At 45.7% G+C, this 274021-nt stretch overlaps 1 protein-coding gene across 2 annotated transcripts; it reads left to right on the forward strand.

Moving 5' to 3' along the window:
• Nucleotides 1-74944: 74944 nt before the first annotated feature.
• On the forward strand, nt 74945-243524 carry RASGRF1 (Ras protein specific guanine nucleotide releasing factor 1). 2 transcript variants are annotated; one of them, XM_073618247.1, is made up of 27 exons: nt 74945-75296; nt 95906-96012; nt 118147-118294; nt 133701-133790; nt 135262-135515; nt 139427-139506; nt 139597-139790; nt 143495-143604; nt 148691-148809; nt 154017-154177; nt 155662-155719; nt 155861-155988; nt 160402-160484; nt 171371-171619; nt 174222-174598; nt 186072-186197; nt 190209-190379; nt 195977-196083; nt 199624-199736; nt 203125-203185; nt 206493-206596; nt 208966-209050; nt 212601-212798; nt 223982-224061; nt 228204-228321; nt 240262-240330; nt 242316-243524. In XM_073618247.1, the coding sequence occupies exons 1-27, from the start codon at nt 75018-75020 to the stop codon at nt 242406-242408; spliced, it is 3762 nt and encodes a 1253-aa protein (XP_073474348.1). In that variant the 5' UTR covers nt 74945-75017; the 3' UTR covers nt 242409-243524. The 2 variants fall into 2 exon arrangements, with proteins under 2 accessions (XP_073474348.1, XP_073474349.1); XM_073618248.1 differs by having other exon boundaries at nt 74946-75266.
• Nucleotides 243525-274021: the final 30497 nt, after the last annotated feature.

Raw genomic sequence — 274021 nt, forward strand, 5'->3', positions numbered from 1 at the left:
AGAGGACTTAGATTGTAAGCTTCTTGAGCAAGGACTGATGTGAATGTACAATAAGTAAAGCGCAGCATAAAGTTTCCAGATGTGAGATAGGGACCTTAGATTGTAAGCTCTGTGGGGCAGGGACTGATGTTAATGTACAATGGGTAAAGCTCTGCATAAATTGTCGGCATGCGAGCTAGGGACCTTAGATTGTAAGCTTCTTGAGCAAGGACTGATGTGAGTGTACAATAAGTAAAGCGCAGCATAAATTTTCCACATGTGAGATAGGGACCTTAGATTGTAAGCTCTGTGGGGAAGGGACTGATGTGGTAAAGCGCTGTGTCAGTTGTAATAAATCAGGGATGTGAATGTCCCACTTTTTTGCTACACACGGTAAGTTGCAACTTACTAATTTTCCACTTTTTGTTTCTGCTTTTTGTTACTTTAGCGTGTTTAAACGTGTACTGAGAGAAATCGGGAGATCACTGAATTCCCTCTGAAAATACCAGCTGCCTGGCCGTCTCGGGTCTCAGTGCTTCCCGAGTCACTGCTTCGGGACAAGCATGTATGCAGTGAAGGCCGAGGTCAGAGCTCCTTATCTGTACACATGGGCGGAGTCAGAGCCTCAGAAAGCAGTGAAGCCATTGGATCCCCATAACAGCCAACTTACCAGAAGGGACACCCCCCCCCCACACACACACACTTCCTGACCAGCCCATTTTTTGCGATACGGCGCAGCGTTACTTTAAATGACAATTGTGTAGTCGTGCGACGCTGTGCCCAAATAAAAACAATGTCCTATTCTCTCCACAAACTGAGCTTTATTTTGGTGGTATTTGATCACCTCTTTTATTTTTTTTATTTTTTGCACTATAAACAAAAAAAAAAAATCGACACAAACAATATTTTTGACTTTCTGCTATAAAACATCCAATAAAAAAAAATGTATAAAATGAAATCTCTTCATAAATAAAAATCCCAATAAGTGTATATTGATTGGTTTGCGCAAATGTTATAGCGTCTACAAAATAGGGGATATATACCGGGATTTTTATTTCTTTCTATTTTTTTATACTAGTAATAACGGCGATCAGCGACTTATTGCGGCGAACATTCTGACACTTTTGACAAGGGAACCAGTGACACCAATACAGTGATGAGTGAAAATACTATACACTGTCACTGTACTAATGACACTGGCAGGGAAGGGGTTAAACATCTAGGGTGATCAAAGGGTTAAATGTGTGCCTAGCCGGTGTTTGTGTGTGGTGCTTTTACTAGGGGAAGAGATGGATTCTAATCCCTTTGCAGGGACACAAAATCCATCACTTTCCATCACAATGGAGCTCTGCTTTGTTTACGATCGGTGGGTCCCGGTGGATATCCATTGCCCGTCACGCACAGATCGGCTTCTGCTGTGAGTAATCAGGTATATATATATATATATAGTATCTCACAAAAGTGAGTACACCCCTCAGTCACATTTTTGTAAATCTTTTCTTCTATCTTTTCATGTGACAACACTGAAGAAATGACACTTGTCTACAATGTAAAGTAGTGAGTGTACAGCTTGTATAACAGTGTAAATTTGCTGTCCCCTCAAAATAACTCAACACACAGCCATTAATGTCTAAACCGCTGGCAACAAAAGTCAGTACACCCCTAAGTGAAAATCTCCAAATTGGGCCCAATTAGCCATTTTCCCTTCTCGGTGTCATGTGACTCGTTAGTGTTACAAGGTCTCATGTGTGAATGGGGAGCAGGTGTGTTAAATTTGGTGTTATCGCTCTCACTCTCTCACTGGTCACTGGAAGTTCAACATGGCACCTCATGGCAAAGAACTCTCTGAGGATCTGAAAAAAAGAATTGTTGCTCTACATAAAGATGGCCTAGGCTATAAGAAGATTGCCAAGACCCTGAAACTGAGCTGCAGCACGGTGGCCAAGACCATACAGCGGTATAACAGGACAGGTTCCACTCAGAACAGGCCTCGCCATGGTCCACCAAAGAAGTTGAGGTCACGTGCTCAGCATCATATCCAGAGGTTGTCTTTGGGAAATAGACGTATGAGTGCTTCCAGCATTGCTGCAGAGGTTGTAGGGGTGGGGGGTCAGCCTGTCAGTGCTCAGACCATACGCCGTACACTGCATCAAATTGGTCTGCATGGCTGTCGTCCCAGAAGGAAGCCTCTTCTAAAGATGACGCACAAGAAAGACTGCAAACAGTTTGCTGAAGACAAGCAGACTAAGGACATGGATTACTGGAACCATGTCCTGTGGTCTGATGAGATAAACTTATTTGGTTCAGATGGTGACAAGCGTGTGTGGCGGCAACCAGGTGAGGAGGACAAAGACAAGTGTGTCTTGTCTACAGTCAAGCATGGTGGTGGGAGTGTCATGGTCTGGGGCTGCATGAGTGCTGCCGGCACTGGGGAACTACAGATCATTGAGGGAACCATGAATGCCAACATGTACTGTGACATACTGAAGCAGAGCATGATCCCCTCCCTTCAGAGACTGGACCGCAGGGCAGTATTCCAACATGATAACCACCCCAAACACACCTCCAAGATGACCACTGCCTTGCTAAAGAAGCTGAGGGTAAAGGTGATGGACTGGCCAAGCATGTCTCCAGACCTAAACCCTATTGATCATCTGTGGGACATCCTCAAACTGAAGGTGGAGGAGCGCAAGGTCTCTAACATCCACCAGCTCCGTGATGTCATCATGGGGGAGGGGAAGAGGACTCCAGTGACAACCTGTGAAGCTCTGGTGACCTCCATGCCCAAGAGGGTTAAGGCAGTGCTGGAAAATAATGGTGGCCACACAAAATATTGACACTTTGGGCCCAATTTGGACATTTTCACTTAGGGGTGTACTCACTTTTGTTGCCAGCGGTTTAGACATTAATGGCTGTGTGTTGAGTTATTTTGAGGGGACAGTAAATTTACACTGTTATACAAGCTGTACACTCACTACTTTACATTGTAGACAAGTGTCATTTCTTCAGTGTTGTCACATGTCACAATTAATAATAAATAATAATAAAAATAATAATAGAAAATGTATTATTATTATTATTATTACTATTTTTTATTATTAATTTGTTACATTCCATTCGTTTAGATACGGCATTCACTATTTCGGATCATTTGTAATTTCGGATAAACTCGTATTTGTTACGTTCACTAACAGCCAAATTTGAAAGGAAATGCCAATACCTAGAATTTAATAGTTATTATTAGTTAGTTATTTTTTTTTCAGATTTTTTAATTTTCGGATTTTCGAATTTACGAATTTTTGAATATTCAAATTCACGAATGGGTTTTGGGTTTATTTCCGAATCAACGAATTTGTCGAAATACGTTAAAAAACGAATTCGGAATGAAACGATTTGCACGTGTCTACCGTCCGGTAAGTCTGATATTTTTTCCAGTTTCTTACCAGACTTAGCTGTCCGGCAAAAGTGGAAGTTAGAGGGTTGGAACAAACCATTTGCCACTGACCGGGGTGTTTACAACGGTCAGCTTTTATTTATTTATGTAAAACCTTTATAACAAAATCAGTGTTAATGTAGTCGATGAAAATATACATTTACATGATGTATTAAATGAACTCTGTTTTAGGGCCGGTTCACACCGTAGAAACGCAGTCCGGATGCGTTCCAGATGCTTTTCTGCATGCGTGTTTTGGTGCGTTTTTTGATGCAGTTCCATGCGTTTTTGACGCAGAAAAAAAAACGCACTGGACTGCGTGTGGTGTGAACCGGCCCTTAGTTAAAAAAAAAAAACTAGCAATGATCACTGTGTTCTCCCAGGCCCAAGTGGCTCCCTGCCCCCCCCCCCCCCCCTCTGCGGGAGGGATTCCCCCAACTGACTGTGTTGATGGGGGAATCAAGCGATTTTCTTTCCGACAACCCGTGGCCGCAGGAAAGAAAATCGCATCATCTATGGCCATGCTTTAGGCCGCCCATACACGGTTCGAATCTCGGGCGGTACAGCAGAAACCGGCCAAGAATCAAACCGTTAACGTACCGATTGATCAACTTGGGTACAACCAGCCTGCCGAATTCGCTTGTCAATTATCGCAAGCAGCTGCTATAGCCGCTAGCGATAATTACTGTCTTCCCCCGGCGAGGATGCCCCCGCCAGGAGAAGACAATTGCTGATTCCCCTGTCTGCACTGACCGTGATGCTGAGGGGATCATGCGATTTTCTTTCCTGCAACCAGTGGCTGCAGGAAAGAAAATCGCATCATCTATACTTGGCTTTGGAGTTGACTAGCAAATGAATGCCAAACTCTAGCTAACACTTTATAAGCAATTGCAGCAAACCTTTTTTTTTTTTTTTTCTTTTTGGGATACATAAATTGTAAGCACCCCCTGTCAGTGGCAAATGGTTTGTCCCAACCCTTCTAACTGCCATTTTTTCTGCTGCAGGTTGGTCTGGTAAGGAAAAAGGGGAAAGGAAATTGAAAAATAACAGACTTACTGCAGGATCACCAGGTGAAAATAAAATGAAAGAAAAAAAGCCCAAAAATATCATTGTAGGCACCCCTTTCAATGGCAAATTGTTTGTCCCGATCCTTCTAACTGCCGTTTCTGCTGCAGAGGCTGGTCTGGTAAAGGAAACTGAAAAATAACAGACTTAGTGGCAGGATCACCAGGTGAATAATAAAAGAGGAAAAAAAAGCTTAAAAATATCATTGTATTGATCATTGTAACACCCCTGCCAGTGGTAAATGGTTTGTCCCATCCCTCTAACTGCCATTTCTGCTGCAAAGGTTGGTCTGGTAAAGGAAACTGAAAAATAACAGACTTACTGGCAGGATCACCAGGTGAAAATAAAAGGGGGAAAAAAGCCCAAAAATATAATTGTATTGATCATTGTAGGCTCCCCTGTCAGTGGCAAAATGGTTTGTCCCAACCCATCTAACTGCCATTTCTGCTGCAGAGGTTGGTCTGGAAAAGGAAATGGAAAAATAACAGATTTACTGGCAGGATCACCAGGTGAAAAAAAAAGGAATAAAAGCCTAAAAATAGAAAAAAGCTAAAAAAAAAAGAGTTGGGAAGCTGCAGTAGAATATATTTTGGGTTTAATGTTGAAGTATTGAGACTCCATCGCATTACATTCATTTTTTTTTTTTCCTACAATGATTGTGTTACATTGTTACATTATTGTATAACAGAACATTCCGGATGAAGAACGTTTTCGATTATTATTAAACACCGAAACCAAAATCGATTATATATTGAAGCTCACCAATCATTAGATGTGGCGGCTGCATTTGTTTTCTTTTTTTTTTTTCCTTTATTTTCACCTGGTGATCCTGCCAGTAACTCACCTCCTGTATTAGTGAGACAGCGCTCTGGAGGAATGCGCACAGGAGGCGCAGCAGACAGCAGCACTGTCAGTCTGGTGGAAGGGTCTTAGAGTCTTAAATGTATTAGCAGATTTCGATACACTAACAAATTGAAGCCAAACTCCAGATCACACTTTATAATCAGTTGCAGCAACCTGTTTTATTCCTTTTCGGGATAAAGGTTTTACCAGAATAAATAAAAAGCTGATCATTGTAAGCACCCCTGCCGGCGGCAAATGGTTTTGTCTCATCCCTGTAAGCTGATACATTCTGCTGGAGAGCTTGTGCTTTTGAAAAAAACAACAGACTTACTGGCCGGATCACCAGATGAAAATAGAAGAGAGAATACCTAAAATAAAAGGAAACATCCGTCACATCTAAGAATCGTTTGAAACGTGGTGACTGCATTCGTTTTATTTTTTCCCCCTTCTGTTTTCACCTGACGATCTGCCTAGTAACACACCTCCTGTTAGGCTCCGTTCACACCTGGGCGATTTAAATCTCGGGGGGGGGGCATCACCGCGATTCCAAATCACAGCAAATCGCCGGAGGGGTGTGCGGTGCCGTTACTTCTTAGTGGCACTCCGTACACGCCGCGGTTTTGCCACGATTGTCGTGCAATAAAACGCGCTGCAATTGCGGCAAAACGCGGTGCTAGCCGCTCAAAAACGGTGCAGGCGGTTCGGCCCGCGACTCAAATCGCCTTACTGTCTTTAAGGCTCGCTTCACATCGAATGCAGTTTGCGATTGACGCGTTCTACGGCGCATTTTTGCTGTGCGTTTCGCGTTTTTTTGCAGGCGCTATTTTACCGCAATTTTGCCATTATTTGCGTTTTGTGTTTTTATGCTTTTTTTTTTTTTTTTTCCCAACTTGTTGTTGGGCAGATTAACAAATGCAAATGGTGGCAAAAACGCAAGACGTGCTTTTCTGCAGCTTCTCCATTGACGTCTATGAAACCAAAAAAGAACCGTTTTGCATTTAAGTGCGTTTAAGAAAAAAAAAAAAAAAAAGCCGCTGACCCTTTTCCAAAAACGCATCAGCTGAAAAAAAAAAAGCACAGATGTGAACGTGTCCCGAAGGAAACCAGGTTAAAAATGAACTGTAGTGCGTTTCTGCAAAAAGCACCAAAAAAAAAAAATAGGTGTGAACGGAGCCTTAGGGTGTCTCCCCCTCTGGAGGGAGGAGCAATGTGGCCACCCTTGGACAGCGGCGGCGTCAGTCTTGGGGGTGTTAGATGGACTACAGGGCCGTCTTTAATATTGATTGGACCCTGGGCAAGCATTTTCTTGAGCCCTCCCGAATCCACTTATCGACTATTTGCGGACAGGGACTCAAGGGGCAGCTGCTTTGGGCCCCACAACAATGACTGGGCCTGGGGCAGCAGCCCTTTTGTCCCTTCGTTAAAGACGCCCCTTATACAACCTTATTGTACAATTTTGCTTTAGATTTACCAAAAACTGTATAATACGAGATCAAACCTAAATAACGCTTTCAATTTGTGTCCAATCAGGCGAGGCCCTTACACTACGTAGTTTGAGGTTAAATCTAAAGCAGATTGTACAGAAATTGTAGCAGAATATCGTCTAATGTATGGCCAGCTTTAGATTTGACTAACGAATAAAAGCTGAACTTCAGATAACACTTTATAATCAGTTACAGCAACAATTTTATTTTCCTTTTGAATCAAAGCTGAACATTGTAAGCACCCCTGTCAGTGGTAATTGGATTGTCCCAACCCCCCCAACTGCCATTTCTGCTGCAAAGGTTCAGTTGTCAGATATGGGTGCTCCACCTGCGTCCCTCCAGCTGTTTCAGGACTACAAGTCCCCATCATGACTCTGCCTTTGGGAGTCATGCTTGGAACGGTCAGCCTTTCAATGCCTCATGGGACTTGTAGTCCCGCAGCAGCTGGAGGGCCGCAGGGGGGGGGCACCCATGAAACTTTATTTTCCTTTTGAATAAGAAGCAGCTTATTGTAAGCACCCCTGTCAGTGGTAATTGGGTTGCCTCAACCCTCCAACTGCCATTTCTGCTGCAAAGGTTCCGTTTTCAGTTATGGGTGCTCAACCTGCGGCCCTCCAGCTCCTGCGGGACTACAAGTCCCATGAGGCATTGCAAGACTGACGGTTCCAAGCATGTCTCCCAAAGGCAGAGGCATGATGGGACTTGTAGTCCTGCAACAGCTGGAGGGCCTCAGGTTGAGCGCCCATATCTGACAACTGAAGCTTTGCAGCAGAAATGACAGTTGGAGGGTTGAGGCAATCCAACTACCACTGACAGGGGTGCTTACAATGTTCAGCTTTTATTTAGAAGGAAAAAAAAATGTCATTGGTTCTCCACCAGAGGCCCTCCAGGAACTACAAGTCCCATCATGCCTCTGCCTTTGGGAGTCATGCTTGGAACTGTCAGCCTTGCAATGCCTCGTGGGACTTGCAGTCCTGCAACAGCTGGAGGGCCGCAGGTTGAGTACCCATGAAATTTTATTTTCCTTTTGAGTAATAGCGGGTCATTGTAAGCACCCCTGTCAGTGGTAATTGGATTGTCTCAACCCTCCAACTGCCATTTCTGCCGCAAAGGTTCAGTTGTCAGTTATGGGTGCTCAACCTGTGTCCAGCTGTTGCGGGACTACAAGTCCCATGAGGCATTGCAAAGCTGACAGTTCCAAGCATGTCTCCCAAAGGCAGAGGCATGATGGGACTCGTAGATACAGAAACTATTTTATTTGTAAGCACCCCTGTCAGTGGTAATTGGATTGTCTCAACCCTCCAACTGCCATTTCTGCTGCAAAGGTTCAGTTGTCAGTTATGGGTGCCCAACCTGCGGTCCCTCCAGCTTTTGCGGGACTACAAGTCCCACGAGGCATTGCAAAGCTGACAGTTCCAAGCATGTCTCCCAAAGGCAGAGGAATGATGGGACTTGTAGTTTTCGCAACCGCAGGTGGAGCACCCGTGATACAGCAACTATTTTATTTGTAAGCACCCCTGTCAGTGGCAAATGGTTTGTCTCAACCCTTCTAACTGCCATTCCTGCTGCAGAGGTTGGTCTGGTAAAGGAAGTTGGAATAGAACAGACTTACTGGCAGGATCACCAGGTAAAAATAAAGGTAAGAAAAAAAGGCTAAAAGTAGAAAACTAATGCAGCCACCACATCTAAGGATTGGTCATCTGCAACATATTACATTTTTGTTTTTGAGTATAAAACAGATTTAAGCTAAAATAAAAATAATAATAATAATAAAAAATCTCAGAGTTGGAAAGCTGCAATAGAATAAAATTTGGGTTTAATATTGAAGCATTGAGAAGACATCGCATTACATTCATTTCTTCCTACAATTATTGTACATCACATTGTTACATTGTTGAGAACATTCCGGATGAAGAAAGTTTTGACTTAAAGCGCTACTAAACCCCAAACCAAAAAATGTCCTTTATTGCAGCTTACCAATCATTCGGTTTGACGGCTGCATTCGTTTTCTTTTCTTTGGCTTTTTTCCCCCCTCGTGATCTGGCCAGTAACAAACCTCCTGTATTGGTGAGACACCACTCTGGAGGAAAGAGCACAGGAGGCACAGCAGACAGCAGCACTGTCAGTCTGGGGGGGGGGGGTTGGATATACTAGCAGATTTAGATACACTAACAGACTGAAGCCAAATTCCAGCTCACACTTTATAATCAGTTAGGCCCCTTTCACACTGGGGCGGTAGGGGGCGTCAGCGGTAAAACAGCGCTATTTTTAGCGCTGTTTTACCACGGTATTCGTCCGATAGCGGTGCGGTTTTAACCCCCCGCTGGCAGCCGAAAAAGGGTTAAAACCCCTCGTACAGCGCGGCTATAGCCACGGTATTGCCGCGGTATAGCCGCGCTGTCCCATTGATTTCAATGGGCAGGAGCGGTTTAGGAGCGTTGAATACACCGCTCCTTCGCCGCTCCAAAGATACGGCTGACAGGAGATTTTTTTCTTCTACTGCCAGCGCACCGCTTCAGTGTGAAAGCCCTCGGGCTTTCACACTGAACAAACAGCGGAGGCTCTTTTGGGGCGGTTTGCAGGCGGTATTTTTAGCGCAATAACGCCTGCAAACCGCCCCAGTGTGAAAGGGGCCTTACAGTAACCGTTTTTTTATTCTTTTAGGCGCCATTCACACGTGTGCAACTTGTCATGCAACTTTGGACATCAAAGTTGCACGACGAGTCGTTCCCCATGTTTTCCAATGATAACCATTCATACATGTGCACAGGGGCGGACTGACCATTCGGGCTCTCGGGCACTGCCCGAGGGCCCCATGCCACTAAGGGGCCCCATCGGGTTTGCCAGCCTCAATAAAACCAGGGACAGTATGTAAAAATCTGTGGTTTTTTTTTTTAAATCCCAAGATTATAGCTGCCCCGCCTCTCTACTACCTTTTCAGTGTGTGTATTGTGTGTATGTATACTGTATGTGTGTGTGTATATACTGTGTGGCCCCATAATCTATTTCCTGGGGGCCCCATAATCTCCTATTGCCCGGGGGCCCCATGAGTTGTCAGTCCGCCCCTGCATGTGCAACTAAGGCTCCTTTCACACGTATGCGACTCTGCTGCAACTTGAAGCAATGCCTGGGCAATCTTGAGGTCTACGGACCTCGATTCGCGTCAAAGTCGGACCAAAGTAGTGCAGGGACTACTTTGAAGTCGTTGCGACTTGAAGTCGCACAGATATGAACGGTGCTCATTGGAAATCATGGGGGTACGACTTGTCATGCGACTTTGCAGTCCCAAGTCGCAGGACAAGTCACAGGACAAGTGTGAAAGGGGCCTTAAGGTTGCAGCAACTTCATGCACGTACCTTGGTCCGGCTTTCATGCAACTTGAGGGCCATCGACTTCAATGTTAACCCTCAAAAGTGGCATGGAAGTCGCACCTGAATGCTATACAATATATACAATTGTGCAACAGTTGTCCATTATCATTGGTCAAAGCCAAAGTCGTATCCAAGTTGCAGCCATCCAAAGTTGCGTCAAAGTTGCATCAAAGTTGCACCAAAGTCACACAAGTGTGAATGAAGCCTAACATGAATAAATACCGATCATTTTAATACAAATTTTAATATAAAATATATTAAATATAAATATATGTAATATAAAATATATTACATATAAATATATTAAACATAAAAGTTATTAAATTTAAATATATTAAATATAAAATATAAATGTATGCAATATAAAATATATTACATTTAAATATATTAAACATAAAATATATTATATTTTAATATATGAAATATACAATATATTAAATATAAATATATAAAATATATTAAGTATTAATATAAATGTATGAAATATATTAAATTTAAATATATTGAATATAAAATATATTAAATATAAATATATTAAACATAAAATATATTAAATTTAAATATATTAAATATAAATATATGAAATATAAATTATATGAAATATAAATATATTAAACATGAAATGTATTAAATTTAAATATATAACATATAAAATATATTAAATATAAATATATTAAATGAAAAATATTATAAATATAAACATATTAAATATATTAAATATAAATATAATAAACATAAAATATATTAAATATATTGAAATACATCAGCTTATATTGTCTCATATATATAAACTGATACATTCTGCTGGAGAGCTTAAGCTTGTGAAAAGCACAAGACTTGCTGTCTCGATCGCCAGATGAAAATAGAAGAAAGAAAGCCTAAAAAAAAGAAAACGAATGCAGCCGTCACATCTAAGAATTGGTAAGCTTCTCTATAACAAATGTTTGCTTTTGGGTTCCATACCAAGGAGAACGTTACAAACTCTACACAAGCTGAGCGTTGCTTTGAGGAAGCCCAGCATCGGCTCATCCTCCAAGGGATCACCTGTGGGAGCTTCAAGATATTTCTTCTTCCAAAAGTTATTTGTTATGAAGAAAAGACACAAAGTATAAAATAACAGATAATAAATAAACAACAAATCAACAACATTGTATAAGGAAAGGTGGACCATTGGTGGAGTAGTTGAGGATCTCAGGATTCCTGTAAAAAAAATACACAAATAAAATAGTTTCATAAAATAAAAAAAAAAGTCAAGTCTGGTTGATGGAACTTTGTGGACTTTGCGTCCTTGGAGGCTTGAATGGGGGTAACACTTGGAACGCTTGGATGCCGATGGCGCTTGGATGGCGGTGAGGCTTGGATGGCGGTGAGGCTTGGATGGTGGTAAGGCTTGGATGGTGGTGAGATTTGGGATCCAGTGGTCTCCACCATGGTTGGACCTCCATGCTCTCATCTCAGGGGCTTTCCATAGACGCGAGTGGCAGTCACACAGCCTTATCAGTTCTCCGTCCAACAATTAATGATAGAAAGCTGGGCTGGAAAAGTGATAAGGAAGTGATACTGGCATCTGTCGATGATCTTCATGGCTATAAAATATTCCGCACACCAATCCGGCATGGGATCCCGGTGTAAGATCAGGGAATACACGTTCCTCATTGATCAGGTCCTCTCCATCCTTCTTCATGCTGACAGCCATGGATTAGCCAAATGTGTCCCCCACAGCTCGCCTTTGGGTCCTTCAAGTTTTATATTTCTAGTAGTTATGCTATGATATGAATATATCTCCAAACTCCACACCCTGCCCATTCATACCTCCCTTGGCCTGCCTGTGCCCTCCCCCCGCTCCCTGCTATTGGCCAGGCCTGTGCCTCAGGTCATCTGCCGAATCGTTACATTCCAATTCACTGACACTTCGCTCCATAAGTCCGGGGAGGAGCCGCAGTCACCAAATTCTACTCCTTATTCTGCACTAAGCCCGGATTTCAGGGTGGGAGCAATGAGTAGAGTATGAATAAAAGTATATTTTATAATAATAAAAGATAGATAGATAGATAGATAGATAGATAGATAGATAGATAGATAGATAGATAGATAGATAGATAGATAGATAGATAGATAGATAGATAGATAGATAGATGGATGCTTGGAGGGATGAATAGAAGGATGGATGGATGAACAGATAGAGGGATGGATGGATGGATGGATGGATGGATGGATGGATGGATGGCAGGCAGTGGGATTGATGGATGGACAGGTGGATAGATACATACATAGATGGAAGAAAAGAAGGGTGGATGGATAAATGGATCGATAGAAGGGAGGATGGACAGACAGACAAGCAGATAGATAGGTAAATACTGTAGATAGATAGATAGATAGATAGATAGATAGATAGATAGATAGATAGATAGATAGATAGATAGATAGATAGATAGATAGATAGATAGATAGATAGATAAGATAGATAGATAGATAGATAAGATTAGATAGATAGATAAGATAGATAAGATAAGATGGTTTAGATAAATAGATTAGATAGATAGATAGATAGATAGATAGATAGATAGATAGATAGATAGATAGATAGATAGATAGATAGATAAATAGATAGATAGATAGATAGATAGATAGATAAGATAAGATAAGATAAGATAAGATAAATAGATAGATAGATAAGATAGCTAGATAAGATTAGATAGATGGATAAGATAGATAGATAAGATAAGATAGATAAGATTAGATAGATAGATAAGATAGATAAGATAAGATGGATTAGATAAATAGATTAGATAAATAGATTAGATAGATAGATAGATAGATAGATAGATAGATAGATAGATAGATAGATAGATAGATAGATAGATAGATAGATAGATAGATAAGATAGATGATAGATAGATAGATAGATAGATAGATAGATAGATAGATAGATAGATAGATAGATAGATAGATAGATAGATAGATAGATAGATAGATAGATAGATAGATAGATAGATGGAAGGATAGAGGGATGGAAGGATAGAGGGATGGATAGATGGATGGATAGAGGGATGGATGGATGGATAGAGGGATGGATGGATGGATAGAGGGATGGATGGATGGATGGATGGATAGAGGGATGGATGGATGGGTGGATATAGAGATGGTTTCCTAAACAAGCATGTTTTATCCAGTGGTTGGTTCTGTATCCTCCACAGATAATGTCAGATATCCCCCCAGTCTCTGACCTGAGGGGTCAAAGCCATAGATTACGGGGGAGTTCCCGATCATTCGGCCTCTTTCATGTCTCCTTAATATAAACCATAAACGAATCACATTGGCTTCACTTGTCTGATGGAAGGAAGCTCGGGCCTCACTGTCCGCATTTCCCAATAATAGAAGGAACACCTCTGGGCAGAGCTCACTTCTGGAGCCTCTTATCGTTCGGTGAGCCTGGATTTATTTGATCCTAAGTAAAGCGGTGCGCTCAGGCGCCGTACTGCAATATGTTCCCAACATGTGCACAGCTCGGGGGTCTCTCCGTGACTCTACTATAATACTTGTTTCCAGGGACACCTTCCTGCCGGGACCACGCCTGGGAGCTCAGCCACAGATCACGTCTCACCCAACTATTGCAGGAATGTCATTTATTCCAATGTAAAGGGTATTTCCACCGTCACATTTGGGAGAACCCCCTCTATATGATTGTTATGTATTCCACTCACAGAGCATACCTATAAAAATAGATGTATATTACTGTGCAAAGGTTTTAGGCGGGTGTGAAAAAATGCTGTAAGTGAAGAATGCTTTCAGAAATGGAAGAAATCCTGGCAGACAATTCTCCATCATGTCATACTATCAGGGAGGTGTGTGATTGGCCCCAAATTTATCCTGCAGCAGGACAACCACCCCGAACAACCGACCTGCCGAGTTCCTTCAACAACCGTGTGCAAGTTTACATAGAAGAAGGCAAAGGGGGGTCACCCCAAAAATTGATTGGATTTTTCTTCTGTTCACTCACTTTGCATTTTGTAAATTGAAAATAAACTATTGAATCACATGTTTTTTTAAAAAAACAGTCTTACTTTACAGCATTTCTTCACACCTGCCTAAAACTTTTGCACAGTACTTTATATATATATATATATATATATATATATATATATATATATATATATACAGTATCTCACAAAAGTAAGTACACCCCTCACATTTTTGTAAATCTTTTCTTTTATCTTTTCATGTGACAACACTGAAGAAATGACACTTGTCTACAATGTAAAGTAGTGAGTGTACAGCTTGTATAACAGTGTAAATTTGCTGTCCCCTCAAAATAACTCAACACACAGCCATTAATGTCTAAACCGCTGGCAACAAAAGTCAGTACACCCCTAAGTGAAAATGTCCAAATTGGGCCCAAATTGTCAATATTTTGTGTGCCCACCATTATTTTCCAGCACTGCCTTAACCCTCTTGGGCATGGAGTTCACCAGAGCTTCACAGGTTGTCACTGGAGTCCTCTTCCCCTCCTCCATGATGACATCACGGAGCTGGTGGATGTTAGAGACCTTGCGCTCCTCCACCTTCTGTTTGAGGATGTCCCACAGATGCTCAATAGGGTTTAGGTCTGGAGACATGCTTGGCCAGTCCATCACCTTTACCCTCAGATTCTTTAGCAAGGCAGTGGTGGTCTTGGGGGTGTGTTTGGGGTGGTTATCATGTTGGAATACTGCCCTGCGGCCCAGTCTCTGAAGGGAGGGGATCATGCTCTGCTTCAGTATGTCACAGTACATGTTGGCATTCATGGTTCCCTCAATGAACTGTAGCTCCCCAGTGCCGGCAGCGCTCATGCAGCCCCAGACCATGACATTCCCACCACCATGCTTGACTGTAGACAAGACACACTTGTCTTTGTACTCCTCACCTGGTTGCCCCCACACACGCTTGTCACCATCTGACCCAAATAAGTTTATCTTGGTCTCATCAGACCACAGGACATGGTTCCAGTAATCCATGTCCTTAGTCTGCTTGTCTTCAGCAAACTGTTTGTGGGCTTTCTTGTGTATCATCTTTAGAAGAGGCTTCCTTCTGGGATGACAGCCATACAGACCAATTTGATGCAGTGTGCGGCGTATGGTCTGAGCACTGACAGGCTGACCCCCCCACCCCTACAACCTCTGCAGCAATGCTGGCAGCACTCATACGTCTATTTCCCAAAGACAACCTCTGGATATGATGCTGAGCACGTGACCTCAACTTCTTTGGTGGACCATGGTGAGGCCTGTTCTGAGTGGAACCTGTCCTGTTAAACCGCTGTATGGTCTTGGCCACCGTGCTGCAGCTCAGTTTCAGGGTCTTGGCAATCTTCTTATAGCCTAGGCCAGTGATGGTGAACCTTGGCACTCCAGATGTTTTGGAACTACATTTCCCATGATGCTCAGGCACTCTGCAGTGTAGTTGAGCATCATAGGAAAAGTAGTTCCAAAACATCTGGGGTGCCAAGGTTCACCATCACTGGCCTAGGCCATCTTTATGGAGAGCAACAATTCTTTTTTTCAGATCCTCAGAGAGTTCTTTGCCATGAGGTGCCATGCTGAACTTCCAGTGACCAGTATGAGAGAGTGAGAGCGATAACACCAAATTTAACACACCTGCTCCCCATTCACACCTGAGACCTTGTAACACTAATGAGTCACATGACACCAGGGAGGGAAAATGGCTAATTGCGCCCAATTTGGACATTTTCACTTAGGGGTGTACTGACTTTTGTTGCCAGCGGTTTAGACATTAATGGCTGTGTGTTGAGTTATTTTGAGGGGACAGCAAATTTACACTGTTATACAAGCTGTACACTCACTACTTTACATTGTAGACAAGTGTCATTTCTTCAGTGTTGTCACATGAAAAGATAGAAGAAAAGATTTACAAACATCGAATCTTAGCCGGTTCAGCAGGGACCAGCCAAGATTCAATTCTTCTATGGGCAGGCTGGTTGTACTAAAGCTGATCCATCAATCGACTTCAGTACAACCAGCCAGGCTGCATGTAAACTCAGGTTCTTGCCTTAGGCCCCGTTCACTTCTAACGATTTCAGATCATTGCTATGAGGAAGGCCATTGCAGCCAAAATGCGTTAGCTGTACACACTGCGCTGTTTTAACATGTAGCTAAATAAAGAGTTTGGAATATACCAGGTAGCCGGCTTATACTTTTTATGGATATATGCTTTGGGAGTACACACTCCAGCCAGGAGCACCGGTTCCCCAGAAATTGATGTCTTAACAGACCAGTTGAGCGTGGGTATAGTTTTTTTCAAGAGATCGATGGTGCCCGAGCCTACTTACCTTTGCTGCAACCCTTGTGCCCAAAAAATACTCCTTAATTGCTGTGCTACAAGCCAAAATCTCACAGACACACATAAACCTCAGGACAAAGGATCAAATAAAAGAAACTTTCCTGTTACATATGTTTTTTCTGCACATAGACTATAAACAGAGCAAAAAAAAAAGTCACAGAGCTATTCATCCTGCGAAGCTGGATGTATATTAATTCTGTGTGAATGTCAGCAAAATCAAATGTTACCAGGCTAGGTCAGGTCGGATGCTATTTATTCATAAGGATAGCGTGAATCAGGAAAAAACTACATTATGACCACTGGATGGAGCTGGCGATCGTAGTAATCTTTTGATCATCAGCTCCATCTAGTGGCCATAATGTGGTATTTTACTGATTCAAGCTTCTTTTTTTTTTTTTTTTTTTAGCCATTGCAGAGCTAGTAGGAAAGAAAACATTCAAAATCTAGGGGCCATCTGAATCCCTCTTGGGGGATGAGGAAGGAATTTTTTCCCCTGCTGGAGCAAATTGGATCATACTTTGCTGGGTTTTTTTTTTTTTGCCTTCCTCTCAGGGCTGCTGATAAGGCAATACAGCCAGCCCTCCTGTACTGGGCCCGGGCCCCATCTGTTTAAAAAGGGGGGGAGGGGCCCGGGCACCTGTTGAGCAGGAGGTCCGGCTGTGCTGTCTTATTGCAGACACCGATCCTCTCCTGCCCCCCCCCCCCCCCCCCGCAGCGCTGCCAGCTTCTCCTCTTTCTCCCTCCGGCTGCACTGTGGGGAAATCGGTTCTAGGCACATGTGCCCCTTCCAACTGCTGTCCGCCCCCCCCCATTTGCCCCTTTCCCCTCACAGCACTTCCAGCTTCCCTCTCCCGCCGGCAGCTACTGCGGGAACAAAGGGAGATGTTTCAGGATAGAGATAAGGGGCCAGGAAAATATAAAAATTTACAGGCTCCTTCCTTTCCTGAAAGAACACAGTGAGTGATCGGTACCAATCACTCCTGTGTACATTCATCACTGAAGCATAGTAAGCTGTGTTTACTATGCTTCCGTTTGTGAATGACCAGGCTGCAAAGAACAAGAATGGTAAATCTATGTCCGAAATCACTTTCGGCTGGGAAGAGAGGGGCCCTGTTGGGTAGGCTGTATGGGGCCCCCCGTGATTTTAGACAGCAGCCCTGCTTCCTCTGGATCAACTGTGTGTATAGGATTGTGTATATAAGATTGGATGCTTTTTTTTCCCTTCCCTTTTATTGATTGAACTTGATGGGCTTGTGTCCGTTTTCAACCTGATTAACTATGTGATTATATATCAAAAACTGCACCCTCCCCCCCCGCCCATTGGGAACTAAACGTGCAAATCAGCGCCAAAAGAAGCGGAGCGCTGAGCTTTAAGCCACGCCCAGGTGTGAACCGGCACCATTGAATATAATGGAATTCCTAGTGCAGCCTTTCTCAACATTTATAACACAGAGGAACCCTTGAAAAAACTTTCTAGTCTCAGGGAGCCCCTGCTAAAAATTACTATATCTACAATAGACATGTGCAATTCATTTCGTTCCAAATTCGTTCCAAATTCGTTCCAAATTTTTACAAATTTCAAAAATTCGGAAATCCAAAATTCGAAGATTCGGAAATCTGAAAATTTCGAAAATTCGAAAAATCGGAAATTTGAAAATTCGAAAATCCGAAAATTAACAGTTCAAAAAGTCGGAAATTTAAAGATTTGGAAATTCGAAATTTCCAAAATCCGAAAATCGAAAATTCAGAAATTCAAAAATTCGAAAGTCCAAGAATTCAAAAATCCAAAAAATCAAAAGAACGTTACGTTCCGTTCAATAACAACCAAATTTGAAAGGAAATTCCAATACCTATAATTTAATAGTTAGTAATAGTTATTATTATTAGTTATTATTTTGGATTTTCGGATTTTAGTTCTTATTTTTGGATTTTCGTTCTTTAAAATTTTCGGATATTCTCTCTTATTTTTGGACTTTTGAATTTCCCAATTTCCAAATTTTCAAATTTCCGAATTTCCACATTTTCGAATTTTCGAATTTCCGAATTTGAATTTCCCAATCTCCATATTTTCAAATTTCCGAATTTCCATATTTTCGAATTTACGAATTTTCGAATTTCCCAATTTGAATTTTCAGATTTTCAAATTTTCGGATTTCCAAATTTTTTATTTTCGGATTTTTGTTCTTTCGAATTTTCAGATATTCTCTCTTATTTTCGGATTTTTTAATTTCCCAATTTCCATATTTTCGAATTTCCCAATTTCCATATTTTCGAATTTCCCAATTTCCATATTTTCGAATTTCCTAATTTTCGAATTTCCGAATATGAATTTTCGGATTTTCAAATTTTCTGATTTCCAAATTTTAGTTCCTATTTTCGGATTTTTGTTCTTTCAAATTTTCGGATATTCTCTCTTATTTTCAGGTTTTTGAATTTCAGAACTTCCCGATTGCCGAATTTTCGAATTTCCGAATTCGAGTTTTTGGATTTTCGAATTTTCAGATTTCCGAATTTCTGAATTTTCTGGATTCTGATTTCCGAATTTTTGAATTTACAAATTAATTCAAAATTATTATTATTATACAGGATTTATATCGCGCCAACAGTTTACGTAGCGCTTTACAAAATAACGAATTTCGATCATAACGAATGATCCAAAAAAGGAATAAAACGAAAATGAATGAATTTTCTGGCAGTGCACATGTCTAATCTACACTTCATGATACATTAGTGTGATGGTCAGTGAGAAGAATGTTCCTTACACTTGTGGTCATTGGGGGAAATTTCCTCTTTACAGATCGCTAAAAGATCAATGGTGTCAGTGGGAACTTATCTGAGAGGCAGAAATTGCTCAAGGAACCCTGGAGGAACCTTAGGGTTCTATGGAATCCTGGTTGAGAAACGCTGTCCTAGTGCGTAGCGTCGAAGTGCTTCTGGTGAAGCTTCATTAAAAGAGTTGAAGAACTTCTCAACAACCAGCTACAACTGAGGGGAAGTGATGGGACTGGACATGTCTTCCAAGTCCGTCAGGACTTTTTTCTTTCAAAGGTTCGGCATACGCCGTTCGTTGCTGGATGATGTGATTGACTAAGGATGTACATTGTGGGGGTGGTCGGTATGTGGGGGTCCCCTTATACAGATTCTAATAAGCCTCCCCACTCACAGACCCCCACAACCACCAGGTCAGGGTTGTGGGGAAGGGGCCCTAGTCCCCCCTGGCAAGGTACCTCCCACCCCATGTTGAGGACAAGTGGACTGGTGTGATTCAGGGTGGTGGGACGGACGCTCATCTCTCCCCTTCCTGGCCACCCAGGCTGCATGCTCAAATAAGAGTTCACCTTTTAATTTTAGACCAGACTCAAAGGATCTGATATGGAATTGGGGGGGGGGGCATGCTTTTTTTATTGGGTTCCCCTTAAAATCCATACCAGACCTAAAGGGCCTGGTATGAATTTTGGTGGAGACCTCATGCTGTTTTTTTTTTATTGTTTTTCCCATTGGTTTGGCCGCACAAACTTCTCCATAGACTGCATGCAGTGGTAAAGTCTCCCTCATATTACATCCCCTGCTGGTCGAATGTTCTTAGCCTAGTAACTCTGAAAAGCAAATGTTCTTAAACAAAAAAAAAAAATCATCAGTTACAAATACTGCAGCTGCTGACTTTTAACAAAAGGACATTTACCTCTTCAGGGATCCCGCGCCGTCCTCACCCAGGCTGGTTCTTCGCCGGTCTTTCAGTCCCTGGCACCGGCATGTTTACTAAGGGATGCCGGCTTCCCACTGAGCATGTGCGAGTTGCACTGTACTTTTTGAATGGACCCGCAGCCTCCTGGGACCTGTGATGTGTCCCACAAGCTTGCGGGAGAGAGGAAGGAGATATTAAAGCGGAACTTCCTTTTTAGGGTGAAGTTCCGCTTTAAGCCAATTAACTCTCTAGGTTAAATGTTCTTAGCCTAGTAACACTCAAGGCCGAATGTTATTAAGCCTATTAACTCTCCAGGTTGAATGTTCTTAGCCTTGTAACTCTCAAGACCAAATGTTATTAAGCCTATTAACTCTCCAGGTTGAATGTTCTTAGCCTAGTAACTCTCAAGGCCGAATGTTATTACGCCTATTAACTCTCCAGGTTGAATGTTCTTAGCCTACTAACTCTAAAGGTCGAATGTTATTAAGCCTAGTAACCCTCCAGGTTGAATGTTCTTAACCTAGAAACTCTCAAAGCTGAATGTTATTAAGTCTATTAACTCTCCAGGTTGAATATTCTTAGCCTAGTAACTCTCAAGACCGAATGTTATTAAGCCTATTAACTCTCCAGGTTGAATGTTCTTAGCCTAGTAACTCTCAAGACCGAATGTTATTAAGCCTATTAACTCTCCAGTTTGAATGTTCTTAGCCTAGTAACACTCAAGGCCGAATGTTATTAAGCTTATTAACTCTCCAGGTTGAATGTTCTAAGCCTAGTAACTCTCAAAGCCGAATGCTATTAAGCCTATTAACTTTCTAGGTTGACTGTTCTTAGCCTATTAACACTCAAGGCCGAATGTTATTAAGCCTAGTAACTCTCCAGGTTGAATGTCCTTAGCCTAGTAACACTCAAGGCCGAATGTTATTAAGCCTAGTAACCCTCCAGATTGAATGCTCTTAGCCTAGTAACACTCAAGGCTGAATGTTATTAAGCCTATTAACTTTCCAGGTTGAATGTTCTTAGCCTAGTAACACTCAAAGCCAAATATTATTAAGCCTTTAAACTCTCCAGGTTGAATGTTCTTAGCCTAGGAATATGTTATTAAGTATCTCTCAAAGCCGAATGTTCTTTAACCTATTAACTCTCCGGTTCGAATGTTTCTAAGCTATTTTTCTCCTATGATCGAATGTTGGATTGTTTCATTTATCCAGCACAAGGCTATAAAAAAAACAAAAAACCATAAAACAATAAAAAAAATAAAAATAAAACATTAAGGGAATTATTTGTTACATTTACATGAATTTTAAGATTGCTGATTTTATAAATTAAACCCCTAAGTCATTTTCTAGGCAGATTTCACCACATGTGCCAAAATGTTTGCCTCGGCTGTGAAGTGGTTAATTCCTCCCCCATTGTCCTGATTTGTCCCAAAAGAAGTCGCTATTTCTGCCAAACGCGTTCGCCGTATATCCTCGCCCCCCCCCCCCCACCCCCCGTACGCCGCGAGGTTGTTACGTAGGATTCTCTTCGCGTACACAGCACAAGACGAACGTCAGGAACAGATTTTGTTTGTGATCTCAGCCCACATGACCGCATTTCACGCCTACAAATAACGAGGAATAAATAATAATAACGGGGATAAATATTCCACACGTCTCTTATAGAGAACACAAACAAACAAAACATAACAAGCGATCCATCGGGATACAACGATTGAAAAACATCTATACTGAAATATACCGCTGAGGGGGATAATATTTGTAATAATAATATTTAATGAATGAGTTTCTTTTTCTTATTCCTCCACTTTTATATGCAGACCAATCTATTAAAATCAATTAAAAGGCACACTTTAGACCGGGAGATTTGTTAAAACCTCCAAACATCTGAAAACAGAGACCCTGGAGAATAAAATGGCGGTAATTACAATTTTTTTTTTTTTTTTAATGTCAAACAATATGAGTGCAACTGTTTATTAAACGCAAAAAGTAAAAAAAATACACGATTGTTATTATTATGATACAGGATTTATATAGTGCCAACATTTCACAGCTCTTTACTAAAGTTACTTTTAGGCCAGGTTCCCATCTATGCAGGTGACGGTTGATGAGTCTTTCCGACACGATTTGCAGTGAGTATTGCGATTTTGAACACGCGCTTTTCATGCGTTTTGCTTTCTTTATTTCTTGGCTAATAGGAAAGTATGTCAGTTCTGTTCATGGAGTGTGACTTTGATGCGACTTTACACTCTCTGGCACTCAAGTAGCATCCAAATAGTATCTATGTTGTATCAAAGTGACGCAGGAACCTTTATGTATCCAAAGTTCATGTTAGGGTTAGGGTTAAAGGATAGGATTAGTGTTAAATGTTAGGGTCAAGGTTAAGGTCTAGGGCTAAATGTTAGAGTTAAGGACTAGGGTTAGGGTTAAATGTTAGGGTTAGAGTTAGAGTTAGGGTTAGGGTTAGGGTTAGTGTTAGAGTTAGGTTAGAGTTAGAGTTTAGGGTTAGAGTTAGGGTTAGAGTTAGAGTTAGAGTTAGGGTTAGAGTTAAAGTTAGGGTTAGGGTTAGGGTTAAAGTTAGGTTAGAGTTAGAGTTTAGGGTTAGAGTTAGGGTTAGAGTTAAAGTTAGGGTTAGGGTTAGTGTTAGAGTTAGGTAAGAGTTAGAGTTTAGGGTTAGAGTTAGGGTTAGGGTTAGAGTTAGGTTAGAGTTAGAGTTTAGGGTTAGAGTTAGAATTAGAGTAAGGGTAAGGGTTAGAGTTGGAGTTAAGGTTAGAGTTAGGGTTAGAGTTAGGTTTAGGGTTAGAGTTAAAGTTAGGGTTAGAGTTAAAGTTAGGTTAGAGTTAGAGTTTAGGGTTAGAGTTAGGGTTAGAGTTAAAGTTAGGGTTAGGGTTAGTGTTAGAGTTAGGTAAGAGTTAGAGTTTAGAGTTAGAGTTAGGGTTAGGGTTAGGGTTAGGGTTAGAGTTAGAGTTAGGTTAGAGTTAGAGTTTAGGGTTAGAGTTAGAATTAGAGTTAGGGTAAGGGTTAGAGTTGGAGTTAAGGTTAGAGTTAAAGTTAGGGTTAGGGTTAGAGTTAAAGTTAGGTTAGAGTTAGAGTTTAGGTTTAGAGTTAGGGTTAGAGTTAGGTTTAGGGTTAGAGTTAGAGTTAGGGTTAGAGTCAGAGTTGAAATTAGGGTTAGAGTTAGTGTTAGCGTTAGAGTTAGGGTTAGAGTTATGTTTAGGGTTAGGGTTAGAGTTAGGGTTACGGTTAGAGTCAGAGTTATGGTTAGGGTTAGAGTTAACGTTAGCGTTAGGGTTAGAGTTAGGGTTAGGGTTAGGATTCGAGTTAGGGTTAGAGTTAGAGTTAGGTTAGGGTTAGAGTTTGAGTTAGAGTTAGGGTTAAAGTTAGAGTTAGGGTTAGGGTAAGGGTTAGAGTTAGAGTTAGGGTTAGGATTCGAGTTAGGGTTAGAGTTAGAGTTAGGTTAGGGTTAGAGTTTGAGTTAGGGTTAAAATTAGAGTTAGGATTAGGGTAAGGGTTAGAGTTAGAGTTAGGGTTAGAGTTAAAGTTAGGATTAGGGTTAGAGTTAGAGTTAGAGTTAGAGTTAGGTTAGGGTTAGAGTTAGAGTTAGAGTTAGGATTAGAGTTAGGGTTAGAGATAAAGTTAGGGTTAGGGTTAAAGTTTGGGTTAGAGTTAGGGTTAGAGTTAGAGCTAGAGTTAGGGTTAGAGATAGGGTTAGAGTTAAAATTAGAGTTAGGGTTAGGGTTTAAGTTAGGGTTAGAGTTAGGGTTAGGGTTAGAGTTAAAGTTAGGGTTAGGGTTAAAGTTAGGGTTAGAGATAAGGTTAGAGTTAGAGTTAGGATTAGGATTAGGGTTAGAGTTAAAGTTAGGGTTAGAGTTAAAGTTAGGGTTAGAGTTAGAGTTAGGTTAGAGTTAGGTTAGGGTTAGGGTTAGAGTTAAAGATAGGGTTAGGGTTAGAGTTAGGTTTAGGGTTATGCCCTGTACACACAAGTGGCATTTATGTCGGAAAAATCTTGGATGGTTTTTCCAACGGAATTTCGCTCAAGCTTGGCTTGCATACACACGGTCACACAAAAGTTCTCTGAACTTTAGACCGTGAAGAACGCGGTGACATACAACACTACAATGAGCCGAGAAAATGAAGTTCAATACTTCCGAGCATGTGTCGAATTGTTTCCGAGCATGCGTGATTTTTTGCGCATCGGAATTGCATACAGACGAACGCATTTTCGGGTAGGAACTTTTTCCGACCGAAAAATAGAGAACCTGCTCTCAATCTTTTGCTGGCTGGAATTCCACCAGCAAAAGTCCAATAGAGCATACACACGGTCACATTTTCCAACCAAAAGCTCTCATCTGAGTTTTGCCGGCGGCATTTCCGATCGTGTGTACGGGGCGTTAGGGTTAGAGTTAGAGTTAGAGTTAAAGTTAGAGTTAGGGTTAGAGTTAGAGTTAGGGTTAGAGTTAGGATTAAGGTTAGGGTTAGGGTTAGAGTTAGAGTTAGGGCTAGGGTTAGAGTTAGGTTTAGTGTTAGAGTTAAAGTTAGTTAGGGTTAGAGTTAGAGTTAGAGTTAGGGTTAGAGTTAGAGTTAGAGTTAAAGTTAGAGTTAGGGTTAGAGTCAGAGTTGGAATTAGGGTTAGAGTTAGTGTTAGCGTTAGAGTTAGGGTTAGAGTTATGGTTAGGGTTAGGGTTAGAGTTAGGGTTACGGTTAGAGTCAGAGTTATGGTTAGGGTTAGGGTTAGAGTTAACGTTAGTGTTAGGGTTAGAGTTAGGTTTAGAGTTAGAGTTAAAGCTAGAGTTAGGGTTAGAGTTAGAGTTAGGGTTAGGGTTAGGATTCGAGTTAGGGTTAGAGTTAGAGTTAGGTTAGGGTTAGAGTTAGAGTTAGGGTTAAAGTTAGAGTTAGGGTTAGGGTAAGGGTTAGAGTTAGAGTTAGGGTTAGAGTTAGAGTTAGGGTTAGGATTCGAGTTAGGGTTAGAGTTAGGTTAAGGTTAGAGTTAGAGTTAGGGTTAAAGTTAGAGTTAGGGTTAGGGTAAGGGTTAGAGTTAGAGTTAGGGTTAGAGTTAAAGTTAGGATTAAGGTTAGAGTTAGAGTTAGGTTAGGGTTAGAGTTAGAGTTAGAATTAGGATTAGAGTTAGAGTTAGGGTTAGAGTTAAAGTTAGGGTTAGGGTTAAAGTTAGGGTTAAAGTTAGGGTTAGAGTTAGGGTTAGAGTTAGAGCTAGAGTTAGGGTTAGAGATAGGGTTAGAGTTAAAAATTAGAGTTAGGGTTAGGGTTTAGGTTAGGGTTAGAGTTAGGGTTAGGGTTAGAGTTAGAGCCAGAGTTAGGGTTAGAGATAAGGTTAGAGTTAGAGTTAGGGTTAGGATTAGGGTTAGAGTTAAAGTTAGGGTTAGAGTTAAAGTTAGGGTTAGGGTTAGAGTTAGGTTAGAGTTAGGTTAGGGTTAGAGTTAGGGTTAGAGTTAAAGATAGGGTTAGGGTTAGGGTTAGAGTTAGGTTTAGGGTTATGCCCTGTACACACAAGTGGCATTTATGTCGGAAAAATCTTGGATGGTTTTTCCAACGGAATTTCGCTCAAGCTTGGCTTGCATACACACGGTCACACAAAAGTTCTCTGAACTTTCAACCGTGAAGAACGCGGTGACGTACAACACTACAATGAGCCGAGAAAATGAAGTTCAATGCTTCAGAGCATGTGTCGAATTGTTTCGGAGCATGCGTGATTTTTTGCGCATCGGAATTGCATACAGACGAACGCATTTTCGGGTAGGAACCTTTTCCAACCGAAAAATAGAGAACCTGCTCTCAATCTTTTGCTGGCTGGAATTCCGCCAGCAAAAGTACAATGGAGCATACACACAGTCACATTAGGGTTAAGGTTAGGGTTAGATAAGAGTTAGCTTTAGTTAGTTTTAGAGTTTAGAGTTAAAGTTAGGGTTAGGGTTAGAGTTAGTGTTAGGTTTAGGGTAAAAGTTAAAGTAAAGGTAAAAGTTATGGGTTAGGGGTTTTTTTCAACAGAATTTGAAGGAAATTACATTACAGGTTATAGCAAAGATGATAATACAATTTTCATATAACATTTGGACTAAACCATGTAGCTCAGGCGTAGTATACATAGGTGGATTGTAGTACAAAAATGATAATGAACAACATCAACAGTTGTTTGTCCCAGTGCCCAAAAATGAGAAGCAGGGGATCTTTTGATAATTTCAGCAGAGTTATGCCATGTATGAAAGATATAACTTGATCCCAGAAGGTAGAGATGTAGTTGCATGCCCAAAAACGGTGAGTTAAGGAAGGTCTGGTTTGATGGCATAGGGGGCAGATGGCAGAGCCCTGGTTGTTTTTTTCTGAGAGAGGAAAGGTATATAGGCACGGTGAAGGATTTTCAGTTGAGTTTCTCTCCAAGATTCGTTGGGATCAGTTGTAGGATTTTGTTGTAGCCCTGTAGAAGTTTATCTACTATATCTGTACCAGGGAAGTCTCTGCCCCAATTTGCTGCTGATGAGGATGATATTGTAGGAGTGGTCTTTTTCAGGAGAGGTTTGTAGATGTCAGAGATGGTATAGGAGCCTTCTTGAAGCAGATGATCTGCGATAGTCGTTCTGAATCTTTTGCGCTCCTCTCTGCATGAGTTGAAAATGAAGCTGACACATTGCCCATAGTGGAAAGCATGGGACTGGGGAAGGGAGAATGTTTCAGCAATAACTGAGAAGATGTGGGGTCGCCCCATTTCCACATCGCATAGTGTAGAGAATTTGGTGAGGCCTTTTTGTTGCCAAATGAGGATGGGTTTTTGCTTACCCGGTGGGAAGTTTGGGTTGCCCTGGATTGGAAGGTGTCTGGATATGAAGGGGGAGAGCTTCAGGCTTTTTCTTACTTTTCTCCAGGCTATGGCAGTGTCCCGTAAGAGATGGTTATGTTGTATAGTTGAGGGGGTAGATTTCCACTTGCAGTGAAGGAGGGCAACCAAGGAGAAGGGGTGGGCCATTAGTGATTCAATGGGGTAGTTTGAATAGTGGGATGATTGTGATATCCAATCTAGGCTTATTCGGAGAAGACATGCTAAGTTGTATGTTCTGACATTGGGAAGACTAATACCCCCTTCTCGCCAGGGAAGATATTGTTTCGCAAAAGCAATGCGTGGTCATTTGTTTTGCCAGAGAAATTTAGAGATAGCTTTGTTTAACATTTTAATATCCTTATGTTTCAGGAGCAGTGGGATCTTTTGGAGCGGGTACAACAGGTGTGCAAAACTGACCATTTTCACTAGGTGGCATCTTCCCAGGAGTGAGAGAGGTAGATCCATCCAGTTACCCAACTCTTGGGATATCTTTGTAATCAGAGGGGGGTAATTGAGGTGGCATATAGAAGATGGTAGCTTCCCTGTTTTGATGCCTGGGTAGGTTACGTGTGATTTGGTTACCGTGAAAGGCGAATGTGAGACCCAGGGGGATTAAGAGGGTGCCTATGGGGAGGATTTCACTTTTATTATAGTTAATACGGAGACCTGAGCAAAGTTTAAATTCATCAAATATTGTTTTAATAGTGGACATGTCAGAGGAGGGGTTCGCTGAGAAGATGAGAACATCATCGGCAAAGAGGGAGGTGCGTATTTCATGTTTGCCAGTGGGTGGGGCCTTTTGGGTTAGGTATCTAGAAAGGGATTCTAACGCTAGGTTGAATAGCAGCGGGGAGAGGGGGCAGCCTTGTCTTGTGTCCTTGTGGAGGCGGAATTCATCGGAGAGAAGGCTGGCCACCACCAGTCTGGCCGCGGGAGAAGTGTACATAGCGTTCACAAGGTGATTAAAAGGGCCAATGAAGCACATTTTTGACATGACCATCGAAAGCCATTCAAAGCTGGCATTGTCGAAGGCTTTCTCCGCTTCCAGAGTGATGATGGCAAAGTCTCCCCCCAGATTAAATTTAGCATGTTCTAGGACCATCATTACTTTGCGAATATTTAACGTGGCTGTTCTCCCTTTTCCGAAACCTGATTGAGCAGGGTGTATCAGGGAGGGAATGATGTTGGCAAGTCTAGTGGCGGCAATTTTTGAGAGAATTTTGAGGTCCAGATTTAAAAGTGATATGGGTCTATAGGAGCCCGGTTCAAGGGGGTCTTTTCCTTTCTTCGAGAGTAATTTGATGATGGCCTGGTTCCCCATAGGTAAGTATGGTCCACCTTACCATGTGTCTCTGTAGACACTGAGGAGGGTGGGTTATGTTATTATTTGTAGGGTTTTATAGAATTCCCCTTTAAACCCATCAGGGCCCGGTGCTTTAGAGGGAGCTAGATTTCGAATGGTGGTAGATGTTTCGGATAAGGAAAATAGTGCATTTAAGGCTTCAAGTTGGGAAGGAGTGACCGTTCGCAAAAATATTTTATCGAGAAAAGATTGTGCACATTTTTTGTCTATTGGGTCAGTAGCATACAGTGATGAGTAATATAGTAGCATGACTTTTTTGATCTCCTGTTGCGAGGTTTTAATGGTACCTGAGACGTCTCACAAGGAGGTGAAATGGGTAGGGCGGAAGGGGCCTTTGCATAGCAATTTACCTGCTTTGTTGCCAAATTTGTGGAGGGTAGCGTCTAAGTGGGCTCCTTTTGTCAGTTCTAGCGTGTCTGCCCAGGTGTCAAAAGCTCTTTTTTGCTGCCTGCCATTTAGCTCTGTTTTCAGGGGAGTCTAGGGTATATAGAGATTGTCGTCCCAGTTGGAGTCTGGAGCTAGCTGTCTTGTAGTTTGCTATAATGTGTTTTTTGTAAGAAGCAGCATATAAGATGATCCAGCCTCTAAGGAAGACCTTGCTAGCTTCCAAAAAAAAGGTTTGGGTTGTCAGCATGTGAGGTGTTAGCTGTAGAAAAATCTTTCCACGCTTCCTCCATGCAGGGGCGGACTGACAACTCATGGGGCCCCCGGGCAATAGGAGAAGATTATGGGGCCCCCGGGCAATAGGAGAAGATTATGGGGCCCCCGGGCAATAGGAGATTATGGGGCCCCCAGGCAATAGGAGATTATGGGGCCCCCAGGCAATAGGAGATTATGGGGCCACACAGTATACACACACACACACACACAATATACACACACAGTATACACACACAGAATAGGTACTGGAGAGGTGGGGCAGCTATAATCTTGGAATTTTTAAAAAAACACAGATTTTTACATAGTGTCCCTGGTTTTATTGAGGCTGGCAACCCTGATGGGGCCCCTTAGTGGCATGGGGCCCTCAGGCAGTGCCAAGTGCCCGAATGGTCAGTCCGCCCCTGTCTCCATGTATGATTGGAAATCAGAGTTGTTGTAAAGATAGGATGGGAAGCTCCATATTCTGGGGTTAGGATGTAGGTAAGGGTTGTCAAGAGTTTCTGATATAGGGGCATAATCCGATATGTCATGGATGTCTGCTCCAGAGATCATTGGGACAAGACTGTCAGTACAGAAGAGGTAATCGATTCTGGTGAAGACGTTATGTGGGTTAGAGTAGAAAGTGAATTCCCTGTCCGTTGGGTATAAGAGTCTCTAGATATCGTGGAAGTAGAGAGAATCCATTGTGGATGTGAATTGCATTACGTTAGAGGTTTTGAGGAGTTTGCGGGGGCGTTTGAGTGTAGATCTGTCATCCGTCGGGTGTAGTGTGATGTTGAAGTCACCTCCATTTATTTATGGGACATGCGGAGTATTTAGTAATCTAGTGGAGATCTCGCTAAAGAATTGTTTGCCAGGGCTATTAGGGGGTAGATATTGGATATACGCAGATATGTGTAGTGAGGAAACGACCCTGATCATCGGGGGCTACAGACATGACTTCACAGGGGAGGTTTTTGTGTATCAAGATGAGAACCCCTGCTTTGTGTCCAGCTGCACTGGATCCCAGGACAGTACCTACCCAGAGCTTTCTCATGCGATGGAAGTCGGGGAATGATAGATGTGTCTCCTGGAGTAGGTCAATGTCGGTTTTAACTCTGTTAAGATGGCAAAGGATTTTAAGTCTCTTGTTGGGGGACCTAAGCCCATTTACGTTCCAAGAGGTGATTTTCATGGGGGGACAATTTTTGTGGGGGATTTGGGCTGGTATTAAGTTTGTTTTGGGTTCTGACCTGGAGGGAGGAACTGTTTTAGTAATGTAGAGGGATGCGATGCGGTAATATTTTTTCCAGATTGGATGAGGAGGATCACCGCATGGATCAGTTTGCCATGGCATTACAAACGCTCCTGAGTCTCACGGCTCACCTGGAATCTCCCACTGTGGCTGCTCCGGTACAACCTGAGTTGCAGGTAGTCCCTGCTGCTGCTCCAGTCTCTGTGCAGGCACCTGCCTCGAGTATTACCCCTATAAGAGGTATGTCTGGTTCCGCTACGCTTCCCCAGCGATTTGGGGGCGATTAAGTCCAATGCAGAGGGTTTCTCAACCAAGTTGAGATCTACTTTGAGATGCTGCCCCAGGCATTTCCTATGGACAGAAGCAAAGTAGGTTTCATGATATCTTTGCTTTCTGAGAGAGTCTTGGCCTGGGCAAACACTCTATGGGAGACTCAAAAACCTGTTGTCTTGAGTTACCCTGAGTTGGTGGCTTCCTTTAAAAGGGTATTTCACGTTCCTGCATGTTCTGCTTCTGCTGCCAAGTGCCTCATGTCCATCAAACAGAGTACGAGAAATGTTGCCGATTATGCTATTAAATTCCATACTCTGGCAGCAGAGGTTGCTTGGAACAATGACAATGGCAGCCCAAGATATACCCATTGAGCTGGGGAAGTTGATCACGTTTGCCATCCTCATTGACTCCAGAATCAGAGAAAGACTCTCTTTTAAGGAGCACTTGCGTAAGCCTCCTGTATATTTGTCTCCAAGCTTTGCAGTCCCACCCTTGCTTCCCTCACCTCCCAGTGAAGTGAAGATGAACCCATGCACTTGGGCTTCACACATCTCTCTGCGGATGAGAGAACCCTTAGGAGGAGGGAGAGATTGTGCCTTTAGGTCCCTGGAGAGCCACCACACAGATGTCTGTCGTGTGCTTCAGAAACTAAGAGAGAACATTCTCTATTGTAAATTGGAGAAGTGCGTATTCCATAGTGAACAGTTTAAATTCCTGGGTTATGTAATTTCTACTGCTGTTTTTTTTCGATGGACCCAGAGAAACTTTCAGCAGTCCTACAGTAGCCCGTGAGTTTACGTTTATTCGTAACTTCTCGTCTTTGGTCAAGCCCCTGACTGATATGAACAGAAAGGATGGTAACCCACAGAGTTGGTCTCCGGAGTCCATTAAGGCCTTTGAGAGTCTCAAGGCTGCCTTTGTTTCTGCTCCTGTGTTGGCACATCCTGATCCTACGTTACCTTTTATCCTTGAGGTTGATGCTTCTGAGACTGAAGTTGGCGCCCTTCTGTCTCAACGTCCTACCTCTGAGAGTGCTATGTATCCTTGCGGCTACTTTTCCAAGAAATTGGTGTAATTGGTGCAATTATGAGATTGGTGACAGAGAGCTGTTAGCGATCATTTTAGCACTGAAAGAATGGAGACATCTCTTCGAAGGTACCACTGTGCCAGTTCTCATTCTTACTGATCATAAGAATCTCACATTCCTGTCTGAGGCTAAACACCTCTCTCCCAGAAGGGCGCTATGGCCTCTTTTCTTGTCTAGTTTTAATTACATTGTCTCGTTCTTACCCAGTACTAAGTATATAAGGGCTGACGCTTTGTCACTACAATTTTCCTGCACTTCCAAGATGGAGTCAGTTCCGGTTCCTGTGATTCCTCCTGATCGTATTCTGGCTACAGTTCACACCAGTCTTACTTCTCCTTTGGGTGACAAAATTCTTGCTGCTCAGGTTCATGCTCCTCCTGAGAAACCTTGTGACCGCTGCTTTATCCCAGGAGAATCTCTGCACTGCCCTGCTCCAGACTTACCATTCTTCCAAGGCTACTGGCCACCCTGGGAAGAATCAACTCTTTTGGGCCATTTCCTAACAATTCTGGTGGCCTATTCTACGTGCTGATGTAAATGCCTTTGTAGCTGCCTGTTCCATGTGTGCTCCACGACATCATCCAGTAGGCCTGCTACAAACCATACCCAATGTAGAGAGGCCCTGGACCCACCTGCCCATGGAATTTATTGTGGAGTTACCCAACTCCCAGGGCAACCCAGTTATCCTTATGGTGATTGACCGGTTCTTGAAAATGACTCATTGTATTCCACTTAAGAAATTGCCCACTTCTAAGGAACTGGCTTCCATTTTTGCTCGGGAGATCTTTCGCTTACATGGGCTACCCAAGGTGATTGTCTCGGACAGGGGTAGTCAGTTTGTGCCCCAGTTCTGGCAAGCCTTTTGTGCACAGTTGGGAATTCAGCTTGCTTTCTTCTCTGCATATCACCCGCAGCAATGGGGCCGCAGAACGAGCCAATTAGTCCTTCGAGTAATTCCTACGTTGCTATATTTATGACCATCATAACAACTGGTCAGACCTCTTACCGTGGGCAGAGTTTGCTCACAATAGTGCCTTGAATTCTGCTTCCCGATTGTCCCCGTTTATGGCGAACTATGGTTTCCAACTTTCCATGTTGCCTGACTCATTTGTTCCGCAGAGTATTCCTGCATTAGAGGAGCATCTCCGTGGTCTTCGTTCCACTTGGTCACAAGTCCAGGAGGCTTTGCGACATGCTAATGATAGGTACAGACTCCATGCTGACTGCAGACGCCTGCTTGCGCCTTCCTACCAGGTTGGGGACAGGGTCTGGCTGTCATCTCGCAACCTCTGACTTCGTGTTCCCTCTCTGAAGTTCGCACCTCGGTTTATTGGGCCTTTCCGTATTCTTCGCAGGATTAACCCAGTGGCTTACGCATTAGACCTTCCTTCTAATATGCGTATCTCAAATGTATTTCATGTCTCCTTATTAAAACCTTTGGTCTGCAACCGCTTTACCACCTCGGTGCCTTGTCCTCACCCTGTAAAGGTTGAGAACCATGAGGAGTATGAAGTACAGTCCATTGTTGACTCCCATAGGTTCCGTGGGCGCATACAGTACCTGGTGCATTGGAAAGGGTGCGGTCCGGAGGACCGCTCTTGGGTCTCATCCTCGGACGTACATGCCCCTGTCCTCCTCGGTGATTTCCATTGAAGTTTTCCCCTCAGGCCTGGTGCTCCTCCGAGGGGCAGGGGTCATTGAGGATGGGGTACTGTCAGGGCTGGGTTCAGCCCCTCCTTCTCTAGGCTGGCCGCTCAGCTATCGGCTAATTGCCAGCTCCTATCTCTCCACAATGACTCAGCTGTTGATGATATCCTGCTCGTCAGTCCTGCCTACTTAAACCGTCCACCCCACATGATCTCTGCCTTCACCTTGGTCACATCTCTAGAAATGCTCTCCTGTGTTCCTGTTAAAGTCTTGCTTGGATGACATTCCTTCTGGCTCCAGATCCTGCTTGCTGTTCTACTACACTCATCTCTGGCTTCCTGGCGTTTTGGCTTGTCTGATTATCCGTTCCATAGCCTGGTTCTGGCTATGTTTTGACTACGTTTACTCTGTTTACCTTTTTTCATTATTATTAAAGAAGTGAGATTTAACTGTACTTCTGTCTCAGTCTGATTCATGGTTTCTGACAGCCGCTCACCGCTGGATACCATCAGGGACTCGGTCGAGGCTCTACATCGTCTTCCGGTCCACACTAAAGTTGGGTCCCCCCCCCCCCCTTCCCCGTTTGTGTGGATTTCATAGGGGATGCATAAGGATTCCATCACTGCAGCAAATCTATCAGCAAGTCGGTCCATTGGCCGCCGCCATAAGGTACCATTATAGTGGTGAGCAAGTTGATTGTCTACCATCTACGCAAAGGAGAATTTTTGTTGTTTTTTTAATTAAAAAAATCATCTTATAGCAACAATAAATCGATAAATGGTTCTTCTTATTGATTTTTGCCTGTTTATCTGTCTGCACAAGACTGGCTCGAATAGTGCTTTTCCTTATGGTTGCCATTGACTGTATGCACTTTTATCACATCTCTCCTGGTGTGTTCATCCATATAGCTGCTTATTGGACACAACTAGGACATAAAGAATTACACCCATTGTCACAAATGTCCCAGTTTTCTGGCACCAGACTTTTTTTTGCTGTTCTCAACTGAGGCAGCTATCATGGGGGTCAGTAGTGCTGCCATTGCCTGAGTATTGCGCTCTGTATTGTTGTCTCCTTGGTGTGAGGAGGGGGAGGCATGTTGTGAGGAGGGAGAAGCTGAGCAGCCGCTCACATCCATGTCTGGCGCATCCGCCACGTGATCCGACAAGGCCGAGACCAGGGCCTCGATTTGCGGCTGGGCCGTCAGGGCCGTCTGAGCCGTCTACGATTGCGGGCCGATTTTCTCCACAAAACGATCCAGGTGCAGGTTGGAAGTCACCCGGGGGCTGCGAGCAGCGGTGGGGGGGTCGGGCAGGTTTTTCAGGCCGATTTGAGGGTCATGCTGCGGGAGCTGTTGTGAGAGACAGCTACTCCATGCGGCGCCGAAACCGGAAGAAGGGTTAGAGTTAGAGTTAGGGTCAGGGTTAGAGTTAGAGTTAGGATTAGGGATACAGTTAGAGTTAAAGTTAGAGTTAGGATAAGGGTTAGAGTTAGGGTTAGAGTTAGGCTTAGGGTTCGAGTTAGGGTTAGAGCTAGGGTTAGCGTTAGAGTAAGAGTTAGGGTTAGAGTTAGAGTTAGAGCTAGGGTTAGAGTTAGGGTTAGGGTTAGACTTAGGGTTAGAGTTAGGATAAGGGTTAGAGTTAGGGTTAGAGTTAGGCTTAGGGTTCGAGTTAGGGTTAGAGCTAGGGTCAGCGTTAGGGTAAGAGTTAGGGTTAGGGTTAGAGTCAGAGTTAAGGTTAGGGTTAGAGTTAGGGTTAGAGTTAGGGTTAGGGTTAGAGTTAGTTTTAGAGTTAGGTTTAGGGTTAGAGTTAGGGTTAGGGTTAGGACTAGGGTTAGAGTTAGGGTTAGGGTTAGCGTTAGGGTTAGAGTTAGAGTTAGAGTTAGAGTTAGGGTTAGGGTTGGGGTTAGAGTTAGGGTTATGGTTAGGGTTAGAGCTAGAGTTAGGGTTAGAGTTAGGTTTAGGGTTGGGGTTAGAGTTAGGGTTATGGTTAGGGTTGGAGTTAGAGTTAGGGTTAGGGTTGGGGTTAGAGTTAGGGTTATGGTTAGGGTTGGAGTTAGAGTTAGGGTTAGGGTTAGAGTTAGGTTGTACTCTGTACAATACACACTCCTGACCCCTGTACCATGTATGTTACATACTTCTCACCCCTATACTCTGTAAATTACACACTCCTGACCCCTGTAGTTTGAGGGTTATCTTGTATTTCTTCCATTTGCGAATATTCGCGCCAACAGTTGTCTCCTTCTCACCAAGCTTCTTGCTGATGGTCTTGTAGACCATTCCAGCATTGTGCAGGTCTACAATCTTGTCCCTGACGTCCTCTGACAGCTCTTTGGTCTTACCCATGATGGTGAGGATCGAATGGAAGAAAGAGATTCTGTGGACAGGTGTCTTTTATACACATAACGAGTTGTCGTTAGGAGAACCTTCTTACATTGACAGGACTAATCTGTGGACCACATGAGCACCTACTGTAGCCAGTCTGTGGGGGGCAGAATTAGTGTTGGTTGGTAGGGGATCAAATATTTCTTTTACTCACTGAACTGCAACTCCATTTATAACATTTGTATTGTGTGTTTTCTTGATTTTTGGTTGATATTCTGTCTCTATCATATAAAATACACCTATGATAAAAATTATAGACCCTTCATTTTTTTGTAACCTCTGCAGGGGATCAAATATGTATTTTCCCCACTGTGTATACAGTATATATATATAGTATATATGAGGTACTGTATGTCCTCTCTGGTATAGGGCGCGGGTCCCAGCTCACCAATGAGCCCCATGCAGAAAGCCGTCAGCACGGATTGTATGTCATGACATATTTGGGCGTTCTGCTTTGCGTCGTCAGCGGCAGGTTCTCTTGTTTCTATGGAGACTGGCTGTGTCACGTCTTTCTATTTTTTGTCCTTTGCAGTGTTTCCATGACAACGTGTATTGACTCTTCCAGAAAGGCTATTTTCATCATTTCCTGGATGTTGGGATGATATGTATGTTTACCTCCATCGGGGTGTTTCTGTTGATGGCGATGCGTTGTGTATGTTGTGGATCGGCGGGCTGCGTGTGTTTATTTGGATTGATGATCGGAGTATTATTCCTGTGTCTGTACGCCGGGCGTGTGTATAATATGTATGTGTCTGCCATCACCGCCTATACATCCCTTACACCCAACATCCACGCTTTATATTGTATGGGAGATCTTCTGAATGGCATCTAATGAAGAATTCCAGATGTGGATATTGATACAAAGTTACATTTGTTCAGCTTGGAGCAAAATAACTATCTATACATCATATCTGTGGGATCCCTCTAGATTCTAGAACATTGGTCTCCAAACTCTGGCCCACGGTCCGGATGCGTTCCTTTGCTCACCTTTATTCATCCCTTGTGGCACTATTCCTCCCACTGATACCAATGATGGGGCACTATTCCTCCCACTGATACCAATGATGGGGCACTATTCCTCCCACTGATACCAATGATGGGACACTATTCCTCCCACTGATACCAATGATGGGGCACAATTCCTCCCACTGATATCAATGATGGGGCACTATCCTTCCAATGACACCAATTATGGGGCACTATTCCTCCCACTGATACCAATGATGGGGCACTATTCCTCCCACTGATACCAATGATGGGGCACTATTCCTCCCACTGACACCAATGATGGGACACTATTCTTCCCACTGATACCAATGATGAGACACTATTCCTCCCACTGATACCAATGATGGGGCACTATCCTTCCAATGACACCAATTATGGGGCACTATTCCTCCCACTGATACCAATGATGGGGCACTATCCTTCCAATGACACCAATTATGGGGCACTATTCCTCCCACTGATACCAATGATGAGGCACTATTCCTCCCACTGATACCAATGATGGGGCACTATTCCTCCCACTGACACCAATGATGGGACACTATTCTTCCCACTGATACCAATGATGAGACACTATTCCTCCCACTGATACCAATGATGGGGCACTATCCTTCCAATGACACCAATTATGGGGCACTATTCCTCCCACTAATACCAATGATGGGGCACTATTCCTCCCACTAATACCAATGATGGGACACTATTCCTCCCACTGACACCAGTGATGGGACACTATTCTTCCCACTGATACCAATGATGGGGCACTATTCCTCCCACTGATACCAATGATGGGGCACTATTCCCCCGGCTGACACCAATGATGGGGCACTATTCCTCCCACTGATACCAATGATGGGGCACTATTCCCCCGGCTGACACCAATGATGGGGCACTATTCCTCCCACTGATACCAATGATGGAGCACAATTCCTCCCACTGATATCAATGATGGGACACTATTCCTCCCACTGACACCAATGATGGGACACTGTTCTTCCCCCTGATACCAATGATGGGGTACTATTCTTCTCATTGATACCAATGATGGGGCACTATTTCTCCCACTGATACCATTGATGGGGCACTATTCCTCCCACAGACACCAATGATGGGACACTATTCCTCTCACTGATACCAATGATGGGGCACTATTCCTCCCACTGATAGCAATGATGGGAGCAATGAATAGTGCCCCATCATTGGTATCAGTGGAAGGAATAGTGCCCCATCATTGGTGTCAGTGGGAAGAATAGTGTCCCATCATTGGTGTCAGTGGGAAAAATAGTGCCCCATTGCTTGAGTTAGTGGGAGGAACAGTGCCCCACCATTGGTGTCAGTGAGAGGAATAGTGCCCCATCATTGGTGTTAGTGGAAGGAATAGTGCCCCATCATTGGCATCAGTGGGAGGAATATTTCCCCATCATGGGTGTCAGTGGGAGAAATGATGCCCTGTTGCTGATGTCAGTTGGCAGAATCGTGTCTCATATCAGTGTGAGGAATAGTCACAAGGGCCAGATAAAGGCAAGCAAAGGGCCACATATGGCCCCTGGGCCACAGTTTGGAGACCACCGATGTAGACCAATGTTTCTCAACCCTTTTAATAAACCCTTGGAATAATTTTCAGGTCTTGGGGGACCTACTAATACCAATTATTGGTGGGCAGTGGGAAGAAAGTCTCCCTTACAGATGGCTAAGAAAATCACTGGGCACATGGCGTTGGCTCTGGAATTATGCCGGCACCAACAAATGGGAGGTCAATCAGCCTAAACTCATAGGAACCCTTAGTAATCTCTGAAGGGAATGGTTGATATAAGTTATGAAAAGGCCTGGAGGTTACATTTACTAATACATTGTAAATGTGGTCTCTATATATAAAATGTAGGGGCTTACACTAGTGGTTGAGGGGTGGTAAAATCCCATGGTTGAACTGCAGTTTTTTTCTGTCACCCAGCCGCTTCCCCTTTAGATGCAGAGGCAATGGCTGGGGTTGAACACACGCCGTGGACACCATGCTTTGCTGCTTGGCCACGGCAGCAGTTTTACTCTCTGTAGCTTTTGGGCGGGTGTATCACCTATGGATATTGTTCACATCTGTGTGCGTTTTGAGCCAGTGCATTTTTTGGAAAGGGTCAGGAACTTTTTTTTTCCGCAACAGATTGCGTTTTGCGTGTAATAGACTTCAATGGACCCACACCAAAAATGCAAGTGTGGCGTTTTTGAAGCGTGTTTTTTTTTTTTTTTTTTTAATGTTTTTGGTTAATAGGAAAGTAAGACAGTTCTGTTCATGGAGTGCGACTTTGGTGTGACTTTCAGGCAACTTTACACTCTCAGCCACTCAAGTAGTATCAAAGTTGCATGAAAGTAGTGCAAGAACGTTTAAGTGTCCAAAGTCTCATGTTAGGGTTACGGTTAAATATTAGGGTTAGATGTTAGGGTTAAGGGTTAGAGTTAGATGTTAGGGTTAAGGGTTAGAGTTAGATGTTAGGATTAGGGTTAGGGTTAGATGTTAGGGTTAAGGGCTAGGGTTAGATGTTAGGATTAGGGTTAGTGTTAGATGTTATGGTTAGGGTTAAGGGCTAGTGTTAGATGTTTGAGTTAAGGGCTAGGGTTAGATGTTGGGGTTAAGGGCTAAGGTTAGATGGTGGGGTTAAGGGTTAGGGTTAGATGGTGCGGTTAAGGGTTAGGGTTAGATGTTTGAGTTAAGGGCTAGAGTTAGATGTTTGAGTTAAGGGCTAGTGTTAGATGTTTGAGTTAAGGGCTAGAGTTAGATGTTTGGGTTAAGGGCTAGGGTTAGATAGTGGGGTTAAGGGCTAGGGCTAGATGTTAGGATTAGGGTTAGTGTTAGATGTTATGGTTAGGGTTAAGGGCTAGTGTTAGATGTTTGATTTAAGGGCTAGGGTTAGATGTTGGGGTTAAGGGCTAGGGTTAGATGGTGGGGTTAAGGGTTAGGGTTAGATGTTTGAGTTAAGGGCTAGAGTTAGATGTTTGGGTTAAGGGCTAGGGTTAGATGGTGGGGTTAAGGGCTAGGGCTAGATGTTAGGATTAGGGTTAGTGTTAGATGTTATGGTTAGGGTTAAGGGCTAGTGTTAGATGTTTGATTTAAGGGCTAGGGTTAGATGTTGGGGTTAAGGGCTAGGGTTAGATGGTGGGGTTAAGGGTTAGGGTTAGATGTTTGAGTTAAGGGCTAGAGTTAGATGTTTGGGTTAAGGGCTAGGGTTAGATGGTGGGGTTAAGGGCTAGGGTTAGATGTTAGGATTAGGGTTAGTGTTAGATGTTATGGTTAGGGTTAAGGGCTAGTGTTAGATGTTTGAGTTAAGGGCTAGGGTTAGATGTTGGGGTTAAGGGCTAGGGTTAGATGGTGGGGTTAAGGGTTAGGGTTAGATGGTAGTGTTAAGGGTTAGGGTTAGATGGTAGGGTTAAGAGTTAGAGTTAGATGTTAGGATTAGGGTTAGTGTTAGATGTTAGGGTTAAGGGTTAGGGTTAGATGGTAGTGTTAAGGGTTAGGGTTAGATGTTAGGGTTAAGGGTTAGGGTTAGATGGTAGTGTTAAGGGTTAGGGTTAGATGTTAGGGTTAAGGGCTAGGGTTAGATGTTAGGATTAGGGTTAGTGTTAGATGTTATGGTTAGGGTTAAGGGCTAGTGTTAGATGTTTGATTTAAGGGCTAGGGTTAGATGTTGGGGTTAAGGGCTAGGGTTAGATGGTGGGATTAAGGGTTAGGGTTAGATGTTTGAGTTAAGGGCTAGTGTTAGGTGTTAGGGTTAGGGTTAAGGGCTAGGGTTAGATATTAACAACTTGCTTACTGGGCACTTATACCCCCTTCCTGTGCCCAGGCCAATTTTCAGCACTGACATGACGCTACTTGCATATCAAGACATCGTTTGTATATCAAGTCAAAATTTATTTAAAAATGTTGCTCGTCTTGCAAAACGCTCTCAAACCAAGGTTTTACTGTACTCAATTTTCTCTGTCGCAGTTGCACTAATACGGTTACGGTCACCTCAAGCATAGTTTGTTATAACATTTTGCAAACAGGTAATTTTTCTCCTTCACTGATGGGCATTGATGAGGCGGCACTGGTGGGCACTGATCAGGAGGCAATGATGAGGCTGCATTGATAGGTGGCACTGATGGGCACTGATAGGTGGCACGGAGAGGTGGCACTGATAGATGGCACTGATGGTAACTGATAGACAGCACTGGTGGGCACTGATAGGTGGCACTGATGAGGAGGCACTGATAGGAGGCACTGGAGGGCACTGATCAGGCAGCACTGATGGGCACTAATAGGTGGCACTGGAGGACACTGATTGGCAGCGCTGTTGATCACTAAGAGGACTGATGTACCTCTAACAGAATCCGGTTAACGGCTTGCTTCTTTTCTTCATGCTGACAGCGTGAAGAAAGGAAAAAGCCGGGAACTGGCTTCTGTTTACTTCCATGATCAGTTGTCATTGGCTGACAGCTGATCACGTGGTAAAGGACCCGCTGTGATTGGCCCTTTACCCTGCTCTGTGATCAGCCGAGTCCCAAGGACTCGGCAACCACAGAGCACGCGGCTCGTTCGCCTTTTGGGACGCGTGGGTGGTGCAAGAACGGGAGGACTTACATGGACTCCCTCCCAGCAAAGGAAGCCCGCGCTGTAGCCATCTTTTTTGGTTATAGCGCGGGCGCAAATTGGTTAAGGTCAAGGGCTAGGGTTATAAGTTAGGGTTAAAGGCTAGGGTTAGATGTTAGGGTTAGGGGCTAATGTTAGATGTTTGGGTTAAGAGATAGGGTTAGGGTTAAGGGCTAGGGTTAGATATTAGGGTTGAGGGCTAGTGTTAGATGTTAGGGTTATATGTTAGGGTTGGGGCTAAGGTTAGATGTTAGGGTTAAGAGCTTGGCCTAGATGTTAGGGTTGGGGGCTAGTGTTGGATGTTAGGGTTAAGGCCTAGGGTTGGATGTTAGGGTTTCAGGGCTTTGGTTAGATGTTGGAGTTAGGGTTAGATGTTTGGGTTAGGGTTAGGGGCTAGGGTTAGATAGTAGGGTTAGGGTTAAGGGCTAGGGTTAGATGTTAGGGTTAAGGGCTAGGGTTAGATGTTAGAGTTATGGGCTAGGGATAGATTTTTGGATTACCGGTTGTGGTTAGATGTTAGGGTTAAGTGATAGGGTTATATGTTAAGATTAAGGGCTAGCGTTAGATGTTAGTGTTAGGGGCTAATGGTAAATGTTTTGGTTATGGGATAGGGTTAGATGTTAGGGTTAAGGGTTAGGGTTAGATGTTAGCATTAGGGGCTAGTGTTGGATGTTAGGGTTAAGGGCTAGGGTTAGATGTTAGGGTTAAGGGCTAGGGTTAGATGTTAGATTTATGGGCTAGGGTTAGATGTTAGGGTTAAGGGCTAGGGTTATATATTAGGGTTAGCGGATATTGTTAGATGTTCGGGTTAAGGGCTAGGGTTAGATGTTAGGGTTGAGGGCTAGGGTTAGATCTTAGGGTTAAAGGCTGGGGTTAGATGTTAGGGTTAGGGGCTAGCTTTAGATGTTAGTGTTAAGGGCTAGGGTTGGATGTTAGGGTTAAGGGCTAGGGTTAGATGTTAGGGTTAAGAGCTAGGGTTAGATGTTAGATTTATGGGCTAGGGTTAGATGTTAGGGTTAAGGGCTAGGGTTATATATTAGGGTTAGCGGATAGTGTTAGATGTTTGGGTTAAGGGCTAGGGTTAGATGTTAGGGTTGAGGGCTAGGGTTAGATGTTAGGGTTAAATGGTGGGGTTAGATGTTAGGGTTAGGGGCTAGCTTTAGATGTTAGTGTTAAGGGCTAGGGTTGGATGTTAGGGTTAAGGGTTAGGGTTGGATGTTGGGGTTAAGGTTAAGGGCTAGTGTTATATGTTGTAGTTAGGGTTAAGGGCTAGGGTTATATGTTGGGGTTAGGGTTAGGGGCTATGGTTAGATAGTAGAGTTATGGTTAAGGGCTAGGGTTAGATGTTTGGTTTAGGGTTAGGGGCTAGGGTTAGATAGTAGGGTTAGGGTTAAGGGCTAGGGTTAGATGTTAGGGTTAAGGGCTAGAGTTATATGTTAGGGTTAAGGTCTATGGTTACATGTTAGGGTTAGGGTTAAGGGCTATGTTTAGATATTAGGGTTAAGGGCTAGGGTTAGAGGTTAGCATTAGTGTTAAGGGCAAGAGTCAGATGTTAAGGTTAAAGCCTAGGGTTAGATGTTAGGGTTAAGGGCTAGGGTTAGATGTTAGGGCTAGGAGCTAATGTTAGAATTTTGGGTTAAGGGCTAGAGTTTAATGTTAGGGTTAAGGGCTGGGATAGATGTTAGGGGGGGTAGGTGTTAGGGTCAAGGGCTGTGGTTAGATGTTAGGGTTAAGGGCTGTGGTTAGGGTTAAAGGACCGGGTTAGAGTTAAATGTTAGGGTTAGTGGAAATTGCTAGAGTTAGAATGCTAACCCTAACAATCAATGCTATTTCTAACCCTATCAATTACTGCTAACCTTTAACCCTAACATTTAACCCTAATGCTAGCCCTTAAAGTGGTTGTTAACCCACTTCTATTAAATACCCCCATCCGCTCTGTACCATTATAATGATTGTCCCTGTGCCTCTGTAAAAAAAAATCTGCCCAATTGTACCTATATGAGCTCCGCTCCGGCGCTCAGCCGACTGTCCGCTCTCTCTCACATAAACACTGGTTAGGCACACATTTAACCCTTTTATAACCCTAGATGTTAACCCCTTCCCAGCCAGTGTCATTAGTACAGTGACAGTGCCTATTTTTAGCACTGATCACTGTATTAGTGTCACTGGTTCCCACAAAGTGTCCAAGGCATCAGTTAGTGTCAGATTGTCCGCTGCAATGTCGCAGTCCCGCTATAAGTTGCTGATTGTCGCCATTACTAATATAAAAATAAATAAATTAATAAAAATTCCAGTATATATATCCCATAGATTGTAGATGCTATAACTTTTGTGCAAACCAATCAATATACACTTAATTAGATTTATTTATATTTTTTACCAAAAATATGTAGCAGAATACATATCGGCCTAAATGTATGAGGAAATTAGATTTTTTAATATATATGTTTTATAGAAGAAAGTAAAAAAATCTTTTTTTTTCAAATTTGTCAGTCTTTTTTCGTTTATATAATAAAAAAACAAAATCCCAGTGGTGATCATATACCATCAAAAGAAAGCTCTATTTGTTGGGGGGGGGGGGAATTACATAAATTTAATTTTCAGTGTTGCATAACCGCGCAATTGCTATAACTATAGCTATAGCAAAAAATGGCCTGGTCATGGGGGGGGGTAAATCTTCCAAAGGTCAAGTGTGCTTATGACAGGAAAGCTTATCTTACAAAATGCTCTCCGAAGCGCAGTCCCGCCCTTCCCTCTGGTACTGAACGGCAGAGAAAGAATGTCCATTGTGTCGTAGGCAGAGGTTACACAGTTCCTGGAAGAAAGCCCACATTCAGATAAGAATGCAAAACAAGCAGAACATTCCCTCCCATGTCAGGGCTTGGCTGCCATATTGATGTGACACCTGCACCTGGATGTCCGGTGTTCATTTAGTGTAGCTTCCGATCCGTTTTTTTCTCCCAAACCAGCTCATCTCACCTGTGCTCACCTTGATAGAGGAGGGGAGTCATCTGTCCACAATGTGCATAAACCAGCCGAAACACGTCCAACTGTGAATTCATTCATCGTTCCAAATTTACAAAATAGACATTTGTGAAACTGATAACCAATAGCAGATCAATATAAAGTAAAGGCACATGAAACCTGAATTATGATTCACATGAACCTATGATGTGTTTATTGAGATGACTCTATGAACATAGACCACTAGGGTCTGCCATTCACCACCAGGGTTACATGGGACTCAAAGGTTCCTCCAAAAGGTTGTTAGAGGTTCCTTGTGTTGTGGCTGATTGACCTCCCATCTGATGCCTGAATAACTCTGGATCCAAATGATCTTTATAGCTGTCTGTAGATGTGGCATTCTGACTAACAATGTGGAAGGGGGAAGGTGCATTCTTCCCATTGATCACCAATGTAAGGGGCATTCTTCTCACTGATCACCAATGTAAGGAACATTCTTCCCACTGATCACCAATGTAAGGGGCATTCTTCTCACTGATCACCAATGTAAGGAACATTCTTCTCACTGATCACCAATGTAAGGAACATTCTTCCCACTGACCACCAATGTAAGGAACATTCTTCTCACTGATCACCAATGTAAGGAACATTCTTCCCACTGACCACCAATGTAAGGAACATTCTTCTCACTGATCACCAATGTAAGGGACATTCTTCTCACTGATCACCAATGTAAGGAGCATTCTTCTCACTGATCACCAATGTAAGGAACATTCTTCTCACTGATCACTAATGTAAGGAACATTCTTCTTACTGATCACCAATGTAAGGGATATTCTTCTCACTGATCACCAATGCAGGAACATTCTTCCCACTGATCACCAATGTAAGGAACATTCTTCTTACTGATCACCAATGTAAGGAGCTTTCTTCCCACTGATCACCAATGTAAGGAACATCCTTCCCACTGATCACCAATGTAAGGAACATTCTTCTCACTGATCACCAATGTAAGGAACATTCTTCGTACTGATCACCAATGTAAGGGACATTCTTCTCACTGACCACCAATGTAAGGAACATTCTTCTCACTGATCACCAATGTAAGGGACATTCTTCTCACTGATCACCAATGTAAGGAACATTCTTCTCACTGATCACCAATGTAAGGGACATTCTTCTCACTGACCACCAATGTAAGGAACATTCTTCTCACTGATCACCAATGTAAGGGACATTCTTCTCACTGATCACCAATGTAAGGAACATTCTTCTCACTGATCACCAATGTAAGGGACATTCTTCTCACTGACCACCAATGTAAGGAACATTCTTCTCACTGATCACCAATGTAAGGGACATTCTTCTCACTGATCACCAATGTAAGGAACATTCTTCTCACTAATCACCAATGTAAGGAACATTCTTCTCACTAATCACCAATGTAAGGAACATTCTTCTCACTGATCACCAATGTAAGGAACATTCTTCCCCCTGATTACCAATCTAAGGAATATTCTTCTCACTGACCTCCAATGTAAGGAACATTCTTCTCACTGACCACCAATGTAAGGAACATTCTTCTCACTGATCACCAATGTAAGGAACATTCTTCTCACTGATCACCAATGTAAGGAACATTCTTCTCACTGATCACCAATGTAAGGAACATTCTTCTCGCTGATCACCAATGTAAGGAACATTCTTCCTACTGATCACCAATGTAAGGAACATTCTTCCCACTGATCACCAATGTAAGGAACATTCTTCCCACTGATCACCAATGTAAGGAACATTCTTCTCACTGATCACCAATGTAAGGAACATTCTTCTCACTGATCACCAATGTAAGGGATATTCTTCTCACTGATCACCAATGTAAGGAACATTCTTCTCACTGATCACCAATGTAAGGGATATTCTTCTCACTGATCACCAATGTAAGGAACATTCTTCCTACTGATCACCAATGTAAGGAGCAAATTCGGTGTGGAGAGTCCTATGTTGACCATTCTGCAGTGGTCAGCCATGGGATCTTCTAGCCCAGCCTTTCTCAACCTTTACAAACCAAGAGGAGTCCTTGAAATAACTTTCTGGTCTCGGGGAACCCCTGCTAAATATTACTATATCTACAACTCAGTGGTATCAGTGGGCACTTATCTGAGAGGCAGAAATTGCTCATTGTTCAAGGAGCCCCGAGCAACCTCTGGAGGAACCCTAGAGTTCCATGGAACCCTGGTTGAGAAACCCTGCCTTAGACTGTCCAATATGCATGATGCTGCCCCCCCCTCCCCCGTGCCCAGGGCAGCTGTCCCTCCTGCCCACCCCTTGTCCTGGCCCTGACAGTGTGTGTATATATATATATATATATATATATATATATATATATATATATATACACACACACACAAAGTGCCTTGAAAAAGTATTTACACCCCTTGAAATTTTCCACATTTTGTCAAGTCACAACCAAAAACATAAATGTATTTTATTGGGATTTCATTTGATAGACCAACACAAAGTGGCCCATAATTGTGAAGTGGAAGGAAAATGATAGATGGTTTACAAACTTTTTTACAAATAAATATGTGAAAAGCGTGGGGGGCATTTGTATTCAGCCCCCTTTACTCCGATACCCCTAACTAAAATCTTGTGGAACCAATTGCCTTCAGAAGTCACCTAATTAGTACATAAAGTCCATCTGTGTGTAATTTAATCTCAGTATAAATACAGCTGTTCTGTGAAGTCCTCAGAGGTTTGTTAGAGAACCTTAGTGAACAAACAGCATCATGAAGGCCAAGGAACTTATCAGACAGGTCAGGGATAAAGTTTTGGAGAAGTTTAAAGCCGGGTTAGGTTCTAAAAAAAAGTATCCCAAGCTTTGAACATTTCACGGAGCTCTGTTCAATCCATCATCGGAAAATGGAAAGAGCATGGCACAACTGTAAACCTACCAAGACATGACCGTCCACCTAAACTGACCGGCCGGGCAAGGAGAGCATTCATCAGAGAAGCAGCCAAGAGGCCCATGGTAACTCTGGAGGAGCTGCAGAGATCCACAGCTCAGGTGGGAGAATCTGTCCACAGGACAACTACTAGTCATGCACAGAGCCGATCCGCCCTATACGCTAACTACGCAAATGGCGTAGGGCCCCGCTGCTGTGGGGGGGCCCCCAAGGGCGGATCGGTTCTGCTCAGGGCCGGACTGGCCTACCGGGATACCGGGACATTTTCTGGTAGGCTGCCTGCCCTGGGGCCGCTTTGAGCTATGCTGTGGCTGCAGCGTAGCTCAAAGAAGAGTCCCGCTGTGTCACAGCACTCAGTGTGAAGTCGCGCTGTGAAAAAGGTCCCGCCCTCCTCCTAGACCAGCTCATGTGATAGATGCAGTGTTCTGTCTATCACACGAGCTGATCTAGGAGGAGGGCGAGACTTTTGTCACAGCGCGACTGAACCCTTCACACTGAGCCCTGTGACACAGCTTGAGATGCACGCTGTGCCTGTACGTAATCGATTGGCACTAACTGGTGAGGCGGCAATAATTGGCACAATAAGACAGCAATGATGGGCACAGTAAGGCTACATTGATTGGCACAGTGAGGTGGACAATGATTGGCATGGTAAGGCTGCAATGATGGGCACAGTAAGGCTACATTGATTGGCACAGTGAGGTGTACAATGATTGGCACGGTAAGGCGGCAATGATGGGCACAGTAAGGCTACATTGATTGGCACAGTGAGGCTACATTGATTGGCACAGTGAGGCGGCAATGATTGGCGCGGTGAGGTGGCAATGATGGGCACAGTAAGGCTGCAATGATGGGCATGGTGAGGTGGTAATTATGGGCATAGTAAGGCTGCAATGATGGGCATGGTGAGGCAGCAATGATGGGCACAATAAGGCTGCAATGATGGGCACGGTGATGCGGCAATGATGGGCACGTTGATGCTACATTGATTGGCACGGTGAGGCGGCAATGATTGGCACAGTAAGGTGGCAATGATGCACAAAATAAGGTTGCAATGATGGGCACGGTGAGGCGGCAATGATTGGCACGGTGAGGCAGCAATGATCAGGACACTGATTTAAGTGAGGCTTTCTGGGGACCCTGATGTAGGGGGAGACTCTCTGGGGACCCTGATGTAAGGAGGGGCTCTCTGGGGCCCTGATGTAAGTGGGGGATCCGTACACAGATATTTAACGATATATATATATTTTTTTATATATACACACGTATATTATATACATGTCTGTTCTATATTATTGTACTTAAAAAATACTTGTATTTTTACTTGTGTACTTGTGTACTACTTGTGTGTGTGTAATACTTGTTTAATGTTATACTTAAAAAAAAAAAATATATATATATATCTATATATACATATAGATATATATATATATATATATAGATATATATATATATATATATACTATACAGTATATATAGAGTATATACTGTGTGTGTGTGTATGTATATATATATATATATATATATATATATATATATATATATATATATATATATATAAAAGCTGTACTGCATTTAAGTGGATTTTGTCCATGGCGTACTTTGTGTGTGAGAGCCGGGTCAGTCCGATGCATCCATGTGACATCACCAGTCAGTCATGTGGAAGCTCCATCCATCCGTCACTTGTGCACACTAGAACCTCTGAAGCTTAAGTAAAAGAAGACAGATTAGGGATGTACCAGTGTCTGGAACTCGTATGACCTGAATGTATACTAATAATACAAACCGGTCATTTATTACTTTTGCACAGCTTCCACCAAATGGACGTGAGACGGACAAACTGGAATTTAGCCTTAAAGAGGAACTTTACCCTACCTTGCTAAAATGTTATTTCTAGTTCCTGGTAATTGTTTTGGTAGGCAAATCGAAAAAGAAGTACTAGTCCATTGAGTCCAGTGTTGTCCAGCTCAATGTTTATCTTTTTCTTCTTTTTCTTTGTCCAAGCCGCTATCTTGGACCAATGTTCTGTGAAAGTGCAAATACGATGTAGGTATCTCCCAGATCTATAGGACCCGGCAGAGACCTGCAGCATGTTTACACATGTGAGAAATCGTTCCATAACCTGACACATACTGTAGAATAAATATTCAGCACCTCTCTTCTACCTGCCCCTGATGAAAGACATTATTGTGTCTGAAACGCGTTGGAATAAAGAGGACATACAAGTGCACCAAATCAGGGTTCATCCACTGAATACTTAGCCGTTGTTACCAACTATTTTATGTTATGTTTTTATATGCTTTATTAATATTTTGTGATTTTATGGAATCCACTACAAAGTATTCTTGTTGCCCTTAACCTCCTCCCGCCCGCCGTATAGTAAAATGATGGCGGGTGGGATCTCCTCTCGTTCTGGGACAACGCCATATGACGTCGCCCCAGTGTCACCGGTCTTGTGCACCCACAGGGGCACGCAGCACGGGGATCGCGGGTGCGCCGGGTCCTATCCCCTATCTCGGTAAAGAGCCAATGGCGGAGCTCTTTGCCCATGTGACCGGCTGTGTCCATTCACAGCCGATCACATTTAAATCAGAAGTGCAGTTTATCGGCTCTCCTCGTCTCACACTAACAGAGTCTGCTTGCCACATTAGGGGTGCCCTTAACAATGAACGCCACTGTCGGGCCGAATTAGGGATGTACTCACTTTTGAGTACAGCTATTTTGCTGCGCTTGTCATGCATAGGACACGCCATTCAAATGAAAGGACTTCCCAATGTGTATCATGCACAAACCTGCAAAAAAAATGTGTTTGTAAAATGCTAGGTGTAAGTGGGGACATATCCCTTCCCTTTTATGTAGGCCCCCCATCCCTCTCTTTGTTCCTTTACACCTTTAATCCCCCCCCCCTCGTCTCCCACTCCAGAAAGTCAGACCCCCTGCCCTATGGAGCAGAAGGGGAATCTGACATTTCCTCCATGGTCCTACCCCTGAGTCTAGGATTATCCAACGCTGTATCCTGGCCTAGGCCGACAAGGCCCAGGCCTAGGGCAGCACTTTGCAGGGGGGCAGCACGGAAAGAGTCCCCATCGGCTTGTGCTACGCTGTTAATGTAGCACCAATCTTATGGGGTGGACTGGGCTGAGAGGCAAATTAGTCTAGCGCCCCCCCCCCCCATAAAGCGGCCACACTGCTTCCGGTATGCGGGCGGCCGGCATTCCGCAACTGTTTTGACTGTCCTCTCATCCTGGACCACAAACCTTCCTCACTGTGCTATATGTTTTCTGTTGCACCATTGGCCTGGTTATATCTTCTTAGCCCTCTCCATAAAATTATCAGAAATTTGTGCTTAAAGTAGAGCTATAGGCAACACTTTTTTTTTTTTTTTTTTTCATTTTGGATAGAGTAAGGGAGGGTTATAGCCCCTGTCAGTTTATTTTTTTATCATCCCTTTCCCACTGCAGAGATTTCCCTTCACTTCCTGCCCCATAGCGAAACAGGAAGTGAGAAGAAATCTATGCAAATTAAGGGAATCCATTGCCCCCCCCCCCCTCGGCCCTCAGTACTAGTGTCCCCACTCAAAAATTTCAGGGCGGGTCTTAAACAGCAAGGGGTGTAGCCTTGACAGGAAGAGATGGGTCATATTTAAATTAGGGGGTGCACGAGTTTAGTCAGGCCTAGGGCAGCACAAAACCTAAATACATTACTGGGATTATGCATTGAGAACCAACACCCCCCCCACCCCCCCCCACCCCCCACATACACACAAAACCCTTTTATTCCCATTCATAGGTGTCATCACCCCATGCGGTGCAGATTCCCTCTGCTGATATTTCACCAAAGCCCCCCAACCGGGCTTCTAAAAAAAATTGTAAGGAATAATAAAAAAATAAAATAATAAAAAACTACTGACACCATCCACTGCTGTACTGACACTATCCATGTTTTAAAACATTTGGGGTGCGCACCCTAATACAATAGGCTGCGCACACCTACGTATCCATTATAGCTTGAGAAAATATCAGATTTCTGATGTGTGATGGTATAATGCCCCAATCACAAGATCAGAAAATCGTAAACACCACTTTCGAAGCGATCGTACGATAATCAGATCGTTAGTAGAGAGCTTTCGAGAGCCGATCATGACAGTTCATCCGATATTATCCTATCGGACGCGCACGAAAATATTTTTCGTACGATGCCAGATCGTACGATTTTCATTTAATCAGTACAGCTATCGTTCGAAAATGCAATACAAATGCATTACTGTCGTACGGGAATGTTCGTGACTTTAGTAAACTCATCAGATTCGATCTGAGATTAGCATGCAAAAAAATAAAAACGGACGATCATTGGTCCGATGATCTCATTCTGTGTACGCAGGGGTGGACTGACCATTGAGCCACGCGGGCACTGCCGACGGCCCTGGGCCACTAGGGGGCCCCATCAGGGTTGCCAGCCTCAGTAAAACCAGGGACAGTATGTAAAAATCTGTGGGTTTTTTTTTACATCTGTCTCTGAAATGTCTCTTACCGACATCCTTGTGGTCTAAAAATCCCGAGATTGTAGCTGCCCCACCTCTCCAGTACCTTCTTAGCCAATAAAACATGTATGTGTATACTGTGTGATTGTATACTGTGTGTGTGTGTATACTGTGTGATTGTATACTGTGTGTGTGTATACTGTGTGATTGTATACTGTGTGTGTGTATACTGTGTGTGTGTATACTGTGTGATTGTATACTGTGTGTGTGTATACTGTGTGGCCCCATAATCTCCTATTGCCGGGGGGCCCCATGAGTTGTCAGTCCGCCCCTGTGTGTACGGAGCCTAAGGATGACACATGGACAATTGTTTCACTAAAGTGACTCTATGAGATCATTGCTACAAATGTATCTGTTCTGTGGGCCGGAATGTTACATTGTATACATTTTTGTACAGTATTTGACTTTATTGTAGCGGTTGTCTGCACTTCTCTGAAGTCTTCTAAAAACAAATACACTTGCCGATCCGTCCTTTTCTGGCACTTTTTGTTTACAAGTAAAAATCATAATTTTTGCTAGAAAACTACTTAGAACCTCCAAACATTATATATATTTTTTTTAGCAGAGACCCTAGAGAATAAAATGTCGATCATTACAATATTTTATGCCACACGGTATTTGTGCAGCGGTTTTCCAAACGCAATTTTTTTTTTTTTTTGCAAAAAATACACTTTAATTACTTTTAATGCAAAAAAAAACCACAATATGTAAGCCAATATTTTGGTAATGTATAAAAGATGGTGTTCCGCAGAGTAAATAGATACCAAACATGTCGTGTTTTAAAATTGCGCACGCTTGTGGAATGGCGACAAACTACTATACTTTAAAATCTCCATAGGTGGTGGTTTAAACACTTGCCGACCAACCGCCATCATCATACTGCGGCAGGTTGGGTCGTTCCCACAAATCGCCGCAGGTGTACATCGACTCCTTTAAGAGCCTTAGCAGGCGCGCGCTGCGTGGCAGGGGGACCCGATGTACGTGGCCGACAGCCGCGATGTCCACTGCCCACCCGCAATCACGGGAAAGAGAGCCAGAACGGGGATCTGTCAATGTAAACAGACAGATCCCCATTCTGACAGGGGAGGAACATCTCTCTCCTCCTCCAGTCAGTCCCCTCCCCCACCGTTATGCCGTGTACACACGAGCGGACTTTACGGCAGACTTTGTCCTGCGGACTTTTCGACGGACTTTACGATGGACTTTCCGAATGAACAGACTTGCCTACACACAATCAACCAAAGTCCGATGGACTCGTACGTGATGACGTACGACCAGACTAAAACAAGGAAATTCATAGCCAGTAGCCAATAGCTGCCCTAGCGTCGGTTTTTGTCCGTCAGGCTAGCATACAGACGACCGGACTCGAGTCCGTCGAAAAGATTTGAATCATGTTTCATTTCTAGGTCCGTCTAACTTTTGGGGGAAAAAAGTCCGCTGGAGACCACACACGATCTAACTGTCCGACGGACTCCGGTCCGCCGAACCAAGTATGCCGTAAAGTCCGCTCGTGTGTACGCAGCATAAGAAACAACTTCTAGGGAACACATTTAACCCCTTGATCGCACCCCTAGTTGTTAACCCCTTCCCTGCCAGTGACATTTACACAGTAATCAGTGCATTTTTATTGCACTGATCGCTGTATAAATGTCAACGGACCCAAAAAATGTCAAAAGCGTCCAATCTGTCCGCCGCAATGTCGCAGTCCTGCTATAAATCGCAGATCGCCGCCATTACTAGTGAAAAAAAATAATAATAAAAATGCCATAAATCTATCCCCTATTTTGTAGACGCTGTAACTTTTGCGCAAACCAATCAATATACGCTTATTGCGATTTTTTTTTACCAAAAATATGTAGAAGAATATATATCAGCCTAAACTGATGAAGAAATTTGTTTTTTTGGGGGATATCTATTATAGCAAAAATTTAAAAATATAACATTTTTTTTTAAATGGCGCTCTTTTTTTGTTTATAGCGCAAAAAGTAAAAAACGCAGAGGTGATCAAATATAACCAAAAGAAAGCTTTATTTGTGGGAAAAAAAAGGACGTCAATTTTGTTTGGGTACAGCGCCACAACGACCGCGCAATTGTCAGTTAATAATAATACCTCGTCCTCCATTTTCTGGTAACTATTTTGGGCACAACAAAGTGTTTATTGATACTTGGGGCACACCCCTAGGTTATTTCTCTTTCACCCTATCACATTTGGTCATACATCTTGATGCAGTTCATCCTGACATATTGGAGTGTGTAGATCTATATTTGTAGGACCCTCTCCCCCCCCCCCCCCCCCCCTTACCACTCGATTGGGTTCCCCTATAGAGATCCTGCACATATTTATATTTTTCATTCATTCATATTCATTTTCATTTTCTTTATTTTATTTTATTTCATTCTGTTAGTGTCTTGGGCTGGCTTTCTTGCCACTCATGACATTTCTTTTTGGTATACAGATGCCGCATATGCATTGCATTTAAAAAAAAAAATGTGTTCATCATTATAGTTTGGTGCCCTTACAATACTTGATTGGATTCATTCGCCTCTAGTGCTTCATTAACATGCAGTCATTCCAGTGGGTACGTGATGTCATATACATTTTATCACTTCAGACATGCACTCATTGATTCATTTATCATTTTCCATTTTTTTCAGTTTATTTTTTTTATTAAATTTTTCTGTCAGCATACTTATTTATATTCCATCTTTATTTTTCATATGTTTTTTCTTTTTGGACTGCAGCCCTCCTAACACTACTCACATTCCAAATGGATGTTCTTTCTGACATGTCTTTTTGTATTTTAGAATCAATATTTTTGAAAATACATCCAACTTTCAACCCCTGATGAAGGTATCTGAATGTTGAATACTGGAAACGCGTTGGGCTTCAGGGCATACAACCCCTTGGAGAGTATTTAGGATGATTTGTATTTGTGCATATTCTTTTTTGTCTTCCATGTGATGCATTGTATGTATTCTTGTCATGTGTTAATGGCACATTTTTTTTACATTTTATACTATTATTATTATTTATTATTATTATACAGGATTTATATAGCGCCAACAGTTTACGCAGCAATTTACAATATAAAGGGAGACAATACAGTTATAATACAATAAAATACAAGAGGATTAAGATGGTCCTGCTCAGAAGAGCTTACAATCTAATAGGGTGGGGCAGGTGGTACAAAAAGTTGTAGCTGTGGGGAATGAGTTAATGTTAGTGGTAGGAGATTAGCTGGAGACGTGATAGGCTTTCCTGAAGAGATGAGTTTTCGGGGATCGCCTGAAGGTAGCAAGAGTAGGGAATAGCCGGACAGGTGGAGGTAGCGAGTTCCAGAGGATGGGAGAGGCTCTGGAGAAATCCTGGAGACGAGCATGGGAGGAGGAGATGAGAGAGCTTGAGAGTAGGAGGTCTTGAGAAGAGCGGAGATAACGATTTGGGTGATATTTGGAGACAAGATTGGTGATGTAGCTCGGGGCAGAGTTGTGAATGGCTTTGTATGTTGTGGTTAGTATTTTGAATTTAATTCGCTGGGTGATTGGGAGCCAGTGTAGGGATTGGAGGAGAGGGTTGGCAGACACTGAATGGAGACCAGTGTAGGGAATTGGAGGAGAGGGTTGGCAGACACTGAATGGAGGTCAGTGTAGGGATTGGAGGAGAGGGTTGGCAGACACTGAGTGGAGGTCAGTGTAGGGATTGGAGGAGAGGGTTGGCAGACACTGAATGGAGACCAGTGTAGGGATTGGAGGAGAGGTTTGGCAGACACTGAGTGGAGGTCAGTGTAGGGATTGGAGGAGAGGGTTGGCAGACACTGAATGGAGACCAGTGTAGGGAATTGGAGGAGAGGGTTGGCAGACACTGAATGGAGGTCAGTGTAGGGATTGGAGGAGAGGGTTGGCAGACACTGAATGGAGACCAGTGTAGGGATTGGAGGAGAGGGTTGGCAGACACTGAATGAAGACCAGTGTAGGGATTGGAGGAGAGGTTTGGCAGACACTGAATGGAGACCAGTGTAGGGATTGGAGGAGAGGGTTGGCAGACACTGAATGAAGACCAGTGTAGGGATTGGAGGAGAGGTTTGGCAGACACTGAATGGAGACCAGTGTAGGGATTGGAGGAGAGGGTTGGCAGACACTGAGTGGAGACCAGTGTAGGGATTGGAGGAGAGGGTTGGCAGACACTGAGTGGAGACCAGTGTAGGGATTGGAGGAGAGTGTTGGCAGACACTGAGTGGAGGCCAGTGTAGGGATTGGAGGAGAGAGTTGTCAGACACTGATTGGGAGCCAGTGTAGGGATTGGAGGAGAGGGGTGGCAGACACTGAGCGGTTGGTAAGGTGGATAAGTCTGGCAGCAGCATTCATGATAGACTGAAGAGGGGAGGAGCCTATGGAGAGGCAGGCCAATGAGAAGGGAGTTGCAATAGTCAAGGCAAGAGATAACAAGGGCGTGAATGATATATAGATATATTTTTTTATCATTGAGTTGGTGGTCTGTCAAAGTCCCATATAGGGGATTATTTCTTCTTGCTCAATTGTCAGTTAAAGCGACGCGGTGCCGAATCGTGAAAAATGGCCTGGTCATTAAAGCGGAGTTCCACCCACTTTTAAGAGACAGTCTTAAACGAAAGACCACCTCCCCACCCCTTGTTTTTAAGTAGTAAAAAAAAAAAAAATTCTAACATACCTTTTTGTGAAATACAGCCTGTACTTCCGATCCATTCTGGTTCGCGATGCAGGACATCACATCCTCTTCTTCGGTGAGCCCCCCTGCTGTCTTCTGGGACCTGTGTGTGTCCCCGATCACAGCCGCCCATTCACAAAGCGCCGCGCGACTCACGCATGCGATAAACATTCACAAAGCGCTGCAAGGCTCCCTTAATAAGAATGGCGGCGCCTGCACCCGATCCGATGGACGAATCAGCCTCCGGGGGGGGGGGGGGGCGACATCCCTGGACAGGTAAGTGGGAAAGGGGCATTTTACTTTATTTTTTCTTATTTATTTTATTTTTGCACTGCCCCTTTAAGTTTTTTTTTCTTGTGATCACGTTTATTCCTATTATAAGGTATGTAAACACCCCTTGCAATAAAAATAAGGGATGATGGATCCTCTTTTTGGAGAGATCTGGGGTCAATAAGACCCCAAATATCTTCTTTACCTTTAAAAGCAAAAGATCAAAAAAATGTTTTTGATCTTTTGCTTTAAAAAAAAGTTTTTTAATACTTTACTTCTGCCCTAGACTGGAAGTGACATCATGACATCGCTCCGGTCCTCCAAGACTATAGAGGCTATCAGAGATGATTTGGTCTCTGGTAACCTCTATGGCCAGCCACGAGAGCTGTTGGGTCGTTTCTCGGGCGCGCCGGTAAAAACAGTAAGCCTGAGAAACACTAGTGAGCGGTGGGGAGAGGGGGTCAACCCCTCCCGCTGCTTCTGAAAGCAAGCCAGTGGCTAATTAGCCACTCTGACTGCTTTCATGAGAAAGCCAGCTGCTGGCTGAAAAAAAAATACCAGGGTTTTGGTTGATAGCTTCCTTCATACACCTGGTAAACCATTTGCAAGCTGCAACGTATATATACTGTGCAGATTGCAGTCAAGTGGCTATTTAAAAATGCTCAATCATTGGCTCATCCAGGGCCCATCCTTTCATTAGGGATAGCAACCATTTGGTTTTTGAGGGTAGCAGGTGCCCCAGAGGCATGAGAATCTTCCACCTATCACTGGGTCCTTCAGCTTTCTCCAGCTGCTGTACACATTTGGGAAGTACATGGTGCTATAGATTATGGTACGGCTTTGATTATTTTACAGTAAATGATTCTCTGCAGAGACCTTGCTCTCTGTGTGCAAGCAGTAGTCTCTCTGCGGAGGTCCTACACACCACCTTCTAAGTCAGACTTAGAGCTCTCCAGTCAGCGAGGAGAGTGAGCTCTCCCACAACCCCCAACCCCCCCCGGGGAAGGGGTGTCTGCATAGAGATTACTGCTTCCACATAGAGAGCAAAGGTCCTTCTTTGCAGAGAATAATTCAGACTTATAGCTCTGCTATCATGAAAACTAATTCTCCTCGCTGAATGGAGAGCTCTAGCTCTGACTTAGTAGGAGGGGTGTGCCAGACCTTTGCAGAGAGACTACTGCTTCCACATTGATACCAATGATGGGGTGCTATTCCTCCCACTGACACCAATGATAGGACATTATTCCCCCCACTGATATCAATGATGGGGCATTATTCCTTCCACTGACACCAACAATGGGGCACTATTCCCCCCACTGACACCAATGATGGGGCACTATTCCTCCCACTGACACCAATGATTGGACACTATTCCTCTCACTGATATCAATGATGGGGCACTATTCCCCCCACTGACACCAATGACGGGACGCTATTCTTCCCACTGATATCAATGATGGGGCACTATTCCTCCCATTGACACCAATGATGTGACACTATTCCTCCCACTGATATCAAGGATGGGGCACTATTCCTCCCACTGATACCAATGATGGGGCACTATTCCTCCCACTGACACCAATGACGGGACACTATTCCTCCCACTGACAGCATCGATGGGACATTATTCCTCCCACTGACACCAATGATGGGACACTATTCCTCCCACTGACACCAATGATGGGGCACTATTCCTCCCACTGATACCAATGATGGGACACTATTCCTTCCACTGACACCAATGATGGGACACTATTCCTCCCATTGACCCCAATGATGGGACACTATTCCTCACACTGACACCAATGATGGGGCACTATTCCTCCCACTGACACCGATGATGGGGCACTATTCTTCCCTCTGATACCAACGATGGGGCACTATTCCTCCCACTGATTCCAATGATGGGACACTATTCCTTCCACTGACACCAATGATGGGACACTATTCCTCCCACTGACACCGATGATGGGGCACTATTCTTCCCACTGATACCAATGATGGGACACTATTCCTTCCACTGACACCAATGATGGGACACTATTCCTCCCACTGATACCAATGATGGGACACTATTCCTCCCACTGATACCAACGATGAGGCGCTATTCCTCCCACTGACACCAAAGATAGGGCATTGTTTATTCCCACTGGATGCCAAGACATTTTTTGCTTCCACAGGCCATAGTCTGGCCCACCTAAAATCTGAAGGACAATAAACTGGCCCCTTGTTTAGAAAGTTTGGAAAGCCCTGGTATAAACTATTGTTGGTGCTGGTTAAGCCAGGGGCACCCCAGCCCCCGGGGAATGTCTCTGTCATGGTGCTCAGGGGTGGAACCCATGTCCATAGTGCTCCAGTAAGTCCAGCCTATGCTGGGCAGGTGTGAGTACAGGTTCTCCCCCACCATGAGGCTGTACATATGGAGGACATGCAGCCCAGCATTCTACACAACACGTCTACATTCATTTGCTGGAGCAGCCATAGTTATCTTCCTTCTAGTGATGGACTACAGAATCCAGCAGTGCTCACCCCATATGTGTACATGCACAGAGGTGTGCACCAGCACTCCAGTGAGGGAGGGTGAACACTGCTCAACTTGGTTGGCAACATGAGCCCAACTTCATGAATTAAAGTGCTGGGTGTAATTCACCTGGTTGTAGCCTTGTGCCCTCAGGCATGGCTCTGCACACTATATGTACCAGGCATGGGAACCCATGACCTGCCCTATAGGATACCATAGTGTCACACATACAACTAGAGCCACACAGACACAATTTCTTTGTGTCTCCAGCAGCCTCTGTCCTCCATCCTCCCACTTGCCCCCACCCTCTCCTCTCTGTGCGGAGGATGCCGGGAGACGTTTGCTAGAAGTGTGTAGGCGACAAGACTCTATAAATAGCCGTGTCTCTCAGTCTGATCATTGCACCAATCTCTATACTCCACAATCCATCATCCAGGGATGTGCGGCCCGCAACGTGTACACCCCAAACACGCACACCCCGTATATACTTCACCAATAAACTGCTGTGCACCATCTATGTACCCTCTATGTACCAACCATGTACCCTCTATGTACCAACCATGTACCCTCTATGTACTATCCATGTACCCTCTATGTACTATCCATGTACCCTCTATGTACCAACCATGTACCCTCTATGTACTATCCATGTACCCTCTATGTACTATCCATGTACCCTCTATGTACCATCCATGTACCATCTATGTACCAACCATGTACCCTCTATGTACTATCCATGTACCCTCTATGTACTATCCATATACCCTCTATGTACTATCCATGTACCCTCTATGTACTATCCATGTACCATCTATGTACTATCCATATACCCTCTATGTACTATCCATATACCCTCTATGTACTATCCATGTACCCTCTATGTACTATCCATGTACCATCTATGTACCAACCATGTACCCTCTATGTACTAACCATGTACCCTCTATGTACTATCCATATACCCTCTATGTACTATCCATGTACCATCTATGTACTATCCATGTACCCTCTATGTACCATCCATGTACCATCTATGTACCAACCATGTACCCTCTATGTACTATCCATGTATCCTCTATGTACTATCCATATACCCTCTATGTACTATCCATGTACCCTCTATGTACTATCCATGTACCCTCTATGTACCATCCATGTACCCTCTATGTACCAACCATGTACCCTCTATGTACTATCCACGTACCCTCTATGTACCAATCATGTACCCTCTATGTACTATCCATGTACCCTCTATGTACCAACCATGTACCCTCTATGTACTATCCATGTACCCTCTATGTACCAACCATGTACCCTCTATGTACTAACCATGTACCCTCTATGTACTATCCATGTACCCTCTATGTACCAACCATGTACCCTCTATGTACTATCCATGTACCCTCTATGTACTATCCATGTACCCTCTATGTACCATCCATGTACCATCTATGTACCAACCATGTACCCTCTATGTACTATCCATGTACCCTCTATGTACTATCCATATACCCTCTATGTACTATCCATGTACCCTCTATGTACTATCCATATACCCTCTATGTACTATCCATATACCCTCTATGTACCAACCATGTACCCTCTATGTACTATCCATGTACCCTCTATGTACCAACCATGTACCCTCTATGTACTAACCATGTACCCTCTATGTACTATCCATGTACCCTCTATGTACCAACCATGTACCCTCTATGTACTATCCATGTACCCTCTATGTACTATCCATGTACCCTCTATGTACCATCCATGTACCATCTATGTACCAACCATGTACCCTCTATGTACTATCCATGTACCCTCTATGTACTATCCATATACCCTCTATGTACTATCCATGTACCCTCTATGTACTATCCATGTACCATCCATGTACTATCCATATACCCTCTATGTACTATCCATATACCCTCTATGTACTATCCATGTACCCTCTATGTACTATCCATATACCCTCTATGTACTATCCATATACCCTCTATGTACCAACCATGTACCCTCTATGTACTATCCATGTACCCTCTATGTACCAACCATGTACCCTCTATGTACTAACCATGTACCCTCTATGTACTATCCATGTACCCTCTATGTACTATCCATGTACCCTCTATGTACCAACCATGTACCCTCTATGTACTATCCATGTACCCTCTATGTACTATCCATGTACCCTCTATGTACCATCCATGTACCATCTATGTACCAACCATGTACCCTCTATGTACTATCCATGTACCCTCTATGTACTATCCATATACCCTCTATGTACTATCCATGTACCCTCTATGTACTATCCATATACCCTCTATGTACTATCCATATACCCTCTATGTACCAACCATGTACCCTCTATGTACTATCCATGTACCCTCTATGTACCAACCATGTACCCTCTATGTACTAACCATGTACCCTCTATGTACTATCCATGTACCCTCTATGTACCAACCATGTACCCTCTATGTACTATCCATGTACCCTCTATGTACTATCCATGTACCCTCTATGTACCATCCATGTACCATCTATGTACCAACCATGTACCCTCTATGTACTATCCATGTACCCTCTATGTACTATCCATATACCCTCTATGTACTATCCATGTACCCTCTATGTACTATCCATGTACCATCCATGTACTATCCATATACCCTCTATGTACTATCCATATACCCTCTATGTACTATCCATGTACCCTCTATGTACTATCCATATACCCTCTATGTACTATCCATATACCCTCTATGTACCAACCATGTACCCTCTATGTACTATCCATGTACCCTCTATGTACCAACCATGTACCCTCTATGTACTAACCATGTACCCTCTATGTACTATCCATGTACCCTCTATGTACCAACCATGTACCCTCTATGTACTATCCATGTACCCTCTATGTACTATCCATGTACCCTCTATGTACCATCCATGTACCATCTATGTACCAACCATGTACCCTCTATGTACTATCCATGTACCCTCTATGTACTATCCATATACCCTCTATGTACTATCCATGTACCATCTATGTACTATCCATGTACCCTCTATGTACCATCCATGTACCATCTATGTACCAACCATGTACCCTCTATGTACTATCCATGTATCCTCTATGTACTATCCATGTATCCTCTATGTACTATCCATGTATCCTCTATGTACTATCCATATACCCTCTATGTACTATCCATGTACCCTCTATGTACTATCCATGTACCCTCTATGTACCATCCATGTACCCTCTATGTACCAACCATGTACCCTCTATGTACTATCCACGTACCCTCTATGTACCAATCATGTACCCTCTATGTACTATCCATGTACCCTCTATGTACTATCCATGTACCCTCTATGTACTATCTATGTACCCTCTATGTACTATCCATGTACCCTCTATGTACTATTCATATACCCTCTATGTACTATCCATGTACCCTCTATGTACCATCCATGTACCCTCTATGTACTATCCATGTACCCTCTATATACCAACCATGTACCTCTATGTACTATCCATGTACCCTCTATGTACCAACCATGTAACCTCTATGTACTATCTATGTACCAACCATGTACCCTCTATGTACCTTCTATGTACTATCCATGTACCCTCTATGTACTATCCATGTACCCTCTATGTACCAACCATGTACCCTCTATGTACCAACCATGTACCCTCTATGTACTAACCATGTACCCTCTATGTACTAACCATGTACCCTCTATGTATCAACCATATACCCTCTATGTACCAACCATGTACCCTCTATGTACCAACCATGTACCCTCTATGTACTATCCATGTACCCTCTATGTACTATCCACGTACCTTCTATGTACCAACCATGTACCCTCTATGTACCAATCATGTACCCTCTATGTACTATCCATGTACCCTCTATGTACTATCCATGTACCCTCTATGTACCAATCATGTACCCTCTATGTACTATCCATGTACCCTCTATGTACTATCCATGTACCATCTATGTACTATCCATGTACCCTCTATGTACCAACCATGTACCCTCTATGTACCAACCATGTACCCTCTATGTACTAACCATGTACCCTCTATGTATCAACCATATACCCTCTATGTACCAACCATGTACCCTCTATGTACCAACCATGTACCCTCTATGTACTATCCATGTACCCTCTATATACTATCCATGTACCCTCTATGTACTATCCATGTACCCTCTATGTACCATCCATGTACCATCTATGTACCAACCATGTACCCTCTATGTACCAACCATGTACCCTCTATGTACTATCCATGTACCCTCTATGTACTATCCATGTACCCTCTATGTACCATCCATGTACCCTCTATGTACTAACCATGTACCCTCTATGTACTATCCATGTACCCTCTATGTACCAACCATGTACCCTCTATGTACCATCCATGTACCCTCTATGTACTATCCATGTACCATCTATGTACTATCCATATACCCTCTATGTACCATCCATGTACCCTCTATGTACCAACCATGTACCCTCTATGTACTATCCATGTACCCTCTATGTACCAACCATGTACCCTCTATGTACTATCCATGTACCCTCTATGTACTATCTATGTACCCTCTATGTACTATCCATGTACCCTCTATGTACTATCCATATACCCTCTATGTACTATCCATGTACCCTCTATGTACCATCCATGTACCCTCTATGTAGTATCCATGTACCCTCTATATACCAACCATGTACCCTCTATGTACTATCCATGTACCCTCTATGTACTATCCATGTACCCTCTATGTACCAACCATGTAACCTCTATGTACTATCCGAGTACCGACCATGTACCCTCTATGTACCTTCTATGTACTATCCATGTACCCTCTATGTACCAACCATGTACCCTCTATGTACCAACCATGTAACCTCTATTTACTATCCATGTACCCTCTATGTACTTTCCATGTACCATCTATGTACTATCCATGTACCAACCATGTACCATCTATGTACCAACCATCTACCCCCTATGTACTATCCATGTACCATCTACGTACCATGTACCCTCTATGTACCATCCATGTACCCTCTATGTATATCCATGTACCCTCCATGTACCAACCATGTACCCTCTATGTACTATCCATGTACCCTCTATGTACTATCCATGTACCATCTATGTACTATCCATGTACCCTCCATGTACCAACCATGTACCATCTATGTACTATCCATGTACCCTCTATGTGCTATTCATGTACATCTATATACCATCCATGTACCATCTATGTACCATCCATGTACCATCCATGCATTCTCTATGTACTATCCATGTACCCTCAATATACCATCCATGTACCATCTATTTACCACCCATGCATCCTCTATGTACCATCTTTGTACTCTCCATGTTCCATCTATGTACTATCCATGAACCATCTATGCACCCTCTATGTACCGTCTTTATTTTATCCATGTACCCTCTATGTACCCTCTATGTACTTTCCATATACAATAAATATACCATCTATGTATCTTCTTTGTACGCTCTAATTTCCATCTATGTACCATTCATATACCATCTATACACACTCGGTGTACCCTCTATGTATCATCTTTCTACCATCTATGTATCCTCTATGTACCAACTTTGCACCTTCTATATACTGTCTGTGTACCATCTTTGTGCCATCTATGTATCATCTTTGTACTGTGAGATTGGGGTGATTAAACCCAAGCGGTAGGTGTGTTTACAATGAGTTGCGCCACTCCAAAACTGTATTTTAGGGTATGACACCCCACGTATATTCGATAAATGGAAAGGTCACATGTACATCCCTTGCTCATGCAGGGGCTTCTTCCACACAATATGCACAAATGAAAATACCGAGCCACCTCGCTCGCTTGTTGGCAGCAGTGCTTCTCCTATTACTAGTCCCTTCGACTGTGTTATCATGCTCTCCTGGAACACTTGGCTCCTACCGACCCGGGGGGGGGGGGGGGCAGGGGTGTGAGTGACCCGACCAACCAGGGTGGCTGTGGGTGCGCTGTTTGTGCTGCCCCCCCAAAAAAATATACCACCAGCTGCCACTGCTTGGCTCTCTAGCCTTTAGTCGCAGCGCCCTGCTGCACAGCCCACCTCTGGCCTATGGATTGGGGTTCTCCTGACACCTCACTTCTGGAACTGAGACCTGCTGTCTCTTGGCTTCTGGCTGGGGCCCTCTGACCCCGGGTGAGACCTTCCGTCTCTCACACTAGAAGTGGTCTCCAAACTGGGAGCTCTGAGCTATCCTCAGACCTGAGTATATAATGACCGCCCCAAACCCCCCCACCTGTGTAGACAGCCAGGTTGCAGGGATCTAGCAAAACCCGGACATAGGTTTGAGAGTTCCAATCCAGAACTACAGAATCTGGAGAAAGTCAAAAACAGCTTCCTCCACTCAGGAATGCCGGTTCTGAACCTCGTATCAACCCTGAATGTGGATCCTGGGGCATATTTTCCTATATTCTTACAGTGACAGAGCATCCCTATGTCACAGTACCATCCATGTACCCTCTTTGTACCCTCTTTGTACCATCCATTTACCCTCTATGCACCATCTTTGTATCATCTTTGTACTGTCCATGATCTTTGTGCCATTTATGTATCATCTTGGTACCATCCATGTATCCTCTATGTACCATCTTTGCATCTTTTATGTACCACCTTTGCATCTTTTATGTACCATCTTTGTACCATCCTTGTGCCAACGTTGTACCCTCTAAGTCCCATCAACGTACCCTCTATTGACCCTCAATGTACCATACATGTACCCTCTATGCACCATCTTTGTATCTTCTATGTACCATCTTTGTACCATCCATGTACCCTCTATGTACCATCTTTGTACCATCCATTTACCCTCTATGTATCATCTTTGTACCATCCATGTACCCTCTATGTACCATCTTTGTACCATCCATTTACCCTCTATGTACCATCTTTGTATTTTTTATGTACCATCTTTGTACCATCCATGTATCATCTTGGTACCATCCATATACCCTCTGTGTACCATCTTCCTACCATCCATTTGCCATCTATGTACCATGTTTGTGCCATCTATGTACTTTCTTTGTACTGTCCATGATCTTTGTGCCATTTATGTATCATCTTGGTACCATCCATGTATTCTCTATGTACCATCTTCAGAGGCGGCTCTCTAATTAGGCAAATTAGGCGGTCGCCTAAGGCCTCGCACTCACAGGGGCCTCGCGGCCTCCTAATTTGCCTGTTCTCAATCACTGAAGTTGACGCCGGTGGCTCCGCCTACCCCCACTGGGACTCTGTGGCTTAGGAGCTGATGGACAAATCAGATACTGCCCGCAGCCCGAGGAATAGCGGCCTCATCACGGAGCATCCCAGTCCGTGGGGCCTCATGTGTAAGTTTTGCCTAAGGCCTCACAAAGCCTAGAGCCGCCTCTGACCATCTTTGCATTTTTTATGTACCAACTTTGTACCCTCTAAGTCCCATCAATGGACCCTCAATGTACCATACATGGACCCTCAATGTACCATAAATGTACCCTCTGTGGACCCGCAATGTACCATACATGTACCCTCTATGCACCATCTTTGTACCAGTCATGTATCAACTCTGTATCATCTATGTACCAACCATGTGCCCTCTAAGTACCATCTCTGTACCATATTTGCTCCATCTATGTACCCCCTATATACCTTCTTTGTACCTTCTTAGTTCAACAGCTCAATACCCAATTACTTTTTAACCCTAAAGGTTTACCAAAGAATCAACGTATCTGCAATGTATGATGGTGGTTGTATTATAGGTGTATTATAGGTGTGATCCATGGAGGAGGAACCGGGTGGTGCAAAGTCTTCATTCATCTTTATGTACCCTCATACACTCACCGGACACTTTATTAGGTCCACCTTGCTAGTAGCAGGTTGGACCCCCTTTTGCCTTCATTCTTGGTGACATAGATACAACAAGGTGTTGGAAACGTTCCTCAGAGATTTTGGTCCATAGTGACATGATAATATCATGCAGTTGCTGTAGATTTGTCAGCTGCACATCCATGATGCTGATCTCCCGTTCCACCACATCCCAAAGGTGCTCTATTGGATGAGATGTGGTGAGTGTGGAGGCCATTGGAGGACAGTGACCTCATTGTCCAGTGGTGAGATGATTGGAGCTTTGTGACATGGTGCATTATCCTGCTGGAAGGAGCCATCAGAAGATGAGGACACTACTCAAGGGGGGCCGTGGTGATTAAACCATGATCAATTGGTACTAAGGGGCCCAAAGTGTGCCAAGAAAATATCCCCCCACACCATTACACCCCCACCACCAGCCTGAACCGGTGATACCCATCCCCCACACCATTACACCCCCACCACCAGCCTGAACCGGTGATACCCCATCCGCCACACCATTACACCCCCACCACCAGCCTGAACCGGTGATATCCCATCCCCCCCACCATTACACCCCCACCACCAGCCTGAACCGGTGATATCCCATCCCCCACACCATTACACCCCCACCACCAGCCTGAACCGGTGATACCCCATCCCCCACACCATTACACCCCCACCACCAGCCTGAACCGGTGATACCCCATCCCCCACACCATTACACCCCCACCACCAGCCTGAACCGGTGATATCCCATCCCCCACACCATTACACCCCCACCACCAGCCTGAACCGGTGATACCCCATCCCCCACACCATTACACCCCCACCACCAGCCTGAACCAGTGATATCCCATCCCCCACACCATTACACCCCCCACCACCAGCCTGAACCGGTGATACCCCATCCCCCACACCATTACACCTCCACCACCAGCCTGAATCGGTGATATCCCATCCCCCACACCATTACACCCCCACCACCAGCCTGAACCGCTGATATCCCATCCCCCACACCATTACACCCCCACCACCAGCCTGAACCGCTGATATCCCATCCCCCACACCATTACACCCCCACCACCAGCCTGAACCGCTGATATCCCATCCCCCACACCATTACACCCCCACCACCAGCCTGAACCGGTGATATCCCATCCCCCACACCATTACACCCCCACCACCAGCCTGAACCGGTCATACCCCATCCCCCACACCATTACACCCCCACCACCAGCCTGAACCGGTGATATCCCATCCCCCACACCATTACACCCCCACCACCAGCCTGAACCAGTGATACCCCATCCCCCACACCATTACACCCCCACCACCAGCCTGAACCGGTGATATCCCATCCCCCACACCATTACACCCCCACCACCAGCCTGAACCGGTGATACCCCATCCCCCACACCATTACACCTCCACCACCAGCCTGAATCGGTGATATCCCATCCCCCACACCATTACACCCCCACCACCAGCCTGAACTGCTGATATCCCATCCCCCACACCATTACACCCCCACCACCAGCCTGAACCGGTGATATCCCATCCCCCACACCATTACACCCCCACCACCAGCCTGAACCGGTCATACCCCATCCCCCACACCATTACACCCCCACCACCAGCCTGAACCGGTGATATCCCATCCCCCACACCATTACACCCCCACCACCAGCCTGAACCGGTCATACCCCATCCCCCACACCATTACACCCCCACCACCAGCCTGAACCGGTGATATCCCATCCCCCACACCATTACACCCCCACCACCAGCCTGAACCGGTGATATCCCATCCCCCACACCATTACACCCCCACCACCAGCCTGAACCGGTCATACCCCATCCCCCACACCATTACACCCCCACCACCAGCCTGAACCGGTCATACCCCATCCCCCACACCATTACACCCCCACCACCAGCCTGAACCGCTGATATCCCATCCCCCACACCATTACACCCCCACCACCAGCCTGAACCGGTGATACCCCATCCCCCACACCATTACACCTCCACCACCAGCCTGAACCGGTGATATCCCATCCCCCACACCATTACACCCCCACCACCAGCCTGAACCGGGGATATCCCATCCCCCACACCATTACACCCCCACCACCAGCCTGAACCGGTGATACCCCATCCCCCACACCATTACACCCCCACCACCAGCCTGAACCGGTGATACCCCATCCCCCACACCATTACACTCCCACCACCAGCCTGAACCGGTGATATCCCATCCCCCACACCATTACACCCCCACCACCAGCCTGAACCGGGGATATCCCATCCCCCACACCATTACACTCCCACCACCAGCCTGAACCGGTGATATCCCATCCCCCACACCATTACACCCCCACCACCAGCCTGAACCGGTGATACCCCATCCCCCACACCATTACACCCCCACCACCAGCCTGAACCGGTGATACCCCATCCCCCACACCATTACACCTCCGCCACCAGCCTGAACCGGTGATACCCCATCCCCCACACCATTACACCTCCACCACCAGCCTGAACCGGTGATATCCTATCCCCCACACCATTACACCCCCACCACCAGCCTGAACCGGTGATACCCCATCCCCCACACCATTACACCCCCACCACCAGCCTGAACCAGTGATATCCCATCCCCCACACCATTACACCCCCCACCACCAGCCTGAACCGGTGATACCCCATCCCCCACACCATTACACCTCCACCACCAGCCTGAATCGGTGATATCCCATCCCCCACACCATTACACCCCCACCACCAGCCTGAACCGCTGATATCCCATCCCCCACACCATTACACCCCCACCACCAGCCTGAACCGCTGATATCCCATCCCCCACACCATTACACCCCCACCACCAGCCTGAACCGGTGATATCCCATCCCCCACACCATTACACCCCCACCACCAGCCTGAACCGGTCATACCCCATCCCCCACACCATTACACCCCCACCACCAGCCTGAACCGGTGATATCCCATCCCCCACACCATTACACCCCCACCACCAGCCTGAACCGGTGATACCCCATCCCCCACACCATTACACCTCCACCACCAGCCTGAATCGGTGATATCCCATCCCCCACACCATTACACCCCCACCACCAGCCTGAACTGCTGATATCCCATCCCCCACACCATTACACCCCCACCACCAGCCTGAACCGGTGATATCCCATCCCCCACACCATTACACCCCCACCACCAGCCTGAACCGGTCATACCCCATCCCCCACACCATTACACCCCCACCACCAGCCTGAACCGGTGATATCCCATCCCCCACACCATTACACCCCCACCACCAGCCTGAACCGGTGATATCCCATCCCCCACACCATTACACCCCCACCACCAGCCTGAACCGGTCATACCCCATCCCCCACACCATTTTACACCCCCACCACCAGCCTGAACCGGTGATATCCCATCCCCCACACCATTACACCCCCACCACCAGCCTGAACCGGTCATACCCCATCCCCCACACCATTACACCCCCACCACCAGCCTGAACCGGTGATATCCCATCCCCCACACCATTACACCCCCACCACCAGCCTGAACCGGTCATACCCCATCCCCCACACCATTACACCCCCACCACCAGCCTGAACCGGTCATACCCCATCCCCCACACCATTACACCCCCACCACCAGCCTGAACCGGTGATACCCCATCCCCCACACCATTACACCTCCACCACCAGCCTGAACCGGTGATATCCCATCCCCCACACCATTACACCCCCACCACCAGCCTGAACCGGGGATATCCCATCCCCCACACCATTACACCCCCACCACCAGCCTGAACCGGTGATACCCCATCCCCCACACCATTACACCCCCACCACCAGCCTGAACCGGTGATACCCCATCCCCCACACCATTACACTCCCACCACCAGCCTGAACCGGTGATATCCCATCCCCCACACCATTACACCCCCACCACCAGCCTGAACCGGGGATATCCCATCCCCCACACCATTACACTCCCACCACCAGCCTGAACCGGTGATATCCCATCCCCCACACCATTACACCCCCACCACCAGCCTGAACCGGTGATACCCCATCCCCCACACCATTACACCCCCACCACCAGCCTGAACCGGTGATACCCCATCCCCCACACCATTACACCTCCACCACCAGCCTGAACCGGTGATACCCCATCCCCCACACCATTACACCTCCACCACCAGCCTGAACCGGTGATACCCCATCCCCCACACCATTTTACACCCCCACCACCAGCCTGAACCGGTGATATCCCATCCCCCACACCATTACACCCCCACCACCAGCCTGAACCGGTGATATCCCATCCCCCACACCATTACACCCCCACCACCAGCCTGAACCAGTGATATCCCATCCCCCACACCATTACACTCCCACCACCAGCCTGAACCGGTGATATCCCATCCCCCACACCATTACACCCCCACCACCAGCCTGAACCGGTGATATCCCATCCCCCACACCATTACACCCCACCACCAGCCTGAACCGGTGATACCCCATCCCCCACACCATTACACCCCCACCACCAGCCTGAACCGGTGATACCCCATCCCCCACACCATTACACCTCCACCACCAGCCTGAACTGGTGATACCCCATCCCCCACACCATTACACCCCACCACCAGCCTGAACCGGTGATACCCCATCCCCCACACCATTACACCCCACCACCAGCCTGAACCGGTGATACCCCATCCCCCACACCATTACACCCCACCACCAGCCTGAACCGGTGATACCCCATCCCCCACACCATTACACCCCACCACCAGCCTGAACCGGTGATACCCCATCCCCCACACCATTACACCCCCACCACCAGCCTGAACCGGTGATACCCCATCCCCCACACCATTACACCCCCACCACCAGCCTGAACCGGTGATACCCCATCCCCCACACCATTACACCTCCACCACCAGCCTGAACCGGTGATACCCCATCCCCCACACCATTTTACACCCCCACCACCAGCCTGAACCGGTGATATCCCATCCCCCACACCATTACACCCCCACCACCAGCCTGAACCGGTGATATCCCATCCCCCACACCATTACACCCCCACCACCAGCCTGAACCGGTGATATCCCATCCCCCACACCATTACACTCCCACCACCAGCCTGAACCGGTGATATCCCATCCCCCACACCATTACACCCCCACCACCAGCCTGAACCGGTGATACCCCATCCCCCACACCATTACACCCCCACCACCAGCCTGAACCGGTGATACCCCATCCCCCACACCATTACACCTCCACCACCAGCCTGAACTGGTGATACCCCATCCCCCACACCATTACACCCCACCACCAGCCTGAACCGGTGATACCCCATCCCCCACACCATTACACCCCCACCACCAGCCTGAACCGGTGATACCCCATCCCCCACACCATTACACCCCCACCACCAGCCTGAACCGGTGATACCCCATCCCCCACACCATTACACCCCCACCACCAGCCTGAACCGGTGATACGAGGCAGGATGGATCCATGCTTTCATGTTTACACCAGGGGTTCTCAACCTCAATCCTCAAGTACCCCCAACAGGCCGTGTTTTCAGGTTTTCCTTTACTTTGTACAGCTGCTTAATATCAGTGACATGGTATTGTTGAGAGCTATTTTATCTGAAGGGAGTTCCCAAAACATGTCCCGTTGTGGGTACTCGGGGACTGAGGTTGAGAACTCCTGGTGTACACCAAATTCTGACCCCACCATCTGAATGTCGCAGCTGAAATCCAGACTCATCAGACCAGGCAACGTTTTTCCAATCTTCTATTGTCCAATTTTGGTGATCCTGTGCCAATTGTAGCCTCAGTTTCCTGTTCTTAGCTAACAGGAGTGGCACCCGGTGTGGTCTTCTGCTGCTGTAGCCCATCTGCTTCAAGGTTGGATGTGTTGCACATTCAGAGATGGTATTCTGCATACCTTGGGTGTAACGAGGGGTTATCTGAGTTACTGTTGCCTTTCTATCATCTGGAACCAGTCTGCCCATTCTACTCTGACATCAACAAGGCATTTTCCTTCACACAACTGCCGCTCACTGGATATTTTCTCTTTTTCCCACCATTCTCTGTAATCCTGAGAGATGGTTGTGTGTGAAAATCCCAGAAATACTCAGACCGGCCCGTCTGCCACCAACAACCATGCCACGTTCAACGTCCCTTCAATCCCCTTTTCTTCCCCATTCTGATGCTCATTTTGAACTTCAGCAAGTCGTCTTCACCACGTCTAGATGTCAAAATGCATTGAGTTGCTGCCATGTGATTGGCTGATCAGCAATTTGTGTTACTGAGCGATTGAACAGGTGTACCTAATAAAGTGGCCGGGGAGTGTTTATATATATATATAATATGTCACTATAAATGTATTATTATGTAACCAATTCCTGTATGATTGATCTTCATGTATATAATGTATACAATGTAACCAATCCATGTATATAATGTATACAATGTAACCAATCCATGTATATAATGTATACAATGTAACCAATCCATGTATATAATGTATACAATGTAACCAATATCTGTATGATTGATCTCCAGGTATATAATATATATAATGTATAATATCTGTATGATTGATCTCCAGGTATATAATGTATACAATGTAACCAATATTTGTATTATTGATCTCCAGGTATATAATGTATAATATCTGTATGATTGATCTCCAGGTATATAATGTATAATATCTGTATGATTGATCTCCAGGTATATAATATATATAATGTATAATATCTGTATGATTGATCTCCAGGTATATAATGTATAATATCTGTATGATTGATCTCCAGGTATATAATGTATAATATCTTTATTATTGATCTCCAGGTATATAATGTATATAATGTATAATATCTGTATGATTGATCTCCAGGTATATAATGTATAATATCTGTATGATTGATCTCCAGGTATATAATGTATAATATCTGTATGATTGATCTCCAGGTATATAATATATATAATGTATAATATCTGTATGATTGATCTCCATGTATATAATGTATAATATCTGTATGATTGATCTCCAGGTATATAATGTATAATATCTGTATTATTGATCTCCATGTATATAATGTATAATATCTGTATGATTGATCTCCAGGTATATAATGTATAATATCTGTATGATTGATCTCCAGGTATATAATGTATATAATGTATAATATCTGTATTATTGATCTCCATGTATATAATGTATAATATCTGTATGATTGATCTCCAGGTATATAATGTATAATATCTGTATGATTGATCTCCATGTATACAATGTAATCGATCCATGGACGATGTACAGGGGATGATGTCACCCATACATGTATATTATATAGAATTTAGAACCTTCATGTCGGTGACAGCGGGTAACACGTGGTTGTAGGTGAGTCATGACGTCATATTGGGGGGGTGACCTCATACATAAGGGGGGGGGTGATGCACCATTTCGGTACCGGGGCCCCTCTGCAGCACTCGGTATCCATAGGCAGAGCTGTCCGGTTGGGGGAGTTTTCCTCGCCGTGTGATTGGACGATCAGCCCCCAAATCAGATCGGTGGGAGATCAGATCGCCCCCCTCCTCCTCCTCCGCCGTAGGCGGGGCTCTGTCCGCGGTGCTGAATCGGCGGCGTCACGTGACTCGTTGCCAGCTCCGGGGCTCCGATCATCACCGGGGCGGGGAGGGGGGGAGGAGTGTCCGGTGGTGGGCGGAGGAGCGCCGTTGCTCGGGTGTAGCCGGTTGGGGGGCGGGGGCGGACGGGGCCACACACGATGCAGCGGCTCCGGTTGAACGAAGCTCACGCCGTGTACCTGGGGCAGCTGGCCCGGAAGGACGGGATCCGGCGGGGGGTGCTGAGTAAGCGGAGCTCGGATAACACCCGCTGGCAGAGCCGCAGCTTCTCCCTCCTCCATAACCTTCTATTCTGCTTCGACTCCGACACCTCCGGCCGGCCCTGTGCCCTCTACCTACTGGAGGGATGTACGTGTGAGCGGGGGGCCAAGGGGGGCCCCGACCGACAGGTGAGAGATACAGGGGGCCCCGACCGACAGGTGAGACACACAGGGGGGCCCCGACCACATACCGGGGCCCCGACCGACAGGTGAGAGATACAGGGGGCCCGACCGACAGGTGAGAGATACAGGGGGGCCCTATGTACAGGGGGGCCCGACCGACAGGTGAGACACACAGGGGGGCCCCGACCGACAGGTGAGATCCACCGGGGGCCCCGACCGACAGGTGAGAGATACGGGGGGCCCCGACCGACAGGTGAGACACACAGGGGGGCCCCGACCGTCAGGTGAGACATACCGGGGGCCCCGACCGACAGGTGAGAGATACAGGGGGGCCCCGACCGACAGGTGAGATCCACCGGGGGGCCCTATGTACAGGGGGGGCCCGACCGACAGGTGAGAGATACAGGGGGGCCCCGACCGACAGGTGAGACACACAGGGGGGCCCCGACCGACAGGTGAGACATACCGGGGGCCCCGACCGACAGGTGAGATCCACCGGGGGGCCCTATGTACAGGGGGGGCCCGACCGACAGGTGAGACACACAGGGGTGCCAAGGGGGGCCCCGACCGACAGGTGAGACATACCGGGGGGCCCGACCGACAGGTGAGACACACAGGGGGGCCCTATGTACAGGGGGGGCCCCAACCGACAGGTGAGAGATACAGGGGGGCCCCGACCGACAGGTGAGACACACAGGGGGGCCCTATGTACAGGGGGGGCCCCAACCGACAGGTGAGACATACCGGGGGCCCCGACCGACAGGTGAGATCCACCGGGGGGCCCTATGTACAGGGGGGGCCCGACCGACAGGTGAGACACACAGGGGGGCCCCGACCGACAGGTGAGAGATACCGGGGGCCCTATGTACAGGGGGGCCCCGACCGACAGGTGAGACACACAGGGGGGCCCCGACCGACAGGTGAGAGATACCGGGGGGCCCTATGTACAGGGGGGCCCCGACCGACAGGTGAGATCCACAGGGGGGCCCTGACCAACAGGTGAGAGATACAGGGGGGCCCCGACCGACAGGTGAGACATACCGGGGGGCCCTGTGCCCTCCACCTACTGGAGGGATGTACGTGTGAGCGGGGGGCCAAGGGGGGTCCCGACCGACAGGTGAGAGATACCGGGGGCCCTATGTACAGGGGGGCCCCGACCGACAGGTGAGAGATACCAGGGGCCCTATGTACAGGGGGGCCCCGACCGACAGGTGAGATCCACAGGGGGGCCCTATGTACAGGGGGGCCCCGACCGACAGGTGAGACATACCGGGGGGCCCTATGTACAGGGGGGCCCCGATCGACAGGTGAGACATACCAGGGGGCCCTATGTACAGGGGGGCCCCGACCGACAGGTGAGACATACCGGGGGCCCTATGTACAGGGGGGCCCCGACCGACAGGTGAGAGATACAGGGGGCCCTATGTACAGGGGGGCCCCGACCGACAGGTGAGACATACCAGGGGGCCCTGTACCCTCTACCTACTGGAGGGATGTACGTGTGAGAGGGGGGCCCCGACCGACAGGTGAGACACACAGGGGGGCCCTATGTACAGGGGGGCCCCGACCGACAGGTGAGACACACAGGGGGGCCCTATGTACAGGGGGGCCCCGACCGACAGGTGAGAGATACAGGGGGCCCCGACCGACAGGTGAGAGATACCGGGGGGCCCTACATACAGGGGGGCCCCGACCGACAGGTGAGACATACCGGGGGGCCCTGTACCCTCTACCTACTGGAGGGATGTACATGTGAGCAGGGGGCCAAGGGGGGCCCCAACCGACAGGTGAGAGATACAGGGGGCCCTATGTACAGGGGGGCCCCGACCGACAGGTGAGATCCACAGGGGGGCCCTATGTACAGGGGGGCCCCGACCGACAGGTGAGATCCACAGGGGGGCCCTATGTACAGGGGGGCCCCGACCGACAGGTGAGAGATACAGGGGGCCCTATGTACAGGGGGGCCCCGACCGACAGGTGAGAGATACCGGGGGCCCTATGTACAGGGGGGCCCCGACCGACAGGTGAGAGATACCGGGGGCCCTATGTACAGGGGGGCCCTGACCGACAGGTGAGACATACCGGGGGCCCCGACCGACAGGTGAGACATACAGGGGGCCCCAATCGACAGGTGAGAGATACCGGGGGGCCCCGACCGACAGGTGAGACACACAGGGGGGCCAAGGGGGGCCCCGACTGACAGGTGAGACACACAGGGGGGCCCCGACCAACAGGTGAGACACACAGGGTGGCCCGACTGACAGGTGAGACACACAGGGGGCCCCGACCGACAGGTGAGAGATACCGGGGGGCCCCGACCGACAGGTGAGACACACAGGGGGGCCAAGGGGGGCCCCGACTGACAGGTGAGACACACAGGGGGCCAAGTTGGGCCCCGACCAACAGGTGAGACACACGGGTGCCCGACTGACAGGTGAGACACACAGGGGGGCCCTATGTACAGGGGGGCCCCGACCAACAGGTGAGAGATACAGGGGGGCCCCGACCAACAGGTGAGAGATACAGGGGGCCCTGACCGACAGGTGAGAGATACAGGGGGCCCCGACCGACAGGTGAGAGATACAGGGGGCCCCGACTGACAGGTGAGACATACCGGGGGCCCCGACCGACAGGTGAGACACACAGGGGGGCCAAGGGGGGCCTGACCGACAGGTGAGACACACAGGGGGGCCAAGGGGTGCCCCGACCGACAGGTGAGACATACCGGGGGGCCCTATATACAGGGGGGCCCCGACCGACAGGTGAGACATACCGGGGGGGCCCTATGTACAGGGGGGCCCTGACCGACAGGTGAGAGATACAGGGGGGCCCCCGACCGACAGGTGAGACACACAGGGGGGCCCCGACCGACAGGTGAGAGATACCGGGGGGCCCCGACCGACAGGTGAGAGATACCGGGGGGCCCCGACCGACAGGTGAGACACACAGGGGGGCCCAACCGACAGGTGAGACACACAGGGGGGCCCTATGTACAGGGGGGCCCGACTGACAGGTGAGACACACGGGGGCCCTATGTACAGGGGGGCCCCGACCGACAGGTGAGAGATACCGGGGGGCCCTATGTGCAGGGGGGCCCCGACCGACAGGTGAGACACACAGGGGGGCCCTATGTACAGGGGGGCCCCGACCGACAGGTGAGAGATACCGGGGGGCCCTATATACAGGAGGGCCCCGACCGACAGGTGAGACACACAGGGGGGCCAAGGAGGGCCCCGACCGACAGGGGAGACATACCGGGGGGCCCGACCGACAGGTGAGAGATACCGGGGGGCCCTATGTACAGGGGGGCCCCGACCGACAGGTGAGACACACAGGGGGGCCCTATGTACAGGGGGGGCCCAACTGACAGGTGAGACACACAGGGGGGCCCCGACTGACAGGTGAGACACACAGGGGGGCCCCGACCGACAGGTGAGACACACAGGGGGGCCCCCGACCGACAGGTGAGACACACAGGGGGGCCCCGACCGACAGGTGAGACACACAGGGGGGCCCCGACCGACAGGTGAGACACACAGGGGGGCCCCGACCGACAGGTGAGACACACAGGGGGGCCCCGACCGACAGGTAAGACACACAGGGGGGCCCCGACCGACAGGTGAGAGATACGGAGGGCCCCGACCAACAGGTGAGAGATACGGGGGGCCCGACCGACAGGTGTGACACACAGGGGGGCCCTATGTACAGGGGGGCCCCGACCGACAGGTGAGAGATACAGGGGGCCCGACCGACAGGTGAGACATACCGGGGCCCCGACCGACAGGTGAGACACACAGGGGGGCCCGACCGACAGGTGAGAGATACAGGGGGGGCCCTATATACCGGGGGGCCCCGACCCACAGGTGAGCCATACCGGGGGCCCCCGACCGACAGGTGAGACACACAGGGGGGCCCCGACCGACAGGTGAGAGATACAGGGGGGGCCCTATATACCGGGGGGCCCCGACCCACAGGTGAGCCATACCGGGGGCCCCCGACCGACAGGTGAGACATACCGGGGGGCCCCGACCGACAGGTGAGGCATACCGGGGGGCCCCGACCGACAGGTGAGACATACAGGGGGGCCCTATGTACAGGGGGGCCCCGACTGACAGGTGAGACATACAGGGGGGGCCCTATGTACAGGGGGGCCCGACCGACAGGTGAGACATACAGGGGGGCTCTATTTACAGGGGGCCCGGACTGACAGGTGAGACATACAGGGGGGCCCCGGCCAACAGGTGAGACATACAGGGGGGCCCTATGTACAGGGGGGCCCCGACCGACAGGTGAGACATACCGGGGGGGCTCTATGTACAGGGGGCCCCGACCGACAGGTGAGACATACAGGGGGGCCCGGGCCGACAGGTGAGACATACCGGGGGGCACTATGTACAGGGGGCCCCGACCGACAGGTGAGACATACAGGGGGGCCAAGGGGGGCCCCGACCGACAGTTGAGAGATACAGGGGAGCCCTATGTACAGGGGGGCCCCGACCGATAGGTGAGACCTACAGGGGGGCCCCGACCGACAGGCGAGACACACAGGGGGGCCCTATGTACAGGGGGGCCCTGACCGACAGGTGAGAGATACAGGGGTGCCCCGACCGACAGGTGAGACACACGGGGGCCCTACGTACAGGGGGGCCCCGACCGACAGGTGAGAGATACAGGGGGGGCCCTATATACAGGGGGCCCCAACCGACAGGTGAGACCTACCGGGGGCCCTATATACAGGGGGGCCCGACCGACATGTAAGACATACAGGGGGGCCCCGACCGACAGGTGAGACCTACAGTGGGCCCTGTATACACGGGGCTCCGACCGACAGGTGAGAGAAACAGGGGGGCCCGACTGACAGCTGAGACCTACGGGGGGGCCTATATACAGGAGGGCCCCGACCAACAGGTGAGACCTACAGGGGGACCCTATATACCGGGGGCCCCGACCGACAGGTGAGACCTACCAGGGATCCTATATACAGAGGGCCCCGACCTACAGGTGAGACCTACAGGGTGGCCCTTTATACAGGGGGTCCCGACCGACAGGTGAAATATACAGAGGGGCCCCAACCGACACACAGGACAGAGAGAGGCCATACATGTATGTAGGGGAAGAACAGCATAGGGATGGACCATACATGTGTAGGGAAGCTGGGCACACAGGACAGGAAGGGACCATATTGGTGCGTGGGGGGGTGGTCACACAGGACAGGGAGGGACCATATTGGTGTGTAGGGGGGTGGTCACACAGGACAGGGAGGGACCATACAGGTGTGTAGGGGGGTGGTCACACAGGACAGGGAGAGGCCACACATGTATGTAGGGGAAGCACAGCATAGGGATGGACCATACATGTGTGTAGGGAAGCTGGGCACACAGGACAGGAAGGGACCATATTGGTGTGTTAAGGGGGTGGTCACACAGGACGGGGAGGGACCATACTGGTGTGTAGTGAGATTGGGCACACAGAGCAGGGGGGAGTGGCTTTCTAGGTGTGTAGGGAAGCTGGGCACATAGGACAGGGAGGAGTCATGCAAGTGTGTAGGAGGGTTGGGCACACAGAGCAGGGAGGGGCCATACGGGTGTGTAGGGGGCTGGGCACAGAGGTCGGGGAGGAGATATACAGGGGTGTGGGGGTTGGCACACAGGACAGGGAGGGTCATACGGGTTTTGTATGGGGACTGGGCATACAGGGCAGGGAGACGCCATCCAGGTGTGCAGAGAAGCTGGGCACACATGGGATAGGGGCATACTGGTGTGCAGGAGAGTTTGGCACACAGGACAGGAAGTTGACATACAGGTGTGTGTGGGGGGGGGCTGGGCACACAGGTTAGGGAGGGGTCATACAGGTGTGTAGGGAGATGGGTACAGGTATACCTGTCAGGTAGAGGAGTGTCTGTGTGGGTGAAGATGGGTGATGCATGCTCTGTATGTGCACTGTGGGTAGGAGAGGCCCATATAAAGGTGGGCCCTAAGAGGTGCTCAGTGTAGCTGATGATACAGGTGTGCAATGGGAAGGCTGGGGTAATGGGAAGTGGGTGTTCTGGGACTTAGAGAGGGCACAGCAATTGATAGATTGACAGGTGCTATCAGTATAGGGAGGGATGATACAGGTGTGCAATGGTGTAGGGGTGAACACTCAGGTATACCTGTCAGGTAGTAGGTTGGAGTTGTTAAAGGACATGAGGATACATATAGGTATTGAGTGCTCTGTATCTGCACTGTAGGTAGGCGTCGCATACAAAGGTTGACACTACTGGACAAGTAGATAGGAGAGTCGTATACAAGGGTGGTCCCTATTAGACAGGTGTGCTCAGTCTAGCTGATGACACAGGTATACAATGATGCTGATTGCAGCGGGTCTGGGCACACAGGTACATAACTGTCTGCTGGAGCAAGGGGAAGTGGGTATTCCTAAATGTAGAAAGGGATAGATTGACAGAGTGATACAGGTGTGCAATGCTGCAGATGTTTAGGGGGGCCTGGACACACAGGTATACCTTTTAAGTGAAGGCTTTTTGTTGGTAAGAACTAGCAGGGTACATGAGGGCACAGCTGAAGAATGGCGATGAATGCTCTGTAGGTAGTAGAGTTAGATATAAGGGTGGACCCCAGTAGACAGGTAAGCTCAGTGTAGCTGATACAGGCGAGTAATGCTGACGGGTAGAGGAGCTGAACATGCAGGTATACCTGTCCGGTGGAGGGTTGAGGTTATTAAGGGCTATCAGGGTACATGAGGGCACAGCTGAAGATGGGTGATGAGGGCTCTGCAGTTGCATTGTAGGTGAGATATATACAAGGGTGGGCCCTAATGCACAGGTGAGCCCAGTGTAGCTCATGGTACAGGTGTACAATGCAGCTGATGTGTAGGGTGGGTTGAACACACAGGTATACCTGTCAGGGGAAGGGTTGAGTTTGTTGAGGAAGAAAACATTCTCTACCACAAGTTACCTAGGAGTTCTCTGGCCCAAATGCCCAATAATTCTCTTGATACAATTAAGAAGGCTATGCGGTAACATCCATTTCCGAAGTCATCCTCCAGGATGGTCACATGAGAAATAGGCTCCACATTCTACAGGAAGCACAAGCACAGAGAACTTGAAAAAGACCGCCTGCAAGGTTGCCCCTCAGTCTTGAACAGATTAACCAGACAGCAACACTAAAATGACGCAGCCTATCATCAATACGCAAATCTAGAAAACTGTGGAAGATTCCTGGAAAAGGAGCTATCAGGAAATATCTCTGACTTTCCCAAGTCATCCTCCAGGATGGTCACATGAGATATCCATGCCTAGGGTGGAACTACCGCTTGTAGGACCTTGTGACCAAAGGCCAGATCTTGGGCAGAGACCAGATCGATTTTGTAGTGTTTTAGTGAATGTAGATTCACTGGTCCAGGTGGCCGCCTTACATATTTGCTTGATGGAGGCCCCAGCCCACTCTGCCCAGGAAGTTGCCACAGAACAGGTAGAATGAGCCTTTAGACTTGAAGGGCAATCAAGGTTTTGAGTGGCGTGTGCCATGCTAATAGTCAGTCTGATCCATCTGTCAATAGAGTTTTTTTCCTGTAGGAGGTGGAGCCTATCTCTCATGTGAGCGTCCTGGAGGATTCCTGGAAAAGTTACAGTGAGGGGAAAAAAGTATTTGACCCCCCTGCAGATTTTGTACATTTGCCCACTGACAAAGAAATGATCAGTCTGTAATTTTAATGGTCGGTTTATTTTAACAGTGAGAGACAGAATAACAAAAACATCCAGAAAATTGATTGATTTGATTTGCATTTTAATGAGTGAAATAAGTATTTCATCCCCTATCAATCAGCAAGATTTCTGGCTCCCAGGTGACTTCTATACAGGTCGTGAGCTGAGATTAGGAGCACTCCCTTAAAGGGAGTGCTCCTAATCTCAGCTTGTTACCTGTATAAAAGACACCTGTCCACAGAAGCAATTAATCAGATTCCAATCTCTCTACCATGACCAAGACCAAAGAGCTGTCCAAGGATGTCGGGGACAAGATTGTAGACCTACACAAGGCTGGAATGGGCTACAAAACCATCGCCAAGCAGCTTGGTGAGAGGGGGACAACAGTTGGGGCGATTATTCCCAAATGGAAGAAACACAAAATAACTGTCAGTCTCCCTTGGTCTGGGTCCATGTAAGATCTCACCTCGTGGAGTTTCAATGATCATGAGAACGGTGAGGAATCAGCCCAGAACTACACGGGAGAATCTTGTCAATGATCTCAAGGCAGCTGGGACCATAGTCACCGAGAAAAAAATTGGTAACACACTACGCTGTGAAGGACTAAAATCCTGCAGTGCCCGCAAGTTCCCCCCTGCTCATGAAAGCACATGTACAGGCCCGTCTGAAGTTGGGTAATGAACATCTGAATGATTCAGAGGAGAACTGGGTGAATGTGTTGTGGTCAGATGAGACCAAAACTGAGGTCTTTGGCATCAACTTGCTGCGTTTGGAGGAGAAGGAATGCTGACTATGACCAGAAGAACACCATCCTCACCATCCAACATGGAGGTGGAAACATTATACTTTGGGGTTTTTTTTTTTGCTAAGCGGACAGAACAACTTCACCGCATCAAAGGGACGATGGACGGGGCCATGTACCATCAGGTCTTGGGTGAGAACCTCCTTCCCTCAGCCAGGTAATTGAAAATGGGTGGTGGATGGGTATTCCAGCATGACGATGACCCAAAACACACAGCCAAGGCAACAAAAGAGTGACTCAAGAAGAAGCACATTAAGGTCCTGGAGTGGCCTAGCCAGTCTCCAGACCCCAATCCCATAGAAAATATGTGGAGGGAGCTGAAGGTTCGAGTTACCAAACGTCAGCCTGGAAACCTTAATGACTTGGAGAGGATCTGCAAAGAGGAGTGGGACAAAATCCCTCCTGAGATGAGTGCAAACCTGGTGGCCAACTACAAGAAACGTCTGACCTCTGTGGTTGCCAACAAGGGTTTTGCCACCAAGTACTAAGTCATGTTTTGCGAAGGGGCAAATACTTATTAAATACTAATTAAAATGCAAATCAATTTATAACTTTTTTTAAATGCTTTTTAAAAAATATTTTTGTTATTCTATCTCTCACTGTTAAAATAAACTGACCATTAAAATTATAGACTGATCATTTCTTTGTCAGTGGGCAAAATCAGCAGGGGATCAAATACTTTTTTCCCTTCACTGTGTCAGGTAATAACTTGGACTTTATTGGCTACTTAGCCAGATACCGCAGTAACATGCTAACGCGTTTCGGCTGAAGTTTTACTCATAGCAAACTTATGATTAAGGCTTCGGCCGAAACGTGTTGGCATGTTACTTTTGTTTCCTGCTGTATAGCCAATTTAGAATTGTTCCAAGGGATACCAAGTAGCCGGCTTCATTGTATCCAAAATTGTTAAGGGGTATCAAGGTACTTGTGGACACAGATAAAGATGGGTGATAAGTATTTTTACATGCACTGTAGGAGGGAGAGACATACAAGGGTGTGCCTGAATAGACAGGTTAGCTGATGATATGGGTGTAGGGGGCAGGACACACCGGTACACCTGTCAGGTGGAGGGTTAAGGTTAAGGGGCATCAAGGTACTTGTGGGCACAGCTGAGGCTGGGTGATGAATGCTCTGTATGTGCACTATAGGTAGGAGAGTTACAAAAGGGCAGGGCCTTAAAAAACAGGTATGCTTAGTGTAGCTGATCATACAGGTCTATACAGAGAGAAGTAAGCGCATGGATGAATATAAAGGGTCTACTCCACATAAGGGAAAGAATTATGGATATACAAGGCTAGTGAGGTGTGGGAACATCTGGGTAACCTGGGAGGGTTCTGGATGGTTACCTGGATAGACACATTATGTAGAGGTGAGAAGTCTGCTGGGCTTGTGTGGTGTAGATGGGCCTGGGAAGATGGTATGCTGATATTTATTGGACGTTTAGGATCTAGACGGACAGGTGATCATTCTATAGTCTAAGGCTCCATTCAGATTGGTGCAGCCTAAATTCGCAGTGACTTTGAAAAGGTGCCCGCACTACTTTGGTGTGACTTTTGATGCGACTTTGGTCTGGAGAATGTAAAGTCCAATCAGAGCTGCTCCAAAGTTGCACTGAAAGTCATGCGACTTTGGAGACGCGCTAATGTGAGTGGAGCCTAAGGAAGTGTGCCAAGGTATTTGTGTTGGGGGGGGGGGTAGTCTGGTAAAACAATGAGTGTAGTCAGGTGTTGAGTAGTGTGGCTGGTGAACAGGTACGCTCAAAAAGAAGTGTGTTTAGGGAATATACAGGAGGCTGATAGGATAAATGTGTTTTGTGGTTAGGCGTATATAGTATGGCCACATCCAGAACCATCCAGAATGTTTCTAACAAACAGACAATAAGTAGAATCTCTGCTATGGAAGTAGAGTGTGTGTGGTTAGGCCCTGATGGGCTCTGAGGGAAGCTGCTTTTCTGGATTAGTTCCATGGCAGTGCATGGCTTTAGTTTTAGGGCTTCTCCCACCCAAGGCTGATCACCCAGGTGTTTGTATTGTGATAGATGTCCTATAATGCAGTGGTCATCAACCCTGTCCTCAGGGCCCACTAACAGGCCAGGTTTGCAAGATAACTGAAATACATCACAGGTGATATCATTTGCTGCTCAGTGATTGCAGTATTCTAGTCTGCATCTCCCCGAGGTAGTACATAAAACCTGGCCTGTTAGTGGGCCCTTAGGACAGGGTTGATGACCACTGCTATAATCGAATAGTAGTACTGTAGCAAAATGATTGTCTTTCTAAAATCCTGATCAATATATGGCCCACCAGATGCGAAATTGGGCTGTTATAGAGATACAAGGGAGCACCTTGGAGGTCCAGGTATCTCATCAACGACTTTGAATGAGATACTGGGATGTAGAAAATTCTTAGAAGTCTAGCTACAAAAGAGACAGTTCATAACCTGGAATTCAAATCTTGGGGTAACTGTGTGTATTCTAGTGACTCATTTGTGGGTTCCGTTGATTTGGATAAGTATTATATATACACAATGAGGAGAGCAACATGATTCTCCAACTTTTTTCAACCCCAGTTCCTCTAGAACAGAGGTTCTCAACTCCTGTCCTCAGGACCCACTAACAGGCCAGGTTTTCAAGATAACTGAAATACATCACAGGTGATATCGTTTGCTGCTCAGTGATTGCAGTATTCTAGTCTGCATCTCCCCAAGGTATTACTTGAAATCTGGCCTGTTAGTGGGTCCTGAGGAGAAGAGTTGAAAACCACTGGTCTAGTGGTGTTGGTGGTTCCTTGAATAATTTCTGCACCTTAGATAATTTTCCAGTTACCACTGACACCAATGGTCTTTTTTAGCTATATGTAGGAAGGGGGAATCTTCCCAATGACCACAAGGAACATTCTTCTCAATGAACACAAATGTAAGGGCGATTCTTTCCATTTCCCTAATATAGGGTGCATTCTTCTTACTGACCATCAGTATAAGGAGCATTCTTCCCATTGACCAGCAATGTAGGGAGCATTCTTCCCACTGACCACCAATGTAGGGAACATTCTTCCCATTGACCACCAATGTAAGGGGCATTCTTCCCATTGGCCACAAATGTAAGGGGCATTCTTCCCATTAGCCACAAATGTAAGGAGCAATCTTCCCACTAACAACCAACCTGGGGGGGGGGGGGATCTTCCTAATGACCACAAACATAAGCAGAGGTGATGACGTAAACGCTGTGTGAGCGTAGACCAGCGGGGGAAGGAGGACAATTAAACTTGGGCATGGTTCAGTTCAACCATGACTAGTGTAAGTTCACCCTTATTGGTGGCTCTAACTTATTGATGTGTTCTAAATGTATTAGTGGCTCTAGACTTATTGGTGACTCTAGACTTGTTTGTTTATCTAGACTTCTTGGTGGCTCTAACCTATTAATGGTTCTAGATTTATTGGTGGTTGTAGACCTAATGGTGGCTCAAGACGTATTTATCGGTCTCTTTAGACTTATTTGTTTATCCAGATTTGTTGATGGCTCTAGACTTGTTGGCGGCTCCAGACTTATTGCTGGCTCTAGACTTATTGGTGGCTCTAACCTATTGATGGCTCTAACCTATTGATGGTTCTAGATTTATTAGTGGCTATAGACTCAATGGTGGCTCTAGACGTATTGGATTATCTAGATTCATAGGTGGCTTTAGATTTATTGGTCTCTCTAGACTTATTTGTTTATCTAGATTTATTGATTACTCTAGACTTATTGGTGGCTTTAACCTATTGTTGGCTCTAGATCTACTGATGGCTCTTAAATGGGTTTTTTTTTTGGTGCATTAGCATTCATTTTCAAGTCATCCATTGGGAAGTGACACATCCCTGGATGGGTCAACAACATAGTAACAGCAATATCTATTTTCTATCTGTTTTGTGTTTGCATGCATTCCTGTGCTTTGCATTCAGAAGAACAAGACACATAGGCAATCATTGTTTCCTCTGTTTCCTTGCAGTGCCCGGTACTGATCTGGTGCACAAAATTGCAGGTCACTGTACAAGGTGTGAATGCGCCCCTGGGGCTGTGACCAATGAGTGACTTTAATAGAAATGGGACAGGATAGATATATGGGAGATGCCATTGCTTTGACTTTAGTAACTTGGAACAAGCTGGGTCACAGGTCTTGACTTCACTGTCTGCATACTTTTTCATGGCTTGCTCCAACTAGTGAAGATGGAGATGGCAGGTATGGATTTTACACTTTTTTAACACTCATTTATCCAGGTGATGAGGCCTATAGACTGTGAATGAGCTGCTTGTTTATACAGCTTCAGGTGGTGGAGGCAACCTATGTAGGTGTAGGGGGACGCAGAGGCTTCACAAACACATGAGTGTGGGTAAGTGGCCCCAAATGCGGACAGTGTGTGTGTGTTTGAGGTCGCTCACTCGCCTGCATACCTGTCAAGTTAGGACGAGCGATTGCGTCTTTGCAGCCGTCATGTCCCCATATACTTCCATGGGCTGCCTGTGCACAGCACCTTGCGGCTCCAGCCACCGAAATGGCCCATTCACGGTCTGTGAGTGATTGTGACCATGTGAATGAGGCCCTAGAACCAAGTAAGCAATGGCAAGCCTCCTTTTTTTTCATGACAGGTCCCTCTGAAATGCAAAATGCTCAGTTTTGACTGCAGTGTGATTTACTATTCTATTATTGTTTTATATACACAGTGTCTCACAAAAGTAAGTACACCCCTCACATTTTATTTGTAAATCTTTTCTTCTATCTTTTCATGTGACAACACTGAAGAAATGACACTTGTCTACAATGTAAAGTAGTGAGTGTACAGCTTGTATAACAGTGTAAATTTGCTGTCCCCTCAAAATAACTCAACACACAGCCATTAATGTCTAAACCGCTGGCAACAAAAGTCAGTACACCCCTAAGTGAAAATGTCCAAATTGGGCCCAAAGCAGTGGCGGTGCATCCATAAGGGCGCACGGGCGCCGCCCCCTCTGTCCAGCCACCCCCTCTATCACCAATAGATGAATTCATGCATTGCATGAATCTTTCTATGACCGTCGCTGCCACCCCCTATTCAGGCGCCTGGCCTCTTTTTGGGCACCGGGCGCCTGAATTACATCGGCGGGGGGGTGGTTTTGAAGCACCCGATTCGAGCCATAGGCTCTAATAGGTGTCAAAAAAGTGACCTGCGAGCGCCATGCTGGGCGCTCGCAGGTCACTCAGCTGTGTTAGAAAAGAGAATGAATATTCGCTTTCCTAACGCTAAACCGCCAATCAGCTGCTCGGGTCTGTTACCTGTCACCTGATTGGCTGAAACGTCAGGCGCCGCTATTTGACGCCTTTCGGGAGGAGAGGACGGGAGATGTGGACAGCAGGAGACGCACAAAGGAGCCCGATCGTCGCTGCCACCCGGTGCCCCACCAAGACTGGGTAAGTGCCGGGCAGACGGCGAGCAGGTGGGAGGGGGGGGGTCACACTGGGGGCATTCTAGGGCACACTGGCAGCATTTGATCGGCACAGTGGCAGCGTTTAATGGGCACATAAGACAACCTCTGGATATGACGCTGAGCACGTGCACTCAACTTCTTTGGTCAACCATGGTGAAGCCTGTTCTGAGTGGAACCTGTCCTGTTATACCGCTGTATGGTCTTGGCCACCGTGCTGCAGCTCAGTTTCAGGGTCTTGGCAATCTTCTTAAAGCTTAGGCCATCTTTATGTAGTGTGACAACACTAAACACTAACACAAAACCGCTTATCCGCCAATCAGGTGCTCGGGTCTGTTACCTGTCACCTGATTGGCTGAAACGACAGGCGCCACTATTGGACTTCAGATCCTCAGAGAGTTCTTTGCCATGAGGTGCCATGTGGAACTTCCAGTGACCAGTATGAGAGAGTGAGAGCGATAACACCAAATTTAACACACCTGCTCCCCATTCACACCTGAGACCTTGTAACACTAACGAGTCACATGACACCGGGGAGGGAAAATGGCTAATTGGGCCCAATTTGGACATTTTCACTTAGGGGTGTACTCACTTTTGTTGCCAGCGGTTTAGACATTTAGTGGCTGTGTGTTGAGTTATTTTGAGGGGACAGCAAATTTACACTGTTATACAAGCTGTACACTCACTACTTTACATTGTAGACAAGTGTCATTTCTTCAGTGTTGTCACATGAAAAGATAGAAGAAAAGATTTACAAAAATGTGAGGGGTGTACTTACTTTTGTGAGAGAGTGTGTGAGTGTGTGTGTGTGTATATATATGCGTGTATATATATATAATTTTGAAATGTTCCACATTTTGTCATGTTACAACCAAAACCGTAAATGTATTTTATTGGGATTTTATATGATGGACCGACACAAAGTGTCACATAATTGTGAAGTGGAAGGAAAATGATAAATGGTTTTCAACATTTTTTTACAAAAAAATATGTGAAAAGTGTGGGGGGTACATTTGTATAGCGCCCCCTGGAGTCAATACTTTGTAGAACCCCCTTTCTCTGCAATTACAGCTGCAAGTCTTTTTGGGGATGTCTCTACCAGCTTTGCACATCTAGAGAGGGACATTTTTGCCCATTCTTCTTTACAAAATATCTCAAGCTCTGTCAGATTGGATGGAGAGCGTCTGTGAACAGCAATTTCCATGTCTTGCCACAGTTTTTAGGTCTGGACTGTGACTGGGCCATTCTAACACATGAATATGCTTTGATCTAAACCATTCCATTGTAGCTCTAGCTGGATGTTTCGGGTTGTTGTCCTGCTGGAAGGTGAACCTCCGCCCCAGTCTCAAGTCTTTTGCAGACTCTAACAGGTTTTCTTCTCAGATTGCCCTGTATTTGTCTCCATCCATCTTCCCATCAACTCTGACCAGCTTCCCTGTCCCTGCTGAAGAAAAGCATCCCCACCCCATGATGCTGCCACCACCATGTTTCACGGTGGGGATGGTGTGTTCAGGGTGATGTGCAGTGTTAGTTTTCCCCACACATAGCATTTTGCTTTTAGGACAAAAAGTTCAATTTTGGTCTCATCTGACCTTCTTCCACATGTTTGCTGTGTCCTCCACATGGCTTCTCACAAACTACAAACAGGACTTCTTATGACTTTCTTTCACCAATGTCTTTCTTCTTGTCACTCTTCCATAAAGGGCAGATTTGTGGAGAACACGACTAATAGTTGTCCTGTGGACAGATTCTCCCACCTGAGCTGTGGATCTCTGCAGCTCCTCCAGAGTTACCATGGACCTCTTGGCTCTTCTCTGATGAATGCTCTCCTTGCCCGGCCGGTCAGTTTAGGTGGACGGCCATGTCTTGGTAGGTTTGCAGTTGAGCCATACTCTTTCCATTTTCCAATGATGGATTGAACAGAGCTCCGCGAGATGTTCAAAGCTTGGGAGATTTTTTAATAACCTAACCCTGCTTTATACTTCTCCACAACCTTATTCCTGACCTGTCTGATGTGTTCCTTGGCCTTCATGATGCTGTTTATTCACTAAGGTTCTCTAACAAACCTCTGAGGGCTTTACAGAAAAGCTGTATTTATACTGAGATTAAATTGCCCACAGGTGGACTTTATTTACTAATTAGGTGACTTCTGAAGGCAATTGGTTCCACTAGATTTTAGTTAGGGGTATCAGAGGAAAGGGGGCTGAATACAAATGCCCCCCCCCCACACTTTTCACATATTTTTATTATTGAAAACCATTTATCATTTTCCTTCCACTTCACAATTATGAGCCACTTTGTGTTGGTCTATCATATAAAATCCCAATAAAATAAATTTAGGCTTTTGGCTGTAACGCAACTAAATGTGGAATATTTCAAGGGGTATGAATACTTTTTCAAGGCACTGTATAAGTACAATAGTCATAAGTGCATCATAAAGACATGGAGGACTTCCCATTGATTACTCATAGATGAGAATGAACATTTACTTCCATTTGTGGTACATAATACTCCGTATGAGAAACCCCAAAGGGTTGCCCATGCCGTTGGTGTTCCACTATTTCAGCCTCTTGGGGATTCCATGCTGGGATGGGTTATCTCTATTTTTCACACTGAAAGGGGAAATATAAGACACAATAATTCAACTTTGTAATCATCAATAAATCAATAAATGTATTTTTAAAATACAAACAGTGTAAGTACCTGAATGTGACTTGGTATCGCCTCTTGCAGTCATTGGCAGAGGACAGGTATGAGATGTTATATGGTATAGTGGTTGGCAGAGGACAGGTGTGAGATGGTACATGGCATAGTGATTGGCAGAGGACAGGCGTAGGATTTTGCATGGTGTAGTGGTTGGCAGAGGAAATGTATGAGATGTTATATGGTATAGTGGTTGGCAGAGGACAGGTGTGAGATGGTACATGGTGTAGTGATTGGCAGAGGACAGATATGAGATGTTATATGGTGTAGTGGTTGGCAGAGGACAGGTGTGAGATGATACATGGTACATGGCATAGTGATTGGCAGAGGACAGGTGTAGGATTTTGCATGGTGTAGTGGTTGGCAGAGGAAATGTATGAGATGTTATATGGTGTAGTGGTTGGCAGAGGACAGGTGTGGGATGTTACATGGTGAAGTGGTTGGCAGAGGACAGGTGTGAGATGGTACATGGTGTATTGGTTGGCAGAGGACAGGTGTGAGATGTTACATAGTTACATAGTAGGTGAGGTTGAAAAAAGACACAAGTCCATCAAGTCCAACCTATGTGTGTGATTATGTGTCAGTATTACATTACATATCCCTGTATATTGCGGTCATTCAGGTGATTATCTAATAGTTTCTTGAAGCTATCAATGCTCCCCGCTGAGTCCACCGCCTGTGGAAGGGAATTCCACATCCTTGCCGCTCTTACAGTAAAGAACCCTCTACGTAGTTTAAGGTTAAACCTCTTTTCTTCTAATTGTAATGAGTGGCCACGAGTCTTGTTAAACTCTCTTCTGCGAAAAAGTTTTATCCCTATTGTGGGGTCACCAGTACAGTATTTGTAAATTGAAATCATATCCCCTCTCAAGCGTCTCTTCTCCAGAGAGAATAAGTTCAGTGCTCGCAACCTTTCCTCATAACTAAGATCCTCCAGACCTTTTATTAGCTTTGTTGCCCTTCTTTGTACTCGCTCCATTTCCAGTACATCCTTCCTGAGGACTGGTGCCCAGAACTGGACAGCATACTCCAGGTGCGGCCGGACCAGAGTCTTGTAGAGCGGGAGAATTATCGTTTTATCTCTGCATTTGATCCCCCTTTTAATGCATGCCAATATTCTGTTTGCTTTATTAGCAGCAGCTTGGCATTGCATGCCATTCCTGAGCCTATCATCTACTAGGACCCCCAGGTCCTTTTCCATCCTAGATTCCCCCAGAGGTTCTCCCCCCAGTGTATAGATTGCATTCATATTTTTGCCACCCAAATGCATTATTTTGCATTTTTCTACATTGAACCTCATTTGCCATGTAGTCGCCCACCCCATTAATTTGTTCAGGTCTTTTTGCAAGATTTCCACATCCTGCGGAGAAGTTATTGCCCTGCTTAGCTTAGTATCGTCTGCAAATACAGAGATTGAACTGTTTATCCCATCCTCCAGATCGTTTATGAACAAATTAAATAGGATTGGTCCCAGCACAGAACCCTGGGGAACCCCACTACCTACCCCTGACCATTCTGAGTACTCCCCATTTATCACCACCCTCTGAACACGCCCTTGTAGCCAGTTTTCAATCCATGTACTCACCCTATGGTCCATGCCAACGGACCTTATTTTGTACAGTAAACGTTTATGGGGAACTGTGTCAAATGCTTTTGCAAAATCCAGATACACCACGTCTACGGGCCTTCCTTTATCTAGATGGCAACTCACCTCCTCATAGAAGGTTAATAGATTGGTTTGGCAAGAACGATTCTTCATGAATCCATGCTGATTACTGCTAATGATATCATTCTTATTACTAAAATCTTGTATATAGTCCCTTATCATCCCCTCCAAGAGTTTACATACTATTGATGTTAGGCTAACTGGTCTGTAATTCCCAGGGATGTATTTTGGGCCCTTTTTAAATATTGGTGCTACATTGGCTTTTCTCCAATCAGCTGGTACCATTCCAGTCAATATACTGTCTGTAAAAATTAGGAACAATGGTCTGGCAATCACCTGACTGAGTTCCCTAAGTACCCTCGGATGCAAGCCATCTGGTCCCGGTGATTTATTAATGTTAAGTTTCTCAAGTCTAATTTTAATTCCGTCCTCTGTTAACCATGTAGGTGCTTCCTGTGTTGTGTCATGAGGACAAACACTGCAGTTTTGGTTACTGAAGCCCCCCGATTCACTCGTGAAGACTGAGGAGAAGAATAAATTCAATACCTTTGCCATCTCCCCATCCTTTGTAACCAGATGTCCTTCCTCATTCTTTATGGGGCCAATATGGTCTGTCCTCCCTTTTTTACTGTTTACATACTTAAAGAATTTCTTGGGATTTTTTTTGCTCTCCTCCGCTATGTGTCTTTCATGTTCTATCTTAGCCGTCCTAATTGCACCCTTACATTTCTTGTTGCATTCTTTATAAAGTCTGAATGCTGATGATGATCCCTCAACCTTGTATTTTTTGAAGGCCTTCTCCTTTGCTTTTATATGCATTTTTACATTGGAGTTAAGCCATCCAGGATGTTTGTTCGCTCTTTTAAATTTATTACCCAATGGGATACATTGGCTAATGCCCTTATTTAATATGCTCTTAAAGCAAACCCATCTCTCCTCCGTATTCTTTGTTCCTAATATTTTATCCCAATTTATGCCTTTTAGCAAGGTTTGTAGTTTAGGGAAGTTGGCTCTTTTGAAATTCAGTGTCTTTGTGTTCCCTTCATGTTTCCTATTTGTGTGATTTATACTGAAACTAATTGACCTGTGATCGCTGTTACCTAAATTGCCCCGTATTTCCACATCTGTTATCAGGTCTGTATTGTTGGTAATCAGTAGATCTAGTTACATGTTACATGGTGTAGTGGTTGGCAGAGGACAGGTGTGGGATTGTACATGGCATAGTGATTGGCAGAAGACAGGTGTGACATGGTAAATGCTGTAGTGGTTGGCAGAGGACAGGTGTGGGTTGGTACATGGCGTAGTGGTTGGCAGAGGACAGGTGTGAGATGGTACATGGCGTAGTGATTGGCAAAGGACAGGTGTGGGATGGTACATGGCGTAGTGGTTGGCAGAGGACAGTGTGAGATGGTACACGGCGTAGTGATTGGCAAAGGACAGGTGTGGGATGGTACATGCTGTAGTGGTTGGCAGAGGACAGGTGTGGGATGGTACATGGCGTAGTGATTGGCAAAGGACAGGTGTGGGATGGTACATGCTGTAGTGGTTGGCAGAGGACAGGTGTGAGATGGTACATGGCGTAGTGTTTGGCAAAGGACAGGTGTGGGATGGTACATGCTGTAGTGGTTGGCAGAGGACAGGTGTGAGATGGTACATGGCGTAGTGGTTGGCAGAGGACAGGTGTGGGATAGTACATAATTAGTGGTTGACAGAGGACAGGTGTGGGATGGTTCATGGCTTAGTGGTTGGCAGGGGACAGGTGTGGGATGGTACATGGTGTAGTGGTTGGCAGAGGACAGGTGTGTAAAGGTACATGGTGTAGTGGTTGGCAGAGGACAGGTGTGGGATGTTACATGGCTTAGTGGTTGGCAAAGGACAGGTGTGGGATGGTTCATGGCTTAGTGGTTGGCAGGGGACAGGTGTGGGATGGTACATGGTGTAGTGGTTGGCAGAGGACAGGTGTGTAAAGGTACATGGTGTAGTGGTTGGCAGAGGACAGGTGTGGGATGGTACATGGTGTAGTGGTTGGCAGAGGACAGGTGTGGGATGGTACATGGTGTAGTGGTTGGCAGAGGACAGGTGTGGGATGGTACATGGTGTAGTAGTGGGCATATAGAATTTTAATTGGGAGAAGCTGAGTAGTCATTAACAGAAAGGGGGATATTTTAGTGGCTGTATAGTAGTCACTCACTTGCAGTGGGCAATATAGGAAAGTTATACATTGGATATGAGAGGTTGTGTAATTCAGATATTGGGATTAGTAGATATTGGGGAAAATATTACACATAGTGCACACCGCTTTCTATTCATTTTCTGAATCTGTGTTTTCTTGTAGTTCTGTTTTATCATCAACTTTAACCATGAAAATCAGAAGCCATTGGAGCTCCGCACAGAGGATTCCAAGGACTGTGATGAGTGGATATCGGCGATCTCACGAGCCAGGTACAGTGTACACCTTCCATCCACACCCCGTGTACACCCACCCCATGTACACCCACCCCATGTACACACATCCCATGTACACACATCCCATGTACACACACCCCATGTACACACATCCCATGTACACACATCCCATGTACACACATCCCATGTACATCCACCCCATGTACACCCACCCCATGTACACACATCCCATGTACACACACACCCCTGTACACACACACCCCATGTACACCCACCCCATGTACACCCACCCCATGTACACCCACTCCATGTACACCCACCCCATGTACACCCACCCCATGTACACCCACCCCATGTACACCCACCCCATGTACACCCACTCCATGTACACCCACCCCATGTACACACACACCCCATGTACACCCACACCCCATGTACACCCACACCCCATGTACACCCACACCCCATGTACACCCACACCCCTGTACACACACACCCCTGTACACACACACCCCTGTACACACACACTCCATGTACACCCACCCCATGTACACACCCACCCCATGTACACACCCACCCCATGTACACCCACCCCATGTACACACCCACCCCATGTAGACCCACCCCATGTAGACCCACCCCATGTACACACACTCCATGTACACACACCCACCCCATGTACACCCACCCCATGTACACCCACCCCATGTACACCCACCCCATGTACACACCCACTCCATGTACACCCACCCCATGTACACACACTCCATGTACACACACTCCATGTACACACACTCCATGTACACACACACTCCATGTACACACACACCCCATGTACACACACACCCCATGTACACCCACCCCATGTACACACCCACTCCATGTACACCCACCCCATGTACACACACTCCATGTACACACACACACCCCATGTACACCGTACTAGCAGCTTGCGTTCTCTGCACATTGGGTATAATGCAGTTCGTGTTCCCATTAAGAAAATAAATGTAAGATGTATCGTCTACACAGCTCTGTATTATTTTACTTGGTGAACTTCAGAGATATGTTGTATTATGTTATTCCATAAAGTAATAAGTATAAATAACATCCACACTACAAGATATTCCATAATCTCTGATATGTTTGATCCATGTGACCTATCCAATGGTTGCCAAACTGCTGCCCATGGGCTGGATGTGGCCCTTTGCTTAACTTTATCTGGCCCTTATGCCCCGTACACACGGTCGGACTTTGTTCGGACATTCCGACAACAAAATCCTAGGATTTTTTCCGTCGGATGTTGGCTCAAACTTGTCTTGCATACACACGGTCACACAAAGTTGTCGGAAAATCCGATCGTTCTGAACGCGGTGACGTAAAACACGTACGTCGGGACTATAAACGGGGCAGTGGCCAATAGCTTTCATCTCTTTATTTATTCTGAGCATGCGTGGCACTTTGTCCGTCGAATTTGTGTACACACGATCGGAATTTCCGACAACAGATTTTGTTGTCGGAAAATTTTATATCCTGCTTTCAAACTTTGTGTGTCGGAAAATCCGATGGAAAATGTGTGATGGAGCCCACACACGGTCGGAATTTCCGACAACAAGGTCCTATCACACATTTTCCATCGGAAAATCCGACCGTACGGGGCATTAGGGTACTATTCCTTCCACTGACTCCAATGATGGAGCCCTGTTCCTTCCATTATTATCCACAGTGGGGCACTATTTCTCCTTCAGGCCCCAACCATGGGGCATTATTCCTTCCACTGATGCCAACAATGGGTTCAATTTGCCCCACTGACACCACCAATGGGGCACTATTCCTCCCACTGACACTAATGATGGGGCACTATTCCTCCCACTGACACCAATGATGGGGCGCTATTCCTCCCACTGACACCAATGATGGGGCACAATTCCTCCCACTGATACCAATGACGGGGCACTATGCCTCCCACTGACACCACCAATGGGGCACTATTCCTCCCACTGACACCAATGATGGGGCACTATTCCTCCCACTGACACCACCAATGGGGCACTATTCCTCCCACTGATACCAATGATGGGGCACTATTCCTCCCACTGACACCACCAATGGGGCACTATTCCTCCCACTGATACCAATGATGGGACACTATTCCTCCCACTGACACTAATGATGGGGCACTATTCCTCCCACTGATGCCAATGATGGGACACTATGCCTTCCAATTACACCAATGATAAGGCACTATTCCTCCCACTGATACCAATGATGGGGCACTATTCCTCCCAGTGATGCCAATGATGGGGCACTATTCCTCCCACTGATGCCAATGATGGGGCACTATTCCTCCCACTGATGCCAATGATGGGGCACTATTCCTCCCACTGATGCCAATGATGGGGCACTATTCCTCCCACTGATGCCAATGATGGGGCACTATTCCTCCCATTGACCCCAGTGATGGAGCACTATTCCTCCCATTGACACCAATGATAGGGCACTATTCCTCCCACTGATACCAATGATGGGGCACTATTCCTCCCACTGATATCAATGATGGGGCACTATTCCTCCCACTGATGCCAATGATGGGGCACTATTCCTCCCACTGATGCCAATAATGGGGCACTATTCCTCCCACTGATGCCAATGATGGGGCACTATTCCTCCCATTGACCCCAGTGATGGAGCACTATTCCTCCCATTGACACCAATGATAGGGCACTATTCCTCCCACTGATACCAATGATGGGGCACTATTCCTCCCACTGATATCAATGATGGGGCACTATTCCTCCCACTGATGCCAATGATGGGGCACTATTCCTCCCACTGATGCCAATAATGGGGCACTATTCCTCCCACTGATGCCAATGATGGGGCACTATTCCTCCCATTGACGCCAGTGATGGAGCACAATTCCTCCCATTGACGCCAATGATAGGGCACTATTCCTCCCACTGATATCAATGATGGGGCACTATTCCTCCCACTGACACCAATGATGGGGCACTATTCCTCCCATTGACACCAATGATAGGGCACTATTCCTCCCACTGATATCAATGATGGGGCACTATTCCTCCCACTGACACCAGTGATGGAGCACTATTTCTTGGCCCTTTATTTAGAAAATTTGGGACCCCTGATCGTACATCATAAAAGCAAACTGAGGTGTTCACTCCGCTTACCCTGGAGATGCTGAAAACAAAGTGCTGCACACTACACCCCCCTCATTCTAAGAGAAAAGGCAATTATTACAGATTGAAATTTTCTGAATACATGGAAGATGGGTGAATGTTATAGGGAACACCTGCTCTATTCACTGCGTCCAATCTACTGTATAAACTTGCATACATTACAGTGAGCACAATGCCAATCGAGGAGGGTGCAGACACAAGATCGGTGTACAATACAATAACAGGGGCTGAGGAAGCCATGATTGTTATCTACATATCTCAGTGACCTCATATGAAAAGTCCCATAAAACAGCCTATTTATGCTGTAGTCACCAACTTCTGGGGTAAAGAGAAGGAAAAAAAAGGTGGATATGAGTCGCTTATTGAGAAGGCACGGTGGCCTAGCTAGCTAGGTGAAAAGTTCAGATGATCGGGAGCAAGTGGTCAAAGTCCCTAAGTAAGTGATGTTCAATCCAGGGAGTCCGGACCTATTTAACCACTTACACCCCCTTCCTGCCCAGACCAATTTTCAGCTTTCAGCGCCCTCACACTTTGAATGACAATTACTCAGTCATGCAACACTGTACCCATATGAAATTTTTGTCCTTTTTTTCACACAAATAGAGCTTTCTTTTGCTGGTATTTAATCACTAGTGGGTTTTTTATTTTTTGTGCTATAAATAAAAAAGTCTGTACATTGTGTGAAAAAAATACCTTTTTCTTTGTTTCTGTCATAAAATTTTGCAAATTAGTAATTTTTCTTCATAAATTTTGGCCCAAATTTATACTGCTACATATCTTTGGTAAAAAATAACCCAAATTAGTGTAAATTATTTGGTCTTTGTGAAAGTTCTAGAGTCTACAAACTATGGTGCCAATCACTGAAAATTGATCACATCTGATCACACAGATGTACTGATAGTCTATCTCATTTCTTGGAACACTTAGGCTCGGTTCACACTACCGCGACTTGGGATCCGACTTGTAAGCCCTCAAGTCGCCCCAAGTCGCCCCAGAAAGAGATTCACATTACAGTGCATGGGAGCGTCTTAATAGACACTACTGAAGTCGCTCCGACTTCAGAGCGTACTCCCTGTACTACTTGGATCCGACTTTGATCCGACTTCAGCCTATTGACTATCATTGAAGTCGGATCGCCGTCTCGCATGATCCGACTTCGGCATGCGACTTGTGCTCAAATGATCTTGAGGGGAACTCCGCGCCAAATTTTAAATAAAAATCCGGCATGGGTTCCCCCTCCATGGGCATACCAGGCCCTTGGGTCTGGTATGGACCTTGAGGAGAACCCCCTACGCCGAAAAAACGGCGTGGGGGGGTCCCCCCCAATCCATACCAGACCCTTATCCGAGCACGCAGCCCGGCCGGACAGGAATGGGGGTGGGGACGAGCGAGCGCCCCCCCCCCCTCCTGAACCGTACCAGGCCGCATGCCCTCAACATGGGGGGTTTGGTGCCTTGGGGGAGGGGGGCGCGCTGCGGCCCCCCCCACCCCAAAGCACCTTGTCCCCATGTTGATGAGGACAAGGGCCTCTTCCCGACAACCCTGGCCGTTGGTTGTCGGGGTCTGCGGGCGGGGGGCTTATCGGAATCTGGGAGCCCCCTTTAATAAGGGGGCCCCCAGATCCCGGCCCCCCACCCTATGTGAATAGGTATGGGGTACATGGTACCCCTACCCATTCACCTAGGGAAAAAAGCGTCAATAAAAAACACAGTACACAGGTATTTAAAATAATTTATTAGGCAGCTCCGGGATCTTCTTCCGACTCCGGGGGTCTCTCCGGCGTCTTCTCCCGGTGTCCGCATCTTCTGCCGGCTCCACCGCTATCTTCTGGCGCTCTTTTGCCAGCGGTGGTCCGGACCTCTGGATCATCTTCTTCCCTCTTCTCTTCCAGAGATGTTGACACGACGCTCTCCCCAGCCAGAATGGTTTCTGTGCGCTCTGCAAGGGACTTATATAGGCCGTGACCCCGCCCCCTTATGCCGTCACAGTCCCTGGGCATGCTGGGTCTGTGACGTTTTAGGAGGCGTGGTCACCGGGTGATGACCACGCCCCCTTATGACGGCACAGCCCCAGCATGCCCTGGGACAGTGACCTCATAAGGGGGCGGGGTCACCGCCTATATAAGTCCGTTGCGGAGCGTTCAGAGACCATTCCAGCTGGAGAGAGCGTCGTGTCAACATCTTTGGAAGAAAAGAAGAAGGCAGAAGTCCGGACCACCGCTAGCAATTGAGCTGCAGAAGGTAGCGGAGGAGCCGGCAGAAGATGCGGACACCGGGAGGAGACGGCGGAGAGACCCCCGAAGTCGGAAGAGGACCCCCGAAGTCGGAAGAAGATCCCGGAGCTGCCTAATAAATTATTTTAAAAAACCTGTGTACTGTTTGTTTTATTGACGCTTTTTTCCCCTAGGTGAATGGGTAGGGGTACCATGTACCCCATACTCATTCACATAGGGTGGGGGGCCGGGATCTGGGGGCCCCCTTATTAAAGGGGGCTCCCAGATTCCGATAAGCCCCCCGCCCGCAGACCCCGACAACCAACGGCCAGGGTTGTCGGGAAGAGGCCCTTGTCCTCATCAACATGGGGACAAGGTGCTTTGGGGTGGGGGGGGGCCGCAGCGCGCCCCCCTCCCCCAAGGCACCAACCCCCCCCATGTTGAGGGCATGCGGCCTGGTACGGCTCAGGAGGGGGGGGGGCGCTCGCTCGTCCCCACCCCCATTCCTGTCCGGCCGGGCTGCGTGCTCGGATAAGGGTCTGGTATGGATTGGGGGGACCCCCCACGCCGTCCTTTCGGCGTAGGGGGGGTTCCCCTCAAGATCCATACCGGACCCAAGGGCCTGGTATGCCCCTGGGGGGGGAACCCATGCCGGATTTTTATTTAAAATTTGGCGCGGAGTTCCCCCTAAAGATTCATACCAAACACAGTGGCGGGGATCCAAGTCGGATCCCCGTTCATTGAAAGTCGGATCCACAAGTCGTGTTGAAGTCGGGTTAAAGTCGCGTTGCAAAGTCGCGTTGAAGTCGTGTTGCCCCTGTGTGAATCGAGCCCAACAAGTCAGAAAAGTACAAATACCCCCTAAATGACCCCTTTTTAGAAAGTAGACATTCCAAGGTATTAAGTAGCATGGTACATTTTTTTAAGTTGTAATTTTTTCCCACAATTCTTTGCAAAATGAAGATCTTTTTTTTTTTTTACAAAATTGTCATATTAACAGGTTATTTCTCTCTCAGAGCATATGCATACAACAAATTACACCCCAAAATACATTCTGCTACTCTTCCTGAGTATGGCGATACCACATGTGTGAGACTTTTACACAGCCTGGCCACATACAGAGGCCCAACATTGAAGTAGCATCTTCATGCGTTCTACGAGCCTAAATGACACATCTCATTTCTCAACCACCATTTACACTTTTGAAGGCCCTGGAGCAGCAGGACAATGGAATTGCCCCCAAAATGACCCCATTTTGGAAAGCAAACACCCCAACGTATAATCTATGAGGCATAATGAGTCTTTTGAACGGTTCATTTTTTCCAGAAGTTTTTGGAAAATGTGGAAAAAAATGAAAACGCATTTTTTTTTACACAAAGTTGTCAATTTATCAGATATTTCCAACACATAGCATGTATATAGCAAAAATTACACCCCAAAATACATTCTGCTACTCCTCCTGAGTATGGCGATACCACATGTGTGAGACTTTTACACAGCCTGGCCACATACAAAGGCCCAACATTGAAGTAGCACCATCAGGCAATCTACGAGCATAAATGACACATCTCATTTCTCAACCACCTATTGCATTTTTGAAGGCCCTGCAGCACCAGGACAATGGAATTGCCCCCAAAATGACCCCATTTTGGAAAGCAAACACCCCAACGTATAATCTATGAGGCATAATGAGTCTTTTGAACGGTTTATTTTTTTCCAGAAGTTTTTGGAAAATGTGGAAAAAAATGAAAACGCATTTTTTCTTTTTTACACAAAGTTGTCAATTTATCAGATATTTCCAACACATAGCATGTACGTAGCAAAGATGACACCCCAAAATACATTCTGCTACTGCTCCTGAGTACGGCGATACCACATGTGTGAGACTTTTACACAGCCTGGCCACATGCAGAGGCCCAACATCCAAGTAGCACCATCAGGCATTCTAGGAGCATAAATGACATATATAATTTCCTGGCAACCTATCTTTTTTTAAAACCCTTCATATTTCTAACACATAGCATGCACATACCAAGAATTACAATCCAAAATAAATTCTATTGAAGAAAGGGTAAAAAAAAAAAAAAGCATTACCTGTGCTTTTAGTAGTATCCACAGAGGAGAGCACTGGTCCAGGCAGCAGGCAGGGAGGTGCTTAGCGACAGCAATATTAACTATCCAGGCAGCAGGCAGGAATATTGTCTATAGTCGGCACAGCACAGTCCATAGAAATTGTCCAGGCAGAGACAGCCAGCACAGCCATAATATTGGTCCTGGTACACTGTTAACTGCAGACACTCATTATTGTACCGCTCTCCAGCCCTTCATAAACATACTGCCTCCTGCTACAGCTAATTATTTGCATAGTCCAGGTAGCGGTGTGGTCCATTCATGCAACAGGCATGGGCATGGTGGCAGTAAGTCAGCAGCATGCTGAGGGCCACAATCAGGTAAGACCTCTGCACAGGGGCACAGGGGTAGAGGCTTCGACCCACCCAAATCTCTATGAAGCCTCCGGACTCCAGACCCTAATCCCGAAACCCGGAGAAAACAAAAATAATTGTTTTCTCCAACCGGAAAAACAATTCTGGAGCCCCTCACATATGTGAGACCCCTGTGTACTACAGTAGCAGGGCAACAGATCAGTCCAAGTGGTAGGCAAAAGCATAGTCCATAAAACAGGCCAGGGTCAGTTCACGTGCAAGCAGTCCAAACGGTAGGCAGAGGCACAGTCAAAAAACAGGCCAGGGTCAGTTCACGTGGAAGGCAGTGGCATGGTTATTTGGGAAAGAATGGAAAATGGTCAGCACAGATGATGAAAATGGGGAAATGGTTAAAAATATGGGCTAATATTTTATGGATGTATGATAAAGTTGGAAGCATTCACCAATGCAAAGGCCAGGTTGGGAGGGACACTGGGGACAATGGTAGCTGGTATCTTTTCTAAATCCTTTTTTGGTGCACACGCGACATTTTTTTTGCCGTCTTTGGCCTGCTTCAGATGGTGGAATGCTGAAGGGGAAGTGGCGCTCATGAAGTGCGAAGGTCTTCTGGGGGGGGGGTCTTTGGTGATAGATGAGGGACGTGACAACTTCTTCTATGAATTTTAGGAAGGGGGCGGGGCTTTCAATGGATTTGGTGTAGACTACGTAGGAATTGTAAATGGCCAAATGGATGAGATAAATTGCTACCTTCTTATACCAGAATCGGGACCTCCTTATTGACAAATAGGGCTGAATCATTTGATCGTTAAAATTTACCCCCCCCCCCCCATGTAGAGATTATATTCTTGGACACATGTTGGCTTTTCAATGGGACCTTGTCTTCTTTGTACCTCAATTGCAGCGTCGTCATGGATGGTGGACATCATGTGCACGTCCCTCTTATCCTTCCACCTCAAGGCCAGCACTTCCTTGCATCTCAATGATGCTCTTTCCCCCCCTTCGCAGCTTTTTGTTCGCTAAAGATTGTGGGAAGCCCTTTCTATTTTTTCTGGAGGTTCCACAGGCCAGGGTTTTTGCAGTGTATATGTATTTGAAAAGGGGCAGGCTCGTTTAAAAGTTGTCAACGTAAATGTGATATCCTTTGTTTAGAAGTGGGTATGCTAGGTCCCATACAATCTTTCCAGTTGTGCCCATGTAGGCCGGGCACTCAGGGGGCTGGAGCTGGGAATCTTTTCCTTCATATATGCGGAACGCATACAAATATCCCGTGGCTCTCTCACATAGCTTGTATAACTTTACTCCGTATCTGGCCCTTTTGCTAGGAATATACTGCTTTATTCCTAGCCGGCCTGAAAAGGGTACCAGGGACTCATCGACACATATATTCTTATCGGGGACATAGAGTTCTGCAAATTGTTGGGAAAAGAAATTTATCAGTGGGCGAATCTTGAATAACTTGTCATAATTTGGATGATTGTGGGGAGGGCACTGGGTGTTGTCGTTGAAGTGAAGAAAGCGCATTATCATCTTGTATCGGGACCTGGACATTAGGGCAGAATAAATGGGCATATTGTGGATGGGGTTGGTGGACCAACAGGCATGTCCTTCATTTTTTTTTGTAATCCCCATATTTAGGGTGATGCCCATAAACACTTTGAACTCCTCCAAATTCAGATCTCTCCACTCAAAAGGACGGGCATAGGATGATTGGGGGTTGTTGGCAATATATTGCCGGGCATACAAATTTGTCTGGTCCACAATAAATTGCAGCATAGTGTCGGGCAAAAACATATGAAAGAAATCAATCTCTGAGAAATTTCGGGTGTTGGTCTGCACACCTGGCAGTGCTGTGAATGGGGGAATAATTGGCGATGCCGAGTTGGAAGGCAGCCATGTTGGGTTGGCAAGACCATCTGGCATGTATGTAGAGGCCCTGGCTCTTGGGGGGTGTGACACTCCAGTAGTTGGATTGGAATTTCCTGTGCTGGTACTCAGGCGTGATGTGGCAGGACTGGTACTGGGTCTGGGCATTTGTTCCTGGGGCCTAACGCTGGCGGCAGCGCTGGTACTGGGCCTGGGAATTTGTTCCTGGGGCCTATTGGTGGTTGCAGCACTGGTACTGGGCCTGGGAATATAATCCTGGTTTCCAGAGTGCCCTGCCCTTTTGGGAGGGACCCATTCTTCCTCCGAATCATTTCCTGATTCACTATTTGGTTCAAATGCCGAATTTGATTCGGAATCAGAATTGGAATCTGATGAGAACTCCCCGTTGCTCTCATCGGTCATGGAGAGGATCTGGAACGCCTCCTCACTGCTGTATACTCTTTTGGACATGACGCGGTGTGACAGGTGGCAGGTGACGGTCACTGATGGGCTGTGCGATGGGTGGCAGCTGACGTTCACTGATCGGTGATGACGGTGTGACAGGCGATGGTCACTGATGGGTGACAGGCCACGGACAGTGACTGGTGATGGGTGACGGTCACTAAAGGGTGACAGGTGATCGGTGATGGCTGACGGTCACTGATGGGTGATGGGTAACGGGTGATGGCTGGCGGTCACTGATGGGTGACGGGTGATGGCTGGCGGTCACTGATGGGTGACGGGTGATGGCTGGCGGTCACTGATGAGTGACGGGTGATGGCTGGCGGTCACTGATGGGTGACGGGTGATGGCTGGCGGTCACTGATGGGTGACAGCTGGCGGTCACTGATGGGTGACAGCTAGCGGTCACTGACAGGTGATGGCTGGCGGTCACTGATGGGTGACGGGTGATGGCTGGCGGTCACTGATGGGTGACGGGTGATGGCTGACGGGTGACAGGTGCACCGCTGATGGTCACTGATTTGTGACGGGTGACAGGTGCACCGCTGACGGTCACTGATGGCAGTCCCTTATGTGACAGGTGCACTTTATTGGGTGAATGTGGTGACTGTTGGGTGACAGATGACAATTGGGGGGGGCGATGGGACAGGTGTGGTGTTTGTGCAGACACTACAGAACACAGATCGGTAACTCACTGCTTCTGGCTCTTCTCTCCTCACACTGGAAACGGTGTGTGAGGAGAGAAGAGCTGGTAACAGCTAGTTACCGCTCTGTGTTTACATTTATGATCAGCTGTGAATGGCCGATCACGTGGGTAAACAGCCAGCCAATGGCTGTTTACCGGCGTCGGTGACGATTAGTGTTCCCGGGAACATTCCGCCACCGACGTGCACGTGCAGCGCGCTCGCGATCGCGCGCATGCGCCGTGCACAATGGGGTGGACCTATCTGTGATCGGCCGTGACTTCATCACGGCCGATCACGTGGTAAACAGCCATGTCCAATGGCTGTCCACCCCCCTCGGTGGCGAGCAGTGTCTCTGTGACACGCCGCCACCGAAGGAACAGGGATGCGCGCGCAGGATCGCGCGCATTCCCTGTTTAAATGGGAGGCCGTCATATGACGGCCTCCCGCAACGAGAGCCGCGCCGCCTGGCCGTCAATTGGCGGTCGGCAAGCGGTTAAACTTCTTGTGACGGGAGGGCCCTTGGAAACCAGAATCCCTTGGAAAGGTTGGGAAACCCTTGTTTCAGCTTCCCATGCACCTCTTATGTCTAAGTCACCCTGTGCTATCCTGGCACAGGGTGACTGAGAAAATATATCTTGGATTACTTAAAATGGGACAGTAATATTTATCCACAATATCTCCCAGGATATATGTAAAGACTATTCTTGGTTTGTTTGATTCTGAACTCAACATGTTAGTTGAGAGAGCTGATCACATTGGCCTCTGTACAATGTAGGAGACGGGCCGACTCCTGCTGGAGCTCCTGCTATTGTGAGAAGGTGTCCTGTGTTTATACTTATATGATAATGTGTAATCTACTGTGTGAAGCTCGGTGAGAACAAGTTTGGCCTGTAGTGAAATCCTGATTAATCATAACAATGCTTAGGAGGGCACAGAGTCACATCGGCTGCTTTAAGGGATTCGTTAATTAGGTTTCTGGTTACAGGTGTATTGTTAGAGTGATATGAGCAGGAGGGGGGAACCTCCTCTTCTACTGTATATAAGACTTGTATTTTGGTTCTAATAAACAGTCCATGTTCAGCAACTAAACAAGTATCATCTTGTTTTGCGCTTGTGAGAGGTTGGAATATCTGATATCTATATTCAGACAGGGAGGAAGTGGTATATGACTAAAGCACTCAATCAGAGTGTGGGACATTCAGTTACACTTCTATGTAGAAGAGAATGCCGAGTATACTCCACTCTAAAATCTTCCGATACGGGGACAGGTCCACCATATGTGGAAGAGAATGCCCGGTATACTCCACTCCAGTGAAGTTCTAATAAATCTCCCCGCAGTGGTCTAAATGGTTAAAAACATTCCTCAGTTGCTCAATGATTTCAGAACCCCCCCTTACATCAAAGTCTACCTTAGGAGTCCTCCCCATCCTCAGGTTCCACAGTCCCCTTGCATCAGGCTCCCCCTTTACATAAGAGTCTACCTGAGGAGTTCCCCCATACATCAAAGTCCCCCCCCTGCATTAGGTCCCCATCAGAGCCTCCCTTACCTTGGAGTCCCCGTGGTCCTAACTAGTGATGAGTTTGGGCTTGGTTGAATCAGAAAGACAACTGTCATTCACAAAGAGGTGGGGATGCTTATGACATCATTGATCTGATATATACATATTAGTTAAATGATGTCACGAGCATTTGCTCCTTCAGGTAATTTTTTCAGCAGGTCCAAGTCCCGCACTTCTGGCTTTATCACCTAGGTGACAATGATGTCGCCGTCCCCCTGAGCCTCCTGAGCCTACTGAGATCATGCATTCCAGGAGTCTTCAGTCTCCACCACACCACGCATCCGCCTGGCAATCTCTGTCATACTGCGCATGCGCCACCATGCATCATCAAGGCGCCGGTTCAGGGAAAGGAAAGAAGGAAAGACAGCCAACCTTCTGATGACATCAAAAGAGAATATGATGGTGTGGGATCCGGAGTGCTGAGATGTAGCAGTGACTTCAACTAGTCGACGCCGGATTAACTGGGTTGGTGAGTGTGTTTTTTGAGGACAACCCAGCTGTCAAGTCTTGTGAGCAAAAATATTCCGGATGGCCGCACTCCAAAAAAATATTTTTATTGAAGAAGAGGTCCATACAATCAGAATAAAATGTACAGCAGCCAATGGGTTTCACTCCACTCCTACCGGTGCTTAATCATAGCTGAGGTGATATTTTTGGAACAGCCATCTTGAGCGGGTTTTTTTTATTCTATCAGCTGTCAAGTCTTACTTGCAACTTTTTTGGAATCCGTCTGACATGATTGAAAACAAAAGAGAAAAAACTTCAGTAAAGCAAAGCTCCCATCAGAGTCCCCCCCCCCCCTTACATCAGAGTCTGCCTTAAGCTGGCTATACATCAGGGGCGGATCCAGGGGGGGGGGGGGGGCAACGGGGCAATTGCCCCCTCTGAGAAATTAGTGATAGACAGGCCAATCAGGGCCCAGGGACGAGTGCGCGGGCTGGCCAGTCAGCGGGAGTTGGCAGGTGAGTGAGCGTAGCGCGGGGGGGTGCCGTGGCCCCGGGCGCGACATTTAGGGCACCAGTATGTGTCACTGGCTGCCTCCTCCTAATTTTAACTTCCTGTGTCCCCAGGCTCCGGCCGCCATGTTCAGTGTCCGGCGCCCTGTGATTGGGCGTATGGGAGTCAGGTGAGGCCGTAATTGTCCGTAATTGTAATTGCTGTCCGTAATTGCTCCTGAAGTTCTGCCTCCGCACATGACCCCCTATACGTCCAATCACAGTGCGCTGCGCCGGACACTGAACATGGCAGCTACAGCGCAGGGGAGAGAAGCAATGTGAGCCGCCATTGTCTTCCCCTCGCCTGGACTAATGCAGGCCAGCCAGACACGAAGGTGAGTGAGACTCCCTTGTGACAGTCGTGTTACTGGCCGGGGGGGGGGGGGGATAGATAGAGAGAGAAGGTCAGTTACTATAGTATGGTGGTCAGTTAGTATAGTATGGTGGTCAGTTAGTGTAGTATAGTGGTCAGTTAGTGTACTATAGTATGGTGGTCAGTTAGTGTAGTATAGTGGTCAGTTAGTGTAGTATAGTGGTCAGTTAGTGTAGTATGGTGGTCAGTTAGTGTACTATAGTATGGTGGTCAGTTAGTGTAGTATAGTGGTCAGTTAGTGTACTATAGTATGGTGGTCAGTTAGTGTAGTATAGTGGTCAGTTAGTGTAGTATAGTGGTCAGTTAGTGTACTATAGTATGGTGGTCAGTTAGTGTAGTATAGTGGTCAGTTAGTGTAGTATAGTGGTCAGTTAGTGTAGTATAGTGGTCAGTTAGTGTACTATAGTATGGTGGTCAGTTAGTGTAGTATAGTGGTCAGTTAGTGTAGTATAGTGGTCAGTTAGTGTAGTATAGTGGTCAGTTAGTGTAGTATAGTGGTCAGTTAGTGTAGTATGGTGGTCAGTTAGTGTAGTATGGTGGTCAGTTAGTGTAGTATGGTGGTCAGTTAGTGTAGTATAGTGGTCAGTTAGTGTACTATAGTATGGTGGTCAGTTAGTGTAGTATGGTGGTCAGTTAGTGTAGTATATAGAGGTGGTGACGAGAGCCTTGTGGAAAGAGACAACTTGCCCACATCCCTATAAGACTATACAATAGAACGTAATTTTCCTCTGACGGGACTTTGTAAGGCAAAAGTCTTGAAACAATATATAAAAAAATATACATAATTTTATTATTAAAAACATGACAAAAAATTAAATACTTGTGAGTAAAAGAGGAGGATGCTGACAATTCAAGTGGTGGTAACAAGAGCAATACATACATCAGTATACAGTGATAACCCAAAAAACCCACATAACTGTTTCAGCTAAGGGCTGTACAAACAGAAGACCGTCGCGTTTCGAGTTTATAAAGGTTGGAACCTCTTCTTCAGGGGCTGATGGTGAGGTGAATGGTTATCAAGTTACTCTTAGAGCAATACTAGAAGGCATCCAACTTCAAGAGAAAAAGTGGAGAAGGTGATTTGCCAACAGGGATCGGGCCCGTGAGGCGGTGCTGTCACCGAGGAATCCGCATAGGTACGCCACCCAGAACAGAGCACAAAGAGTGTCCTACCGCCTGCAAGTTGACGCCACTGACATCAACTGTTGTAAATTGTGTCTATCACCTATAGATTCGTAAGCAGTGAAACACTCCTAATAGGGATAAGGAGAGATCCAGCAAGACGCTATTTAAGTGGGGACGGGTGTTAGATCTCTCCGTACACCGAGGTCACACACCAAAGGGGGAGAGGAGATTGTTTAGCACATCAGCATGCAGTGGCTTAGGTGATGACCAAGCAGAGCGACCAGTCTGACGCCTGGTAGCCAAAGTTCAGTAACCAGAATGGATAGTCAGCCAAGCCAGAAGTCAGGGATCAATGTAGTGAAACAGCAAGCAGGATCTGGAGCCAGAAGGGATGTCAGCAAAGCAAGTCTTGAACAGGATCGCAGGAGATAGTTTCTGTGATGTTGACCAAGGCGAAGGCAGAGAACCTCTCAACTGGACGGCTTAAGTAGGCAGGACTGATGAGCAGGAAATCATCAACAGCTGAGTACCTGTGGAGAGATAGGAGCTGGCAATTAGCCGACAGCTGAGCGGCCAGCTCAGAGAAGGAAGGGCTGAGCCCAATCCTGACATCTGTATATTCTGATGGCAGGTAAGTCTCCCCACTAACAGAATACAATGACACAGCGGGAGGATTCCCCCACCCACCTCGAGTGTGTGGATGAGGGAATGAGGTCAGGTTTTTTTTTTCGTTCAAGCCGCTGGTTGAATGAAAAAAAAAACAGACTTTTCTATTGCCAGCTTTTAGAGTCCCTCCTTACATCAGAGACGCCATCAGAGTCTGCCTTAGGAGCCCCCCCCCCCCTTACATCAGAATGCCCCACTTATATCAAGGTCGCCCTAGAAGCCGCCCCTTACATCAGAGACGTCATCACAGAGCTCCCTTGCATCAGAGTCTTTTATAGGAGTCGCCCTGTACATCACAGACACCCCCCACCCCCTCCCCACCAGAGACTGCTATAGGATTCAACCTTACATTAGAGCTCCAGTCAGAGCCCCCCTAACATCAGGATTCCAATGAGAGCTGCCCTTATATCAAGGTCCCCTTCAGGACCCCCTTACATCAGAGTTCTCCCGTACATCACAGTCCATTATATAACCCCTTACATCAGAGTTCCCTTTTCAGAGCCCCCCTTACATCGGGGTCCCCATCATATCCCCCATTACAATGAGTCTTTCTTGGGAGCCCCCCCCCCTTAAATTCAAGTCTGCCTTAGTAGCCCCCCCCCCCCCCCTTTACATCTGAGTCGTCATCAGAGTCCCCTATTACATCAGGGTTCCCCTCTGAGCCCCCTTACATAAGTCTTTTTTTAGGAGTTACCCTGTACATCACAGCCTCCCTCCCTTCCCCACCAGAGTGTGCTATAGGGGTCCACCTTGCATTAGAGTTCCAATCGGAGCTGCCCCTATATCAAGGTCCCCATCAGAGCCCTGCTTACCTCATAGCCTTCATTACATCAGGGACCCCATCAGAGTCCCCCTTACATCAGATTCACTATCAGTGGTCTGCCCTCGCCTGGCTTACAGCATGACTGTAGTCCATGTAGCAGCAGGGCGGAAGTCTGAGCTTGTATGGATGGAGGAAGTTCTGTCCTCCTGCTGGGGCAAGCTTGTCATTGGTTGCCAGGATAATGGCGGTCCTAGCAACCAACTGATGGGATGATCACAGTGGGGGGGAACTGGACCATATCAGTGGGCCAGATGTAGTTTTCTAGTGGGTTGATGTGACCAGTGGGCCATAGCTTGAAGACCCCTAGCCTTAGAGCAGCCTTTCTCAACCTTTTCAACACAGAGGAACCCTGGAAATAATTCTCCGGTCTTGGGGAACCCCTGCTAAAAATGAAAAATCTACAACTCATCATACATAAGTGCGACGGTCAATGAGAAGATTGCTTCTTACACTTGTGGTTATTGGGAAGAATGACCCCCTTACAAATAACTAAAAAGATCAATGGTGTCCTTGAGAACTTACCTGAGAGGCAGAAATTGACCATTGTTCAGGGAACCCCTAGGAACTTCTAGAGGAACCTAAGGGTTCCACGGAACCCTGGTTGACAAACCCTGCCTTAGAGGGTAAGTGCACTTATCCTTTAAGGGATGGAAAAAAATAGCCCTTTTGGATGGAAAAACCCTTTAAGGAGAATGTTATGTAATATTAGGCTGCATAGCACAATGTGAAGATGAGCTGCACCCTTCCAACCGATGGTCTGTCTGAGGAGATTATTGGGCTGACAATCAAGAATACACATTCATGAGGCACTCAAGTGTAAAGGAATGAAGAACGCTACAGGCATATCCTTCTCCGCCACACCTATCCTCACCTGTACACCTGTTCATGGCAGCAGCTGGAGGGGCACATTTCTTGCTGGATGCACAATACTGTACAGGCAAGCTTAACTGCTTTCCTACCGGAGCAATTCTTTAGGATTTCACACATGTTTTCTTTCTTTTTTTTTTTTTTTGCTAGAAAATTATTTAAAACCCCCAAAAATTATATTTTCTAAAAAGTAAAATAATTTTAGCGCACACAAACACAATTATACAATATTTGGTAAAATATAAATGATGAGGTTGCATTGAGTAAATAGATACCACACATGTCAAGCTTTAGAAATGCCCCCACCCGTGAAACAGTAAAAAAATGACAGTACCAAAAATTGCCCATTGGTGGCGCTTCAAAAGCCGTTACAGGTTATCAGTTTAGATATAACCATGAAGGATGGCCCTAGAATCATTACTCTCACTTCAACGTTCGCTGTGATGCCTAACCTGTGTGGCCCAATTGCTGTTTACATGTACAGTGCCTTGAAAAAGTATTCATACCCTTTGAAATTTTCCACATTTAGTTATGTTACAACCAAAAATGTAAATGTATTTTATTGGGATTTTATGTGATAGACCAACACAAAGTGTCACATAATTGTGAAGTGGAAGGAAATGATAAATAGTTTACAATTTTTTTTTTACAAAAAAATATATGTGAAAAGTGTGGCGTGCATTTGTATTCAGCCCCCTTTACTCTGATACCCCTAACTAAAATCTAGTGGAACCAATTGCCTTCAGAAGTCACCTAATTAGTAAATAGAGTCCACCTGTGTGTAATTTATTCTCAGTATAAATACAGCTGTTCTGTGAAGCCCTCAGAGGTTTGTTAGAGAACCTTAGTGAACAAACAGCATCATGAAGACCAAGGAACACACCAGACAGGTCAGGGATAAAGTTGTGGAGAAGTATAAAGCAGGGTTAGGTTATTAAAAAATAACCCAAGCTTTGAACATCTCACGGAGCTCTGTTCAATCCATCATCGGAAAATGGAAAGAGTATGGTACAACTGCAAACCTACCAAGACATGGCCGTCCACCTAAACTGACCGGCCGGGCAAGGAGAGCATTCATCAGAGAAGAGCCAAGAGGTCTATGGTAACTCTGGAGGAGCTGCAGAGATCCACAGCTCAGGTGGGAGAATCTGTCCACAGGACAACTATTAGTCGTGTTCTCCACAAATCTGCCCTTTATGGAAGAGTGACAAGAAGAAAGACATTGGTGAAAGAAAGTCATAAGAAGTCCTGTTTGTAGTTTGTGAGAAGCCATGTGGAGGACACAGCAAACATGTGGAAGAAGGTGATCTGGTCAGATGAGACCAAAATTTAACTTTTTGGCCTAAAAGCAAAACGCTATGTGTGGGGAAAACTAACACTGCACATCACCCTGAACAAACCATCCCCACCGTGAAACATGGTGGTGGCAGCATCATGTTGTGGAGATACTTTTCTTCAGCAGGGACAGGGAAGCTGGTCAGAGTTGATGGGAAGATGAATGGAGACAAATACAGGACAATCTTAGAAGAAAACCTGTTAGAGTCTGCAAAAGACTTGAGACTGGGGCGGAGGTTCACCTTCCAGCAGGACAACGACCCGAAACATCCAGCCAGAGCTACAATGGAATGGTTTAGATCAAAGCATATTCATGTGTTAGAATGGCCCAGTCACAGTCCAGACCTAAATCACATTGAGAATCTGTGGCAAGACTTGAAAATTGCTGTTCACAGACGCTCTCCATCCAATCTGACAGAGCTTGAGATATTTTACAAAGAAGAATGGACAAAAATGTCCCTCTCTAGATGTGCAAAGCTGGTAGAGACATCCCCAAAAAGACTTGCAGCTGTAATTGCAGCGAAAGGGGCTTCTACAAAGTATCAACTCAAGGGGGCGCCATACAAATGCCCCCCCACACTTTTCACATATTTATTTGTATCATTTATAATTTTCCTTCCACTTCACAATTATGTGTCACTTTGTGTGTATATATGATGTGTGTGTAATTTAAAAAATAAATACAATTTTATATATATATACAAACATACAGTATCTCACCCCTCACATTTTTGTAAATCTTTTGGAGATTTTCACTTAGGGGTGTACTGACTTTTGTTGCCAGCGGTTTAGACATTAATGTCTGTGTGTTGAGTTATTTTGAGGGGACAGCAAATTTACACTGTTATACAAGCTGTACACTCACTACTTTACATTGTAGACAAGTGTCATTTCTTCAGTGTTGTCACATGAAAAGATAGAAGAAAAGATTTACACAAATGTGAGGGGTGTACTGTGTGTGTGTATAGTTGTGCTCAAAAGTTTGCATACCCTGGCAGAAATTTTGTCATTAATATTGAAAAATATGACTGATCATGCCAAAAATTGTCTTTTATTTAAGGATAGCAATCATATGAAGCCATTTATTATCTCATCGTTTTTTGGATCCTTTTTAAATCTTAATGATTACAGAAATCACCCACATGGCCCTGATAAAAAGTTTACATCCCCTGGAATGTTTGGCCTTGGTACAGACACAGAAGGTGGCACACACAGGTTAAAATGGCAATTAAAGTTAATTTCCAACGTTTGTGGCTTTTTAAATCACAATTTAGTGTCTGTGTATAGTCAATGAGTTTGTTAGCTCTCACATGGATGCCCTAAGCAGGCTAGATGCTAAGCCATGAGGAGGTAGAAAAGAACAGTCAAAAGACCTGCGTAACAAGGTAATGAAACTTTACAAAGATGGAAAAGGATATAAAAAGATAACAAAAGCCTTGAATATGCCGGTCAGTACTGTTTAATCACTTCTTAAGAGGTGGAAAATTCGGGGCTTCTTTTGATACCAAGCAGGTAGACCAAGAAAGATTGCAGCCACAACTGGCGGAAGAATTGCCCAAGATACAAAGAAAAACCCCCACAGGTAACCTCAGGAGAAATACAGGCTGCTTCTCCACAAAAGACGGTGTGGTTGTTTTTAAGGAGCACAATTCAATGATACTTGGAAAAAAAAAAAGAGCTGCATGGTTGAGCTGCCAGTAAGAAGCCTTTACTGCGTCAATGCCACAATAAAGCCCAATGAGGCATGTCAAGGTGTTGTTGGGCATATTGTAACCGGGCTTTTTTGTGGAACTTGTACAGTAAAGGCTTCTTTCTGGCAACTTGACCATGCAGCTCTTTTTTGTTCAAGTATCATCGTATTGTGCTCCTTAAAAACAACCACACCGTCTTTATCCAGAGCAGCCTGTATTTCTCCTGAGGTTACCTGTCGGGTTTTTCTTTGTATCCCGAACAGTTCTTGTGGCTGAAATCTTTCTTGGTCTACCTGACCTTGGCTTGGTATCAAGAGAGCCCTGAATTTTCCATTTCTTATTCAGTGATTGAACAGTACTGTTAAAGGCTTTGCATATCTTCTTATATCCTTTTCCATCTTTGTAAAGTTTTCATTACCTTGTTACGCAGGTCTTTTGACTGTTCTTTTCTACCTCCTCATGGCTCAGTGTCTAGCCTGCTTAGTGCATCCATGTGAGAGCTAACAAACACTATTTATACACAGACACTACTTGTGATTTAAAAAGCCACAAATGTGGGAAATTGACCTTTAATTGCCATTTTATCCTGCGTGTGCCACCTTCTGTGTCTGTACCAAGGCCAACCATTCCAGGGTATGTAAACTTTTGATCAGGGTGATTTCTGATTTTTATGATTTAAAAAGGATCCAAAAAACGATGTGATAATAAATGGCGTCATGTGATCACTAGCCTTAATTAAAAGACAGTTTATTGGCAATATTTTCAATATTAATGCCAAAATTTCACAATTTCTTCCAGGGTATCCAAACTTTGAGCACAACTGTGTGTGTGTATGTATATATGTGTATATGTGTATATGTGTGTGTATATGTATGTGTGTGTGTATATGTGTTTAGTTTTTTACTGTGTGTATATGTATTTAGTTTATTTACTATTGATACATTTTTTATATATAATTATTTACTTTAAAAATATTTTTGATACTTTTAAATAAAAATGTATCAATAGTAAATAAACTAAACATAAATATTAAAAAATTCTACATTCATATATATATATATATATATATATATATATATATATATATTTTTTTTTTTTTTTTTTTTCCATTTATCTTGCTATCACATGGGGGCTGACAGGTTTTAGCATTAGATATTTACCATGCAATACATCAAACCACACCACACAAACCATTATATAATCTGCCTGTAAGGGTTCTAGAATTATTATTTTTTTTGTTACTTTAAAGGGTAACTCCACTTTTGTGTAGAAAAAATAGGAAATAATAAAAATGTTATTTAAAAAAAATGAATACAGCATGTATAATTGCTACATGTCAAGTCATATTGTAATTGTAATTCCTATTCAATCTGCAGTGGCTGTAATTTTCTGTCAAATACAATACGGCCACTAGGGGGTGCTGTTTACACAGATGATATACAGAACGATTTTCCCAGAAGTCTGCACTAAGATGCAAGTCAGATTTTGGGCATCCCCTGCAACAAAAATGTTATTTTTGGTGAGATACTCTCAACAGGAAATCACCTCTAAAGGAATGTAGACCCCTGCCACTTTCCTCGTTAGAGTCCTGCAAGTGCAGCAGCTGATTGATAACTCATATAGTAACTCCCATTCAGATTCACTCTGCACATGGACACAGAGAAACAAACAGCTATTTCGTCTGAATAACAAAAGGTATACTAGATGGAAATGAAATACTTCTTTTGATTGCCAGCTCCATCTAGTGGCCATAATGTGGTATTTTCCTGATTCAGTCTAGTTTTTGTGAATGAATAACATTCAACCTGGATGGAGCTGATGATTGTAGGAAGTAGGGACTTTACGATGTCTTTTTTTTTTTTCTTTTCTCAGTTACAAGACCCTGGTCACGGAGCATGAAGCTCTCATGCAGAAATACTTACATTTACTACAAATTGTGGAAACTGAGAAGAAGGTGGGAAAGCAGCTGCGCCAGCAAATTGAAGACGGAGAGGTGGAGGTGGAACGTCTTAAAGCTGAGGTGAGGAGCATTCTACAACAGAGCCACAGTGGCAGATCCAGCTCGTTATCTTTGTATATGGAATACCCTGACCCATAGAGATACACAGAGGGGTCTATGAAAATAAATAAATCGCTGTTTCAATGTCTCAGCATTCCCACATCTGTAGCAGATAACCCCTGTAATATGTTCAATATGTTTATGAGCATCAATGCCATCTAGTGACCATAATGGGGTATTTTTCTGATTTGAGGTATTTCAGGTAAATACCACATTAAGGCCACTAGATGGAGCTGATGATCATAGGAAATAGACTTATTAAGCAACAGACAGACAGAAATCGTGAGGGCTGGGCGAATGCTTGTAAAAGTCATCCAGCTATTTTTTTTTTACCCCCAGTAAATCTATATTCACTTACAGTGGTCTGTTTATAAAAATAATTTGGATAAATGTGGCTACTAGATGGCGCTAATGATCATAGGGAATTGATGTATTAAGCATCATGCAGTTAGAATCCATGAGGGCTGGTTGAATGCTTGTGACATTCATCCAGCGAATGTTTTATTAAATAGGTTCCTAAATGTGTAACAAGAACAAAAAAATTATTTTTTGACCCCCCCAGTGAATCTAAGTCTGTGTTCACTTACAAAGCTCTATTTATAAAATAAATAGACCCCTTAACCATAAATAGAATGCTTGTTACATTCATCCAACAAATATTTCTCTAAATAGACCCCTAAATATATAACATGATCAAATTATACTTTTTAAAAATTTACTTTAAAAATATTTTAAATACTTGTAATATTTATAAATATATATTCTAATAATGATATTATAATTATTATATAAAAATATAATGTAATAATGATATAATTATTATATAAAATAATTATTATATAAAATAATATAATTATATAATTATACTTATAAAATATTATTATAAGTATTATATTATTATTATATTAATAATTAATTCTAATAAAATATACTTTTTAAAACTTTCAGTGTAGTCTATTATTTTTGTTTCCTTTTTATTATTTTTGTTTGCTTTCTCATAATTTTCTTTCCCTATTTAAAGCTTAAGTGGACTTAAACTATAGAATTAACTTGGTGATCTCCCAGGCCTACAGTTTGAACCCATTAGGGGTAGGCTTGTCCAGGACATCAAGAACTGAATAATCCTATACCAACTTCCTTTACGTTATATTTATCACTACCATTGTTGAATATGGTATATGGGAACTTTATTTGTATTGTTACTTACTTTACATGAATAAAAATCTATTGGATAAAAAAAATATATATACTTTTTAACCCCCCCCCCCCAGTAAATCTAGGTTCACTTACAGGGGGTCTACCTATAAAAATTCATTGGATGAATGCCACAAGCATTCATTCTGACTGTATTTGTATTTCTGACTCCATCTAGTGGCCATTATGCAGTATATGCTCTGATTTGAGGTATTTCAGGAATAATACCACATTATGGCCACTAGATGGAGCTAATGATCACAGGAAATCAACGTATTAGGCAAATCACAGAATCTTTGAAGGTTGGGGCGAATACTTGTGACTTTTGTCCAGCAAATGTTTTCTATATCCACTTGCCGACCAGCAACTTACCCGTACGTCTCTGGACTTCGGGTGGTTATATCAGGAGGATGCCTGCGGCTGCAGGCATCGCCCCCAGTACTGTTTTTTTTTTTTTTAGAGCGGGCGGTCGGCTCTCATGTAATAGCAATCGGAGCGGCTAACTAACTGCTCGATTTGCTATTTTTTTTTTTTTTTTTTTATAATTGACAATTTTTATTTAGATTTTTTAAATACAAAAAGAAAAAAAGAAGAATAATAAACAATGAAAATGTTACAAAATTTCTAAGAGCAATCTGTCATATCATACACTCACTAATACTCTCAGGTGTCCTAATCGATTGCCATTACAAGCAGCGGGAGGGGACATTAATCGGCTCTCCACTACGGTAACCCAGAAGTGATGACCTGACATCCCTTCCGGTTTTCCCGGATGTCAAAGGCGCCATTTAAAAAAAAAAAAAATTGATGATCTCGGTGTTTTGAATGCTTTTAAGTGCAGAGGAAGGATTTGGGGTTCTTATAGACTCCAGATCCCTCCATAAAGAGGACCTGTCACTGCCTATTGCTGTCACAGGGGATGTTTACATTCCTTGTGACCGCAATAAAAGTGATCAAATTTTTTTTATTTTTTAAGCAACAGTGTAAAAAAAAATAAATAAAAATAACATCTTATTAATAATTAAAAAAAAAAAAAAGTTTAAAGTGCCCCCCGTCCCCCCATGCTCGCTCACAAAGGCGAACTCGCGCGTCGGTGCTGCACACAGAGCGTAACATCATCTTTTCTGTTTCAATTGTTTTTATTGAGTAAAGAACAAACAGTATAAAGCAGAGCAGCGGACAATCCTCGCTAAGCTAACCTCGTTCAGGTGCTTATCTAATAATTTTTTTAAACTATCGATGCCCCCCGCTGAGACCACCGCCTGTGGAAGGGAATTGCACATCCTTGCCGCTCTTACTGTAAAGAACCCTCTACGCAGTTTAAGCTTAAACTACTTTTCTGCTAATTTTAGTCAATGGCCGCGTGTCTTTTTAAATTCCCTTGTGCGGAAAAGTTTTCTCCCTATTGTGGGGTCACCAGTACGGTATTTGTATATTGAAATCATATCCTCTCTCAAGCGTCTCTTCTCCAGAGAGAATAAGTTCAGAGCTCACAACCTTTCCTCATAACTAAGATCCTCCAGACCCTTTATTAGCTTTGTTGCCCTTCTTTGTACTCGCTCCATTTCCAGTACATCCTTCCTGAGGACTGATGCCCAGAACTGGACAGCATACTCCAGGTGCGGCCGGACCAGAGTCTTGTAGAGCGGGAGAATTATCGTTTTATCTCTGGAGTTGATCCCGTTTTTAATGCCAATATTCTGTTTGTTTTGTTAGCAGCAGCTTGGCATTGCATGTCATTGCTGAGCCTATCATCTACTAGGACCCCCAGGTCCTTTTCCATGCTAGATTCCCCCAGAGGTTCTCCCCCCAGTGTATAGATTGCATTCAGATTTTTGCCACCCAAATGCAATTTTTTACATTTTTCTACATTGAACCTCATTTGCCATGTAGTCGCCCACCCCATTAATTTGTTCAGATCTTCTTGGAAGGTTTCCAGATCCTGCGGAGAAGTTATTGCCCTGCTTAGCTTAGTATCGTCCGCAAATACAGAGATTGAACTGTTTATCCCATCCTCCAGGTCGTTTATGAACAAATTAAATAGGATTGGTCCCAGCACAGAACCCTGGAGGACCCCACTACCCACCCCTGACCATTCCGAGTACTCCCCATTTATCACCACCCTCTGAACTCGCCCTTGTAGCCAGTTTTCAATCCATGTACTCACCCTATGGTCCATGCCAACGCACCTTATCTTGTACAGTAAACGTTTATGGGGAACTGTGTCAAATGCTTTTGCAAAATCCAGATACACCACGTCTACGGGCCTTCCTTTATCTAGATGGCAACTCACCTTCTCATGGAAGGTTAGTAGATTGGTTTGGCAAGAACGATTCTTCATGAATCCATGCTGATTACTGCTAATGATACCATTCTTATTACTAAAATCTTGTATATAGTCCCTTATCATCCCTTCCAATAGCTTGCATACTATTGATGTTAGGCTAACTGGTCTGTAATTCCCAGGGATGTATTTTGGTCCTTTTTTTAAAGGTTGGTGCTACATTGGCTTTTCTCCAATCAGCGGGTACCATTCCAGTCAGTAGACTGTCAGTAAAAATTAGGTCTGGCAATTACTTGACTGAGTTCCTTAAGGACCCTTGGGTGCAAGCCATCTGGTCCCGGTGATTTATTAATGTTAAGTTTCCCAAGTCTATTTCTAGTTCTATCCTCTGTTAGCAATGAGGGTGCTTCCTGTGATGTATCCTGAGGATAAACACTGCAGTTTTGGTTACTGTATCCTCCCGTTTCCCTCGTGAAGACTGAGGAGAAAAATAAATTCAAAATCTTCGCCATCTCTTCATCCTTAGTAACCAGATTCCCTTCATCATTCTTTATGGGGCCAATATGATCTGACCTCCCTTTCTTACTATTTATATACTTAACAATTTATTGGGGTTTTTTTTTTACTCTCCTCCACTATGTGTCTTTCGTGTTCTATCTTAGCCGCCCTGATTACACTCTTATAGGGCGTACACACGGTCGGACTTTGTTCGGACATTCCGACAACAAAATCCTAGGATTTTTTCCGACGGATGTTGGCTCAAACTTGTCTTGCATACACACGGTCACACAAAGTTGTCGGAAAATCCGATCGTTCTGAACGCGGTGACGTAAAACACCTATGTTGGGACTATAAACGGGGCAGTGGCCAATAGCTTTCATCTCTTTATTTATTCTGAGCATGCGTGGCACTTTGTCCGTCGGATTTGTGTACACACGATCGGAATTTCCGACAACGGATTTTGTTGTCGGAAAATTTTATCTCCTGCTCTCCAACTTTGTGTGTCGGAAAATCCGATGGAAAATGTCCGATGGAGCCCACACACGGTCGGAATTTCCGACAACACGCTCCGATCGGACATTTTCCATCGGAAAATCCGACCGTGTGTACGGGGCATTACATTTCTTATTACATTCTTTGTAAAGTTGGAATGCTGATGATGACCCCTCAGCCTTGTATTGTTTAAAGGCCTTCTCCTTTGCTTTTATATGCATTTTTACTTTGAAGTTAAGCCACTCAGGGCTTTTGTTCGCTCTTTTAAATTTACTTCCCGTTGGGATGCAATGGCCAATACCTTTTATTCAATACGCTCTTAAAGCACTCCCATTTTTCCTTTCCGTTCTTTGTTCCTAAGATTTGATCCCATTTACTATCTTCTAGCAAGGAGCGCAGTTTAGGGAAGTTGGCTCTATTGAAATTCAGTGTCTTTGTGTTACCCTTATGTTTCCTATTTGTGTGATTTAATGCTGAAACTAATTGACCTTTGATCGCTGTTTCCTAAGTTGCCCCGTATTTCCACATCTGAGATCAGGTCTGTATTGTTGGTAATCAGTAGGTCTAGTAACGCTTTATTTCTAGTTAGTGCATTTACCATCTGAGCCATGAAATTGTCCTGCAAGACATTTAGGAAATGGCGAGCCTTATGCCCCATACACATGATCAGAAATTCTGTCAGAAAAAACTTGGATGGTTTTTCCGACGGAATTCCGCTCAAGTTTGCCTTGCATACACACGGTCACACAAAAGTTCTCTGAACTTTCGACTGCCAAGAACGCGGCGACGTACAACATTACGGCGAGCTGAGAAAATGAAGTTCAATGCTCCCGGGCATGCGTCGAATTGTTTCCGGGCATGCGTGATTTTTTGCGCGTCCGAATTGCATACAGACGAACGCATTTTCGGATAGGAGCTTTTTCCGACCGAAAAATAAAAAAAGAACCTGCTCTCAATCTTTTGATGGGTGGAATTCTGCCAGCAAAAGTCCGATGGAGCGTACACACGGTCGGAATTACTGACCAAAAGCTCACATCCGACTTTTGCTGGCAGAATTTCTGATCGTGTGTATAGGGCATAAGCCAAATGCGCAGTTCCTTCCGCCCAGTCTAGGTCTGGATAATTAAAATCCCCCATTATGATAACACTTCCCATCCTTGCCACCATTATAAACTGGGATAAGAGGTCCACCTCCCCCTCCTTCCTCAGGTTAGGGGGCCTATAGCATACTCCTAGTATTACTTCCCCCTTAGCTTCATCCCTTTGGAGCTCTACCCATAAGGATTCAACCTCCTCCCTAGCCCCCTTAGTGATGTCATCTCTCACATTCACTTGTACATTATTCTTGATATATAGGCATACCCCTCCCCCTTTTTTACCCTCTCTATCCCTGCAATAAAGGGTATACCCTTGGTTGCCAGCCAATCATGAGAGCTGTTGAACCAGGTCTCTGAAATTCCCACAAATTCCAAATCCTCCTTGTACAACAGTATCTCTAGTTCACCCATCTTGTCCGCCAGGCTCCTGGTATTGGTGTATAAGCCTCGTAGTTTAGACCGGTCGTGTACCATTCTCCTTGGTTCTGAGGCTGCAATTAGGACTTAATTTTTTACTTACTTTGGGTTTAGGTGCTTTAGTCAACCTACTACTAATGCCCCCAATACTACTCTCTAAACTTTGTTCTGCACTGGCTATCTCTACGTCTTGACAACTCCCCCCCCCCCCCACCTAGTTTAAAAGCCCCTCTAACTTTTCAGCAATCTTCTCTCCCAGCCGATCTGCACCTTCCTCATTTAGGTGCCGTCCGTCCCTTCTAAAGAACCGGTGAAACCGCCTGAGAAGTCAATCCTTTTCTCCAGGAACCCAAACCCCTCCTTTCTACTCCGGCTCCTCAGCCACTTGTCGCTCTTTTTTTTGTTTATAGCGCAAAATATAATAACCGCAGAGGTGATCAAATACCACCAAAAGAAAGTTCTATTTGTGGGCAAAAAAAATCCATCGATTTTATTTGGGTACAGCGTCGCACGACCGCGCAATTGTCAGTTAAATTAACGCAGTGCCGCATCGCAAAAAATGCTCTGGTCAGGAGGGGGGGTGAAGGGGTTAAATCTTCCTGGACTGAAGGGGTTAATGAGGTATTTCAGGAAAAGAGGAGTTGACAGTCATTGGAAATAATAGAAAATGACATCTGTCATTGTTCAAAACAGTCTTTCCATGCCCAGCCAGTAGGAGGCGCACACACAATTCTGTACATGGAATAGGATGATAACATTCGACACAAGCATGGAAAATCTGAGAAGGATGCCAGAATTGTTCCCAGGTGAGGAAGTCGCCGGTGAGGGATTGCGGAGGGCTCATTGTTTGTACAGCTGCACTCAGTACATGTGCTGAACATTAACGTTGGAGGACACAGGAATGTATAGAATTGTTGGATATATAATATAACTCATTACAGTATGAATGTTGGCATGCTTAGAGGGTCCATGACAACCCCAGGGAACATTTAAAGCCAAAAGGGCAAAAAAAAAAAACCTGTTGATCCTGCCAGAAATCCAGCGCTATCCTGTGCTTGGTGCACGCTGGAGTCTTATGTCACTCAGTGTTATCAGGCCTGAGTGTGTGGACTACAGAACACCTCCCTACCTATGTTATTGACAATAAAACAGGAGCGTTTTGTAGTCCTAACACGACTCTGTCCTTGTATGATGATGGTTCTATTGACTGTTTGTCACCGTCCGGCAAAAAGTGTTTTACTGGCAAGTGAAGTGAAGTCTAAAATCGAATGCAGCCATCACATCTAATGACCAGTAATCTACAAAATACTACAATGTCCCATCATTGGTGTCAGTGGGAGGAATAGTGCCCCATCATTGGTGTCAGTGGGAAGAATAGTGTCCCATCATTGGTGTCAGTGGGAGGAATAGTGCCCCATCATTGGTGTCAGTGGGAGGAATAGTGCCCCATCATTGGTATCAGTGGGAGGAATAGTGTCCCATCATTGGTGTCAGTGGAAGGAATAGTGCCCCATCATTGGTATCCGTGGGAGGAATAGTGTCCCATCATTGGTATCAGTGGAAGGAAGAGTGTCCCATCATTGGTGTCAGTGGGAGGAATAGTGCCCCATCATTGGTGTCAGTGGGAGTAATAGTGTCCCATCATTGGTGTCAGTGGGGGAATAGTGCCCCATCATTGGTGTCAGTGGAAGGAATAGTGCCCCATCATTAGTGTCAGTGGAAGGAATAGTGCCCCATCATTGGTGTCAGTGGAAGGAATAGTGCCCCATCATTGGTGTCAGTGGGAGGAATAGTGCCCCATCATTGGTATCAGTGCAGTTTTTGTGTCAGGCGTCATATTGGGGAACGCTTTGTGTGGAGATAGATGGGACTCGGTGTCATTGGGACGTGATGTTGGTGACACAGCTGCTGACACTTTGATGTGGTAATGACACCTACTAATGGCTGATTATTCTCTGATTGGCTCATACATCATGCGCTGCAACAGAATTCCTCCTTCCTATAGACCTGGATAGAGCTTTTCCCATCTTTTTAATGAACCTGAAAAATAAGGAATGATATCCTGATACATTTTAACGTTATTATTGAGAGGTGGAAAGGGAATCGGTTTATTAAAGGAATGTATTATTGATCATTATTGCTCAGTGAATACCGGAATGAATTCTAACCAGATTTTGCTTGATATTGTGATTTCCTGTGATTGTTGGCTCCATCCAATGGCCATAGTGTGGCTATGATTAAGGCTACACGTAATAATGCGTAAACCCTTTATTATTTTCTACTACACCTGGATTAATAAACTCGTGCTTTCTGGGAGATCGATCTGCCAGCTTTCTTTTACCTACAGTATCTCACAAAAGTAAAGAAATGACACTTTGCTACAATGTAAAGTAGTGAGTGTACAGCTTGTATAACAGTGTAAATTTGCTGTCCCCTCAAAATAACTCAACACACAGCCATTAATGTCTAAACCGCTGGCAACAAAAGTCAGTACACCCCTAAGTGAAAATGTCCAAATTGGTTCCCTCCTCGGTGTCATGTAACTCATTAGTGTTACAAGGTCTCAGGTGTGAATTGGGAGCAGGTGTGTTAAATTTGGTGTTATCGCTCTCCCTCTCTCATACTGGTCACTGGAAGTTCAACATGGCACCTCATGGCAAAGAACTCTCTGAGGATCTGAAAAAAAAGAATTGTTGCTCTACATAAAGATGGCCTAGGCTATAAGAAGATTGCCAAGACCCTGAAACCGAGCTGCAGCACGGTGGCCAAGACCATACAGCGGTATAACAGGACAGGTTCCCCTCAGAACAGGCCTCGCCATGATCCACCAAAGAAGTTGAGGTCACGTGCTCAGCGTCATATCCAGAGGTTGTCTTTGGTAAATAGACGTATGAGTGCTGCCAGCATTGCTGCAGAGGTTGAAGGGGTGGGGGGTCAGCCTGTCAGTGCTCAGACCATACGCCGCACACTGCATCAAATTGGTCTGCATGGCTGTCATCCCAGAAGGAAGCCTCTTCTAAAGATGATGCACAAGAAAGCCCACAAACAGTTTGCTGAAGACAAGCAGACTAAGGAAATGGATTACTGGAACCATGTCCTGTGGTCTGATGAGACCAAGATAAACTTATTTGGTTCAGATGGTGACAAGCGTGTGTGGGGGCAACCAGGTGAGGAGGACAAAGACAAGTGTGTCTTGTCTACAGTCAAGCATGGTGGTGGGAGTGTCATGGTCTGGGGCTGCATGAGTGCTGCCGTCACTGGGGAGGTACAGATCATTGAGGGAACCATGAATGCCAACATGTACTGTGATATACTGAAGCAGAGCATGATCCCCTCCCTTCAGAGACTGGGCCGCAGGGCAGTATTCCAACATGATAACCACCCCAAACACACCTCCAAGATGACCACTGCCTTGCTAAAGAAGCTGAGGGTAAAGGTGATGGACTGGCCAAGCATGTCTCCAGACCTAAACCCTATTGATCATCTGTGGGACATCCTCAAACGGAAGGTGGAGGAGCGCAAGGTCTCTAACATCCACCAGCTCTGTGATGTCATCATGGAGGAGGGGAAGAGGACTTCAGTGGCAACCTGTGAAGCTCTGGTGAACTTCATGTCCAAGAGGGTTAAGGCAGTGCTGGAAAATAATGGTGGCCGCACAAAATATTGACACTTTGGGCCCAATTTGGAGATTTTCACTTAGGGGTGTACTGACTTTTGTTGCCAGCGGTTTAGACATTAATGGCTGTGTATTGAGTTATTTTGAGGGGACAGCAAATTTACACTGTTATACAAGCTGTACACTCACTACTTTACATTGTAGACAAGTGTCATTTCTTCAGTGTTGTCACATGAAAAGATAGATGAAAAGATTTACAGAGATGTGACTGAGGGGTGTACTTATTTCTGTGAGATATTGTATATGCTTTCTTGGGTGCTAGGAGGACACCACAAGCCAGTGCACCGACCGCTCACCACCACGGGAAATTTCAACAGGTGTTTTCTACTACAGGTGCATCTCAAAAAATTTGAATATTATCAAAAAGTTAATTTATTTCAGTAATTCCATTCAGAAAGTGGAACTCCTATATTTTATATTGATGTGTTACACACAGAGTGATATATTTCAAGCATTTCTTTCTTTAAGTATCTCAGAAAATTAGAATATTACATAAGGCCAATAAAAAAAAAAAATTAATAAATAAAGGATTTTTATTCAGAAATGTTGTCTTAGTGAGAAGTCTGTCCATGTACAGTATAGTATACACTCAATACTTGGTCGGGGTTCTTTTGCATGAATTACGGCATCAATGCGGCGTGGCATGAAGGAGATCAGCCTGTGGGACTGCTGAGGTGTTATGGAAGTCCAGGTTGCTTTGATAGTGGCCTTCAGCTCATCTGCATTGTTGGGTCTGGTGTCTCTCATATTCATCTTGATAATACCCCACAGATTCTCTATGGGGTTTAGGTCAGGCTAGTTAGCTGGTCAATCAAGCACAGTGATCCCATGATCATGTGACCAGGTATTGGTAGTTTTGGCAGTGTGGGAGGTGCCAAGTCCTGCTGGAAAATTAAATCGGCATCTCCATAGAGCTGGTCAGCAGAGGGAAGTATGAAGAGCTCTAGAATTTCCTGCTAGAGGGCTGCTCTGACTTTGGACTTCATAAAACACAGGAGGACCAACACCAGAAGATGACACGGCTCCCCAAATCATCACTGACTGTGGAAACTTCACATTGGACCTCATGAAACTTGGATTCTGTGCATCTCCACTCCTCCTCCAGACTCTGGGACCGCGATTTCCTATTGAAATGCAAAATTTACTTTCATCCGAAGAGAGGACTTTGAACCACTGAGCTGTAACAGCCCAGTCCTTTTTCTCCTTAGCCCAAGTAAGACACTTGTGATGTGGTCTCAGGTTCAGGAGTGGGGTGACACAAGGAATGTGACAGTTGTAGCCCATGTCCTGGATAGGTCGGTGTGTGTGGTGGCTCTTGAAGCACTAACACCAGCCGTAGTCCACTCCTTCTTCCTCAAATTCTTGAATGACCTTTGCCTCACAATCCTCACAAGGCTGCGGTTGTCCCTGTTGCTTGTGCACCTTTTTCTACCACGCTTTTTCCTTCCACTCCACTTTCCATTAATATGCTTGGATACAGCACTCTGTGAACAGCCAGCTTCTTTAGCAATGATCTTTTGTGACTTACCCTCCTGTCAGTGACTGTCTTCTGGACAACTGTCAAGTCAGCGGTCTTCCCCGTTATTGTGTAACCTACTGAACCAGACAGAGAGACCATTTACAGACTCGGGAAACCTTTACAGGTGCTTTGAGATAATTAGCTGATTAGAGTGTAACACCGCGAGTCTTCAATATTCAACTATTTCACAATATTCTCATTTTCTGAGATACTGAATTTTGGATTTTCACTCGCTGTAAGCCATAATCATCAACATTAACCATTTCCTGCCTGAGCTATAGCCAAAAGAAAAGTGCGGGCCTTAATTGCTGGGAGGGGGTCAATAGACATCCTCCCGTCCATTAGCTGCCTACGCGTCCCCCTGAGGCGTGCTCTGTGATCACCGGGTCAGTGAGGCTCTGCTCATCACAAATCGGAGTAAGGGGCCGATCTCGGCCTCTTGCCACGGGATCAGCCAATGACAGCTGATCACGTGATGTAAACAGAAGATCGCTAATCAGTGATCACCGGCTTCTGTCAAAGGGATATCGGTCCTGAACAGGGAGAGCCACCGCTGCCTCATTTGTGCACACCAGTGCCACATGCTACTGCATATTATTGCCACCAATCAGTGCCCACCAGTACTATCAATCAGTGCCGCCTATCAGGTTCTCCCATCAGTGCCACCTATCAATGCCCACCAGTGCCACCTATCAGTGTCGCCCTATTACTGCCCATCAGTGCCAACTATTAGAGCCCTTTCACACTGGGGCGGTTTGCAGGCGCTATTGCGCTAATAATAGCGCCTGCAAACCGACCCGAAAGTGCCGCTGCTTTCACACTGGAGCGATGCGCTGGCCGGACGGTAAAAAAAGTCCTGCCAGCAGCATCTTCGGAGTGGTGAAGGAGCGGAGTGTATACCGCTCCTTCACCGCTCCTGCCCATTGAAATCAATGGGACGGCGCGGCTATACCGCCAGCCTTTGCAGTGGTATTTAACCCTTTCTCGGCCGCTTACCGCCGACGCCGCCCCAGTGTGAAAGGGCTCTTAGTGTCCATCAATGCCCATCAGTGCAGCCTCGTCAGCGCAAATCAATGAAGGAGAAAAATTACCTGTTTGCTAAATTTTATAACGTACAATAAAACTTTTTTGTTTTTGTTTTTCCAAATTTTGTTTTTTTTTAACAAAAAAATTAAAACCCAGCAGTGATTAAACGCCACCAAAAGAAAGCTCTTTTTGTGTGAAAATAATGATAAAAATGTAATTTGGGTACAGTGTTATATGACCGCGCAAATGTCATTCTAAGTGTGACAGCGCTGAAAGCTGAAAATTGGCCTGGGCAGGAAGGGGGGTGAAAGTGCCCAGTAAGCAAGTGGTTAAAAGAAAGAAATGCTTGGAATATATCACTGTGTGTGTAATGAATCTATAGAATATGAGTTTAACTTTTTGAATTGAGTTATTTAAATAAATTTACTTTTTACAATGATATCTATTTTTTTGGAGATGCCCCCCCCCCCAGTGAATCTGTGCATTACATACAGGGGATTTATTTATAAGAAAAGTAATCACAATCCTCACAAATTCTCGCTGTATTTTGCCTAATGCCGTGACTTGTTATTTGACAATTAGTGCAATTCATTTTGTTCCAAATTCATTTTTTAACTAATTTCGACAAATTCGTTAATTCGGAATTATACGAATTAACGAAAACCCATTTAACAAATTTTTCCGAATATTTCTAAATTCGAATATTCCAAAATTTGAAAATCCGTAAATTTGAAATTCGAAAACCCGAAAATTTGAAAATCTGAAATAATGACTTAACTATTACTAACTATTAAATTATAGGTATTGGAATTTCCTTTCAAATTTGGCTGTTAGTGAACATAACAAATACGAATTTATCCAAAGTTACGAATTATCCGAAATAACGAATGCCACATCTAAACTAATGGATAGTAACAAATTAATAATAAATAATAATAATGAAAAGTTTTCATTATTACTATTTAATTTTATCAATTCCTTATGTTCCATTCATTTCGATACGGCATTCGTTATTTCGGATAATTCGTAACTAAACGAATGGAACATAAGGAATTCATAAAATTAAATAATAATATTAAAAACAAAACAAGGGGGGAAGGACATTGAAGGGACTTTAGCAGTGTCAAAATTTAAGAATGCGCAATTACCGTATTATAAATAAAATACAATTTTTATTAATATGACATAGTTAAAAATGAACATATTGTTACAAAACACTGGATAATTATAAGCAATTGGTGGTCAAGAATCATTACAGGTGAGTAGTAAGTCGCATAATTATTTATTATTAATTTGTTCCGTTCCATTTGTTTAGATGCGGCATTCGTTATTTCGGTCTAATTTGTAACTTCAGATAAATTCGTATTCGTTACGTTCACTAACAGCCAAATTTGATTGGAAATTCCAATACCTATAATTTAATAGTTATTATTAGTTAGTTTGTTCGTTATTCTTTCGAATTTTCGGATTTTCTTTCTTTCTTTCTTATTTTCTGATTTTCTAATTTACGAATTGCAATCATATTGAATGACCCAAAAAACAGCAAAAAAAAAAAAAATGAATGAAACGAAAACTAACAATTTTTTCGGCAGTGCACGTCTACTTTCTTAGGATTGTCGGCGCCATCTAGTGGCCATAATGCAGTATATACCCTGACTTGGGTATTTCAGGAAAAATACAGGATTATTACCAGTAGATAGAGCTGAGGATCATGGGAAATCAAAATATTAAGCAAAATTATGGTCAAAAGTTGTGAGAGGTGGCTGCAAAAAAAAACAAAAAAAACAAAATGCTGGACGAATGTCATAAGCATTTTATGACATTTTATGGCATTTTATGACATTCGTCTAGCATTTTCTTTTTGTTTTTTTTTTAAATAAATAGGCCTCTAAATATATGGGGAAAAAAGCCCAAAACTTTTTTTTGACCCCCCCCCATTGAGTATTTGTTTTGTTTTTATAAATATTTGCTGGGCGAACGTCACAAGCATTTGCCCAGCCCTCACAAGTTCTGACTGTATTTTGTTTAATAAAGTGGCTTCCTATGATTATCGGCTCCATCTAGTGTCAATAATGTGGTATATTCCTTGATTGAGGTGTTTTAGGGAAAAATACCACATTATGGTCACTAGATGGAGCTGATGATCGTAGGATCAACACATTAAGCAAAATACTGAAAAAAAATTAATGAGAACAAGGCCAAAGCTTGTGACATTCATCCAGCAAATGTTTTATAAACAGACCACTATATAACGTTAACAAAAATACTTTTTTTTTTTTTTTTTTTGACCCCCAGTGAATCTGTGCATATATACAGGGGGTTATTTATAAGAAAAGTAAGTAATTCCACAGCCCTCACAAATTCTGTACATAATTTTGCTCAATACAGTGACTTTCTATGATTGATTGTCAGCTCCATCTAGTGGCCATAATGTGGTATATACTCTGACTTTGGTAATTCAGGAAAAATACAGTATTTTGTCCACTAGATGGAGGGGATGATCAGAAGAAATCAACATATTAGGCAAAAATATAGTCAAACTTTGTGAGAGTTGGGCAAATGCTTATGACATTCTTCCAGCATTTTTTTTTTAATTAATAGACCTAATTGACATGAAAAAAAAAGAGACAATTTTTGACCCTCATTGAATTTTGTATTTACTTATGAGGGGGGGTCTGTTTATAAAAGATTGCTGGATGAATGTCACAAGCATTCGCCTAGCCCTTGCAAATTCTGATTGTATTTTGTTTAATAAAGTGGCTTCATATGATTGTTGGCTTCATCTAGTGGTAATAATGTGGTATGTTCCCTGTTTGATGAATTTCAGGAAAAATACCACATTATGGCCACTAGATGGAGCTGATGGTCATAGGAAATCAACATTTTAGGTACAAAATGATGGTCAAAATTTGTGAGAGCTGGGTGAATGTTTGTGACATTCGTCCAGCGATTTTTTTTATTTCATTTATTTATTTATTTTAAATAGACCCCCCTAAATGTGTGTCATGGACTTTGGCGTTTGATAGGAAGGTCGTTTGGACATGGTCACAAGTTTGACACAATTGTAGCTTTGCTGGCCTAAGTAAATCTCAACCTTAGTCAATCGTTTGCTCAATTTATTTATTTTTTGTCATTTGTTCATTTCTGATTATTTCTTACAGATTGCATCATTACTGAAGGACAATGAGCGTATCCAATCAACACCGAGCAACGCTCAGACCGAAGACACCGACATTAAGAAGATAAAGAAGGTAAAGAAGTATTTGTGGTTATTTGCACATCACATTGCAGAACCTGTATCAGTACATTTGATGGTATTAGTTTGTAACCTGTCAACTAAATAAATAGGCATGTATTGATTAAAAAAAACAAAAAATCGTTCTGCTAAAATGCATGTACATTCGTTCTGTACAAATGCTGGGAAAGTCAATTGTTAGTAGGCTAGTTTCTTTCCAGGTCGGATGTTCTTCATACATACTCCTGGCGTGAATCAGGAAAATACCACGTTATGTCCATTAGATGGAGCTGAATATCCTAGGAAATGAATACTTATTTTTGATTGTAGCAATTATATCATTGGAAGAAGGCTGCTCCATCCCTGATACACTAGACAAAAGATATCTTCCATAGGACTTTGTTGCAGCAATAGAAATCACACAATTACACATTGGTGTATAAAAAGTAAAAAAAACTTTTATTGAACAATTGGCTGATCTAGACATGTCACGTCCTGATTATATACCATTCCTACAATATAGATGTACTGCAGGGATACGTGAAATTGGTAAAATAAATTGCATATCCACCAAGTCAATCCAACACGTTTCAACTTATATAAAGTCTTCATCAGGGGTTAAGGAAGTGAAAGCAATCAAAGATATGAACGTGACTGGATGTCCAGACCAACAAGTAATGGCTGAGTGGTGCAGACCACACGGGTCTCAGCCCAACTCAGACCTCAAGCCCCACAGAAGATCAATGGCCTATCAAGGAGAAGGCAGCAGAGGCGGCTTGCTCGCATTCACTAATGGAAGAGTAAGAGGCCACAAAATATATGTATAGAGCTGGATGGTAGCTAACCGCAGCAAAAGGAGAGCAATCTCCTATAAAGCCATCCAGCATGGGTTGACAGCATGGACTCCACTCCACGAGCAAGCCGCTTCTGTTGCCTTCTCCTTGATAGGCCCTTGATCTTCTGTGGGGCTTGAGGTCTGGATTGGGCTGAGACCCGTGTGCACTGCACCACTGAGCCATTACTTGTCGGTCTGGACATCCTGTCACGTTCATATCTTTGGTTGCTTTCACTTCCTTTTCCCCTGATGAAGACTTTATATAAGTTGAAAAGCGTTGGGTTGACTTGGTGGATATGCCATTTTATTTTAATAATTTCACGTATCCCTGCAGTATATGTATATTGTAGGAATGGTATAAGATCAGGACGTGAAGTGTCCAGACCAGACAATTTTTTTTACTTTTTATACACCAATTTGTAATTGTGTGATTTCTATTGCTGCAACAAAGTTCCATGGGAGATATCTTTTGTCCACTTATTTTTTGATTGTCAGCTCCATCTAGTGGCCATAAAGCGGATATCGTCCCTTAGAAAATAGCCTAGTAACATTTGATTTTGCCAGCATTCACACATTAATGTCAATTCAACTTTGTCGGATGAATATCTGTGATTTTTTTTAGTAATATGTCCCGTATGTGTTTCGTCCGCAGGTACAGAGCTTTCTGCGGGGCTGGCTATGCCGGCGGAAATGGAAAAGCATAATCCAGGATTACTCCAGGTCTCCCCATGCGGACAGCATGCGCAAGAGGAACCAGGTTGTGTTCAGCATGCTGGAAGCGGAGTCGGAATATGTTCAGCAGCTGCATATTTTGGTCAACAACTTCCTGCGACCTCTGCGAATGGCGGCGAGTTCCAAGAAGCCACCTATCACCCACGATGATGTCAGCAGCATCTTTCTGAACAGGTGAGGATGTCTGCGTCAGATTTTAGGGAGCTGGTTGGAAGAGGGAACATTTTTTTTAGAGCATATGAATGTGTTTTCGCTCTGTGAACTCTCGGGGTGTATTATATATACTGTAGTTGTTGTTTAAAAAGTCATACCCAGATTTGCCATTAGAGGGCGCACCTTTGTTTCTGTCGGCAGCATCTGCATCCTTAATAATTAGATTGCTGCAAGAAAATCTATTTCAGGATTGCCACCTGTTGAGTGTAATGCAGCACAGGATGGTGCAGGATGAAAAGAATTTTTAACAGCCTTGAATTAATTTTCTGATGTCAGATTGTTGTCTATTCCGCTAAAGTGGGGGGAGGGGGGTCTCCAAACTTTTCACTAAGTTGTATATTTTGTATATTTTACAAATATTTTGCGGGCTAAAAACAAAATCCATTTTATAAAGAACCTCCTTATATTTAGGGGTGCCCAGCAAAGTGCCCCCCCTTACATCCAGGAGTGCCCAGCAGAGTCCCCCCCCTTTACATCCACAGGGTGCCCAGCAGAGTTCCCCCCCCTCATATGTCCACAGGGGTGCCCAGCAGAATCCCCCCTTTCATCCATGGGGTGCCCAGCAGAGTCCCCCTCCATATGTCCAGGGGTGCCCAGCATAGTCCCCACCATATGTCCAAGGGTGCCCAGCAGAGTCCCCCTCCATATGTCCAGGGGTACCCAGCAGAGTCCTCTCCATATGTCCAGGGGTGCCCAGCAGAGTCCCCCTCCATATGTCCAGGGGTGCCCAGCAGAGTCCCCCTCCATATGTCCAGGAGTGCCCAGCAGAGTCCCCCTCCATATGTCCAGGGGTGCCCAGCAGAGTCCCCCTCCATATGTCCAGGGGTACCCAGCAGAGTCCTCTCCATATGTCCAGGGGTGCCCAGCAGAGTCCCCCTCCATATGTCCAGGGGTGCCCAGCAGAGTCCCCCTCCATATGTCCAGGGGTGCCCAGCAGAGTCCCCCTCCATATGTCCAGGGGTGCCCAGCAGAGTCCCCCTCCATATGTCCAGGGGTGCCCAGCAGAGTCCCCCTCCATATGTCCAGGGGTGCCCAGCAGAGTCCCCCTTCATATGTCCAGGGGTGCCCAGCAGAGTCCCCCTCCATATGTCCAGGGGTGCCCAGCAGAGTCCCCCTTCATATGTCCAGGGGTGCCCAGCAGAGTCCCCCTTCATATGTCCAGGGGTGCCCAGCAGAGTCCCCCTCCATATGTCCAGGGGTGCCCAGCAGAGTCCCCCTCCATATGTCCAGGGGTGCCCAGCAGAGTCCCCCCTCCATATGTCCAGGGGTGCCAGGCAGAGTCCCCCCCCTCCATATGTCCAGGGGTGCCAGGCAGAGTCCCCCCCCCCATACGTCCACGGGGTGCCCAGCAGAGTCCCCCCTCCCCCATACGTCCACGGGGTGCCCAGCAGAGTCCCCCCTCCCCCATACGTCCACGGGGTGCCCAGCAGAGTCCCCCCTCCCCCATACGTCCACGGGGTGCCCAGCAGAGTCCCCCCTCCCCCATACGTCCACAGGGTGCCCAGCAGAGTCCCCCCTCCCTCTCTTGGCTGTCCAGTCAGCCAGCGGATGTGCCGGCTGGTCACTTGGGTCTTCTGGTGGGACGGGAGAGCCACAGAGAGCCGTAGAAGGTGGGGGGAGGGGGGATGTCCCGGGATGTCCCCTCCTGCTGCTTGTAATAGATAGTAAGGTGCTCCAATTGCTATTACAAGAGAGCCGGCCGATGGCTCTAAAAAACTATACCGGGGTGATGCAGCTGCAGGCATCATCCCAGGTACAACCACCGAAAGGATGGGAAGTGGTTAAAGAGCCCCCTCTGTCCTTCTGCCTGAGGTCTGCACTGCCCCCTGAAAAATACCGCCCAAGGCAAATGCCTTGTTTTGGAAGGGGAAGGCTCATTGATGGAGGTGGGGGCAAAGGGTCATTGATGGAGGTGGGGGGGAAGGGTCATTGATGGAGGTGGGAGGGAAGGCTCATTGATGGAGATGGGAGGGAAGGCTAATTGATGGTGAGGAGGGAAGGCTTATTTATGGAGGTGGGGAGGTAAGGCTCATTAATGGATGTGGGGGGGGGGGTTTGGCTCATTGGAGGTGGGGGGGTTGGCTCATTGATGGAGGTGGGAGAGAACGCTCATTGATGGTGAGGAGGGAAGGCTCATTTATGGAGGTGGGGAGGGAAGGCTCATTGATGGAGGTGGGGGGGGGGTCGACTCATTGGAGGTGGGGGGGTTGGCTCATTGATGGAGGTGGGGGAGGGAAGGTTTATTGAGGGAGGTGGGGAGGGAAGGTATATTGAAGGAGGTGGGGAGGGGAGGCTCATTGATGGTTTGGGTGGGGGGCTCATTGATGGCAGGAGGGAGGGGGAGGCTCATTGAGGGAAGGGGGGAGAGAAGGCTCAAGGATGGAGGTGGGGAGAGGGAAGGCTCATTGATGGAGTTGGGGAGGTAAGGCTCATTGATGGAGGTGGGGAGGGAAGGTTTATTGAGGGAGGTGGGGAGAACAGGCTCATTGATGGTTGGGGGGGGGGCTCATTGATGGAAGGGGGAGGGAAGACTCATTGATGGAAGTGGGGATGCTCATTGATGGAAGGGGGGAGGGAAGGGTCATTGATGGAGGTGGGGAGGGAAGGCTCATTGATGGAGGTGGGGAGGGAAGGTTTATTGAGGGAGGTGGGGAGAACAGGCTCATTGATGGTTGGGGGGGGGGGCTCATTGATGGAAGGGGGAGGGAAGACTCATTGATGGAAGTGGGGATGCTCATTGATGGAAGGGGGGAGGGAAGGGTCATTGATGGAGGTGGGGAGGGAAGGCTCATTGATGGAGGTGGGGAGGTAAGGCTCATTGATGGAGGTGGGGAGGGAAGGCTCATTGATGGAGGTGGGGAGGGAAGGCTCATTGATGGAGTTGGGGAGGTAAGGCTCATTGATGGAGGTGGGGAGGGAAGGTTTATTGAGGGAGGTGGGGAGAAGAGGCTCATTGATGGTTGGGGGGGGGGGGCTCATTGATGGAAGGGGGAGGGAAGACTCATTGATGGAAGTGGGGATGCTCATTGATGGAAGGGGAGAGGGAAGGCTCATTTATGGAGGTGGGGAGGGAAGGCTCATTGATGGAGGTGGGGAGGGAAGGTTTATTGAGAGAGGTGGGAAGGCTCATTTTATGGAGGTGGGGAGGGAAGGCTCATTGATGGAAGGGGGGAGAGAAGGCTCATTGATGGAAGGGGGGAGAGAAGGCTCATTGATGGAAGGGGGGAGAGAAGGCTCATTGATGGAAGGGGGGAGGGAAGGCTCATTGATGGAAGGGGGAGGGAGGAAATGCTCATTGATGGAGGTGGGCAGGGAAGGTTTAACGAGGGAGGTGGGGAGGCTCATTTATGGAGGTAGGGAAGGAAGGCTCATAATATAACAGAATATAAAATAAAAACAAGTAGAAAATAAGAATAGAAAATAAAAGAATAGAAAATAAAATAGAAAATAAAAGACTAGAAAATTATAGAATAGAAAATAAAAATAGAATATAAAAGAATTGAAAATAATAGAAAATAAAATAAAATAGAAAATAAAATTAAAGGAAAAGAATAGAAAATAAAATAAAAGAACAGAATAGAAAACAAAAGAATAGAATAAAAAAAATAGAATAGAATATAGCATTTTTCAGAAATTTGAATTTTAAATAGAACAGAACCAGCTATTCTTCACAATGAGTTTGGATTGATTCATTGTTTTCTATTCAAATACTTTGAATCCATTGGAAGAATTCAAATCCAGGCGAAAACGAATAAATGAAACAAATTTTGTTACGAATGCAACAAAACAAAATGAGTTACTTAACGTATCGAAACAAAACAAATGTTTTTCGCTCTGCACATGTGTAATTCATACAACCGTCTTTATTCCAGTGAGACCATCATGTTTCTGCACCAGATCTTCTATCAAGGTCTGAAGGCACGGATCTCCAGCTGGCCCACGCTGGTGTTGGGTGAGGAATGGTCTTCTTCTCTCTGGTCATTACTCTGCTGTCAGTCCCCGGGGTGATGGGTTACACATCTCTCCATCATTGTCTTTCCAGCTGATCTGTTTGACATCCTCCTGCCGATGTTAAACATTTACCAGGAGTTTGTACGGAACCATCAGTACAGCCTGCAGATCCTGGCCCACTGCAAGCAGAACCGAGACTTCGACAAACTACTGAAACAATATGAAGCCAAACCGGACTGCGAGGAGCGAACCCTGGAGACCTTCCTCACCTACCCCATGTTCCAGGTCAGTAATCTGCAATTCATACCTCCATTCATGTGCTGCATTAGGACACATAGAAGAGTCTCGCTTCATCTAGTCTGACCCATTTTTTTTTCTAAATTAATGAAATATTATGATTATTATTTTTTCGTATAGATCCACGTATTAACTCATTGTTCTCTCATTTAATACTAGAACTTCCCTTCTGCTAGTTTGAGGTCATGTCCCCGTTTTCTTGATCTTCACTTCGTATAGAGAATTCTGCCCTCCAAAGCCACCTTCACTTCATGTATTTCAAGGTTTCATACAACCCCCCCCCCCACCTTTCCCTTAATTCCTCTGGTCAGTACAGATGAACCCCCTTTCTGCTGAGCATACGCATATATGTAGCCTCACGGAAGTGGGTCTTTTTCACATATATGCGCTACTGTGTGCTGGGATCGTGGTGCACGCCCAGCACAGAGATCGAGCTGTCAGACAGCTCTGGGTCTTGTACTAACGATCAGGAGCTGGGAGGAGCAGTTTCCTACCACCCAGTGGCGGTGTCACGCCACCCCCCCATATGACTAATAAATAGATGCATTGCATTAATCTATCCACGGCCGCTGCTGCCACCCCCTATTCAGGCGTCCGGCCCATTTTCAGATGCCGGGCACCTGAATTACAGCGGCGGGGGTGTTTTTTTTTTTTTTTTTTTTTTTTTTTTACACCTGATTAGAGCCATAGGCTTTAATAGGCTTCAAAAAACGTGGACTCGGAGCACAGAGCACTGCGTCCAGAGCCCACCCAGATGTGTTAGAAAAGCAAATGAATATTTGCTTTTCTAACACTGAACTGCCTCTCCGCCAATCAGGAAGCACGGGTCTAATACCTGTCACCTGATTGGCTGAAGGCAGAGGCGATCCTATTGGCCGCCTAGCGTAACGTAAGAAGAGACACAAAGAAGCATGGAGGACCTGCTGCTCGTCCCACATAGCTTGCGGCCGTCACTCGCTGCCTGACCCGCCACCAAGATGGGGTAAGTGCCGGGCAGACAGCGGGCAGGCGGGGGTCACAGTGGCTGCATTTGATGTTTGTTTGTTTTTTTCAGTATATTTCATTTTGTGACCCATCAAAAATGTTGAGCACCAGCCGCCACTGCTACCACCTGAACGCTGTGATAGCCTGTGATTGGCTGTCACAATGCTCAGTCACTGTATAGCCCCCTCTGTGTTTGTTTTTCTTCTCTTCAATGGAGAAATAGATACATTGTATACATACAGGTAACATTATATAATACATTGAATATATACAGAATATATTATATACTACCATTTATACATACACGATACATTATATAATACATTGTATACATACAGGATACATCACAGTGCCTTGAAAAAGTATCACTGCACATCACCCTGAACACACCATCCCCACCGTGAAACATGGTGGCGGCAACATCATGTGGTGGGGATGGTTTTCTTCAGCAGGGACAGGGAAGCTGGTCAGAGTTGATGGGAAGATGGATGGAGCCAAATACAGGGCAGTCTTAGAAGAAAACCTGTAATAGGGCGTACACACGGTCGGACTTTGTTCAGACATTCCGACAACAAAATCCTAGGATTTTTTCCGACGGATGTTGGTTCAAACTTGTCTTGCATACACACGGTCACACAAAGTTGTCGGAAAATCCGATCGTTCTAAACGCGGTGACGTAAAACATGTACGTCGGGACTATAAACGGGGCAGTGGCCAATAGCTTTCATCTCTTTATTTATTCTGAGCATGCGTGGCACTTTGTCCGTCAGATTTGTGTACACACGATCGGAATTTCCGACAACGGATTTTGTTGTCGGAAAATTTTATCTCCTGCTCTCCAACTTTGTGTGTTGGAAAATCCGATGGAAAATGTCCGATGGAGCCCACACACAGTTGGAATTTCCGACAACACGCTCCGATCGGACATTTTCCATCGGAAAATCCGACCGTGTGTACGGGCCATTAGAGTCTACAAAAGACTTGAGACTGGGGTGGAGGTTCACCTTCCAGCAGGACAACGACCCGAAACATACAGCCAGAGCTACAATGGAATGGTTAAGATCAAAGCATATTCATGTGTTAGAATGGCCCAGTCACAGTCCAGACCTAAATCACATTGAGAATCTGTGGCAAGACTTGAAAATTGCTGTTCACAGACGCTCTCCATCCAATCTGACAGAGCTTGAGATATTTGACATAGAAGAATGGGCAAAAATGTCCCTCTCTAGATGTGCAAAGCCGGTAGAGACATCCCCAAAAAGACTTGCAGAGAAAGGGGGTTCTACAAAGTATTGACTCCGGGGGGCGCCATACAAATGCCCCCCCCCCACACTTTTCACATATTTATTTGTAAAAAATGTTGAAAACCATTTATTATTTTCCTTCCACTTTACAATTATGTGCCACTTTGTGTTGGTCTATCACATAAAATCCCAATAAAATACATTTACGTTTTTGGTTGTAACATGACAAAATTGTCGGTCTTTTTTTGTTTATAGCGCAAAAAATAAAAACCACAGAGGTGATCAAATACCACCAAAAGAAAGCTCTATTTGTGTGAAAAAAAGGACCTCAATTGTGTTTGGGTACAGCGTCGCACGACCGCGCAATTGTCAGTTAAAGCGACGCAGTGCCGTATCGCAAAAAATGACCCGGTCATTAAGGGGGAAAATCTTGCGGTCTTTAATTGGTTAAAGAAAAGAAAAAAAAAGTCAGTGATCGGTACCAATCACCGACTCTATTCATTAAAACAAGGGGCCAGTGAATGACAAATTTACCGGCTCCTTGCCCACTCTCCATCCTGACAGATCCCCTGCAGCGGCCGGTGGAAGGGGGAAACCCCGGGGGGGAGGGGGAAACCCCGGGGGGGGGGACAGAGAAGGTCACATATGAGTCCTGGGGCAGCAGGACAAGGATAGGTAGGCGGTGGGAGCGGCATGTGGAGGAACTGATCCCCGTCATTTCCCTCCTGCAGCTTTTGAATGTCTGTGGGAGGGAGAGGAAGAGAAGCGGGCATTCGGAGGCTTCATGGAGGGATCGGTTCCTCTACATGCCGCTGCCCTCCTACTAGGGTTGCCACCTGACCAGGATTTACCCGGACAGTCCGGGTTTTGGACCATGTGTCCGGGTTTCAGACTGCTTGAAACCCGGACACATTTATTCACACTGAACTGTGGCTAACTGTCCCGCGCAGGAGGAACACTCTACTACCCCCCCCTCCCCCCCAGTCAGCGGGATCCCTTCCCCTCCACAGTCGAGTCGGGCGATCTGTTGATTCGTCACACAGAGCACTAATCACAAATGGCCAGATCCTCTGGCCCCTCCCCCTGAGGAGGGAGGAAATTCCTCCATCCACCTAATTTGTGTGGATAGAGGAATCGTTTTTTTTGCATTCAGTCCACAAGTCATATGTATTGAAAGAGTTTTATTTTTTAATTTTTGTTCTGAGGTTTATACATGTCTGTGAGATACTTACTTACGTGGCTCAGCATTGTAAGCATATCTTATGGGTACAAGAATGTTCGGGATTGGCTTGCAGAATAGGTGGCAACCCTACCTCCTACCCAGGCATACGGGGGGGAGGGGGAATGCATGGACCCCCTGGAGAAGGGAGCAGGGTCGCTATGACAGCCCCTGTAGGTATACCCCTGTTGGACACATTATCGCCTATAAGAGATTCAGTGAATCTTCTCGTCTTCTTTTCTTAGATTCCTCGTTATATCCTGACTCTACATGAGCTCCTCGCTCACACGCCTCATGAACACGTTGAACGTAACAGCCTAGATTATGCCAAATCCAAGCTGGAAGAGCTGTCAAGGTGAGATAGAATGTATGTGTGTGTTGTTTTTTTTATTTTTATATTTGCCAACCCTTCATTATGTCCCAGGACAGCCACTAATGCCAGTTGGCAAAGGGTGCGTCCAGATGGTACAGGGTGTGGTTAGGGTGGTGTGACAGAATACCAATAACTGTATTTTTGAGGCGGTGAAACGTGCTGTTCTGCAGCTACAGCTTAAAGGAGTACTAAAGTCACATTCATTACATGAAGTATTAATAGCTGACTCGCAACATTGTATTCGTAATGTTGAAATATCTTTTTTTTTTTTTCTTACTTTGAAAATGTGTACATGTCCCCTTTCCACCCCTGTAGAGGTGGCTGCCACTATTTTATTATGTTCGGTTATTCAGCCAGCGGGGGGGGTGTTCACACATCCAGCCGTCTGCTGGTTGCAAAAGTGAAGGAACACATCCCTGGAACCCATTAGACATGCATGTTCCAGGGATGGAGCTGGCCACTGGATGGTGTAGTCCAGCCTTTCTTGAACCTTTTCAACACAGAGGAACCCTTGAAATAACTTTCCTGTCTCAGGGAACCCCTGCTAAAAATGACTATATGTACAACTCATGATACATTAGTGTGATGGTCAGTGGGAAGATTGCTCCTTACATTTGTGGTCATTGGGGAAAAATTGCCCTCTTTACAGATAGCTAAAAAGATCAGATAATGCAGTTAAACAATGCACAAATAAATAATCAGGTAATCACAAGGGTTTAAAGATGCTGTACTAGAAAAAGTGAACATAAGATGGCAATCGACTAAACTATAGTATTGTTAAACCAAATTATAACTGGTACAAACAGGGTTACAATATCGGCATCAACTAACCCAAAAGAAGAAAGGTTTATGTCCACACACTACGCATACAATAGAAGGAGGGCATATGCAGCCTTGACAAAGGGGTACCCCTGGAGGGCTGCAGAGTACCTGGCTCCTAACTGTCAATGTTGACCACCTTTTGTTGGGGCCCTTCTGTACGTGGTGCAGAGGCAGCTGTCCCTTTTAAGAGTGTGTAACTGATGGCTAGTGGGCTGATAAACCAGGAGCCATCTTTATTGCATTATTTGTGTCAGTGTTGAGATAAGCAAACATGGTCAGCAGGGGATCACACAGCTCATGATACATTAGTGTGATGGTCAGTGGGAAGAATGCTCCTTACATTTGTGGTCATTGGGAAGAATTACCCCCTAACAATGCTAAAAACATCAATGGTGTCAGTGAGAACCTACCTGAGAGGTAGAAATTACTCATTGCTCAAAGAACCCCTAGCAACCTTTGGAGGAACCCTGGTTACATAGTAGGTGAGGTTGAAAAAAGACACAAGTCCATCAAGTCCAACCTATGTGTGTGATTATATGTCAGTATTACATTGCATATCCCTGTATGTTGCTGTCATTCAGATGCTTATCTAATAGTTTTTTTAAACTATCGATGCCCCCCGCTGAGACCACCGCCTGTGGAAGGGAATTCCACATCCCTGCCGCTCTTACAGTAAAGAACCTCTACGTAGTTTAAGGTTAAACCTCTTTTCTTCTAATTTTAATGAGTGGCCACGAGTCTTTTTAAATTCCCTTCCGCGAAAAAGTTTTATCCAGTTTTATTGTGGGGTCACCAGTCCGGTATTTGTATATTGAAATCATATCCCCTCTCAAGCGTCTCTTCTCCAGAGAGAATAAGTTCAGTGCTCGCAACCTTTCCTCATAACTAAGATCCTCCAGACCCTTTATTAGCTTTGCTCCCCTTCTTTGTACTCGCTCCATTTCCAGTACATTCTTCCTGAGGACTGGTGCCCAGAATTGGGCATCATACTCCAGGTGCGGCCGGACCAGAGTCTTGTAGAGCGGGAGAATTATTGATTTCTCTCTGGAGTTGATCCCCTTTTTAATGCCAATATTCTGTTTGCTTTGTTAGCTGGTTGAGAAACTCTGGTGTAGACTTTAGCTTAGCAATCTGCCCATGAGTTGCTTGATTACATTCTATTAGACCTGCTCTCGGAACAATAATCAAGCAACTAGTTAAAGGAGAAGTATGGCCAAAGCTAGTTTGGTTGTACATCTGTAGGTCACAGGAGTGCAGTTCGTTCTGCACTCCAGTGACCTTGTTTTCAGCCTACAGCGAGCTAAAGTCCACTTTTGGCTGACGTCACTCAACCAGTCCAGGCTCAGGAAAGATCACAACTTTACAGTCGGGATCCACTCGGGTGCCTGCAAACTGGGCTCAGTCTTTTCGAGATCCGCTGAGAGCCTGAACCTCCCCCCTCCACAGCCTAGTGCTGCAGTGAGCACTGGAGGGGCAGAGCAGAGAGCTGGTCACTGACAGTCACGGCTCTCTGCTCAGAGCGGAAGGGATAACTGAGCGATTAGCAGTGTTTGATCGCTCAGTTTTCATTGCAGATCCGGCGGGTGGGGGGCAGATGCAGCATCGGATCGATGCTGCATCCACCTAGGTGAGTTTAAATGTTTTTGTTTTTTTTTTTGAAAGTCCATACTTCTCTTTTAAGCACAGCTAAAGTTTGCACCAGCCAGTGGCTAGCAGGAAGGAACATGCTCCTCTTCAGGCATGTACATATTTCAGGTAGATGGCTGACCACTGGATGGTGTAGATCAGGGATATGCAATTAGTGGACCTCCAGCTGTTGCAGAACTACAAGTCCCATGAGGCATAGCAAGACTGACAGCCACAAGCATGACACCCAGAGGCAGAGGAATGATGGGACTTGTAGTTTTGCAACAGCTGGAGGTCCGCTAATTGCATATCCCTGGTGTAGATTTTAGCTATGAAGTCTAGCCGTCAATTACTTGATTACATTCTGTCAGACCTGCTTCTGGAACAGTAATCAAGCAACTGATCAGCACAACACAGATAAATTCTGCACCATTCAATGGTCTTCAGGGAAGAACATGCTCGTCTTCAGGCTAGGCCACTCCAGGACCTTAATGTGCTTCTTCTTGAGCCACTCCTTTTGTTGCCTTGGCCATGTGTTTTGGGTCATTGTCATGCTGGAATACCCATCCACGACCCATTTTCAATGCCCTGGCTGAGGGAAGGAGGTTCTCACCCAAGATTTGAGGGTACATGGTCCCCGTCCATCATCCCTTTGTTGCGGTGAAGTTGTCCTGTCCCCTTAGCAGAAAAACACCCCCAAAGCATAATGTTTCCACCTCCATGTTTGATGGCGGGGATGGTGTTCTTGGAGTCATAGGTAGCTTCCTCCTCCTTCAAACAGGGCGAGTTGAGTTGATGCCAAAGAGCTCAGTTTTGGTCTCATCTGACCACAACACTTTCACCCAGTTCTCCTCTGAATCCTTTAGATGTTCATTAGCAGACTTCAGACAGACCTGTACATGTGCTTTCTTGAGCAGGGGGACCTTGCGGGTGCTGCAGGATTTCAGTGCTTCATGGTGTAGTGTGTTACCAATTGTTTTCTCCTGTGTAGTTCTGGGCTGATTCCTCACCGTTCTCCTGATCATTGAAACTCCACGAGGTGAGATCGTGCATGGAGCCCCAGACCGAGGGAGATTGACAGTTATTTTGTGTTTCTTCCATTTGCGAACAACTGTTGTCCCCCTCTCACCAAGCTGCTTGGCCATAGTCTTGTAGCCCATTCCAGCCTTGTGTAGGTCTACAATCTTGTCCCCGACATCCTTGGACAGCTCTTTGGTCTTGGCCATGGTGGAGAGATTAGAATCTGATTGATTGCTTCTGTGGACAGGTGTCTTTTATATACAGGTAACAAGCTGAGATTAGGAGCACTCCTTTTAAGAGAGTGCTCCTAATCTTAGCTCGTTACCTGTATAGAAGACACCCGGGAGCCAGAAAGCTGTCTCTCACTGTTAAAATAAACTGACCATTAAAATTATAGACAAAATAAATAGGTTACGCTAGTAAACGTGTAAATTAACAAAAATTGTATAATATTGTAAGAGAGTCTGCATATGTTGTGCATCAACGTGAAAATTAATATATTAAAAAAAAATGTAAAAACAGTCCATAAGTGTTGTGAAAATAGATCTTGATAACAATCTTCACCAACCACCACCGGAGTGATAAAAATCAGTCCCTCCGCCAATAGCTGAAGGGTCTGCTTACCGGCTCCTATTGATCCCTCATTACAAGGGATCAATAACGCTTGTGGCTATAGCCCAGCCAAGGCCTTGACCCCGGGTCCAGATGGTTTCCCCACCGCATCACTCCTTGGTAGCGTATAGAGATGGTATCTCAAAAGAACAAAGGGCTCCACATAGTGTAAAATCTTAGTAAAACTTTATTAAAATAAAGGTAATGCACTTACAGCTACCGCTGATAAAACGCCTTTAAGATCTCGTGTGTCGGCCGGCACACAAAGTCAACCCGTCCTCTAGGGCACATATGGGATTGGTGACATCAGCAAGTCGCTCCGCCCTACACGTTTCGTCATAGGATGATGTCGTCCAAGGCGCAAATTATAGACTGATTATTTCTTTGTCAGTGGGCAAACATACAAAATCAGCATGGGATCAAATACTTCTTTTCCTCACTGTATCTTCAGACATAATCCCGGTAAACCACTTGCAAACCGCAATCTTTTTATAGATATTGCGGTCTTAAAAATAACGAACATGTCATACTTACCTGTTCTATGTAATGGTTTTGCACAGAGCAGCCCCAATCCCCCTCTTCTCCGGTCCCCCCCCGCTGGTGCTTATGGCCCCTCCCTCCTGCCAAGTGCCCCCAGAGCAAACCGCTTCCTGTGGGGCTATTTGAGCAGGCTCGCTCCCAAGCCACTGCTCTGCGTGTCCATTAAGACACAGAGCTGCAGCTTGCCCCCCCTCTCTTCTCATTGGCTCATTGACCAATGAGGAGACAGAGTCCCTGGAGAGCAAAGGCTCTCGTGCACCTTGCTGGATCGCGATGGGGCTCAGGTAAGTATTAGGGAGGGGCTGCTGCACACAGAAGGGTTTTTTTACCTTCATGCATGGAATACATGAAGGTTAAAAAAAAAACCTTCAGCCTTTAGAACCACTTTAAGAGCAGCAACTGAACTCCTCCATACCGTATGGTAAGACAACGTTTCTTTTTCTTTTAGAATAATGCATGATGAAGTCAGCGAAACTGAAAATATCCGGAAGAATCTGGCCATTGAGAGGATGATTGTGGAGGGATGTGAGATATTGCTGGATACCAGTCAAACCTTCGTACGGCAAGGTACATGTATGTATGTATGTATGTATACTGATAGGTCAGTTGGTTCTGAAGCTCCTCCTCCAACTCTTAAAGGGAAAGTATTCTGTAATGTATTTTCAGTGAGCCCATGTTTTGAGATCTTGATATGAACCAGTCATGCTTTCCCCATGCAGAGACACAGTTCAGTACTGTCTTTTTTTTTTTTTTGCAGCAACAGTTACATTTCAAGACTGCTTAGACCAGTGGAGGCCAACTAATGAGCTAAAGTGGGCCTCAAATGCGGCCCCTGACATCACCAAAGGGCCACACATAATGTTCAGTATATGGAATGCTTGGGAGGACTGTCAGAGACTGTAGAGCTAATAGAGGAAATTAGGGTCAGAGAGTGAGGACAGGATACATTGTTGGCTGGGGACAGTCGCCTGTCGAAGGCGACATGCCCCAATTTTTTGCCAACGACAATTTGTATGGGAAAAAAAGAGAAAGCGATACTAGTAGTGAGAAAAGGATTGCTGCACGCCCCAATGAAATAGAAATAGGAAGGCTTTCCCCGTGGGGTTTTGTGTTGCAGCCAAAAATTCAAATATAGGTAGAAAAAGTAAATTTTATTGAAAAAATATCATACAATATAGATTGTGTTAAAACATGAGCTCTGTAGATGAAGCCATTGCACATACATCATAGTAATACAGCCACAACTGTACATAAAAAACATAGTATGGTATAGGTATATATAATCATACTAAGAAATACTGACGCATTTCGACCATTAGCAGTAGAGGTCTTCTTCGGGGGGAAAGGAGTACAAGAACTCTACAATGTGAAAGAACATACATTTGAACAACAATATATGTGTAATGTAGACACATGCATTACCAATATGCAATCATATTTACCACTGACGGCTGTAGAGATGGCTTCCAAAGTGCTGTGCTTGGAGATTGCTAAAAGATCCAGGCGGCATGGCAAGAACTCCCAGCCCACTGCACCAAGGAAGGGGCACAATTTGTATGGGGTAGATAGGTTGCTGGCTGGGAATATGCTACAGAAGACAATCCAAAACTGGGAAGGTGTTTCATGGGGCTGGTTACTTTGCTATTACCCTACAAGCTGCTGAGGTCCGAGGGCCGCACATCATAAAGGCCGAAGGTTGGGCACCAGGGACCTTAGAAGAATGGGGTATACCCTGATATATGAGAATTTAACTTGGTGCAAATGGGAAAACAAACCCGTGCTCATGCAGGATAAAGCAACAGGTTCACATTAATGGAGAGGACACCATTTGCCTACACTCACCTTCCCCCAGCACTCCATTTGGCCACTGGGATGGAGGAGAAGAAGCCATGTGTAGTCTCCAAGTTGTGGCTGAAGACTCCACCTCCTTGTGATAGCGCTGGGCCAGGGCCGGGACAAGGGGTGGGCAGGAGGGGAGGCTGCCCTGGGCACTGTGGTATTATGTGAGGTGGGAGGGCGCCATGAGGAGATTGGAGGGAAGGAGGTTTTGAGTTGGAAGGGGGAAATGGGGGGGGGGGGGGTGGCAAGCGGTAAGAATTGTTCTAGGAGAGGAAGTTTGGGGGGGGGTGTTAGAAGTGGTGATTTGGGGGATCGGTGTTGGGAGGGCAGGTGGGGGGAGAGGATTTGTGCTAGGAGGGAGGATTGGGGGGGGGGGGGGGGTTGATATGGTGGAGGGGGGGTTGTGATAGGAGGGGAATTTTTTTTTCTTTTGGGGGGGGGGGGGGATTTGTGCTAATAGAGATGATTGGGAGGGGATTTGTGCTAGGAGGGGAAATCTGGAGATTGGGGGGGATTTGGAGTGGGTGGAGAAGATGTATACTTGGAGGGAAAATTGTAGTGGTAGAGAATTTATGCTAGGAGGGGTTTTTTTTTTGGGGGGGGGGGGGGATTTGTGCTAGGAGGGGAAATTTGGAGATTAGGGGAGATTTGTGCTGGGAGGGGGGGATTTGGAGTGGGTGGAGAAGATGTGAACCTGGAGGGGAAATTATAGTGGTAAAGAATTTATGCTAGGAGGGGTTTTTTTGGGGGGGGGGGGGCGGCGGCATTTGTGCTGGGGGGGAAAGATTTGTTCTGGGAGGGGGATTTCAGCGGGGAGGCGGATTTTTACTGGGAGGAGAGGGAATTTATGCATGCAGACTAGTGCTCAGTTTTTTTGGGGGGGGGAATTTTTCCTGACACAATGCTCATGCATCTTGGCGGGAGGTGGGAGTGCAGTTTAGCATGTTCGCCCTAGGCACTAGATGACCTTGTCCCAGCACTGGCACTGGGTACCAGTCACCAATCACCAGTGCTAACATGAAGAAGGAAGGGGAATCAGTCACATGCTCCCCCATAACCCAAAAACAGATATAGTGTATCTATCGCTACCCTCCAATATACATAAACAATCGATAGTATACTGGGCTGGACTTTTTTCTGTGGGCCCGCATGTTTGCGTATCTGTCTTTGTGCTGCATGCTCCCAGCACAGAGACTTGGGTGTCACAGGGAGCCCCGGGTCCCGTACGAATGATCAGTTTGCATGTACCGGGTTCTCACCGCTCAGCAGTCCCGGAATGACAGCGTGATGACGTCGTCGGCATGTGTCCCCGCTCCCTATACATTCTGCATATAGAGAGGAATTCTTCCCTAGGAACAGAACCAGCGCTCTCAGCCCACTTAAAAAAAAGCATCTCTAAATATTGCGATAGATGCGTACTAAACATCTGTCCGCCTAAGCCCCATACCCAGAACCAATGAGTATTTACCTCGTGCTCTCGGTGGTCAAATGGCAAGGTGGTGAGTGTGAGGGTCTGGTGGTATCAGCTTTAAAGTGAACTTGTTGTTTTGTCCATCATGGAGGCAGCCTACATATGTTTGGTATAACACTTATAAGTTCCAGTGGAAGGTTAGCCACAGACAGGTAGATGACTGAGAATAAATGGAGGGGAGACATCTGCCTGTTGACGGAAGTTCTGGGACCTTCCTCTGTTTCTAATATGACTTGTCTGGTGGACTGTCACAGTGTATGTGAAGTTAGCACCTTCTGACCTTTTCTCATTGAGAAGAATGAAGGATTGTCCAGTTTGCCAAGTTGGAAAATTTCTCTGATAGATAAGATCTTCTGATGGTCATAAACACTCATTGTTGCCCCCTTGGGTGACTCTAAACAGGCTGGGTTTAGCCAAGTGTATCTAAAGCCAAAAAATGTTGTTTTGAAGTGTTAGAACCCCTCATCGGGTTTCTATTGCTGTCTGTGTCCCCAATGGGGAGACGCTGTCTTCTGATTTGTCTTTTAATGACTACTGTCCACTAAGAGGACATTAAACTTTGGAGATATTTTCTCCACCACTCCCCACTCCAAATTCATCCATAAGAAATAGTCCAAAATGAACAGAACAATCGTGGCTTTAGTTATACTTCAAACTCTAAACAAAGGGCCAGTTTACTGTCCTTTTTAGACTTTAGGGGATTGGACTGTGGCCAGTGAGAGAAGAAAATATCCCATCTTTATTATAAGGGGAAGGACTAGTGCCCCATAGTTGGTGTCAGTGGAAGGAATAGTGGCCCCATCATGGGTGTCAGTGCAAGTAATAGTGCCCCATAGTTGGTGTCAGTGGAAGGAATAGTGCCCCATCATTGGTGCCAGTGGAAGGAATAGTGCCCCATCGTTGGTGCCAGTGGAAGGAATAGTGCCCCATAGTTGGTGCCAGTGGAAGGAATAGTGTTCCATTGTTGGTGTCAGTGGGAGAAATAGTGCCCCATCATTGGTGCCAGTGGAAGGAATAGTGTCCCATAGTTGGTGTCAGTGAAAGGAATAATGTTCCATTGTTGGTTTCAGTGGAAGGAATAGTGCCCCATCGTTGATGTCAGCCCAAGGAATAGTGCCCCATTGTTGGTTTCAATGGGAGAAATAGTACCCCATCATTGGTGTCAGTGGAAGGAATAGTGAGAAGGAAGTGTCACCAGCACACCAGGATCTCCAAAATCCAAAATTCATCAGGTCACATTCTGCGTGGCTCCCAAACGTCGCTTCTATTTATTTTATTGTTACTATGTGATTAAAGTTTTGGACCCAATTTTGGAGATCCTGGTGTGCTGGTGACACTTCCTTCTCATGATTACAGTCGGTTCCAGCCGTTGGTCATTTCAGCACCCAATCTAAGATACAGCCGCTTGTGCAGGAACGTGTGCGTTGGGAGTATTGCATTAGAGTGGGAAGAATAGTGCCCCTTTGTTGGTGTCAGTGGGAGAAATAGTGCCCCATCGTTTGTGTCAGTGGGAGGAATAGTGCCCCATTGTTGGGGTCAGTGGGAGGAATAGTGCCCCATTGTTGGTGTCAGTGGAAGGAATAGTGCCCCATCATTGACATCAGTGGAAAGATTAGTGCTCCATTGTTGGTGTCAGCAAAGGCCTGCAGTTTAGAGATCACTTCTTAAGGCTACTTTCACACTGAGGCGCTTTACAGGCGCTAAAAGAAGCACCTGTAAAGCGCCTCTCCGGTCACTCCAGTGTGAAAGCCTGAGTGCTTTCACACTGGAGCGGTGCCCTTGCGGGACGTTAAAAAAAAGTCCTTCAAGCAGGATCTTTGAGGCACTTTTAGGAGTGGTGTATGCACCGCTCCTAAAGCGCCCCCTGCCCATTGAAATCAATGAGCAGCGCTGGCAAAGCGTTTGCAAAGTGCCGCAGCAGTGGCGCTTTGCGGGCGCTTTTAACCCTTTATTCGACCGAAAAGCGGCTCTCAAACGACGGTAAAGCGCTGCTAAAACTAGTGCCGCTTTACCACCGATGCCCCCCATGCCTCAGTGTGAAAGTGCCCTTAAATCAAGGGGGTAAGTATTGGGTTGTTTCTTTGGCAGCTTGGAACCCTTGACCTATTTTCGCTCCCAGACTGAAGTCTGAACTCACTAATTCGGTCTGGCACGTTGAACAAGCGATGGCTGACGGCGGTCCCCACTCTTATTTCTATTAGGAGTGGCGCTTTTTTGTTTAATGCTATCTTCAGGACTACATTGTGGCATTTAGTGAAACTAACTCTTTACAATGGCCGAGCGAATGGCAATTTTTGTTTTTTGAATTGTTGGTTTTACATTTTTAGCTTTAAATGTTTTCAGCCGTTGTGGTTACATTGGGGGGTGTGGGTTTTTTTTTTTTTTTTTTAATCATGGCCGTCCGCTAGTAGACTGGCATTCGGGCTGTGGGCAGTGACCTCCCCCTATCTCATAACTTCTCTAGGCTGCCTGATCCAAGTGCCCATGTCCGAGAAGAGCCGGGCAACACGAGGGCGACTGGGGTCCCTATCGCTGAAGAAGGAAGGAGAGCGGCAGTGCTTCTTGTTCTCCAAACACCTACTGATCTGCACACGGAGCTCTGGAGGGAAACTGCACCTCACCAAGGTAAAGGGGAAAAAATACACATTTTTAAATGAAAAAATAGACAGTAGTAAAGTTATCCCAATTTTTTTTCTTTATTGTGAAAGATGATGTTACGCCGAGTAAATTGATACCCAACATGTCGCGCTTCAAAATTGCGCCCGCTTGTGGAACGGCAACAAACTTTTACCCTTAAAAATCTCCATAGGCGACATTTAAAAATGTCTACAGGTTACCAGTTTTGAGTTACAGAGGAGGTCTAGGGCTAGAATTATTTCTCTCGCTCTACCGATCGCGGCGATACCTCACATGCGTGGTTTGAACACCGTTTTCATATGCGGGCGCGACTTACGTATATGCGTTCGCTTCTGTGTGCGAGCTCGGCGGGACGGAGCGCTTTAAAATTATTTCTTTTTTTATTTTTATTTTTTATTATTTATTTTCATTTTTATTTTTTACACTGTCCTTTTAGAAAAAAAAAATGGTGTCACTTTTATTCCTATTACAAGAAATGTAAACTTCCCTTGTAATAGAAAAAAGCATGACAGGACCTCTAAAATGTGAGATCTGGGGGTCGAAAAAAACTCAGATATCACATTTACACTTAAATGCAGAAAAAAAAAAAAATTCCCCTTTAAGACCATTGGGCGGAAGTGACGCTTGACGTTGCTTTCGCCATTCAATGTTATGGAGCCAAGCGGGGGGGGGGGCCGTCTTCCCCTCACTCGGCTCTATGTCTCAGAGGGGAGAGGACACGTTCGTCTAATCAAAGCCTTCGGCTCTAATTAGTGGCCGGGTGTCCTGAAAGGGGTCGGGCACATGATTAGTAGACATGGGGGCGCCATCAATAAATTTTTTTTTTCGTTCCGTTCCGTTTTCCGTATTAAAATTAATTTGTAATTCTTGTCCGAAATTCAATTCGGATTCGTACGAAATACGATCTTTTCGTTCGTAAACTTTTTCGTAACAATAACGAAAGTTCGTTATGATAAATTTATCATTATGAGAGGCTCCCACCATCCCTGTGCTGTGCTGACTTCCTGGGGTTTTTAACTTTTTTAGGTTCGTTAACTTTTCGTAACAATAACGCAATTTGGTTCTGATAAATTTATCCGAAGTTCGTAAACGAAATCTCGTATTTCGTACAAAATTCGTATTTCGGATCCTCACGAATGTACGAATTTCCAATTTGTACGAAACTAATCGCACATGTCTAATGGATAGGGAGGGCGGCGGCGGTGTTGGGGGCGGCGCCCGTGCGCCCATTATACCCCATAAGGACAACGTGAAAGCAAGCATACAAATTGAGCAGGGGATCAAATACTTTTTTCCCTCACTGTAGCTATCCAAAAATATCCATGCAGGAAATTCAGCTTTATTTGTCAGATCTGTTTATCCATTGCATTTATCTGTCCGCATGTTTCCTATCCAATGACCCTCAGCTGCCTCAACACTTTGGCAGATGGACATCTTTTAAGCACCGTGTTTATTTCTTCATTTTTTTTTAGAATGGGGTGGTATCCTTGATGGACTGCACTTTACTGGAAGATCAAGAGGATGACGACAGTTAGTATATAAAGCCTGAAGTCCGGACGTTGTATTTGTTGCTTTCCCCCCCCCCCCCCAGAAACAAATTCTTGTTGTGCTCCGCACCTCTGTTTCGTTCATACTGAACGTCATAACACGCCCTGTTGTCTCCCAATGCAGATAGACAAGACGCCGATCACTTGGACTTCAAGATCTCGGTGGAACCCAAAGACTCGGCTCCCTTTGTTGTCATTCTGATGGCGTCTTCCCGGCAGGAGAAAGCGGCTTGGACCAGTGACATCAGTCAGGTCACAACTGAGTGTCATCACTTTGCAATCACCTCGCCCTCCATAATCACCCCAACATCATTGAGTCTTCATGGTATACCCACCTGTCATATTGTTGGTATTTATTGAAGATTAGCACATAATACAAGTAATGTAAAAATCAGAAAAACCCGCCATTGGCATCGTTATTCTTTAGTTTTAATAAGTAATGACAGTATATTGAGAGATTCCACATCCACACCAATATATTATTATTATTATTATAATACAGAGATTTGTATAACGCCAACAGTTTGCGCAGCGCTTTACATTATAAAGAGGGACAGTACCAGTGGTGGCTCATCCACTAGGGGCACCCCTCTCTCCTCACCACCCCTATATGTAATGGATTGATTTATGCATAGCATGAATCTATCTATGGCCGCCGCGGCCACCCCCTATTCATGGGTCCGGCCCCTTTCAGGACACCGGGCGCATGAATTATAGCGGCGGGGTTTTTTTTGGAAGCACCTGATTAGAGCTAGACACTCTAATAGGCTTCAAAATAGGGTGGGTTCCGGTCGCAGAGTATGAGCCCACCCAGGTGTGTTACAACAGCGAATGAATATTCGCTGTTGAAACACTGATCCTCAATCCGGCCAACCAGAAGCGGGTGTGAGACCCGTTTTCCGATTGGTCGAAAATAGAAGACTTCCGATTGGCCGCCGGGGAGGAGGGAGGAAATGGAAGCCGCCGTGATGACCAGGGGAACGGGAGGCCGCAGGAGAATGGGAGGCCGCCGAGCAGGGGAAGACGCCGCCGGTGATGGGGTAAGTGCTACCTACCGACCGTACTGTTTGCCGCCCCCCCCCAAAAAAAAACAGTACAATTACAATACTGTTCAATACAGAAGGAATAGGAGGGGCCCTGCTCATGGAGTTTACAATTTACAATTTAAAGGGGGGGGGGATTATACAAAGGATAATAGCTGCGGGGGGGGGCTCGGGTAGGTTCTTAGGTGGGTGTGTGATAGGCTTCCCTGAATAAGTGAGTTTTCTGGGATCCCCTAAAGGCGTACAGGTTAGGGGCTGACTGGACATACTGGGGCAGGGAGTTCCAGAGGATGGGAGAGGCTCTGAAGAAGTCCTGAAGACGAGCATGGAAGGCGGTAACAAGGGAGCTAGAGAGCAGGAGGTCCTGGGAGGAGCGGAGGGGACGATTTGGGCGATATCTGCAGATAAGGTTGGTGATGTAGCTGGGGGAGTAGTGGAAGCCAGTGCAGAGATTGGCAGAGAGGGGCAACAGTCACGGATCGGTTAGTGAGGTGTATTAGTCTAGCAGCAGCATTCATAATGGGCTGAAAGGGAGATAGCCTGTGAAAGGGAAGGCCAGTGAGGAGAGAGTTGCAGTAGTCAAGGTGGGAAATAACCAAGGAGTGAATAAGTTGTTTTGTGGTGTCGTCATGAAGGGGCCAATTCTGGAGATGTTTCGGAGGTTAAGGCGGCAAGATGTAGCCAGTGATTGGATGTGGGGGCTGAAGGAGAGGTCAGAGTCTAGGATTACACCCAGCAGACCAATTGGTTGCACTGTTGATCTCAATAGTAAAGTCATGGGGAGGGGATCTGGGAGGAGGAAATATTACAAGCTCGGTTTTAGAAAGATTGAGTTTGAGGAAGTGGTATGACTTCCATCCTGAGATGTCATTCAGTATGTTTGTGATCCGTGAGGAGATCGAGGGGGTGAGTTGAGGAGTGGAGAGATGGTTCTGGGTGTCATCGGCATAGAGGTGGTATTGGAAGCCATGGGAGGTTATCAACTGGCCCAGGGAAAGCGGTATAGAGAGAGAATAGGAGGGGCCCAAGGACGGAGTCTTGGGGTACCCCAACAGAAAGAGGAAGAGGAGCGGAGGAGATGGTGTTGTATGTGACACTAAAAGTGCGCTGAGATAGGAGAACCAGGATAAAGAAGAATCACAGAGGCCAAGCTGTCAAAGGCAGCAGAAAGGTCCAAGAGTGGGAGTATGGAGTAACTCTTGGTAACCCTTGGTTTTAGCAGTTAGTAGGTCTTTGGTGAGTTTTAGTAAGGCAGTTTCAGTGGAATGTTGTGGGCGGAAGCATTTAGGCTAGGCTCACACTACTGCATGTCGGCAGTTGTGAGCTTATCCGAAACACGCAGAAATGCGCTGCCTTTTAGCAGATGCGCTTTTTTTTCCTTTAGGGCGGCCCATTGAAATAAATGGGCTACCCTACATGTAAGGGGGGGGGGACAAAGCCTTAGGTCCACTTTAGACTATACCACAGAGCAAAGGATCGGAGCTACAACCTCCTCACCCAAATTTGCTTAAAGGGGTTGTAAACCCTCCAGAGCGCGCCCGCAAGGTAACTCCAACTACCAGCGCCGCCAGGGGACCTCAGAAGTCGAGGATTGGGGTCACTCTGTGCAAAATGAACTGCACAGTGGAGGTAAGTATGACATGTTTGTTATTTAAAAAAAAAAAAAAAAACTAAGCCTTACAATCACTTTAATCAGTTACACTGGTGCTCAGACTGGTGGTCGCTGTAGATCCAACACATAGAGGTTCTTAAGAGGAAAGCCAGCAGTTCGGTATAGTCTGCAAGATAAAAATAATTTACTATAAATAGGGACAATACTAGAAAATCAAAAATAAAAGGGTCAACCCGTTGCGGCCTTCAGGCCATGATTAAGGCCATGAGAACAGTCAGACGGAGCCGGGTCAGTAACATGATCAAGCAGGCTTTCAGGAACACAAGTCAAAAGAGTAAAGCTGAAGACCACCCAGCAATGATATTAGGCAGGCATGAGGTTTAAATAGACATCAGGATCTTTGGGCGCGCCCGTGTGTCCACGTGTGCGTCATGGCGTGTGCACGTTCTCATCCTTGGTTCCTGACAATGACACAGGTGAGTGCAAAATGTTTGATGATCCAAGAAAAGGTATTTCTCAGAATTGCGTTAATTAGGGATTGAGGGGTCCCTAGGGCACAAGGAGACAACTTACTCCTAGACCTTAGTAAAGGTATTTGCAGGCACCTGGAAGTTCCAGCTTTCAGACTATATGTATGTGTGTGTGGGCTTTCTGGTCTCAGGTCTGTTTTAACCCCTTCCCGCCTAAAGTGAAAAACAAATGTTAATGCCTAAGCACAATTTTGCAGCTTTGACATGTGTTAGTAAATCCGGACAGATCACAACTACTGTATTCAGGTGGATTATACTGCGTTTTTTTTTCAATACATTTTTTTTTAATGTAGCTGTATATTTCTTGATATTAACATAATTTACCACCAAAGAACAACCTAAAATAAATTCTCCTGCTGCTGACGATCACAGCAATACCATATAGGTGTATATTTGTTGTTTGTACCCATAGTACGGCCCAGAAACAATGGTGCGCATTTTGCCTTTTTATTAATCCTGCCTAAAACACATTGACACTAACTGACACTGATACTAGTTTAATTTGTTTTTTAATTCTCCCCAAAATATGCTGTCCGTGATTTTTTGACCCTAACACTAACCCAGGCAAACCTTGAGCTTGATATTTTTTTTGCTTTATTTTTCCTTTATTTTTTTTATTTAATTTTTTCTTTATTTTTACACATTTTTTTTTTTATTTACAGCTTTATCTCCTGCAAGGAGAGGAAGATACAATGTATCTTCCTGTCCATTCAGAAGAGGAAGTAAATGCAGGGACAGGCTCACAGTTGACTGATCACTGTGATAGCCAATCAGAGGTTATCACAGCGATCAGGTGACCAAGAAACCGGGAGTCTCGGGTCCCGATTGGTCGTACGAGACCCAGGGCTCTTGGTGAGATCCCGGTCTCTTTGTTGGGAGCGCGCTGTGTGTGGCGCACTCAACAGAAAGATGTGCGGCCCTACGGAAAAAGACCCACTTCTGCGAGGCCGCATATTGGAATGCGATTTGTGGGAAGGGGCCAATAGAGTGAAACCTTGGATTGCAAGTAATGCGGTTTACGAGCCTTTTGCAATACGAGCTGTTTTCTTTTCTTAAATCCTAACTCGGTTTGCGAGCGTTGTTCGCAGGACGAGCGGGATTCAAGCTGCTGGGGTGTGCAGTACCGCATTTGGCCAGAGGTGCGGGGGCGCCGGAGACGCTCGGAAACACTCTGTTTCCGAGTGTCTCCAGCGCCCTCGCACCTCTGGCCACATGCGGTACTGCATACACCAGCGCCCCCGCACCTCGGGGTTTCCATTGATTCCTGTGGGGAAACTCGCTTTGATATACGAGTTCTTTGGATTACAAGCATTCTTCTGGAACAGATTATGCTCGTAATCCAAGGTACTCCTGTACGTATATATGTCTATTGTCATTCTTTAACTCTTTTCTCCTGGTTCTCATATCATTTGTCCATTTGATGTATCTGTGTGTGGGGCCATTCTGTGCTCAGACAACTGACTCCGACTCTTCTCTACAGTGTGTGGACAATATCCGCTGTAATGGGCTGATGATGAACGCCTTCGAAGAAAACTCCAAAGTCACTGTACCCCAGATGATCAAGTGAGTATAAAAGAAAATTAATTCAAGCGGTTAACTAATATTTTATATCATGGTTTGGATTTGCAATACTCACTCCAAGCACCTTTCAATGCCTCGCCAAACTGCCGTGCTGACACATTGGCTACCTCTGATAGTTGATGATAATCAGATGATAAATACAATGTTACCTGTTTCATAAAATGAAAAAAATAAAATAAAAATATTGAAAAAAAAATTTGTAGACTTTTTACAGAAGCTGATGGCAAAGGATTGAGAAAATGCAAGAAAAATATTAAAAATCTTTTCTCAAATATGTTGCGAATGGGTAGAACTATAATTTTAGACTCATAAATGGCTTCATACCATTTTCATTTTGTTTCTTTCACGTCAGAGCTGGTTAAGGTAATGCTGCATTTAACAGAAAAAAAAAGGGTGGCTGGTGATCTCGGAAATACATGTATCAAGAGTATGGAATATTCCTGATTACTAGTGCAGAATGTGAAATTGTAAATCGAATGAAGTCTAACTGTCCTATGTGAACAATGTAGGCCACATAGGAAGACATGTAGTTTGCACTCATTGCATCTGAATATACGGTGTGCAATGCTTCCTTAGCCAGTTTCAAATAGTATAGAGAAAGGGTACAGTGTAGGTAAAGCCAGAGTGGGAGGGGAAGTGGGGTAGGAGCATTGGGGTGGGATAGAAACCAAAGGGTTGTTGAGATGAGAAGGGGCAGGAATACATACTGTGGCAACTACTGTATGAGACAGCTAGTAAGGATTTCTATTCTTGGGAGTACATGAAATCTAATCAGTAGAACCTTGTATTCATAATGTTTTTTCCTTGGGTTTAAGTGAGGAGGTAGGGTTCTCCAGGTTGCATGGTGGTCAGGTTCTCCTGGACTTTCGAGCATCATAAGGCCAAGAAAGGTGCACAGGTTTGCTTCCACCCTAGCATAATAACAACTGCGGTGACTATAAGGAAGATAGTAATGATTTGTATTCTTGGCATTACATGAAATATATCTAGTAGAAGCATGTTTTCCAAGGTTCTGTTTACTATGAGTCATGATTAGTAATGATTTTTATTTTTGGGATTATGCAAAGTCTTAATAGTAGAACCATGTTTTCCTAGGTTTTTCCCCTTGGGTTTAAGTGAGGAGGTCAGGTTCTCCATGTTGCATGGAGGTCAGGATCTCATGGACTTTCAAGCATCATAAGGCCAAGGAAGGTGGAGTGGCTTGCTTTCACTGTAGGAGAGTACATACTTTGTCGACCATGAGGAATGATTTTTATTCTTGGTAATACGTGAAGTCTAATGAGTAGAACTGTGTTTTCTAAGGGTATGGAGACTACGAGGAAGCTAGTAATTATTTGTATTCTTGGCAGTACATGAACTCTAACCAGTAGTAGAATCATGTTTTCCTTGTGTTTTTTCCTTGGGCTTAAGTGAGAAGGTCAAATTCTCCATGTTGCATGGTGTTCAGGTTCTCCTGGACTCTCGAGCTTCACAAGGCCAAGAGAGGTTGAGAGGTTAGCTTCCACCGTAGTAGAATACATACTGTGTCAACTATGAGTCAGCTAGTAATGAATTCTATTCTTGAGAATACATGAAATCTAACCAGTAGAACCATGTTTGCCTAATGTTTTTTCCTTGGGTTCAAGCGGGGAGGTCAGATTCTCCAGGTTGCATGGCAGTCAGGTTTTCCTGGATTTTCAAGCATCATAAGGCCAAGAAAGGTGCACAGGCTTTCTTCCACCCTAGTAAAAGAACTGTGGTGACTATGAGGAAGATAGTAATGATTTGTATTTTTGGGTATACATGAGATATAACCAGTATTACCATGTTTTCCAAGGATATGTTTACTATGAGGAGGCTAGTAATGATTTTTATTTTTGGGAGTATGCAAAATCTAATTAGTAGAGCCATGTTTTTCTAGGTTTTTTCCCCTTGGGTTTAAGTGAGGAGGTCAGGTTCTCCTGGACTTTCAAGCATCATAAGGCCAAGGAAGGTGGAGAGGCTTGCTTCCACTGTAGTAGAATACACACTCTGGTGACTAGGAGGAAGCTAGTAATGATTTGTAATTCTAGGACTACATGACGTATAACCAGTAGAACCATGTTTTCCAAGGATATTGTGATTACGAGGAAGCTAGTAATGATTTTTTTTTTTTTGTAGGGGATTATACGAAGTCTAAATTAGTAGAACCATGTTTCTTTCTCGAACATTACGGGACACAGAGCCACAGTAATTACTGATGGGTTATATAGGGTACCACTGGTGATTGGACACTGGCACACCCTATCAGAAAGTTCAACCCCCTATATAATCCCTCCCCTTGCAGGGATACCTCAGTTTTTACGCCAGTGTCTTAGGTGATGGATGTGTAAAGATGTGCTGTGCTGAGCTCCAAAGGGGAATATCCTATATCCTATACTGGGGCAAGCCAGGCAGACCGGATCCATTCAAAGTGTCCTTTCGTGGCCGAATTGGATGGTACCCGGGCCTCGTGTCCGAAGAAACGAGGTTTTACCTGTAACGCTTCTCTTTTTAGAGAGCTGGACCCCGCATATTAGAAAATGGTTTTCTAGCCTAATTTCTAGCCGGGTGCTTTACAGGTCCAGAACTGCAGCATCCCCCTATTCGTAGGGGGCCCTAGTCTCTGATGTTTTTTTCAAACAGAGCCCACCGTGAGAGGTGAAGATTGGGTCTGTGTAAACTGAACCCTGCGGCTTGATAAGGTAAGAGGAGATTCCACAGAATTTTCTAATTCTAGTAGGTTTTCTCCTTTAACCACTACACATCCGCGCTATGGCCGAATGATGGCCACAGCGCGGTCCTGAATTCCCGGGAGGCCGTCATATGACGGCCTCCCCTGTGCACGCTCCCTGCGACTGAGTCACTGAGACTCGGCTGATCACCGATCCGAGTAAGGGGCCAGTCCCGGCCCCTTACCATGTGATCAGCTGTCAGCCAATGACAGCTGATCACATGATGTAAACAAAAGATCGGTAATCGTTTTTCTTTTTTACTCACGCTGACAGCGTGAGTAGAAAAAAAGGCCGATCACCGGCTGGGATGTGAGGGACATCGGTCCCCAAGTGGAAGAGGCACATCTGCCTCATCAGTGCCACCAAATAGTGCCAATTAAAAGAGCCCACAGTGCCACCTAACAGTGCCCACAGTGCCACCTAACGGTGCCCACAGTGCCACCTAACAGTGCCCACAAGTGCCACCTATCAATGCCAACAAGTGCCACCTATCAATGCCCACAAGTGCCACCTATCAATGCCCACCTGTAGTGCCAATCAGTGCCACCTGGCAGTGCTGCCCATCACTGCCACCCATCAGTGCCCATCACTGCCGCCTATAAGTGCCCATCACTGCCGCCTCATCAGCGTACATCAATAAAGGAGAAAAATTACCCGTTTAAAATTTTTTATAACAAAATATAAAAAAATTAAAAATTTTTTTTTTTTAAAAATTCAGTTTTTTACATTTTTTTAACAAAAAGTAAAAACTGCAGAGGTGATCAAATACCACCAAAAGAAAGCTCTATTTGTGGTGAAAAAATTATATAAATTTCATTTGGTTACAGTGTTGTATGACCGCGCAATTGTCTTTCAAAGTGCGTCAGCGCTGAAAGCTAAAAATTGGTCTGGATAGGAGGGGGGTTTAAGTGCCCTGTAAACAAGTGGTTAAGGTAAATGCATGCTATGCCTATTGTGACCACCGGGGGGCTGCCAAGAGCACAAACCTTGTCATGCTGATGTCGGTCTCAATGTTCATGCTTCACAGCGTCTCCGGGCCTCAAGGTAGGATGAATGGGGGGATTTCTCATGTTTGATGTTCCCCCCAGGCTAGGGGGAGGCCACAGGGGTGTAGAAAGCGGTTATACCACTCGGGCACCGCCACCTCCACCTCCACTACTATTGCCGTCATTGCCATTTTCAGGCTTTCACTACCAGCCTCTCTCCCTCCTCCCCCTCCCCCAGCCTTCCTCCATGCTATTTCCGGAGGGTCGGCCAGCGCTAGTTTTTCCTAAATTCAGGGGGGGGGGGGGGCGGTAGAGGGGGGGGCGGGACGTCAGCACAGGTGCTTAGACTACCACTCAGGCCAGCTGCAGGCTATTAAAGCACTCTGTACAGGTGCACATAGCCTTTGGAGGGACACAGAGCTGACGTTCGAATGTAAGGTGGGACACAGGCATTCTCCTAGGCAGCATTTACTAAGGTAACACCAGACTGAGCAGTGGGTAGCAAGGCTTTTAGCCGGACTACATCGCTCAGCAGTCAGTGTTCATTTTGTGATACCTCCACCTTGTTGCTTTGCACTATGAGTAGAAGAGGTTCAAACACCCCCAGAACCAGAAACACTAGGGGATCTCCTTCAGGTTCTGATGGCCCCCTGTCTGCAGCATCCTCCCCCCCTGAGGGGCCAGGGATGGCTAGCCAGGGAGAGCCGTTGGGGTCAGGGGCTACACCTGCCTCCGGCACTTCAGCCCCTGTATACATTACACAGGAGGTTTTTTCCTCAACCATTAATGGTTTAGAGGAAAGATTATTGGCCGTGATTACAGCTTCACTCAGTGGAAGAAAACGCACTAGGCTTTCCTCTGTTCCCCAAGACCCTCAGGAAGAGGAGCTCTGGGATAAAGGAGAGGAATCCCTTTCAGAGGATCGGGATGGGACGGATGTTCCTCTTCGGAGGAATCAGGTGGAGAGGGACCCTCTGCGACTTCCCAAGAGGAGAAAGTCTTAGTGCAGATCCTTACTGGATTGGTCCACTCCATATTTAAGTTGCCCTTACCTGAATCAGTTAAAGAACCCTCTTCTGCTTTGGGGTCACTGAAACCTTCCCAAGCCGCACAGGCTTTTCCTGTTCATAATTTACTTGAAAAGCTCATTTATTCTGAGTGGGATGACCCAGACAAACGTTTTTTTCCGCTGATAAAGTTTTTTAACACTTTATCCGATGGAAGAAAAGTTTATTAAAATGTGGGGAATACCAGCCATTGATGCCGCCGTTTCCTCCGTAAATAATAATCTGACTTGTCCTGTAGACAATGCTCAGATGCTCAGGGATCCTGTAGATAAAAAGATGGAATCCCTATTGAAGGATGTTTTCTACTTAGCAGGTTCAGTGGCTCAACCTGCAGTGGCAGCGATTGGAGTCTGTCTATACTTAAGAGACCATGTTAAACAGGTCATCAAAGTATTACCTGAACAACAGGCCCGGGGGTTTGCTAACCTTCCAGCGGCCTTATGTTATGTGGTTGACGCCATTAGAGATTCTATCTTGCAAACCTCTCGTCTTTCACTGGGGTTGGTGCATATACGTAGAATCCTATGGCTGAAAAATTGGTCAGCCGAAGCACCATGTAAGAAGCTGCTGGCTGGGTTTCCGTTTCGTGGTGCAAGGTTGTTTGGAGATGACTTGGATGACTATATCAAGAAAATCTCTGGTGGGAAAAGTACTCTCTTACCTGTCAAGAAGAAGAGTAAGCGTCCCTCCTTCAAACGGACCCCTTTCCCAGTGCCAGGGGCTTCAGCCAGGAGAAAGTATTTCTACCTCAGGCAAAGATAACGGCTTTAAGGGAGCTGATTCTGGCAGTCAGGACCAAGAAGGGTCCTTCTGTCTGCCTTTGTATGAGGCTGCTAGGGAAGATGGTGTCTTCATTCGAAGCAGTTCCCTTTGCTCAGTTTCATTCAAGAATGCTGCAACACAGTATTCTGTCGACCTGGAACAAGAAGGTTCAGGCATTAGACTTTCCGATGCACCTGTCTCATGCGGTGCGTCAGAGCCTCAATTGGTGGCTCATTCCCGAAAACCTGCAGAAGGGGAAATCCTTTCTGCCAATTACCTGGACGGTGGTAACAACAGATGGCAGTCTGTCAGGTTGGGGAGCAGTTCTGGAACAGTCTGCGGTTTCAGGGGATATGGTCCAAGACAGAGAGGACCTTACCCATCAACATTCTGGAGATCCGGGCGGTATATTTAGCCCTAAAAGCCTGGACTCTCAGGTTACAGGGCTGCCCGGTCAGGATCCAGTCCGACAGTGCCACAGCAGTGGCTTATGTCAATCATCAGGGAGGCACCCGGAGCCGAGCTGCTCAAAAGGAGGTGAACCAGATCTTAGTCTGGGCAGAGATGCATGTGCCATGCATATCGGCAGTTTTTATTCCAGGGATAGAGAACTGGCAGGCGGACTATCTAAGTCGCCAGCAGTTACTCTCAGGGGAATGGTCTCTACACCCCGACTTCTTTTGGGCCATATGCCAAAAATGGGAGGTCCCAGATGTAGATCTCTTTGCATCCCAATTCAACAAAAAGATAGACAGATTTGTGGCAAGGACGAGGGATCCTCTTGCATGCGGGACAGATGCGTTGGTGATTCCGTGGCATCAGTTCTCACTGATTTACGCATTCCCGCCTATTCTGCTACTGCCACGACTCCTTCGCAGGATCAGGCAGGAAAGGAAATCGGTACTTCTGGTGGCCCCCGCTTGGCCCAGAAGGACTTGGTATGCAGAAATAGTAAGGATCCCGGTGGGTTCCCCGTAGACCCTACCGGTACGCCCAGACCTGTTATCTCAAGGTCCAGTGTTCCATCCTGCCTTACAAACGCTAAATTTGACGGTTTGGCTATTGAGACCCATGTTCTGAGGAGTCGTGGGCTTTCAGGTCCTGTCATATCTACCTTGATTAATGCAAGGAAGCCAGCTTCCAGGATGATTTATCATAGAGTCTGGAAAGCTTATGTATCCTGGTGTGAATCCAGAGGTTGGCATCCCAGGAAATATGTCATAGGTAGAATTCTTGATTTTCTACAATTAGGATTAGAGATGAAGCTGGCCTTGAGTACCATCAAGGGCCAGGTCTCGGCTTTATCAGTATTATTTCAACGGCCACTTGCTTCGCATTCTTTGGTCCGAAACTTTATGCAGGGGGTGATGCGTCTTAATCCTCCGGTTAAAGCGCCCCTAAACCCCTGGGACTTGAACTTGGTCCTGGCTGTGTTACAGAAACAGCCTTTTGAACGAATAAGTCAGATTCCTTTGGTCTTGTTGACAAGGAAGTTAATTTTTCTGGTGGCCATCTCTTCTGCTAGAAGAGTTTCAGAATTAGCAGCCCTTTTCTGTAAGGAGCCTTATTTGATTATACACAAGGATAGAGTGGTACTGGGCCCTCATCCTAGTTTTTTACCGAAGGTGGTTTCTGATTTTCATTTAAACCAAGACATTGTTCTGCCTTCCTTTTTTCCAGATCCCTGTTCTCCGGAAGAGAGATCACTACATTCATTGGATGTAGTAAGAACAGTCAAGGCCTATTTCGAGGCAACTGCTCAGATTCGCAGAACGGATGTTTTGTTTGTGCTGCCAGAGGGTCCCAATAGAGGACAGGCAGTGTCAGAAGCTACCATTTCTAAATGGATTCGACAATTGATCATTCAAGCTTACGGTTTGAAACAGAAGATTCCTCCGTTTCAGATCAGGGCGCATTCCACAAGGGCTATTGGTGCTTCTTGGGCAGTGCATCACCAGGCCTCGATGGCTCAGATCTGCAAGGCCGCAACCTGGTCTTCAGTTCATACATTCACCAGATTCTATCAGGTGGATGTGAGAAGGCATGAGGATATCGCCTTTGGGCGTAGTGTGCTGCAGGCAGCGGTACAGGGTCCTCAGGTCTGATTGCACCCTACTTGGTCGTGGTCCCCCCCCCTCAGGTAGCATTGCTCTGGGACATCCCATCAGTAATTACTGTGGCTCTGTGTCCCGTGATGTTCGAGAAAGAAAATAGGATTTTTTAAAACAGCTTACCTGTAAAATCCTTTTCTTTCGAAGGACATCACGGGACACAGAGGTCCCGCCCCTCTTCTAATACACTATATTGCTTGGCTACAAAACTGAGGTATTCCTGCAAGGGGAGGGATTATATAGGGGGTTGAACTTCCTGATAGGGTGTACCAGTGTCCAATCACCAGTGATACCCTATATAACCCATCAGTAATTACTGTGGCTCTGTGTCCCGTGATGTCCTTTGAAAGAAAAGGATTTTACAGGTAAGCTGTTTTAAAAAATCCTATTTTTCCTAGGTTTTTCCCCTTGGGTTTAAGTGAGGAAGTCAAGTTCTCTGTGTTACATGGAGGTCAGGTTCTCCTGGACTTTCAAGCCTCATAAGGCCAAGGAAGGTGGAGAGGCTAGCTTTCACTGTAGTACTGTGGTGACTAGGAGGAAGCTAGTAAAGATTTGTATCCTTGGGAGTACATGAAATATATCTAGTAGAAGCATGTTTTCCAAGGTTCTGTTTACTATGAGTCATGATTAGTAATTATTTTTATTTTTGGGATTATGCAAAGTCTAAATAGTAGAACCATGCTTTCCTAGGTTTTTCCCCTTGGGTTTAAGTGAGGAGGTCAGGTTCTCATGGACTTTCAAGCACCATAAGGCCAAGGAAGTTGGAGTGGCTTGCTTTCACTGTAGGAGAGTACATACTCTGTTGACCATGAGGAATGATTTTTATTCTTGGTAATACGTGAAGTCTAATGAGTAGAACTGTGTTTTCTAAGGGTATGGAGACTGCGAGGAAGCTAGTAATTATTTGTATTCTTGGCAGTACATGAACTCTAACCAGTAGTAGAATCATGTTTTCCTTGTGTTTTTTCCTTGGGTTTAAGTGAGAAGGTCAGATTCTCCATGTTGCATGGTGTTCAGGTTCTCCTGGACTCTTGAGCTTCACAAGGCCAAGAGAGGTTGAGAGGCTAGCTTCCACCGTAGTAGAATACATACTGTGTCAACTATGAGTCAGCTAGTAATGATTTCTATTCTTGAGAATACATAAAATCTAACCAGTAGAACCATGTTTTCCTAATGTTTTTTCCTTGGGTTCAAGCGGGGAGGTCAGATTCTCCAGGTTGCATGGCAGTCAGGTTTTCCTGGACGTTCAAGCATCATAAGGCCAAGAAAGGTGCACAGGCTTTCTTCCACCCTAGTAAAAGAACTGTGGTGATTATGAGGAAGATAGTAATGATTTGCATTCTTGGGTGTACATGAGATATAACCAGTATTACCATGTTTTCCAAGGATATGTTGACTATGAGGAGGCTAGTAATGATTTTTATTTTTGGGAGTATGCAAAATCTAATTAGTAGAGCCATGTTTTCGTAGGTTTTTTCCCCTTGGGTTTAAGTGAGGAGGTCAGGTTCTCCATGACTTTCAAGCATCGTAAGGCCAAGGAAGGTGGAGAGGCTTGCTTCCACTGTAGTAGAGAACATACTCTGGTGACTAGGAGGAGGCTAGTGATGATTTGTAATCCTAGGACTACATGAAGTATAACCAGTAGAACCATGTTTTCCAAGGATATTGTGACTACGAGGAAGCTAGTAATGATTTTTTTTTTTTTTAGGGGATTATGCAAAGTCTAAATTAGTAGAACCATGTTTTTTTCCCCTTGGGTTTAAGTGAGGAAGTCAAGTTCTCCATGTTACATGGAGGTCAGGTTCTCCTGGACTTTCAAGCCTCATAAGGCCAAGGAAGGTGGAGAGGCTAGCTTTCACTGTGGTACTGTGGTGGCTAGGAGGAAGCTAGTAATGATTTGTATCCTTGGGAGTACATGAAATCTAACCAGTAGAACCATGTTTTCCAAGGGTATGGTGACTATGAGGAAGCTAGTAATGATTTTTAATTTTGGGATTATGCAAGGTCTAATTAGTACAACCATGTTTTCCTAGGTTTTTCCCTTTGAGTAGGTCAGGTTTTCCATGTTGCATGGAGGTCAGGTTCTCCTGGACTTTCAAGCGTCATAAGGCCAAGAAAGGTGGAGAGGCTTGCTTTCACTATAGTAAAGTACATACTTTGGTGACCATGAGGAATGATTTGTATTCTTGGTAGTATGTAAAGTCTAATGAGTATAACTGTGTTTTCCAAGGGTATGAAGACTATGAGGAAGCTGGCATTGATTTGTATCCTTGGGAGACCATGAAATCTAACCAGCAGAACCATATTTTCCAATTTGTTTTCTCTTTGGGTTTAAGTGAGGAGGTCAGGTTCTTCTGGACCTTTGCTCTTCATAAGGCCAAGGAAGGTGGGGAGGCTTCCTTCCACCGTAGTAGAAAACATACTGTGGCAACTATGAGGAAGCTAGTAATGATTTGTATTCTTGGGAGACCATGAAATCTAACCAGTAGAACCAAGTTTTTCTAATATGTTCTCTTTGGGTTTAAATGTTTCTTTGTTGTGTGATATAGTGGTTGATGAGTGATAATATGTTGTCATATAGTGGATTAAATCTGCCTACATGGCGTTCAGGTTCTCCTGAACCTTTGAGCATCATAAGACCAAGAGAGATTGAAGGCTTGCTTGCAGTAGAGTAGGCTTGCTAGTAGAATACACACTCTTGCCTTGTTACTTGTTTTTGAAAAAAATGAAATGCTGCATGTTTTAATGTTTGTAAGATGGACTTCCTTTCCATTGAGGTCACACAAAGTGTGTGAACTGACACAAAACTTCTCATTATATCCATTCCCCTATGGCTGGGTGGGATTCTGGACCCTAGGCTCAGGCTATAAATCCAAGTCAGTACTATGTCTTTCCGCCTCCTGGAGCTAGGTGCCACCCCCCCCCCCATCAATTATGAGTCCAGTGCCACTTCTATGCTGTCACTGAGGTCCTGACACGCGCTTGTCAAATAGTGGCCGTGGAGCTTAGTGCCAGTAGGTGGTGGGCCTGAGGGACAACTTGCATCACAGTAATTGATTTGCAGAGAAACAAAAACTTTTGTCTTTAGCAGTATTGTTATTTTACACTCGTTGTAGGAAAGGTTTGTTTTTAGCACTTTCAGTACTTTAAAGCTGCATTTGCAATGCCTTCTGTAAGTGTACAACATCAAAATCTGTATTTTTCTCACAGGTCGGACAGCAGTTTATACTGTGATGACATAGACATTCGGTTCAGTAAGACGATGAACTCCTGCAAGGTCCTTCAGATACGCTACGCAAGTGTTGAACGCTTACTGGAACGTCTCACTGATCTGCGCTTTTTGAGTATCGACTTCCTCAACACGTTCCTTCACTCCTACCGGGTCTTCACCTGTGCTGATATTGTGCTAGACAAGCTTATCGCTATCTACAGGAAGCCAGTCAGTGCCATTCCTGCCAGGTGGGGAGCGTAATAAAAGGTGCAATCGTCCAGAAATATCCAGCCCAGTTAACTACCTACCAACACATAGTGAATCCCACTGAAATCAGTGTGAATAATGTCTAATTCAGGGGTCTCCAAATCCGGCCTGCAGCTCCGGCCCGATACATGGTTTTATCCGGCCTGCAGCTCGGGTCAGTGGCATATCCTCAGTGTGTACTGATTGAGGATTAAGGTCAACAGAGGCTGTCTATGGTTTCTCCTTCTGATCTAACAGGGGGCTCTGATGGGGACCTTGATGGAAGCGTTGATTCTTCTGATGGGGATTCTGATGGAAGACGATAGGGACCCGAATGGAAGGGGGCACTCTGATGGGTACCCTGATGTAAGGGAGGCTCTGATTTAAAGCACGACTCTTGTGGGGACCCTCAGGCTTTCACACTGGAGAGACAGGTGAGGCTCTTTACAGGCACTATGCAGGCGCTATTTTTAGCGCTAAAGCGCCTTAGTGTGAAAGTAGCCCCAGGGCAACTATGATTTAAAGCAGGACTCAGGTGGGGACTGTGATGGGGACCGTGATGTAGGGGGAGGACTCTAATGGGGACCCTGATGTAAGGGAGGCTCTGATTTAAAGCAGGACTCTGATGGGGACCCTGATGGAAGGGGGGACTCTGATGGGGACCCTGATGTAAGGGGAGGACTCTAATTGGGACTCTAATGAAAGGGGCTCTGATTTAAAGCAGGACTCTAATGAGGACCCTAATTTTAGGGGGGCTCTGATTTAAAGCAGGACTCTGATGGGGACCCTGATGGAAGGGGAGCTTTACTGGGGACCATGCTGGAAGGAGGGACACTGATGAGGACCCTTATGTAAGGGGAGGACTCTAATGGGGGTCCTGATGGAAGGAGACTCTGATTTAAAGCAGGACTCTGATGGGGAGCCTGATGAAAGGGGGGGACTTTAATGGGGACGATGAAGGAAGGGGGGGCTCTGATGGGGACCCTGATGTAAGGGGGACTCTAATGGGGACCATGATGTAAGAGGGGGGGCTCTAAGGGGGACCCTGATGTTAGAAGGACTTCGATTCAAAGCAGGACTCTATAGACCCCGATGGAGATTTTTTCGGCCTGCGAAAATGCGGCCCTCGTACTGAAGTTTGGAGACACCTGCTGTATGGACATTCATACAATTCTGGTGACAAAGACAATCTGACACCATAGTTTTTGTTTTGCACTCAGATTGTTGTTTAACAAAAATTCCAATAGTATATCAGTTGAACAGAACTGGTGTCAGTGGCAGCAATAAAAAAAACCCAGCATTGGTGTCATTGGCAGCAATGAATCCCCCCCCCCCCAATGCATTGGTGTCAGTGGCCGCAGTAATAACCTCCAGCATTGGTGTCAGTAGTAGCAATGATTACCCCCAGCACTGGTGTCAGTGACTGTAATTATAACCCCAAGCATTGGTGTCAGGGGCCGCAATAATAACCCCCAGCACCGGTGTCAGTGACTGTAATTATAATCCCAAGCATTGGTGTCAGTGGCAGTAATAATAACCCCCAGCAGTGGTGTCAGTGGCCTCAATAATAACCCCCAGCACTGGCATCAGTGACTAATAATAACCCCAAACATTGGTGTCAGTGACTGTATTAATAACCACAAGCATTGGTGTCAGTGACCGTAATAATAACCCCCAGAATTGGTGTTAGTGGCCTCAATAATAACCCCCAGCACTGGTGTCAGTGACCTTAATAATAACCCCCAGCATTGGTGTCAGTGGCCTTAATAATAACTCCCAGCACTGGTGTCAGTGGCGGCAATAATAACCCTCAGCATTGGTGTTAGTGGCAGCAAGGATAACTTCCAGCACTGGTGTCAGTGGCCTCAGTCATAACCCCAAGCATTGGTGTCAGTTGCCGTAATAATAACCCCCAGCATTGGTGTCAGTGGCCTCAATAATAACTCCCAGCACTGGTGTCAGTGGCGGCAATAATAACCCTCAGCATTGGTGTCAGTGGCAGCAAGGATAACTTCCAGCACTGGTGTCAGTGGCCTCAGTAATAACCCCAAGCATTGGTGTCAGTTGCCGTAATAATAACCCCCAGCATTGGTGTCAGTTGCCACAATAATAACCCCCAGCCCTGTTCAGGGAGGCTTCTGCCCTCATACGCCACCTTACCTCTTTTGCTTTGTCATCTCTTGGCTTCAGCTGCTTATCATCCGCCTCCCCCTTTCCTCTGCTACAGTAGAAAAGTCTGCAGGCCCCACCATCTCCTCACCAAGACAGAATCCTCGAGATAGAGATCTAGCACCATCACTCCAACGAGCTGACATGAGCTTCTTTTGCCTGGATGTGCAGAGAAGTAAAGCTACAGGAAGCCATGGCCCGGTGGTTGATGTAGACTACCTACTTTAGCAAGGTGGTGGTAGAAGATAAAGTTGTTTTTAGACCAGGCGCCATGTTCCCTATGTTCTAGCTGTAGTTGGGATTGCTACCAGTCCATGTTTCTGTAAGACTATTTCTAGAGACCTTCCACTCACCCTTGACCCCGAGGTTCTATGTTTGCATGCAGTACTGAGACTAGGATGATGCCTCTCATCTTATTGTTTGTCTTTTTCTCAGGTCCTTAGAGCTCCTATTTGCAAGTAATCAAAATAATAAACTTCTGTACGGTGAGCCCCCTAAATCTCCCAGAGCTACACGCAAGTTCTCCTCTCCACCCCCCTTGTCCATCACCAAGTCCTCATCGCCCAGCCGTAGACGCAAACTTTCACTCAATATTCCCATCATTACCGGTGGAAAAGCGCTGGACCTTGCCGCTCTGGGATGTTCTCCAAATGGATACTCAAGTGCCTGCCCCGCTCCTCCTCCATACAGCAAAACCACTTTGGACATCAATAAACTTTATGTGTCGGGAAGTTTCCCGAGCAAAGTAGGAGAGGGTGAGGAGCCACCTGCAGAGAAGGACGAGGAGCCGGTAACACAGAGGCAAAGCAAAGGTGAGGGAGAGAAACCTTCAACTCAACTGATAATGTAACTTCACCCTTCTGACCAATAGAATATTACAAGATGGCGGTAAAAGATTTACTGAAATAGTGTTTGTTACTGATTTGAGATATGTTGGGGTGGTTTTACTAAAGACAAGTAGCCTGTTCAGTTTGCAAGTTTTTTCTTCGTTTTTATTGAATGTGATGAAAATTTACTTTGCAAAGAATATACAGTCGTGCGCAAGGCAACAGCATTTTTGCTTGCCCATGATTGGATAATGGAAGTCAGCAGAGCTTGAATGTGAATGCAGGCTCCTGAGGAGACCAGATATAGTGAATGCAGGCTCCTGGGGAGACCAGATATAGTGAATGCAGGGTCCTGGGGAGACCAGATATAATGAATGCAGGCTCATGGGGAGACCAGATATAATGAATGCAGAGTCCTGGGGAGACCAGATATAGTGAATGTAGACTCCTGGGGAGACCAGATATAGTGAATGCAGGCTCCTGGGGAGACCAGATATAGTGAATGCAGGCTCCTGGGGAGACTATATATAGTGAATGTAGGCTCCTGGGGAGACCAGATATAGTGAATGCAGGCTCCTGGGGAGAGCAGATATAGTGAATGCAGAGTCCTGGGGAGACCAGATATAGTGAATGTAGGCTCCTGGGGAGACCAGATATAGTAAATGCAGGCTCCTGGGGAGACCAGATATAGTGAATGCAGGCTCCTGGGGAGATCCAATATAGTGAATGTAGGCTCCTGGGGAGATCAGATATAGTGAATGCAGAGTCCTGGGGAGACCAGATATAGTGAATGTAGGCTCCTGGGGAGATCAGATATAGTGAATGCAGGCTCCTGGGGAGATCCAATATAGTGAATGCAGGCTCCTGGGTTTAGTAACACTTTAAGTCACAAGAACATGACGACAACACAAGTATGGCACGTTTACAGGCACTCTAATGGAAGTCTATGGGGCCAAAAATACAAAAGCTCATGTACGTTTTTAGTGTCGGGCAACTGAGCATCACAGGTGTGAACAGGAACAATTAGAAAGAATGGGGTTCTGCATGTTGAATGTGGTCTACAGGCCAAAAAAACACTCAAATGTGAATTGGAGGGGGTAGTTTTATTGAGTTTCTGACTACTTCACTTATTATTGTGGGCTTTGTTCGCTGGAATACTCCCAAACTGTATGTTATGATAGTGGTCTGGCTTACTAGATGATTATTTCAAGGTTCTTTTTACCTTTCCTTCTAGCAATATTAAAGTCTGTTATTTTTAAACCAAAAAAAAACATGTTCTACTTACCTGCTCTGTAATGGTTGTGCACAGAGCAGCCCAGATCCTCCTTTTCTCGGGTCCCTTGCTGGGGCACTCCCGGCCCCTCCCTCCTGCCAAGTGCCCTCACAGCAAGCAGCTTGCTATGGGGGCACCCGAGCCAAGCCACTGCTCTGTGTGTCCGTTCAGACAGGAGCCGTGGCTCGGCCCCGCCCCTCTCTCTCCTCATTGGCTCACTGATTTTGATTGACAGCAGCCAATGGCACCCACTGCTGTCTCAGCTATCTGGGAGAGTCCCGGATAGCCGAGTCTCTCATGCAACATTGCTGGCTTGTGATGGGGCTCAGGTAAGTATTAGGGGGGCTGCTACACACAGAAGGCTTTTTATCTCAAAGCAGAGGTCCGCCCACCCGTGCAAAGATTTCAAATCCAGCAGCTACACATACTGCAGCTGCTGATTTATAATCGGACACTTACCCGAGCCCTCCTTCTACTTACCTGAACCCAGTCTTTCCAGCGACGGGGATGAGCACAGAAGCTCCAGCCGGGGTCTCGGGTCCTAATTGGATAGATTGATAGCAGTGCACCCATTGGCTCCGCTGCTGTCAATCAAATCCAATGACGCGGGAGCGGGGGGGGGGGGCGGGGCCGATCCCTGCTGTCTGTGTCAATAGACGCACGAGTGCCCCGAGGGAGAGCGCTTCTCCAATGGGGCACTCGAGAAGAGGAGGAGCCAGGAACGCCGTTAAGGGACCCCAGAAGAGGAGGATCGGGGCCGTTCTGTGCAAAAACCAACTGCACAGCAGGAGGTAAGTATGACATGTTTGTTATTTAAAAAGACAAAAACGAACCTTTAGATATCCTTTAAGTAAATTAACAAAAAGTATAGCGAAAATCAATTCCAATTTTCATCAACGGACAAAAATGGAACGAAAATGTGAGGGAGGGACATTTACCCCCCTGAACTTCTGCTTTCCTCAGAGCTCCACCTGTCTGTTAAAGCCCCCTGCCCCTTGACTCTGCCCTAGCAAGCTGCATTGGCTGAGAGATGCAGGCTCCCATCAAGCCCTTCCCTTTCCTATGCAGTGCCACACGTTACACTCATTCACGCTGTCTCTTTGCCGCCATCTGTTGGCCTTTTCTAAATTGGCAACATAATTCCATCCCCAGCTTATAATAATAGTAATACTACATTAAAGTTTAAACATGTATTGTACTACCACATAGGAATAAGTAGGGGGCGTCTACTATGTTGCTGAAAGAAAAAGGCTTTTCTTATTTTTTTTTTCCTTATATTTAATGTTGGTGATATATTCCGGTGATATGTGCAACGGCATTACAGCCAACAGAGATTAACGTTTTTTGTGGGGTTTTTTATACATTAAATTTGCACTTCTGTTTTGTCAAAAAGCAATATTTTTGTTAACGAAACTTGTTTTATTTATAAAGATGTTCTATATCTCACCGGCTAAGGCCCCTTTCACACTGCCGCGACTTGACTGCGATTTTGCCGCGATTTCGCGGCCGCAATTTTGACGTGATTTTTAGGGAATGCTTGTGTAAACTTGAGGACTATGGACCTCAACTCGCATCAAAGTCGGACCAAAGTAGTACAGGGACTACTTTGAAATCGGTGCGATTTGAAGTCGCTCAGATATGAATGGTTATCATAGGGAATCATGGGGGTACGACTTGTCATGCGGCTCTAATGCCCAACATCGCAGGAAAAGTCGTACAAGTATGAAAGGGGCTTAAGGCCCCTTTCACACTTGTGCAACCTTGACTTTGACGTGACTTCAGGCAATGCCTATGTAATCTTGGGGGTTTATGGACCTCAAGCCGCATCAAAGTCGGACCATAGTAGTGCAGGACTACTTTGAATTCGCTGCGGCTTGAAGTCGCACAGATATGAATGGTACCCATTGGAAGTCATGGGGTAGGACTTGTCATGCGACTTTGCAGTCCCAAGTCGCTGGACAAGTCGCACATGTGTGAAAGTGGCCTAAATCTGTGTCTGTAGTATGTTCAAACCTTCATAGCAGCAATAAAAACATGTTATTAGATTTTTACTCCAGGAGTATATCATGAGTTTGGCAATTCTAGAGAAATGCTTATATAATGCATTACAACTTAACTAACGAGTTGTATATCAGTAATGCCTAAAATGTCCAAGTGTCAGGAGGTGCCACATCCTAATGAAAATAGGAAGGGAATTTAAAGGCACCAATGTAGACACAAAGTGGTATCAAATATAGAAAAGTTTATTTATACATACCAGTTTAAAATTGATCTAAAGATAAAAGAACATGCATACAAAGTACATGTTGCATACAAACAGAAGAAAGTGTGCAAGTGATTCCATTTCTTAAAGGAGCATAGCACCCCAAAGGGGACCCCTAAGCGTTTCAACTCTCTTTTCTTCAGGGGGTTCTTTATTTGAGAGTGCAATGAATGGATAATACAAAATAAATGTCAATGACATGCAATAGAGCTGCACGATTCTGGGAAAAATGAGAATCACAATTTTTTTGCTTAGAATAAAGATCACGATTCTCGTGGCGTAACATCGTCTTTCACATAATACCAAAAAAATTGGGCTAACTTTACTGTTTCATTTTTTTAAAATTCATTAAAGTGTATTTTTTCCCCCAAAAATTGCATTTGAAAGACCACTGCGGAAATACATTGTGACATACAGTATTGTAACAACCACCATTTTATTCTCTAGGGCAGTGATGGTGAACCTTGGCACTCCAGATGTTTTGGAACTACATTTCCCATGATGCTCATGCACTCTGCAGTGTAGTTGAGCATCCTGGGAAATGTAGTTCCAAAACATCTGGGGTGCCAAGGTTCGCCATCACTGCTCTATGTGTGTATATATATATATATATATATATATATATATATATATATATATATATATATATATAATGTTTGGGGGTTCTAAGGAATTTTCTAGCAAGAAATAATGTTTTTAACTTGACTTTAAGTGGTTAAACTTCCCTCATTTACAGACCGAAGTTCATTCCTTTGATCTAAAGAACAAAACGTTACAATGTTTATAGTGGCTCAGCTGCTGAGGAATGTTGTGAAACTTGGCAGACTGCCTGTTTGTTTGTTTTTTTGACAGCTGTCGTCTTGTGCAGAGAACTCTGCATAGAATCCCGATCTCGATTATTAATGATTGATCGTGCAAAAGAATAGCTGTTTACATATAAAAGACACATGTCAATTATGTAGGTATATCTTACAATGTATAGATAATAAGATTATATACAGACACCCAGTTGGTTCCAAAGAATCCAGAAACCTGGAGACAATTCAAGAGAAAGTATCCCGATATATAATGAGAATTAAATAGCATTAAATGTACCCTCCAAAACATGACCACAGAGGCCCCCTATCCACAGGAGGGCATGGAGCATGTGGTCAGCATGGAATCTAACTGAAGACATTCCGGGCATGTATGTACATATATTAGTGACTATTTGCAAGAAGGACCAACAATAGTACTTACTTCATGTAGTAAGGGATCCTGTATGCCCCAGTGTTTTTGATATTCAATTATCGTAATGGGAAAATAAAGGATCCTACAGAAGAGTGAAAAAGGCTTCACTACCTATAAGTGAAGACTTGGTGCATCTATGGGAAGGTACCAAGGTGTACCAGCAGGCAATAACTTGGTATTCAAAAGACTCTAAAGGCAATGTGTGGAAAAGTCAAAAATGAATAAATAGATACCCCACATGGCCCACAAAGGGTACAGCTCAAAAACCCCTAGAAATATCCATTTAGCCAACTCACCAGATAGATTGATAAAACAATGTATCATAGCAGTCCTTAGCGTGTTAGGGGGTGCTCATATGCTGCTGGAGGGACATGTATCACCCTTTATACATATGCATAAAGGAGGTGGAGTGTAGGCGTTTTGCCAATAATGGGCCTCGAAGTGTAGCGGGGTAGAGAACAGCAAATAAGGCTGAACCTTCTTGCATAGCCAAGCAAACATGGTGCGACCCACCGTGAGCCCCATGGGGCACGCTTTTCAGCCGCAATACTCTCCCCATCGCGCACCAAGGGACGGAAGCCTCACTTCCGGCTGACGCATGATCTCACATCCGGTCGTGACGAGGCCTGCAGTGCGTGCATCAGGGTGATGCAATGATGCCAGCACAGCGTGTGCGGATCCCCAGCATCAGAGGCACGTGAACGTGACCCCCAATGCTGAGAACCGCGCAACTTCTCCAGGACCAGAGGGTCCTGACCCCAAGGTGGTCACCAATGGACAATGCTTCCATGATAGGGAAAAAGGGGTGAACAACAAGGGATTTGAGATGATCCCCCACTTCAGAATTACTGTGTGGGGGCCAGGTGTGCTGGGAATGACTCACAGGACTGGACAGCGAGGAACTCACAGAAGTATGCATAAAATAATTGAATTGTAAAGGTATATAATTAGAACAAGTGCCAAAATTAATAATACATATTGGAAAATTATACTTTTGACCACAAATACAGGAACATAGACACTACAGAACAAAAGAAGACAAAACAATTAAAGAACGGACGGGGAAGGGAGAAAGGGAGTCAGAACAGGGGCAATATCCGCAAAGCATGTATGCCTCATCAGATGTGATATGTTCACATTAGGTGTTTGGTTTTGCCCGATGTGAAACCCTCAAGAAAAGGTTGATAGCTTAGAATCTCATTTAAACCTGATGGGCTTTTGGCTTTGAGGCCAAAAATCCACCGGGATTCCCTCTGTAATATAAACTTATTCCTATCGCCTCCCCAATATACCAACTTATCACGTAAAGAGGGGACTCATTTAAATGTAATTTGAGGATAAGGTGTAATAATCTTCGCAATTTGAGGGTCAGAAGTCAGGAGATGCCAGTATTTCTGAACATATCTTCGGACCATATGATGTTGTACACTATAAGGAGTTATAATGCGTAACGTAGTGTCATCTTTGGAAGTCGGACGAGGATCGAAAAGTAGTTGTGATCAAGATTGCTGAATTGCTTGATTTATAAGCTTTACGGAGGCGTAATTTGGAATAGCCTCATTCAAGGAGGCGAAATTTGAGTTTGTCAGCTGCTTTCTTACATTTTTCTTCATCGCAACAGTTGCGTCTGAGTCACAATTATTGTAAGTAGGGAATAGATTGTATCAGGGATTTGGGGTGGAAGCTATGGGCTTGTAAAATCGTATTCCCTGCAGTGGGTTTTCTATACAGATTGCTATTCTAGATTCCCTCATCAACCTTGACCAGTAAATCCAGAAGGGTAACTCGGTGACGATTGGATGACATGGTAAAAACGAGATTGTACTGATTAGAGTTAATGGTTGTAAGACATTTGTGTAACAACTCAGCTGGACCGTCCCAAATTAAAAAGATATCATCTATGTATCCTAACCAAGTCAAGATCCATGAAGAAAATTTGCAGGTGTTTTCTGAAAGTAAAAAGTAACGCTCCCACTTCCCCAGGTACATATTGGCGTAGGATGGGGCACAACAAGTCCCCATCGCTACGCCATGCACCTGGAGAAAGTGGGAGTCTTTGCACACAAAAACGTTGTGTCTTAAGACAAAATCTAGTATCCACAACACCAAATTGTAAGTAGCTTTAGGATGTTGGATGCTTTGGTCAAAAAAGTTTTTGACAACACGGATGCCTCTTGAATGTTGGATAGAACAATAGAGACTTTCTACATCAATGGCAACCAATATTGCATTGGGTGGGACATTCAAGTCCTCAATTAGTTGCAAAAAATGGATTGTATCCTTGACGTGTGATGACAAGTGTACAACAAACGGTTGCAAAAAAGTGTCAACCCACTTACTAGCATTTTCAGTGAAATTGGAGTTGCCGGAAATAATGGGCCTACCAAGGTTTTCTTTTTTCTTTTGAAATTTGTGGATTTTAGGTAACGCGTAAAACGCGTGAATTTTTGGAAACTTGTACATGAAGTCCATAGTGTCCTTAGAGATGACTCCACCTTCAAGGGCATGGGTGATCAGGGACCAAAAAGTTTGATTGAGTTCCTCTATTCGTGATTCAGATATTGGGTGGTACCATTCTTTATTGTTTAAGATGTCCATACACATCCTACAATAATTGGTTTGGTCTATGACCACCGTGTTTCCCCCCCTTGTCAGTGGGTTTGATTATAAATGATGAGTTTTTTTGTAATTCCAATAGGGCCTGGCGATGTTCTGTAGACAGATTAACGTCAACAGCTCCACGACTAGGTATCCCTTTGATTGCTTTGGTAACACATTTAATAAAGGCAGAGACACACTGGGGTTAGATTGAATAGAGGGAAATTTTTGAGATTTCTCCTTCAATGTAATTTGTTCAGGAGGCGGGACATTTATCTTAGTATCTGAGAGCAATGATTTAAGGTCAATTTGATCAATTAAGTCCACCGAGGTGTCCGACTCAATGGATTCGGAAGACTGGATGCAGTGACTTTCCTCGTGTAGGAGTGTCAAATCATGAAGGGCTCTACTTTCTCGCATAGATAGCTTGTGTTCAGGTCCTGGCTCAGAGGATTTGTCAAACATTAAGCTGTAAATTTATCAATCTCAGCCGTGGGACAGAAACTCAGACCTAGGGAGAGGACCTGCATCTCCTCCAACGACAAAGAATGAGAAGATAAATTGATTACCTTCAATCCTGTTTTATGATCGAAGGAGGGTCGATGACCTAAGAGTCTATCCCCTTGCCTGGTTTGAGACGATGGGGATCTAAAGGGATGTGTGGAGTGGGGGAACTGGGAGAGGGAGTAAAAATAGGATACAAAGTCGGTATTCGAGCAGTAGCTCCTAATGTGGAGGGATGAGGTAAGGCTTGGGATTCCCCAGATGCTTGGGGCCCAGCAGCAGGCATGGCTAGTGAATGACCACCACCAGAAATGTCACCTGACACCGTGGCTGAGAGTTGTGAAGGTAATTCAGATTCCATAGTGCGCTTCTTGTGCAGATTATCAGAATTGTTACTTGGTGTGCACTCTTGACGTTTGCGAAAGGCTTTGGATTTGTTGCTCCGTGACGAAACCTGTGAAGCAGAGGAGGAGTCAGACAGGGAATGAATATTTGAGTCAGCACGATTAGATCTTAGAGACATTTCTGTTGACTGTATATTATGACATTTTCTACGTGTTGCTTCCCAATTGTATGCGTTTTGGCCGACAAATGCTCTTCTATCCCTCTCTAATATTTTTTGTCTTTATTAATTAAAATCTGTCTATTGTAAGTTTCCAATTCTAAATTAAATTTAGAGTTGAGTTCCTCAAACTTATTATGAGATCTAAATCCATTTAAAGAATTGTTGGTTTGTTGTATCTCAATATTGAGATGCTCCATTTGTTCTTTGTAATCCTTAATGAGGAGTACCATCATATTCCTAGAACATGACGTCAAATTGTCCTCCCAACTTTTCTTTAGATCATCAGAAAGTTTGGGATATTGGGAAAGATTTGAATACGTAGGCCCTTAGGATTATATCCTGCCTTGATATCTTTCAAAACTAGAGACATGCCAATGTAGGGCAGACTTCTTTTACAGCAATCTTTCTTCTGTTTGTATGCAACATGTGCTTTGTATGCATGTTCTTTTATCTTTACATCAATTTTTAAACTGTATGTATAAATAAAACTTTTCTATATTTGATACCACTTTGTGGCTACATTGGTGACTTTAAAGTCCCCTCTCATTTTCTTTCTCTTTGTACAATTTAACTAAACCCGTTAGTTGACTAAATTACGACTAAGGCCCCTTTCACACTTGTACAACCTAAAAGTCCTGCAACTTTGATGTGATTTTGCTGCGACTTTGACGCAACTTCAACGTGACTTGAAGCAATGTCTGTGTAATCTTGAGGTCTATGGACCTCAAGTCGCATCAAAGTCGGACCAAAGTAGTGCAGGGACTACTTTGAAGTCGCTGCGACTTGATGTTGCACAGATATGAACGGTACTCATTGGAAATCATATCATTAAATCTAATAAATGTACCATCCAAAACATGACCACATAGGCCCCACCCACATGGGAGGGCATGGAGCATGTGGTCAGCATGAAATCTAACTAAAGACATTCCAGGCATGTATGTACATATATTAGTGGCTATTTGCAAGAAGGACGAACAATGGTACTTACTTCATGTAGTAATGGATCCTGTATGTCCCAGTGTTCTTGATAATCAATTATTGCAATGGAAAAATAAAGGATCCTGCAGAAGAATAAAAAAGACTCCACTGCAGTGGAACACCAAGGCTGCACTTCCTCCCGGCAGATCCAAATCGTCCAAAATGGGGCCAGGTTCCTCTTGATAACTTAATTTCCAATCTACAAATACTGCGGGATTTTGTTATTGAGCTTCCCGAAGACTCCTGGGATAGATGATGCCGATATCCCAGGAGTCAATGGGAATCGCCTAATGACATCATCGCCTAGGCGGCCGGGACAGGAAGTGCCGCCCAGAAATATAAAAAAAAATTCCATTTAGCACTGTACACCAGAGGGGGATTGGCAACATAGGAACTTTAAAAAAAAAGGGTGGAACTTCGCTTTAATAATGTAGTAGAACGTCCTGTGAGCAAGTGGTTATTACAAGATTATGGCTGCAGTTGTAGCTATGATCTTGGTACTGTTTTTTCAGCCAGGGATCGGCTGTTTTGTAAAAGTGACCAGGGTGGTTTTACAACCACCCAATCACTTTTACAGTGCTTTGAAGGGCTGCCGTGGAAGTTCCTGAGATCTCCCATTCCTTTGGGGAGCCTGGGACTGGGGTAAGTGGCTGGGACAGCTTTACGCAAAGGAGATGGAGGAAAGTCCTGTGACAGATGAATCCAGAAGCGGTGATGATTGGTCACTTGCAAGTGGGTATACCAGGATCATGGCTGCAGCTGTCTTGTAAAATCATCTGATCACTCTTATGCCCTGTACACACAGTCGGACATTGATCGGACATTCCGACAACAAAATCCATGGATTTTTTCCGACGGATGTTGGCTCAAACTTGTCTTGCATACACACGGTCACACAAAGTTGTCGGAAAATCCGATCGTTCTAAACACGGTGACGTAAAACACGTACGTCGGGACTATAAATGGGGCAGTAGCCAATAGCTTTCGTCTCTTAATTTATTCTGAGCATGCGTGGCACTTTGCGGTCAGATTTGTGTATACACAAGCGGAATTTCCGACAACGGATTTTGTTGTCGGAAAATTTTATAGCCTGCTCTCAAACTTTGTGTGTCGGAAATTCCGATGGAAAATGTGTGATGGAGCCCACACACGGTCGGAATTTCCGACAACAAGGTCCTATCACACATTTTCCGTCGGAAAATCCGACCGTGTGTACAGGGCATTACAGCGCTGCAAAGGCCAACCACCCCCCCCACCCCCCCACCCCCACACACACACACACACACACACACACACACACACACACACACACACACACACACACTCCGAGTGAATCTTCACCACCTTGACAGCACAACAAAGAGCTAACCAGAAATATGAGACTCAAATTATAGAGAAGTCATATATTGCATGATATAACGGTAACCACTCCAGGGCTCAGACTTCCATAAAAGAATAGCCAATAAGGAACACCACTGATCACTTTCTCTTCAGTTCGGTATCCAGTAAGTGTTGGAGGACACTTCTGGTTATGTAATGACATCACAGTACTAAGCTCCGCCCTATGTGTTTTGTCAGAGTCGCCGTCTTTCCTTTGCTCATGTATTTAGCATTGACCTGGAGTTATGATTTGGATAGCAGCTCAAGGGTTGAAACTGGCCAATAAATGTTTTTTTTTTAAATGAGATGTGAGGGGCCCCTATTCAGATTTTGCTACACATCTGGATATACGGCTCTGTGTACTATACTACTACTTCTACTACTACTACTACCACTACTACTACTACAGGGTTCCTGTGGCCCAAGGTTGTAATTTTTTTTCTAGTTGTGGCCCCAAGTGCCAGTTAGTTTATGGAGCTTTTACATTATGGTACAAGAGAGATTACAATAAGACTTGTTTATTATTTTCCCCTTGTACATCATCATATAGTACATAGAGATTAATATTGGTTTATGCCCTGGAGGAGGGTTATAAGCACTTATGGAAACAAAGTCCGGGGTTCATGTTGTAATCCAGATATTGTTTTCTGTTTCCGTTTCACAGATTCAGAGAGTTCCTGCCGAGCAGAGTCAGACACTGAGCAGACACAAAGTGATGAAGCTGAGACTGACACATCTCCAACTCGCTCGCCAACTACGCCAATCTCTCAGCGTGGCCGAAACTCTGCTGGTGAGTAAACCGCTTCCCGTACACTTCTGCAACTTATGAAAAAAGTTCATTCAGCACACTCTACTTATGGATAGTTTAAGGCCTCATGCACATGGGTGTATGGATTGATGCCCCAAATATGCATTTTTTTTTCTACCGGAACATGGCAACAAAAAAATGCCTCTAATGTTGCCTATGTACCCACATTTATGGGTATATGGTGTTGAGTATGAATGCATTCTACTGGCCAAAATAATGTATTCTAGGCATTGAAAATATATTTATGCTCATACACCTGCGTTTATGCGCATACAAGCTTAACTAGTTCCAGACTTTGGGCGTGCTACACACAACCAAAAAAAATGTCATTGTTGTACACAGGACGTGCTACACACGTCCAGTCTCTCTGCCCTGCTTCTGGAACCCCCCTCCCAGTATACAATAATTGTTGGCTTTGATTAAAGTGGTTCTAAAGCCTAAACATTTTTTACCTTAATGCATTCCTTGCATTAAGGTAAGAATTGCTTAGGCATCAGCATCCCCCCCCTCACCCCACCCCCCCCTTTTACTTACCTGAGCCCTCATTTGATCCAGCGCTGTGCACATCTGCAGCTCTTCTCTCCGCTTTGTCTGGATCTTACTCGCTTCGCTGGGGCACCGAGAGCCATTGGCTCCTGCTGCTGTCAATCAAAGCCTGTGACGAGGGAGTGGGGGCAGGGCTGAGTCCTGCTGTCTTTATCAATGGACACAGCAGCGGGGCTCGGGAGCGAACACGCATCAGTGCGATTATAGTGGCTGCCTGTGGGGGCACTGGACAGAGAGGAGGAGCCAGGAGCACAGGTGGGGCATCCAAGAATGGGAGGTTCAGGGCCGCTCTGTGCAATTCCATTGCACAGAGCAGGTAAATATAGAGAAGTTGTTTTATTTTAACAAAAAAAAAAAACACCTTTACAACCACTTTAATCAAAGCCGGGATCACTGTATACTCAGAGAAGGTTTCTGCAGCTCCAGCTTGTAAAAAAGCAGTCTGACTCGGTGTTTATAAATAACACTTGCGCAGACGGGAATAAAGAAAGATACAATGTAACGTATTGTTGCTTTTGTATCTTTCTGTTCATTCATTGCAGATCAAAGGAATGAACTTAGATCTGCAAATGATGTTAAAGTGGGAGTAAACTCCCATGTATGATTTTTACATATAGGTAAGCCTATAATAAGGCTTACCTATAGGTACACGAAATATCTCCTAAACATGCGCCGTTTAGGAGATATCTACTTTAGATGCAGCCGGTGACGTCGCCGGCGCATTCGCTCTGAAGGAATGGCATACCCGTGCCGTTTCTTCAGAGCTGTGCCATAAATAGCAATTCCCACGCACGTACACATGAGTGACGTTATCCCCGGCTGGGCCAATCAGAGAGCCGAAGCCTGCAAACCTGAAAGGGAGACCGGGTGAAGAAGGAAGCGTTGTTAGCAGTGACAGCACACCACCGGAGGGCTTAGTTTTCAGGTACGTCTGTCATAATGTGCTATGTGATTTAGACCAGCACATTATAACTTAAACAGATGATTTTTTTTTTTTTTTTTTTTTTTATGCGGTTTACTACCACTTTAAAGTGATAGTAAACTCGTATCTGCTACTTTTACCTTTAGGTAAGTTTATAATAAAGCTTACCTGTAGGTAAAATGAATATCTCCTAAACGTGCACAGTTTAGGAGATATTCCAGTGAGCAGCAGCCGCACCTGTGACTCTTGCTCACATGCGCCGGAGTGAGGTCATCGCGGCTTGCCATTCAAACGGCCGGAGCCTGTAAACCTGGAAGGAAGATGGAAGCCCTGCCAGCAGTGACAGCACGCCGCTGGAGGGCTTCATTTTAAGGTAAGTCTCTCACAATGTGCTAGTATGCGATCCATACTAGCACATTATGACATTACCTTGCAGGGGGACCAAACTTTTTTTTTTTTAATTATTTTTCAGCATTTACTACCACTGTAAAGCAACTTGACAAGTAAAAAAAAAAAAAAGTTTGTTTTAATAAAATGTTCCTCTATTTAACCTCTTATTAAACCTTCATTTATTTGTTTATTCTAATGAGCCCTCATTAACGCCTTATTCTCCTTTTCCCTTCAACTATTTTACTGCAGATTTTTTTTTTTTTTCTATTTTATCACCTATTTATCATTTAACGTTTGATTTTATTTTGTTTGTTAATATTTTTATACATTTAACATAAATTTACACCTGTCCCATGAAAAAAATAAGGTAACTAACTCCGCAATGCTTTGTACCAGAATTATTTTAGTGTCATTCTAAACCTGGACAAACTACAGAATACAATGCACAGTTTTTATTTGCAGTAACACTTATTTTTTTTTAAACTAACACTGTAAAAAAAGGAAAAAAAAGTGCATTTTGTATAGTTATGTTGTGTTTTATTGTCAAGGATTGTGAAAAATAAAAATTAAAACAAAAAAATAATTGTCTTATAGCTGGTCTGGGTAGCTGACCTTTCACTCCGGTTTGGAATAATACACCAACATGCTAGGAGTTGGACCCCCAATGTTCCCTAGTCTTCCCATGTGTTTCCTAATGCCTCCCACTGTCTTCTCCATGGTGTCCTGTGTTCCCAGCTCCTGTGACCCCATAGACTCCATTCTGCCTCATGCTTCAGTGATCATGTGCTCCCCTGCTCACAATCTGCCCCCATTGTGACCCCATGTCCTCCAGATTGCTCCCTACTCTAGTAATTCCCTATTCCCAGCAACCCCATGAACTCCAGCCTTCACCCTGCTTCAGTCTTAAAGTCGAATTCCAGGAATTCAGCTACTTTGTAAAAACTGCAGGCGTACCATGAGTTAAGTCCAATGAGGTGCCCTGCCACCTTGTAGATTTTTTTTCTATTTTTCACATCAGACATGTTTATTGTACTACAGGAAGATAACTTTTGGAGCTCCGATGCTTCTCACTGTGGTCTCTGTTCCTTCAAAAGCAGAGTTGCTGGAGCTGCTATGCCCGCCCCTCTCCTCATTCTGCCCATTCACAGAAGCCTTTGTATTATGTGAACTCATTCACAACATATAAAGGCTTCTGTGAATGGACAACAGAGGGAAGAGGGCAGGCATTGCTGATCCGCGTGCTTTTCTCCTATCACGGCTGTAGTGAATCCTTACCATGTAATGAACACGTCACATTCAATTAATAGAGATAAGTCCCGGAGGTGACAGGCACCTAATTGGACATAACTCATAGTGTGCCTGCACTTTTTGCAAAGTTGATGAACTTCTGAAATTCAGCTTTAAGATTTTTGTTTCTTTGTTAGGTTGCCTTCACCGACCCTGCCTGCCATAGACTGTTATTTGCTACATGCCTGTTTTCCAGGTCCCCTGTGTGCAAATTCATACTCTGTATCTGTAGTAAAGATGGCGCAAACAATGGGTAATCACTGAGTCTGTAAGTCAAAGCAGATACAATTGGACCAGCAAATGCATTGTTGAGATAAAGACAGCACTTGGAAGGCAGCTCCTGGAAGATGTGAAGGAATCTCTGCAGTAGTGAAACAAACAAAGAGCGCCACTCTAAGTGTAGCATGTAACATTAAAAACAAGTTTATTAGGACAAATGGCAACTCGCATTGAGGGAATGGAAAAGCGCTTGTCAGACCCACTCCGGGAAGCTTCCTAGCTCCCGGAAACACAATGATCCCTGGCGGTCCCTTACCCGAGTGGAGCAGTGGATCCCCAGGACTCTTGACATCTTAATGAGCCATGGCCACCCCGACCCTCATGCGGGTCTGACAAGCATTTTTACATTCCCTCAATGTGAGTTGCCATTTGTCTTAATAAATTTGCTTTTATTGAGACATGCTGCACTTAGAGTGGAGCTCTTTCTTTTGTGTGTTATAACCCTGTATCTAGAAACACATCCGGAACGCATCCAGGCTGCGTTTCTATGCTGTGAATCGGCCCCTAAACTGCAGAAACATGATGTGGGTATTGAACATATTGTATTTACATTCCAAATTTTATTACAGATTTTACACTCTTCTCCTATAATAACGGCATTGTGATGACATCCTGCCGAGAGCACGACAGTAGCCGCAGCAACCTATCAGCAGCCTCCGCCTTTGCCATCGCAACTGCCGGAGCTAACGAGGGTACTCCCACCAAGGAGACGTACAGACGAATGTCTTTAGCAACAGCAGGTAGGAGCAAATAGACATTTCCAGGAGGCGCAATGAGTCACAATTTCCAGTTGGTCATGTCACGCATTTACGGTCATGGCGTTCTAGAATCCGAGCACCTATAAGTCGCTAGTGTACGTCTCAGGTGTGCAATGGTAAAAGTACCGGAGTATAGAATCTACGGGAATAGATGAACCTGTCAAGGACCTCTAAGAAGAGGGGATATAGGTGGGGATGCTTAGTTATTGTGGTTGGATTTGGTTTGTTGGAAACGGGGTAGGGCTCAGAGAAGAGAGAAGTGGGAGCAGTAAAAAGGGAATGAGAAGGGAAGGAAGGGTAGACTGGGAAAGGGAGTGGCTCAGAGAAGAGGGAAGTGGGGGCAGTAAGAAGGGAATGGGAGGGGAAGGAAGGTTAGACTGGGTAGGGGAGTGGCTCAGAGAAGTGGGAAGTGGAGTGTGAAAGACCTAGCCAGGACAGAGGCTGTTGGAGAGGACTGAATGCAAGCCTGTTGCCTTTTGATTATGGGCCCTAGCATTTGGGGGAAGGGTGCTCTCTGTGAGCTGTATGCCTGGGGACCCTGGGGTTGGTGTTACTTTGGATTCAGCTCCATGTCCCCCCAAAACACACAGACTCTGGAAACCCTTTATATGCCATATTAGAATGATAAGACTGAATTATACTGTTGGGACACATCCTGTGAGGAGATGCTGGTGTCATCAACTCCAATTACCTGTGTTTATGTTAATTGAATGAGCTGATCACATTGTCCTCTATACAATGTAGGAGATGGGACGACTCCTATTGGAGCTGCTGCTATTGTGATAAGGTGTCCTGTGATAATTAACTCAGTCTGGGCAATAGGTCATGTCTCAATCACCTAGGCTGTATAAAGGATTAGTTAATTAGCTCATGTTAATTAGGTTAATTAGGTTACGTTTGTATTGTTAGAGTAATATTTTCTCCTGTATATAAGACTGTATTCTGGTTCTGAATAAAGTGAGTTCATGGTAGCAACAAGCAAGTGTCACCTTGTCTTGGTGCTCAGAGAGGTTGGAATATCTGATATCTGTATACAGACTGGGAGGAAGTGGTATATGACGGAAGCACTCAAGCGGAGTGTGGGACGTTCCGTGACATTGGTGGCAAGCAGCGGGAAAGCTTCCTGCAGTCTGGGACATCCAAACTTCCATCTGGATCCAAGGTCCAGATAGCAGGAGAGGAGAGGTACAGATACCAGCCGCCATGGATGAGGAATTCAGAAGGAGGTTGCGAGAGATGCAGATACAGCACAGAGAACCAGTGTCAGAGCAGGTCCTGCTGGGATGGTGTGGTTCTATTCGCTGCAAACTCTGGAAGGAAGCGCTAGGCCGTGAGCAGCGACACCAGGGAAAAGTTCTCCCCTCCATCGAGGAAAGGTACTGGTCGCAGTACGGACTGCGGGTGCGGTTTTTGGGAGAAAAACCACACAAGAAGCAGACAGCTGAATTAAGCAGGCTCGTCTGGGCAGAGATAAAGCTGGATGAGAGCTACAGAGCCCTCCGGTGGCATGTATCCCAAGCATGTGCCTGGATAGCGGATGACAGCCCAACGGAAGGCTTAAGCTACGGCGGCTTGGGACTGTTGTATGTGAAGCTGACAGGGGACTCTAACTTTGGGAGTGATTTGGAGTGGCGAGTGGACGAAATCATGGATTTCAGAGAAGGGCTACTGAACATTTCGGAAGTGCACTGGGCACAGGAAGATTTGGAGTTTCTGGCCGTTCAGGAATGGGAGCTAGAGATCGCCTACAGACGGCTGCTAGACATTGCTCAGTGCCAGGGCTGGGCTCCCTTTGCCTGGGACTATCAGGAAATACCAGCTGACAACTCTGAAATCCTAGCTGAAGAGTCGGCAATGTGGCAGAGTAAGGAGGTGGAGGTATGGAGGTGGAGGTCTTATGGCAGATGCAGCAAGTGCTGACTGACCTTGATTATCCTGTTTCTGCATGGGATGATCTTGGATGGAGGAATGTGCCTGTCCAGCAGCATGCCAGAGAATCTGCAGTGGAAAATCTGGAGATTGCCATCCCCAAACCTGAAGTGCTGACAACAGGGCAGAGCTCTGCTAACCTCTGCCCAGCACTGATAGCATCTTCTGGATTCCATGGACAGGAGATGGTGAACCTCCATCCCCAGACACCAGTTGCAGAGACAGGGGATTTGATAGACTTTTCTGCTGAGGAAGAACCATCGGGTGAGCCCCCAGCAGAAGAGTTGGGATTAGGGCCAAACTTCATTGCACTCTGCTCAGCACTGATGGCATCTTCTGAGTTCCACGGACAGGAGATGGTGAACCTCTATCCACAGACACCAGTTATAGAGACATGGGATTTGATAGACTTTTCTGCTGAGGAAGAACAACCTGATGAGCCTCCAGCAGAAGAGCTGCTATCAGGGCCAAAGTTCACTGTGCTCTGCCCAGCACCAACAGTGGCTTCGGCCTTCTTGAGAGAAGAGGTAGTCGGCCTTTCTCCCACAACACTGACAGGGACATGTGATTTTCTGCCAGCAGCATCTATGGAGTTACAACAAACTTCTCCAGCTGAAGATCTGGTAACTGAACAGAGAGTCCAAGACCTTTGTCCCACACTTTTAGCAATTCTAGAGACTGAGGATTTGATAGACGTTTCTGTAGAGGAGGAACCACCTAGCAAATCCCCAGCAGAAGTGCTGGCAACTGGACAGAGGGTCCAAAACCTCTGCCCCACACCTGCAGCAATTGTGGAGGCCCAAGTTGAGGAGGTGGCAGTCTATCGCGATCTGCAGATCAGGATCCAAGGAGTGAATGCAGTCATCACCTCACAACTGCAGCTTGATCTGGTGTCGGTGGATGGGGCTTCAGTTCCCACCTGTATACCCCAGGGATGCTGGGCAGTTGGCCCAGATCCCCAACAGCAGGATGGAGTGAGCTCAGTCCCCCTGTCTTCTCTCCAGCGGCAGAAAGGACTCCAGGGAGAAGGGCCAGTCCAGGCCTCTCCCCAGCGGCAGATATGTTCTCTGAGAGAGGCAGAGGTTGGCTGGGTGAGTAATACTCTGTTTGGAATAATTTATTTGGGGTACTGTGTGGGTACAGGCAGTAGAGGACTGGAACTACTGACTAACTTCGGAGTCAACCCGTCTGGGGTCTCCTCCTGTGTTAGTCTCCTGCCAAAAGGGGAGAAATGTGAAAGACCTAGCCGGGACAGAGGCTGTTGGAGAGGACTGAATGAAAGCCTGTTGCCTTTTGATTATGGGCCCTAGCATTTGGGGGAAGGGTTCTCTCTGTGAGCTGTATGCCTGGGGACCCTGGGGTTGGTGTTACTTTGGATTCAGCTCCATGTCCCCCCAAAACACACAGACTCTGGAAACCCTTTATATGCCATATTAGAATGATAAGACTGAATTATACTGTTGGGACACATCCTGTGAGGAGATGCTGGTGTCATCAACTCCAATTACCTGTGTTTATGTTAATTGAATGAGCTGATCACATTGTCCTCTATACAATGTAGGAGATGGGATGACTCCTATTGGAGCTGCTGCTATTGTGATAAGGTGTCCTGTGATAATTAACTCAGTCTGGGCAATAGGTCATGTCTCAATCACCTAGGCTGTATAAAGGATTAGTTAATTAGCTCATGTTAATTAGGTTAATTAGGTTACGTTTGTATTGTTAGAGTAATATTTTCTCCTGTATATAAGACTGTATTCTGGTTCTGAATAAAGTGAGTTCATGGTAGCAACAAGCAAGTGTCGCCTTGTCTTGGTGCTCAGAGAGGTTGGAATATCTGATATCTGTATACAGACTGGGAGGAAGTGGTATATGACGGAAGCACTCAAGCGGAGTGTGGGACGTTCCGTGACATGAAGGCAGCAAAAAGAGAATGGGAAGGGAGGGAAGGGTAGACTGGGCAGGGGAGTGACTCAGAGAAGATGGAAGTGGGGGCAGTAAAACTGGAGTGGGAAGGGAAGACTGGGCAGAGGAGTGGAGAGAGAGTATCACCACTCCAGGTGGGTCAGATCCAGGTAAAAGGCATCTCCTTCAGTCTAGAAGTCCAGGTGCTGGCAATGCTATGGCAGTTAGACATCAAAGAAATTCTGGACAGCCGCACTCCAAAAATATTTGCCTTTATTCAATAAGGTGTCATCCAAAATACAGGTCACAGCAAAATGGAACAAAGCTTACGTGTTTCGCACTACAAGGAGTGCTTAGTCATAGCTTCTATACCATTTTGCTGTGACCTGTATTTTGGATGACACCTTATTGAATAAAGGCAAATATTTTTGGAGTGCGGCTGTCCAGAATTTCTTTGATGTCTAACTGGGCAGGGGAGTGGCTCATAGAAGAATTAAGTGGGGTCAGTAAAAAGGGAATGGGAAGGAAGGGTAGACTGGGCAGGGGAGTGGCTCAGAGAAGAGGGAAGTGGAGGCAGTAAAAAGAGAATGGGAAGGGAGGGAAGGGTAGACTGGGCAGGGGAGTGGCTCAGAGAAGAGGGAAGTGGGGGCAGTAAAACAGGAATGGGAAGGGCAGACTGGGAAAGGGAGTGGCTCAGAGAAGAGGAAAGTGGGGGCAGTAAGAAGGGAATGGGAGGAGAAGAAGGTTAGACTGGGAAAGGGAGTGGCTCAAAGAAGAGGAAAGTGGGGGCAGTAAAATGGGAAGGAAGGGTAAACTGGACAGGGGGGGTGGCTCATGTCCTGGAGATGATGAAAAAGCAATCCAGTAGAACAGTTGTTGGAATTTCTCTAAAGAGAGTATGTAAGGTCCTATGTGGCCTTAAAGTGGTTCTAAAGGATGCATTTCATGCATGAAGGTAAAAACCCTTAAGTGTGCAGCTCTCCCCTCAGCCCCCTCCCCAATACTTGTAAACCACTGAATGATTATTAACCTCGCTCTCACTCCCACAAATGTATAATCATACTGTATACATAAAGCGCACATTCTCCAGTGAAATGTGTTCAAAACAATCAATATAATTATAATGTCTGCCTTAAAAAATTTAAAGTGAATACAAAAGACACCACATGACCACAGTAACTCCACACCGACAATGATAATCAGTGCCTCCTCTTCACTGACATATTCGCACACGGCTCACTCATCGGAACCTTTTGACCCCCATTACAGGTAGTCAAAAACAGCATTAGGTATCTGGTGGTCCACTTGCATTATCCACTGCTTTATATCTTAAGGGAACATCTCAGACCGGATCCTCGGTATCGGCGCTCCTGCACCTTCAAATTCTCATAACAGAACTTCGCTCAGAGAGGGAGGTAAAAGGAAAAACCTCTCATGGTGCAGTATATCCAAATTTTATTAAAATAATGTTAAAATCACACTTAAAATGTTGCAAGATGTTTCACAGCATTCATTTAGCTTGGGAACGCCGGTTTGCGCTCCACCTGTGTTCCAAAATGGCGGAAGTGACGCGTCCCAATAGTCCCACCCTAAGTGACTATCAGGACATGTCATTTACGCCATTTTGGAACGCAAAATGCCTAACAATAAAGTATTTCTATCATTTCCCCCATATAATCTGTACGGTCTTCATTTCCATATCCATGATATACAATTATGTAACACGTAATCCTTTTATATTTCAGGGTTTCCATCGGATCAGAGGAACGGAGACAAGGAATTTGTAATCAGAAGGGCCGCCACAAACCGCGTGCTGAACGTCCTGAGACACTGGGTGTCCAAACACGCTCAGGTAATCAGCACTGGAAATCATTTGGCCTTTTGTATGATGTCATGTCATACATTGAACCTGATACAATATTTTGCTATGATTTAATCCACTGTTTATTCTTAGAGGTGAACACCAGTGGTTCTCAACCTCAGTCCTCAAGTACCCCCAACAGGCCATGTTTTAGGAATTTCTCTTAGATAAAATACAGTAGATGTCCAAAATACCAAGCCATTGACTCTGATTTAAACCACCTGTGCAAAATAAAGAAAACATGGCCTGTTGGGGGTACCTGAGGGCAAGGTTGAGAACCACTGGTGTACACTATGTGAGTGCGCACTTTTAAAGCATGACATGTTGGGTATCTATTTACTCAGCGTAACATCATCTTGCATATATTATGAAAAAATTGGGTTATATATTGTGCTTTTGTCTTTTTAAATTCACCTAAGTGTATTTTTTCTCACAAAATTGGGACGCACTAGTGTGAGCCCAGCCTCAAAGTGACCCTATCAGTTGTTTAACAAATTTCCAAAAGCAGGTCACTGTGATAGAAGAGGTATAATAGTCCTCTCGCTGGCAGTCGGCATCCCCTCCCCCTTCATTGCTTTCCAGGTCTGCAGCCTCTATAGGACCCTTTGGCATTGGACACCTCGGGAGTTATGGATGCCTGCGACCTACTCTGTGAATTTTTTTTTTATTGCTTCTCCAACCTCTAAATCACAAGACCTGCAGTAACTTAGGAGTTGGATGAAGGAGCCACAGCACACGGCAGGGGACACAGGCATCCATCACTCCTGATGTGTCCAATGCCAAAGTATCTTATGGAGCGGGGATGTGCATTCAGGGGAGGCCATGAACATTAAAAAAAAAAACAAAGAGACCCCAAATTTAGGTAGCCTAAATCCTACCCCACCACTGGTAAAATTTTTGGGCTCCTACGAAATATGGTTCTGGAGATACAGGGCTTCTATTATGTATGGTTCTGGAGATACGGGGCTTCTATTATGTATGGTTCTGGAGATACGGGGCTTCTATTATGTATGGTTCTGGAGATACGGGGCTTCTATTATGCATGGTTCTGGAGATACGGGGCTTCTATTATGTATGGTTCTGGAGATACGGGGCTTCTATTATCTATGGTTCTAGAGATACGGGGCTTCTATTATGTATGGTTCTGGAGATATGGGGCTTCTATTATGTATGGTTCTGGAGATACAGGGCTTCTATTATCTATGGTTCTGGAGATACGGGGCTTCTATTATGTATGGTTCTGGAGATACGGGGCTTCTATTATGTATGGTTCTGTAGATACGGGGCTTCTATTATCTATGGTTCTGGAGATACGGGGCTTCTATTATGTATGGTTCTGGAGATACGGGGCTTCTATTATGCATGGTTCTGGAGATACGGGGCTTCTATTATGTATGGTTCTGGAGATACGGGGCTTCTATTATCTATGGTTCTAGAGATACGGGGCTTCTATTATGTATGGTTCTGGAGATACGGGGCTTCTATTATCTATGGTTCTAGAGATACGGGGCTTCTATTATGTATGGTTCTGGAGATACGGGGCTTCTATTATGCATGGTTCTGGAGATACGGGGCTTCTATTATGTATGGTTCTGGAGATACGGGGCTTCTATTATCTATGGTTCTAGAGATACGGGGCTTCTATTATGTATGGTTCTGGAGATATGGGGCTTCTATTATGTATGGTTCTGTAGATATGGGGCTTCTATTATGTATGGTTCTGGAGATACGGGGCTTCTATTATCTATGGTTCTGGAGATACGGGGCTTCTATTATGTATGGTTCTGGAGATACGGGGCTTCTATTATGTATGGTTCTGTAGATATGGGGCTTCTATTATGTATGGTTCTGGAGATACGGGGCTTCTATTATCTATGGTTCTGGAGATACGGGGGTCCTTGTGCAGCCTGTCAGCAGCTACATACAGAAAGGCCAGTTTAAATACAAGCCGGCACACTCTTTTTGCAGCAGAGTGGATGAGCTCACAGTGCCTCTCCTCACTTCTTGTCAGAGGCACTGAGCTCAATGGACAGCTTGGAGCCTTGGACCAATGGTAAAGCACCATTAGTCCCAGCTGTCCAATAAAAATGCTGCAGTGGAGGCACGCCTCTCACTGCAGTGTCATAGAAGAAGGAGTGTCTAAAAGGCAAATGCTTCCTTCCAGCCCAGCCCTCTTATCTAGAAGGAAAAATCTAGGTTTATGGGTATAAGATTTACCCACAATCCTGTGTTTTTCTCACACAGTTAAGAGGGAGAATGAAAATCTGCTGCCTGCTGAAAAGGTACAAGCTAAATCATATATGTATATGTTATAACATGATAATTTATTATTTATTTATTTACTGTGAAATTTCTGATTGGAAGTTATAACCTCAAACTTCAATAATCTGTCCGTTAAGCCACCTGCTTAAGTACAGATTTTGAAAATATAGTAAATTACCTTAAAAACAATATATAATAATTATTTGTATATTACTTATGGTAATTAAGCCCTTGCCACCCCAGGCCAATTCTGACACTTCTCTCCTAAATGTAATAATCATTTTTTGCTAGAAAATTACTCAAAATTACCAAATATTTTATATATATATATTGTTTTAGCAGACCCCTAGGGAATAAAATGGTGGTCATTGCAACTTTTTATGTTACACTGTATTTGCACAGCAATTTTTCAAACGTGTTTTTTTTTTTGGGGGGGGGGGGGGGGGACAGTTTCATGAATATAAAAAAAAGAAACACTAAAGATAACCCAATTTTTTTATATAATGTGAAAGATGATGTTACCCCGAGTAAATGGATACCTAACATGTCACGCTTTAAAATTGCGCACACTTGTGGAATGGCGCCACATTTCAGTACTTACAAATCTCCATAGGAGACGCTTTAAATTTTGTTTACAGGTTCCATGTTTTGAGTTACAGAGGTCTAGTGCTGGAATTATTGTTCTTGCTCTAACGATCGCGGCGTATGTAACCTGTGTGTATCTGGCTCTGATACTAGCCAGTGCCTCACCAGCCTCTCACCTCACCGCACGTCCGTGTTATAGAGGTGCAGGTCAAAGGAGGCACCACTATATAGCTCTTCTCTTACAGGTGTCTTCCACTGGAATGTTATTTACACCTATTTGGTCATTTCCTCTAGTGTTCTCTAGAATTGTTACATTGTATCTCTTGTTACAAAGATCCGTGCATTTCCTATGCTTCTCAGCTCCATCTAGTGGCCATTATCTGGTATTTTGCTACTGCACATAATAAAAGAACATTTGTTCGGAAGAGAACATAGCCTTAAGAACAATCATTTTTACCCAATTCGCACAGAGCAAATGTACATGAAGATTTACTGGATGAATGGCTATGTGAATTTTATTTTTTATAAATGCTCCCCACAGAGTTGTCGGAATCAGCTGTTCATGTTCCTTTTATGCTTTAAAACGTAAGTGTGTAAAAAGGTATTGCAGAACACATTGGCACGAAATGTTATGTATGCAAGGTTGAAGTAAAGCAAACGTTCGATGTTCTGTTTGTGTTCCAGGATTTTGAGACAAATCTACAGCTAAAGAGTAAAGTGATCTGTTTCCTGGAGGAAGTCATCCACAACCCGGAGCTGCTGGCACAGGAGAGGAAGGCCGCAGCCAACATTATCCGGTGAGACATTCACATATATATATAATATATACATGAACACTCGATGCCGTTCATCCTATATAAACCTACAGTGTATAATGTGTAATGAAACTTACTACTACAGGCCTTATACTGTCTGTATGACATTATTCACAGTGCTGGTTACTTCTTAAAAAGAATTTCAGGTTTGGATATTTTATACATGGTTACATTGTTCCAGCTCAGACCAACTATGTATATACCATACCTGGCTAATGCCCCATGAAGCTGAAAATCACTGTAGTAGACACCACTACTACTACCACACCGCTACTACACCACTACTACACTACTACTACCTTGCTACTACACCACTACTACCTCTCTACCACACCGCTACTACACCACTACTACTACCTCGCTACTACACCGCTACTTCACCACTACTACACCACTATTACACTACTACTACCTTGCTACCACACCGCTACTACACCACTACTACCTCTCTACCACACCGCTACTACACCACTACTACTACCTCGCTACTACACCGCTACTTCACCACTACTACACCACTATTACACTACTACTACCTTGCTACCACACCGCTACTACACCACTACTACCTCTCTACCACACCGCTACTACACCACTACTACACTACTACTACCTCGCTACCACACCGCTACTTCACCACTACTACTACCTCTCTACCACAACGCTACTACACCACTACTACACTACTGTTACCTCTCTACCACACCGCTACTACTACCTCTCTGCCACACCGCTATTACACCACTACTACCTCTCTACCACACCGCTAGTACACCACTACTACACTACTACTACCTCTCTACCACACTGTTACTACACCACTGCTACCTCTTTACTACACCGCTACTACACCACTACTACACTGCTACTGTGTGTGTGTCCAACAGAGCGCACCCCCCCTTTACATCTAGAGTGCCCTCTTATACCTATATGATCCCCACCCCCTTACATCCATGTGTGTCCAGCAGAGTCCCCCCTTACATCCATGTGTGTCCAGCAGAGTCCCCCCTTACATCCATGTGTGGGGGGAGTTTCCACTGCACCAGGATAGTCTTTCTAGCATAGTACATTGTGTAGAACAGAAATGGTCTCTTATGGTGGTTGGCAGTCAGAGTATCACATATACCCAGTAGTAGTGCTAGCAGTGGATCGAGGGGTACTATGAAACCTCCACCTCGCCCATCTCAGCAGCCGATTTTCCCTAGAAGGTCTGGAATCTGGATTAGAGGACAAGATCAAACCATATGGATAAATGTACCCACTTCAGTCTGACATTTAGGGCAGAGCGAATCAATGAGGGGATAGATGACAGATAACCTGAGGAGAATAATATGCTCTATGCAAAAATGTAAGTTGCACCCACCTGCCTCTTGCTGAGATCATAAGTGGGATATATTGTTGGATACCCTCCTCCCAGTCCTCCTAAATCAAGAAGGGGACATCCGGACCCCACAGTTGACACAGCTGTGACACTTTGGAGGTATCTGTCTGAGCCAGACGTGTGTAGAGGGGTTTCTCCAAGTTGGAGAAGAGTGTGTCCTTCTCCAAGTTGGAAAACATGCTGCACGGCGCCCAATTTACACTTCCAGTGGAGATGGAGTTTCTCGAAGTTGAGCATCTGCTATTAGCAGGCGCTCAACTTCGTGAGACTCCATCTCCACTGGAAGTGTAAATTGGGCTCGGGCAGCATGTTTTCCAACTTGGAGAAGGACACACTCTTCTCCAACTTGGAGAAACCCCTCTACACACGTCTGGCTCAGACAGATACCTCCAAAGTGTCACAGCTGTGTCAACTGTGGGGTCAGGATGTCCCCTTCTTGATTTAGGAGGACTGGGAGGAGGGTATCCAACAATATATCCCACTTATGATCTCAGCAAGAGGCAGGTGGGTGCAACTTACATTTTTGCATAGAGCATATTATTCTCCTCAGATTATCTGTCATCTATCCCCTCGTTGATTCGCTCTGCCCTAAATGTCAGACTGAAGTGGGTACATTTATCCATATGGTTTGATCTTGTCCTCTAATCCAGATTCCAGACCTTCTAGGGAAAATCGGCTGCTGAGATGGGCGAGGTGGAGGTTTCATAGTACCCCTCGATCCACTGCTAGCACTACTACTGGGTATATGTGATACTCTGACTGCCAACCACCATAAGAGACCATTAGCAGAAGAACATCTTGTTAGGTAGGTTATGCATGGCCCTAAGCCTATGGAAGGTGTGTAGCTGACCCTGATGGACAATATCTCTCAACGTTTTAACGCCATAATTGGCCCAGATAAACGGGTCGTGTATGTTTCTAAAATGAGGAATCTTGGGGTTTGCCCAGAGAGGGGTTTAGAGGGACCAGAGGTTAGTAGCTTTTTAGATATACCCCCACTTGCCTCCATACTTAAAGAGAGGTACCCATAGGTATCGTAATATTGGCAATCGATCAGGGGTCCCCCGAAAATACCAAGTTACTCAGTTCAGATTAGGAGCCCAGAAGGGCAGCTTCCAATACCACTGCAGGGTTATTCTTCACTTGAGCAAACCACCATCTAACAGTTACCAATACTGCTGCCCAATAGTACATTTGAAAGCATGGTAGAGCCAGCCCGCCTCGCATAAGCTGTAGGTGAAGAGTAGATTTAGCTACTCTGGGTGTGGAGCCCGCCCAAATAAAGGAGGTTACTATATGGTCCAATTTATTTAAAAAATGCCTAGGGTATGGCTGGCCGGATGTTACCCGCGGGCTGTAGTTGGGAGACTCCCACATTAGAGAAGCTATGGCTGGATTAAACTTCTACGTCTCCTGCGCTTCATATTCAGAACGATTGTATACAGTACAGTAATCGCACAGATAACTGCAAGCACCACTGTTCTCCCGGGAAACATAATAACATTCAGTATGAAGGCGCCGCACTACGGACATCCCAGTCTGTGACAATAGTCGGAAGCAGCCTCAGCCTCTGTTCCTCCTAAGCCAGGCCCCCTGACACGGTTCACGGGGCGAAATGCGTCAGTTGTGTCTTAGGGGGAGCTGAGGCCCCTTCCCACTATTACCACAGACCGGGCTGTCAGTAGTGTGGCGCCTTCATACTGCACAGTACAGTAATGTTGCGCTGTATGATAGAGCGGCAAGGATGTGGAATTCCCTTCCACAGGCGGTGGTCTCAGCGGGGAGCATCGATAGTTTCAAGAAACTATTAGATAATCACCTGAATGAACGCAACATACAGGAATATACAATGTAATACTGACACATAATCACACATAGGTTGGACTTGATGGACTTGTGTCTTTTTTCAACCTCGCCTACTATGTAACTACTATGATGTCACAATGAATGGGAATAATTAGACTTATTATTGGTACTTTGTATCTTTAGCACATTGACACAGGAGGACCCCGGGGACAGCCAGGTCACCCTGGAAGAGATTGAGCATATGGTAAGTAACGCCAGTAAGTCATTCCGGTTCTCCCATATAGGTAACATGTCTTCTGGCTTGGACTTTACATGTTTTTTTTTTTTACCAAGACACACGTATATGGTCTCATAAAAAAAAAAAAAAAACTTCAGTAACCAGAGCTGAGCGGTGTCGGCATTTCCGGTGTCTCATGAAAAGTCAAAAATGCGTTGGGCCTGGCCACAGAGAAGAACTTTAGGATGGGGGTGACAATTGTTGCCTATGCTGGGCTTCTTAACTCCTGTGTGCCCACAGAAAATATGCGGCCTCTTGGCGGGTGGGCCTTGGCGCTGAGCAGCCGCATATTTGCATTCATACAGCTGTGCCGAGAGCCTGCGCACTCCCGGAAACAGCTACCGGCGGCTAACAGAATGCTCACGATCGCTGCTTGAGATCAGGAGCTTTTCCGATCATGTGACTGCCGTGACAGCCAATCGCAGCGGTCACATGATCCTAAACATCATCCTACCTCCTGGCCTCCTAAACCCCTTAAAGTGGTTGTATTACCCCTTTTTGACATTTTTACCTACAGGTAAGCCTATAATAAGGCCTATAATAGGGCTTACCTGTAGGTAAAATTAATATCTCCTAAACCTATACGGTTTAGGAGATATTCACCCTGCATGCAGCCACTGAGGTCAGCGGCGCATGCGCAGTGAAGGACCGGCGTATCGCGCCGCTCCCTGCCAGGAAACTCAGTGACGTCATCACAGCTCCGGCCACTCACAGCGCCAGAGCCGCCAACCTGAAAGAAACGCAGAGGGGAAAATGTCAGCTCCCTCGGTGTTGACCGGGATGCGATGCGGGGACCTCGTTCTAAGGTAAGTATTCCATAATGAGCTAGTATGCAGTGCATATTAGCTCATTATGCCTTTGCCTTACAGGTTTTTGTTTTTTAGTTTGCGGGTATACAACCGCTTTAAAGGGTCGGGAGGCTTGAAAGATGATAGTAAGCCACAGAGAATAGAGTAGATATTGTGGCTAGGGCAGCCCCCCCCCCCCCAGAGATTATCACTTTCCTGTAGCTATTTTAACTCAGATTATTAGTTCCAGTGTCACTGCCAGTGTATGCAGTACCAAATGTGGCCAGAGGTGGGGGGGCGCCGGATACACTCTGAAAAACAGAGTGTCTCCGAGTGGCTCCAAGTGTCTCAGAACGTCACCGGTGCCCCCGCTCCTCTGGCCAAATGCGGTACTGCATACTCCAGAGGCTTGAATCCTGCTCGTCCTGCGAGACAACGCTCGCAAAACGAGCTCGTATTGTGAAATGCTCTTAAACCGCGTTACTCGCAATCCGAGGTTTTACTGTATGCGTATCTCCCTTTGTGCTGGGAGCGCACCACACAGCGCGCTCCCAGCACAGTGACTGAGGTCTCACAGAGGGCCCCGTGCTAACGATTGGGACCCGGAACTCCCGATTCCAGGTCACCCGATCGCTGTGGTAGCCTCTGATCGTTTTTAAATCACATTCACCCATGTAAATGTTTTTTTTTTATTCTTGTCCTATTCTTTTTCATTCATAATTTGTAATAAATAAATATTTGTTTTTTTAAAATAGTACAATATGACTGAAAAGGCAATTTTTTCCATATACTATATACCACAGTGATCAGTCACTGTGAAGCCCACCCCCTGTTTTTCTCTCTCTGTGAATGGAGGGGTAAGATACAATGTATCTTTCTCTTTCCTTGCAGAGGGGAAAAAAAATATGTGTAGAAACAATAAAAAATAAAGAAAAATACCTAGATCAAGGCTTGCCAGGATTAGTGTTTTGGTCAAAGTTCAGTATCTTTTGGGCAGGATTTTTTTTTATTTTTTTTTAAATTGGCATCAGTGTGTTTTAGGTAGAAAAAAGAAAAGCAAAATGCGCACTCTCATTTTTTGTGATACGGCACTGCGTCGCTTTACCAGATAATTGCGCGGTCGCCTGACGTTGTATCCAAACAAAATTTACGTGCTTTTTTTTCCCCACAAATAGGGGTTTCTTTTGCTGGTATTTGATCACCTCTGTGGTTTTTATTTTATGCGCTATAAACAAAAAAGTGCGATAATTTTGAAAATAAAAATTTTTTTACTTTTTGCTATAATAGATATTAAAAAAATGTAAAAAAACGAATTTTTTCATCAGTAAATTTATTAAGAAATTAGGTTTTTTTACATTTTTTTATTGGATGTGTTTTATAGCAGAAAACAATAAATAAATAAATATATAAAAAGAAATTTCGCTCTTTTTTTGTTTATAGCGCAAAAAAAAAACGCAAAGGACCTCAAATACCACCAAAAGAAAGCTCTATCTGTGGGGGGAAAAAAGGACCTCAATTTTCTTTGGGTACTGCGTCGCACAACTGCGCAATTGTCAGTTAAATCAATGCAGTGCCGTATCATAAAAAAATGGCCTGGTCAGGAAGAGGGGGTAAAACCTTCTGGAGCTGAAGTGGTTAACCATTTAGAGCCATTTTTTTTGGGGGGGGGGGGTATTTGTTTTTGGGGGTTTTTCTTGCACACATGTTTAAAAACAAACTGTAGGCCTGAAGATTACATAAAACCCCCAAAGCATTGTATATTTTTTAAAAGTAAACCCTAGAGAATAAAATAGTGGTACGCAAAATTTCAGTAAAAAATAAACTAAAGTTAAGGGCACACAAACGCAATAAATTAATTAAAAAAAAATGTTGGTAATATTATAAAAGATTGGGGCTGCACTGAGTAAATAGATACCCAACATGCTAAACTTTAAAATTGTGTGTGCCTGTGAAATGGTGACAAAATGTCCCCTTTGTCATGATTTTTTTGGTGACAGGTTCTTTTTTATGCTATGGACCTGTTTATTTGGCAATTACTTTTTTTTTATTACTATAAAAAATAAGGAATACGTATTTTGTTTTTAATGACAAACCAGGTTTTTGTGTTTTTTTGTGATTTGCCTTGTAAAAATATATATATATATTTTTTTAATTTTTGGAGAAATAAAATGAATTTAAATAAAAAGACTTTAAATATTAATTGTTAAAGTGGTTCTAAAGCCTACATACGGTACATTTCAGACTTTTTGCATGACTGAATCTGAATGAGAGGGTCTGGTTCATTATAATCACCTGGTGTTTCACCAAACTGAAATTGCTATTGCAGAGGGTGCCTAAAATTTTACCTGTATCTTAATGCATCCCCTGCAATAGGAATTTCAGTATTGATGGTTTTTCTTTACACTTATTTATTAGATGAATGAATGAGAGATTTTGAATCCGGTGGTATAGACTGGAACATCGTCTTATGATTGTGCTTTGTGCAGGTTTTGGGGACTCCGGTGGATCCCTTTGACTCCCTCTCAGCTCTGGAAAGTGCAGAACAACTGACATTATTGGACCATCTGATCTTCAAGCAGATTCCCTATGAGTAAGTCTCTTCCGATGTGGCCTGTGCTGACCTGTACAGTTTTGGATGTTGTAGGGTTGGGTTAGAACCCCAGTGCAGTTTTTATTTCTGTCTGCTCCCCTGATTGGTAATGCCGCCCCTTTCTGTTTGTCCTGGTGACCATTGTCATTGAGACAGAAAATGATGGAAAATGTAAATTTCAGGGATCTATTTATAAAAAGAAAAAAGTGCTCTACAAGCAGGGTTCAGGAGTGTGCTACATTCAGAGTTCAGGAGTGCGCTACGTTCAGAGTTCAGAAGTGTGCTACGTGCAGGGTTCAGAAGTGTGCTACGTGCAGGGTTCAGGAGTGTGCTACGTGCAGGGTTCAGGAGTGCGCTACGTGCAGGGTTCAGGAGTGCGCTACGTTCAGGGTTCAGGAGTACGCTACGTTCAGGGTTCAGGAGTGCGCTACGTTCAGGGTTCAGGAGTGCGCTACATTCAGGGTTCAGGAGTGCGCTACGTTCAGGGTTCAGGAGTGCGCTACATTCAGGGTTTAGGAGTGCGCTACCTTCAGGGTTCAGGAGTGCGCTACGTACAGGGTTCAGGAGTGCGCTACGTGCAGGGTTCAAGAGTGCGCTACGTGCAGGGTTCAAGAGTGCGCCACGTGCAGGGTTCAAGAGTGCGCCACGTGCAGGGTTCAGGAGTGCACAACATGCAGGGTTCAGGAGTGCGCTACGTGCAGGGTTCAGGGGTGCACCGCGTACAGAGTTCAGTGGTGCGCTACGTACAGGGTTCAGGAGTGCGCTATGTGCAGGGTTCAGGAGTGCGCTACGTACAGGGTTCAGAAGTGCGCTACGGACAGGGTTCAGGAGTGCGCTACGGACAGGGTTCAGGAGTGCGCTACGGACAGGGTTCAGGAGTGTGCTACGTACAGGGTTCAGGAATGCGCCACGTACAGGGTTCAGGAATGCGCCACGTACAGGATTCAGGAGTGCGCTACTTACAGGGTTCAGGAGTGCGCTACGTATAGGGTTCAGGAATGCTCCACGTACAGGGTTCAGGAGTGCGCTACTTACAGGATTCATGAGTGCGCTACGTATAGGGTTCAAGAATGCGCCACGTGCAGGGTTCAGGAGTGTGCCACGTACAGAGTGCAAGGTTCAGGAGTGCGCCACGTACAGAGAGCAGGGTTCAGGAGTGCGCCACGTACAGAGAGCAGGGTGCAGGAGTGCGCCACGTACAGAGTGCAGGGTTCAGGAGTGCGCCACGTACAGAGTGCAGGGTTCAGGAGTGCGCCACGTACAGAGTGCAGGGTTCAGGAGTGCGCCACGTACAGAGTGCAGGATTCAGGAGTGCGCCACGTACAGGGTGCAGGGTTCAGGAGTGCGCCACATACAGAGTACAGGGTTCAGGAGTGTGCCGTGTGCCGTGTGCAGGGTTCAGGAGTGTGCCACATACAGAGTGCAGGGTTCAGGAGTGTGCCACATACAGAGTGCATGGTTCAGGAGTGTGCCACGTACAGAGTGCAGGGTTCAGGAGTGTGTCACGTACAGAGTGCAGGATTCAGGAGTGCGCTACGTGCAGGGTTCCGGAGTGCTCTACAAACCCAGGAGTTCCAGCTGCAAAACCGGGTGCGAGGGCCACATGACTAGGCCTGGTGGGCCGGATTCAGGGTTTGACATATGAGATGTGATCATCATTGGGGAAGGGAATTGGCTGAAGAAGCTGAAACGGACAGCTGGTTTCCCGTGATGCAAACAAGGTGGCGGTGGTGTGGTCCAGGAGCAGTACTGTTATAGGGTGTACACACGGTCGGACTTTGTTCGGACATTCCGACAACAAAATCCTAGGATTTTTTCCGACGGATGTTGGCTCAAACTTGTCTTGCATACACACGGTCGCACAAAGTTGTCGGAAAATCCGATCGTTCTGAACGCGGTGACGTAAAACACGTACGTCGGGACTATAAATGGGGCAGTGGCCAATAGCTTTCATCTCTTTATTTATTCTGAGCATGCGTGGCACTTTGTCCGTCGGATTTGTGTACACACGATCGGAATTCCCGACAACGGACTTTGTTGTCGGAAAATTTTATCTCCTGCTCTCCAACTTTGTGTGCCGGAAAATCCGATGGAAAATGTCCGATGGAGCCTACACACGGTCGGAATTTCCGACAACACGCTCCGATCTGACATTTTCCATCGGAAAATCCGACCGTGTGTACGGGGCAGTACACTGGGATTAGAGAGGACAACGCTGGATCCACTGGGCGTGTTATTACTGCACAAGCAGACCACCCAAGGTAAGGGGTGGGGGGGGAACAAGAAAGTCTATTTGTGTGGGAGGGTGAGATTCATCTGAATACCTGAAAAATGTGACTACAGCTCCATCTTTTATTTTTTTTCTACAGGGAGTTTTTTGGTCAGGGGTGGATGAAAACTGACAAAAATGAGAGAACTCCGTATATAATGAGCACAAGCAAACACTTCAACCATGTAAGTCATTGGAGCAAAATCAACATCATAGTACGAGTTCAGTTCTTGATGGTGACAGGTTTGCTTTAAAGTGGTAGTAAACTTTTCCATATGCCCAGTGAAGTGACTGGCCCCATGTGATACACAGAAATGAAACAAATCCTCCTACATAAGTTGAAACTGTTTATCTGCAGTCTTCTCCTCTACACAGCCATTCAAAGTCCAGAATTTTTTAGTTTGTCTGAGCTTTCAGAAAGCAAGGAGGGCGGGGAGCTAAAACTGCACTCTGCACAACTCAGTCAGAGCTGAATACAGGGAAGGGACACACCCCTCTTCACTCAGCAACAGAGCTAAGGCTGTGTGCTGGAGCTCCTTCCCCTGTCACCTTTTTTTCTCTTGGTGTCAGGAAAATGTGTTAGAAGGGACTTGTGCAGAGAGCAGAGGAAGGAGGGGGCAAACAGAAAAGACACTTAGTGCTCTGGATTGAGACAAGTACATACTATAGAAGAATATGCATTGTTCATATTTCATATCTGAGGTTTACAACCACTTTAAGGATCTTCCACAGGACTCTTTGGAGATAAGCTGCTACAATGGTAGTTCTCCGTGATTTTGGTGGGATGTATGTTGCCATTCATGTTTTTTTTTTTTTTTTATGGAAATATAATTTGAGTGTATCTAAAGAGTTAGTATATACTCAACCCTGGCTGTTACTCCCCTTTATTTACCAGCTGAATGGTCATAATATATCTTGTACAAAATATAGTAATGTACCTAATTGTACAGTACAGGACACAGGCAAGCATAATCCAGTAGACAGTTCTGAGGTCAGGACAGACAGTGGGCATGTGTAATCTAGTAAACAGTTCTGAGGTCAGGACAGGCATGTGTAATCCAGTAGACAGTTCTGATATCAGGACAGGCAGCTGGCATGTATAATCCAGTAGACAGTTCTAAGGTCAGGATAGGCAGCGGGCATGTGTAATCCAGTAGACAGTTCTGAGGTTAGGACAGGCAGTGGGCATGTGTAATCCAGTAGACAGTTCTGAGGTCAGGACAGGCAGTGGGCATGTGTAATCCAGTAGACAGTTCTGAGGTCAGGATAGGAAGCGGGCATGTGTAATCCAGTAGACAGTTCTGAGGTCAGGATAAGCAGCAGTCATGTATAGTCCAGTAGACCGTTTTGAGGTCAGGATAGGCAGCGGGCATGTGTAATCCGGTAGACAGTTCTGAGGTCAGGATAGGCAGCAGGCATGTGTAATCCAGTAGACAGTTCTGAGGTCAGGACAGGCAGCGGGCATGTGTAATCCAGTAGACAGTTCTGAGGTCAGGACAGACAGTGGGCATGTTTAATCCAGTAGACAGTTCTGATATCAGGACAGGCAGCAGGCATGTATAATCCAGTAGAGAGTTCTAAGGTCAGGATAGGCAGCAGGCATGTGTAATCCAGTAGACAGTTCTGAGGTTAGGACAGGCAGTGGGCATGTGTAATCCAGTAGACAGTTCTGAGGTCAGGACAGGCAGTGGGCATGTGTAATCCAGTAGACAGTTCTGAGGTCAGGATAGGCAGCGGGCATGTGTAATCCAGTAGACAGTTCTGAGGTCAGGATAGGCAGCGGGCATGTGTAATCCAGTAGACAATTCTGAGGTCAGGACAGGCAGTGAGCATGTGTAATCCAGTAGACAGTTCTGAGGTCAGGACAGGCAGTGGGCGTGTGTAATCCAGTAGACAGTTCTGAGGTCAGGATAGGCAGCGGGCATGTGTAATCCAGTACACAGTTCTGAGGTCAGGATAGGCAGCAGGCATGTATAATCCAGTAGACAGTTCTGAGGTCAGAACAGGCAGCAGGCATGTGTAATCCAGTAGACAGTTCTGAGGTCAGGATAAGCAGCAGTCATGTATAGTCCAGTAGACCGTTTTGAGGTCAGGATAGGCAGCGGGCATGTGTAATCCGGTAGACAGTTCTGAGGTCAGGATAAGCAGCAGGCATGTATAATCCAGTAGACAGTTCTGAGGTCAGGACAGGCAGCGGGCATGTGTAATCCAGTAGACAGTTCTGAGGTCAGGACAGGCATGTGTAATCCAGTAGACAGTTCTGAGGTCGGGACAGACAGTGGGCATGTGTAATCCAGTAGACAGTTCTGATATCAGGACAGGCAGCGGGCATGTATAATCCAGTAGACAGTTCTGAGGTCAGGATAGGCAGCGGGCATGTGTAATCCATTAGACAGTTCTCAGGTCAGGACAGGCACCAGGCATGTATAATCCAGTAGACAGTTCTGAGGTCAGGACAGGCAGGAGGCATGTATAATCCAGTAGACAATTCTGAGGTCAGGACAGACAGTGGGCATGTGTAATCCAGTAGACAGTTCTGAGGTCAGGACAGGCAGCGGGCTTGTGTAAACCGGTAGACAGTTCTGAGGTTAGGATAGTCAGCGGGCATGTGTAATCCAGTAGACAGTTCTGAGGTCAGGATAGGCAGAGGGCATGTATAATCCAGTAGACAGTTCTGAGGTCAGGACAGGCAGCTGGCATGTGTAATCCAGTAGACAGTTCTGAGGTCAGGACAGGCATGTGTAATCCAGTAGACAGTTCTGAGGTCGGGACAGACAGTGGGCATGTGTAATCCAGTAGACAGTTCTGATATCAGGACAGGCAGCGGGCATGTATAATCCAGTAGACAGTTCTGAGGTCAGGATAGGCAGCGGGCATGTGTAATCCATTAGACAGTTCTCAGGTCAGGACAGGCACCAGGCATGTATAATCCAGTAGACAGTTCTGAGGTCAGGACAGGCAGGAGGCATGTATAATCCAGTAGACAATTCTGAGGTCAGGACAGACAGTGGGCATGTGTAATCCAGTAGACAGTTCTGAGGTCAGGACAGGCAGCGGGCTTGTGTAAACCGGTAGACAGTTCTGAGGTTAGGATAGTCAGCGGGCATGTGTAATCCAGTAGACAGTTCTGAGGTCAGGATAGGCAGAGGGCATGTATAATCCAGTAGACAGTTCTGAGGTCAGGACAGGCAGCTGGCATGTATAATCCAGTAGACAGTTCTGAGGTCAGGACAGGCAGCAGGGATGTGTAATCCGTAGATCGTTATGAAGTCAGGGCAAGTAGTGAGTAATCCAAAAGTGTAGTCCGGGTGCAAAGCTGAGGTTAGCAATGAGGCAGGCAAGGCATGGCAGGTAGGGAGCTAGGTATTAGGTGCTATCACAAGCCCAGAGCTTTGGGCTTGTGATGTTCAAATTGAGTGCCACAGTGGTGAGACCAATGATTGGCAGAGGAGGAAGGGCAGCCTGAGCCCACCGCTACCTAGCAACTAGTACGTTTGCTTTGCGAAGATGCGCCATCACCGGCCAATCAGAGCAGGAGACGCGCCAAGTGGGGAGAGGAAAGTGGATACTTGCCACAAAGGAGCAGCAGCCGCAGCTCTCCTAACAAGCCGGTAAGTCAAAAATCCTCATTTTCATAATGTTTTACCTGGCGCCTAAATAAAGACTTTATACAGAGTACTTTATAAAAGCCGGTACTGTGCTGTGTATTGATATCTCAGTATTTCTGTGCATCAGATGAGTAACCTGATTGCCACGGAGATCCTGCGGAATGAAGATCCGGCGGTACGTGCGTGCACAATTGAGAAGTGGGTGGCAGTGGCTGATATTTGTCGCTGTCTACACAATTATAACGCCGTTCTGGAGATTACATCATCACTTAATCGCAGTGCAATATTTCGCCTCAAGAGGACCTGGATTAAAGTGTCCAAACAGGTATGAAGAACCTAAACACTGGAGAACATGTGATACATTATTAGTCTTTATTTCCTCTGTGTGCCGGGGTCAGTGTTACATCATCACGCTCTGACTCCAGATTTTTTTTTGTTCAAATGAAGTGCTATGGTACTGTTAGTTTATCAGAGAGTCCATGAGAGAATCTACATCCGTGTTTTACTTAACGTTTATGATGTCGGGGGCCTCAACATCTCCAAAGAGCCGCATATACGTTTCAGTAAATATTCAATGTCAGAGACCGCAGGCACACCACATGATATAGTCAAAGTCTATGGGCAATGATACAAGAGATGGGCAGAGACTGCAGACATGATACAAGAGATGGGCAGAGACTGCAGACATGATACAAGAGATGGGCAGAGACTGCAGACATGATAGAAGAGATGGGCAGAGACTGCAGACATGATAGAAGAGATGGTCAGAGACTGCGAACATTATAAAAGAGATAGTCAGAGACTGCAGACATTATACAAGAGATGTGCAGAGATTGCAGACATGATACAAGAGAGGTGCAGAGATTGCAGACATGATACAAGAGATGTGCAGAGACTGCAGACATGATACAAGAGATGTGCAGAGATTGCAGACATGATACAAGAGATGTGCAGAGGGTGCAGACATGATACAAGAGAAGGCCAGAGACTGCAGGCATGATATAAGAGATGGCTAGAGACTGCGGACATGATACAAGAGATGGTCAGAGACTTCAGACATTATACAAGAGCTAGTCAGAGACTGCAGACATGATACAAGTGATGGTCAGAGACTGCAGACATGATACAAGAGATGGTCATAGACTGCAGACATGATACAAGAGATGGTCAGAGACTGCAGACATGATACAAGAGATGGTCAGAGACTGCAGATATGATACAAGAGATGGGCATAGACTGCGGGCATGATGCAAGAGATGGGCAGAGACTGCAGATATGATACAAGAGATGGGCATAGACTGCGGGCATGATGCAAGAGATGGGCAGAGATGGGACATGATATGACTGATTTCTGATTGGGACTCTAAAACAAAGTTAATACTGCAGCTGCAGGAACAGATTCACAGGACTCAATCACTGTGTTTAAAATGTCCGTTCAGTGAAAAATTTATTATTACATGTTATTTTATACATAGATAAGAAAGGGGTGGTGTGAGATGTTATTAAAAGCTAACAAATAGAAATATGTTATTAAAAACTAGCGAATAGAACAATTGCAAAAGTAAAACCTTGAGAAGGGAGGGGGGAGTAGAGAGCGTTTAGTAGGAGAAGTGTCTGTGTGTTAGGTGAAGGTTACAGAACACATTTCAACAGTGAGAACAAAATGGATTCTCTTGTGCTTAAATGAACAGTACAATGAATGTCCATGTCATTTCCCCCCTTTTGTTTATTTGACACCATTCTTCTCCGCGTTACGTTCAGCCGATTGCTGGTAACTCCTGTTACATTGGCGCAGAGAGACGGCGTCCTGTTCAGCTCCCTCCTAGCTTTCTCACAATAATGGGTTCATCAGGGCTGGTGGTACATTTGTTGGTACAGCGGGTAGTCACACAGAGGCATAGCCTGATGAGGAAGTAAATAACAAACATGAGAAATAGGAACATCACAATGTAAGCGCCTAGTTTCTGTAACCATGTTGCTATGCCATATAAAAAATCACCAAAACCTCCTAAACCCTGAAAGGGGTTCCATCCATCTTTAGCAATATCTCTGGCCTTATTCTGTAGTTCTCTTATCTTAGCAAGATGCCCTTTAATAATGTCCTCATTATCAGAAATGTATATACAACAGTCAGTGCGAAATATCTTACACATCCCACCTTGAGCTGCAGTGAGATAATTTAGCGTTAATCTGTGCTCTAATACCACTTTTTTAAGCTGAGCCATTTCTTCATTTAATAAACCTATATCAGTGGTAGTAAGGTTAATAATCTCATCTACAATTCTAGTGTAATTATTTAGTCTTTTCATTGCTTCAATTCCCCATTCTGTCCAGGAAGGGAACCATGACCATGCCATGTCACCTTCAGTGAACAGCTCTCTTTTGAACACTAAAGGGTATTCTGGACTTTGATCTGGTCGCACTGTATCTTTGCGAACAGCCAAAGCAGGTACTAACTTCCCAATATAACATGTACCTGTAACATTAGTAGGAAGCCAGGCGTAAGCTTTATTTCCACATATATAATATAACCCTCTACGTATGGACGGTATGCCTGCTCCTAAAAAACTGGAAGCAATAACATGGAATCTCAGGAAACCGATATTTTCACATATTGGAAACTGTGAGCAATTTGTACTATAAAGGGTTCTATTTAGTTCTGGATCTGGGATATAATAATATTGACCATAGTTTCCTCCATAAGCTGTAATTTTTGCTCCGCTGCAATCTGAATTGCCCAACCGTCTACATTTAGTGTTAAACGGGCGTGTGATGTTTAAACAAATCTGTGGAGTGTTTATCTGTTTCGAAACCATCAAAGTTACTGATCTGTGCTCATTAGCTGTGGAGACTATGTATGAGCCATTTATTCTGGTCCTGTTTAGATCAGTGAAATTGAGAGGCATTGCTATCATGGGTATTGTTCCTGTATGGGGATGTAAGTGAGAACACACCCAGCAGTTACTAGCGTTGCTATGGGTTGCATACAAATTTAACATTTGGATGAAAGGGTTATTTTTCCATGTCTCAGTTCTCAAAAACAACAAAAAGAAAAGAAACATTATCATCTTTTTTTCAAAGGATATCATCACTTCAGGATTTTCTTGCAGTGACTGGCGTGAATCCAGGTGGGCTTTCCTTCCAACTTGACAGCAGAACCGGTTGTCAAAAGCACCAAATGTGGTCCGTCAAATTTTGGTTCTAGTGGCTTTCTGACGTGTCGCTTGACCACCACCCAGTCACCTGGTTGGATTCTGTGAATACCTGAAACAGAATCTGGGTCGGGGATAGATTTATAAACACCTTCATGTATTTTATTCTGTTTTGGGTGGCCCTCCAAATAAAATCTCATAGGGGGACAGCCCATGTGGTTGTTTAGGGGTAGTTCGTACAGAATATAGGGCTAATGGCAAAGCTTCCACCCATCCTTTTCCTGTATCTGCTTTAATTTTTGCACATCTGTTTTTCAAAATTCCATTAAGTCTCTCAACTTTACCACTACTTTGTGGATGATAAGGTGTATGGAAAGCTTGCTGTATGTGAAGTGCTTCCATTACCTCTTTCATTACTTCCCCAGTAAAATGGGTTCCTCTGTCACTCTCAATAGTTTCAGGAACTCCATATCTACAAACTATTTCATTCAAAATTTTCTTTGCTGTTGTTTTTGCATTTGCTTTGGCTACTGGCCAGCTCTCGGGCCAACCTGAAAACATGTCAACACACACTAAAGCAAACTCATAGGTGCCTATTCTGGGCATCTGAATGTAGTCTATTTGAATTCTTTGGAAAGGGAAATCTGGCTTTGGAGAATGCCTTTGGGGAACATGAACAGGCCTCCCTGCATTGTACAGAGCACAAGTGAGACATGAAGCACAAAACCTGGCTGCAAATGCACTAAATCCAGGTGCTATCCAATAGCAGTCAGTAAGTGCCACCATCGCGCCCTTAGCAAGATGACTGACGCCATGTGCCAGCCGTGCTAAAACTGGGTACAAACTCCTGGGTAGACACCACCTGTTGTCAGCGCTCCACAGGCCCTGCTGATTTTGGGTAGCATTACATTTGATCCACTTATCCTTCTCTTCATCAGGGGCCTGGTTCTGCAACTGAATTAGAGTTTCTACATCCCACTGCTCTTGATGAGGGGAATCTGTCCCCGCTACCTGGGCGACCCCTACAGTGGATGTGACTCCAAATGCCATAAGGGCAGCATCCTTTGCCGCTTGGTCCGCTAAAGCATTTCCTCTGGCTGTCATGTCATTTCCCCTTGCATGCCCTTTTACCTTCAAGATGGCAACTTCTGCTGGCTTCTGAAAGGCCTCAAATAGCCGCTCTATGAGTTTTGCATGTCTCACTGGCTTCCCTGCACTAGTCAGAAAGTGCCGTGCTTTCCAGATAGGCCCAAAATCGTGGGCTATTCCAAATGCATATCTGCTGTCAGTGTAAACATTTCCCCTTTGATTCTCTAGGAGATGACATGCTTTGACTACAGCATACAACTCCGCTTCCTGTGCTGACATCTGGGGTTTCAGTGCTTCCTGATGTAAAATGGTGTCTGAAGTGGTTACAGCAAACCCTGTGTGTGGCTGACCATCATCAGTGTAAAATCTGGAACCATCTACTAATAAGTGTGTGTCACAATCTGATAAGGGCTCATCTTTTGCTGTTGTGACAGAGGCCCTTTCTACCTCCATAAGAGCCATACAATCGTGAGAAAAACTCTCAGGTTCTACATCAGTACCATTTGTTGCATCTTCCTCATCAATTATAGGAAGAAGAGTAGCCGGATTTAAAATAACACATCGTTTGATTGTTAAATTCGATGGAGCAAAAAGAGCAGACTGGTACTTGTCAAATCTACTGGCAGACACACGTCTAGTATTTACTTGATTCATGATTTCCTGTACTGCATGTGGCACATACAGGATCAGAGCAGAATCTAGTACAAGCTCCGTTACTTTGTCTAGCAGCAAAATGCAGGCTGCTATGGCTTGCATACAACTGGGGGAGCCTTTGATGACCGGGTCTAATGAGGCTGATACATACATCACAGGACTCTGTTTGTCTCCATGTAGCTGGGTGAGTACACCTGCAGCAAATCCATTGACTTCATGACAGAACAACGAGAAAGTCTTAGTATAGTCAGGAAGTCCAATGGCGGGAGCTTCAGACAAAATTTTAATAAGCTCCTTCATCTGCAATTCATTGTCCCATGTGAGTTTGAAAGGGTTTCTAGTGGTAGCCTCATATAGAGGAGCCATAAGTTCTGATGCATTTGGAATCCAGTCCCTACAATATCCCACTAACCCCAGGAAGGCACGTAGTTGCCGTACATTTCTTGGCTTTTCAAAGTTTTGTAGAGTTTTAACTCGATCTGGAGTTAGGTGACGGATTCCATGTGAAATGCAGTGACCCAGGAAGATCACTTTCTCTTGGCAGTATTGTAGCTTATCTTTGCTAACTTTGTTGTTACTGTTATAGAGAAACAGGAGAAGGCTTACTGTTTCTCTGCTACAAATGTCCTTTGTATCAGAACAAATAAGCAAATCGTCTATGTACTGAAGCAAAACTGTGTTTGGGTGTGAGGGGGACCATTGGTCCAATACTTGCTTTAACGCAGTATTATATTCAGAGGGGCTACTCACACAGCCTTGGGGCAATCTTGTCCATGCTAACTTTTGGGCATCATGGGTAAATGAAAAAAGGTGCCAGCAATCTGGGTGCAGGGGCACCGAAAAGAAAGCATTTGCAAGATCAATCACTGTAAAGCAGGTGCTGGAGGCAGGTATTCCACTTAGTAAAGTGCGGGGGTTGGGCACGATCGGGGTATCTGCCTCTATTATATTGTTAATGGCTCTCAAATCATGCACCATGCGATATGTCACCTGCCCACCCTTCTTGTCTGGCTTCTTTGCAATTGGGAACAGGGGTGTATTGACCTGGGACTTAATTGGTACAACAACTCCTGCTGCTTTCAGTTGAGTGATTTGATCCTTTATCCCCTCAGTCTGAGCAATACTCAGTGGGTACTGTTTAATCTGTGGGAGATGGGCTCCTGGTTTAATTTTTATCATGACTGGGGTGCAATCCAGCAGACCTACATCATATTTGCTGGTGGCCCATAATTCAGCGGGAATCACTTCCAATTCTGGTGGAAATGGCAGAGTGGAGTCTTGGATTAAAAATACTCCACAGGCAGAATTTAAAACTTCTCCTGATAGACTACTGACCACTTGGACTCCTGTAGGAGTGTAGTCTATGTTTGCTAAAATTTGGTTCAAAATGTCAGCTCCCAAAAGATTGGTAGGAACTGTGTCTGAAACTAACACTTTAGTGACAATTTCTGTTTGCTGTCCTAGCCTGAGTTTAAGTGGCTTGGACTCAACCAAATCAGTAGAGGTCCCGGTTAGGCCAACACCAGAGATAACATTTGTAGATAATAATCCTGGAGGTAAGTCCTCTATATTAAAAACACTTCGGCTTGCACCAGTATCAATTAAACAGGTTAATTCTGTTTCTCCTCCAGGATAGGGGAGTTCTTGTAAAAATACTTTTACTCTGGCCTCGGGACCATTGTCTCCCCTATTTAACATGATTGATACTGGCATGCCATTTTCCTATGCCTGATCCACTGCTTTTGGCAGAGAACTGGGATCAGCATGAGGGGCCTCTAAGCTCTTTCCTAGTCTACGGTCAGGAAGATGGCAGAATTTGGCTATGTGTCCTTCCCCATCACAATTGTAGCATATAATTGGTCCCCGATTGCCATGATTTCTGAAATTGCCTTTGCCTCTTCCTCTTCCTTTTCCTCTCTGCTTCCCCATGTACATAACCTTGGGTTTGCTGTCTTTTTGGTTAATCCTGTTTTCTATGGACAACAGGATAGGCAGGACGTCTCGAATAGACATATTGCCTGCCTCAGGCCTTGCTGTGAACAACTTTTCTTTCAACTGGGGTATTAAACCATCAATTAACCTATGTTTCACCAGTTGTGTAGATGGACTTGCAGTTTCTCCCGCCTTCTCTTCCTCTATTTTAATGCCTGCTTCCTCAGCCATATCACTTAACCGCCTCCAATAAGCCCCTGCTGCTTCCTCTTTCCCTTGCTTAGCATTCATAAATTCAGCATGTCTGGTTTGTCCATATATTTGGGGCAATTTTTCCTTCAATTTCTCACAAACCTCCCGTCCACTAACCATCTTATTTAGATTTTTGACGTCTACACCACATTCTTTAAGTATATAGCCAGACATGTTGCTTCCCACTGCTTTAATAAGAAGCTGATGAATGTCAGTAGCAGAAGCCTCATATGCTTCCTGTGCAGCACTAAGTTTGTTTGCAAACCCAATTGGATTCTTTCTAGGATCTCCCAATCCCTCTAATATGGCTCTCATATCTTGGGGACTAAAAGGTACATGCCATTTAATTTGAGACTTACTGTCAACAGCATCACCTTCAAAAACTAATTGGGTTCTGACAGGATAAACTGCAACAGATTTCTCTATGCCAGGGGCAGAAGGGCTGGCATCTCCCTTCCTTCTCTCTTCATCTTGCTGCCACAATTTGGAAATTATGGTTTGCTCTGGAAGTTCAGACTCTATCTCTCTTTCTCTGGCCAAGGCCTTAAGTTCAGAGAGATCTAGGTTTGCATATGTGCCTTTTGATTTATGCCAATCATCTGTTTCTAGGATACGAGCCAAATCCCTCTTTGTAGGTTGATATGGGGCTGTTAAACCTCTGCTCTCTACTATATTGCATAGCTCATCTTTTGTGTGTTCCATGTAATCTAATTCTTTTGCTTTTGTGCGTGGACCCCTTAAAGCCAAACTGGCAGCCACATAAGGTGGGGGGTCCTCCTCTACAGAGTCTTCTGGCCAAACGTAGTAAATTTGGGCAGTACTTTTATTAAATATCTCCGTCAAGCCAGTTTGATTTGCTACTTTAGCTTCTGTCTCCCATGTGCAAGCTATTCTCCACGTTCCTTCACTGCACAGTAGTGGGCCATAATCGTGCAGAAAAGTTTGCCATACTTTTAAATCAAAAGTCCCTTCAGATTTTAAAGGTTTAGCTGTTCCCTTTGTCCATTCTACCCATTTATCTAGGGGCTCAGTATAAGCAGAACCGTACCTTCGGTTCATATATTCTCTAGCGCTCATCTTGCGCTGGGCATTTTCTGAAGGCCTCTCTCCCTTCATTCCCTTAATTAATTTAATGCCCATAATGACTGGCCAGTCTTCTCTCTTCTCTACTTGTGCCTATACCCTCTTGCCTCTAAAACAAATAGTACAGCAAATCTGCAGATTTACAAGAATAGTCTCCACTTATCTACGTGGATAGAAGGGGTTTATGACAATAGACAAAACACTCATTAAGAGACCCTCCTCGTCTCTTCTCTTCTCTGTGAGTTTTATCTGACCCTACCATGCGCCTCTGACCCAGGTCGCCCACAAGGAGTCAACGCAGGGAACTGCAGAGGATTTTCCCTATCCACACACAGTCCAACCCGTGAAGGGGGACACAAACACATTCACACACACACGTTACCCAACCAGAAAGGTCCGAGAGTGGTCTGGTTTCCTTGAGAACCGACAGATAGGATACATTGGAAAAGGCAGAAGTATAGCGAGCTTAAGGGCAGCTTACCTAGCCGGCATTTGAGGTCTGCGTTTCCCGATGATCCCGATCGAAGCGCGGTTCCTTCTGGAGACTCTGCCAAACTCCTGTTATGACTCGCCAAGACTGATATGACTGATTTCTGATTGGGACTCTAAAGCAAAGTTAATACTGCAGCTGCAGGAACAGATTCACAGGACTCAATCACTGTGTTTAAAATGTCCGTTCAGTGAAAAATTTATTATTACATGTTATTTTATACATAGATAAGAAAGGGGTGGTGTGAGATGTTATTAAAAGCTAACAAATAGAAATATGTTATTAAAAGCTAACAAATAGAAATATATTATTAAAAACTAGCGAATAGAACAATTGCAAAAGTAAAACCTTGAAAAGGGAGGGGGGGAGTAGAGAGCGTTTAGTAGGAGAAGTGCCTGTGTGTTAGGTGAAGGTTACAGAACACATTTCAACAGTGAGAACAAAATGGATTCTCTTGTGCTTAAATGAACAGTACAATGAATGTCCATGTCAGACATGATACAAGAGATGGTCAGAGACTGCAGACATGATACAAGAGCTGATCAGAGACTGCACACATGATACAAGAGATGGCAAGAGACTGTGGATATGATACAAGAGATGTGCAGAGACTGCAGACATTATACAAGAGATGGGCAGAGACTGCACACATGATACAAGAGATGGCAAGAGACTGTGGATATGATACAAGAGATGTGCAGAGACTGCAGACATTATACAAGAGATGGGCAGAGACTGCAGACATTATACAAGACCTGGTCAGAGACTACAGACATAATACAAGAGATGGGCAGAGACTGCAGACATGATACAAAAGATGGGCAGAGACTGCAGACATTATACAAGACCTGGTCAGAGACTGCAGACACGATGCAAGAGATGGGCAGAGACTGCAGACATGATACAAGAGATGTGCAGAGACTGCAGACATTATACAAGAGATGGGCAGAGACTGCAGACATTATACAAGACCTGGTCAGAGACTACAGACATAATACAAGAGATGGGCAGAGACTGCAGACATGATACAAAAGATGGGCAGAGACTGCAGACATTATACAAGACCTGGTCAGAGACTGCAGACACGATGCAAGAGATGGGCAGAGACTGCGGAAATGATACAAGAGATGGGCAGAGACTCTGGACATGCTTTAGGAGTAGTTGGGTGCTGGGGACATGCTTCAAGAGAGAGTCTTAGACTAGGGACATATTACATGAGACTGCTAGAACTGACTACTATAACAGTGCGATGAATAAACACAGATTAGTGTCTGCAGGGTACTTGAGGACTGGGCACCAGGACTCTACATGGTCATTTTAAGGGGAATTCCATTCAGTCAAGAATGTGACAGCCTCCTGCATAGGGCTCATCCTTTCTACGAATCTGGAGGCCGCCAGCATCATAGCAACCAATGACTCCTATCTGGCCCCATTCACCTGCCAGCCAGGAGATTTCCCATATGACCGCTAAAAGTAAACAATAGGCCAGGGATGCTGGATAACATCATCACCCAAATATGGCAGTGATCATACTTGGGCATCCATGACAGTTCCCTGCACAAGACTTGTGGTTGCTGAGACGCTAGTAGCCGATGGCTTCTTAGCAACAACTGACTCATCCCAGTGCCGTTCAGCTGCCGGCCGGGAGATTTCTTGGCCCAATGCTGAATGTAAACAAAGAGGCAGTGGGATACTTGCTAAAGTCATTACCCAGATATGGGCTATATATTGGTAATGACAGAAATCTTTCAGCTGGCAGCTGAAATGGGCAGGGATTGGTCACTAGTTGCTATGACGTTGTTGGTTACATAGCCGATGGCATCTTAGCAACCAGCAATGCTGTGCTACTGGGACTTAAAGGAGAAGTTTGGGATACTTGAGAAAACAAACACACATTTTCTTCCCAGCTGCAGCATCGGTCCCACGCTGGTTCTAAGATCATGAACTGAGCAATCACATGACCCCTAATCACTCAGTTCTTGGTAGGTCAGCTCTGCACTCATTGGAGTTTCAGGCTGGAGAGAAGACGAGCGTAGTTGGCTTCAGCTGTCAGCTGCACGCTGAGAACCGGACACGGCTGTCAGTCCGGCAGCTGGGTGCATCCGGACAATATTGTCGGGATCCTTACAGAGCGTGAAGCGGTCCTGTGACATGCTGACAGCAGCGAACCAAGATATGTGTATGAGCCACTCAGGCTGTATGGGAATGAAGTCCTGTGCCCACCGCTGTGAGTGCTTGCCGGGAATGGAGCTCATCTTTGCTCCAGGCAATGGTAGAGAGTGATGGGTGTCCCGGGAGCCGCACATTAAGTCAAAGCCTGCTGTGTGATAGTGAATGGCATTCTCAGCCTGGACCCCCGCCAGGCCACACCCCCAACACATTTCACTCCGCCCACCAGAGCATTCTCATGAGGAGGGGGTCCAGGCTGAGACTGCCATTCACTATGACACAGCAGGCTTTGACTTGATGTGCGGCTCCCGGGACACCTGTCACTCTCAACCATCAGCTGACATCAGACTTTAGCCCGCTGTCAGCTGATTCTGGGTCACAAGAGAGCAAAATGAAGTGCACTCTTTTGACCCACATGAGAATTCTTGCCCAAAAAAATGCTTTGGCCATACTTCTCCTTAAACGTGCACTGACATGTTATGTCCCAGTAGCAGAGCATCAGTGGTTGCTAAGATGCCATTGACAGTGCAGCCAACAACGTCCTAGCAACCAATGACTGACCCCATGACCCCAGCGGTCCAACCATTGACGCCTCACTTTGCTTCACTTCTCTATGTTGCCAGCTTACACTTTTTTTTTTTATATTTTCCCTATTTAGCTTTGTAATAACGCTTTACTTCTTCTCAGACGAAGGCCTTAATTGACCGGCTACAGAAGTTGGTGTCTTCAGAGGGGAGATTTAAAAACCTGAGAGAGGCCTTGAAGAAGTAAGTTTTCAGCATCAATGGCAATATATCGTGTGATTGTATGCAAATGTGTGTCTCTGTATTGACGGAACAATTTTTATTTTCATTTTTTTAACTTAGAGCTATTTTACTGAATAATTTCAAAGTATACATACAGTATAGTTGTAGAGCTGCATCATTGTGTTGCATACTAAAGTGAACAATGATAACATGTCCAATATACAGTATTGGATAAGAGTTCCATAGATCTATGTGTAGCCAATTGTAAGTCTGTTCCAGATGGGGAGGAGGTAATGGTACTAGGAGATGAAAATAGAAGGAGGGATTGGGATTTTTAAGGTGCAGATTAATTTGAAAAATAGTAAGAACTATAATATGTAAGAAATTTTTAATTTTAGAAAAAATTTGAAAAATTGTTAAAACACAACAATTGGCAAGTAGAGATCAACAAGATTCTATGAATACAGCATTATAAGATGGAGTTCCCAACATGTTTCACCCATATATCGGGCTTCTTCAGGGGATGCTGTCCAACTAGAGGTACAAGCCTTCTTGGTCTCCTGAAATATTGCTTAAATCTCTAAGGGGTCACAGGTGTCAATCAGCGTCCAGAGAACCATAAGAAAAACAGAAATGGAAGGCGCGCACACCTAGTGCATTACCAAAGATAATTTAGTAATATAAATGTTTTATATAAAAGTGGGTATTCACAAAATGCAACTGACAAAAGGCCATAAAAACAATGCATGGATATGCACAGAACACGGGGTACAGCTAACGCGTTTCGGGGGCGCACCCCCTTCCTCAGAGCTAGGCAGGTCTGCTGGAACCCAGGGACACACACATGTGCTGTTGCTAAATGCCAGTCTTATCAATAAATACTGGCGGTTTTAGACAGCATTTGTCCCTTGGTATTGAGTACACTGCAGAACTTTGTTTTTTCGGTCTTTGATTGCCCTCTATGGTCACCTTTAGCATATGGTTCTATGGGCGGCAGATTGACACCTGTGACCCCTTAGTGATTTAACCAATATTTCAAGAGACCAAGAAGGCTGGTACTGCTAGTTGGACAGCATCCCCTGAAGAAGCCCGATATATGGGTGAAACATGTTGGGAACTCCATCTTATAATACTTATAATTTCTTACATATTCTAGTTGTTACTATTTTTCAAATTAATCTGCACCTCCTGCAATCCCTCCTTCTATATTTAACTAATTAAGGGATGTGGTGCTATTATCAAGTTGATTTGTCAGTGATCAAAAAACTTTCCTTTCACTAGGAGGTGAAAGTGGGTCGCGTTGGTACAGGTGAGGATGATGTATAAGACGAGCGTAGGAATGTGGAGTGGGAAGAGTAATCCGTGTTAATAAGATGGTATGAAATTAGTACAATAAGGAGGTAATATCCAGATGATTGTACTTGAGCCAGGGAGCCCAGTCCTTTTGGAATTTAGGTAGGTTTCGTTTTGCCTTGGCAAACATGAGCTCCCAATTGTAGGTGTTGATGGAGGGTTTGAAGAATGAGTTGAGGAGAGGGTAAAGAGTCGCTGGTCCAGTTTCTTGATATCGAAAGTGTAGCTGCGATTAGGATGTGGGTGAGAGTGACATGGTATTGAATGTCCCAAGCCTCCAACCCCCAGGCCTAGGAGAGCCAGTTGGGGTGTGATATTTGTGGAGTTGCCAGTAAGGTTGGTGAAGGGGGTTTGGACATTTTGCCATAAAGGGGAGAGTTTGGGGCAGGACCACCAGACACGGATATTCGAACCGACATTGCCGCATTTCCTCCAGCAAGCAGCTGATTGGGAGGGTGAAAAATGGGCTAGTTTAGCCGGTATTTGGTACCATTGGTGGAGCAGTTTTTGTGCCGTTTCCCAGTGTGATAGAAACTTTCAAGGTGAGGCGCGATGCTTGGTACCACATTGTTAAGTTTGCCGAGAAGGTTAGGGTCTGTTCCCACTTTTCCATAACTGGCAATTTCTTGTGGTTATGTGTGTTGCTTATCACTTTGTAGAAAAATGAGGATCCCTTAATAGGGGCAGCAGGGTGTTCATAGGCTTTGATGATGTTAGTGGTAAGAACTCTTTGATCGCTTTTAGAAGCAGCTGGCCGCAAAGGCCGGAACGTTTTCTGGGCGAACTGGGGGAAACGGTAAGCCCGAGAAACAGAATGGTTTTATGAGAAAGCCAGCCGCCAGCTGCAAAAAACGATACCGGGGTTAGGGCTGATATCTTCAGCCATAATCCCGGTAAATCACTTGCAAACCCCAATGTATTGCAGTCGGCAAGTGGTTAAGGGTGGTATCTGCATATTTCAGATACTTATCCAGCAGATCCAGCTTTGTCCCGCTGAGGTCCTCTTTAAAGCCCGGCCACAGCTCTGTCCCGCGCCATCATGTGCTTGCTGACATCATCGAGGGGCCTTGCCGGCTCTTCCTGGTGACGCGCCAACAAGCCTGCCACCACCTCCTTTCCTGAATGGAAGGCTATGTCTTCTGGGATATGTGACGTGGATATCCCAGGAGGCACAGCCGGCAGTGTGCACGTCAATCGCCTAAGGCAAATGACGTGCATGGGAAGGCGGGGCCGGACATTTTTGCTTTAAAAAAAAAAATTAAAAAGATACAAAAAAAATGTAAAATCGGCGCGATAAGTATAGAGGATGGAAGGGGGGAAGTGGTGGAAGAGCGTGAAGGTCTGCTTTAAGAGGATGAGGGAATAAGGGTACTGGCTCCCACACACAGGGCCCTAGTGATTATGAATGGGGGGTTCTCTAGGTGATTGGACAGTTCATAGCACAGTGAGCGGTGGGGAGGGGGGATATGGAGGAATTGATCTTGGTCACAATGGGTCATCTCGTGATCAGACCGTTGTAGGATTACAGAAGTTTAGAGTCCATGGTTGTTGAAGAGTTATCAGTCCAAGAGGGCTTCAAATCTGTGAGAACAACCTCTATTTGCATAAGGTACAGTATCTATGTGTAGTGGTAGGTTAGAGTTCACCATTTTTTTTCCAGCAGAAAAAAGATGGCGGGTTTGTTTTTCTTCAGCACATGGCTTTCCATTAGACATATGCACTGCCGAAAAATTTGTTCGTTTTACTTCCATTTGTTTTTTTTTTTTTTTTTGTTTTGTTTTTTTTCGGGTCATCCCTTATGATCGCAATTCGTAAATTCAAAAAAAATCTGAAGTTTGAAAAAAAATTCAAAAAAAAATCTGAAATTCGCAAATTAAAAAAAAAATCAGAAATTCAAAAAATTTTTTTAAAAAATCGGAATTTTGAAAACCCGAAAATTCGAAAATCTCAAATAATGACTAACTAATAATAACTTAACTATTAAATTATAGGTATTGGAATTTCCTTTCAAATTTGGCGTCTAGTAAACGTAACGAATACGAATTTATCGAAGTTACGAACTATCCGAAATAACGAATGCCGCATCTAAACAAATGGAATGGAACAAATTAATAACAAATAATAATAATAAAATGTTTTTATTGTTATTATTGTAATTTATTATTATTAATTCATTACATTCCATTTGTTTAGATAAGGCATTCATTATTTCAGATAATTTGTAACTTCGGATAAATTCGTATTTGTTACGTTTACCAACAGCCAAATTTGAAAGGGAATTTTAATAGCTAGTAATAGTTAAGTTATTAACTTAGGTTAGTTATTTCATAGTTTTGAATTTTCGAGTTTTCGAATTTCCGATTTTTTTTTTTTCGAATTTCCGAACTTCCGATTTTTTTGAATATTCGAATTTACGAAAATTTGCAAAAGTTCGTTAAACTGTTTTTTGTTAATTCGGTTATTTCCGAATTAATGATTTCGGAACGAAACAAATTGCACATGTTCACTTTTCCAAGCACAGAAGAACAGTAGACCAAGCAATGTCCTTTCAGCAGTAGTGGAGACCAGGTGTTCTACCACACCTAGGAGATACACCTTTGGGGAGGAAACAACGAGGTGGACAGTTCTTACAGGCGTGGTCCACCACATCCTGCCAGACAGCCGAAATATTTGGACTAGTCCAAAAATTGGTGGATGAGGTCTTCCTCTGTCTGGCAACACCGATCATTTTTTCTTTTTTTTTAATATGTCTGCCATGGTCTCTTCCTTGTTCCTACTTCCTAACTTTTTGTGTTCTTTTATGTCTCCAGCTGTGACCCTCCCTGTGTTCCTTATCTGGGCATGTACCTGACCGACCTGGCATGCATAGAAGAAGGTACCCCCAACTACACAGAGGATGGACTGGTCAACTTTTCAAAGATGAGAATGGTGAGATATACAAACACCTAAAAAAAGAGGCAACAGTAGTTTTTTTTTTTTTTTGTGTTAATGAAAACTTGATGCAAAATATTTTCTGCTGGCACCACCTAGCAGGCACTTCCTGATGGGTCTACACCCTACCTCTGCCCAAGCCGTGGGCCTCCTTATGGGTCCAAACTGAAGTTATTATATTCAAGATTTTTACATGTCAGAATGGCCTGGAATTTGGGGATTTATCTGACAACTAGGCACCTTAACCCCTTCACGAGGTCAAACGCTAACACCCAAACCCAATTTTGGTATGTATTAATTAAGTGGTTGTAAAGGCTGAAGGTAAAAAACCTTCAGTGTGCTGCCCCCCCCCCCCCCCAATACTGACCTAATCCCAATCCAGCGATGTGCACAAGACCCAAGGCTCTCCCGGGTCTCTCCCTCCTGATTGGCTAAAGATGCAGCAGCAGGAGCCATTGGCTCCTGCTGCTGTCAATCACAGCCAGTGAGGCGGGAACGGGGGGTGGGGGCAGGGCTGAGCCATGCTCTCTTTGTCTTATGGACACAGAGAGCTGGCTGGGGAGCGAGCATGCACGAGTGCCTCCACAACAAGCAGTTTGCTATGGGGGCACTCAGCAAGGGGGAGGGGCCCAGAGCGCCAGCGGGGGACTCGAGAAGAGGAGGATAGAGGCTCCTCTGTGCTAAACCATTACACAGAGCAGGTAAGTATGACATGTTTGTTATTTTTTTATTTTTTTTATAAAATGTTCTCCTTTACAATCACCTTAACTATTAGTATAACTGTACATCTGTCAGAAACCATGAAATGAGACCAAGACAGAAGTACAGTTAAATCACACTTGTTTAATAATAAAAGTAAAAAGGACAAACGTAGTCAAAACATAGCCAAAGTTCAGTAACCGGAACGTATATTCAGACAAGCCAGAAGTCAGGGATCAATGTAGTGAAACAGCAAGCAGGATCTGGAGCCAGAAGGGATGTCAGCAAAGCAAGTCTTTAAACAGGAACGCAAGGAGATAGGCTCTGTGATGTTGACCAAGGCGAAGGCAGAGAACCTCTGGGCTGGACGGCTTAAGTAGGCAGGACTGACGAGCAGGATATCATCAACAGGTGAGTCACTGTGGAGAGAGATAGGAGCTGGCAATTAGCCGACAGCTGAGCGGCCAGCTCTGAGAAGGAAGGGCTGAGTCCATCCCTGACAACGTTTTATTGTAACTATTTGTATCCAGATGGCTTATACCACTTTTTTTTTTCAGGACAGAGTGAGCTTTTATTTGGATGAAATTGTTAATTGACATCTCCTGATTTTGTTTTATCATTGAAGTAAAACTAGCATAAAAAGAAAAAAATATCGGCTTTTAAAATTTAGCTGTGTACTTTTATGCAATTACCCACCACCAAAAAAAACCCAGCAAAATAATTTCTCCTACTCCTGGCGATCGCTGCGATACTACATGGGTGCTGTTTGTTCTTTCTACCTGTAGTAGAGCCAAGAAATAATAATACACATTTTTGGGGGTTTTTTTGGTCCTACCTAAACACACTGACACCAACACTCACACTGATACTAAATATAAAACCTTTTTTTCCTACCTAAAACACTTTGACACCGACTGACACTAAGGCAGAGGCCATACATGCGTCGAATTTCAAAAGAATTTTCTTTCCAAAATCTTATCTAAGAATTTTCGTTCGTATTTCGCACCATTAGTGGGGCTGCAGAAACAGCCAATTTTCGTGCGGCCATCGAATTCGAGTAATCGGACATGCTGGAAATTTTTTTAGAAAAATGAACGATTTTCTAATCAATGATAGGAGACTCGTGCAAGAAATGTAATTGAAAAAGAAATGCGCATGTGCAAGAAAAGAAAATTCCCAGCAAGAAACATTATTTTCTGTGGCAACATGGAGGTGAAATTGAAGGCTTTGGTTGGCCGAATTTTGAAATCAATGGTGGCGCCATCGGATCACAAAATGCACAAATTTTCTGATTTTCAAAAGAAAATTCTTTCGACTACACTAGTGCAGTTATCCTTTCTTTCTTTTAGATTTTTTTTTTTCATAGCGTTCTCTAGATACAATGTATCTTTTTCTCTTTCTTTTGCTTAAAGCGGGGTTCCACCCAAATTTTGAACAATATTTGTATGTATTCTCTTCCTTGCCTAGATGCTGACATGCCGTTTAAAAAAATTTAAATCGCCGTAATAACCTTTTATTTTTCTATTCTTCTTTGCACTTCCTGGTTCTCCTCCCGTGGGAGTAGGCGTGTTTCTAGCCTCTCCCAGACTCCTGGGAGCTAGTCTCAGGCTTCCCAGGATGCCACTGAGCATGTGCGGGAACGAGCGGTGAATGCTGGGAGCACAGCATTCACCACATCCAGGAAATAAATGCTTGTGGGCTTCAAATGCCCACAATGAAGATGGAAACCGCCTGCAGTGAATAATATAAGTTATTCTTTCCGACGAAATCTGACACAGGCGGACATATTACACACAATATGTGAGTATGGAATGCTGAGAAGAAAAGTTTGTGAATGAACTCAAAAAAAAAAAAACCGATAGATAGGTGGACCCCCGCTTTAATCACAGTGATCATATGATTGGAGAACAGATGATGCCACCACATTCCCATGCCCACTGCTTATCGAGTTCATTGAACCCCAGTGGTCCTTCCTTCAGCTGTGGAGCTACCCAATGCGGACAATACTCCAACAGCCTCTTAACCACTTAAGGACCAAGCCTCTTTTTGAGATTTGTTTACAAGTTAAAAACATTTTTTTTTTCCCTAGAAAATTACTTAGAACCCCCAAACATTATACATTTTTTTCTAACACCCTAGAGAATAAAATGGCGGTCGTTGCAACACTTTCTGTCACACCGTATTTGCGCAGCTGTCTTACTTTTTTTGGAAAAAATACACTTTTTTGTATTAAAAAAATAAGACAGTAAATTAGCCCATTTTTTTTTTATATTGTGAAAGATCATGTTACGCCGAGTAAATTGATACCCAACATGTCAGGCTTCAAAATTGCGCCCACAAGTGGAATGACGACAAACTTTTACCCTTAGAAATCTCCATAGGCGACGTTTAAAAAATTCTACAGGTTGCATGTTTTGAGTTACAGAGGTGGTCTAGGGCTAGAATTATTGCTCTCGCTCTAACGTTCATGGCGATACCTCACATGTGTGGTTTGAACACCATTTTAATATGCGGGCGCTACTCACGTATGCGGTCGTTTCTGCACGCAAGCTTGGCAGGACAGGGCGCGTTTAAAAAAAAATGTTTTTCTTATTTATTTTACATTTTTATTTTTGATTTTTACACTGTTCTTTTAAAAAAAAAGTTGTGTCACTTTTATTCCTATTAAAAGTAATGTAAACATCCCTTGTAATAGAAAAAAGGCATGACAGGGCCTCTTAAATATGAGATCTGGGGGTCAAAAAGAACCTCACATCTCATATTTACACTAAAATGCAATTAAAAATAAATAAATAATTTTGCCATTTAAAAAATTTTTTTTAAAAATGTCCCTTTAAGAGCTGTGGGCGGAAGTGACATTTTGACGTCACTTTCGCCCTGCAATGATATGGAGATGGGTGGGGGGCCATCTTCCCCTCACTCATCTTCATGTCAGGCTAGGGAGAGGATCCGATCGCCTCCGCCTCTGCCGGCGGCTCCGGTAAGCGGCGGAGGGCACCGGAGCGCGGCGAAGGGGAGGGCCCTCACCCGCCGCCGCTAAAAGTAATCTTGCGGCGAATCCGCTGCAGAGACCACTTTTATCTGAAAGCGGATCGTCGGCCGAAGAAGAGGATACCGGGGTTATGGCAGCTAACTGCTGCCATAACAAGGATATTCCTCTTCAAACTTAGGACATATATCGGCGTGCGGCAGTCCGTAAATGGTTAAAGCGGAACTAAACCCAGTTCCCAAAACAGTTACATTCAATGAATGCCGTGAATGAAAATTGTCATTGTTGCTTGTGCTCACAACCAGACCTGTCAAGCCATCAAATGGCCAGTGGCATAACTGATCACATCTGCAGCACCTTGGCAACTGCAGATCAGACAGAGGCTAAGATGGCAGCTTCCTTGGCTGTAAAGGATAGAAGGTTTAGTTCCGGGAATAAAAACTTTCATGGTTGCTTGTGCTCACAACCGGAACTATCAAGCCATGAAATGGCCAGGGGCATACAGTGCTGTGAAAAAGTATTTGCCCCCATTCCTGATTTTTTTTTTTTTTGCATATTTGTCTCACTTAAATGATTCAGATCATCAAACAAATGTTATTATTACACAAAGATAACCCGAGTAAATACAAAATGTGGTTTTTAAAGAATGATTTCATTTAATACAGGAAAAAAGCTGTCCAAACCTGCCTGGTCCTATGTGAAAAAGTAACTGCCCCTTTGAACCTAATAACTGGTTGTGCCAGCCTTGGCGGCAACAACTGCAATCAAGCGTTTGCGATAACTGGCAATGAGTCTTTCCCATCTCTGTGGAGAAATTTTGGCCGACTCTTCTTTGTAGAATTGTTTTCATTCAGTCACATTGGAGGGTTTCCCAGCATGAACGGCCTGTTTTAGGTCATGATACAGCATCTCAAAGTCCAGACTTTGACTAGGCCACTCCAAAACCTTCATTTTGTTTTTTTCAAGCCATTCAGAGGTGGACTTGCTGTTGTGTTTCGGATCACTGTCCTGCTGCATAACCCAAGTGCGATTGAGCTTGAGGTCTGGAACTGATGGCCGGACATTCTCCTTCAGAATTTTCTGGTAGAGCTCAGAATTCATGGTTCCCTCAATGACGGCAAGTCGTCCAGGTCCTGAAGCTGCAAAGCAGCCCCAGACCATCACGCAACCACCACCATGTCTGACTGTTGGTATGATGTTCTTTTTATTAAACGCTGTGTTAGGTTTACATTAGATGTAACGGGACGCACACCTTCCAAAGAAATTCAAAACAGTCCACAGAATATTTGCCCAAAAGTCTTGGGGATAATCAAAATTTTTTTGGCAAATTTGAGATGAGCCTTTGTGTTCTTTTTGATCAGCAGTGGCTTTGGCCTTGGAACTCTCCCATGGACGCCATTTTTGCCCAGTCTCTTCCTTATTGTTGAATCCTGAACACTGACCCTACCTGAGACAAGTGAGACCTGAAGTTCTTTAGATGTTGTTCTGGGTTCTATTATGACCTCCTGAATGAGTCGTCGTCTTGTTCTTGGAGTAATTTTGGTTGGCCGGCCACTCCTGGGAAGGTTCATCACTGTTCCAAGTTATCTCCATTTGTAGATAATGGCTCTCCCCGTGGTTGGCTGGAGTTCCAAAGCCTTATGCCGCGTACACACGATCGGAATTTTGGCCCGCAAAAGACCGATGAGAGCTTTACGGCAGAAAATGCGACCGTGTGTACGCTCCATCGGTCTTTTGCTGGCGGAATTCCAGCCAGCAAAAGATTGAGAGCATGCTCTCAATTTTTCGGTTGGGAAAAGATCCTATCCGAAAATGCGATCGTCTGTGGCAATTCCGATGCACAAAATCCCTTCGCATGCTCGGAAACAATTCGACGCATGCTCGGAAGCATTGAACTTCATTTTCTCGGCTCGTCGTAGTGTTGTACGTCACCCCATTCTTGACGGCCATAATTTCAGCGAACTTTTGCGTGACCGTGTGTATGCAAGGCAAACTTGAGTGGAATTCCAGAAAAGCCGCCATATCTTTTTCCGATGAGAAAACCGATCGTGTGTACGCGGCATTAGAAATGACTTTGTAATCCTTTCCAGACTGATACATGTCAACTACTTTGTTTCTCATCTGCTCTTGAATTTCTTTAGATTGCGGCATTATGTGTTGCTTTTTTAGATTTTTTAGCGTGCTTCACTTTGTCAGTGTCAGTAATAGCCTCATTTTTTTTTTTAAAAAAGCTTTTTTTTTCTTAGTTTAGGCTGATATATATTCTTCTACATATTTTTGGTAAAAAAAATTCGCAATAAGCGTATATTGATTGGTTTGCGCAAAAGTTATAGCATCTACAAAATAGGGGATAATTTATAGCATTTTTATTATTATTATTTTTTTTTTTTTACTAGTAATGGCGGCGATCTACGATTTTTATCAGGACTGCGACATTATGGCGTACACATCGAACACTTTTGACACATTTTTGGGACCATTGGCATTTATACAGTGATCAGTGCTATAAAAATGCGGTGATTACTGTAAAAATGTCACTGGCAGGGAAGGGGTTAACACTAGGGGGCGATCAAGGGGTTAAATGTCTTCCCTGTGTTCTAACTGAAGGGGGGATGGGACTGTGTAGGGGAGATGACAGATCGCTGTTCATACTTTGTATGGACACACGATCAGTCTCTTCTCCCCTCAGAGAACTGGGATCCATGTGTTTACACACACAGATCCCAGTTCTCGGTGTGTCACGAGCGATTGCGGGACCGCCGGGCACTAGCGTCGGCTCCGGGGGCGAGCAGCGAACGCGCGCCCCCTAGTGGCCACAGTGCGAAGCGACGTTACATAACGTCGTTTCGCCCAGCCGTGCCATTCTGCTGCAGCAAAACTGCGGCGGCTGGTCGGCAAGTGGTTAACTCAGCTTTCCAAAAAAAAATTTGCTTAATTACAGTTCATTCATGATTTAGCAGGGGGGGTTACTTTTTCATATAGGGCCAGTCAGGTTTGGGCAGCTTTTTTCCCTTAATAAATTATTATTTAAAAACTGCATTTTGTATTTACTTGGGTTATCTATGTGTAATATTAAAATTTGTTTGATCTGAATCATTTAAGTGTGACAAATATGCAAAAAAAATAAAAAATAGAAAAATCAGGAAGGGGGCAAATACTTTTTCACACAACTGTAACTGATTACATGTGCAGCACCATGGCAACTGCAGATAAGACAGAGGCTAAGATGGCAGCTTCCTTGGCTGTAAAGGATAGGAGGGTTTAGTTCCACGTTAAGCAGCCACATACCCTTGCCCTTTTAAAATGGACCTTCACCCCCTCTTTTTGACTGTTGCTCTCCTTTTGTCTTCATTAAATGAAATTCATTTTAAAAAAAAGTTTATACATTACTGAATAAAAGAAACATGAAAAAAAGAGTGTACATGATATGAACAACTAATAATACACTGACTGAAAAAAATGGCGATGGTATACTATGGTTTCCTCCACCCGACGCGTTTCAGAGAATATGCATCTCCTTCATCAGGGGTGTGGGAGGTATCGTTTATGATAAATCAAATGGTGTTGTAGATGAACATTCCATGTTTCATTTTAAAAACAAAGTCTCAAAATTATGCTCATTCTGCCCACCCTTCAGAGTAACATGTGTTGTGCTGGTTTAAGAAGTCAATAGTGGAAAGGGACACCCAACAGAGCGCTCCATCCAACAGAAGGGGACCAATGGGCACTGAGGCCTTGGAAACTCAATCCTGCACCCAGAAAGACAGTTTCATACAATACTGTATGTTACCCTTTCTGCTGTTTACCCCCCAGTGGAGGACACAATACTCCTTTCTTGTGGCTCAAGCCAGCCCACAACTATACTACTCCTAACCTGAGACCCTTTTCACTACTTTTACACCGAGACTTCTGTCTTTCTGAGTGCAGGATTGAGTTTCCAAGGCCTCAGTGCCACCTGATCCCCTTCTGTTGGATGGAACGCTCTGTTGGGGTTTCCCTTTCCTCTATTGGCTTCTTAAACCAGCACAATATATGCTGCTCTGAAGGGTGGGCAAAATGAGCAGAATTTTGAGACTTTGTTTTTAAAATGAAACATGGAATGTTCATCTACAACACCATTTGATTTATCATTACCGATACCTCCTCACACACTCCTGATGAAGGAGATGCATACAGTGAGGGAAAAAAGTATTTGATCCCCTACTGATTTTGTACATTTGCCCACTGACAATGATCAGTCTATAATTCTAATGGTAGGTTTATTTTAACAGTGAGAGAGACAGAATAACAAAAATATTCAAAAAAGTTATAAATTGATTTGCATTTTAATGCATGAAATAATTATTTAACCCCTTGACATGACTTAGTAGTTGGTGGCAAAACCCTTGTTGGCGATCACAGAGGTCAGACGTTTCTTGTAGTTGGCCACCAGGTTTGCACACATCTCAGGAGGGATTTTGTCCCACTTCTCTTTGCAGATCCTCTCCAAGACATTAAGGTTTTCAGGCTGATGTTTGGTAACTCGAACCTTTAGCGCCCTTCACATATCTTCTATGGGATTAAAGTGGTGTTCCAGCCAAAATTATACTTTTTAAATAAAAATACCGTATTTATCGGCGTATAACACGCACTGTTTTCCCCTTAAAATCAGGGGAAAATCGTGGGTGCGTGTTATACGCCAATCCCGCTAATTGTGAGCTATCGGCGGCGATCACTGCCGACATTCACATAGCGAGTAGTTTTAAATATGGCGCCGCGGAGTTCGGAGGGACTCGGCGGAGCTGAACGAGCGCCGCCGAAATCACAGAGCCGAGATACACATAGTCGAGTGTATTCGGCTCTTTCCGGCGCTTTTCCGGCTCTTTTTCTTTCACAGTCACGCCCAGTCCCGCCATTGGACCTGTGTTATGTCCATCATAGGGCAGGACTGGGTGGGACTGTGAGCGGCGCTGGAAAGAGCCGAATACACTCAACTATGTGTATCTCGGCGGCGTTCGTTCAGTTCCGCCGGCGCCGAGTCCCTCCGAACTCCGCGACGACATATTTAAAACTACATGCAGCTATGTGTATGGTGGTGGCAATAGGCATGGACACTGGGGGCAAGGCTGCACTGACCACTGGGGCAAAGCTGCACTGACAAGTCTGCACTGGGGCAAGGCTGCACTGACAAGTCTGCACTGGGGCAAGGCTGCACTGGGGCAAGGCTGCACTGACAAGGCTGCACTGGGGCAAGGCTGCACTGACAAGGCTGCACTGGGGCAAGGCTGCACTGACAAGGCTGCACTGGGGCAAGGCTGCACTGACAAGACTGCACTGGGGCAAAGCTGCACTGACAAGGCTGCACTGGGGCAAGGCTGCACTGACAAGTGTGCACTGGGGCAAGGCTGCACTGGGGCAAAGCTGCACTGACAAGGCTGCACTGGGGCAAGGCTGCACTGACAAGACTGCACTGGAGCAAAGCTGCACTGACAAGACTGCACTGGGGAAAAGCTGCACTGACAAGGCTGCACTGGGGCAAAGCTGCACTGAAAAGGCTGCAATGGACACTGGGTCAAGGCTGCACTGACACTGAAAAGGCTGCAATGACACTAACAAGGCTGCAGATGAACACTGATGAGGCTGCATTGATGGGCATTTTAATGTAAGTTTCTTTTCCTTAAACTTCCCTCCTAAAAGTTTTTTTCCTTAAAATTCTCTCCTAAACTTGGGGTGCGTGTTATACGCCGATAAATACAGTAACCCCTCGAATACACAAGCTTAATGTATTCTAGTAAAGTTAGTCTGTAAACTAAGGTCTGTTTTGTTAGTTTATAGCAGTAGTTTGTTATTTGTAAACTTACAGCAGGTCGTGGCCATCTTACGTGTGGGCATCTGAAGCCAGACTGTATTTCTTCCTGGATCTCATCCTTGCAGATCTCGCACATGCTCAGTGCAGCAAAAGCAGTGTAATAGGTTTCAGGTCAGGTTTCCATAGCAACGGCAGTGTCAGAGGAAGTTGCCGCCCCTTCCCAGAAGGCATTGCCAACAGGAAATGATGCGATGGGCCACGGCCAGGGAGGAGGAAGTGAAAAATTAATACAGCAGATATACAGTGGGTGCTGAGAAAAAAAAATTAAAAATATCCAATTCATTTACAGTGCACAGTTTAGTGAGGGATGCTGAAGAGTTGTAAAAGTGGGTGGAACTCCACTTTAAGGTCTGGAGACTGGCTAGGCCACTCCAGGACCTTCTTGTGCTTCTTCTTGAGCCACTCCTTTGCTGCTTTGGCCGTGTGTTTTGGGTCATTGTCATGCTGGAATACCCTTCCACATCTCATTTTCAATGCCTTTGCTAAGGGAAGGAGGTTCTCACCCAAGATTTGACGGTACATGGCCCCATCCATCGTCCCTTTTGATGCGGTGAAGTTGTCCTGTGCCCTTGGGTGAAGTTGTCCTGTGCCCTTGGGTGAAGTTGTCCTGTTCCCTTGGGTGAAGTTGTCCTGTGCCCTTGGGTGAAGTTGTCCTGTGCCCTTGGGTGAAGTTGTCCTGTGCCCTTGGGTGAAGTTGTCCTGTGCCCTTGGGTGAAGTTGTCCTGTGCCCTTGGGTGAAGTTGTCCTGTGCCCTTGGGTGAAGTTGTCCTGTGCCCTTTGGTGAAGTTGTCCTGTACCCTTCGGTGAAGTTGTCCTGTCCTTCACAGCGTAAGATTTGACGGTACATGGCCCCGTCCATCGTCCCTTTTGATGCGGTGAAGTTGTCCTGTGCCCTTCGGTGAAGTTGTCCTGTGCCCTTCGGTGAAGTTGTCCTATCCTTCACAGCGTACTGTGTTACCAATTGTTTTCTTGCTGTCTATGGTCCCAGCTGCCTTGAGATCATTGACAAGATTCTCCTGTGTAGTTCTGGGCTGATTCCTCACCGTTCTCATGATCATAGAAACTCCACAAGGTGAGATCATGCATGGAGCCCCAGACCGAGTGAGATTGACAGTTATTTTGTGTTATGTTTTGTTCTAATATTCCTAATGAGTATCACCACTATTCACCACCTTGAAGTGTGTGTCAACACCACCACCAAAGGCTGAAAAGTTTGATTACCAAATTATATGGACCTCTCATTACAAAAGGTCACAAGCACTTGTGGCTCCATACCCAGCCAAGGCCTTTATAGCTTCAGAGGATCTTCCAAACTGACACATCACTCTGCCTGACATGATTGTCATAAGAGTTCCCCAAAACATAAAAGGCTCCACATAGTGTGTAATCACAACATTTTATTGCAAATAAATCTTACAGTAAAGATGCAAGTAAAACGCTTTAAATCGTATGCGTAGACTGGCACATATACAAAAATAAACGCTCTTCCGGGACTCAAGAGTAACGGTGACGTCAGCACAACGCTCCGCCCTGCGTGTTTTATCATACATTGACGTCGTCCAGGGGCATGGGAAAAAAAATACTTAGATCAAGGTTTGATCTAGGTCAGTGCCATGGTTGGTGTTTGGGTCAGGGTCAGGATTTTATTTTATTTTTTGACAGGATTTTATTTATTTTTTTATAGCGTCAGTGTGTTTTTAAGTAGGATTAAAAAAAAAAGCAAAATGGGCGCTATTGTTTCTGGGCTGAACTACAGGCACAAACAACTAACATACACATACGTGGTATCGTTGCAATCGTCAGGAGCAGGAGAATTTGGGTTGTTTTTTTGGTGGTAGGTTATGGTAGTAACAAGAAATATACAGCTAAATTTAATAAAAAATCTTTTTTTTTTACTATTTTGGGCCAGTTTTCCTTTAATAATAATAAAACATTTTTTTTTTTTAAATCAGGAGATATCCGATACCATTTACCACCAAATGAAAGCCCAACTTGTCCTGAAAAAAACGCGGTATAATCCACCTGGATGCACAAAGTAGTTTTGATGATATGTACGATGTTACTACAAGAAATATACAGCTAAATTAAATTAAAAAAAAAAAAAAAATTTTTTTTATTTTTTTTTACTATTTTGGGCCAGTTTTCCTTTGATAATAAAAAAAATCAGGAGATATCCATTACCAATTAGCACCAAAAGAAAGCCCAATTTGTCCTTAAAAAAACACGGTGTAATTCACCTGGATGCACAAATATGCATGGTTTTAATAACACATGTCAATGTTAAATAATGCATAGCCAATTAAAGTGTGCCAAAAATCTTTCAGTATTTATGCACAGACCGTAACCTAATACTATTACTCGGTTTACCTTTTTGTTTTTTTTTTTCTTTTTTTCTTTTTAGATTTCACATATAATTCGAGAGATTCGACAGTTTCAGCAGACTGCCTACAAGATAGAGCACCAGCCCAAGGTAAGACATCATTTGATTTCAGTACTAATAAGTATGGCTTGCTATGGGGGGGGCACACGCAGGAGAGAAGGGGCAGAGAGCGCCAGCGGGGGAGCCCAGAAGAGGAGGTAAAAGACTGCTCTGTGCAATACCATTGCACAGAGCAGGTAAGTTTACCCTTTTTTTTTTTTTTTTTCTATTTTAAAGGAAAACATTTTTTACTTTAGCCTTTTTTGCTGCCAGGGCTGTTTATTTTTTATTTATTTTTTTTGCACACATGCTTAAATAATTTTAGCCCCGAAGATGACATAAAACCGCAAAACATTAAATATTTTGTGAACGCAGACACCCTAGAGAATAAAATAGTGGTAGTTCCAATTCCAAGGTCTAGGAAACGCAAAACTTCAGTAAAAAATACAGTAAATTTAATTTTAGGGTACACAGACAGAATAAATTACCAATTTTTTAGTCAAATATAAAAGATGAGGTTGCACCGAGTAAATAGATACCCAACATGTCAAACCTTAAATTTGCGTGCTCCTGTGAAATGGCGATAAGCTTCAGTACCCTATATTTTTCATAGGCGACCCTTTAAAAGCCTCCTATAGGTCATCCGTTTAGTGTTACGGAGGAGGTCGGGTGCTAGAAATATTGTGCTCACTCTGGCGTGTGCGGCAATATTTAACGTGTATCGCAATTGCAGTTTTCATGCGTAGGCGACTCAACGCGCGCTTTTAAATTTGTGTGTGCATACATGTGGGGGTGGGGGGCTTTTTTTTTTTTACATCACATAAGGGACAAAAAGTCCCTCGGGCCACAGTTTGGAGACCACTGCTCTATAGTAACTCCTCTTCTTCTTTCTCATTGCAGGTAAATAATGGATTCCAAGCAGAAGAAACGTGCCACCATTGAGTTCTTGATGAAGGAGGGGTTCAGGCTGACATCCGCAGAAGGCTACAGAAAGTTTTCGGAGATGACACCATTGATGAGAGCAATGTCTTGTCATTGGTTTCATCTCTAGAACCCAAGAACTCAGTGGTGGCACGTTCCTTCTGCTTGGAGTCCATTAATTACCAGCAATTAAAAAGAAGAAGAGGAGTTACTATAGATCAGTGGCCTTCAAACTGTGGCCGGAGGCCAGATGCAGCCCTTTGCTTGCCTTTATGGAGCCCTTAGGGCACTGCTCTTCTCATTGATACAAGGCACCATTCCTTCCACTGATACCAACAGTGGGGCATAATACCTTCCACTGACACAATTCTTTCTACTGACACCAATGATGGAGCACTATTATTTCTACTGACACCAATGATGGGGCACTATTTGTTCCACTTGCAATAACAATGGGGTACTAGTCCTCCCGCTGACATCAACAATGGAGCACTGTTCCTCCAACCAGTACCAACAATACCAATGATTGGGCACTATTCCTCCTACTGACCACAGATACTGTGTATTTTTTTTTTTTTTACTCCCACTGACCACCAAGCCTGAGTTATTGTTTATTCCCACTGACGTGGGGCATTGTCTATTCTCACTGGTCACAGTTTGGCCCCCACAAGGTCTGAGGGACCATAAACTGGCCCTTTGTTTAGAAAGTTTGGAGGCCCTTGCTATAGAGCAGGGGTGGGTAACCTCGGCCCTCCAGCTGTTTTTGAAACTACAAGTCCCAAGAGACATTGCAAGACCCCGACAATCACAGGCATGACTCCTAGAGGCAGAGGCATGATGGGATTTGTGGTTTCACCACAGCTGGAGGGCCGAGGTTGCCTACCCCCTGCTATAGAGGAAGAGTTACTCTACCAACATGTGACATTTGAACGACCTATGGAGGTTAGTAAAAAAGTTGTGCCCACATTTGCACTACTTTTGGTACAGTCCTTGTATTACATAATAGAGAACAGCGGGAACAGAGATGAGACCCTCTGCCCGGAAAAATACCCAAAAAGGAAGGCTGTGGATGTCAACACACATCTCAATTTGAAATTTGCTTTTGTATCTTGCAGGTCACACAGTATCTCTTGGACTCTTCAGGAGTGCTGGATGAAGAGGGCCTTTATGAAGCTTCTCTCCGCTTGGAACCCAAACTTCCTACCTGAATTTTTGTTGCACTCTCCCTGCCTGTATCATATTGTACAGACCCCCCCAAGCCTCTGGCCGGACCCCATTATGCAGGGGTCCCTGTGTAGGGGCAGAGATGTCTGTGTCTCCATTCATCCCAAACACCCAACTGCTCCTAAGGGAAGGCCCTACACTTGCCCCTACACCCAGTTCCCCCCCCCCCCAAAGACACCCCTAGAAAAAAAGAGTGACCAGGGTGGAGACTGAGATACTTCTCAATATGAGCACTGTCCTACTTTCATCATAGGCCATGCCACCAAGAACTGAACCGTCGCTGCTGCCTCCTTTTTTGACTGGACATCTAAGGAGAATGAATCTGAGTTTTTTTTTTTTTTTGTGTGCAGCAGCTTACAGACAAACCAGCCTTCACCCCCTCCACCACCATGCTTGAGCGATGGGGTTCATGGTTCCGTGTGTCTTTTACAGAGAGGTTTTAATAGCAAACTCAAGAAACGGAAGGGGTTGATGCACAACACTCCCACGTTTTTTTTTTGTCATAAAGAGCAGATAAGAGGGCCACGTCCGTATTATAAGTGTGATGGGAAGCACTTCAGAAGATAACCAACCCCCCATCCAATGGCCGGTCTCTCTCTTGCCTTGGACTGGCATTGCACATGTCTAGCAGATTGCTACAAGTTTGCAAGTTCTGGACTCTACTCCAGCTTTGTCTTGTTGACTTCGTCTCGTAGTATGGGTCCTTGGTTTGCGACGAACAGGATTGCACAAATAAGAAGTCCAGCGGGGTAATTACAAATAGCTGCTATAACGGGCGACATTTCCAGTGCTTTATTGGAGAGGTGTCATAGACTGATGGAAAAAAAAAAAAAAAAAAGAGGATTACGGGTATGGTGGCACTTTAAGGAAATTGCAGGAGTGGGCACATGTATGATGTTGGAAATTTTGTAGCTGGTTTGAGGAAAAAAAAAAAAAAAAAATTAAACGGACTGGTCACAAGAATGTGTTATACAGGAGTCCAGCGGTGGGTTTTAAGAAAAATTTGCAGCTACCTTTTGGTTTCTTTATTTTTTTTGTACTATAAAGTGTTTCCTGATTACCTCTCGCTAATAAATCTTTTAACTCAGGGTTACCACCAACACAGCCTGTTCACAATGTCTGTCAAACAAAATGAGAGAAGAAACATTTTAACCCCTTCACGCCTAAAGGGTAAAAAACAAATCTTCATGCCTAAGCACTATTTTTCAACTTTGACATGTGTTAGTAACATAGTTACATAGTAGGTGAGGTCGAAAAAAGACACAAGTCCATCAAGTCCAACCTATGTGTATATGTCAGTATTACATTGTATATCCCTGTATGTTGCGGTCATTCAGGTGCTTATCTAATAGTTTTTTGAAACTATCGATGCTCCCCGCTGAGACCACCGCCTGTGAAAGGGAATTCCACATCCTTGCCACTCTTACAGTAAAGAACCCTCTATGTAGTTTAAGGTTAAACCTCTTTTCTTCTAATTTAAATGAGTGTCCACGAGTCTTGTTAAACTCTCTTCTGCGAAAAAGTTTTATCTCTATTGTAACATCGTACATATCATCAAAACTACTTTGTGCATCCAGGTGGATTACACCGCGTTTTTTTCAGGACAAGTTGGGCTTTCATTTGGTGGTAAATGGTAATGGATATCTCCTGATTTTTTTTTATTATTATTATTATTATTAATAAAGGAAAACTGGGCCAAAGTAGTAGAAAAATAAATATTTTTTTTAAATTTAGCTGTATATTTCTTGTTACTACCATAACCTACCACCAAAGAACAACCCAAAAAAAATTATCCTGGTTTTGACGATCACAGCGATACCACATATGTGTACGTTATTTGTTGTTTGCACACATAGTACAGCCCAGAAACAATACTGCGCATTTTGAGGTTTTTTTTTTTGTCCTACCTAAAACACACTGATACTAATTAAATAAAAAAAAAATCCTGCCCACAATATACTGACCCTGACCTTTTGACCCTGATCATGACATTTGACCCAATTACTAACCCTGGTTTGATCGAGGTGTTTTTTTTTTTTTTTTTTTTTTTTATTTATTTTTGCACACACTTTTTTTTCCTCTCTGCAAGGACAGAGAGATATCACTCTCCTCCATTCACAGAGAGAATCACAGGGGCGGGCTTCACAGTGACTGATCACTGTGGTAGCCAAGCAGAGAAACAACCCAAAATAAATTCTCCTGCTTCTGACGATCGCAGCGATACCACCTATGTGTATGTTATTTGTTGTTTGCACACGTAGTACAGCCCAGAAACAATACTGCGCAGTTTTTTTTTTTTTGTTTTTTGTTTTTTTTTGTCCTACCTAAAACACACTGATACTAATTTTAAACATTAAAAAAAAAATCCTGCCCACAATATACTGACCCTGACCTTTGACCCTGATCTTAACCTTTGACCCAACTACCAACCCTGGTTCGATCGAGGTGTTTTTTTCTTTATTTTTTATTTTTTAAAATTTTTTTGTACACACTTTTTTTTCTCTCTGCAAGGACAGAGAGATACAATGTATCTCTCTCCTCCATTCACAGAGAGACACACAGGGGGCGGGCTTCACAGTGACTGATCACCCGCAATTGGGAGTTCCGGGTCCCAGTCGTTAGTACGGGGGTCTCAGGGAGATTCCGGTCCTTGTGCTGGGAGCGTGCTGTGCATATATGCGGCCCCTCGGAAAAAAAGCCCAGTCCAGTGGGGCCGCATATATGTGTTATGTCGGCATCAAGGGGTCAAGGAGGAACTTCACCGGAGAAGGATCACATTCTAATTCAGCAGCTACAGGTACTTTTACAAAACAGATACTTACCTGTCCATGCAGCTCTGTGCTGTCTTCTACGCAGCTGACTCTTCTCAGGGTTCCAGCTTATCAATGCCGCCATCTTGGCTTTGGGCAGTTGAGGAAAGTGGAAAAATAGTGCTGGACCCGTATGGTTATCTCACTGGTATTGCTATCCTTAAGTATTGATGTTGATATAAATAATCTGGATCCTGAGCAGGCAGCGTCCTACACCTCAGAGGATCTCCGTGGTCTTCTTGGCTGGTAGTGTAATGTACCAAAAATGGAAATTGAAGCACCACACCACTGCTAAGGGGCCCAGATACGACTTTATTCCAATAAAAGTCAAGGGGACGATCCAAGAAGTGGCCAATGTGTTTTTCGGGGGTCCAAAAGGGCCACTTCATGTGGGCTAGCAAAAACATGACAACTACGAATCCAATATCAATACAATATCCCCTCCTCGGGGTCACATTTAACACGAAATACCCAATAGCCGATAGTATAGAAAATATAGCAACTAATTTCAGGTACCAATGAATAGATAATCATTATATAAAAATCTCAGACAAATATGAAAATGTGGATGATAAACCATACCATTTCTCAGTTCATCAAATGGGTAAAAAAAAAAAAAATATTAAAATAGTAGCGATCATAATCATTAAAATAATACATTCTGATTAAAATATAAATCTAATAAGAATAAATATTTAAAAATGAGTAGAATATATTCAAAGAACGGATGTGTACAGCTGGAGCCATAAACTATACAGTCTGATTGCACAACCGCTATACTAACGGTTTTAGGAGCCGGGTGTCACTCCAAAGGGGTGATTTGGGGGGGTATTTGTACTGTCCTGGTGTTTTCCATCCTCAAGAAATGAGATCGGCCGTCAGTGCATCAGGATTGATCAATTTTCAGATATACAGTATCTCACAAAAGTAAGTACACCCCTCACCTTTTTGTAAATATTTTCTTCTATCTTTTCATGTGACAACACTGAAGAAATGACACTTTGCTACAATGTACTCACTTTTGTTGCCAGCGGTTTAGACATTAATGGCTGTGTGTTGAGTTATTTTGAGGGGACAGCAAATTTACACTGTTATACAAGCTGTACACTCACTACTTTACATTGTAGACAAGTGTCATTTCTTCAGTGTTGTCACATGAAAAGACAGAAGAAAATATTTACAAAAATGTGAGGGGTGTACTTACTTTTGTGAGATACTGTATATCCCATAAATTGTGGACTTTAACTTACAGACCTACAGACTCAATAATATACGCTAATTTGGCTTATTTTCACCAAAGAAATGTAACAGAATACACTTTGACCTAAATTTATGAAAAAAGATTATTTATTTGCAAAATTTTATAACCGAAACAAAGAAAAATGTGTTTTGTTTTTCCCAAATTTTCGTTTTTTTTTTCGTTTAGCAAAAAATAACCCCCCCAATGGTGATTAAATACCACCAAAAGAAAGCTCTATTTGTGTGAAATAAATGATAAAAATGTCAAACGGGTACAGTGTAGCATGACCGCACAATTGTCATTCACAGGGCGACAGCACTGAAAGCTGAAAATTGGCCTGGGCAGGAAGGGGGTAAAAGTGCCTGGGATTGAAGTGGGTTAAGCAAGAAACAAGGATGTGGGGGTGAGCAACACCAAAAAAATTGTTTTTGCTCCCCGAACACAAACTAGACGGGAATATTTATTTTTAAACACCTGACACCTATTTCTCACTGATGTAGAGTACTGAGGTCCCATCTTGGACCCCTTTCACACTTGAGATGTTTTTCAGGCGCTTTAGCGCTAAAAATAGCGCCTGAAAAATGTCTCATCTGCAATCCCAGTATGAGAGCCCGAGTGCTTTTACACTGGGGGCGGTGCGCTGGCAGGACGTCAAAAAAAGTCTTTAACCACTTGCTTACTGGGCATGCAAACCCCCTTCCTGTCCAGACCTTCAGCTTTCAGCGCTGTTACACTTTGAATGACAATTGCGCGGTCATGCTACAGTTTACCCAAATGAATTTTTTATCATTTTTTTTCCACATAAATGGAGCTTTCTTTTGGTGGTATTTAATCACCACTGGGGGGGGGTTTATTTTTTGCTAAACAAACAAAAAAAGACAGAAATTTAAGAAAAGAAAAAAACATGTTTCATAGTTTGTTATAAAATTTTGCAAACGGGTAATTTTTCTCCTTCATTGATATTCGCTAATGAGGCTGCACTGATAAGATGGCACTGATGGGTGGCGCTGATGGATGTCACTGATGGGCACTGGTAGGTGGCACTGATGGGCACTGGTAGGTGGTATTGATAGGCAACACTGATGATGAGGCACTGACAGGTGACATTTATAGGTGGCACTGATGGGCACTGGTAGGTGGCATTGATAGGCAGCACTGGTGATGAGGCACTGACTGGTGACATTTATAGGTGGCACTGATGGACACTGGTAGGTGGCATTGATAGGCAGCACTGGTGATGAGGCACTGACTGGTGACATTTATAGGTGGCACTGATGGGTGGTACTGTGGGCACTGGAAGGTGGCACAGAAGGCTCTCTGAGATCGGGACTGATGTCCCTCTCACAGCCGCCGGTGATCGGCTTTTTTTTCTCTGCTCACGGTAGCGCGAGGAGAACAAATAGGTGATTACCGGCTCTGTTTACATCACATGATCAGCTGTCATTGGCTGACAGCTGATCACAGAGCGTGCCACGTGCGCCCTGCAGGGGGGGGGGGGGGGGGCGCGCAGGCCGCTCAAGCACAGGAGGACGTCTATGGACGCCCTCCCGGCAAATTAGGTCCGCGCTATAGCCGAAAGACGGCTGCAACGCGGACCTAATTTCCCAGGAGGGCGTCCATAGACGTCCTCCCGTGCTCGAACGGCCTGCGCGCCGGGAGGTGGTCAAGAGGCTTTAGGAGCGGTGTATCCTAAAGCGCCCCTGCCCATTGAAATCAGTGGGCAGCGCCTCTGAAGCGCTTCGGCGTTAAAAAGCGCCCCGCTAGTGGCCGTAAAGCGCCTCTAAAACGACGGTAAAGCGCCGAAGCCCCCGCGCTGTCGGTGCGAAAGGGGTCTAAGGGTACTGAGTCTTTAGAGCTGCACAGAGAACCTACAACATCCACTGAGTGGCAGAAAGAAGCACCAACATAATTACAAAGATTAGCTTGTATTCTTCCTTGGAGCTCTGAGCAGTGTTTTTGGATGCCTGCAAATATTCCAGGTGGAAACTCTAATATACAGCGAGTAAAATAAGTATTGAACACGTCACCATTTTTCTAGGTAAATCTATTGGTAAAGGTTCTATTGACATGAAATTGTCCCCACATATCGGTAGCAATCCATACATACAAAGACACCAAAACAAATCCGTTCAGAAATGAAGTTCTGTGTAATAAAATGGAAGGACACAGGGAAAAAAGTATTGAACACATGAAGAAAGGGAGGTGCAAAAAGGTATGGAGAGCCAAGACACCATCTGAAATCTATCAGTAATTCGAAAGCAATCCCGCCCCTTGTCAGTCAGCTGGTTCGGTCTCACCTGATGGCCTATAAAAAGGTGTCATTACCAAGGTGTCACACAAGAAACATCTCATGATGGGTAAAAGCAAAGAGCTCTTTCAAGACCTTCGCAACCTTATTGTTGCAAAACATACTGATGGCATTGGTTACAGAAGGATTTCTAAACTTCTGAATGTTCCAGTGAGAACTGTTGGGGCCATAATCCGGAAGTGGCAAGAACATCATTTTACCATAAACCGGCCAGGACCAGGTGCTCCTCAGAAGATTTCTGGCAGAAGAGTTAAAAGAATTATCAGAAGAGTTGTCCAAGAACCAAGGACCACTTGTGGAGAGCTTCAGAAAGACCTGGAATTAGCAGGTACAACAATAAGTAATGCACTTATTGACCTGTATGACCGCTCACCACGCAACACTCCATTGCTGAAGAAAAAGCATGTTAAACCTTGTTTAACCACTTCAGCCCCGGAAAGATTTACCTCCTTCCTGACCAGAGCACTTTTTGCGATTCGGCACTGCGTCGCTTTAACTGACAATTGCGCAGTCATTCAACATCGCACTGAAACAAAATTGACGTCCTTTTTTTTCCCCACAAATAGAGCTTTCTTTTGGTGGTATTTGATCACCTCTGCGGTTTTTTATTTTTTACGCTATAAACAAAAAAAGAGCGACAATTTAAAAAAAAAAAGGAATATTTTTTACTTTTTGCTATAATAAATATCCCTCTAAAATATATAAAAAAAAGAATTTCTTTCTCAGTTTAGGCCGCTATGTATTCTTCTACATATTTTTGTTAAAAAAAAAAAAAAAAATCGCAATAAGCGTATATTAATTAGTTTGCGCAAAAGTTATTGCGTCTACAAAATAGGGGGTAGATTTATGGCATTTTTATTATAAAGTTTTTTTCTTTAATTAGTAATGGCGGCGATCTGCGATTTTTATCGTGACTGCGACATTATGGCGGACACATCGGATACATTTGACACTATTTTGGGACCATTGTCATTTATACAGCGATCAGTGCTATAAAAATGCACTGATTGCTGTGTCAATGACACTGGCAGGGAAGGGGTTAAACACTAGGGGGCGATGAAGGGGTTAAGTGTGTCCTAGGGAGGTGTTTCTAACTGTGGGGGGGATGGGCTACCACTGACATGACAGCGATCACCACTCCCGATGACAGGGAGGAGTAGATCTCTGTCATGTTACTAGGCTGAACAGGGAAATGCCTTGTTTACATAGGCATCTCCCCGTTCTGCCGCTCCGTGACGCGATCGCGGGCCATCGGCGGACATCGAGTCCGTGGGACCCACGGTCACGGAGTTCGCGCCCACAATGCCGTGATTGAAAGGGGACGTACCGGTACACCCATTTGCCCAGCCGTGCCATTGTGCCGACGTACACCGTCGTGCGTTGGTCGGCATGTGGTTAAAGTTTGCTGCACAACATTTAGAAAAGCCTGTGAAATACGGGGAGAATATAGTCTGGTCAGATGAGACCAACATTGAACTCTTTGGATGCCATAATACATCGGGGCTGTTTTTCAGCATACGGTACTGGCAAACTTCATTTCATTGAAGGAAGGATGGATGGTGATAAAAATCTGCTGCCATCTACCAGGATGATGAAGATGAAACGAGGGAGGACATTTCAGCCAGACAATGATCCCAAACACAAAACCAAGGAAATTCTCCATTGGTTTTAAAGAGAGAAAATAAAGCTGCTGGAATGGCTCAACCAATCGCCTCACTTGAATTTAATAGAAAATCCATGGAAAGAACTAAAGATCCGAGTTCATTGAAGAGGCCCACAGAACCTTCAGGATTTTAAGAGTGTTTGGAAGAATGGGCCAAAATCACACCTGAGCTCCATACAGGAGGAGTCTTGAAGCCGTCATTACCAACAAAGGATCTTGTACCAAGTATTAAATACATTTCAGTTTAGCAGATTCAATACTTTTTCCCCTGTGTCCTTCTATTTTATTCCATAGAACTTCCTTTTCTGAACGTATTCGTTTTGGAGTCTTTGTATGTATGGATTGTTACCGGCACGTGGGGAAAATTTCATAAGCACCTTTAGAAATTTATTTACCTAGAAAAATGGTGACGTGTTCAATACTTTTCTTACCCGCTGTAAATCTGATCTTTCTCCATGTCTATGTGGGCCATAAACAGACTTTTCTACAAATGTGACCCAACTAAAGCAGGAAAATTGGTGGTTTAGGTGCCCAAAATGTGTCACTATCCATTCTGTGGTCCGGAATTCTAGAATTTTGTGTAATTTTTTTTTTAGTATTACTGTTCTTGGCAGGGAAGGAACACGGGTGGCATTGCAGTACGGTAGGGCAAAAAAGAATATGTTAGAGATCAACATATTGTACACAGTGATTTACTACGATTATTAGAAAAAAGTAACCACGCTTGTGGAAAAACACGAAAACAAAATCAAACACCAGTTTCAGACCTGCCATTCATTTTTTTTTTCCTCATTAATGTACACACAGCACCCCATATTGTACACACAGCACCCCATATTGTACACACAGCACCCCATATTGTACACACAGCACCCCATATTGTACACACAGCACCTCATATTGTACACACAGCCCCCCATATTGTACACACAGCACCCCATATTGTACACACAGCCCCCCATATTGTACACACAGCACCCCATATTGTACACACAGCACCCCATATTGTACACACAGCACCCCATATTGTACACACAGCACCCCATATTGTACACACAGCACCCCATATTGTACACACAGCACCTCATATTGACAGAAAAACACAGAATTGTTGACATTTTTGCAGATTTATTAAAAAAGAAAAACTGAAATCTCACATGGTCCTAAGTATTCAGACCCTTTGCTGTGACACTCATATATATAACTCAGGTGCTGTCCATTTCTTCTGATCATCCTTGAGATGGTTCTACACCTTCATTTGAGTCCAGCTGTGTTTGATTATACCGACTGGACTTGATTAGGAAAGCCACACACCTGTCTATATAAGACCTTACAGCTCACAGTGCATGTCAGAGCAAATGAGAATCATGAGGTCAAAGGAACTGCCTGAAGAGCTCAGAGACAGAATTGTGGCAAGGCACAGATCTGGCCAAGGTTACAAAAAAATTCTGCTGCACGTAAGGTTCCTAAGAGCACATTGGCCTCCATAATCCTTAAATGGAAGACGTTTGGGACGACCAGAACCCTTCCTAGAGCTGTCCGTCCGGCCAAACTGAGCTATCGGGGGAGAAGAGCCTTGGTGAGAGAGGTAAAGAAGAACCCAAAGATCACTGTGGCTGAGCTCCAGAGATGCAGTCGGAAGATGGGAGAAAGTTGGGAAAGATGCAACAAGTTTTTCACACCTGGATTTGGGGATCCTCTGCCATTCCTCCTTGCAGATCCTCTCCAGTTCTGTCAGGTTGGATGGTAAACGTTGGTGGACAGCCATTTTTAGGTCTCTCCAGAGATGCTCAATTGGGTTTAAGTCAGGGCTCTGGCTGGGCCATTCAAGAACAGTCACGGAGTTGTTGTGAAGCCACTCCTTCGTTATTTTAGCTGTGTGCTTAGGATCATTGTCTTGTTGGAAGGTAAACCTTCGGCCCAGTCTGAGGTCCTGAGCACTCTGGAGAAGGTTTTCGTCCAGGATATCCCTGTACTTGGCCGCATTCATCTTTCCCTCTATTGCAACCAGTCGTCCTTTCCCTGCAGCTGAAAAAAACCCCCACAGCATGATGCTGCCACCACCATGCTTCACTGTTGGGACTGTATTGGACAGGTGATGAGCAGTGCCTGGTTTTCTCCACACATACTGCTTAGAATTAAGGCCAAAAAGTTCTATCTTGGTCTCATCAGACCAGAGAATCTTATTTTTCACCATCTTGGAGTCCTTCAGGTGTTTTTTTAGCAAACTCCATGCGGGCTTTCATGTGTCTTGCACTGAGGAGAGGCTTCTGTTGGGCCACTCTGCCATAAAGCCCCGACTGGTGGAGGGCTACAGTGATGTTTGACTTTCTACAACTTTCCTCCATCTCCCGACTGCATCTCTGGAGCTCAGCCACAGTGATCTTTGGGTTCTTCAGATGCTTCAGAGCTTAGTAAATGAGCACAGAAACTCCGCTGACTTCCAGCATGCAATCATGTCCAAGCAAAAATGCTGTTTTTTTTTTTTCCTTGCACGTAATTGGGTATTCTTTGCAAAGTGAACCCTTACCTCATTTACTAAGTTCTGGAGCAACTGCATTTTGCAAAGTGCACAGTCTGCTTGCCTTCAGTAAATCAACCTCATAGTGTTACATTAAGCAATAGAAGTAGTCTAGCATTAAAACTAAAACTTGCTTTGAAGTTGTCTAGCATTAAAACTAATATATCAACGAAAAGAAGTGAATAGAGAACGGCTGATAGTGGTGTCAAATGGTTACTGTTATTTATTCATGGGTTTAAAAAGTATTCAGAATGTGCAAACCACGTGCCATCAATGTTAATAAAAACAAGTTGTGTTTTTTTTCTTTTCTTTTTTGACTTTATACATGTTCAGTGGACATAAATTAAGTCCAATAAGCAGGAAGGTGACAAAGGAACATAAAATGCTGACATAGTAAATATTAGCGTGATCTTCCTAGCTTTGAAACACTGTAGTGGCTGAACAAAGTGTAGCAATAACTCATGGTGGAGCTGCTGGTTTAAGCGGGCTTGTTACCTTCACTTTGCTTCCCTCTGTTTCACCGGCACCGGGTCTAGGGTTCCGTTGAGTTTACCTCTGGACGACACACGCACCAACACTGGAGTACGTTTTCAATGCTTTATTAAACACTTGACTTAGGAAATAGCAGGAAAGAGAAGAAAGGGAAACTGCAGAAGAAACTCAAACATCTTCCTGTAGGGTTTCTTTTAACAAATTTTCGGGTAGAATTCAGATAATTATGTGGAATGCGCGCCCCTCGTGGGACACACTCCTTGCTCGCCTGGATAGGCCTCTCTCACCAGCCTAGCAACCAGTACGCAGCACGAATCAAAGTCTCTGCCACAGACTTGCTTGCGAACAAAATCCGTACGATCCTCTGCCACAGGATGTATCAGATTTTCTGTAATGAATGTCAGTCACAGTGCTTGAACCTTTAAGCCAACCCGGCAACACTATGCTGTATAGTTACTTTCGAATACGTCCTCCAACCGAGTCACCAGGCCCCTCTATAGACCAGCACGCTGTGTGATCCCTCCAAGACGGGTCCTCCCCTGGGATCTCCTCGGTTGTCCAGCTTCGTCACACGGGACCGACAGCTCAGGACCATTCCTCGGCCGCGGTGGTAGGCCCCAGACAAGCCTCTGGACCCACCCCTGCGCCGCAGTATCGTGGGCCTCCGGAACGGAGGGCCATGAGGTAGCTAATTAACACATACCTGTCGGCCAGGAGGGCCAGCAGGTGACTGAAAAAATATGGCGCCCAAAATATGGCGTCTGTCCCATAAATATCCTCGCCCAGAATGCAACTCGGAGGACCACCTCCACTGAGTTGTTTCCGGGACAGAAGAGCATCCATACGCTTCAACACGTTGCCTTTCCAACACTAACCAGTGATAACAGCGAGACCCACCGGTCAGCATGGAAACACACACAACGTCAGCCAAGCTGGAACAGAGGCAAACTTAACCTTCCTAACGAACAAGTTACTAAATTTACCTAACGTGCGGTAGATTGCAAATCTACCAGCGCTACAAAAGTAAACCTCCTTTGGAGACCTGACCATCACACTTGTATGAGATTATTGTATAGCTCATTCCAAAACCACTTCCCCTCCCCCCTTCTTTTGGCTATTACAACCTACACTCCTCTGGGAAGGCTTTCCACAGAATTTTGGAGCATGTCTGTAGGAATGTGTGCCCATTTCAATTGAATATTTGTGAGGTCAGGTACTGATGGTGAGAAGACCTGACACACAGTTTGTGTCCTGATTCATCTCAAAGGTCTTGTTCAGTAGGGTTGAGGTCAGGCCTCTGTGGAGGACACTCAAGTTCCTTCACATCAAACTGGACACACCATATCTTTATAGACCTGCTTTGTACACAGGGGCACAGTCATGCTGGAACAGAAATGTGTCTTCATCAAACTGTTCCTACAGGGTTGGAAGCCCACAGTTGTCTACGGTGTGTCAATATGATGTTGTTAGGACCTAGATCTAAACCGGCGACCTCTGCTGTGTCTGGCGATATCTCTTCTTGTTTAGCTGCCTGAGATGCTGCACAGCTCCTGGGCAAACTTGTCCTGGACCTTGTTTCTGGTGAACTTGCACTCTTTGCTCCTCCTATGAACTTCCTATTTTAGCCATGTCTTTGTACTTCCTTGTTTGCCAGATTATTGTGCTCTCTCAAGCCAATACCTCGCTTTTGTCACTCCTGCTCAAATCCATATCTTCGCAACCACTTGTTATGAACCTTTGGCTTGTTCCTTGACTATGCTTCTGCTTGATCCCTACCTGCTATATCTGCTACTGGACCCCAGCTTGCCCACCTCCTGTTGGTGAGATCCTAAGGACCGCAACCTGATACTAACATGCAGCAAATACTGCATGCAATACAATCAGGAGATCTGGTGCATACCAGTTAGTACTTAGACCCGGCACCTCGGGTGAGCCCGTATCATTCATTCACCAGATTGGTGACCTGCTTGTGAACTTATCCAGCTGGTCAGTGGGAGCCTCACTACTGCTATAGCTACTGGTCTCTGAGTCTGACTGTGACAGAAGTAGTATTACCAAGACCAGGGCAATCTTTAAGGCAGGGCAAAAGAGGCAGCTGCCCTGGGCCCCATCATTGTGGGGCCCAAAGCATCTGCCTCATACTATCCCAGCTTAAATTTCCTCATCCCTTGAAGTTTTAGTCCCGTGCTTTGTCCCGATATCTCAGTGTGAAGTGCTGCTGCTAAAGCTGCCCAGCTCTGCCCTATTGCCATATACAGATGACCCACCTGCAGACCCTGTGTTTACATGTAAATAACCGGCATTGATATGTAAATAGCCGTGGACCGGCGGCATTAATATGTAAATATAGGCGGTATTCATATGTATATCATGCCCCCCTGAGGTCATATCCACCATCACCTATACTGAATGCTGGTCCTGCCTACAACTGTGGTCATTAAGCCTAACATCGGCCTGTTCTACAAAGGTAAGTAAATTGGTGGGGAGGGGGGGGGTAGTGTGGGGTGTGCAGAGTTAGGCAGAGAAGGAATTACAGTTTGGGGTGCACAGGTGAGCAAGGAGGGGGTGTATAGAGGTAAGGAAGGTGGGTGCAAGGATGAGCAGAGGAGGCAGGTCGAATTATAGGGGGGGGGGATTGGAGTAGGGAGGATGGGGGAGGTTTGGGGTGCAGAGGTTAGCAGAGGTTTTAGGATGCAAAGGTGTACTGACAGAGTGGATAAAGATGTAGTTCATGTGTAGGGCAACCCATTCATTTCAAAGGGCTACTCTATGCACTAGAAATGCGAAAGAAAGTCCCTACAAAATCAGACGGTTCCACAGCACATCTCAGCAGATGCGTGAGGTTGTCATTAACAATTAATGGCACTGCTGTGTATCTGATAAAGGGCACCACCTTTCTCGGGTTTTAGGAAAGCGATTTGGCATGCGTTCCCGACACACGCAAATGTGAAAGCAGGCTAAATGTCTCAGTCACATTGGTAAACAGTGTAAATCTTCTCATTATATTGGGGCTTGGTGTACAATCCTTTCATTCTTCATTCACACCAGTGGCCAGTGGGAAGGTCCCCCTACATTGGTGGTCAGTGTAAATCCCTCCTTACATTGGTGGTTACTGTGAATGCTCCTATTACATTAGTGGTCAGTGTAAACCCCTATTACATTAGTGGTCAGCGTGAACCCCTATTACATTAGTGGTCAGTGTGAACCCCTATTACATTAGTGGTCAGTGTGAACCCCTATTACATTAGTGGTCAGTGTAAACCCCTATTACATTAGTGGTCAGTGTGAACCCCTATTACATTAGTGGTCAGTGTGAACCCCTATTACATTAGTGGTCAGCGTAAATCCCCATTACATTAGTGGTCAGTGTAAATCCCCATTACATTAGTGGTCAGTGTAAATCCCCATTACATTAGTGGTCAGTGTGAACCCCTATTACATTAGTGGTCAGTGTGAACCCCTATTACATTAGTGGTCAGCGTGAACCCCTATTACATTAGTGGTCAGCGTGAACCCCTATTACATTAGTGGTCAGCGTGAACCCCTATTAAATTAGTGGTCAGTGTGAACCCCTATTACATTAGTGGTCAGTGTAAACCCCTATTACATTAGTGGCCAGTGCAAAACCCCTTTACATTAGTGGTCAGTGTGAACCCCCTATTACATTAGTGGTCAGTGTAAACCCCTATTACATTAGTGGTCAGTGTAAACCCCTATTACATTAGTGGTCAGTGTGAACCCCTATTACATTAGTGGTCAGTGTGAACCCCTATTACATTAGTGGTCAGTGTAAACCCCTATTACATTAGTGGTCAGTGTGAACCCCTATTACATTAGTGGTCAGTGTAAACCCCTATTACATTAGTGGTCAGTGTAAACCCCTATTACATTAGTGGTCAGTGTAAACCCCTATTACATTAGTGGCCAGTGCAAAACCCCTATTACATTGGTGGCCAATGTTGAAACTCCTCTTTATATTGGTAGTTGGTAAAAGAAATCAGCATTGCCATTGATTACACCCTCCCCTCCCCCCAGCACTGTCACTGATCCCAGGAGTTCTAGGATCCCTAGGAGTGGAGTTTTCTGTCTATTGATGGGTCCCCTCACCTCCCCAGTCCATGGCGTGCAGGCAGTAAGGACATGATGTGCTGTAAGCTCTAGCAACCAATCAGTGAGCAGTAATGATGTGCAGTAACCTCTAGCAACCAATCAACATGCAGAAATCATGTGCTGTAACCTCTTGCACATAACCAGTGAGCCGTAATGTGTGCTGAAACCTCTAGCTATCAATCAGTAAGCGGTAATGATACACTGTAAGTGCCCTTTCACACTGGGGCGGTTTGCAGGCGTTATTGCGCTAATAATAGCGCCTGCAAACCGACCCGAAACAGCCGCTGCTTTCATTCCAGTGTGAAAGCCCCGAGGGCTTTCACACTGGAGTTGTGCGCTAGCAGGACGGGAAAAAAAAGTCCTGCTAGCAGCATCTTCAGAGCGGTGAAGGAGAGGAGTATACACCGCTCCTTCACCACTCCTGCCCATTGAAATCAATGTAATACACCAGGAGGAAGTTCCTAGCTGAAAATCCCTTCCTCCCAAGAAGACTCCTAGGCCAGAAACCAGGAAGCAATTGAAAAATTGTAAAAAAAAAAGTATAAAACAAGTAAATATAATACATCTTCCTATTTACTTTCACACTGCCGCGACTTAAAAGTCGTACAATTTTATCACGATTTAAGGGAATGCCTGTGTAAACTTGAGGTCTATGGGACCTCAACTCGCATGAATGTCGGACCAAAGTAGTACAGGGACTACTTTGAGCCCAGGTCCACACTTATGCCCCGTACACACGGTCGGATTTTCCGACGGAAAATGTGTGATAGGACCTTGTTGTCGGAAATTCCGACCGTGTGTACACAAATCCGACGCACAAAGGTGTCCGTTTATGAAGCAGTGATCAGCGGTGATCCCGAGGATCGCCGCTGATCACAGTCCATAAACAGTTTATGAAACAGTGATAATCGGGGGGAGAACATATTTGAACTTGTTCTCCCGCCGATTATCTCTACACACGGAGAATCCTCATTGAATGACACAGTAACGCCCAGTTTATGAAGCGGTGATCTCACCGCTTCACTGGCGATCTGTCTCAGAATTCACACTCCCAGGTTCACCAGCTCAGAGGTGGTGAACCGGGGAGTGAAGAGGAAATCTGGGGGGGATCTGAGGGGGAAGGAGGAAGATTTTTAACTTCCTTATGCCTCGTTCAGACCCCCCAACACTGTAAGCATGTCCCCCTGTCATATTTATGTGTATACATATATATATATACATATAATGTGTATATGTATATATATATCATGTGTGTGTATATACATGCAAAGAAAGTGTTTCCACCGCTCAGGCTGACACTGACCCAGGTGTAAGTGGAAGTTTCAGAGCAGAAGAGCTCCAGGTGCTGGCTGAATGCTAGACAAAGCAGGCTTGAATGGAGGAGAAGATTTGGATGCCGCACACCGGATGTAGTCAAAAAACTTCACTTTATTGAAAAAAATGGGATCATCAAAATAACAAGACTGTCATGCAGGAAGTACAGGTAAGCTGACGCGTTTCGCACTCAGGACTGAGTGCTGTCATGCAGAAAGTACAGGTAAGCTGACGCGTTTCGCACTCAGGACTGAGTGCTGTCATGCAGAAAGTACAGGTAAGCTGACGCGTTTCGCACTCAGGACTGAGTGCTGTCATGCAGAAAGTACAGGTAAGCTGACGCGTTTCGCACTCAGGACTGAGTGCTTACTCATAGCTATGAGTAAGCACTCAGTCCTGAGTGCGAAACGCGTCAGCTTACCTGTACTTTCTGCATGACAGTCTTGTTATTTTGATGATCCCATTTTTTCAATAAAGTGAAGTTTTTTGACTACATCCGGTGTGCGGCATCCAAATCTTCTCCTCCATTCAAGCCTGCTGTGTATATACATGTATATATAATGTGTGTGTGTGTATACATATGTATTTAATGTATGGGGACTCGTTATTTTATTAACATTAATCCACGTGGTTTGTCCGTGTATTGAGCGGTGATGATTTATCACTGCTTAATAAACTGACATCTTTGTATTTCGGTGAATTTCTGGTGCTGTGATCTCGTAAAGTCTCACGAGATTCCAGTATCAGGGGCCGTTCTCCACCCTTTGAAGCATTTTTAGATCACTTCACTCCTCCAAAGGTGAGGGATCTACAAAGCTTCATAAACTGGCACACAGAGGAGAAAAATCTTCACTGTGAATGCCGGAGAACGAAGCAGTGAATAGATTTCACTGCTTCATAAACGGACACCAAAGTGCCACGCATGCTCAGAATAAATAAAGAGATGAAAGCTATTGGCTACTGCCCCGTTTATAGTCCCAACGTACGCGTTTTACGTCACCGCGTTCGGAACGATCGGATTTTCCGACAACTTTGTGCGACCGTGTGTATGCAAGACAAGTTTGAGCCAACATCCGACGGAAAAAATCCTAGGATTTTGTTGTCGGAATGTCCGATCAATGTCCGATCAATGTCCGATCAATGTCCGATCAATGTCCGATCAATGTCCGACCGTGTGTACGGGGCATTAGAGTGGAAATGAAATCTGAACTCGCGCGATTTTCATTCCCGTCTTCAGGGGGCGATTCCGGAGACATCTGTGCGGGTTTCTTTACTTTGCATAATTCGTGACTTCGGATAAATTCGTATTCGTTACGTTCACTAACAGCCTAAGTTGAAAGGAAATTCCAATATCTATAATTTAATAGTTATTATTTTGAATTTTCATTCTTACTAATTTTCAGACTTTCCTTTCTTATTTTCGGATTTCCGAATTTACGAAAAAAAAAACAAAAAACAAATTAAACGAAAATGAACGAATTTTTCGACAGTGCACATGTCTAGCGGGTTAGACCCCCTTTATTAGGTCCCCCTTTCTAGTAGCGGGTTGGACCCCCTTTTGCCTTCATTCTTGGTGGAATATATACATATATGGAAACGTTCTTTAGAGATTTTGCTCCATAGTGACATGATAATATCATGCAGTTGCTGCAGATTTGTCGGCTGCACATCCATGATGCCGATCTCCCGCTCCACCACATCCCAAAGATCCTCTATTGGATGAGATGTGATGAGTGTGGAGGCCATTGGAGGACAGGGACCTCATTGTCCAGTGGTGAGATGATTGGAGCTTTGTGACATGGTGCATTATCCTGCTGGAAGGAGCCATCAGAAGATGGGGACACTGTAGTCATAAAGGGATGGACATGGTCAGCAACAATACTCAGGTACAGTGGTGGCTGGTGCACAAAATGTTTTGGGGGGGCGCAAACAAACTGAAAAATACTGAACACCCCCCATCAAACACAGCCACTTGTGCCCATCATATGCAGCCACTGTGCCCATCCAACAGAGTGGCCTGGCACTTTGGCCAATCAGGAAACAGGTCTGACGCCCTAAGAAATGGTAATCTGACGCCCTGCCTCCTGATTGGCGGGGAGGAAGGTTAGTGTGAAAATAGCGAAAATTAATTCGCTATCGCCACACAATTGGTTGGGATCAGGGAGCACTCTCTGCGCCCCGAGCCCACCCTATTTTGAAGCCTATTAGAGCCTCAGCCTCTAATCAGGTGCTTCAAAAAGTACCACCCCCCCGCCATAGGAATCCATGCGTCCGGCGTCCTGAAAGGGGTCGGGGGCATGGATGGGGGGGCAGCGCCCCTGCGCCCACAGTGCACGGTCCGCCACTGCTCGGGTAGGCCATGGTGTTTAAACCATGCTCAATTGAGATATATATATATATTTTAGTATACTGTATATATTGCACTGTTTTTGATGGTAAGGCAGCTATGACTAAGCACTGTTAAGTGTGAAACGCGTCAGCTCGTTTGTCCCTTTTTTTGCTGTGGCTTGTATCTGTTGGACTTTTTACTAATAAAGGCTATGTTCCAGAGAGCGGCTGTCCAGAACTTCCTTTTTGCCTCATGTTGCTGTATGCTTAGCCGGCACCTTGTGTTCCAGTTCCAAGGAGAGTTCTATATCCACATTTCCAAATGGAGCGGTGATCCCCTTCCCATGCTCAGTTGGTACTAAGCGGCCCAAAGTGTGCCAAGAAAATATCCCCCCCCCCACCATCAGCCTGAACCGGTGATACCCCATCCCCCACACCATTACACTTCTACCACCAACCTGAACCGGTGATAGCCCATCCCCCACACCATTACACTTCTACCACCAACCTGAACCGGTGATACCCCATCCCCCACACCATTACACCCCCCACCACCAGCCTGAACCGGTGATAGCCCATCCCCCATACCATTACACCCCCACCACCAGCCTGAACCGGTGATACCCCATCCCCCACACCATTACACCCCCCACCACCAGCCTGAACCGGTGATAGCCCATCCCCCATACCATTACACCCCCACCACCAGCCTGAACCGGTGATATCCCATCCCCCACACCATTACACCCCCACCACCAGCCTGAACCGGTGATACCCCATCCCCCACACCATTACACTTCTACCACCAACCTGAACCGGTGATACCCCATCCCCCACACCATTACACCCCCACCACCAGCCTGAACCGGGGATACCCCATCCCCCACACCATTACACCCCCACCACCAGCCTGAACCGGTGATACCCCATCCCCCACACCATTACACTTCTACCACCAACCCGAACCGGTGATAGCCCATCCCCCACACCATTACACTCCTACCACCAACCTGAACCGGTGATAGCCCATCCCCCACACCATTACACCCCCACCACCAGCCTGAACCGGTGATACCCCATCCCCCACACCATTACACCCCCACCACCAGCCTGAACCGGTGATACCCCATCCCCCACACCATTACACTCCCCACCACCAGCCTGAACCGGTGATATCCCATCCCCCACACCATTACACCCTCACCACCAGACTGAACCAGTGATATCCCATCCCCCACACCATTACACCCCCACCACCAGCCTGAACCGGTGATATCCCATCCCCCACACCATTACATTACCACCACCAGCCTGAACCGGTGATATCCCATCCCCCACACCATTACACCCCCACCACCAGCCTGAACCGGTGATAGCCCATCCCCCACACCATTACACCCCCACCACCAGCCTGAACCGTTGATAGCCCATCCCCCACACCATTACACCCCCACCACCAGCCTGAACCGGTGATAGCCCATCCCCCACACCATTACACCCCCACCACCAGCCTGAACCGGTGATACCCCATCCCCCACACCATTACACCCCAGGCACCAGCCTGAACCGGTGATATCCCATCCCCCACACCATTACACCCCCACCACCAGCCTGAACCGGTGATACCCCCATCCCCCACACCATTACACCTCCACCACCAGCCTGAACCAGTGATATCCCATCCCCCACATCATTACACCCCCACCACCAGCCTGAACCGGTGATATCCCATCCCCCACACCATTACACCCCCCCCACCAGCCTGAACCGGTCATACCCCATCCCCCACACCATTACACCCCCACCACCAACCTGAACCGGTGATACCCCATCCCCCACACCATTACACCCCCACCACCAGCCTGAACCGGTGATATCCCATCCCCCACACCATTACACCCCCACCACCAGCCTGAACCGGTGATACCCCATCCCCCACACCATTACACCCCCACCACCAGCCTGAACCTGTGATATCCCATCCCCCACACCATTACACCCCCACCACCAGCCTGAACCTGTGATATCCCATCCCCCACACCATTACACCCCCACCACCAGCCTGAACCGGTGATACCCCATCCCCCACACCATTACACCCCCACCACCAGCCTGAACTGGTGATATCCCATCCCCCACACCATTACACCCCCACCACCAGCCTGAACCGGCGATATCCCATCCCCCACACCATTACACCCCCACCACCAGCCTGAACCGGCGATATCCCATCCCCCACACCATTACACCCCCACCACCAACCTGAACCGGTGATATCCCATCCCCCACACCATTACAACCCCCCCACCAGCCTGAACCGGTGATACCCCATCCCCCACACCATTACACCCCCACCCTGAACCGGTGATACCCCATCCCCCACACCATTACACCTCCACCACCACCAGCCTGAACCGGTGATACCCCATCCCCCACACCATTACACCCCCACCACCAGCCTGAACTGGTGATAGCCCATCCCCCACACCATTACACCCCCACCACCAGCCTGAACCGGTCATATCCCATCCCCCACACCATTACACCCCCACCACCAGCCTGAACCGGTGATACCCCATCCCCCACACCATTACACCCCAGGCACCAGCCTGAACCGGTGATATCCCATCCCCCACACCATTACACCCCAGGCACCAGCCTGAACCGGTGATACCCCATCCCCCACACCATTACACCCCCACCCTGAACCGGTGATACCCCATCCCCCACACCATTACACCCCCACCACCAGCCTGAACCGGTGATACCCCCATCCCCCACACCATTACACCTCCACCACCAGCCTGAACCAGTGATATCCCATCCCCCACACCATTACACCCCCACCACCAGCCTGAACCGGTGATATCCCATCCCCCACACCATTACACCTCCACCACCAGCCTGAACCAGTGATATCCCATCCCCCACACCATTACACCCCCACCACCAGCCTGAACCAGTGATACCCCATCCCCCACACCATTACACCCCCACCACCAGCCTGAACCGGTCATACCCCATCCCCCACACCATTACACCCCCCACCACCAGCCTGAACCGGTGATATCCCATCCCCCACACCATTACACCCCCCCCACCAGCCTGAACCGGTCATACCCCATCCCCCACACCATTACACCCCCACCACCAACCTGAACCGGTGATATCCCATCCCCCACACCATTACAACCCCCCCACCAGCCTGAACCGGTGATACCCCATCCCCCACACCATTACACCCCCACCACCAGCCTGAACCGGTGATATCCCATCCCCCACACCATTACACCCCCACCACCAGCCTGAACCGGTGATACCCCATCCCCCACACCATTACACCCCCACCACCAGCCTGAACTGGTGATATCCCATCCCCCACACCATTACACCCCCACCACCAGCCTGAACCAGTGATATCCCATCCCCCACACCATTACACCCCCACCACCAGCCTGAACCAGTGATATCCCATCCCCCACACCATTACACCCCCCACCACCAGCCTGAACCGGTGATATCCCATCCTCCACACCATTACAACCCCACCACCAGCCTGAACCGGTGATATCCCATCCCCCACACCATTACACCTCCACCACCAGCCTGAACCGGTGATATCCCATCCCCCACACCATTACACCCCCCACCACCAGCCTGAACCGGTGATATCCCATCCCCCACACCATTACACCCCCACCACCAGCCTGAACCGGTGATATCCCATCCCCCACACCATTACACCCCCACCACCAGCCTGAACCGGTGATACCCCATCCCCCACACCATTACACCCCCCACCACCAGCCTGAACCAGTGATATCCCATCCCCCACACCATTACACCCCCCACCACCAGCCTGAACCGGTGATATCCCATCCTCCACACCATTACACCCCCACCACCAGCCTGAACCGGTGATATCCCATCCCCCACACCATTACACCTCCACCACCAGCCTGAACCGGTGATATCCCATCCCCCACACCATTACACCCCCACCACCAGCCTGAACCAGTGATATCCCATCCCCCACACCATTACACCCCCACCACCAGCCTGAACCAGTGATACCCCATCCCCCACACCATTACACCCCCACCACCAGCCTGAACCGGTGATACCCCATCCCCCACACCATTACACCCCCACCACCAGCCTGAACCGGTGATACCCCATCCCCCACATCATTACACCCCCACCACAAGCCTGAACCAGTGATATCCCATCCCCCACACCATTACATTCCCACCACCAGCCTGAACCGGTGATATCCCATCCCCCACACCATTACACCCCCACCACCAGCCTGAACCGGTGATATCCCATCCCCCACACCATTACACCTCCACCACCAGCCTAAACCGGTGATATCCCATCCCCCACACCATTACACCTCCACCACCAGCCTAAACCGGTGATATCCCATCCCCCACACCATTACACCTCCACCACCAGCCTAAACCGGTGATACCCCATCCCCCACACCATTACACCCCCACCACCAGCCTGAACCGGTGATATCCCATCCCCCACACCATTACACCCCCCCACCACCAGCCTGAACCGGTGATACCCCATCCCCCACACCATTACACCCTCACCACCAGCCTGAACCGGTGATACCCCATCCCCCACACCATTACACCCCCACCACCAGCCTGAACCGGTGATATCCCATCCCCCACATCATTACACCCCCACCACCAGCCTGAACCGGTGATACCCCATCCCCCACACCATTACACCCCCACCACCAGCCTGAACCGGTGATACCCCATTCCCCCCACCATTACACCCCCACCACCAGCCTGAACCGGTGATATCCCATCCCCCACATCATTACACCCTCACCACCAGCCTGAACCGGTGATACCCCATCCCCCACACCATTACACCCTCACCACCAGCCTGAACCGGTGATACCCCATCCCCCACACCATTACACCCTCACCACCAGCCTGAACCGGTGATACCCCATCCCCCACACCATTACACCCCCACCACCAGCCTGAACCGGTGATATCCCATCCCCCACATCATTACACCCCCACCACCAGCCTGAACCGGTGATACCCCATTCCCCCCACCATTACACCCCCACCACCAGCCTGAACCGGTGATATCCCATCCCCCACATCATTACACCCTCACCACCAGCCTGAACCGGTGATACCCCATCCCCCACACCATTACACCCTCACCACCAGCCTGAACCGGTGATACCCCATCCCCCACACCATTACACCCTCACCACCAGCCTGAACCGGTGATACCCCATCCCCCACACCATTACACCCCCACCACCAGCCTGAACCGGTGACATCCCATCCCCCACACCATTACACCCCCACCACCAGCCTGAACCGGTGATACCCCATCCCCCACACCATTACACCCCCACCCCCAGCCTGAACCAGTGATATCCCATCCCCCCACACCATTACACCCCCACCACCAGTCTGAACCGGTCATACCCCATCCCCCACACCATTACACCCCCACCACCAGTCTGAACCGGTCATACCCCATCCCCCACACCATTACACCCCCACCCCCAGCCTGAACCAGTGATATCCCATCCCCCACACCATTACACCCCCACCACCAGCCTGAACCGGTGATATCCCATCCCCCACACCATTACACCCCCACCACCAGCCTGAACCGGTGATACCCCATCCCCCACACCATTACACCCCCACCACCAGCCTGAACCGGTGATATCCCATCCCCCACACCATTACACCCCCACCCCCAGCCTGAACCAGTGATATCCCATCCCCCACACCATTACACCCCCACCACCAGCCTGAACCGGTCATACCCCATCCCCCACACCATTACACCCCCACCCCCAGCCTGAACCAGTGATATCCCATCCCCCACACCATTACACCCCCACCACCAGCCTGAACCGGTCATACCCCATCCCCCACACCATTACACCCCCACCCCCAGCCTGAACCAGTGATATCCCATCCCCCACACCATTACACCCCCACCACCAGCCTGAACCGGTGATATCCCATCCCCCACACCATTACACCCCCACCACCAGCCTGAACCGGTGATATCCCATCCCCCACACCATTACACCCCCACCACCAGCCTGAACCGGTGATATCCCATCCCCCACACCATTACACCCCCACCACCAGTCTGAACCGGTGATATCCCATCCCCCACACCATTACACCCTCACCACCAGCCTGAACCGGTGATATCCCATCCCCCACACCATTACACCCCCACCACCAGTCTGAACCGGTGATACAAGACAGGATGGATCCAGGCGCCAAATTCTGACCCCAAGATCTGAATGTTGCAGATGAAATCCAGACTCATCAGACCAGGCAACGTTCTTCCAATCTTCTATTGTCCAATTTTGGTGATCCTGTGCCAACTGTAGCCTCAGTTTCCTGTTCTTAGCTGGCAGGAGTGGCACCCGGTGTGGTCTTCTGCTGCTGTAGCCCATCTGCTTCAAGGTTGGATGTGTTGTGTGTTCAGAGATGGTATTCTGCATACCTTGGGTGTAACGAGAGGTTATTGGAGTTACTGTTGTCTTTCTATCATCTGGAACCAGTCTGCCCATTCTACTCTGACATCAACAAGGCATTTTCCTCCACACAACTGCCGCTCACTGGATATTTTCTCTTTTTCCCACCATTCTCTGTAATCCCGAGAGATGGTTGTGTGTGAAAATCCCAGAAATACTCAGACCGGCCCGTCTGCCACCAACAACCATGCCACGTTCAAAGTCGCCCTTTCATCCCCATTCTGATGCTCGGTTTGGACTTCAGCAAGTCGTCTTCACCACATCTAGATGTCAAAATGCATTGAGTTGCTGCCATGTGATTGGCTGATCAGCAATTTGTGTTACCGAACAATTGAACAGGTGTACCTAATAAAGTGTCCGCAGAGTGTACATTCACTTTGTGCGCTCCACATTTTTTTAAAATGCCAGATATTGCTGAATAAAAGTAGCCGTGACCTCATCACTTTGCAACACATTACTAGTATAGGGAGCGGTGGGAGGGACCCAGCAGGCTCCACCCACTAGGGGGGTTTTTTGCAGAAAAGTACAGGAGGGGGCGGAGACAAGACCAGTCACAAGGAGAGAGAGAGCAGTGATTGGTCTTTATTATATCTCTCTCAGAAATAAATTCACAAAGCACCCCGAGATTTAAAGGGGTTCTAAACTACTCAGCTATCTCAGAGCAATGAAGAAATCATCTGATACTGACTGACAGGGAGAAAAACTGAAAGTATTTTATATGGGAGATAGAACATGTGTGCCCCTTCCAGATGGGTAAGGGTGGGGGTGGGAAGGGGGGATGGTGACAAGTGCAGCAGTGACAGAAGTTCCAGGTGGGGGGAGGGGGTGGTATTGCTGTGTGTTTGGGAGGAGGGGCTGTTGAAATGATGTGGTGGTGGGGGAGGGGGGGGTTGAAGAATGATAAGGGCAGGGGAACACTTGTAAGGACAGGGACGAGTGATAAGGGCGGAGAGCAGTGATAAGCACAGGGAGGTGTGGGAAAGACAGGGAGGAGTGGTGAAGGGCAGGGAGGAACGGTAAGGGCAGGGAAGAGTGGTAAGGAGGAGAAGGTGGCAGGGAAGAGTAATAAGGACAGTGAGGAATGAGAAGGACAGGGAAGAGTGGTGAGGGCAGGGAAGAGTGAGAAGGGAGGAGTGATAAGAGCAGGGAGGAGAGGAAAGAGCAGCGAGGAATGGGAGGGGCAGGAAACAGTGGTGAAGGGAAGGAAAGGGTGGTGAAGGGCAGGGAGCAGCGGTAAGTGCAGAGAAGAATGGTAGGTTCAGGGAAGAGTGGTAAGGACAGAGAAGAGTAGTAAGGGCAGGGAAGAGTGGTAGGGACAGGGAGGTGTGGAGGTGGCAGGGAAGAGTGGTAAGGGCAGGGAGGTGTGGAGGCGGCAGGGAAGAGTGGTAAGGGCAGGGAGGTGTGGAGGTGGCAGGGAAGAGTGGTAAGGGCATGGAGGTGTGGAGGCGGCAGGGAAGAGTGGTAAGGGCATGGAGGTGTGGAGGCAGCAGGGAAGAGTGGTAAGGGCATGGAGGTGTGGAGGCAGCAGGGAAGAGTGGTAAGGGCATGGAGGTGTGGAGGCGGCAGGGAAGAGTGGTAAGGGCAGGGAGGTGTGGAGGCGGCAGGGAAGAACGGTAAGGGCAGGGAGGTGTGGAGGCGGCAGGGAAGAACGGTAAGGGCAGGGAGGTGTGGAGGCGGCAGGGAAGTGGTAAGGGCAAGGAGGTGTGGAGGTGGCAGGGAAGAGTGGTGAGGGCAGGGAGTTGTGGAGGTGGCAGGGAAGAGTGGTAAGGGCAGGGAGCTGTGGAGGTGGCAGGGAAGAGTGGTAGGGACAGGGAGGTGGTAAGGGCGGGGAGGTGTGGAGGTGGCAGGGAAGAGTGGTAGGGACAGGGAGGTGGTAAGGGTGGGGAGGTGTGGAGGTGGCAGGGAAGAGTGGTAAGGGCAGGGAGGTGTGGAGGCGGCAGGGAGTTGTGGAGGTGGCAGGGAAGAGTGGTAAGGGCAGGGAGGTGGTAAGGGCAGGGAGGTGTGGAGGTGGCAGGGAGGTGTGGAGGTGGCAGGGAGGTGTGGAGGCGGCAGGGAGTTGTGGAGGTGGCAGGGAAGAGTGGTAAGGGCAGGGAGGTGGTAAGGGCAGGGAGGTGTGGAGGTGGCAGGGAGGTGTGGAGGCGGCAGGGAGTTGTGGAGGTGGCAGGGAAGAGTGGTAAGGGCAGGGAGGTGGTAAGGGCAGGGAGGTGTGGAGGCGGCAGGGAGTTGTGGAGGTGGCAGGGAAGAGTGGTAAGGGCAGGGAGTTGTGGAGGTGGCAGGGAAGAGTGGTAAGGGCAGGGAGGTGTGGAGGCAGCAGGGAAGAGTGGTAAGGGCATGGAGGTGTGGAGGCAGCAGGGAAGAGTGGTAAGGGCATGGAGGTGTGGAGGCAGCAGGGAAAAGTGGTAAGGGCAGGGAGGTGTGGAGGCAGCAGGGAAGAGTGGTAAGGGCATGGAGGTGTGGAGGCAGCAGGGAAGAGTGGTAAGGGCATGGAGGTGTGGAGGCAGCAGGGAAGAGTGGTAAGGGCAGGGAGGTGTGGAGGTGGCAGGGAAGAGTGGTAAGGGCATGGAGGTGTGGAGGCGGCAGGGAAGAGTGGTAAGGGCATGGAGGTGTGGAGGCAGCAGGGAAGAGTGGTAAGGGCAGGGAGGTGTGGAGGCAGCAGGGAAGAGTGGTAAGGGCAGGGAGGTGTGGAGGTGGCAGGGAGGAGTGGTAAGGGCAGGCAGGTGTGGAGGTGGCAGGGAAGAGTGGTAAGGGCATGGAGAGGGGAGGCGGCAGGGAAGAGTGGTAAGGGCAGGCAGGTGTGGAGGTGGCAGGGAAGAGTGGTAAGGGCAGGGAGGTGTGGAGGTGGCAGGGAAGAGTGGTAAGGGCAGGCAGGTGTGGAGGTGGCAGGGAAGAGTGGTAAGGGCAGGCAGGTGTGGAGGTGGCAGGGAAGAGTGGTAAGGGCAGGGAGGTGGCAGGGAAGAGTGGTAAGGGCATGGAGGTGGCAGGGAAGAGTGGTAAGAGCAGGGAGGTGTGGAGGTGGCAGGGAAGAGTGGTAAGGGCAGGGAGGTGTGGAGGTGGCAGGGAAGAGTGGTAAGGGCAGGGAAGAGTGGGAAGGACGGGAGGAGTGGGAAGGGCAGGGAGGAGTGGGAAGGACAGGACAGGGAGGAGTGGGAAGGGCAGGGAGGTGTGTGAAGGGCAGGGAGGAATGGGAAGGACGGGAGGAATGTGAAGGGCAGGGAGAAATGGGAAGGGCGGGAGGAATGGGAAGGGCAGGGAGGAATGGGAAGGGCAGGGAGGAGTGATAAATGGAAGAAAAAGTGGTGATGGAAGTGGAGTGGTGGGCGGGGAAAAGTAATCTGTGGGTGAAGGGGCGGGACAGAAAGGCAAGGAGAGGGAGTGGCCAGGACGGCGCAGACAGTCACGTTGCTCTGATCAGCTGATTACACCAAATGCGCCAGTGACGTAATTCCTAGGCGCGGTATCCACATCGCGTTGCCAGGGGGCGGTGCCCGTCCGTGTCGCGCCGTGTGATGATGTCACTTGCTGCCGAATGGATTGGGCGCGGAGTCTGTGTTGAGGTGACGGCGGAGGGGATGTGACCGGAGGAGAACCGGGGACCGGACTGAAGGTGACTATCACCCCCCCCCCCCCCACCTGTGTGTTCCCCTCCCCTGGCCTGTGTGAGAAGCCTCTGATGTCAGCTTGTGGTGATTTTATTTGTGAAGCTTCACATATCTCTGAAGGGGCCGCCCCTCCCCCTCCCTATAGAGACCTGAACCCCAAATGTCATCTTGTGCTTCAGCTCCTCCCCCTCCCATAAATGTTTGGGGTTTTTTGTTTTGTTTTTATACTTTATTTGTGCAGTAGACCAGCCCGCTGCGCATGCTCAGATTTATAATAATAATAATAAATATTGGGCTTCGCTGGGATTTGGGTCGCTTCTAAGCTGCACGAGACGCAAAGCTTTGCCGAACCTCCCCTCCCCCCTCCGGCTCCCCTCCCCCCTCCGGCTCCCCTCCCCCCTCCATTCTCCCTTCTGTCACTTCAAAATTCTGACATTTTTTATTTATTTTTTCCCAATTGTGACTTGATGCGATCTGAGCTCTACAAAAAATCGCACGCATGTCGCAATCTTTATCTTTCAGGTGCCTCCTTTTAGTGTGTTTTTTTTTTTTTTTTTTTTTTTACATTGAAATCTTCGGCTCTCGTGTCGCATAAAAGTCGGGACTAGTGCAGGAATGAATTTATGCGCTTCGGAACATCTACCCCCACCCCCCGAATGACCAGGCCAGTGTTTGCGGTACGGCACTGCGTTGCTTTAACTGACAATTGCGCAGTCGTGCGACAATGTACCCAAACAAAATTGATGTCCCTTCACCCCCCCCCAGAAATAGAGCTTTCTTTTGGTGGTATTTGATCGCCTCTGCGGTTTTTATTACTCTACAAACCACTTTATTTCACTGCTCTGCATATCATAGATGAGAAGAGGGTACAACGGTGGGGAAAATAAGCAGGAGGAGTTCAGAGGTGGAAGAGATGAGAAGGGGGTTCAGTGCTGGGGTAGAAAAGCAGGGGGGTAGAGCAGTGGGGTAGATGTAATAGGAGGTGTATTGGTGGGGTAGATGATCAGGGGGGGGGGGGTACAGAGGTGAGACAGATGTGCAGGAGATACAGTGGTGGGGCAGGTGTGCAGGGGGGGTGGTACAGGGGGGGTGGTACAGGGGGGGGTTACAGTGGTGGGGCAGATGTACAGTGATGGGGCAGGGGGGGTACAGAGGTGAGACAGATGTGCAGGAGGTACATTGGTGGGGCAGATGTGCAGGGGTGGTGGTACAGGGGGGGGTTACAGTGGTGGGGGGTTCAGTGGTGGGGCAGATGAGCAGGGAGGGGGGTACAGTGGTGGGGCAGATGTGCAGGGGGGTTACAGTGGTGGGGCAGGAGAGCAGGGGGGGTACAGAGGTGAGACAGATGTGCAGGAGATACATTGGTGGGGCAGATGTGCAGGGGTGGTGGTACAGGGGGGGGGAGTACAGTGGTGGGGCAGATGTGCGGGGGGGTACGGGGGGGTTACAGTGGTGGGGCAGATGAGCAGGGGGGGGTACAATGGTGGTGGGGGGGTGCAGGGGGGTACAGTGGTGGGGCAGATGTGCGGGGGGGTACGGGGGGTTACAGTGGTGGGGCAGATGAGCAGGGGGGGTACAGTGGTGGTGGGGGGGTGCAGGGGGGTACAGTGGTGTGGCAGATGTGCGGGGGGGAGTACAGTGGTGGGGCAGATGTGCAGGGGGGGGACAGTGGTGGGGCAGATGTGCAGGGGGGGGACAGTGGTGGGGCAGATGTGCGGGGGGGAGTACAGTGGTGGGGCAGATGTGCAGGGGGGGTGGTATGGGGGGGGTTACAGTGGTGGGGCAGATGAGCAGGGGGGGGACAGTGGTGGGGCAGATGAGCAGGGGGGGGACAGTGGTGGGGCAGATGAGCAGGGGGGGGACAGTGGTGGGGCAGATGTACAGTGGTGGGGCAGATGTACAGTGGTGGGGCAGATGTACAGTGGTGGGGCAGATGTACAGTGGTGGGGCAGATGTACAGTGGTGGGGCAGATGTACAGTGGTGGGGCAGATGTACAGTGGTGGGGCAGATGTACAGTGGTGGGGCAGATGTACAGTGGTGGGGCAGATGTACAGTGGTGGGGCAGATGTACAGTGGTGGGGCAGATGTACAGTGGTGGGGCAGATGTACAGTGGTGGGGCAGATGAGCAGGGGGGGGACAGTGGTGGGGCAGATGTACAGTGGTGGGGCAGATGTACAGTGGTGGGGCAGATGTACAGTGGTGGGGCAGATGTACAGTGGTGGGGCAGATGTACAGTGGTGGGGCAGATGTACAGTGGTGGGGCAGATGTACAGTGGTGGGGCAGATGTACAGTGGTGGGGCAGATGTACAGTGGTGGGGCAGATGAGCAGGGGGGGGACAGTGGTGGGGCAGATGTACAGTGGTGGGGCAGATGTACAGTGGTGGGGCAGATGTACAGTGGTGGGGCAGATGTACAGTGGTGGGGCAGATGTACAGTGGTGGGGCAGATGTACAGTGGTGGGGCAGATGTACAGTGGTGGGGCAGATGTACAGTGGTGGGGCAGATGTACAGTGGTGGGGCAGATGTACAGTGGTGGGGCAGATGAGCAGGGGGGGACAGTGGTGGGGCAGATGAGCAGGGGGGGGGTACAGTGGTGGGGCAGATGAGCAGGGGGGGGGACAGTGATCTGAGGTGTGAGAGTCCAGGATGT

The sequence above is a fragment of the Aquarana catesbeiana genome, linkage group LG03, assembly GCF_042186555.1.
Source record: "Aquarana catesbeiana isolate 2022-GZ linkage group LG03, ASM4218655v1, whole genome shotgun sequence".
Taxonomy (NCBI): domain Eukaryota; kingdom Metazoa; phylum Chordata; class Amphibia; order Anura; family Ranidae; genus Aquarana; species Aquarana catesbeiana.

Bases quoted from the DNA above. Each gene is read 5' to 3' on its own strand.
- RASGRF1 (XM_073618247.1), top strand. From the start codon at position 75,018: ATGCAGCGGCTCCGGTTGAACGAAGCTCACGCCGTGTACCTGGGGCAG. The intron at 186,198-190,208 runs GTGAGTAAACCG...ATTTTATTACAG, and splicing joins GCGTGGCCGAAACTCTGCTG to ATTTTACACTCTTCTCCTAT. The intron at 196,084-199,623 runs GTAATCAGCACT...TTTGTGTTCCAG, and splicing joins GGGTGTCCAAACACGCTCAG to GATTTTGAGACAAATCTACA.